Source organism: Pelecanus crispus, chromosome 13 (assembly GCF_030463565.1).
Source record: "Pelecanus crispus isolate bPelCri1 chromosome 13, bPelCri1.pri, whole genome shotgun sequence".
Lineage (NCBI taxonomy): Eukaryota > Metazoa > Chordata > Aves > Pelecaniformes > Pelecanidae > Pelecanus > Pelecanus crispus.
In genome coordinates, this window is record NC_134655.1 from 3,922,850 (window position 1) to 4,211,207 (window position 288,358).

Below are 288,358 nucleotides of genomic sequence, written 5' to 3' on the forward strand. Positions count from 1 at the left end.
CTGGGGACAATGATTTTTCTTGCACAGGTCACACTGACATTGTAAAATACGGGGAAGGAGCTTCGCTCTGGCAAATGTAAGGGGTGGGGAAGAGATAGCAACAGCTTTTCCTAGATTTATACCTGGCTGCTAAGCCAAGTAAATCCCCTTTCTGCCCCGTGTGAACATGCGAGCAACATATGTGAGTTGCATGTTCCTGGTTGTGCTGGGGGAGTGGAAGGGTCTTTCTATTGCAGGGGTGGGGGTTCCTCCTTTTGTGTTGGGCTTTGGTGCGGGAGGGAGGTTGCGCTTGAGCATAAACCAGAGACCGTGCAGAAATTCCTGCTTGCTGGGTGTCAGCTCAAGTCTCAGCTTTTCCTTGCAAGTGGCTCGGGCTGGGAGCCCCCCTGCTCAGAACAATGAAAGGTGAGCTGGCAGGGGCGGCGGGTCCCTTGGGCAGGGGCACTTCCAGCAATTACAGCGCTTAAGGCTGGAAGAGGGGTGGAAATAGCCCCTTTATTTTCTCCTCCTCATTAAACGGGAGGAGAAATGCAATTCAGAGGAGACTCGGGCTGAAAAGAGCTTATCGAAGCCTCGTTTCAATGACAGATTTTTTTCTTTCCAGTCATTTCTTCTTAGATGTAGGCTGGTCCTGGGAATTGATTGATGGGCTAGGAGGGGGCTGCGGATAGGGGGAAGGGTGGGCTGGATCTCATTGCTAACCCTTATTGAACAGGCTGTCACAAAGAAACTGCTTATTCCCCTGTGACCATTCTTTCATAAATGCCAGTTTATTCTAATGTTAAACATTCAGATGCTCTGGTTCCTTCCGTTATTCGACAGATTGAAGGGCTGACTTACTGGGATCTCCTTGTTTTCCGTTGCCAAAGGAAACCTCACAGGGCTCAGAGGTTTAATTCATTGCCAACTGGTGTTTGGCCGAGTTTTTTGGGGCTGAGTTGCGATTGCCATGTATCCCTTTGGCCCCAAGTCCCAATTTGCTGCACTTTGAAAACTCCCAGGTGCAGGAGCAGACAGCTCTCTAGAATGATGGTCCCTGCCCCCTGTAGTTGGATCCCTTTCAAAATGTGAGGACCCCTCCTACCCTCAGTCCCCAGAATCGATGCAAATCTGGGTCAGGGGAGGGGGTGCTTCCCAAATACATCTGTCCTGCTCCAGGCACAGCATTAGTGTCATTTTTCTGTCTGGATTGTGGCTCTGCTTGGCTCTAACCTGTCCCTGTGCACTCCTTTTCTCCCCATCTCCTTCCTGCTCAGCTTCAGATCTTTAGGGTTCACCAAACTATGGAACTTGATTTTGGACACTTTGACGAAAGAGACAAGGCGTCCAGAAACATGCGAGGCTCACGAATGAACGGGTTGCCCAGCCCCACTCACAGCGCTCACTGTAGCTTCTACAGAACCAGGACCTTACAGGCACTGAGTAATGAGAAGAAAGCCAAGAAGGTGCGTTTCTATCGCAACGGGGACCGCTACTTCAAGGGGATTGTATATGCCGTGTCCTCTGACCGCTTCCGAAGTTTTGATGCTCTCCTGGCTGACCTGACCCGGTCCCTGTCCGACAACATAAATCTTCCTCAGGGAGTCCGTTACATTTACACCATTGATGGGTCGCGGAAGATCGGGAGCATGGATGAGCTGGAGGAAGGTAACGAAGCATCGCTGCCTGGTGCAGTGAGGAGGCGGGGGAGGCGGGGGGCTGCACCACTTGGCTCTGCTCTTAAGGTCACATTTCCTCGGGCGCGCGGGGATGCTTCTGCCCCTGTGCTGAACCTGCCCGTTCCCCTTCCCCTCCAGAGAGGTGCGGGAGAGGGCGGCAGTGCGGGGGCTGACGGCCCCTGGGGTGTCCCCCAGCACGCTCCCTCGGGTGCAGATGTAGAGCTGGAGGGGTGTGTCTTGCTCTTGGCTAGACATGGCTGTGTCCATCGCTTGGGGGGCTGTCTGAGGGCGTCCACACGTCTGTCTGGGCTGGGGGTGGGGGGGGTCCCAGATGTATGCAGAGGAGGGGCTGAGGCGTGATGTGGGTTTTCCGCTGGGGTGGATGGGTATGAATGGAAAAGCGAGGGGTGCCGGGGGATTCATGTGGTGCGTGTGTAAGGGGGGTGGGAGGGGTGTATGCGCTCTGTGTGGAGGGGTGTTTTGAGGGGTTCATGCACAATGTGTGTGTATAGGGGTGTGGTCAGGGCTGTGCAGGGACTGGAGCGTGTGTGGAGCGGGGTGTTGGGGCTGCATGCAGCGCGTGTGTGGTGGATGTGCGGAAGGCGGGTGTTAGGGGTTTTTACAGGGTTTGGGGAGTGCGTGGAGGGGTGTGTTGGGAGTGCACACAGTGTGTTTAGAGGGGGAAGTTAACGAACAAGGTGTGTGTATGGAGAAGGGTGTTTTGGGGGGGTTGCACCTGGTGAAATTTGGGGTTTTCTCTGTGTGTGTGTGTGTAGGAAGGTGTAAGGAGGGTTAATTGCAGAGGAGGTGCTGGGATTCCTTGAGGGGGTTTGCGCACAGGGTGTGTGTTGGGGTTTGTGCTCAGGGGGCATATGGAGGTGTGTTGGGCTGTGGGTGTAAGGGGGGGTGCCGGCTGTGGGTGTAAGGGGGAGTTCTGGCTGTGCATAGCAATGTGTGTGCAGGGGGCGTTGGGAGTTCATGTGCCGCGTCTGAATACGGTTCATGCAGGGTCTGTATGAAGGGAGGTGTACTGAGATGTTCAGATGGGGGGCGTAAGGGGGTGTATTTGGGCAGTGTTCCTGCGGAGCCTGTGTGTGGTGGGGTGGGTTGCTGTGGTAGGTGTGTGGGGCAGCGTGGGAAGGCATCCCCTGCGTGGCAGGTCTGAGCAAGCAGGGGATGCTCAGGGCAGGTCTGAGTGTATCCCTGTACCTGGAGAGGGTGTCGGTGTGCCTGTTCCTCTGAGTGTCACTTGGACTATCAGATGAAGGATGAGTCAAAAATCGTTCCTTCTGTCCGGAGCGGGTGATCTGGGGGTAGGCTCACTCCTGCGGAGCTCAGCTGCCAGCCTTGTCTGTGCCTGGCAAGCTCCCTGCAGCAGCGAGCTGCTGCTGTGGGTGCTGCCTTTCCTGGGGAGTGTCAGGAGGACCCCCAGGATGAAATTGCTACCTGGCCAGCCCTGCCTCCTCGCCCAAGGCATGGCCGTGGGCAAGCTCTGCTGGCCGCGCAGCCTGAGCGGGGTGCACAGAGGACACCCACGTCCACCCCGCTTTTCTCTTCCCTGGGCAATTCAGATATTCCATTCTTTGTTTGGACCTGGTGTATCCCAATTACTCTGTTGCAAGAGGGGAGTTGCGCTCTCTGTTTCTTGATGAACCCTCCAAGCAGATGACCTGGCTGACTTGGTGACTACAGAAAATCCACAAGGCTTTTGCCTTTACTAAAAGTCAATGGATATGAGTGTGTGAGCCACTGCAGGGGCAGCCTCAGCAGTGAGTCATTGTGTGACCTTGACTAAAGCATGTCTCCTTAGAATTCCTTGTCTGTCAAGTGGGATACTCATTTCCCCAAAATACTTTGTGGGGACAATCACACAGAATAAATATTGGTTTCCATAGAGGAGTTTTACTGGGAAGAAATTGCTGCCTTTCAGAGAGATGATGCAGTCCTAGTGGAGTTATTCTCAGCCCAGTTACAGCTGTCAAATGGAGGTGTGGCCTCCCTTAATTTTAGAGATTCTGCCATGTTTCATTCTGATCTCTTAATATGGCCACAGCCTTTCTCTAATGGCAGCTCTCAGTCCTGCTTGTCCTAGGTTTTATGTGAGTCTTCAGGAATAACTCCACAGGAGAAAATGCAGTTCTTTATTCTCCTTTTATATTCTTCCTGCTTTTTGTCAGTGAAGTTAAGAAACCTTTAGTTGTTATACCTGCTTGACACTGGGTTTTGCTGCAGGTAAGAAGGTACCTAGTTCTGAAAATTTTGTTTTACTGCTTACAGTACTGGCAGGAGATGATGGCATTTGAGTTCTGGCTTTGTTCTGCCAAAATGGTATCTGGAAGCAGCACTGAAGAAGTGGCACTAAACCAAAGATAGGATTGTCTGTGTGGCTTTGTCCTCAGCAGAGCATCAGCTAGGAAAATACGATCTGAGCAGAGTGAAAACAAAGGAATCCAGTGTTTGAAAATGCAGAAGTAGATCTGCATGCTGTTACTGATGGTTTAATGATAACAATATTCCCGTATTTCTAGGGATGACCTATGCATCTGTTGTAGAAAAGCAGCCTGGGAAAGACATTGCTTTTGATTTATAATACCATGGTTGTAACCAACCTTGTGGTAAGCTATGCTATTAGCTTGGGCTTTTGTATAACTGTGCACTAGGTACATGCATGGAAAAACAGAACTTGCAGAGTAATTGCGCTGTGACATAAAGGAACAGTACATACACAAACAGTATATGTTTGCCATATAAATTAGCTTTCTGGTTGGAGACTGAGGGTAACTAAACCAGTTCTAGTTGCTATAATGTGACTAATTTATTATTGTAATTTCCAATAAACAAGTAGAATCTAAGAAAAGGAAGTCATCAGAGAGGCTCATCTCAGTAGTTTGATTGCAAAAGCTGGTGAATTACTGATAATATTTCACATCACATTCTAAGTACTTGATTACTTCTGCATGATTTAAAAAGGTGCTTATGTGGTGTAGTCTGAATGTACTTCTGGAGGGTAGAGAATGATATTGCATTATACCAGTATCCTTGCGGCAGACATCTCAGGTGAACAAAAACCACTTGGTGTGCTGCTAATTAAATAGGACTTGGAAATAACCCTTTTGGCTTCCAGACCCAGACTTGGTAGTCTTTTCTTCCCTGGCATTCAGGATCATTCTCATAAGGTTCTGGATGGATGTTTTACTTCCCAGTCTGTCCAAGATGGAACAAGTGAAGTTGGTCTTACTCTTTGATCACATCCCTCCTAGCTGCCAGTTGGGATGTGCCTCTTGGTCCTTTCCTGTACTGAAACCTAATGCCTCACATTTTGGAAGCCCACCAGGACTCTGTCTCACAGGCGCTTTTTGCTGCCTGCTGAGTTCTTCCTCACCTGCCACTGGCTGCTTTTTCCATACTGCCTCCTGTACCAGAGAGCTGTCTGTGTCCATGTCTCCCAATGACCTTCTCTCAAAATCCACGTGTCTGCTAATTTTTTTCTCCCTCCTGTCACTCATAATGGCCATCTTCCATCATTGTCGTCATCATCTTAATCTTGATTCCCTATTGTCAGCATTCAGTTTTAATTTATTTGTAAACAATACGCATGCTGCCATTGATTAGGACTGTATTCCTCCTTAATCTATATGTTGGTTTAATGCAGTACAGCATCCTATTACTGTACTGTTACAGCTGATCCTGACTACAGGTAAATTGCTGACAGCATCTCCCACTTGTGTACTCTCTTGGCTGAGTCACGAGTGGAGATTGGGCCCAAGTGCTATTATCTATCATGATTGTTTTAGTCAATGAGTGAATCTTTTGGAAAAGAGCACCAGGTGATCTTTATTCCCTTTCATATTATAATTGGTTCTAGTGACCAAGGTGTTAGGAAGTCAATATATGAAGCTGCCTTTATAGATTATTGGTGAGCAACTGTTGTAACAGTTAATTCTGTGTCTTGTGCTGTGAGAAAACTTGAATATGAAAGATACTAAAAAAAAATCATGTGCCATCTTTTCCAGCCTTGCTCAAGCTGATATTAGAGCAGCTCACATTGTCGTGCAAGTTTCTACTAAAATCTAGTTGCCTTTGACACCTGGACAAGGGTGGCTTGTTCCTTGGTTCATTTTGAGCCTCTCTGTTCTTGTAGACCCATTGTGATGAGATGGCAAATTCTCCCTGTCTCGGCTCTGATTGTGCTTTTTCTTTGAATGGAGGGCTGGATGAAGGTGGAAGCTGATGTTATGCAGTGACTTCAGCAGCAAAGATGGCTTAAGAAATGTTGTTCTTGGCCATGTGTTCCAAACTCAGGTTGCAGCTTGCTGGCCCCATTGTCCCACAAATGAGCTCTTTGTGGGACAAAAGATTTTTTTAGTCCATTCCATAATTTTGCTGCTTTTCCATGTGGCTCCACTAGCAGTTTCTTGAAATAATGAAAGGGACAGCGAGGTGCAACTTGAGAGTGAGGGAAAGGCACAAGACAGACTCCTGGCTGTTGAAGCCATTGCAGCTCTGAGTTAACCTCAGTACTTGTGGAGACTGGTTTGATTCCTCTGGAGTGAGGGACTGATGTTTCCCCAGAAGCCAAATCCCCCTCTTGTACAGATTAGACATTTGTCACAATGTATTTAGAGGTGCTGACCCAATGGGGCAACCTGCTGTGCAAGGCACTGTTTAAATGTGTAAGAAGAGAGAGTTCCTGCCCAGGGAGATCATGGTCTGAACATGTCAAAGTGGAAGAAGGTGTTATAACTGATGAGGAACTGAGATGCAGAAAAGCAGTCTGACTTGTTTGTCCAAAGTCCATAGACAAGACAAAGATGGAAGTCAGAGCTCTGAGCTTTCTTCTTCAAGTGCTTTCATTCCCTTCCTGAGCCTTTTTCAGGGTCTGGTCAGTGGTTTGGAGATACTTGCATCTTTCAGGTTTTTTATTATAAGTGGACTTTGGACCTGCTTCTAGTCAGTGGCTGATTTCATGTGAATTAAGCATCCTTTGCTGTGTATGGTCAGGCTCAGAAATACATGTGAAAATAAACCTATCAAATACAAATATAGCATGGATTAGACATGGTCAGTAAAGGCAGAAATGCAGACATAAAGATTAAAACTAGAACTTGAGAGACTCAACATTTAGTTGAAGCTGTAGAGGTCCTTCCTTCTGAGCTCCTGGTATGCTCAGGCTGTTAGGCAGAGCACAGCCCCCCTCGCGTTGTGGTCAGAGGGCCCATCCAAGGGTGGTTTTAAGCCCTTCTCCTGTGCTGGGCTATTTGTCTGAAACTTGTTCTTGCCTCAGATTAAACACTAGAAAAAGCTGAATAGGATTTTGTTTTGTTTGGTGGGATTTCATTGCAAATGTTCTTGGGCTGTGTGAGATATTCCAGAAAGTGTTTCCAAGCTTTTTGTATCCTGTCATGCCCTGGGGAATCTTTTCCAAAATCTTGTCCAGGAGTGTTTAAAGTAATCATAGGAGGGGCTCCACCCTGGAGCTGTACAGAGCCTGGTGTGTGCTGGGACTGAGGGGTTTATGGGAAGTACATTGAAATCTCCACCCAATGTGTGTGTGTTCCAGTTTGCCTGGAAAACTGAAATTCATGTAGTCCAGTATTGAAGTTTGGGTAACCCGTGGCCTTGTTTTCTATGGCTGTTGTCCTGACAATGTGGCTAATTACATCGTATATAACAAAACTTATCCTTGTGGTTCTGATTTATTTGCTTGCTCATCCTGGCTGTCACACTAGGACTGGTGTGGTGCCACAGATTCTCTATGGGCATCATGTGGGTTTGAAGGCGATTTGGTAATCATGCAGGTCTTTCACTTTTTCAACAGAACAAGAGGTGCTTCTCTCTCATGGGAGAGCTCCCTGTGGAAAAGCAAAGGAAGGAAGCTCTTCCGGAGTTCATTTTGCCATGGTGGAGTAGGTCTTGAGGCAGAGGAAGATCTTTTTTAATGCCTAAAGTAGCAGGAAGTTCATGCATTTGAAATTAAAGGCCTACTTTAACACCATATGTAATGAACTCTGCAAGGTGTTAAGTCCACGTTATTCCTATTGAAGTCATAGTAAATCCCATGAAATGTGAAAGCTGGGCACAGTAGCACAATCTCAACTTTGCGACAGCAGAGCTAACAACCAAAATAATTGACTGCAGCCCACAGAGACTGGTTTTGGAATAACTGTTAGCAGTTACACTTTCAAAATGGCCTCAATCCAGCTTTCCCGATTTTTCTCGCAAGACTTCTGCCCACAGTTCATTATACTTGAAAACTTGCTGGTGCATGCTTAGAAAGGATAACTTTTTCTGAAAGCGCAGCCTGTCATTTTTAGTAACAAGGAGCTGCTGTAAGAGGGTTGAAAGATTAGCACTCATCTTGGGCTTAGAGTTTCTCTAAGAAACCTTCTCTAAGGCAAACCTTATCTTTGCTGAGATCATCCCTTCTTTAGGAGCTGAATAATCGCCTTGTGCTTCTATCAAATTGGTAGCACAGTAATGTGTAATGCACTTGCAACCAGAGTAATTCAGTGTGATACAAGCCATGGCTTCAAATGGCAAATATGCTAATCATGACCTAAGGTCAAAGGTCTGCAGTCAGTCCATCTATTGCTAAGGGCAGGATAGAAGGAATAAATAAATGCCTTGGCTGGTTTGGTGGCATGATGGAAATTGTGACACCTCTGGAGCACAATGACAAGTGCACACCATGCTGCAAGGTTTTGGCTTTGCAGTGCAGAAAAGGCATCTTGTACTGACCTGGCCTGCACTAAAAAAAATGCTGTCCTTACCACCACTGGTATCATGCCCATAGTGTGGTGTTCAGCAGCAGACTGGATCTTGTCAGGATGATGCTTCTCACTCTTACAAAAGCTTCCCTCCCCCAATGCATGAGTATGTCTCTTTGGGGCTGCCATTTAGGGTTTTGTTTGGAAGTAATGACATGGCTGTTCATTATACCTTTTCATGGCTTGTAGTTGGATTTCTGCACATGTACACAGCTGCATGCTGTCTAAAGACGTGTTCCTGAAAATATTTGCATGCAGATTTTTATGCTTAGGGCTGGGGAGCAATATACTTCTTGGAGTTGTTTCTTTTGCTTTTGACAAAATCTCATATCCATTTCCTCCCCTTTCCTTCTGTTAGACTGTGCATGTCTTCTGCAACCACGCTGTGTCTATCAGTTCTATTTCTTTGACTGGCACAGTTGTACACCTTGACTTCTCATTATAGGCTCAGCATAGACAGATGTAGCAGAGAAACCATGAAACCACTCCTCTTTCTATGGTAGCACTATTCCCCATAACATTTCTCCCTTTTGTGATCTTCTGGCTATACTACACGTTCAAAGCTGGAAAGTTCACAGGTCTTCAGCCCATGCTTGCCTGCTCCTGCTACCATGGTAAGGTTTGGGTAAAACTCAGCTGTGAGAAGTGAAATAGCACGTGTTCCTGGCTGGCAAATGGTAAAAGGGATGTGCCTCACTGAGGAACTTGAATGATAATTTTGCTATTATTTGAGTTTGGGAAGACATTAGTTGAAATGATTTTTTAAATTAAGTTAAAACTTCAGGTTACATCTTTAGGTCAGGGAAGAAGGAAAGAAAAGCTCTTCTTCCCTGGAGCTCTACTGCTATAACGGCAGAAACGATGCTGAGAAGAGCTGCGATTCTGAACTGCTATTCTGAAGTGTCACTCCAAGCAAATTTCTGTCCAGTTTTAGAATTCAATAAAATATTTGCTAGGGTTTGGGTTAAATGAAACAAAGTGAGAAAGGGCAGATTATATTTTCCACAATTTGAAAGGCCAGTGTATCTATATGCACTACCTAATATCACATTTGTGGAAACAAAGCCTAGAAGAGTATTGCCTTCATGCCGCTATTGCCTTCAGTGTAGGCAGTTGTAAATACACTGGAAAGCTATGGTGTGCAGTGAAGAATTTCAAAAGATTCAGCTGGAACTAAGAGTAATAGTACTCTACCAAACAGACCAATAATCTCTTCTGCTTACTTTAAAACATGGAACTTATTAATGGAAAATACGCTCCAAGACCTCAGGTGTTTATAGAACACAATGCAAATATATACTTCCTTTCATTGTGGCATCTTCTATCTCAAAGTATTATGTAAACACAGATGAAAGTCAAGCCTTGCAACACTTCAGTGGCAGATATTGCTACTTCTGTTTTTCAGGTAGGGAAGCAGAGGTGCAGGTGAGGTCAGGAGCTTCCACAGGGAGGCCTGGGGCAGAGGTGAGAATAGTATTCAAATCACTTATTACCTGGACAGGCTGGACCGATGGGCCGAGGCCAACTGTATGAGGTTTAACAAGGCCAAGTGTCGGGTCCTGCACTTTGGTCACAACAACCCCATGCAATGCTACAGGCTTGGGGAAGAGTGGCTGGAAAGCTGCCTGGCTGAAAAGGACCTAGGGGTGTTGGTTGACAGCCGGCTGAACATGAGCCCAGGTGGCCAAGAAGGCCAACAGCATCCTGGCCTGTATCAGGAATAGTGTGGCCAGCAGGAGCAGGGAGGTGATTGTCCCCCTGTACTCGGCACTGGTGAGGCCGCACCTGGAATACTGTGTCCAGTTTTGGGCCCCTCACTACAAGACAGACATTGAGGTGCTGGAGCGTGTTCAGAGAAGGGCAACAAGGCTGGTGAAGGTTCTGGAGCACAGGCCTTATGAGGAGTGGCTGAGGGAACTGGGATTGTTTAGTCTAGAGAAGAGGAGGCTGAGGGGAGACCTTATCGCTCTCTACAACTACCTGAAAGGAGGTTGTAGTGAGGTGGGTGTTAGTCTCTTCTCCCATGTAGTTAGCGATAGGACAAGAGGAAATGGGCTTAAGCTGCGCCAGGGGAGGTTTAGGTTGGAAATTAGGAAAAATTTCTTTACGGAAAGGGTGGTCAAGAATTGGAACAGGCTGCCCAGAGAGGTGGTGGAGTCCCCATCCCTGGAAGTGTTCAAAAAACGGGTAGATGTGGCACTTGGGGACATGGTTTAGTCTAGTCTACCCTTGATTGGCTTAGAGTAGACTTGGTAGTGTAGGTTAATGGTTGGACTGGATGATCTTAAAGGTCTTTTCCAACCTAAATGATTCTATGATTCTGTGATTCCTAGTATTGCACTGAAACATAGAAATCTCTTTTCTCAAAGGATAATGCTACAGTTCTGTTGAGCATGCTTATAAAGGCTCTGCCACCCAGGGATTATGGGCCGGGGAGGGCTCAGGTTCTGAGGAGGGCAAATTCCCCATGAGCATTTCAAACTCCCCTTGCTGCACTTCACACTCAGTTGTGAAACTGGAGAGAAGCGGGGGCCCCCTCTGCACCAGGTGTTGCTTGGCTGAAGCAGATGAATAAGCCACAACTTATCACTTATTAATCAGAAAGATTTAAAGTATTTGATGCTTCTGGAAAACAATATCTCCAGTGGGAATTCTTTATAATGTATGGTACTCTGTGGGGTATCTTTATGCTTCTATTGAGTCAGATTAAAGAAATGTAAGGAATTAAGGAGCTTCAGCTATGGGAACTACATGGTCAGTTTACTGAGGGGTTTCGCTGACAGCATATATACCTCAAATATAGATTTGTATTGTTTGTTCAAGCCAACAGAACCTCCTGGTGCGATTATTGCACTAGTTTGGGGTACGCCAGTTGATAAAATGCCCAACTGACAGTGTTCGTTATGAACCTTGTTAGCTCTCTTCTGCCTTCTGTATTTCTGTTCCATCTTCAGAAGGGAAAACAGAATATCTGCTTTCTGTTGATAAATGATTTTGGTCATTTATGCAACTGGGGAGACGGAGAAAAGCTGCAGTTGGTGATGTAGGCACCATGAGTACACATCACTTCTTGGCAAACTGGGTACAAAGTTGGGGTTAAAAAAATAGTTAGCATCCTGCATCCTTTCTATGGCTGCTTGTGACATCAAACACTTAGCAGTAATAAGGACATAAATACTACACAGACAATTGTTTTAAGCCTATTCAAGCCTTCTGTTTATTGTGAACCTATTAGGGATCTCACCATATTTTCTACGAAGGGATCATCTCAGTGCCTCCAATAAAAATGCAATTTAGTCAGCAGAAGGATGACTATATGAACACTATACTGGATACACTACATGCCTGGACCATAAAATTCTGTGGAAATCAGTGAGTTGTTTGGAAATCCATATTTACACCTTTGCCAATTGGATGTCAAATCCTGCCCTAAAGATTCTGTGATGGAAAGCCAGACTCAGAGGTTGGGTAGGCTTTTCAAAGATGTCCAGGCCCTGGAGTTTGCACGACAGAACAGATAAGGAAATATAGCCAGTCTGTTTATGTGTGGAAGGATTTTTTTCTTATTCAAAATAGTTAAATCTATATTTTTGATTGCAAACCTATTGTGATATTTGAAGAACCTCAAACTTCTTCATTCTGTAAGATCAGCCCAATAAAACACCAAAAGAAACTGTAAGATCCTACAGGTACCCATGTAATGCCTTCAGTTCCTATTAAAGTTTTATCTAATGGTGAGACAAAAAGTTCTTCCTCTAGCAATGTCAGGTTTTTTTCAGGGCATCCTCAAGTGCTCAGCAGCCTGAGCCATTTCAGACTAGACAGCTACATTCCCTTAGGGATACTGTTTTACAGTCTTATTCTAGTAATAACTCTTCTAGCATCCATCAGATTTGCAGGCCCAAAAGAAGATCCTACAAATCCTTTAAGGTGCTCTTAAAACCTGAGATAGCTAGGATCCTGTAAATTACAGACAAAGCTTGAAACTAATTTTGGATGGGATAGGGAAGGGCTTTTTTTGTGAATTACTAACAAGACTGTGTAACCCTTCTCTACCATGTCTAAATTTAGATTTAATATATTTTTGGTTGGTACCAGCCATATAAAAGCAAGCAGTGGTATTTGGTGTGTTTTATCTCAGCTGCCACTAGGTCAGTCCTCTAATAAACCACTGACACTATAATGAAGCATATTTGTTATGCCTGCTAGATTTATCAAAGCTGCTTTTGGTAGAGACTATTCAGTATCAAATTTTCATTATTTTTCAGGCATGACACAAAAGGTACTTTGTGGATGAATGTTGATATCCTCTTGGCAGGGGAGGAGAGACTGACATAGTAGCTAGGTCTATAAAGATGGAGAAGAAGCTGGCAAATTTACAAAATAATTTAGGTGATTAAATTAATTTGGTGTTTAGGAGCTTTTAGACAGCTTAGTTGCATATTCAGGTACCTAAATACCTTTATAATTCTCAACCTTTTTTAACCCCTGGTTCATGTGACTGAGTGGTAGTATGTATTTGCTGAGGCAAGGTATGGCTGACTTGCTTACTTTGGGGAGATACTAGTCATATTTTAAATAAGCATAAATATAAAATTAAAATAAGATAAAATGTCTTAATAACAAGGTGTCATGGAAGTGCTAATGAAAACAATGATTGATGATTTACATGATTAATGGGAGAAATTTATAGTGTCTGTTTTTCAGCAGTCTTATGGTAATAACTGCAGAATTAGACCGGTGTTCATTTCTTTCAAAAGGGGAGAGTTACGTCTGCTCATCTGACAACTTCTTCAAGAAGGTGGAATACACCAAGAATGTCAATCCCAACTGGTCTGTCAATGTGAAGACATCTGCCAACCAGAAAGCACCTCAGTCTCTGGCCAGCAGCAACAGCGCCCAGGCAAAGGAGAACAAAGATTTTGTGCGTCCCAAGCTGGTAACCATCATCCGCAGCGGGGTGAAGCCCCGGAAGGCAGTCCGTGTGCTCTTGAACAAGAAGACTGCCCATTCATTTGAGCAGGTTCTCACCGATATCACTGAAGCTATAAAACTGGAGACAGGAGTGGTCAAAAAGCTGTATACCTTGGATGGGAAACAGGTAGGAGATTTTACAGATGTTATGTCTTTTTCTTTCTCTTATCTTGAGGCTTTGCTGACTCAGAACAATTTTTGAAGCCTAAAATTAACCTGAGATGATCACTGCCATCTGTCCTCTTAGAAGTCAGACTTCTCATGCCAGTGGTTAAGTTACTAAATTTTCACTGATATTAATATCAAGTAAAGAATGTAGCCAACCGTCTGAGTGAAACAGATGCTCCATCCTGCACGCCAGCGTGCAGTGCGTGTCTTCTGGACTAGCTAAATAAATAACATGGGGAATTCGGCTCACAGCCACCAGTTGATTTGTCTCTGAAGTAATTGCAAGAACTCTCGAGCTTTGGTTTCACTAAGTGAAAATGTGTTGCTTGACTTTCCTTGCCCTCAGATGAAGGCTTGCTAAGAGAGAGTATTTGATCCAAGCATGCTTTTCTGTCTAGCTTGGTAATTAGCAGGAAAAGCATGGAACTGTGTTGCATTTTCTTGACTAAATGCATGAGGAGATAACATGCAGAAAGGGATTTGGGCCAAAAATATTTAGTGGGTCATCATAATGTGCTTCATGTCTAGATTTTCCTGGAACTGAAGGAAACATCTGTCTCTTGTTAGCAGCTACACCATTTCATATTGCTGTATCTATGAAAACCCTTAAAGGAATGTGGAGGATAACTTTGGGGACTGGGAAGAACTAGATTCTTGAAGGAAAATTCTGAGCTTGGTTTAACAGTTCTGTGTCTTCTGTAACTGAGGGATGATCTTATTTTTGTCACTATTTTTCTTGCTTCAGATTCTGGAGTGAGGCAGCACAGCTCTTGAGTGGGGGTTGGATGCTGGCTATTCTAGGGATTGATGCTATTGCTTTAAATTAACTCTCTTTCCCATCTCTGGAGAAAATTATTCAAATATTGGCTCTTGAAATACTACACCAACCCTAGGCAATGCATCCAATGAACATGCAGACTTTACATATGAAAATGTTCATCCTTCCAACCCCAAATATAGGCTCATAAAGTGCCCTGCACAGTCCAGGTGCAGTGTCTGGGAGCTGAAAGTAGCATGTCACTAACCTGTCTGATATTCCTGCTTTGTCCCAACTTCTGTATCCTGCACATTAGTTAGTGGCTGCTTCTAGCTTCAGATATACAAAAATCTCATCTGCCTGTCAAAGCTTTTCTTACTGCTTGTCTCAACCCAGTACTTTTTCTTCATAAGATGTATAGTTTGCACATGGGTGAGTGACTTTCCAGCTAGACTGTCCATAGATATAGTAGCATGCTGTAAATAAGCAGTGATACAGGGACTGATGTACTGGAAACCTTGGAAGTGGCTGGCGGAAGAGGAAGGAGAGAGTCAAATGCTCCATCCTCTCTGAGGAAATCGTAATACGTGGGCACAGAACCATGCGGTTTGAATCACAGCAGCTTTACAAAGGGTTTAATAGATGGATCTGGCCTGAAAGCAGATGCCTACTCATGCTGACACATAGAGTCCTGTTGCTCTCACAGTTGTGAATGAGGATCTTAACCTGTAAAATGCCTCAGTTCTTTGAGAACAGCCAGCATTTTGGATGTGAGATGTTGCTTTGGACCTTGTGTAGAAATAGGGATGCCCCATGAGCTTGCATCAAACTGTTCTCTTTTCCACCTTTTAGCTACTTACAGGGGTAAGTGGTGTTTCCCCCTCCACATCTGACTGGAGAACAAGATGAAACCAGCCCATAAACTGAACTGAGCTGTGGCCTGGTGACTGGACCAGCCCGTGAAATTGTGTTAATTCCTAAGTGGGGATTTGGGCCATGCTGCTTGCTCTCAAGGTACAGATTGCCTAGAGTAGTGCTGCTGTGGGTAGACTGCGATCTGTTGTTGGAGTGGCTGCCTTGCATGGGGCTACAGCTGAGCAAGAAGCGCAAAGATCTATGTAATTTAGCAATTGCTGGTGCAAACTGTTGCCTATAGCAGACACCATACATAACTCTTCTTGAATCAAAAAAGAAAAGGCAACCTTGTTTTCCTCATGCCAGGCTCTAATAGCTGTACAGTGGCTGGTGCCTCAGTTTGGCACTGTTTTGACTGGGGCAACCTGACAACTTCACCATCAGTTTTTGTTGCAGAAATGTGATTTCCGTAAAGTCTGAGTAAAGACACCACATTTAACTTCTTTTGCTGGCTTTATAAGTCACCATTTTATGAAATGTGATATTTCATTATGTGTTAGAGACACCACTGGGAGTTTCACTGCATGCAAACGTACATGCAGTATTGCAGTTATTGAAAAGAGTGAGATTTTGTGATTTGACAACAATGGAATGTTTGATATCTGTTTGTGGCATCAATTACTGTTGAAGCTTCCTGAAGAGCAAACCTGGTTCACCAAGGCTTTGTTTTTATTGGAAGGTTTCCTTCAATGTTTGTGTTTTTTTAATCTAAGTTTATTTGAAATTGCCCACCTGTATGTGTTCTTACTGTTGAAGCTAGAGCTAGAAGCTTCTGCTGTGGGTACAGTGTTTGCTGTTAGGGTTTCCATGACATACTGCTCCATAAAATCTGACCTTCTGACATGATATTAGAGGTTTTTTGCATGTCTGATTCTGACATTAGAAAGAGATTCTTGAATGCCTAATTCTGACAAACAGTACTGTATTTTCAGGAGAAAATATTCATGCAAAAACACAAGCTGCTCAAAGCTGAAATACTGACAAGAATCCTGACAGTCTGTCTCTTTGAGTGTCATCAGAGGCATGTTACTCCCTCTGTTGTGAGATGATAAAATTTACAAAAGGAATGTACAAAGGAAAATCATCCTTCCTCAGTCCATGAGCTGTAACTTAATGAGGGGAGATGATTATTTTATTTATAGGCATTTCCATGGCGCTCATCAGTAGAGTAATCAAGATGCTTTAGAAGTACAGACAGTAGTGGCAATGATAGAGTGGTGCGTAAATAATTACATTTCTATGCACTGCAGACCTGCTGTATTTGGAGTGAGAAAGCAGTTAACTGAGAGCTGGATGGGGTGTGTTTGAATAAATGTAACACTCCAAACAACAGTGAGGTTAGGTTTGGGGTTTTTTTTAAGGAAATTTTGTTTCTCTTTGTCTTGGATTGTCGGTAGAAATATGGCCCTTTTGAAACTGCTAAATGAGCATCTTGTGTTTAAGTAGTCTATTTAACTTGGGTTTGTACGTATTTCTAAAGCCTTGTGCCTTGTCTGTCTGTACTCAAGCTCCTTGCCTCCTTGGAGCATATCATCGCATCTTGATGGACACCCCAGAACTTAGAAGGCGTTTCAAATTGTTGCCTAAAAATGAGTCACGACAGAGAATCACAATAGAGATTTAAGTATTGAACTTTCATGGCCATATAGGAAATGGTATAGGTCAAAGAATTCAGTGCATTAAATACTGCAGTGGATCAAATTCAGCACTTGGTTTCATGACTACAACTGCTGTTGTGTGGAGATGTGTAGTATATATAATTAATATATACATATGCAGGATTGAATTTGCTCTGATCTGTGGATCATGTTGGAAAACAGTTGTTTTGGTAGATTATTTCCCTTTTTTTAAACTCTTAGTTATATCCAGTGTCCCAAATAAGTCTGGATTCCTGGGAGCGCTGGCTATTTTATAAACACGTGATGACAGTTTCTGCCTCATGTCATTAATAAACCAAATTAGAAGACAGAATTTGAGACTGTGGATGAAGTTGCATTCAGATATTTTGAATGCAGTAGTCTGAACTAGACTTTGCAAATGTTCTATAAATTTACTGTCCCGTTTGTGCTTGAGCTTCTTTCTCACCATGGTGTACAGTAAGTAGGTGTTTTTCTGGAAAAGAAGAGGCTGTTTCATCACTGACAGCCCAGTGCTCATCATCTGCTTTCTGCACCTTGCTTTGCAAGTGGTGTCTGTCTGTATTCATTCCTGGTTTTAAGAAGTGACCTGTAAAAGCGAGTGTCTTCTGTACATACTGAACTTCTCTTTTCCTGTGCTGGCTTGTATTCCAAAGTCTGTCAGTTGTTCAGCAAGTACATGAGGAGATGTAGTAACAAAAATCAGTCCCTTTTTTTTTGTGATTGGCTGAATGGGTGATAATCTGGAGTGACTAGTAATTCATCAGACTTGTTCAGGTGTACTTTAGCATTAAGATATTTTCTGTGGTATGGAATTCCTTCTGCTTTTTCTCCAGCTGATGTATTGCCATGTCTTAATTAACTAAATACCCCATTCTGTGACCCATCAATTAGTACCCCTAAACAAGCAGAATAACAGCAGTTCAGAGCGGGAGAGCTTGTATGCTTCAGTTCCACATAAGTATAGATATTCTGCTCAACAAGCAGGGAAATTAGTATGTTTTTAGCTATAATAACATGCAATGATCTCTTCTGGACTTTGAAATCTTCAAGCCCAGGGAGAAGTCACACATGTGCTATTCATTGGCTTTTACCTAGCCCAGACAAAGTGCTTCTGTTCCATCTGAGTGTTAGCTGTCTCATCAGATGAAATTACATACATTTTCATGTCAGGGCATTTGTGACTGTGCTCCCAAAAGAATTTTTAGTCTTAATAAAATGGTCCCCTCTAGCAGTCTTTGCTTTGATAAGGATTTCATGTGGCAGGTGATGAGCAAAGTTCATCTTTCTGTTTGCAAAGCTGATGCAAATGCCTGGGAGGCCAGCCCACCTCTCCTGACCAGAGAAGAAGTTGCCATTTCATTTTAGATGACTTGCATTGAGGAAGGGCAGCAGCCACAGAGGGAGAAGCCGCATGACTAAGCTCACAACAGGTTAAAGGTTGGGACTTTGGGATCAAAGCCAACAAAGTAGTTGATAAAGCAGCTAGCACTGTACTACTACTAAAAAGCTACCTTAGATGCATCCATATGAGTTGCACTGGAGAAACCAACCAAACTTTGGAGGTGCTGCACTGATTTTAAGCTGGCATTTGGAAACAAACTAGTAAAAACTTCATTGCTCAAGTGTCAGTGCTAGCAGTGGACCCAACTCTTCCAGGATAGTGTAGCTCTATTGATTATATTAATGAAAATGTATCAACGTGACATAGAGCAAGGTTTATACCAATATTTACAAATGCCTCTAACGGCTGTAATCTGTAATTGCTTAAGAAGAAGGTGAATACCTCCACGACGTACCTAGTAACATCCGCATTGCTGAAAGATCAGAGGGAAAATATTCCCTCTAGAGCCCTGGAGATAGTTAACTCACACCCTGAGGCATGAGGTTCAAGGTTACAAAGCAAGCAAATTGGTTTGTGTTATTACACATGTTGAGGGATAGGATGTCATAAACTCCTTGTCCTTCTGAGACTTTGTAATTGACTGCCCTTTTGGATACCAGAAAACTACATTGAAGTCACGCCGGAACAAAGCAGTTTCATGCAGTTGTGTAAAGCTGGGATCTAGCCCCAAAGCAAATGGGAGAGAAGAGCAAGAGATGGGTGCAAGTGTGTTTTGTATCCTGCCTCCTGCAAAAGGCTCTGCAGCAGCTGGTGCTAAATAGGGGAGAGGTGGGTCCATCTTCCCTCCCTGCTGCATAAAGCTGTAACAATACAACTGAATCTGTTTTGCATCTTTTTCTCAGTCCTTTCTTCTCCGTGCTTCTTGTTAACTGCTGAGATTTGGCAGGCCTTGCATAAATCTCCCATTTTGATACCAAGAGAACAGGTCAGGATCGCAAGCACTAGCAGAGGAATTGTGCATGCAGGATCTTTGCCCATAGCCGCCTCCCCCGATAGATCTCTTGGGCTGAGGATTAACTCCCGGCTTCACCCCTTCTCATTGCTTTTGCAGACTCCTCTGACTTAGGGTGTTTGCATGCATGAGATTATTCCTCTCTAGCAACCATGTGTCATGCAAGGAAGGGTAGTAATAATGTATGGGCTGAAGAACTTTTGAACCCAAGTCACTTACACTGCCAGACAACACAGCCTAGTTCTCTATCTTTAGGGAGCTCTTAGTCTAAGCTGGAAATTCATCATTGCCTGATTCATGCAATGACTAGACACTAACACAGACAAAACCAATTAGTCCGCAGGTATCCCTTAAGGATTTTATCATTCGCTAGACTGAATAAGCCAAGCTTCCATGAATGTGTATCTAAGCACTTATGATAAAATATTCAGAAGACTTTCTGAGATGTTCTTCAGAAACCTTATGCTTATTAATTTCTGTTTACTTAAGTCTGTGGGCCACAGAATCTGGGTGAAAAGAGGCCTATCTGGAACACCATGAATCCTAATTCCTGTACTTACCAAAGCAGCAGTCTGATCTCAGCAGCTAAAGTCTTGATGAAATCTGTTCTCCTGTGAGCACTGAGACTAACCTGATTGCCATCAGTGCATTCTCCCATCAGCTCCCCAAAGCGTCTGCGGAGCAAGGGGAGGCAGCAGAGGAGACCATCATCCTGCAAACTTGGGTGGATGTTTCGCCATTGCTTTGCCTCAGCCTCAGGTTCTGGAGGAGGTGGTGTGTTCCCGCATGCCACCCAGCAGGGCTTTGGTGCTACGTATTAATTGGCATTTTGTTGTTATGCAAATACTGGCTAAAGCTGTTGTGAATGTATTGTCCTCTTGAGGCAGTGAGGCTCCAAGTCCAGAAGCAGGCTCCAGAGTTGCACTGCTGCTTGCTTAAAATTGATTTTCTGGAAAGACAAGCCTTGCTAGTAGACATGTACTGACCAAGATCCACATGAACACCTGCTACTTGTGTCACAGATGGCAGGCTGTCAAAATTATTGAAAGATGCAGTCAGATCTGACCTGGTGACCAAGAAGTACGTGGCCCCTATTACTGAATCCTGGTGCTATTCACACCCCGAAAGAGATGTATGCTAAAAATTCAATCCTCACTAGCATCTTTATTTTGGCAGTTCTTTCTGTCATACAGAGTGACATGTTCCCTTTTCACTCTGAATCCCAAGAGAGAAGAGGATTATTCACTGTAGTGCCAGAGGGTTTATTTAGGAATAAATGGGCTTAAAATGAGCAAGGGAAATTAGGCTGAATATCAGGAGCTGAGACAGGCCAAGAAAGCCTTGTAGTTTTTTCCATTGCTGGTTTGCATCGTCACTTGAAACTAAGTTTCTGGTTTCTTGTTGGTGCTCAAGTAGAAATCCCACCAGTGTGAACGGGAGTCCCTCCTGCTGTAAGAGGGAGCAGGTTACGTTGAACATATTCTAAGCAAGCGTCTACCTCAATGCGTTGACTCTAGTTAATGTCTTATTTCTTTTGATTGCATAGAATAATCAAATACATCTATTTTCCCTGTTTGTAATGGGGAAATGCCTTGCATTTTCTTCTGCGCCAGGGTCCTTAGTCTTAGGCTGTGAGTGGCATCACGTATAGTATGTTTGCTCACATCTCCCTACCTGCAGTTGCTCACAGAGTGTGGGAATACTCCCCTGAGTTCACCCAGTGCGAGACACCTTGAGAATCTGATGGTGGTTGGTGCCCTATTCCACATCTTGTTGCAAGTTCTACCTCTCCGTGTCTGCCTGCAACTGCTTCCCCCCTTCCCTTCTCAGCTCCTACTGGCCTTTGATCAAAAGGCTGTTTTCACTCAGTAGCAGGTCAGTTATGACACAGCTCATGCTTACACTTTTCTTTAGGAAGAGCCTGCACTAGATGTGGGTAAAGGCGTACAGCCTGATAATAGAGGCTGGTAAGAAATAATGCGATAGAGCTACATCCAGCACACCAGTATTTCCTTCTTTCTCGTCCCTGAAACTGCCCATGGAACTGCACCAGTGATTATTCTTTCTTGTATGTAGTATGTGCATCTTGATGGAGCTTAAGTGTTAAGGAAATGAATCCGTGTTGCAAAGGGCCCAGACTGAGTGCGAGAGGCTGTCAAAAGCCTCCTCATCTTGTCCTTTGAACGCGATGCCAGTGTCATTCAAAGGTCTCTGTGGGACAGCAAGGGAAGGAGTGATAGCTTTGCTCATGTGCAGAGGATAACAGCTTCCATCCACCCTCAGGTCTGCCAGAGATGACAAAAGATACTGGCAGAGAAATGTGTGTAATAAAAGTATGTCTAAAGGAGTTGAGGAGGAAAAAAAGTTGGATCCAATCCATCCAGATTTTCAGAACTGGCTAAGGTAGGCCTTCGTATGTGGGGAAGTGCAAAGACAAGCCATGAAAGCCGAGGGCTATTCCAGCTTGTGTTCAGGGCTTCTCAGGCTGCAGCAAATTGATTAGCATACAGAGCTGGAATTGCAGGCCTGCTCCTGGAGATTTGCTTAGCTCTGAATTCAAAGTGAATAGGGAAAAATAAGCAAGGCTAATAACCAGAGCATTCACTGCTCCAAGCCGTAAGACACACCCTCTCTCCCCTGTGAACGTACAGCCAAGCCAGCCCTTTCTGAATTAATAGACATAGTTCTAGTTTCCTGCTTAACAGCAAGCAGGGTGTGTAGGAGTATATGCATGTGTATCTATCTGTGTAAGTACATTTTACTAAGTGTTGCAGAACACAACTCTGCAGCTCAACTTGCTGTCTAAGCAATCTAAATTCGTCTTTTAGTTAAAGGATCCCAGGGACTATTGTGCTCTGACAGTGATATCCTTGAGTTGTGTTACTGTTTTTTCTTCCCTTACTTTAATATACCGAAGGCATTTTACTGGAGTCTTTAACTGCAGTTTGAAAACGTTTGCTGACTTTAAAATTTTTCTTTAAGATACATGCAACTCTCATTGTCACTAAGAGTTTTTAAATTATCTACATCATCTAAAATAAATAGGAAATTTGTATATATTGGCTCATGATGCTTTTCTCTCATATTTTTTTTTTATCTTGAAAAATACTTCAGATCAAAGATTTTTCAGCTAGAGTGGGTGTAAGATATAGGCTGCTTTTTACTAATTCTTTTTTCTTTTTTCTCCAAAATGGGGGACTTAGTTATGAACAAAATGGACAAAAAACAGACATGGGGGAGGTGAGATAATACACACCATTCATTAGAATGATTTTTTCCAGGGGATTTTGCTTCAGTCAGAATTGGCGTGAGAGGTCAGTGCTTCCCGTCCTCCAGGTCTGAGCTCTGTTAACTGCAGGACAATGAACACAACGAGCTTTATTGGCTCCACAGGAATAATTATGCAGCCAGTGAGCCTGCAGGGCAGCAGGAGAGAGCAAGACTCCAGGCTCCTTCCTTGCACTCCCCTGCCCTCGCCATCTGCTCTGTGCCGCTTATCTGGTACTCCGTCCCCTGCGGCTGCCAGGGCCCACAGCTCTGGTTCTGCCGCTGCCTCGCTGCAGACATCGCTCCCTGGTTGTGATGGACCAGTTCAAGCCTCCGCATGAAACACCAAATGATGCTAACTGTTACTGGGAGAACAGCTTTATGGCTACAGGTGTCTGTCTTTTATGCGGGTTCTCTGAACAGGAAAGAATAATTGGTTTAGGAAAGCATCTTGTGTGTGCGTGCTTGTGTGAAAGAAGCATTTCTTCAAGGTATTGCTGTACCACTGCGCTCTTGACATAATCTCTTGTGCCCTTCCTCACTCCCTTATGCCCTTAATATTGCTGAAAGAGGAACAGAGAGGCCAGGAATGGTGACTAACGGGTGTACCTGTTCTCTGTATGTCTGGTGGTGGAAATACATTGGGAAACTCAGCTTCGGTACTAGATAACAACTGAAATGAAAGTTAAAAATGTGAAATACACAACATGGCGTAACAAGGTATGAGTAAACATAACTTCTGCAAGAAAAACTTTCACCTTGATGATCTTTTAGTATAGAATAGTAGAACAAATAAGATCATGAATGGGGAGAGCCAGTGGACATTTGGACTTGAAAAAATCATGAGGAAAGGCTCCTTCAAGAACCTATTAAGGAACCTGAAGTAGTGATAAGAAGGGAAAATACTGTCACAGATGGGAAACAGGTTTAGAAGAAGAAACCAGGGTAGAAATAACTTTTTATCGGAGTAAAAATTAAATATCAAGATACAAGTGGTGTTTACTGTTGTCTTGAGTGATCTGGAGGTGGAAATACTTGGTGAAGATGATGAAAGAATTACTGTAATAAAGAAAGTTGGGAGACAAGTGAGACACCAAGATGATGAATAGGCAGTGTAATGGATGATCATAAGTGCAAAGCAGCACACGCTGGTAGAAATTACCCTTATTCTTATCTTTTAAATAAAAAATAACTGTTCTGCAGAGAGATTTGGTCTTGATGAGGCAAGCTAGTAAAGAATATCTTAGCACAGGATCAAAACAACATGCTAAAGCATATGGTATGCATTCGAAATTCAGACAGAAAGGAACAGCTTTTTAAAATATTGCTGTATTCCATTTACCCTTCCACTTCACCTCTCTGCATTCACAAATGTGTCTCAGAATATGGAAGTAAATAAGAAGTTTCTCTAGTGACTGTGCTGCACTGCAGCCCTCTGCAACTCCCCCATCTCCTCTTGAAGCAGCTAGAAGGGGTGGGGTAGCTCATGCAGGTGCTTGGTAACTCTTTCATTAATGCAGTATAACTGGGACTTTGGTGAAACACGAAGTAGGTTACAAATGGTTAGAGCACATATACTATGGAGTGTTTAGTGCTAAATCACTCAGGCTTATGTGGCTCTCCATGGCTTCTAAGTCTTGGTACGGTTTTGTGCCTGCAAATATGAAACTGGGAGTTTGCCTGTGGCTGGAGTATTGGGATGACCTGGCACCCAGTAAGTTAACTTCCTTTGGAGGTCCAAGGTGGCTGGTTAGGCAAAGATGTTGCGAGAAGCTATAGCTGTAGCTCTACAGATGGGGAATACCCTAACTTTCTATAGACAGGTGACATGTCATCCCACTGCACGGTAGAACATTTGAAACGGGTTTGTCAAAACTTCATGGAGTGATCCTACTTTTTACATTAGGGGCACAAAATACAGTGCCTGTAAAAGTCTTAATGTGTACATGTCTATTCATCAGTCAGGTGTGTTGTATAGCCATTAACTCAGGATTTGTAACTGCTGTCAACCACTACTTCGATATGTCTAACTTCTGCACTGTCTTTATATTTACAAAATAGTATCATTGGACTGGAGAGGAAAAACTACGCTCTTCACCCTTTTTCCGTACCACCTAGCATTTACAAGAGCCTGTGAAATATTTTAATAATGGAAACTGTCAAAAATGCAGTGCAGCTATTTCAACTTTGTCAAGAATTTTAAACCTAGCAGATAAATTTTTTGGGGACAAATGCTGAGAAGCATTTGCAGAGAAGCAAAAATCTGTCTGAAACCTTAAAAGGGAGCAGCCTTCCATCATGGAGCTCAGCTGTCCAGAAAGGCACTAAGAGGACTAAACTTCTCTTTCTCAAATGTGCACATATCAGGAACCTTATCAACTGCTGGCAGGCTGCAGGATTACATGTAAATTAAGTGTATCAAAGAGTCGAGTTAGATAGCTAACATTAGGAGCTAAGAATGTTATTCTTGCCTACTTGAAAGCCCTTCATAGTGGATTAGAAACAAGAACTTACATCTCTTAATACCAGCTGAAAATTGAGGCATCTTTTTGCTTCTAGTGAATTTTAATACTTTGAGAGTAAACGGTACTGGGTATTTCCTTCATTTTAGACAACTCTAGTCACAGAGGGTTGCAAAATGATGTGTACGTTTTGCAATCAAAATGAAAGCCATAAGGCTGGCTGAATTTTGTATAAAAGTCTCGATAGAGTTGTTGGCGAATGTTATTTTTAGCACTCTAAAGCAACGGAGATCTTTACAATCTTGGCATTTATTGCAGTTTTAAAATGGAGAACAGCTTTTGAAATGTCCGCTTTTCCTTGAATTTTTATCTATATCATAAGCTTCTTCATAAAGTTTTTGCATTGCTCTTGGCAGCAGGTAGTGATTTAGTGCCAAATGGTGCAGAACTGCTCCATTTTACACAGTTTCTTCAGAACGCTTTTTCTTCCAGAAAACAGATGCTGGAAAAAATGCCATCTGATCGTGACATTCATTGTTTGGGTTGTTTCCAGTTGCATGTGTGAAGTGTTGAATTTAGTGTGAAAAGGACAGTAAACAAGGAAAATAAAGTTGGGCCAAAAGTGGATACACTGAGCACTAATTTACAGATCTTGTAATATTTAATACTGGTGAAAACGAACTTGGTTTTTTCTTATAAACATAGCTCACCAAAGACTGACTTTCTCTCAGAAACAGGAGGAGGTAGTTGCTGCAGGAAATATCTTACGTATGTCACAGATGAGAGGCAGTGCGCTTCAGGTATTCAAGCAGCAAGAGTGGGTCTTGGGTCTCGGGTCTCCTGGCACCAATCCTAGATTCGGCTGCAGTGTGTGACCTAGACTAAGGCAATTAATTTGGTGTTTTCGGACAGGTGTGCCTTGACACATTTAAACTCATAGGGAGGCTGAAATGAGTTTATCAATCTCTCTTTAATGTTCAAGTTTAAAAAGTTTTCACGCATCTTTGTCTTAGCTGTTTTTTGGTAAAACAGAAGATAACTCGTAAGGCTTATTCATCCTGCCAAGAGCTGGAGGGATGGTATAGAATCATAGAATCATATAGGTCAGGGATGATATCAGTCAGGGTTTCTCAACCCTTTTTTCCAAAGGACTGCCTAGATTCTGTAGGAAGAATGTCTGTTACCCATTTCTAACAGTTTTCTGACAGCTAGCATTGCTATACCAATCAGTAAAACATAGCGCACAGTTTGAATGTTCATTTATCTCTCCATTTTTTTCCCTCCCATTTTATTCATTCCCTGCTTGTGTGTACAGGGATTTGCCTGTTTGCTCTGCTTTCCTTGCCATATTGTTTCAATTATCAGACAATCTTTTTTCACCTCCACTTGTGGGTTTGACTTACAACTGGGACAATATAGTCATTCTGGCAGCGGTATTGTGGACCACCTTCTGCTGCTTTTTGGACCACCAGCTAAGATTGATGAAGAATACTAAGTCTCAATATCATCATAACAGATTTGACCCTCTTCTTTTCATTGCATCCAGATACCACGTACAGGATACCTGGGTTTAGTACTCCAAGGGTCTGGCTTCTAAAACAAAATAAGCGTCTGGGTTCTGCCCCCTCAGCGGGTGAGATCCATTGACGGTGATCTCTTCTTGTATCGGGTGCCATATTTAGGCAGGAGACAAAATGGAGATTGATTCAGTCCCAACCTTTATCCCCTTCACATGTGCTTCCTTTCCATAAGTCATGCTTTCACTTCTTTTTTGTAGTCTGGCAGCTGCAAGGGCTGGTTGCTTGGTGACGCTCTCAGCAGCACAAAGAGCTCTCAGCTGGGAGGCCAGGTCTGTTGGCCACAAACAGCTGGGATAATTTTATTTGTCTTTCTCTTGTTCCTGTTAATTGCAGGGAGCTGAATCAAAGTCACCATAATAGAAAAAGGAGCACCAGCAGATACTATTTATGGCTTCTTTAACATCCACCTTTTTCTCCCTGAGTCAGGGAAGTGACAGCGTGCACCAGAAGTAGCCTGTTATTTCAGAAATGCAGGAATAAAACTAAAAGGCGTGATTTCCGCTTCTGGTTCAGGCAGGCTTTTACCAGGTCCTACATAAAAGCAACACGTGAGACTGGGTTTTGGATTAATGAATAATTGTTCCTTAATCCAATGTGTGACTGCCTGCCTGTTCATTCTTTGTAATAATCATATGCGGTGCAGGTCACATCTATGAAATAGCTGTTAGTGACTTTACCTCAGAAGGATACACCGCTGCTCAGATTTTGTGCAAGATAAAAACAATTAATAACTTACAGAGGTGAAAGCATTGTGATTTAATGATCTGGGCACAGGCCTTGGTTTTATGAACTCCTGGTTTCCCATTTCTGCTCCTACGTAGGCTATGTCATCCTACGTTACTTGGTGTTTCATCTGATTTCTATTTAGGGTCAGACAGGCTGGACCTTGGGGTAGCAGGACCTCTAACGCCAGTGCCAGCATCAGTCACGTGTTGGATCTCCGTGCTACCGAGTGCTGAGCATACCGACTCGGATGCATCAAAGCATTTAAGCACATGAATAGCTCCCTGCAAGTTAGCTTGTGTGGAGGTCTTTGCCAAGTTTGAGGAGCGGTGTTAAGCAGTAACAGAGGAGAGGGAAGGAAACTGGCCATGCCTGAAGCTGGTCTCTTCTTATTAATACTATCATATTTAACAGTGACCACTGACAATATTCCTAAATTAGTGAAGCTGTAAACTCTGCTTTTGCAGGATTTTTTTCTTATTTCAGGTGTAAATTGTAATATATTAATTCTAGTCAGTTGTTAATTTTATGCTTTTGGGTAGTTTAATTATGCAAGGTGCCATGCAGTAACCAAAAAAGTAAACCCTAACACTGAATATTTACAGTTCACTGATGAAACGCACACTAACATGGATAAACTGATACATGAATGTACTAAAGGATATGCTGTTAAACTCAAGACCAGAAAGTGTTACTGGTTTGTGCATTTTCTTCCCTGATCAAAAGCCATGAGGTACCAAGAAATAAAACTACCTTTTGAGAGTTTGGGCCGCTCTGTTCCTAGGGCTAAAGTCAAGGAAGATTGAGGAATGCAAACTGAAGTGGAAATGTACTGCTTAACACAGTGCTAAATCTAGCATGCAGAGCTGCTGAGGGAACGGACTAAGTTGGTGTGATCTTCTGATCTGATTGTGAAAATGAGGACTCTGAATTTTAGTGCCTCACATTCACGAGCTGTAATTGTAGGTGTTACAGGAGACACTCTGGGTTTCTGGACTTTTTTTTATGCCCACATGCCTGCACAGGGCCATATTACATGAACCTTTTCAGTGAAGAGACAGCAGCCCAGGTGGTATTGCTTTGTTAAAAAACATGTGCTTGAGCTATAGTCTCTTTTTTGATCTGAAAACATTTTGTCGCTCTATCCAGGTACTTGTGGCATAGTTTTCATCCCTGAGCTGGTGCTTCCCAGATATTTTTGTGTGCATGGTATTTACATCGATTTTGTTGATTCCAAATCTAACAGTTTTTCTCATCAATTACTTTCCAATTGACTACTTCAGATGTAAATGTATCGAGACAATAATCAGGGCAATCCTGTAGCTCATGCTTTAGGGTTTAGAGTGATCATTGAAGGGATCAAGAAGGAATTGGCCTCTCCAGGCAGCATTATGCAAAAAGATGTAAGTGCATTTGTGAAGGAGGAGCTTCCCTCTCTTCTGAAACATCAGCTATTAGCCCCTCACAGAGGCTGTGCATCAGCCTGCATACACCGACCGATGAACTGATCCTCTGTGTCAAATCCTTATGTAAATGCAACAGCCTAATCCCCTTGCCCTAATAGGAATTTCACACCTTAATCCTTGCTATGTTCAGGGGCAAAGACATTCCTACTAGGCAGTTTGACGAATGCGTCCTATTTTGAGAAAAATCACTGAATATAAGTTTGTGGTAATAGGTAAACTGTAGTCTCCAATTTGTATGGAAGACTGAAGCATGTCACTAATAAAAGTGAGGGCATTATGTTTCTAAATTGTTAGTGGATTTCAGAGGATTTGCCACACGGAATGAGACCATTAGCCTACCATGTCCTTTGTTTTGCCCCTGGCCCTGGCCAGCTCTTTTTGCTTTAGCTGGAAATGCTCCCTGGGTGATGCTGTTGAGTCTACAGGAGCGGGAGGAAAAGGATTCCCTCCCGAGCCCTGCAGCGATCCAGGTTATGCCTTGCAGCTTGGCACCGCTCATTGTGTGCTGGGCTTCCACTGCTTGAGTTGGAAGAAGTGTCAATCAGTGTGTGTGGTGTCATTCTGAATAAACCTGTAATTTACGTTATTGTGTAACCTCAGAGAAGTATAAAAAAGGCTGGAGTATAGCACACAGGGGGACCTGGGCAGTGCCTTGAACTCATCCTTTTCTATATAGGTATGTATTAATCTCTCAGTCATGGATACTTATTTCTTACCCAGCAGCAGAGCCTCATCCAAAGCTCACTGAAGTCTGTGGAAGACTTCCACAGGCCACGACCTCAGTCTGATGGTCCAACATATTCAGGGCCTTCTGTGACACAGGGGAAGACCAGCACTGTTCCTTAATTGAAGCCTCTGAAAAGGAGGATGCGCCAGTGTGTTTCACATCGCAGCTGAGAAGTAATTGCACGCACAGAGGCTCCTTTTCTCAGACTCAGAAGGACCGCGTTCGTATCTCTTGTGCTCCTGGTTGTAAAGATAATTGCAGCTGCAAATCCCACAACTAAATGTGCTGTTATTAAGCATCATTCCCCCAGTCCGTTCGCTAGATGCCTCTTCATGCACGCACAGGCAGGGTGGATCTTAATCAGCTGCGGATTAACCACTAACACAGAACACAATGTGTGCACAGCTTTACAAGCAACAGCGGTTAGCTGGCCGTTTGGAAGAAATCTGTGTACATGTGTCCTGTTATTTCCACCGCCAAAGCTTTTCCAAACCAGCCTTTTGTTTTAGTTTATTTCTCACTGCAGAAGCTTGTTATTCCATGCCCTGCTCTCTTGTTGCAGCTCCAGTCCCTCTTGGCTGCTCTTTATTTGCTCCGTTGTTACTAGATGCTTCAGTTTGGACTTGCTTCTCACTGGTGCACAAATGAGGCTCTTCAACAGTCAAGCCTTTATATCCATTCTGTGCAGAGTCCATTCTACTAGTGCCACCCTTTGAGCATTTGCATCCAAAATGCCAGTGCACTGAGTCAAATCTGCTACTACACAAGAGAGTCTGCACAAACTAAACCTTGATTCCACTCCCCCCCCCCCAGGCCAGCTGGCTGCGGAAAGTTTCATTCTTTGTAACTCTAAATACTTGCGTTGTTTTTAATCAGATTTGACTGTAGCTCACTTCAGTGTTTGTGGCTTTTCCTTAGGAATGATATCACTGTCCCAGCTAGCTCCTGTGGAGCAAGGACTGGAAAATCTACTTTATGACAAACTATAATTTAAGAGTCAGCAATGTCTGATGTAGCAAGAAATGCAGTTTTGGAGGGGAAACTGTTACCCAGTTATTTAAGTGCTTCTGTCATTTAGAATAAACCCATCTGTAATAGTAAAGGTCACAGCGTCCCCAAGAGGTACTTTTTTTTTTTTTTTTGACTCATCTCTAGCATGGAGTCAGTGACCTGTGTGCATTCGGCCCCACAGAAGGGCTGTCCCCTCATGCAGATGTCCCTGACCTAGCTGGGTTCCGTTTGTGACATTGAGGAACCCCTGAGAAATCTAGAGGAAGCTGTGGCAATAGCCAAGTCTCTGTGTGGATCCCCAGCATATGCAGCCTTTTCTGGGTTTTTCTAATGGTTTGGTAATTGCATGGCATTTTTGCAGCCTGACTAAAGCAATTCTGGTATTTCCAGGTTTTGATGCCCTGCGTCAGCATTTTCTTGTACTAAAGGTGCCTAAGCAGACTGTGTTTATCTCCACGCTCACCATTTTGTATCTTTACCACATATCGAAGCCAAGAGCTTGAAATAATTTATAATAAAAATCATAAGGAAGGAAAAAGTATCTCATTGCAGTTCAGGCAGAAATGACAAAACCCAGAGGTTTCTTCCAGCCTCACTGGATGATGTCTTGAAGAGAGCTTCAGTTTCTGTGTCCAACCTGCCTCGTCAGCCAGCACATGGAGGGTGAGGGAGCGGAGCAAGGTTCATTCTCTCCCTGCCTTTCCAGCTCTGATTCCCCACTGAGCACTTCCCCAGTGTTGTTCTGTGCTGTCTCAGCACTTCCTACTTGTTCTCACACAACAATGTGTATCTTGTTGATAGCAGAAAAGTATATGGCTGTTGTCTCTTCCATATGTCGTTGTACCAGATTTTAAATGGTATCTGCAAGAGAGAAAAGATCTTCTAGGGCCTGTAAGCTTAGGGAGAGAATAAGCTCCATGACACTCGGCAAACCAAGACCTTGGCCCCAGACTGGAACATCCCTATCACTGCAGTTCTAACAGCTACTCTGTTCACAAGCGTAGCGTCTTAATTCAGCCACCGGCCAGGCTTTCCAAACAAACTCACATAACGGATACCTGGAGTCTGCTACAGCCAGGCTAAAGCTTCCTACCTTGCCTGGCAAATGGAAAGTTACACCAGTTGTAAGAGCTGATTAATATAAAGGAGATTGCAGGTAATGCATGACTGAGCGTGGGTGTTTGTGGGTGCAGCTGCTCAGTATTTCATTGCTTCTCTGGACAGAAGTGTGGAAAATGAACACAATAAACATAAATAGCCTCAAGGTTTTTATTGTTTCCATCAGGCTATGCTGCAGTAGTAAGAGTAAAGGGGGGTGGGGGCGGTGAGCCAGATTCTCAGCGTACGTCCATGGGCCTTGCTCTCAGTATGAAGCCGTTTGAGGCACCGTCCTGACCGGGGGGTCGATAGCGGCGTGGGCACCGACAGCAGCTCCCAAGGGTGTCACGCCCGAGGCAGGCACCAAGCCTCTGGGAGCAGCGGGGCAGCAGATACTCAAATAGCCACCGCCGCACCATTTTGTGGGACCCAGAGCGCATCTCTTCTCGCGCCTGCCAGATGGTGCAGAGTGGGTCTTCACCTTGCCCTCACCATACCCTCATCTGCTTCAGCTGTCTGCTGCCGACCTGGGGGTGCTGGATTCCCCCGGTCTTTGCACATCAGTAATGCTGATGTCAGGTCACATTGGCTCTGACTGGTGTCATTGGGGCACCATGCCTCAATATTTGAACTCCTTCCTGAGCAGGCTGGCTATTTCTGTGCTGCTAACAGGGCTAGACTTAATGTGAGACACAGGAGGCTGCATCCTCAGCTACCATCAATTACCCGTTGAGTGGATTTGCAACAACTAGGCATGATACTCCAGGTTTTTATCCCCTTTCCTCCTTTTAGCTGAATAGTTGGGAGGAAGATGCTGAACCCTCAGTGGATAGCTGTAAAAGAATTACTTGTGGGTAGCACCCATGTAATTCTCCCTGAGCTGGCACAGTGGTAGAGATGCTATTTCTGACAGCACTCAAAACAAACACATTCCCAAAGCACAATGCATGCAGATCTTGAACTTGCAGAAATCCATTAACAGGGCTGGTATGGGAGTTGCCTGGCTGTCACATTTTGGGTTATGTTTGCAAGAAACCTGTTGGAAAAATAGATCCTTCTTGACAATAGGATATCCTCAAAGCAAGAATTTGAGATGCTGTAAACGGGAAGGTCTGAGGTGCTATCTGCAGAGTAAGAACTGATAAAAGCCTGGAAAGGTCTATTAAAAACAGTGCAGTTTTATTGATTTACACTAGCTGATAATCTGTTCCTAAAGCTGCTTTTAAAACCAAAGTAATGTAGTTCTTATTGCTTGCCCTTGTCCTTTCTAACAGTGTCACTTCTGTCCCTTGCTTAAGTGCTGACTGTTTAAAAATGTATTTGGAAAGGGTGTTCAGAGGATTTTAAACACAATACTGTTAATAGGAGCATCGTTCTACCAGTCTTAGCAATTACCCAATTTCCTCTTAGGGCGAATCTGCCATTTTATCCACCTAGGCACCAGATGACCACCTTGTGGAACAATGTTTACAATTTTCTCCCTGCCAAAGAACACCCTGCATCTGAGGCAGCTCCAGGCAGGAGATTTGGCATTTGTCCTCTTCATTGCTGCAGGGGGGGGGGGGGGAAGCAGAGAAGAATCTCTCCTAATTTATCTGACCCGAGCAGGTCAGAATAATTGCAAAGCAATTGCATCCTTGCAGCACGCTTCCCTCAGCAGAAAGGGAACTTAGTGCAGTCAGCCTGCCCGGTACTGAGCATTCAGCATCTGTGTTGCTGTGGAAATCACACATCCTCGCCTGCAGCCTGCCAGAGCCAGCAGCAATGATGTAACCGAGCTGCCGGCAAATCCTTTGTTTAAGCAATTGCTTCAGCTCAGTGGAAAAGCTGAGCCGCTTGGGCTGTGGCAAATGAGCTGCATTTAACAGGAAAGCAAGAAGCTCCAAGAAATAACTTCTCCTGTTCGCCTTAGAAGGGAAATTTTCCTCAGAGGTGCTTTCCTAATTATCTTGTTGTTATTCTGTTCATGCTGCACATGTCAGAGATGGACTGTTAGCCACCCAAGCTCCTGCTGTTCCAAGCTTTCCCTAGCCCAGGATACAGACCCTTTTCCTCTGCTGCATCAGCGGGGGGTAAGAGAAGTAGCTTTAAAGATTCTGCTTTGGCTTAGTAATTTACAGGGTGTTTACAGAAATGTAGTAAACAGACAGACTGGACCAGTGAGGCAATACCGTGGTGCCCAAATCTCGTCAGTGAATCTGGTCAGCAGAACTGGACTTTATCAGTCCAACCATTTGTCTGTTTACACTGCAGAAGACAAAGCAGAGTTCTGATTCCAGCTTTCCTCCATTCCTGGGGAGGTAACTTTAAAGGCTTTTTCTTTTACTTACTGAGAAGACATCTGCTCCACGTTGCACTTGGCTTGTCTGCTGTGCAGAGGCCATTAGCAAGCACGTGTCATCAGCGTGGTAGCAAGTGACAGGCAAATTGAACCTGGTCGGAGGGGGGTAAGGTAGAAATCCACTTAATGTGCTGAAAGGAAAACAGGAAAATGGTTGGTTGACTAGAGAGGATGAGGGTGCTATCTTGAACTTCCAAATGCGAATATGCGTGTACCAAAAGGCTCAGTGTGTTTGCCCCAGAGCTAGCTGTCACCTGTAGCATCAAGTGCTGCAAATTGAGGGCTTGGCCCCAGTCTGATTATTTGTAAACTTGATGCACCTGTAATCTAGCAAGGGATTTAATCCTATTAGCAGAGGTGCTTGTTTATTGCTCAGCTGGCCATGAAGACCCTGATTTTCTGTCTTCCTTTGCAGTCTGTGCTCACTTTGTGTTGGTGTAGATGTCTGAGCAAAGCCTTGGGCTGCAGGCAACGTGGTCTGAGAAGAGCTCTGGTGGTGTGGGTTCCGCAGAGCTACAGCAAATCAGAAGCGAAGTGAATATAGGGCGCTTCTGCCTCGCTATGGTTGCATTGCTCTGGGGACAGCCTTGGTTTGCACAGGCCGTTGCCAGGATGCTTCTTCACCAGTTCGTATTAGTATGGTTGGCTGATTGGTGATGAACAACAGCTTCCACATGTGGCTACAGAGGGAGACTGGTAAGGAAGGATAAGTTTTTGCATACCCCAATGGGCAGTCAGTCTCTAGAAAGTAAAACATATATCAGCACAGGTGAATGAAAGGGTGCCTGGGAGATGCTTTCTTCTTGCAAATTTAAATTCTTATGAGACATCTTGTTTAATAGGTAGCTATGCTTAGAAACACATCCAGTGGGGGCAAAGGGGCTTTAGAAAATTGTTGTAGAAGGCCAGATCCTCAGGTGGTCTAAATCCAGTTTGGCCAGTGCACATGTGCTAGACTAGAAAAGTTTATCTTGTTGTTTTACACAGGTGGGGCATCAGTAAGGTTCAAAAGTTTGCTTGGTTATAAGAGGTATCCAGTTGGATTATTATTGCAGCCTTATCAAATAGGTCACCTGTATTGCTTGCTACAGTTGATCTCAAGTCTGAAAGGATTTAACGTAAAATACCCTGCACTTGCTCTGCCAGGGGTTTGCTCACTGAGGAGTAAGGAAAGTAAGCAGTGCCTTTTTGCTTGACACCTATGCCTATGGGTCTGTGCTGCTCTAAGAATTATCACAGGATGAATCATAACAAAGATACCAGAGGTTGGAAGTTACAAAAAAAATCTGTAGGAGGCAAATATCCAGTACCTTATTCACCTAGTTTAGGGTATTTGGCCAGATTCTCCTCCCTCTTATTCCAGCATTTATATAAAATTGATGGACTGAAAAGTAAGCTCAAACAGGATTTGGCCCTTGAACACCACTAATGTAATTCAGTTATATGAGACAACCAATGTTTGCCTCATGGGGAGATGTTATAATAACTCCTCTTGCTTTCTATCCCTCTCTCCCCTAGAATAAGAAAAGATATGGATATTTAAGTATGCAAGTTACCAGTGCATGAGGTTTGGACCTCTTTTTTTTTTTTTTTTTCTTTTTGGTATTTGCCCAGAAGAAAGGAAGGGAGTGGGGGTGGGTGTTGTGATATACTAACTTAATGCAAATTAGTCTTGTTTATTTGCCTGATGTAATGGAAAAAGTAAGCCGTGCAAAAGGAGCCAAGTCATTTTCTTGTAGTCTGCAGGAGGGAAGTTTAGTGCATCTGGAAGGCAGCAGTGCAGAGAAAGACTATTTGTAATTGAACTGGCATACAGCAAAAGAAGTGTTATGGCAAATCTGCGTCAAAATAAGGGTGGTGTCAAATTGGCTCAAATTCAGTAATCACAGGTGCCAAATGGATGAATTTAAGTTCAAAGTTTAGAATTGTTGTGATTACTGTGGTTATTCTGGGTTCCTTTTTCAGATTGTCCCAGCAGGCGGCATAGAAGATTAAAAATTTTAATGTAAGGACACTGACAGAGAAAGACAGACTCTCTGCTGCAGGAATTTAGAGTGGGAAGTTCAGGAAATGTTGATGAAATGAAGAAGTACTTGTGATTCAGTCCAATATAGGACACTCTTAAGTTTTCCAGCCCTCAAAAGCTGGGTGGTAATTTGCATAAATGGATTTACACCTCAACAAAAGAGGATTACTTTGGCTAAGCATACCTTTTAATTTGGGGAAAAAAAAGAGCACCTTCCAAAACAAGCAATTAGTCAAGCGTAAGAATACTTTAAGCACCTCATGCTTGGTTAAGTTATTCAAGGGCGAGTGAGACCAAAATCCAGGGAAAGCAAGTACATTTGGAGAATAGCATCAAAGAGATCTTGGTGTTGGATGCGGGAGATAATGCTGCATCCTCAGAAAGCACATAAACCAGTGCAGCTCAGACACATTACAAAGGAAGCATGTGTTACTGTCCTCATTTTATGGATAGGAAATGCTCACACTGGTCCTCAAAGCGGCCAAGTGCCCTTCCCTCGTTGATCCGTCTCTGCCTTACACCCTCCGTCTGCTTGGCTTGTCGAGGTCGCCCAGCAGGTATGAGAGCCAAGAGATGATTTCAGCATTCCCCTTTCCCTGCCCCAGCTGAGTGATCCTTTCCCACACCTTTCTCACTTCCCCCACTAAGGTAGCCTTGTTCCCCACAGCGCTTGGAAGATTTATTTCTATTTTTCCTTGTCAATTAAACTAAACTCCCAACTGCACTGTGCTTAACTGCTACACTATGTGCACTCCATACCTGTTCAAAATTGCCCTTCCTGGACAAAGCATGTAGGCAAACTTCATTTATCAAAGTAAGGACTTTGGGGAGAGCTCAATTAATCTTTGCTTATCCCTGGAGAACTGTGAGGTGGAAATGGGTCTGTAGGTGTGAACAGCTGAAATAACTTGATTTTTTTCACAGCCCCAAAATGAACAAAGAATTCCTTGTGGGAATACAAGATGAAAGAAGAGGGCAGCAAACAGGCTGGTGACCTAAGGCTTGGGGTCATTACTTGCCCTAAGCGTGACTAGGTAGGAGAGCCTCTTTCCTACATCATTTGTCTGTCACAGGGAACATAACAAATTGAAAGAGCGGGAGAAGGGAATTAGCTAAAAAATGGAGGATGCTTTTTCAGCATCCTTTGCAAACTTCAAAGCTTACTATTTATTATAGAAGAGTACTAGAAGATGCTTTTCAAGCTTTTTTGCTGATTAGATAAATGGCCTTACCTATTACTGGGAGGACCTGGATGCACAGGGAATATCCTGACCCTCCTGGTCAAGTCTGCTGGCAGTGGGAATGGTTGGATGTCTGTGTTCCACCTGCCCCAGGCTGGTACCCGCTGAGGCACTGCCTGCTCACCCGCAAGGGGTGGTTAGAGGGTACCGCTGCTCAGTGTCTTCATCCTTGCACTTGCATGGTAGATCTCTGGAACTTTGTTTGTGTCAGTCTTCCTTAGTGCTTTGTAGATTAGGATGTAGCAGTGGATGGTGGGAAACAAGCTGGGTTACGTTACCTTCAGTGAGAGAGTGAAATGCTTTATTTTAGCTAAATTCAGGCAGTTCAGTCTCTGCACTTTGCTGGCCAAAGAGCGAACTGGCTGAAGCATGTCCAGACAAGATCCTGGTCTGTAGTAGGGTGGTGGAAGGGATCTTGACCTGTTCTCGGTGTGCACTTGTCACAGCAGCAAGGGCTTTGTTCCTCACTTTGCCCAAGAGTCTCTGTGATATGTGGTCCCAAGGGACTCCTGTGGCCATCTGCTTCTGGTGAACTGGGTCTCAGTACACTAATCCATCCCTTTGTAACCTGTGAATTTGGTCTTTGTTGTCTTGTGTTATGCTTAGGGAACACCAAGAGGGAGGAAGAAAAAGTGCAAGGCTGTGACTTGTTAGTATACCTTTCCTGCCCTCCCTCCCCTTTCTTTCTTCTTTTTTTCTTTCCCCTGCTGCTACATTTAGAATTTGGGGTATTGACTTGGATTTGCAAAACTGCAGATAGTTCGGGGCATGAGTTCCTAAGAGGGCTCCTTTTACCTCAAGAGCTGAGGCACCGGCTAGGATCAGCCGGGTGCCCTGCATGCTTCCTAGATCTAATACCTCAGTGATAACTTTCCATCGAGGGCCCTCACATTTGGAAGCTGCCTTCCCCAGTGGCCCTGTCATGCCTGAATCACCCAACATTGAAGAAATGCCAGTAGTGCTCTTCTTTCTTGTGTTTCTTCTCCCACGTAGTTAGTGATAGGACAAGAGGAAATGGGCTCAAGCTGCGCCAGGGGAGGTTTAGGTTGGATATTAGGAAAAAATTCTGCACAGAAAGGGTAGTCAAGCATTGGAACAGGCTGCCCAGAGAGGTGGTGGAGTCACCATCCCTGGAAGCGTTCAAAAAACGGGCAGAGGTGGCACTTGGGGACATGGTTTAGTCTAGTCTACCCTTGATTGGTTTAGTGTGGACTTGGTAGTGTAGGTTAATGGTTGGACTGGATGATCTTAAAGGTCTTTTCCAACCTAAATGATTCTATGATTCCCTGGGGATGGTTGGGTGACCACAAAGACGGTAACTTTTCCCCTTATGTAGAAGCAGATTTTTATATATATATACACACACATAGAAGCAGATTTTATTTTTATATATATATGTGCGTACGTGTGTGGATTTTTAATTAGTTTGTGTAAATCTGCTCTGAAGTGTGTTGGGAAGAGGATGCATTTTGTACTGCTAAAAATAAATATGTATGAAATTTGTATATTAGATTTCTCTTAGGGAAACAGGCTAAAATTCGTGTGTTAAATTTAAGTGCAAAAAGATAAATGGAATTTGATTAAAAAAACATAACTCTGCAAGTATACTGCTTTTAATGATTTTGATACATTCATGGAGCTTTTTTCAAATGCTTTAAATCCTAACATGAGTCATTACATCCACTAGCAATTTCTGTAGACAGTGAAGCACTTCCTTATAGGAATTAATTTGACAGCATAGCAACTTAAATAGCTGCTTTAACCTCCCATCCTTGAAGATCTGATGGTGAAACCACTTCATCATTTCCTCTGTAATACTGTAAAATATTGTATTGTATGTTCTTTCAAGATCTGAAATTATCTTTGTGTACATAACTGTATAAACATACATACACATGTACAGCTCTGCAGACATGCACTTCTATGTATTTTCAGATAGCTCTTTATAGGATTAGCTTGGCATGTGGAATGAGACAGCTGCATCATCAGACTATGATATATATTCTTTTGCAGAGCTCTCAAAAGCTAGGAGACTTCTTTCAAATAACATGTTGGAAATAATGTCCTTCACAAATATTCATGGTTTCCATTGCCTCATTTTTCAGAGTGCGGTGCACTTCTAGCAATGGCCAGCCCATGAGGCAGTCTCTTATGTCAAAAATTGCAGCTCAGAAAAAGGTTGTTGGTGAGCTTTGTTTTATCTTTTGTACAAATATGCGTTTTTCTTAATATTTTACCAAATAATAATCTGCATTTCTATGAATAAAACTTATTCCAACCAGGAGGACTGTGGGTGAAAGTACAAGTTACAAGGCCTGGTTTATATTGGTAGAGTGGCCATAGATGTTCTATCTAGAAAAGCTGAATGGTGTAAGTTTGTAGGAATGGCTTGAGCAGAGCTGGGAACACGTGGCATGGAGTCACTCTTGTTATAATGGAGAACACGTGGGCTGAGAAACCCAAGAAGAGAGAACTAAACTGGAAGTAGTACATAGCAAGAACAGGAGGCTGGGAAGGTCAGTCCCTCCTAGGCACAGGAGGGAATTGCACAAGTCACAAACATGCACACAGGGCTATATGCAATCACAGGTTTTTAGGCACCATTGCAAAAGCAAAATGCTAGAGGAATTGGTACAAAAAGTGCAATAAAATATGTATTAACATGATGAAATATATATTGGAATGAATATTAAGTGGGATAAGCATGACTCAACTGAAACAAGTCTGGCAGGCTATAAGTGCCTTATGGAGAAGCCCCATGGCATGTTAGCCCAGTGCAGATGTTGGAGAGCTTCCACGCTGTGTCTTATTGCACAAAACACTCCTTCTCTATGTTGAGACTATGCTTTAAAGGGAAATTTGGCACCTTTTGATTTCCCCTTCAAAAGGAGGGCTGGTAGGGAGCTGTCACGGCCTCCTGGGGCAGGACAAAATGCTGATGCTTCAAGCCACAGGGATGCCCAGCCTGGCAATGAAGTATGTTGCATGCATGCACACAGTGATAGTCTTTTCTGTGACAGTCTCTTACAGAAAGGAGGGAGGAGAGGTGAAATATTTTCTATAACTCATTCCCATTCCAACACATTGAGAGAACACTGTAGAACAAGACAGACCTCAAAAGGAGAAGCCCTGGGCCCAGTTCTACACTGACTTACGTCATCTTCAGTTCTACTAAAGGCACTAGAGTTGTGCAGGGCATAACAAAGGCAATAACTTATTACCAACTCTTCATCATGCTGAGGCTTGCAAAGGTCTCTAGCACAGTGGCCATAGTGATTCAGAGGACACAGCGCTCTGAATACATCTCCACCAAGCAAGATCTCTTTGGGAATGAAACTCCAAGGCTCCTGTGGTCATGCTTCTTAGCTGTTTATAGTTTTGGCCATAACCCTATAGTAACTGTTACTATTAATCATATTACTATCATATTCCTGCAAAGCATCAGGGAAGGCTTTCCAGACAGATTAATCACTAATGAATTTGTAATCTGGCTTTGATCACTCATTCCTTTTGAATGCTGGTAGGTGGAGTTTACATGCCAAGATTTTCTGTATAATGAAGATGCTGCCTCTAAGGATCCTTTGGAATTAATTTTTCAAATTTGGATCTAATATGCATGCTGGGCAGCTCACATCGTTGTTTTTCTCCTGATTTAATATTGAGAAGAAGGGACTTTGGCAAATTATACAGATATGCAGGCCTCCACATGCTCCTACTGAAATAAACAGCAACGTTCTCTCTGCATTTGGAGAAAGCTGGAGCAGACAGGTAGAAGTACTTGCAATCATGAAGGCAGATGGAGAGTTATCACAGAGTTTGAGCAAATGGCTTTTGAAAGTGACTGACAAAGGTTCAATCTCTAATTCTTCCACACTGGTTTACAGCACTGAAACCTTTTGCAATGTTAGCAGCATCTGACATCAAATATCCAGCAAATAATTATGGTCAGCTTTGACACAGCAAAGTAGAAATCTCATTTCTGGTGAGGCATAAATGTCAGAATACTGTCTGCACAATAGCCAAAGGCTGTGTGAATTGTAATTAAAAGCATTTCATTTAAGTTAATCTTCATTAAGAACATAATTATGTCCGCACGCAAATTGCTTCAATCTAATTGTCACAGTTGTAAATAACTAGTTATATTAACCAGCTTTTCTTCAGAATAAACTAGCTAAGAGATTATCAACTGTTTTAGAGCAAAAGCAGAGGGTGTCTGTTAGTGAACCTGTAAGATGTGCATGTGTGGAATTAGACCAAACTGGCCGTCCTTGCCCCTGCAGGCACTGCAGAGTGGTACCAGCTCACATATCCCCCCTGGCTCCAAATCAGCTGTTGTGCACAGATGAGAGGATACTGTCTTGGAACTTCAGTAATTTATTAGAACTGGGTTGTAGCGAAGCAAAGCAAAAGGTCTTCCCTCCCGCAAATGGATCAAACTTGATTTTCCAAGGGGTGTTTTAGTCTACAACAACACTGGCCTCAGCCTTGTCCCTGTCTTGTAGGCATGAAAGTATATGGGAAAAGTCTACCTTCCATAAAGTCGTCACTTTCTAGTCAGATTATGTATGAAATGTATATATGGACCTTGCTGTCCTGATGCCCGCAGGAGAACTGCGCGTTGCAGGAGCCTGGAGCTATATGCTATTGGCAATGTTCCTCTGGTGGAGACAGGCCAACGTCTTCCACTGGTCAAGGGGCATCTACCAGTAGATTACTGGAATTCTTTCCTTCACGTCTCTTGATTGCTATGGGAATTTAGGGCCTGATTCAACGCATGTTGATGTCAATGGGGAATTTTTCCCACTGGGCTCTGTGAGATCAGAATCACGTCTGCTATAGAGGAGTGAAGAATGTAATACATGTTGGATTCTGCTGAGAGCAACCTGACCTGAATCCAAAGAGGCTGAGAGTAGCTACTGCAAGAGTTAGGTTAGAAAAGAAATGATTTAGTTGTCTTTACTGCCTCAGGAAACAACACCATGAATGCACGTAAGAAATTAAATAGCACTTGGGAGATGAGTAAAAATAGTCTTATAAGTGGACGTGAATACTTGAAATGAATGTCCTAACAACATAGTTTAAAAGTAGAAGGAGCTTTTAACTGTTGTCAGTGCTCTTCCCAAATAATCTGCACTGTTACTGCTAATTGGCATAAATCTTGCTTATAATACCCATAGAAGAGATTTGCACTGAATCCATTGCTAATCCTATAAACTGGTGAGTTTGATAAAGTAGGTTGCTCTGGGCATTGCTAATTTTATTTTCATGCTTCCACTTGCTATCATTCATTAACCCCCAAATGGCAAGCTGGTCTGTATACACAAACAAGAGAGCAATAGTCATCTTATTAGTGGCTATAACTGTGAGTGGGAAATGACAATAAAATGAATACCTATACAATTTAAATAGGATGCCTTTTCTTGTGTGTTGGTATGATGCTGCCTGCTAAAAAAAGGGCCAGGTTCTCATCAGCACATGCAAAATTAAATCTAGTACAAGGAAATTCTATATTGAATGGCATTATTTTTCACATGGCTTACTACTATATCCCAGGCACCACCATATGTAATACTACTGCTCTTTGTATCTCATCGTCTTATTCATTTAAAAGTACATATGTCACGTTGTTTAAATTCTGCACCACACAGAGCAGCTATCAAGCACTGATAGCATATCTAGGGCTCAAACCTGGCCATGTGTCTCGTTGGGTGTAGTACTAACTAGGTTCAAAGACCAAATTCTGGCATTACAGTGGATGAGACATCCTTCATCGGTATTAGACGAGATGCAAAGGACTGAATAAGTGCCCCTGGGGTCTCTTCAGACATGTCCGTTTAAGGCAGAATCGGAGTGTACTACTGGAGCACAGTGGAAAGGCTTACAATATTGATGCTTTATTTTTAATTCAATATAGGTGAGCTGGGCACCTTTAAGAGGATTACAAAAACAAAGGCTTAGGCCTAAGACTTCCCAGATTTCCCTTTACATCCTGAAGAGAAGAAAAATCTGTTCAGGAAAAGACTGGAAGCTTTATCTGCCAGCCACTGGCCTAAATTTTACATCTAGTAGCCAGAATAACATAAAAATCCACACTTATGAGTCAATCTCTTATCGTGATATAATGCTTAGTTATATGAACACCTGGTAGTCCTTAAATAATTGTATACTGATACAGTCTGGGTTTGCTTCCAGTGAAGGAAGTTTGGATGCAAAATAGCATCTTACTAAACTAAGTAGTAACCAGGAGAGTTTGGTTTGCATACAAGTACCAGGAAGCTCTGCATTGAAGACCTGCCCACTGCTCTCCCAGTAACCCGTGGCTCCCGAGCAGCACGGTCCTGTGCTCGGCAAGAGCCCCGTACAAAACATGTTGTGTGTGCCCAAAGAGCGATTTCCACGGTCAGAACTCTACCAAATAAAACGGTGACTTAGTGCAACGCACTAGAGGGACAGTGGCTGGATCTACGGAACCAGATCAGATAACTAGGGAAAACGGACAGCATACTTCTCAAACTTTTTACGTATAAGTCAGCTTGGATAAGAGAATTTAATACTTGCCTAGGTATCACAAGGAAGTGAAAAGCAATTGCAGAGAAAAATATACCATTCATTATCTAAGGCTAATTTTCTTCTAGGCAGCCAGAGCTATTTTCTTCTTTTAGGCAAGAAGGCTGCCTTGGAACAAAAACAATACAAAGGTCTGGATTATGTATTCTCTTGAGGAAAAACCCAAAATATTTAGCCTGGACTACAGAGGAAAAACAGTGTCAATTTTTTAAAATTACTTTGGCATGTTTGAGTTCAAGACAGCACAGTAAAAGCAAAATGCTTGTTAAATCATTCTAGTGTGCAAGTATCATGGTAGATTTGATGTTCCAAGAATTGACTGCACCAGCATGCTAATTGCCAGGATATGGTATTTTAATTTTTTTTTTTAAAGGATGTACATGTGTTGCCTTATTTGGTCACAGCTGCTTTACTGCCTCTTGGTACAGAGGAAAAATTAAGGGAAAGAAAAAGGGCAGTTGGTTTAGTACAGTGACATTTTAGTGAACTCTAGCACCACATTCCCTATGGAAATATATATTCTGGACTGAACAGTATTTCTTCAGAGACACCAATGAAAATATAGCACTGGTCTTGTTGCAATTACTTTTCTCCACTTACTCTTGCTATCCCATGCTTCAGAGATGCTGTGTTTCTGTAGTTCTTATTGAATCCAACTGGAATTGCAGACATTCGACGTTTCTTAAAAAAGCTCAGCCCGCGCTGTCTGCACTAGATGTTTATTAGAGTGCTGGAGCAAATTGAAAGCATACCACTGTGGGTATAGAGATGATCTCCACAGGAGAGGCTGATATTGCTGGATTACCTGTCAAAAATGATCTGAGATGAAAGGGGAAGGGAGCAAAGGGAAGCTATAAAACATTTGAGGGGAAAAAAATAAAAATACAAAGTTTTAGAAGTGCTGTCAGTATAGTCAGGGCGTAAAGTCAGACTGATGCTTTGTATAATTCTTCTAACTTCAGTAGATTTGTACCGAGAGGCTTGTATGCCAATACAGATTTGGCCCTTTTGTTTACATTCCTTCTCATAGCTGTATGTTCAGTCTTTATGCAGTGTCTACATATGAGTTTATGTATGAGCAGCATTTCCACCATGAACACACAGCAAGCCTTGTTTCTTTCTTGGCAACCACAACAAAATTAAAAAAAAAAACCCACAACAACAAAAGCAAACAAAACACCCGCATCTTTTAACTGCTATTAAGGTATCAGCTTTGCGGAACCTAACAAAGGGTTATTTAACATCCTTTTGGTTTAACTGTAGCTGCAAAGTTACTGATCTCGAGAGTCATAATGAGGACTCAGAATTGGTGCTTTGACCCAGGGCTGTTGGGTGCCTAAGTGAGATCAGAAGCAGACTCAAAACCTGCAAAGAACAAGAAATACTTCCTTTTCTGCAGAGGTGAGGATCGTCAGGAATGGTCGGGGGGAGGAAAGAATCTACGCTATCTACCCCTGGAAAGGCGCAGACTACTGAAAGGTGCTACCCGTGCTCGTTATTGTCTCACACCAGAGCGCGGTTGAGAATGAAGAGCTCAGTCCAGTTCCTGCAAGCAGCAGCAGCAGCAGAGAGAAGCCCTGTGTGGGCAGATGCCAGGCTCGTGTTCTTCACACCAGCAGAAATGGAAACGACGTAGTCAGTCTTGAGGGGTGAGGGCTGGGGAAGAGATAGAGAGTGAAGGATAGGTGAAATGCTGATGAATTCATGCAGCAGTGGAGAAAGGAGGAAAAAATCCAGATGTGTTCTTTCTGTGGTTCAAATAAGAAAAGCAGTACCCAATTATCCTGGAGACTGCACAAAGGGAATGTAAATGTGTACAACCATCTGCAGCTGGCTGATCTGTGAGCTCATATAGTCACCTCTGCACCTGTAGAAGTGGAATTTGGTATTTCACAGAGATTGGGAAAGAAACAGATACAGTTCTGCCTGTAAGTCTCTGGCCATCTCCCGTTTCTCTTATATATCTCTTGGGGGAATCTCATAGCAATTAGTTTCTAATTGCTTCAGTAGTCTACAACTCATTTTATGAGAAGTGCCATCCCAATATAATGGTTCTTGCATGTTTCACAGAAGCAGAAATTAATTGCATCATAATTTTTAAAACTCCTTTCTGTTCCCCCTTCTTCCATCCCATAATACTTTATATTTCAAAAAGAAAGGCAAAATATTAAAAAGGAATGTTTGGGTTTTTTTTTTTAAGCAGGTACTCTCCTGCCACTGCTCAATGGCAAAGATTCGCCTGGATTATATGTACATTTATTATAATGATGTCATTTGAATGATACTCCCAAAATTAGTGTGGGCCCTTTAATACCTCTCCCAGGTGCTATTTAGTTGGGGTGAGAAGGCTTTAACCTTCTGCCTTTCGGAATCCCCCTAGTAAATCAACTGCACCTTGGGATCATCTCCAAATGAAATTTGCTTGCTACACAGCAGCAAGGAGACGTGATAGGATTATAAAACAGGACTATTTTTCACTGCAGAAATGCTTGAACTCACTCCAGACAATTATGCAGCCTGCCATTTTACACATCATCTATTTCAGTATTCCTGCATCAATTATTCCATTAACATTACTGCATACTAAGCTAGAACTTGTCATTGGTCCTGTAGACATGGAAGGGATGGGATATATTTCAAATTTAAAAAAGAAAAAAAAGGTATTTCCATGCAAGAAGCTTTGGGACATTCATTTCGGCAGCCTCACTGCATGTTCTGTACAAAGTATTTTTATCTCCCAGCCTGCTTAACATTGTTAATTTCTACCCTAATATGGTTTAGCTCAGGACACAATGCTGAATTTTCCATTACTCTGTTAGCTGTCAGCTGAATCAAAAAGACCTGTTAATTAGAAAAAAATTTAATAGCTTTATTCAAAGATTAACAGAAATTAGGGTGAAAACAAAATTGTTCCAACAGGGAGGGCATACACATTTGCTGTAAATTCAGGAAATCTCCCAAAACACAAAGAACATGTTCAGAATTATAATTAAGGAAAAAATTTTAACTCTCTGAAAGAACAGCTTGATAGCAATTGTTACTTTCCTTTAGATTTAATGTAGCATCTGTTACAATTTAATTTTTAAAAGGACACCATTTTTAATTCCCATTAATCTCCCGAATTAACAGTGTAATAAAGATCCTTGCAAACATTGAAATTTAACTAGTCAAAATGCCTTTAGGAGCCTTTACAGAATATTTTAGCATTTGAGCAACAGCTTTGATGCTGTGAGTGGGGTGAAATGCAAAGTCAGTGTTAATTAGATACAGAACCAGTTGCATCTTCTCATCTTCTTCAGAAATTCGGCTGACTTGGATCCACAGGCTGCAAATGAAGTTACACTGTTGGAGGACAGGATGGTTTGTTCGCTCTCAGGTTTGGAGATGCGTATTAGGAAGGATGACTTGAAGGTTGAATACTTCATACTTGTGTCTTTTTTCCATTAAAGTTGATAGCATGAAGTAAAAATGTTAGCTTTTTCTACATCTCCTTTGATGAGCAAGTGTTCTGGATTTTGCAGACGTTGAACAAAACAGAGGGGAACCTGTACAAAATACGAGCTCAGGGACACATCCAAGAATTAATTAATAGAAGAAGTATCTTTAGAAATGATAAAAATAGCAGAGGTGTTTGAAAGGCTGTGCAACTGGAGACCTAGAGCCTGAATAAAACCAGTGTAGGCTGAGAGACAAATATGTCCATAAGCTGAATTGACAGAATAGTCTTGTCTGGTCAGAAAAGGTTTTTAATTACAACCAAGTTAGAGTGCATCTTCCCCAGGAAAAATGGTGATAATACATTGCCATTAACATATGCTGTCTACCGCAAATGCCAAGGAAGACAAGGTTATCCGTAGTGAAGTGTGTTAGTGTGCTGCTGTGCTAGGGGAGGTGCAGGCAGTTCGAAACGAGCTGCCTTCAAAGTCAGTGCTGATGCCTGACTTTAACTGAAGTGTCCTCAAGCTCTCCTGATGCACTAATAATAAGGGCAAGTCTGACACTGATTTTTCCCTAGCACTTATTTTGGAAGGAAGTTACTGATGTCAGGAGGACTCATGACAATGTCGAAAAACTACATTTCTTAAAGAAAGGCTGCCTCAGTGAGTAAAACACATCCACTTGTTACATGGAAACCAAATCTGTTCATATTTAAGATTATTTCCTTTGTCACTCTGTGTGATTATCGAAAACAGAATTTCCTCTCTTAGGTCTCTTTACACCACATCGCAAAGAGGCTGTAGGAACAAATCCTGCTATTTCGTACAACTGTGTAATCCTCTTCATTCTGCCAGATCTTTATTCTGCCCGAAAGCACTGTGCAGGCATGCTGCCCTCTGCTTCCATGGCTACGTGCTGGGCAGTAGTTTGGCAGAATGGGTGGGTTGCAAGACAGTGGACTTATCCCTAGAAAATGGAAATGCATGAATAAATCAGTTTTGTCCCTCTGTGAGGGTTCATCTTTGGCCACTGCTGTACTGGGCTGAAGTCCATAACTGTACCCAGGTGGGTGAAAGTACAAAGGGAGCTCTTTGGTAGCTGGCCAATGTGCTGTCCTTTGAAATGTTTGGGCTGAGAATTAAGTTCTTGATGCATCTGACCATGAAGTAATTAACTGGAGGAAGTATTTTTACATAATGCTGACTGATAAGAGAAAAGAAGGAGCAAGAGCCAGGAATACTGGTAAGACGTCGAGGAGGGAGAGACTCCCAGGGCACCCTTCTAGTGGGTAAGGAAAGCAGAGATGTCATCTTAGTCTTTTAAGCAGACAACACATGCTGCATGTGGGGATGAGAGCAGTTCTCACAGCTGCAGTTTTACATCTTCCCTTCCCCACCATCTTCCCCAAACGAAAGTCAGCAGGCAGAGGGGTGGCTGTGGGGACATTGGTTCTGACCTTCTTTCTCATGCACCAGCTAGGTGCTGTGGCATGGGGTACAGAGATAAGGGCTCCTTGGGGGAAGCAGGGACCAGCTGTGAGACCAAGTCAGGGTGTGGCTGTTGGTCTCCTCCAGCCCCTTAGAGCTTCCTTACAAGTAGTAAATGCTTGGTGTAGCTTTTCATCCTTCTGGGCCTGTTGGTCAGCTAATGGTAACATTCTTCCTGTGCTCCCTGAAGATGGAGGGGGTTGCTTGCAGGCACACACCAAACTATTCAATCCTGGTGCAGGGTCTTTTGTTTGTTTGTGTTTTAACCAGGGTGAGGATCTATTTACCAATGCCTCTCCATCACCATCAGTGCCATTGTTACAGTTTAAGAAAAACTCACACAAAGCTGAACAAGAGCCTTTCTCTTTTATGAAGATATGCACAATAGGATCAGCAACAGCTACAGGTTTTAGGAGCTTGTTGCTGGCAATCCCATTAACTGGAAATTCCAGCCCATTGTTTCTTCAGCCTGACCTTGAGTAGGTTGATACGTTCCCTGTGCCCCTACATTCAAGGCTCCCATTTCAAGTAGTGTTGCTTGACCTTGGCCATGATACTTGGCCATGGAGTCATGCTACATCCAAATGCTCTTTTGTAGTCCAGAACTACTGTTCCCTCTCAAGAGTGATGAGTGGGGACAATTAGGAAGAACGGTTTGACAGTTCTCTGAATTCTTAAGTGCTACCTCTTTTGGGGCAATTTGTGCTGGAAATCTTTCCTTTCATAGTCTTAATCTGTCACCTAGAATTTTTGGTTTATGGTTTTCTGACTGGAGAAAGGGTAATCTTTTATACATAGGTCTTGATGGCTGTGTTCCTTATGCCCCGAAACTGCACAGCACATTTATCCTCAACCTAATACCCTCATGAATGCAAGAGCAAGCCTTTCTTCTAGGTAACAAGAATCAACAACCTGAATATCTGTTTCGTAGTCCCCTCCATATGCATAGGGAATGGAGATAACAAACTAACCTTTCTTCCAGAGACTAACTGGATTTCACACCGTTTGGAAGCACCACTAATTCACCAGATATATTAAATTCAGCTTTAACATTCCTACTGGGTAGCTTGGCTGTTGACACCCCCCCCCCCCCCCCTTGCTTTTTGTTCTATTCTATTTCAAACTTACCCATTTCCAATACTTAAATAAACAGGCAGCTTGAGCTGCGGCCCTTTTGAGAGCAGTGTTTCTTCATGCAGGAATTCTTACAAGCTGCTGTGCACATACATGCATGAATATTTCTTATTTCTTATTCTTACTCCACTTAAATAAGCATCACAAATGCTTATTATAGAAATAATGCATATTGGTCAGAAGTCGGTGTACCTACTCTGGTTTAGTTGCATTATAACAAAATAGTTCAAGTGGACATAAAGCAGTCATAATCAACCTACTGTAGTTATACAGCCTAATTAAGAGAATCTGCATTTTTCATCAATAAAAAGGTGGAAAAATTCCCTCTTGCATCAAAGAAAACACTTGATCATGCTGACTTGCCCAGAATTTTCTCTTCTGAACCTGAGAAAGGATGAAAAAAGTCTCTACAGAAGAGTGGAATTTGATTGTTTAAATAAAACTGTGTAGACTTAACTGTAAGCTAATGGCTCTTCATGAATACAAGAAAAAGTTGAGATCTCTAAATAATGTTTTAAAGAATGGAAATCTCACTGCATGTTTCTATTGAGAGGTTAAGTTATGGGCCCTGAAACCTAGATGGAAGAGATGGTTTTTCCTACTCTTCATGGTGGCTTGCTGGAAACACAGTAGTGAGGGGACAGCACGACCACGGTCTTGCCAGATTTGGGCGTGGGTGTTTGGTGGCATAGGAGAGCAGAGATGGAAGAGCAGATGACAGAGTCCCCTACCCTTACTGCTGCGTAGCTCAGAGAAGGGCTCTCCAAAGTGTAATTGCACATGCTTCTATGGCATGGGCTGGGCATGCAACAGTGCTCCTGATCCATTTTTTAATGTCAACATCTGTGCTTTTTCTGCTCATCTTTCTATTGCTTACCCATTTTAAGCAGTATTTTTTCATAAAAGTGGATAAGTAATTCTCTTTCTGTGAATGCAAATGTGGAATCTATTGAGTGGGTGTGTGCATAATTTAAAGAAATAATTGAATCCAAACATCTCTTCTTTTTAAATGCAGGAAACCAGAATCTAATAAAATGTAAATCAATTCAGTGTCTGCTTTGGGCTTGCAGTCTTCAGACTGTTAAAATGTATTAAGTGCTGTGCATTCCAGTATCAACATCTTTATTTTCCATCATATCCTCTTAACCCCTTAAGTCTTCTGAAATCTTTTTCTTTCTGGACATGTGGTGAAGAGCTTCTAAGAGAAGAGAAAGCAGTTCATTTAAAGTCTACTCCGCATGTTCATTAATTCCCAATAGTCGCTCTGGTGCATGACCTTGCTGAGTCTTCCTGTGGACAAGTCTGTATGTGTTTGGTTTCTGTACTGTTCTTTATTGATTGCAAACACCCAACTGATTAATTGTAAAGCACAGTTGCCTTTGTGATTTAGGACTTTGGTGTCTCAGACCTGAAATAAACATACCACTGCCAATTTGACTTGGGGTACAGGTGTTGGAGAATAAATAAGTCCATCAGATTTCTGGTTTGAGTTAAAACAGAGTTTAAACAGATTTTAGTTACATTCTCAGCTCTGTTAACTTTTAGTGCCTGTCTAGCTGCTAGTCTGACTTCCTTAGCTGCATCTAGTGCTGAAAGAGAAAGGACACAAGCAGGCATCTAAAAAACATTAATTGTCTTTAGCTAACAGATGGTCGGATGTGTTCAAGTTTATAGCATTTATCAAAGCAACTTAGAAAATAAGAGTATGTCTTAGTTCAGTTCTGCTCTTGACAGGCTTTATGTGTGTATGGCATGCAAATTGTCTTCTATGGTCTTTTTGGCCTTAAAGGAAGCTGTTTCTGAAGACAATTTTTCACCTGTTCTGAACTCAGGAACCCTACAAGCTGAAGAAGTATGATGATTTAAAGAAAGCAAACAGACATCTCTTTGAGCATAACCATTAGATCTGCAGAAACATAGGGAACAGTTTGAAGCTACCTATGTACTGGTATCGCTTTCTGTTCTGCTGTCTAAATTCTTAAAGAGGAGGGATATTACAGAGACAACAAAGTCATTATGGCTAAGGAAGAGAGGAGCAGATGAAGAAGCCTTGCGCTGGCCCTCACTTATCCTAAGACTTGCGCAGAGTCAAGCAGTTGGTTAATGACAGTCCCCAAGATGGAAGATGTTCAGCCCCCAGGTCGAACCTGTGGTGGTGTTATTCCAAATCTCCTTTGCCAGACCTCTGCTGACCACGTAGGCAGAGGTCTTTTCTCATTCTGTGACATAAGGAAGAGATAGAAAGTCTGGAAGCAGGACTGTGTACATAAATCACTGTTCTGAATAATCACTAGCTACAGTGTCTGATCATTTATCGTTCAGCCTCACCCGGCTCCATCAGCTAAAATAAGAACCTCTGATAAAGACATTTCTCAGAAAGGTGAAGAGGACAGTTCAGTTAACCCTTCTGGTGATGTATTCCTCTTCAAAGACGTGCTCTGTCATCTTCTTGGCAAACAGCGATGGCCAGTCCAGGCTACCGGAGGCCTCCTGCTAAACTGGCAACCACAGCAGCTGCAGAGCTCAATCCAGCAGTGAAAGCAACCGAAATGTGGCTGGAGCCGATGTTGCTGCTGTAACAATGGTCATCCTTGTAGAGAGTGACAGTGAGGGCAACCCATTAGCCACGCTGCGAACTCTGTCGTTCTGCAGAGTATAAAAGGGAACAAAAGGAGCTGGTTAATCGTAACACCCTTTTAAAGCACAGGAAGTTCTGCACTGGTAGGTGTTTCAGACTAAGGCTTAAGTCTTCAGGCTTTTGATTTCTAATTCTTTTTATTTATTTTATTTATTAATGAATTACACTTTTAAAATACTGCTGCTGCCTCCTGGAGGATGGTAGAAATAGCCAGTTATTCACAGCTGTGCAGGTACATATCCTGCGCATTTACTACTCCTTTTCCAGGTGAACTCAGAACATCTGTAGCACCACAGATATTTCAGCAAACTGTGAGCTCACATCCAGAGAGATGCTTGAGGCAAGCTCCATTTTGTCAAAATCCTGAAAAATGCTTAGTTCTACAACTACTGTATTAAAATGAACGAGAAGGCTCGGCATCTCTCAGAAGGCCATATTTTTCCTTTCTGCAATTAAAATTGCCGCAGCAGACACTAATGGACTGTCACTGCAGAAATCCCCTCTTGGAAATCCTAGCTATATTGTCCTCTCAGGGAAGGTTTTTCTAATATAGGCAGAGAAGGATTTCATTTAACAAGAAAAGAAACCACGCTTAATGAAAACCTACGGAATTGCAAACAGTTTTGTACTCCCTAAAATCTCTGTTAATCTCTGCCAACTTCTATTTCTTCTGTAATATTCTGTAATATATAATATAAAGCTTTTAAAAAATCAAACCTTGACACAAAGAAAAAATGTTACCATCAAATATATTAGAAATAATTACTTTGTAAAAAATAAATTTGTGCCTCATCAACTGGAGTGTGAAGATTTAACTTCCTTCATTGGAATTGCTTAAGCTACAGGAATTGAAGAGAAAACATTTCACGCAGTATGCTCCTTTTTAGGTCAATATTGTCTTTTTAATCAGGAATTTCAAATTAAATATTATCCTCCTTTAAACAAAGGCATGCACATGTATCTTGGAAATCAATGCCATTTATCCTGTCTACTGTAATTATATACACAAGTTTAATTCTTCTTATAAACAAAATTTTGTAAACTTAAAAATGCAAAAGACAGAATCTTACTAATTTGATGGTTTCCAGTGTCATTGCTAAGGGTGCATGATAGCAGTCACCAGCAAAATCACCATTTTCGGGTAGCAGCATAGGTCCTTGCACTAGCAGGCTACTATCGGGTTTTGTCTTGTGCTTTAATAAATTCCTAGCTAAGAGCAAAATGCAGCATTTAAAAACAATGATTTTCAGGTTATCAGCTGGGGTAAATTTTTGTTGATGTGAACTTTTTTCAGGGTTTTCATGGTGTTCCAGACTAATTATTGGCTATAAATAGAATAGTTGATTAGAGTAAGCTAAAGCACTACATATACTTTCAAAACTGTCCAGACTGCTTGGGGGGAGACTTGTACTATTTTTTTTTTTTTTTCTTCTGAGAAAACATGAGAAAAAAGACATTTGAAGAATGGAGATAAGAAGACTTATAAGGTTATTCTGGAGTCACTAAAAACCCCTAAAACAATTAGTGCAGGGTAGAGGTTTGGCCTTGCTTGTCAAGAACAACCCTGAAATGTTCCATACGGGCTAATAAGGTCTTGAACCAGCTATCCCAGCAGAGCAGCCCATGGTCCCGCTTCCCAGCTTGCGTCCTCTTTAGCTTCACATCCTGCAGGGATGAGCATAGCTAGGACTTTCTCCTGGTGTTTTTCTTTTCCTATGCACCACTTAGGCAAGCTGGCTCTGGTGCTGTAAGATCCAGCACCTAAGTCACATGTTTTCACAAAGCAAGTTTACTCCAGCGACTTTATGTAGACAGCAGTACATATGGAGCATGTTTCAGGGACATACAGTAATGATCAAGGATTTAAGTTTAATAAACAAAAGGTAAATAGGAAATACCACACACGTGGTGAACATAAGCAACGTAGTTAAAACTGCGTAATATGTGACACCTGTTATTTTCTGAATTTTGCAATGTTTTGCACTATTTAATGAGAGTGGGGTTGTGTTTTGTCTGTCTTTTCTGCCATGTTGTGGTGAGTTCTTAATATTGGAAGTTACAGCAGGAAACAAAAAGGAACAAATAAAGCAAATACAGAAGTTATTGTTTCCTGAATATTAGGAGCTCAACAAGTAGATTATCTAATTTCTTTACCAGCCTCCACTACTCATCCAGCCAGCTGTTCATAATTACAAAATACACATAATAACCTATTATCTGAAGGGACAAGAATACAGTAAAGTGAATTGCAACTATCTCTGCTTGGCATGTAATCAGGTTTCTATCCTTGTGCATGCTGGTATTTTTCCATTGTGTTTGGACCCTTGATCTGAATGCTTTCCTGGTTGCCTGTACTTTCTTTTTGCTTGTGGTGGTTGTAGGGAGTTCAAGGACAAAATACACACTTCAACTTATACCTGGAGACAACAAGAGCACCTGTGGGTTCCTTCTGATTTCATCTAAAAGGCTGGGAAATTTTTGAACCCTTATGTGGTGATCTAGCTTTGCACTACATTTAACTGCGCAGTGGTTTCTGTACTGAGCTAAGCAACCCATAAGTCTTTTCCATGGCATAAGTATAGTACTTAGCATTCAAATGGGATCTTGTGTATTGAGCCAAATGCAATTATTTGCAAATGAATCAGTGCCACACATCCTCAGGGGGAGAACTGTAATACCAAGTGCTGGTTTGAAATGTCATCTTTTCTGTGGGAGAATTCTCTGTAGGTAACATGTTAACTATTTTCAACCTAATTTTAGGCAAACAGAAATTGGAATTCACTGAAGTTTGCAAAGAAAATTCTACCTTTGATCAAAGCCATAGCAGATTTCAGCTTGCTCCATTTTGAACGTCATGCTGATGTGAAAAGCAAGCTTTTCACTAATGTTTGGCATCTTAACCAGAGCTGGCACTCTTAGGCAGTGCTTTAATTATACATTATATTAACCAGTGTGAAATACTGAGCCTTATTAAGATAGCCAAAAGCCTTCTTTATAGTTGATTTATTAGAGCTTGAAATTAACTTTTCACAGTCCAGCTCAAATGGATCAGTAGATATGGAAATTAGGCTCTTTCTACAGCAAGTTTCCCCACGGTTATCTCCAGTGCTCTCTCCAGTCCCTTGCAATGCATCCACCCTCTGTAAAGATCCCAGTGCCCAGACGTGCCAAAACACTGGGCATCAGCCATCAGCCTGATACCTCCATTAAAAATGTCAGTGCCAATCTTGTGGTTGCTTGGAATGATCTCCTGGAAAAATGGAAGTTTAAAAAGTCACGTTTACCCTGGGCTCACCCAGGTGCTCAGACGTGTGGCTGGTAGGCTGCACCAGGCTGGCTGATGCTGGAAATGTTCCTCTCTGGTATGTTTGCAGATGAGCATTTTTTCTCCTCCTGACACTATTTAGTCGGTATATGGCTGGGATGTCAGGAGCTCAGGCTGAAGATCTAGACAAAGTCAATTGGATAGAGGCACTTTGTCATCCCTCTAGCCCTTGGAGGCAGGTGCTGTGCTGCACACTTGCCTCTTGAATAGCTACACAAAGGCTTTGAAGTTGGGCCTACCAACGTTATTTTCGCAGTGGTGTTTTTCTCCTCTTCAAAATAACAGTGTTACTTTCCACTAAATATGAGTTTTCAAAGCATTTTCTGAAGATGGAAGAGCATCATCTTTCTTTGCCTCAGAAGAGCACCTATCAGCTTGCCAGGAGCCTGAATAAAAGGCAATTTTCTACAAGATACAGGTGGCAAGCATGGGTGTTTATGGATCTCCCCAAAGAGCAATGATGTGCACATTTTCCACTAGTTGTTGCACTGAGATGATTCGGATTAAATTTAGGTACATGGAGATAACACAACAGCATTATCATGAGTTACTGTGTGATTACCACTGGTTCCAGTGGAGTTACCATTGCCAGTTATCTTCCTGTTGCTGTGTAATCGCATCAATTATTTCCCTGGTAACTGTGTAAATTACCACAGCTGTAACTGTAAATATCTGAATGGCTAATTATTCACACCGCAGCACCTAGAAAAGTGGATGCTGAATGGTCACCGGCAATATTGTCCTGGCTGGTACAAAAGATGCCCAGCAGTGCTCTCAGCTTTGCTGGCCAACCCCCTGCACCAGCGGTAAAGAGGAAGGCAAGTGGTACTAAGGTCTCCTGCCCCTAAGTACCTGCAGGTACAAAGGTATTACCTGTTTGAAGTGCTAATGGTGTTAAGTGGAGACACCTTCTGTAGGAATGCATTGCTTTTCAGCCCTTCTTGATATTCCCACTAAAATGAGCAAAGCCAAAAATGCCCTCAGCAGACATCTGGAGTCTGCTGGACTTGGTGTCTTACTGTCTTCCACACTCATGTGGGTTGGGTATCTGGACAGGCAAGGTCTAATGAAACTGCAGCCACAGTCTTTTTTCAGTCAGAGCAAAACCTGTATATCCTTTTGTTTGTCAATATTTAATGCCAGATGGCAGAAGACAGGCTGTCCCTCCTGCAGCATGCTCCAGCTGAAAGTGAGCTGCAGCAGAGCCAGGCCCATTACTTTAGAAAGGCAGCACAGAACAAGAGGTCTTAACACGTCCCAGAATATCTTCATGGGGCTTCAGTTCTCATTATGATGGCAACATTGGACAGGACGTGGTGGCCCATTTCCTTGCAATAGCATGCAAGTATGATGTAGGTGTCTGTAGCCAAGAGGCCTAGAGAATATCCATTCCATGTACTTGTGCAGTCTACAAGAACATTTCCTAACACGACCCAAGAAATCTGAGTCCTATTTCAAACAAACCAAAATATAACAATGCAGGAACAATGACTTCAAGTATATTATATTGAAGAAAAAGAGTAGGAGCCAACCGTGGGCATCACTATTGTCCCAGGTCACTCAGATATCCCTAGGGAGTTTGTAATGCTCCACACTATGGGAAAAAAATTAAATAGGACCCTCTAGCTGTATAGAGAGCTGAGTTGTCCACCAGTCAGTGGGATGATATTTCTCAGCCAGCTGGGAGGACAGTGGCAGATGGTAATTTCATCCTATACTTCATCTCCCAACTAATTACAGAGAAGCAGAAGGACAGAAGACAAAGACGCAAGCCTGATGTGCCCTTCTGTCCCAATAGTCAGTCCACCCTTTGAATAAGATTTATCACTAGGATGTGCTTTTCAAAGTCTTTAGAACTTCTTCCATTTTCCTTGTTCCTGTACCTAATCAGGTATTTTGCTTGGTTTTTGTGATGAATATTGGTTGTTCACCTCTTGATTTTGTTAAAAATATTGTTAAAATAAGTCCATCATCTGTAGAATAGTAGTTACGGATCTCTGCCAGTTGAATATGGGGACTAGCTCCCAGCATGATGGCATTTTAAACCCATCTCCTGACAGCATGCTTCCAGCAACCTGCCATGCATTTTCAGATTTCCAAACTCTCAGACATCAGGTTTCTGATGAAATCAGTGGATCTGGAGCTCCCACATCTTGTGCTTTGCTTCTATTTCATGCTGCAAGGCAAGCCATGGGTCTGGAGCTCCAAGTACTGCAAGATACAAATTCCCCCTCTTTGGGACGGCAAAAAAGAGAAGCAAGGTATTCAGAGCCATTAGCCAGCATGACCATGTCTTCCGTTTATCTCAAACAGCTTTCTACATCCTGCTTTTGTGGTGTCCCCAGACACAGGGCTTAGTTTTAGGTGACTGAAAGCTATTGCTTTTCCTTTCCCCGCAGAGTTCCCACACTCGTGGCTGCCGCACACCTCCCATCCCCTGGCTTGTGCCTTTCCCACTTAGTAACTGCCTTCCCCACACCTCGTCCTTCTGTGGGATGGGCAGCTCTGCAGTGAGGAATGGTGCTTTATCATCTCATGTCTGGGTGGCAGAAGCACGGAGGAGGAGACACAACATCTGGAGTATATCTGTAGATTTAAATGATGCAAGCATTTGGGAAGGGCATCCAATGATACTTCGGGCCTCTCCCTCAATGGCACAGATAAACCTTTTGGCTTTAAAAACTATCATCAAGATTGCCTGCTCAGGAAGAGTCACATTTCTGCACCTGTGCTGCGCCCAGCAGCTCTTTGCCTTCTTAGCGGTTCTTTGAGTTTTTAGGCTCTGTTGGTGCTAAGATACTCATCAGCATGGGCAGCGGTGTCACAGCCCTGCCTACCAACGTGGCATGGGGGGCACCCCTGCTTCTTGTTTTAGAAGTAGCTCAGGAATGCCTGTGTCATTCATTAGGGTGACTAATGTATTCTGTCAGCTCCTGAATGGATTGGAAATGCCACACCTCATAGAATTTGCAAGGTAGTTGGGATTTTTTTTTTTCCTCTTTTTTAATTACACTTTTACGCTTGACTTGCCCAAAGAAGTTGTGTGTTGCGCACCAGGCTTACGGGAAGTAGGACTGAATTAGCATGGGACATGGGGAACAGCAGAAAGGCAGCTGCCTCCCGTTTAAATTAAAACTAAGCCACATCAGAATGTTGCCAATTAAAAATAAAATGAATGACTTTGCTCTCTCTGTAGGTGACCTGTCTCCATGATTTCTTTGGGGATGATGATGTGTTTATCGCCTGTGGTCCAGAAAAATTCCGCTATGCACAGGATGACTTTTCTCTGGATGAAAGCGGTAACATCAAACACACACTGCTCTCCAGTCTGTGTTTTTATTTGATTTCCATTCAGTTGTTTGTGTCAGATAATAATGCTGCATGCTTTTGTTCTGTTTTTTAAGACCTAGTGCATGGAATTTAACATCCTTTTGTGATACTTGTACAGTCAGCGGATATTATAATCAGGCAAATACTGACTGAGGTAGCCCAAGTCAGAATAGATGAACTCCTACACCCTTTGACATTTACTGCAAAATCTGGTAGTGTATATCCTTTCGACCAGCTGCAGTCAGATAGATACGTTTTTCTTGAGAACTAAACAGTAGAAGGACTCTTGTCCTTAGCTACACATGTGAGTATTAAAAAATGGGAACAAGCACAGTTAAAAGAAAAATCACTCCCTCCACTGCTGTCTTCTGCTGATTCAAAAAGCAGGGCAATAATTCCCTTTTTGCAGAGGGGACTGGGACAGCTCCATTATTTGTCCCTGTTACAACTGCAAGCACAGATCTGTACTAATGCGAGTCTCTATGATCAATTAAGTCATGAAATCTTTGATTTCACAGAATATACAGAGCTTGCTTGTAGGAGTCACCACCTACCCCACCTTGAAGCCGTATACACCAAGAACGCAGGCTGTCTGCTGGTGCCAGTGAGTGCAGCAACAGTAAATTAATGTAACTTTGACCATGTAAACTAGAAGAAAATGTGGTCTCCAAACATTCAGGCTCATTTCTCAAAGCTCTAGCTGTCCTCTATAAGGAACAGGAGCCCCATGCTGTCTTATATGCTACAAACTGGCTGAGCATTGAAGACCAAAGAGGACTTTTGCTATATATCAGGAAATCAAGCAGCCTCTAATCGTCAAGCACTGTATTTTTATGACTCCTTTGCAAGCCTGCTTTTATTTGATGATGGTACTTCTGACCTGTGTACTCCAGATGAACCCATTTGATGGTCTTGGCTAATTCAAAGAAAGTTTCCAAGGTTCAGCTGAAACTTTGCAGGCAGAGAATAAAGCCTGTGTCAGGCTGGGGAAGCAATCTGTAACCTGAGCTTTGTAATTTTTTTAACGCTCCACAGTTGAGTCAGCTCCGCAGGGAGTTCCACACTGTAAAACAGTTTGGATGCAATCCTAGCAGAACAACTTGATGGGAAGCCCAGCTCTCTGCCTACACTCCCGGTTACTACTGATTTTTCCAGCTTGGATTTCTCTTACAAAAATAAGCCAAGCCTGCTGTTGGGAAGGCACCGAGTAACTGCAGCTGTCAGTAGTATTTTCAGGGGAGTAGGGGTGCCCTGCACCTCTCAAGAAGCAGATGAGGAGCTATTAGCCAGCAGTATTCTCCCGTTATCACCCATCATCCTTCCTTGTTATGAGTCAGATGCTGCAAGGAGAACCGTGAGTCCTGAGGTCTTGCAGATGAATGTCACATTAAAACCTCCTCTGTCATGGGGTCCTTTTTCTTGCCTGTCTGGATGACATGCATTTGGATTGCTGGTTATTATGTTCACTCTGGCAGGACATCAGGAAACAAAATGAGAAATAGCATAAGAGAGGATTATGTCATCTTTTTCCTCCTGACTGCCCACCACAGCTTCCGCCCTATAATCCCTGTTGCTGAGCGCCTTCCAGATGACGTTGCTCTGCCTCATTCCTACCAACTGGTTTCAGCATCAGCCCACAGAAATGTCATGCCCCCTGTGATGTTGAGAGGCCTGTTTACGCTAACTTCAGCACAGTCAGGTTTCCACCTTTAGAACCTTGTTTCAAGATGTGCAAATGCTCAGGGGTTGCCTTTGGTGCACTGACACTTGCCAACGGCTGAGCTGGAGGAATTCCTCAGAGTCAGCCTTTCTGTGCTGGAAAATGCAAAGCTGAGTTTCTTTTCAAGGAGTTACTCCCCTGGGAAGAAAATACATTTGAAAGCTCTTGACACAACATAAAGTATTTTCACTTTTTAGGTTTATTTTTTTAGGGAGTAATTCAGGTGACTAAACATAGATGTCTGGCACCCTTTGAGACCCCCTTGGTTTCTGAGATACCCACATGATATATGATTGACAGATGATTGACAGATATGATTGACCCAGGGGCACCAGGAGACCCCCTCAGCTCCGGGGAGGCTCCACTCTAGTGTATCTCACATAGCATTTGGTGCCTATGGCTTGGCAAATGGATCATGCTTTAAGATCAAAATGTTGCACTGTTTGTTTTTGCACAGCTGTATGTAAGAGCCTTGAAAAATATTACTTCTGCAGTGACTGAAGATGATTTTTCCCCATGTTTTGGCTGCGCTGATTAACACCAGGAGCAGTTATTTGCACACTTCCCCTAGTGGCTATTTCACAGTGTCTCATCAAACACTATATTCTTTAGTATCGAGGAGGGATAGTCTACCTTCCACACCTCCCCGCCCCCAGTCATTACTGCTCTTCATGTATAAAAAATTGGGGCTATATCAGTGCTGGAGCCCTACAAGACTTTCTGTGGCATCATCTGTGAGAAGTCAAGTACCTTTGGGAAAAAAAAAACCAAAACAACCAGAAAACTTTTTCTATCCCTGATTTACAGTTTCCAAAATCCATTTAGCAGGAGAGAGAATAAACTCATTGCAGTTTAATTACTGCTATGCAGTATCCCTGGAGCACAGGGCATCCTCTCTTCATATTCTTGTACCACATGACCCAACAGCAAACTTTTGCAAACTACCTGGAAGAAGAAGAGACTGACTCTTGACTGTCTGAGAGTGAGGAAAGCCTGGGGAAAAATTTAAGGCAATTATATTTTCATAGATATACTGATACATAAATAAATAACACATGCATTTAGGTCAGAGAACTTGTTTTCGGTTGACGAATTCTTTATCTGCTATGTGCTGCCTTAGTTGATTCCCATTAGGGAATCCAGTCAAGGGAGTCCTCGCTCCAGCCCATGCATGCTGAGCTGAACTTTTCCATAAAAAACTGTCTGTATGTGGAACATCTAATTCACATCTGTAAAAAAGACCTGTTTTTCACATCTTTGTGAGGACAATCTGTTGTAGGAGATGAGGTGAGACCAGTTAGCATTTGACAAAAAGGAAATCCCCTTTTTATTGCCTTCTTAACTGGGTTAAGTTAATAACTTGAGGGGTGGAAAGTGCTTTTTCTATTAGCTCTCAATGTAAATAAACCCTGGTTTTGAAGGTCTGGCATGCCTGAAATCCTGGGACACACAGACATTTGTTAGCATTTCAGTTCCTTTCTGCAGGACACCGTAGATCATGTTTACATTTTCCACTCTTCCTGGCCTATTTATTTTTTAAGAAAACACAGTTGGGGTTCTCATCTGCTCATGTCTTTAAGTACATAAATCTACTAGACTTGTTTATACAAACCTTTCTGAAAGGGATGAGTGGCGAGGACAGAGGACGTGTTTTGTAAAACCATTTTGTCTTCTTTGCTTTCTGCATCTGAAAAGTTGCAGCTTGTTGAAACTACAGAAGAGGTTGATTCAGGCTGGGTGAAAGCCTCCTGGGGCAGATGTCCCATCTGCCACTTAGAGACCTTTACGTCATGCCATGAGCTGTTTGCTGGCTTCCTGCACCTGCATAAATTGCACTCATCATTCCTACTACTACTAGGTCTTCATGGAAGGGTTACAGCAAATTAACTGGCTTTTTGGCCTGATTCTTCCCTCAGTCAGTGTTGACCATTTTCATTGTGCTCACTAGTTGGTGAGAACCAAGGCAAGGGGAAGGGCACAAAATCTTTGGTAGGACACAGGTACAGAGATGGGCCCTGCTGGGGAGCCAGCCTGATCTTGACATACGCTGTCTCAGCGCCTCCTCTAAAGGAGCAAAGCTGTTCTTTTTGCTTTCCCCCTAAAAAGGTCTCCTTTCTGCTCTGGAGAAAATATGGAGATTATCAGCTTTTCCCTTGTCGTTGATGTTTTCTACAGCTTTTTGGAGACAAAGCGCTAAGCTGCCCATGGGTGTTTCATACCTGGTGACCATAGGCAGCGAGAGTAGGTATGGCCACAACCACGGTTGCTGTCTGTTTCCTTAGAGTGCCGGGTGATGAAAGGGAGCCCTGCGGCTGCCACAGGCAGTAAGTCATCTCCCACCCCTCAGAAGAGCTCAGCAAAGAGTCCAGCCCCCATGCGCCGGAGCAAGTCTCCAGCCGATTCAGGTAACCATCAAGATGGTGAGTGATTGTTTTCTGGTGTCTGAATATTAACTCTGCTCAAAAGAAAAACATACATTGTGTGTCTTTGGATACACTGACCTTGGGTGTTTGCATGTGAAACTTTGGCACTTTTTAAAACCATGAAGCTCGTGTTAGTGTACAGGGGCACTAAATATTGGGGAGGAATTCTCTGGTTGGTTAAGTGCAGTTGTGGCTTTAGGTCATACCACTCACCGTCTCACAGCCTCCTGCCCTAATGAAATTTTAAAAGAAGTTTCCATTTCACAGGCAGGAAATCAAGGTCCACAGTGCTCTCATATGTTCTCTACAGATACAGACTGATTTAGAATAACCTCCTGTGCAATGCAAATGTTAATTATTGTACAGGTCAGAAGTGTCCCCTTCTAATCATTATTTAAAGAAGACCAGTGACCTTGCAATTGGAGAACTGGTGATGGGCTTATTGATGAGTTACTGAGACATTCATTCAGTAATAGAAGAGAAGGAAAATGGGAATCCTGATTTGTTGCAGCAGCTTGCACCATTTGAAATACCTCCCTCCCTCTTCAGCAGCAATTGGATTGGCAGTGTAGCACACCTGGAGATCTGTAGAGCCTACAAATTAAAGGCTCGGCTGAATATCAGACTTCTGGTAGTTGATAGTTTTTAGAGTCATGATGGAGAGGGTGGATCTCTAGGTGTGTCATCTGTCTGTGTGGTTTTTTCCAAAAGAAAACCAAAATGGCCAAATCACCAAATAAGCACTTCAGGATTCCAGGAGAGCTTCATAGCTTAAATTCAAGTGACCCACAGTATTAACACAGGTGATATAAACCAGAAATTGCTTTTCACCTTCACGGTAACATGTTGCATATTGCATGTGAACACCACACAACAGTTGACCATTAGTAGATATTGGATTACTGGATATAAAATTCTCCTGACAGTATTCAGAAAGATTTTCCCCAGGAAGCAGTTAATTTGTTTAGGGTCTCTTGGTGTTCTTCAAAAGAGACAATGTGAAATTGGCTGGCACATGCCAAGACTCTGCGATTTTAAAGAAGTTATTTCTCTGTAAGGTGAGTCTGCACTCATAGAGTTTTCCTTCAAGATTCCAGTGTTGGCTGTTCTTAAACTCAGGCTTGCTATAATCTAAAAAGCTTTTGCAATCCCAAATGCATGGTAAAGTTGCATAGGTACATTGAAGGCATGATGGAAAATATGTTGATGATTTAAAAAAACCCAAACAACTCCCATTCAACAATCTGGGAGTCAGCATGAGTTGTGAAACAGCATTTAAACCTTCTCCATAAGCATCAGATGGTAATTACCACCAGAACTAGACTTTATTGCATGAACATGTAGTCTAATGGGAAACGGCAACTATTGTGTTCCTGATTTTAACTGATTGAATGACTCACAGGAACAAAATGGTGAGTCATTTGATGAAGTTTAATGAACACAGTTAGTAGAGCCTTTCAGAAGGAGATTAAAATAACCAGAAATGCTGAACAATAGCCAGCTCCTGGAGTTAAGGCCAGTAATGAAGGACAAATCAGGTTTCTTTAATCCATCTAGACAAGGGTCTTTCGTACTTTCATGTGATTTCAATACAGAAAAAAATGGCAGCCTGTCCTGCTTAATGAGAATGAGAAATTACTGAACTCTCTCAGCACTCAAAATGTAAAGACAGTTGTTTTCTCAGGACAGAGACAAAAATAGAATACCATCTTGTGGTTTTGTCCCTTGAATTTGTAATAAAGAAAGTGAGTCTAAATGTTACTTAAGAGTCAATATTTACATAAACAATCAACAGGCTTAGCTGGATTTTGAAGTTACCACATTAAAAAGGCAAGGAATGCTGAATGAAAGCTGATTAATAAAAGATGATCTGACCCATTTTTTTTTGCAGCATTCTCACCTATTTCATTTGTGAAAGGATTTAAAAAGCAGTTTTATTTCAAGTGTATTGAATATTTTTGCGATGTGTTTGATCTCCTACCCATTTGTACCTTCTGTCTTTGCTGTCTTTCACTCTGCTACGGTTGTCATAGCAGAACTTGGAGTTTCCTTGATTCTATGTTATTAGTTTCTGTTCTTTTCAGTTCTTTTCCATGTATCGTTTTTTCCACCATAGTCTGTAAGGCCATTGTGACATATCTGGGCACTGATGTAAATGCAGGCTCTGAAGTAAATCTTCATGCTGCTTGAGTGAAAGAAGTCTGAACCCTCCTCATTACAAGCACGCCACAGTTACAGAAAAGGATGTTGTTTTCTCCTATTTGTCATCCTAATTATTCCATTTCCCTGTTAAAGCATATGGGAAAATGGTATGTTATTATCAGCAGCAAAAATGAGAATGCAGTGGATTTGCATGTGGACAGTTGTCCACATGCATTGCCCACAGAGGCAGCTAAGGCTTAAAGCAGATTGTACATGCACAACTGTGCCTCACTCCTTGGCAGGAGCTTTGATGCTGCCAGCAGATAGTGGACAAAAGTAATAAGTCACTATTATAGCACAGAGAGAACAGAAAAAACTACTTCAGCAGAGCTTGCTAGTGCTAATTCTCAGGATGTAACCTTGACAGCATGCAAACATTGCATCTGCTTTCTCTACCGTTCACTGTAGGAACACTTCTGATCTTTATGTGTCAACATAAATAAAACACTTCTCCTTCAAAGCTGTGGAAATGCTTTGTGCCTGAGCAGCAGCTATCCTCCACACAGGCTGGGGTATTCGGGGACTTGCGGTTTTTTCCAGTCTCCTTCACTGACTCATTCCATGGCTTTGAGTGCAGCATTTAAGCTGTTCATGCCTTCTTTCCCAATGGATCGTCCAAGACAGTGATAACCAATCTGTATATAGACCTCTGTAATCTGCCCATGGAATCATGCACAGGAAAGAGCTTTGAGGCTCTTTATTTGGAGCTTTTTGTGTATTCTGAAAGCACTTGGAGAATAATATTGCTAAAACCAAAGCTATTATCTCACAGATTGACAGAGCAAAAGATCTCCAGAAGCAGAGTGGCTGCAGCATGTGCTCCAGACCTTCCAACAGAGGCAAGCCACGCTCTAGCAAGGCCACTATCTACGCTCCAGTGGATCAGAGGCTGCTCCAGCAACCGGCACGCTCTCTAACGCATTCAGTCCTGCTGCAGTAAACTGTCAGGTTACACATGTGAATGAATACAACTGTGTGGCCTGATGCCATGTTAGCCATCATCAGAGACTATGTAGATCCCCATCTAAGTTGATTTGTCAGCCTGGAAGCTTTCTATGTAGGGATCTGCCTTCTGTGCCAGGTGATCTCCATTCACCTTTGATATCCTTTGCTCTTTCTGGTTTTGGCTGTGAATTTAGTGATCTACTTCTCAATAAGAAACGTAGATCCAGGTATAACTAGCCTTCTGGGGGAGCCATAGAGAGATCATACTGGTGGCTGGAGTCCCATTTCCGCTGATGGCACCCAAAGCTTTGTTCCTGACTGTGGTCTCTGGGGCCACCTCTGAGTCAGAACAACAGCAGAATAAAGAAGAAAATATATGTAGCAAGTCTGTAAATCTAGCACTGAAAAGGAAGCAGCTTCTAAGCCATTTAATTGCTCCTATCACCAGCTATATGTGAACTGTAATGTATTCTTTGACTGTCTTGTTACAGCAGTCCTGGTACTAAGCCACCTAAGTAAGTGGTCAGCTCCCATTCCAAAATAACAAGGATTAACATGGAGCAACAAAGAACGCACAAACAAAATATTTTGTTAAAAAATGTCAGGACAACAGGCCGTGCATGAAGCGCAACTGCACAGAGAGTGCCAGCTCCCAGCTGCAGTGATTCGAGTTCACTGGTTGAATTGCTACCTTCTGCCGGAGGTAATTTGCCTCCTGCCTAGATGTGTCATGGCCTCACTGTGAAAAGCTCAATTCCCTCTAGGCAGCCAGAGCCCTTCAGCTCCAAAGATATTAAAAAAATGAGGTAGCTAATCCACAGAAATGTGTTAAACACTGTTTTCTTGGCACGGTACTTTTGCCTCTTTATTTACCATACAGTCATTTAAATGGCTGAGAATGAAATGAATGAATGAAAATGAAGTGTCTTGCTATAAGCAGATGGTAACAGACCATAGTCCTTATACTCCCAAGGGGAATCCTTTCTTCCTTCTCTCATTAACCCCTAACCCATATATATACCTTCTCAGCAATGCCAGTGTATTTTTGTTGTGATCCAGCTATTCCTCCAGACACTGCGCTGATCATTCCATCGTGGGGCTGTTTTCACCTCTTGGTTCAGTTTGACTGGAAGGCCCTAGCTGCTTTGCCAGCAGTTCCCACGGGGCTTCCAACGTATCTTTTAGTTTCCCATCTCTTTGGTGCTGGAGCTGTGATGCAGTCTTTCATCTATATCCTCCACCTAACTCTCCCAACTTGTTGCTTCCAGCAAGGTGTGGTTAGCAAAATACAGCAGGATTTTACTTCTCCCTCTACAAGAATGTATCCATGTGCCTTTCTCTTCTGTCTGCCAAATGTTAGCTAGTAGAGCTGAACTAGTTTCTCACATATCAGGTGTGAATTGAGACTGGAAGGGATTGGTGTCTCTGTCTGGCCTTAGTTGAGCTTGGGTTGTTGTGTTTTAGTATGGATGGAACATGCTAAGAAAGACATAGGCAAACTAGAGAAAATCCAGAAGAAATTTCCTAGGGTTCAGAAGCTGCTTTGGGAGGAAAGGTTGAAGGAAATGGACTGATTCAACTTAGAAAGAAGGAAGATTGCAAAAGGACAATTTAACACTCTTCAAATGCATTTGAATTATTCAAAAGAGGATAAGGATCAATTTTCCTGTGTGCTTATTGGGCATAGGACAGGACATTGGTTTAATCTTTAATAAGGGATATATAGATCAGGTATTAGGAACACATTCAATTATAAGCATCTTAATCACTGAAACAGGTCTCCTAGGGAGCCTGTGAGGCCCTGTCAGACTTTGTGCTTTTAAAACATAAGAACTCTACTGGGGATGACCCAAATATATCTGATGCCAATTTAGTGCGCAGAATTGGAGTTATAAAGCTTCTGTGGCTTTTTGTAGCCTGTTTTTCTTTCTGTGAAGTCAGCTTTGCTAAATGACATAGCTCAGAGCAATAAATTCCAGACTAAACTACACCTGCAGTACACCATCCAATTCCTTCTCCTAACATGATGGAGGAAAACTGGGCGTAAGGAGATATGTGTCTGTGCTGCTCCTATGGTCCCTGAGATTTAAATGGGGTGGGGTCAGCATGAAGTTTGGCAAAATTTCTTTACCAGACCACTCCAATAAGAAGTCAAACCAAATAAAAGACAGAGCTAAATCTCAAGGGAGAAATACAGGGGAGAAAATAGTGATGTCATTTGCCATTACTTCTTTGTTATAAAAAGATGAATTTATCTTGCAGTAACATATAAAAAACAAGGGTTCAGTTGTATAAATACATGTGCTGTGATAGGAGAGGTTATGATTTTTAAACCCAGCATGATCTTGGTCCTTGGCAGTACAGAACCACGGGTACCTGAGCTGAAATTTGAAAATGTCTTTCCCCAGTTTTGCCTTGATTTGGCTCAGGGAGCCTGTGAACAGGGCTCTGAGGCACTGCTGCAGGACTTTAATTTCTCAGTCCTCTAATGGAAGGGCCTGGGTCAAGGGACAAAAGCATATTCACAAGGCAGCAGCAATTAGCAAAACAGATACAGAACGTCAGTCTGTCCTGACTGCAGATCTGGCTCCCCGGGGTCATTATATATGAATGTGTTAAAAAGGCAGCAGATGTCTTTTGGATTGCACATGAGATAGAGCAGCTTGTTATCCCACTTGCGCTTACTTACGTTCTGCTAGCTGACAATCCACAGTACGCATCTAGTGGAGAGATCATCCTCACAAAATGTGATGAGAACAGGGTGCCAGCACTGCAGAGATGAGTGCTTGGAAGTTAGGAGGTGCCTGAGCGAAGGATGACTGTGCAATCTGAATTCTTCCACTCCTGAATAAACACTACAATGGAGTCTTTATTTTTCCCACAGGCTCCTCTGTCCTGGAGGGCAGGGTGGCTTGTGTTCACTGAATGAGCTGCTATTTCTACATTTATTTTATGCTGTCCTTGTTCTGGTTGTTGCCTCTCTTTATTTTCTTGGTGACGCTTCAAACCCTGACCTGGAGACAAAATTATCCATGTATTTCATGGTTCTTTCTCTCACGCTTGTGAGAATGAGCATGTGCTGCTTAAACTAGGAACTCATCTGCAGAACCCTGGGAACCCCAACAGAGCAAGGAGTATTAACCTTGTTTTACAAATGGACAGAAAAAGAGTTATCTCCACACATTTTGAGCACTCACTGTGATCCTTGGGCCCTGCTTTTTCCAGTTCTGTTCACTGATAGAAATGTGAGTTCAAAAGATGGACCTCACTAACCTCATTTACAGGTCTCAGTGCTTATCATTGCTGGAAATTCAGATCGAGAGTCCCAGTCATCCAGGCAAACCTGAGCAACACTCAAGGAACAATTGCATATGAGAAGTCTGGCTAAAATATCTGTGGGAGAAGCAGGCAGAGAATTCCATTTACCTGGATCTCTCATAGCCATCTCAAACATGGCATTATGCTATATTCTCCATCCTCCCTCTCATTTGCTGGACAAGCCTGATTTGTCTCCCGAGTACAAATTGTCTTGTGCACTGAAGGAGGTAAGGATCCTATGAAACAAGGTAGTGCATGTGTTCATGCAATTGAAGGATGTGTCATGCACAAAGGGGCTTTAAGGTAAATTGAGGTTGCAAAGCAAATACAATGACATAAATAAGACATAATACGCAAACAGTAACGTGGTGGAAAAAAAACAAATGAATTAAAATGAAAGCTGGTTATAAAGAATGGTTTCCAATAGCCGAGCTTACGTGAGATCCTTAGCTACCATAAGTCATCAGCAGATTTTAGAGGAGCAGCAGCATTATACACCACCTGGGATCTTCTCTTTGCCTCTCGTTATTTTCTTGCATTTGAGTTCAAAAGAAATGCATGCAAGTTTGATTATGAACACTATTCTTCATTATCAGACACAAAGAAAATTAAACTGGGCTTCTTAATTGTTGCTCCTGCTGCAAAACTCTTTGTGAGTATTTGTAATGATATACATCTGTCTCACTGGATTTCTGATTTGGATGTCACATCTGTTTTTTCATTGGTGCTCATAAAATATTAACATCCCTGCTGTAGCACTTAAAAGTCGCACTGTATTAGGGAATTTATGTCTTTCCCTGCAGCAATTACATCTATTTGCTGCACACTGATTGTTAGCCATTCTTCCAGTCTTCCTGTTTGTGGAAGTGAAATTTGGGTTCTTTGTAGAGCTGTTAAGAGGCATTCTTCATCTTAGGAAGGATTACTTCCTGCATCAGGATCAGCAACAATTGGAAATAAATAAATAAAGAGGCATTTTAGAAATTAGAGATGGATTCTATCTAATACAGATTATATTAGTACTATTGTACCCCACATTTTCTGTAATAGCAAACCCAAAGTAAAAAAAAAAAACAAAACCAAAACATAAAAGAGATCCAAGTTCTTTTTTTCTGAATTGCCTTCATTATATGGTATATGGTTAGTGGACTCTACTTTTTTTCCCCACCAACCTCGAGGGCAGCTCACTTTGTAGAAGTGGAGCAAAGTGAAAAGCAGCATGTCACAGTGCAGGGACTGGTGTGTAATTGTTTCTGGGTTTCCATAACTAGTTTTTTCCTCCCACCAATAAAGAATGGTCTGAGTGGAATGGGGAGGTGAAGGGTCACTCTGTTCCCCAATTATCTATAAATCATTATTCCTACCACCTTTTAAGAAATACCTATTTCCTCAGTGAGGTGCATTTGTAAGGGGGAAAAAAGCTATCTGTGATGAATAACCTTCTCTTCGCAATAGTGCGTTCTGCGTAGAAATGATGGATATGAAGACAGAGGGCCCACGTCACCATGAATCTGTTGAATCTGAGCTGCTTCAACATGCTGGCAGTTCCTCCTTTGTCCCGTGGCTTAGAGCACATGTTTCTTTACACTTACTTCAGTTCAAATGTGTGACCTCTACATTCGGGCCAGTGATACTACGAACCTTAATTGCCCCCCTCTTTCTCACAAGAAGATAACACAGAAGAGGAATGAGGCTGTCTTAGGCATTCAAGCAAGAGTTATACTGGCTTTGCTCTTAAAAATACAACACTCACACACCTCCTTCTTACTGTATGATACTTTATACACTTCTTAGGTCTCCTCCAGACACTCAACTACTTGCTTAATTTTAAGTAACTGAGTTGCATATTCAGCTATTACAATTGAAAGCATAAGTCCCATATGCTGAAATCATCCATCCTCCTATGCGCGTGTCTTTACAGTTAGAGTAATGGTATACAGAGGTACTGGGCACTTAGAATCATAGAATCATAGAATCATAGAATCATCTAGGTTGGAAAAGACCTTTAAGATCATCCAGTCCAACCATTAACCTACACTACCAAGCCCACTCTAGACTAATCAAGGGTAGACCAGACTAAACCATATCCCGAAGTGCCACATCTACCCGTTTTTTAAACGCCTCCAGGGATGGTGACTCCACCACCTCTCTGGGCAGCCTGTTCCAATGCCTGACCACCCTTTCCGTAAAGAAATTTTTCCTAATTTCCAGTCTAAACCTCCCCTGGCGCAGCTTAAGCCCATTTCCTCTTGTCCTATCGCTAACTACATGGGAGAAGAGACCAACACCCACCTCACTACAACCTCCTTTCAGGTAGTTGTAGAGAGCGATAAGGTCTCCCCTCAGCCTCCTCTTTTCCAGGCTAAACAACCCCAGTTCCCTCAGCCGCTCCTCATAAGACTTGATCTCCAGACCCTTCACCAGCTTCGTTGCCCGCCTCTGAACACGCTCCAGCACCTCAATGTCTTTCTTGTAGTGAGGGGCCCAAAACTGGACACAGTATTCCAGGTGCGGCCTCACCAGCGCCGAGTACAGGGGGACAATCACCTCCCTGCTCCTGCTGGCCACAGCATTCCTGATACAAGCCAGGATGCTGTTGGCCTTCTTGGCCACCTGGGCACACTGCTGGCTCATGTTCAGCCGGCTATCTACTAACACCCCCAGGTCCTTTTCGGCCAGGCAGCTTTCCAGCCACTCCTCCCCAAGCCTGTAGCGTTGCATGGGGTTGTTGTGACCGAAGTGCAGGACCCGACACTTGGCCTTGTTAAACCTCATACAGTTGGCCACGGCCCATCGATCCAGTCTGTCCAGGTCCCTCTGCAGGGCCATCCTACCCTCGAGCAGATCGACACTCCCACCCAATTTGGTGTCGTCTGCAAACTTACTGAGGGTGCACTCGATCCCCTCATCCAGATCATTGATAAAGATATTGAACAAGACTGGCCCTAAAACAGAGCCCTGGGGAACACCGCTCGTGACCGGCCGCCAACTGGACTTAACACCATTTATCACTACTCTCTGGGCTCGGCCACCCAACCACTTAGAGAGCAGGACAACAATCCTGGACCGTTACCTGCTTGTCTGTCTCTTGTGAAACATCAACACAATTAAAAATGCTTTCTTTAAAAGGGGTAGGGATTTGTACAGTTATCTGGAGGGCTGGCAACACTATTGCCATTTAAGGAAATGACAATCAAAATATTTGGGGTTTAGTTTTGTGGCTTGTGCTGAATATGTTAACATCTGGAGTAGGTTTTGGAAATGTCACTTTCTGTAGACTTGATTGGGATATGGTTTAATGCTCATAAGGCCTCCAGCTTGCTGCTGCTTGGATTGCAAAAAGAAAAGGCCAGAAAAGATAATGTACTTCGACACAGCCAGCATGAGTTTGAATTTCCTTCCCTCAAGTAATGCTGCTTGTGCTGATGGAGCTATGTGTTTACAACCCCTGGTAACAAGAGGGTCTGTATCCCTGGAGTTGATACACAACCTATGAATGACCAAGTTCACTATGAGTAAGTATGTCCTTATGAAATATGTGTTGTGACACCTGGCAAAGACATTAGCTTACTTCAAAGAACATCAGTGGTAGGAAAAAATTAATTTATCCTTACTCCATTTTGTTTCCCTTCATTTTTTCTGCGTAATATGCTATTTACTTTGATTCCTTTTTAGTCCAATAAATGCATAATAGCTTGTCCTGACATAAAACTGGGGCCCTTCACTTCAACTAAAAGCCAGGTCTGTGAAGGCCTCGACAAACAACCCTTCCTAAACCCGTTTGGTTTAAGCGAATCATATTTTTTAAAATGGAGAATAGCTATGTTTTCTTCAAAGCAACATGAGCAAAGCAACCCAAAAAGCCAGATTTTGATCCTTGCAAGGGGATCTTTGCTTGATGTGATTCTCCTGTTCCTCCCCCTGATGGAACGCGTTCCCTTCGCTGGTGCAGGCAGCGGAGGAACAGCAGAGCCAGCTCTGGCCTCTCCCCCGAGAAGTGAACAGGGACATGCCACCCTGTGCTTACACCGGGGCTTCAGAAGGGCTCTTTTGGTCATTTAATCCCAGCCACAGCTAACTACATCCAGGCCATTCCAGGCAGCTGTTTGTGTAATTTGTAATGTGTACGTTTGACATCTAACATTTCTTGTGTAGCATCCAGGATATCTGCAGCTTCTGGTTTCCACTCAATGCCCTTATGTGCCATGTGGTTTCAATTGTGTTAAACTGTTTGAGAACATAGAAATTGTCTTCCTGTTTTTCTGGTGATGTATATCTTGGATCAATTTGGTGAATATTTGTAGTGTAAAAGATTGCTCCTTCAACATATTTTGTATTTCACTGTATTTTACAGTCTATTATCCTGAACAGCTGAAAGTCTTAAGTTGCATGAATAGCCATGCTGTTTGCTTTTTTTTTTTCTCCTGCCTAACATGAATAAACTATAGCATTTCTGTGTTAAATGTTTGGATACCTTACATCTTCCCAAAGGAGAAAGAAGATCTTCCTTTTGCTTGGCTGATTGCTAGCTTCTGTCTTATTTTCTGGCAGCAAATGGGACCTCAAGCAGTCAGCTGTCTACACCCAAATCAAAGCAGTCCCCGATTTCCACACCTACCAGCCCAGGGAGCCTCCGTAAGCACAAGGTATTACGTTTCTTATACCTTACTACATCTGTTTCTTCCTTACTCTACTCAGATTTGTACGTCATTTAAGTCATGGCTGTATTCTTTGGAAGCACAACTCCTTATGTTGAAACAGTGGATAATTTGGCCCACTACTTAAAAGGGTTGTCACTTTGGGCTCTAACAAGATGGTGAACAACAAATCATTGGCCTGTTTCTTCCACTGGAATTCTTAATGTGTGCTGGAGATCATCCATATGGATCAGAATAGATAACTTAACCCTGAGCTTGTATCACTATTTGAAAAAGTTCTCAAGTTATTGATGGATATGCTCTTCATATAAATCCTCTTCTCTTGAAAAGTGTTGGCAAATCTGGTCCATTAGACAGCAGAAGAAGTGCGCATGTTACTGAAGCTCTAAGACTTCACTTTAATGATGCTTCTCAAGGTTGTTTTTTTTTTTTTAATTATTTAAGGCCATGCTCTGTTTTACAGGAAATAAGTGATTTTTTTACAGCTGATGTAGTAATTGTGTTCTGGTACAGTAGCTGTTTTTCCTGGTAACAAACAGGGTGTCTAACAGGTAGCATGGCATCCTAGTAGAGATTACTAAACCTGTGCTGGCTCACAGATAATTCAGGTATTGATTTATTTAAAAGGTATAGCAGCAGTCACAGCTTTTTATGTTCCTGTTATTCAGTGCCATTCTGCACTGAGTCCAGATTGTCATTTCCATGGGCTTTCTCATTTCTGGAATAGCCACAGTGTTGCTTCCAACAGTCTTTACTTGATACGGAAATGGGAAATTTAACATAAATGTAAGTATGAGAGGAGGTCAGTGGGATTTCTCTTTAGTAATCAGAAGGTACCTCTCAGCCCGAGTATGACTGTGAAAGCATTGACTTGACATTCTGGAAGAGTAATTAAAAAATTCTGATAGTGGTGAGGTTTTGCAGTCAGCCAGCAACATGTAATCCACTGTGGTCTAGATTGCACGGGTTGAACTCATTTTGTTTGAGGATTATGTTTTTTCTCAAAGTGAGGAGTGGCAGCAGCAGCTGGACTACAGTTGTTATGATGGTGGAACAAAGCACAGAGAAGTCAAGGGGAAGAATCCCCAAAAGTCCAATGGGCTTTGGATTACACCTCCAATGTGTAAGATTTTGGATCGCAGACGTTTGGACATGGGGTTGAATGGTACTGGGGGAGCTTGGGGTGGACTTTTGGCTTCTCAAAAATCAGATCTTTAAAATATTGCCAACATATGGAGAGGCTGTAGTTACTCAGCTTTATTGGACTTTCTTTAACAAAGGCAGAGCTGAATCCAAATGAAATCGGTGTTTTCCTCAGGACTTCACTCTGATCTCAGCTGCTCAGTCGAAGTCTGAGGAAACACACCAATTACACAATGGGTCCAGATTCATTATTAATTTATAATTGAGAACAGGATCTGGCCCATAGTCTGAATTCAACAATTGCTTGCATGTATTTCAGCAAAAGTAATGCTGTAAACTGCATCTTTTCCTTCAGCCATCAAGGACCTAAGATACTTTCCAAACACTATCTCATTTAGGACTTCGGAGATGAGTACTTGCTTCCTGGTAAAGACAAGTAAATCTCACCTTCTTTAATGTTTTATGTATGTTTTCAGCTGGCTGATTTATGACCTTTCCAGTGAAGCCCCTAGAACGTTTGTAATAGATGGCGACTGCTGAGGGCAAAGCCAATCCATCTATGAGCTTCTCCACTAACTTAAGCCAATCAGCAAACACGAATGTAGCATTTTAGGTTACCAGAATATTCATGCATCATTGTCTTTCTCCCAGGAGCAATTTCCTGCTTATGATGAAATCACTTTCCTTTTTTTCCCCCTAAAGCTCAAATGATAAATGCTTAGGTTGAGTTCACCACAAAGTCATATTCTACCTCGTCTTACATCAAGATTGTTGTGAATTTCTGTGTATTTGGGCTTTTCTTCATTTTGCTCACAGTTATTACCTGTGTGGGGGTCAGAGTTCAGAAAGGTGCAAGGACAGCTTTAGCCCTTGAGCAGGTTTGTGTACATAATACCATGCAGAACTTCAAGGACGTGGAATAAGATGGTTACCCCAGAAAGGGACCCTGGAAAAGCTTTACATTCAGCATTTGAGCCAAATAATAAACTTGGGATTATTTTCTGAACATTGATCAGAAATTACTTAAAATAAAGAATAAATTGTGGAACGTGATTTTCCCAGAGATTTGTCCTAAGGGTAGCTGTCAAATCAAGGTAAGACTCTTTATTGTGGACTTAGATTCAGAGAGACCTGTTTAAGGAGTCCTGCTCTTTCATGCATGTGCTATAATGGACATGTTGATCCAGAAGCAATAAAAAAATACTTCTCAAACTTATCACTGAACAGTCATATGTCTTTCTTCTAGTACCGAGATTCTCTCGCTCCACTCTGCAAGTAACCTGCCTTCATTTTAGCCTTGAACTACCTAGACAACTGGTCAGCCCATGCAGTAACCAGTGCATGAGTCTTCAACCCTGTCCCTGCAAACTACACAGAACTGGACCATTCGACTGCTTCCTTACGCATGACCAAAGGTGGAAACTGATTGCGTGAGTTAACATTTTCTTCTTTCTCCCTACAGGACTTGTATCTGCCTCTGTCCTTGGATGACTCGGATTCCCTTGGAGATTCCATGTAAAGCGACACAAAGCTAAATGTCCATATTGCAAGCTATGTTTAAGATACAGTAGAGTACTTCTGCCAAAATAAGCAGATAGGTGACTGGTGCTTTCAAATCAGACAAAGGACACACAGTTATATGTCATTTTTTTTCTGTGATTTATCCTCCGTGCCACAAATCAACACTTACCAGTCTATAGAGATAGAGGGATACCATTCTTCCAAGTTATAGGGATGCAAAATGGACATTGCAAGCAATTTGGGGCCAATATGCCAATGATCCTGTGCATTTCCCATTTTCTTCTATTATTTCTTCTTCTGCTGCAACTATGTAATTTTCCTAGTGATAGTAAAGTAGCTCCCCCCGGAAGTGTGCAAATGGATCGCTTGCTGACCAATTTGCAAGCTCAAGTAGAGCAAATGATATTCTCCACCTGTTCAAACTGCCAACGTTTGCCAGCTCACCTGCTCCTCATTTGCAGCCCTGATTTTAGCACCTGCATACTAATTAGTCTAGTTTTTATTGCTGGAGGGCAGAAGAGAAACAACATACTAGTTTGATGCCGAGTATGTCAGCAGAAGCTTGGATGAGATTAGGAATGATTGCATAAGATGCTAAGTGAGGTTAGTACAATATTGATTCAAATATTGGGATTTTTTTTTTTAATGATTAAGCAAAAAAATGTAAGTCAGCTGAGTTATCTGGAGTAGAACACCTTTCACATATGATCCAAAGATACTGCTAGCTGGTAACAAATTTTTATACCTACCCTATGGTATCTCTCTATCTCTGTTTGTAACAGTAATGCCTTGTGAACAGCCAACACTGAAAACACTGTGAAAATTTGTTTTCAGGTTTGACACCCTATAGGTCACTTTTTATAGCAAAAAATCAATACACTTTTTATAAAGGAAAACCTTGTATCTGTGTTTTGGGAGTGAGGATTCAAGCTCCTTCTTTTTTATAAAAGCTGGTAATTTTCTTTTGTTTAAAAAACACATTCAGAAAAATGTATAAAAAAACCCAACCAACAACTGCAGAACAGTAATAACAACAACTCAGTTTAGAAATCCTGTCATCACTGCCAAAACAGACACATGTAGGGGAAAAAAAAGGTTGATTCAAAATATTGAATGTTTTGATAGGTTTTTGTAATGTTTAAGACTACATATTTGGTTTTTTACACTTCAGTATTCCTAACTATGGCCAGATTCTCTACTTATATAACAAATGGAATTTTGTGGTGTTCAAAAACCCATATTTTGGGAAACTCTTCTATCTGACAAAAACAAACTTACTGTATTTAGAGAAACCTTTTGCTTTTATTAATTGGTAATGACTCCTACAGAATGCAAAGTTCATCTATTCACGCAGGGCTGGTGGTTTTTACTACGCCGAAGCTTTGTCATAGGCTAGCTGGCATTGCCTCCCTTTCTCATGGAATAAGCTTTTGATGAAACTGATTATGAGAACTCTACCTAAATGAAGTCCGTGCAATCCAGTCTTTCTTTGTTGCTCTGTTTGCCTTTGTTTCAACATATGCACCTATTCCCTTGCAACCCCTTGTGATTAGAATGAATTATAACGTTGTGATGTTTGATGCTACACAAATACTGGGTTGTTCCCAAAGCCACTCCATGTTTTGTTTGCTTGCGTTGCGGTATGAAACAATCTGTGCAGGCTGCATCTTTAGAGGTTCATGTGATGACACATATAATGCAACTTAAAAAAGAGATTTATCGGAGAGAGGCCAGGATTGGGAATTATCAAGGGATCAGAGTTGTTATGCACCAAATTTGCACCCAGTAGTCTTAGTGCATGATCATTTACACCCAGAGTTTTGCACAAGAAATCATTTGTTCCCACGAATAACTTCATTTAATTGAATAACTCTCTGACTATGCGACTGCTAAATGATCATTTCACCAATTGTATATAGAATCCTAGTTTTAGTTCAAAGGCTAAGGGCCCATGTTGAAGGTTTGTGGGGAAAGGATGGTAGTGTGGACAAAGCATAGGTGCAGTAGTCAGGACACCTTCATTCAGCCCTTGGCGTTGCTAAATTTAGTGTCTGCATGGGAGCAGGTCTCTTACTAACCCTGTGCCTCGATCTGTCTATCTGTCCCCTACAGGGACAACACTGTTCTACCTCACTGGGGGTTGTGAGGCCAAATGTTGGTTAACATTTGTAAAGTGCTTTCAGATCCTCTAACAGAAGGTGCTGAAATAGTCTGGGTGCAGATTTGGTTATGGGTGCTAATTTTTGGCTGTTTAATCCTGTGGGTGCTACTGTAGACACTGGTCATGAGAAAATATGACTTTTTTAAGCATAAGGATGTCAAAGGCCATGGTTATGCTAACAATATTATTCATCAGAGCTTTTGTCTTAGTAAAAGCTTTAGTGGGACAGATAATTTGACATCCTTTTACCCTCTCTCTGTTCTGTTGGTGGAAATCTCAAGAGTCCCTCCCCAAGTCTCTGCCTTTCCAGGGACCCTGACTAGTAGTCATGACCCTGCCTGATAGAGATGATGGACCTGGACTCCAGTCAAAGGTGTTGTCACTTCAGTGACACAGGCCATTCCTGCCATAGTCAGGGTTAGCATGTCCTGCCACCTTTCCTCTGAGTCTCTGCTAAACCAGGAGACCAGCCATGAAATGACATCTCTTGCTATTCAGAACAGGACACTCACCACAGAGCCACCAGGAAAACCTAAGCCTTTGATACCCATAAGCAGACTGAACTGCTAGAGCTGATAGTGGTAGGAAAGAAGTCCGAGATGTGCTTTCATCCAGTGTCTGTGAGTTCAGTTTGTGTAAAATAAAGCAGGATCCCAAGGGGTGAATGAACCTTTGGATGGACGGTTGCTGAGGTAGCTGTTGAGAAATGGATCCTTTCCTTCCTGCTGCAAGTAGTGTTTTGTTATTTGAAGATACACTTCCTGGTGGAGTGTGCTAAGGCATCACTGAGGCCTTCTTCCTTGAGCTGCACCTAGTGGCGCATCTAAAACCTGATCCTGCAAGTGCTCCCTTGTGGGTGGAGTTTTGTTTGCATGAGGAGCATCCTGGGGTGGGCACTGAGCCCAACAATTCCTTTGAATTAGGGGGACCTTGAGAAGGCCTAAAAGAAGAAGAAAAAAATACTGTTCATTGGGAAAAATAGCCATTCAAACCATTAGAAGCCACAAAGAAAGCAGGGTATGAGACCAAACTCCCAAGTTTTAAAAAGCAGTTTTCTAGGTAGAAATGCCTGGGCAGTAGGAGAAGTCAGTGAGCATTTCAGCTGTAATAGTTAAGTCTGTATTAATGCCAATATTGCATGAGTTCTTGTACAGAAATGCATGTGGAATGTTACCTACATTCAAAACTAGTTATCTTTGGCTTTGTAGGATCCTTAACATAGATTTGAATACAAAGAGAAACAATGCACAGGCATTGTACCTTAGTCATTTAAATATAGGGACAGCCCTGATTCAGGAAAGAACTTAAAGAAATGCTTAAATTTTAGCACGTGCGTTACTCCTGTTGATTTTTCACGAGGTATAAGCTTGGGTTTGGTCAGAAAGCTTTCCTGCACTGGAATTAATTAGTAATTACTTTCAATATACTATAATAATCCCAGACCCTATGAGATCCTGGAGCAGACAATAGTAATTCCACTATATACTCCAGAGTTTACCTTTTATATTTTTTTCTACTTTTACAAGCACATAAAACTCCACAGGATATGAGGATTTGCCATATTAATTCTGCTGTAAAAACCCTGTCTAATTTCCCTCATGAGTCTGCCTTTAGTGTTTTCAGAGACTAATTGAATCACTAAGACTATATTGTTTTAAAACCATACAGTATTTAAAAACAAATTGGAGAGACTCTTAAAGTAGTAGGGCTTTGTTTCTTCGGAACCTGCCTTTATTGAGTATCCAGTATATTTTAGCAAATTTGCATACACAGTAAAAATACCTGTTTCGGACACAATCATTAGGAAGGAATTAGAGCAGTCCTCCAAGCATAGACTGATATATTTAGTATTCATACATTCCACTGATAGTCTTGACTGTAGAAGATCGGGGCAATGCAGCAAAATCTTCAGCCTTAGGATTTTTGTCACTTGTAAGGTACTTATAATCCTGAAGTTTCTGGGTGAAAGCCTCGTCTGTTATAAGATTTGGAGCTAGTTCAGTTCCACCAGCTAAAATACTCAACCAAGACTCTAGAACTTGAAGTAATTTTGAAAGAGTTTGGTAATGGGATTTTACCTTGGTCCACTCTGCAGTGGGAGATGGAAGTAGCTTTTTGCCTACCATTGTCTGTTTCCTGTATCTGCACATCATTTACCATCTTCTCAGGAGCTAGAAACACTAATTGTGTCATTTTCATAGACAACAGAAAAAGAATTCTGCTTAGAAAACAACTTCTACATCTCTTTTTCATATTTACCTAACATACATGTATGCATGCAAAAAATCACACACACAGTCCAGCTGTTATTTCTCTCTCATTTGCTTGAACAGTACTTTTAAAGGGAAAAAAGGGAGGTAGGACCAAAAATTGTGGCAAACAGCAAAACAATGTTACACCCAGGCATTTTTAATAGGAAATAATGGCATAAAAGTGTTAGTTTCTCCTTATCCATATGGATACTGATGACATTTTCTAGGATGCTTGTGTTTGCTTTTTCATGCCTTTGAGGTCGTCTTGCTACTTCACAGAACACCTTGTGAAATCGCTCTGTAACACTGTGCTGAATCCCTACACAGACACTGTTCCAGCGACAGCCATCCCTGGAAGCTGCATCCTCTCTGCAGGGGCACGTTGTGGACTTTACAGTATGAGACTTCTTTATTGCAGTGAGAGCACATGAGTGTATTTTGCCATTGACTTCAGTGGTACCCCGCATCCATTCAAGGCAATTGGAGAGTTGTTTTTTACTATAGTAGAGACAGAATCATTTTTAGAGAAAGGAAGAAAAAACAGCCAAGTAAAGTAGGTATAAAATTAGTACAGAAAGTGTCTCCTCAAGCTAAGACAATCCACAACCAGAGAAAAGCTATATAGAGGTGCGTTTACCACACACAAGGTGCTGATTGTGACCAAGACAGAACAAAACAGCTTCTTTTTTCTAGTGGTGATTTAGGCTCAAAGTTATTTTTCTGGTTGCTGATGGAAGCAGGCTGGAACAGTATTTGGGACTGGTGAGATTCTTTGTAGAAGCAAATGGATGGCACAAGACAGAGATCTTTTTCTGTCTATCTAGACAAAGAGTGAGGTCAGTCCATGCAACAGGATTAGTGCTTTACACAAGATACCTAGAAGAGATCCAGCTGAAACACCACCTTGGTGTAACGAGGCCAAGAAGGTTAAGACTTTAAGTGCCTTCCAACATGCTTAGGGCTTCAGAAGCGGGACTATACGTGTGCCCAACAAGGCCTAGGTAAAAATGCCCTTGACAAAAGGGGACAGGACAGACTTTGATTCTTGAGATATTTAGCCCATCTCGCATTTATTCAACCAGCTCTTGAAAATTACTGTCTCCAGAATAAACAGATTTCTTGTGGCTGATGCCTCTGTCCCATCTGTATGAATCTGAGCTGGCCTCTCCAAGGTGTCTCAGGAAATGTTAAAGCTGAGTCATGTGTCTCGCAGCGTAGCCGCTCCTCGCTGATCGTGGAGTGAACTGGGCTGGGTTCTGCTGCATTGGTTATCGATTCTGTTGTTCAGATATTCTTCACCCTCGTTCTTTGCTCCTGGCTTGAGATTTGGTGTCTCTCATTCTGGGTGCCACCAGGTGAAAGGCTGGGACCAGCAATGTGTATAGACCCCTCTTTTTGATTTGTTTTGTTTCCTCTGGAACAGATCTAGTCATTTGATGTTTGTCTGAAGGTCTGGGGCCAAGCTGACAAAAAAACATGTTTTAAGAGGGAGAGGGGAGATGCTCAGAGATTTTAAGTGGGTGGATGGAAAGGCTTTTTTTCAGCAATGCCATTGCATAGCTGCTCTAACAGAACTGTGGTTGTAGGGTAGGGTATGAGTTCTACTTCTGCAGGGGAAGATGCAGAGCTTTGGGGTCACAGACCACTATCCATCCCTCAGGACACTCTGTTTAGAGAAGGTTAAAAACACTGACACCAATTTTCAGCCAATAGATAAGCTTCTGAGCAAATGAGAATCAGACCTAGTGGATTCAGCAGTGGGATTTCAGAGCCACTGGGATTTCAGAGCTATTGGCCTTTGGCATAACTGTGGACAGAGCTGTTCTCCTTGCGCCGTGGTGTCCCAATGCATGAAGAGCTGATCACAATACTTACCTCCATCTGTAAGGTGCTTTCAGATAAGCTGATACAAAGAGCTATGGAAGAGCTTTCTCTTGAGATTTATTCATTACTTAGTGAAGTCTGAAAACCTTATAGAAGCAAACTATGGTCCATTGTCTTTGGCAAGTCCTTTCAGGAACTCTGGCTCTCTCAAAGCTATGCTGTAAAAATGCTTCATTATTTTACTAATGATGAAAGACAGACACATCATTTTTAGTTCCCCCCCAAACCCATGGAGGAGCCAGCAACACCCCTGAGAGCAAGGCCATATCCACATCCAGCAACCCAATTCTCTCATCTGGAGTTGCCACCTCTGGCCTGAATACAGAGCCCTGCTGCCCCTCTTTTTGTTACAAGTACGTGTACATATCGGGGGCAATTCGTGTTACCATTCAAAATGTGGGCCTTGTATTTGTAAATGATGAATAAGTCTAATGATTTCAGCAGCCTTCTACCAAGAAAACAATGGGCCTGTTGTTGAAAGCTTTCTTGTTTAGAAAGTGTTCATGGCCAGATGGCTTCATAGGAGAGAGTTGCCTTTCAGCTTCATTGCTTAATGCACTTAGTTGAACTCACCTATTCTGACTCTTGCTCTCTATCTCAATGGACTGTAACTCAGGACTCTCGAGCCAGTTTAGAGCTTCCCTAGGTCTAACAGTTTATCACTCAAACAACTGAAGAAGGGGGATGCCCAAAGGGAATTAACAAATCTTTGCAGTAATTAGAGTCTGTCAGCTGCAAAAAGAAACTTGGCATCATTAGAGAGAGATACCATGATGGCCAGTGTCACAGGAAACAAAGAAAAAAGACTTGTTTCTAAGAGGAATGGTAAGGGGCATTTGTTAGGAGGCATTTACTGAGTGATGAAATGAGCTTGAACTTCACAGAATCAAATGGTAGGGAGAGCATGAGGCAGAACATTGGAAACATCAGTGCTATTGATGTGTGGGAATAATAAAAGACAAAAGCCAAGAAATTCTAGGGACAAACAAAAGAGGCAGCTGGGGCTAGCTGAGGATCTGCAGCTTGGTTCTGGACACAAAAGCAGTAGGGGTTCCCGGCTACATGTTGAGAGAGTTATTGCCCCTGCAGGTATCCAAGCCAGGATGCAGGCTATCTGCCACAACAGTGTGTGTGCCTCTCCCGATGGCAGAAATAAGGTCACACTTGGCCGCAGGCAGGAGAACTTGGTTTGAAGTTCCTCCCCTGCTCCTGTTTTACTCTCCTGCCAGCACGTGTCATCCCTAAAATGGGGGAGGGAAGCTCCGGTCCTTTGCTGAATGACAGTACCAACCTGTGGTTTGGTTTTATTTTTATTCCTCCCTATCGGATCAGAAATAGAAATTCATCAGCATGCCCTGGCTCGGAGAAGGACAGGCCTGGCACACTGGGGAATTGCAAGGCATGTGCAAGAGAATGAGGGCACCTCTGAACCTCCCATCCCTTTCCATGGAGCTCAGCAAAGTCTGGAAAAAGTAGCAACCCACTTGCACCAGGGTGAAAAAGCCACGACAGGCTCCTGGAGGTTAGCTGGATTTGTGGTGCAGGCAGAGGGGCTGATGATGATCTTGTCCATGAAATGCCGAGCCATGTATGTGAGAGCTGCTGCATTCAATAAATCAATGGGAAGTCTGTGCTGAACAAGGGGATCTGTGTTTAACAGAAGTTTTCTGATGAGATCTTTTTTCTAAATTCAGTTGAGTTACCGTGCTTGTGAATTTAATCCTAAAAGGCAAAACAACTGACTTATCTGAACACAGTTTTTTTGCTGTTTAGTTGCAGTTTTGGGGTTTGGGGTTTTTTTTTGCATAAGAATTGCACCTCTTTGTTTCTGTAGATTCTCAGACGCTCAATTTAACACAAGTGAAACCCAATACACCTAATTCTCTGCTGCTTTAAACAGGCAGAAGCTTCTCTGTAATTAAGGGAGCTCAATCCATTTGGTCCAAGGTTGGTCTCCTATTTCAAAGATTGACTACTGTCAATAATTCTTGTGTGATTGATTACTGAAGTGCGGATTCGGTTTCCTGGGTGACAGCTGCAGGCTTTGCAGAGAAAGCCTCATTGACCGCAGCTACAAGGTGATCTCTTGTATGAACCTCTAATAGCAAGTTATATATAGGAGATATTTTGTATAGTTTTATTATAGTTAATGATAAAGCTGAAATAGTTTTCTTTGTTGAAATATCTTAAAATGTCTAGAATTGAAAATTAAATGAGGAACCTTAGCAAATCAGGGTCTCCTCTATATTTTCTGGTTCTAAAGAGTGTTGGCTTTATCTCACTTCGCTCTCACTTCAGTCTACCAATAGACATGCCCTGAGCCCAGCAGGTTTATGGAACTAGAAATAGCATTTCTATTTCTTCCAGTATTTTTCTATTCTAGTCCCAGCTAGTATCAAGTGGAATAGAGATTTATGGTTGGCTTGGTTTTTAGAGAAAAATATTACCAAATGTCTCTGAACATAAAAAAGGAAGGTTCAGTTCATTTTAGGTGACTCATCTAAACTCAAGGCTGCTTTTGATTTTTATCCAACCTGGTTCTTCCAGCTCTATTTGCAACAGTTACATATAGGAAATCGAGATTAATTTGAGTCACGTTTGAACAGTGGGGTTCTTGCAGAGGAAAGCGATTCACTTTGCACGTGCAGTCCGAAGGAAACACATTGGTGGCACTTGGTCAGGGTGGACCTGAACCAAACCCTGGTTCTGAACCCCCGAGTTTCTGAGAAACCCATGTGCAGAGCCAAACTTAGGAAATGTCTGTAATGGACCAAATGGACCATGAGCTGGGGTCCAGGCCCAGTTCTTGAAATGAAGAATTTTACCTTCAGAGAATCCCTGTGAAACATTTAGTGGGTTTTGTTGTTGTTGTTTGGTTTTGGGGTTTGTGTTTGGGTTGTTTGGTTTTTTTAAAAAAATTCCAGCATGGCTGCTTTTCTCCATCTGCTTCCAACCATTGGCACAGCAGAGATGGATGGGGTTTTAATTCACTTCCCTTTGCAGGTGGCAGTTGAAATGTAGTTATATTCTGTCTCCCTCTCATGCTGACCACACAGTCACTGAGGGGTTGCAGAACACACAGCTTTTTTTCCTTTTTTTCCCCCCCTTCTACAACAGAAGAGCTTTTTCCAGATTTAGTGTGATGTCTAATGATGCGTCTCCTTAAAAAGAAGAATGTCTAGGGAATTAATTGCACTGCTAATTGGTGTTTATAGATAAGGTGAAGCAGAAGTATTGAATGTAAGAACAAGAAAGCCTGTGAGTTATAATTACATGATGAATTCTGACATGTAAAATTGTTGTTAGTTTGCTTCTTATTTAAATGATGTGTGATCCAAGCAGCTTTATCACCGTGGCAGTACTAGTACAGCTGCGATTATCCGTTTAGAAGACACCCAGGGTCTTTTAGAAAGAGGAAGCCTGTCTAGCCAAATCTCCTTCTATTCTCTGCAATGAGGACAGGTTCCCCTCCATGATAGTCTGTATTTTATGACAGTCTAGTCTAGACGCACAGGAAAGGAGTATCAGCTTGCTGACTTTGCTGTTACTAGCCTTTGCCTATTTTCTTCATCACAAGTATAATCACAAGCTAGGGTTAGCGGCTCTCATCGCATAAGCCCGAGTTCTTCACACTGCTCTTCTCTGAAGAGCATGAACTGCCTTCGCTCGTGGCCCTGCGCTCTGCGGCGTGCTCTGAGCTGCAAGTCTGCCAACCAGTTGTGTTGAGGGAGGGAGATATGCAGCTGAACTGGCACCTGATCATGGATTACTGTCTTAGGTCATTCATTGAGTTTGTATGATTTCATCATTAATAACAAAGCTGCAATATAATATAACTGAGAGGCCACGATGTATTTTCTATTGTCATTCAGTGGGTGGGGGTTGGAGGGGCAGCCGGGTTTAAAGTTTAGCTGGTATACTTTAAACTCTGTGTACATAACCTTGGAGGACACGTGGGTGGTAAGGGTTCAGTTGTTATTTTGTTGGGATTGGTAAATTTCAGTTTGTTTTTGTTTAAATAATAAGGTATTTAATTAATGACATTGTACAAAGAGCTATTAATTTAAATGGTGCTTTTGTTCTCCTAAAACAGATCTATCTAACCTTTCTTTTTGGCAAGCCTGCAGCAATGCTAATCACATTGACTTTTGTACCTTGGGGGAGTGCGTGGAAGGGGAGGGAAAATGCTTTTCTCTTCAGACAAATCATGTTGCCAGTAGTTAACCTTCTGCTTGGATATATACCTTGAATTCCCTTTACGCTGAATTTTTATGTGAAGTTCTCTTAAAGGGACAGAACAAGCAGAGGTTATTCCAAAAGATCTCAACTGTATCATCTTGTAATATATTGCAGCTTTATGCCAATGATTCCTTGCTTACCTGTACACAGTCCATGCATGTTTTGAACTAATTTTGCATTCTCCATTTGTGGTGAGTTATTTAGCATTTTAACCACCTTTTGTGCCATTCAACTTGTACAGAAAACATTTTTATTGACGTTTTAAAGGGAGGGGGAAGAAAAGAAAAAAAAAAACCCTTCTGCTCCCTAGTTGTAGGTAGAACTCAGTTACTTAGAAAACAGATGTAGATGAGTGGTTGTAGTGTTAGAAATGTTAGCTTGCTCGTGAACAAGCTTTTGAGAGTAAATGCATGGTCCTGTACCTCTCTTAATTAGCTCTTCCTTTCCTCCTGGAAAGATTCTCTCTCCCTCTCTCTTATTCTGTCTTTGTCTCTCTCGTGGTTGTAAAGTACAGATTTGGGCATAAATAAAATGATACACAATGAGGTTTGAAAAGCAGTTCTCAACAGGTTCTCTTGGAGAACTTATTTCTCACAGCGCCTTGCCTTGGCACTTTGATTAGACTCTAACTTTCAAGGTAAAACAGACAGAGATCAGTCACCTGTTGCCTCTGCTCGAACTGGGGAACAAGTTAAATCTTTGGAAGTTTGCGTCACTGGTAAACGATGAGATCTTGCTGATCCATAGCAGCTGAGGCATGTGGCACGTGGTGTATTGGCCGTGGCTTCCACACCTGGTTGTTCTACATGGCACTAGTCCCGCGGCCCTTGATTTGCGGAGTTTGCACACACTTTTTGATTTTCCTGGATACACAGTGGAAGGGGGTGGGGGATGGTATATAGGAATTACGTTGTTAGGGGTTCTGTAGGCAACTCCTTCTCCACGCTCCCAAGCTCTGAGTTGAGTACGCAGGGCTTATTGTCTAATAGCTGTGGTTCTGTTGGCATTGGAGGACAGAAGACAGTCAAAGCCTTGGTTGGAAAAGAGGGGGTCACTCACAAAGATGGATTTTTGTAAGAAATGGACTTAAAAAAACCCCACAAAACCCTGCTACAAACCCACAAAATGTACCTAGCTCCACACATCTATCCCCCATGCCTCTTCTCCCTTAGCAGAATTTCCTTTTGTTAGAAGATTTGACTTTGTAGATAAAAATTCCATTTTCGTGAGGTGTTGTGAACTGTTTTTACTGCTTGTAAGAACCATCCCAGGTCTGAGTATTCTTGTAATGCAATGCCATGCAGCAGAGAACCTGTCCACTTTATAGCTTTGCTCTCAATATTTGTTACTCATTGTTTTCTCATCTAAATGTACATTTGCAAGATGCGTGTAATGTCATTTTCAAAAAATAAAATTTGGTTTCAATATTTAGGCCGATAAAAACCTTTCCGATGCTTTTATTTGGCAAGTGTGTGTTGACTATGACTTGTGAATTATAGAGGTACTCGTTCATTTTAATTCATCACATTTCCCAAATCAGTCCCACTTGTACAAATGCAGAAAAAAGACTGGGGAGGAAATATGATGGCCCTGAATTAATTAAGACCCACATCTGCCTGACTGAAACAGCCCAACCTGTATAAGACTCATCCTTTTGACTAACAGGATGAGCTCAGTGTGGGGCACCAGATGCGGTGCAGGTAAAGGCAGCTCTTTCCCTACGGGCAGCACTTCAGTCAAAACTGTGGATCCAAACCAGCAAGATCTGGCCCCTGTCTGAACTCTGCCTTGGCATTAGGGGCCTGGGCAAGGCCTGTTCGGTCTCTCATTAGCTTTGGGAAGTTTGGTGAGATTTGAGAGATATGCTGTGTTTGTCCTGCCTTCCCACACAGGCCTGAAAAAGGTCCAGTTCTCTCACAGCTGCCCTGTCAGAACCACAGTGAAGACAATAACATTCTTCCTTGTAAGCACTGAAAAATGTTAATAAGGCTTAGGCCTCCTCATTTAATTATATAGCACAAGCCACTTTGCTGTTTGTTTCTGCTTCACATCTGCAGAATTAAAAGTGAATGTGGTAAGTCAGCTCTGGCAATCCCTGCTGTAGACCAGGCTGCCCTGAAAGAGCTCGGATTCTTCCCAATGTTTCATGCTTGGATGGAGCCCTTCATCCATTTTTCCCTGTGGTCACCGCATGTCAGCCCAGAGAGGGCTGTGCTCTTTGCCCTCTAGATCCAGAGGAGATGCTATGCCAACTGGCAAACAGCAGAGGCTACCAACACATTGCCCCACATGGCCAATTACTGGCACCCACTTGTGATTATCGTGCCACGCTTGGGCAGGCCAGAAGCAGCACATACAGTACAGTTCTGTTTGCAATGAAAGACCACACTTTAAAAAAAAAAAAAAAAGGCAGTTCCCAGAATAAAGCCAGTAGAAGAAAAAACACCCTAGGAACAGCCTTTATCTGAATGTGCCTGAACTGAAACTGAAGCAAATGTTATCAGAAAAAGTATTTTAGAAACTATTCTGCTTGTGTCTTTATGCACCCCAAGAGCAAACAAAGCACACTGGTGTCTTTTCTGGGGGCTATGTATTGGATAATATCTATAAAAAACATAAAGAGGTAGCGCTCCTGCCTATGGAAAATGTTCTGAAAATAGCAGATTTAAACCCCTCAACACGCTGTGCACATCTATGAAGCACAGCTATTCCAGGGACTCTAGAGAGCGTTAAGAGGAAACCTAGATGGTGATAGTGTGGCACCAGCACCACAAACCAGTGGAAATGATGCTGCCAACTTAGTATGAATCCCGCTGACACGTGTGAAATTACTCCAGATTCACAGACATGTAAATAAGAGCAAAACTAAGTTTCCGAAGTCCAGCCTTCCTGCTACATCAGCCCGGATCTGTACAGAAATGCAAGCCAGGTATCCTTGAACACCTTGTTTCATCAGAGCAGCAAAACAGTGTTTGTTTCCAGAAGCTCTAGGTCCGTGTGCACTGGCCCTATGCAGTGTCAATTGTTTAGACTGAAATAAATGTTTTGGCCTGGTTGGAAACCCTTTGGCTGGTCTCTTGACCTAATTGCCATTACTTGATGCTCAGCCATTGCTTGGTGTACAATCTGGTTCCAATCAAAGAAAACATACTTTTTGCCTGTCAGGCTTGTCAGCTACAAATGATCCACATTTTCTGTGGTTGCTGGCTTTGAATTGCAGCCCAAAATATGGCAGCCAGATCCATGTGTGATAGAGCATTTACTGGGCTCTGTCACCTTAGCTCTGTGAAATGCTGAATGTGGTTGTAGCAACTCTACGGCTCAGGGTTTATGTGGTGATGTTTAATCTTACCTTTTCTGTAAATAAGACACCTTTAAAAGTCAAGAAATCTAGATAATTTATGTGGTTTCTCCTACAGTCTGAGCTCTGCCCCTTGTCCTCCACTGTAGCCATCTGCTCCCCTACCCCAGCCCCTCTCAAATACACCTAAACTTCAAAGCTACAGTTTTCCGTGCAAGTGTCACCTTTACCATAACGCAGGCCCTGCACACCGGGAAACAGATGTGACTGTCCAGATGTCCACTGGAAAGAGAGTCATAGTCCAGCTGGTTGGTTGGTTTGGTTTTTTTTTTTTAAAATAAAGCACCAAATCAAAAAAGTTTAATTTTACAGCCCCCAAAGTAAATGAGAACTCCAGTGCCTTGAAATTGTAGGCTCTCAGCCTTGTACTTGCAATCTGGTTAATATGAGTAATACTCACCTGGGCTCTGTATGGTGCATCAAACAACTGGACTCCTTGTGTTAAGTGGCTATAAGATTATCACCTATTTGTGTGTGTGTAAGGGAGCAGGAGTAACGTTTTATGGAGTATGACTTCAATTACCATATACACACCTTTGCCACTGAAAATAACAATAATCATTCATTGTTAATCTGTATTTTTTATTCACGAGTAGGTCTACTGAATTTAAAGATTCCCATCAATGTTTTACGCAAATCTGTTTGCCCTGAGATCCCAGAAATGTTACGCTTCACAATGACTATGACTCTGCTTCTCCCTAATCTGCATGTATTAAATGATGCAAATATTTTGGTTCAGTTTATCTTGCTTTTCTGGGGTTATACAGTAGGGTAGTAAGGCAGTGAGTGCCCCAAACTCCACTGATGTGTCCAGGGGTGAAAAGCAGGAAAGATCTTGCAAAATATGTTTATCTTTGGATGATCTAAGCAGCGATCAGGAACACAGTTACAGTGACGTGCTCACAGCCTGAAACCAGCGGGATAATCGGAGCCTGCAAAGCCTTCAGGGAAGCACCTCTCACTGAAGGAGACACGGTGCTGGCCTAGCGGTGACACCCCCGGCCCGCTCCTGTCCAAACCCAGCGCCTAGGCCCCCAGCTACAGCTGGGGTTTCCTGGAGTGATCTGCATTGCGAAGCAGCACCTGCACCTTCTCCCAAGGACAGAGAAGCGCCTTCTCTCTCCTGCTTTGCTCAGGGCAGAGTGCACCAGCCAGGCCACCAGTGTGGTGCAAGGGGGTGGTAAATGCAAGAGCCAGTAAAGGACGCTAAATAAGTTAAATCCGCTGCTTGCTTGTGCTGGAAACCCATGTATTTTAAGCACGGGTCTTCCCACAGTTGGTGCACCCAAGCGAGTGTTGGCAGTCGAACAGCTGTTTGGAAAAGATTCGAGTTGTTTCTTCTGACAACTGCACTCCAGCCACGATGCGTGTGTCATCTTCTAATTTAAGTGTTCGGAGTGTGCTTTTAGCACCCACATACGGTCATGGGAAGTGCCATTAAGCTGGTTAAACCTCTATTCTTCTAGTCACCGTGACAGAGTGGCAGCCAGGAAGGCAACCGGAGCTGAGGAGAAAAAAGTTATTTCCGAAGGTCCCTGGCAACACATCAGTTTGGTGACACAGGCTGCCACTCACAGCACCGAGGTGTCACAGCAGGTTTACTGCTTTTAGTGGTATGTACAGACTGGGGAGGATTTTTAGATCTGGAAATGATGTTCAGCATCTGTGTTCAGATCTTGGTCTTCTAGAGCCCAGGGCAAGATATCATGATTTTGACCACTTTCTCAGGTGCACCCTTTCACTGTATGTCATAAAATCTTGTACTTTAAACAGTTTCTCTCAGAGGTTGTTACCACAGGCTGGCTGCTTGCTGCTCTCTAGACAACACAGCAGTCAGTGTTTGTCCACCTTCTAAAGCAGAGACGTCCAAATGGATATGAGTGTTCATGAACACGGGGAGTTCCTCTGGAGAGGTGCGAAAACGCATTAGTGGTCTAAACACCCCAGCGGCACCACTTTAAGTATATCAGTGCTTTATCAGTCCCATTTGGCTGACCCACATCTTTAGTTGCCTTAAAAGCTGATGAACTTCTGGACGCTGGAGACGCGACTAAGAGCCTGCGTCCGTCACGCAGCGTGACACGGCGCAGAGATCTGAGCCATGCAGCACCGCAGCACTAGCTGGGGTCCTGAAGGCTCCCTTGCAGAGCTGGGTGCTGCAGCACTGCGCTGATGTGACCTCGGTGCCTTTGGGACGCAGGGTGGGATCACCGTAAGACTGCGAGGCTCTTGGAAGAGAGCACTAGAGCAACCAGAAAGACTTTCTTCCCACAAGCAATATGATCTCCTCAGGTTTTCAATTGCTGGTGGAAAAGGGGAACTCAACTGCTCTTTTCGGGGACAGGAGGGGGACAAAGACGCCATTCTCTGACACCTATGGCCCCAGCTTTGCTGAAACACAAGGCAGTAAAGCCAACCTAAGCTTGTATTAGCACAGTACAGCAGCCTGACTGTAATAACCAGAAAAATTCCCACTGAAGATGCAAACACAGCCAAATCTGTAATCAGCCTGTAAATTATGATTCTTGCTGTACTGCCTAGAAAGGTGACCAGCACATACAGCAGGACGCAGCAAAAAAAACCCTTGATTTTAAATTAACAGATTACTAGCCTGGCCTCTGGAGAACAATGCATTTGTGCACCCAGGAAAGACAATCTTTGGAAGATGCTGTTCTGTCAGAAATTGTTCATGCTTTAATTAAGAAGTCCTCATCAGGGAAGAAGATAACTATGAGATATGGTGAGGGGGAGGAACACACTTGATCTATAATGAAATCAACTCTCAAATGAGGTCGCCCACCCATGTACTACTGTGCACATGCAGCAGGAAGATGAGCCAAATGCGGTGAGATGAGGCCAAGCTTTTGTAGCTCTGCAAATGAATAGGTTGTCCTTCGGGTGGGGAGGGGAACCAAAAGTGCAGTTACGTGCTGGAGAACTTGAGAATAAGGGCAAACGTGTCCTCCTGTGCCCTCCTCATGGCTCCTTTTAAAGGACAATTTCATAATGCTAGTGTCTCATGACAAAGTACTGTGGAACAGGCACACATGGGGCAAGTACAGCAGCCCCCTCATGGGTTATTCCATTAAAGCAGAAACTAAAAAACACCTTTCTGTCCCCTTGACACAGATTTAGATACAGAAAAACAAGCCTGCCCTTAATATCCTTAAATCTTCAAACCTAAATGACTCAAGATACTCTGCTGCTGGTCAGAAAAGTAGATCAGCTGTGACTTTTAAAAATGTCAGGCAATAGCACTAGGAAAAGAGTAATTAGACCAGTAGGCTACAACTCAGGAGAGCTGGTTTCAACTCCTGATGCAGCCACAGGTTTCTGTGTGACCTGGGGAGTCACCTAGGGCCACAGCCACAACACAGAGCAGGTGCCAAAAGGGGGCTTAGAATTTCTTTGGCTTTCAGGTGCCAGCAGGAAGGATAATCACTGCTCCAGACTCTGTGTAGAGTTTCACATGTGACACTTGAATAGCTGCTAATAGTTACCAGCACCTGAAATCACCAGCACTATCAGTAGCAGAGCTGGGATCTGAAACTGCAAGAAGACAGGCCTTCACTAAATAAAAAAAAAAGTCATTATGTGGTCAAGTGTTCAAGGTAAAACCTCATGGGCTCCAAAGCAGACGTGAATTGCAGCGAGCATTGCTAGAGCAAGCGTCGTAACTGGGAATACTAACGTGTGCTGCCCTGGCCCTTTTGCCTGGGAGCGCAGCGCTGCACTGCACGCTCAGGAGAGGCTCGGACGATGCTCCTGCAGCAGCGTTGTTCCACAGACCATGAGTGACAGAGCAAACGTGACTGAATGCCCTTCCAACTCCTCCTAATGTTAAACGAGGCTTTGGTTTAACCCTGTTTCAGAGGGGCACCGCTCCTAGAGGTCTCAGCTGCTCAGATGGAGAAGGGAGAACAGTTCAGCCTGAGAGCTTTTCTCATGACCCTGAGACAGGAATAGCTTTATCCAAATCCCACCGAGAAACAAGTGCTACAGGCAATGTTTTAAATATTTAATGTTTACACAACACTCAGAATACGAATGGCAATTCAAAGAGAAGGAAACTCCTGTCTTCTGTAAGCTCCTCGGGGAGTTTTCGCTTCATGTGTGTTTTTCAGCATGACTGACATCTGCCTACACAAACGATACACGGCAGCGTATCACATTTCCAGTGTGCCTCTAAAAACATCTGTCCCGCTGCCCTTCTGCAGGGCCCTCGCTGCCAGCGCGAGCTCCACACCCCCACGGAGGACATCTGCCACCTCACTCGCTGCAAAAGTCCTGCCTCACCCATGGGACCACAGGAAGGTGAAATGACTTGCCCAAGGTCACCGTCGGCTGTGAAAGGGGACCCAGCCTCTTCCTCCAGCCCCGGTGCCATTTTCCTCTCTGAACACTGCTGGGCATGGCCTGCTCGCACAGGAGGTGCCCACACGCCAGGCTGAGGTGAACTCAAGGGATGCATGATGGACGCTCTCCTGGCCCTCCGGAGGTGAACTCAAGGGAGGCATGATGGACGCTCTCCTGGCCCTCCGGAGGTGAACTCAAGGGACACACCATAGGGGCTCTCCTGTCCCTGCTGAGGTGAACTCAAGGGACGCATGATGGAGGCTCTCCTGGCCCTGCTGAGGTGAACTCAAGGGAGGCATGATGGAGGCTCTCCTGGCCCTGCTGAGGTGAACTCAAGGGACACATGATGGAGGCTCTCCTGGCCCTGCTGAGGTGAACTCAAGGGACGCATGATGGAGGCTCTCCTGGCCCTGCTGAGGTGAACTCAAGGGACGCATGATGGAGGCTCTCCTGGCCCTGCTGAGGTGAACTCAAGGGACGCATGATGGAGGCTCTCCTGGCCCTGCTGAGGTGAACTCAAGGGACATACCATAGGGGCCCTGCTGAGGTGAACTCAAGGGAGGCATGATGGAGGCCCTCCTGGCCCTGCTGAGGTGAACTCAAGGGACACATGATGGAGGCTCTCCTGGCCCTGCTGAGGTGAACTCAAGGGACGCATGATGGAGGCTCTCCTGGCCCTGCTGAGGTGAACTCAAGGGACGCATGATGGAGGCTCTCCTGGCCCTGCTGAGGTGAACTCAAGGGAGGCACCATGGAGGCTCTCCTGGCCCTGCTGAGGTGAACTCAAGGGACACATGATGGAGGCTCTCCTGGCCCTGCTGAGGTGAACTCAAGGGAGGCACCATGGGGACTCTCCTGGCCCTGCACAAGGCAGGCGACTGGCACTGCCCGCAGCGCCCAAGGGACCACCGCGCAGAAGAGACGACGCCCCGAAGCCGGGTGCCAGCAGCCCTGCTGGTCCCGCCGCAGACCCGGCCGCCCCTGCGCTCGCAGCGGGAAGATGGCGGCGGGCGGCGCCGGGGGCGGGGCGGGGCGGGGCCGCCTCTCCTGGCGCCGGCGGCCGCTCGCGCACCGTTGGGCGAGGCCGCCACCTAGCGGTCGGCGGCGGCGCCGCCCGGGCAAGGGCCCGATCCGGGAGGCGGCGGCCGGGCCCTCACCGCCGGGGGAGCCGGAACCCGGGGACCCGATCGCCCGCAGCTCTTGCCGAGCCCCGGCTGCTGGGCCGCCCGCGGCAGGACGGCCTCCGTGGCAGGGGCTGCGGTCGGGCCAAAGGCGCGGCTGTCGAAGGAGGGCCTCCTCTTGCAGCCCCGGTACCGAGCGCTCTGGGGCAGCAGGAAGGGGATGAAGCTGCAGGCAACGGCCTTGATTTACCCACAGCCGCTCAAGGTTTCCAGCTGGGAAGGTGTGGGACACCCTACCCACCCAGCAAAGGGAAGCCCCCTCCGCTCACCCCTCCGTGATCCTGCTCGCAGTCAGGGTGCTCGGCACGCACCCTCGCCTCCGCGGAGGAGGCCTCTCCTGCTCGCGGAGGTGGTGTCGGTGCATGCAGTGGGCTGCGCCTCTCTTGAGGGTCTCGCAGGGCTTGGCAGGGTGCAGCCATGGCGCTCCGTCAGCGAGCAGAAAGCTGGTTTTCTCACAGTGCTGAGCAACTCTTTTGTTGCCGGGGCCTAGGGGAGAGCTGGGCTCTGAAGGGCTTACGGGCAAGCCGGGTTTGTGTCTGTTCAGGGAAGTCCTGGGGCCATTCCCTCAGGCTGTGTCTGCTCTGGAGCCGTGTTCTCTGCTCCTCTTCAGTCTCCTTTCCCCCCATGACCAGCCTGCCTGAAACATAACTCCAAACGTCCGCTTCAAATCTCACTCCGCAGGGGAACCCGAGAGATGGCAATGCTGCCTTGTTTTTCCCTATTTCCCTTAAAATCATTGCTGTCTCTGAGTTGCAGAATTGGGCCTTTTATTTCTCAAGGTTTAGAAATTTTTCTTATGATTGTGGTTAAGGTAGTTGGGGATAAATCCTGCCCTGCACTCTCAGTGGGCAAAAAGCTTCTCTGACAGCTGTAGCCAGGGGCAAAGCACATCGCCTTCTGTGCCCTCTCTTTTAGGGGTTGTCTCCCTTTTACTCAGTGCTGTGCAGAAGGTTCTGGCACTAATCCCTTACTCCAATCCATCCTGGCATTTATGCCATGGAAGAAAGTATGAAGGAACCTATTATCAAAATCCCAAGATGCAAGGGATGAGTGATCCAGATTGACTATGCTGTTGTTGAGTAAAATCAGACCTTGACTGGATACACAACCCTGGAAGTTTTTTTGTGAATCTTGGTTAGTTTTCAGATTCTGCCTCCTGGGCTATTCTCTGTACAGAACTGCTTAAATTAGAAAGAGTAGAGTAAACATGTAGGATTTAAGCAGAATCTCTGCTGGAAACCACCTAATGTTTTATTAACAAATTGCCCCGTGAAATTAAGTGAATAATAGATGAATGTAGCTCTGGTGGGACACGAGAACCTGTCAGTGGAGTGTGTTTGCAAGGTGATGGGCAGGTTGCAGGCTTCTGTGACAAACAGTCATGAGTGGGGCAAAGCCACTGAGACACCTTGCAGTAACAGCATTTCTGACAGGCATGAGAACAGCTATTGGAGCAAAGCAGTCTGGAACTGGACTGAACTGTGAAACAAAAAAGTCCATTGGCCTGAAGATGAGCCTGCCATTGCATCCTTCTGTGTGAAGAGAGTGTTTCCGTAAGAGTAGCTCTCCTGGAGCAGGGTTGGGCAAGAAGAGAGGAACAGTGCTTGGTTCTAGATAGCGGGATGCTGCAGATACTCAATGAGTAAAATGGTGTGGCTTTGGACCATAGCCTGTTCAAATTCTGTCGCTACCACCAGCTTTAGGCGTTGTTCAGGCCTGTTACTATCTTGCTAGCGTTTGCCTTATTCAGAACTTAGAGATATGGCAGCCCCAGCAGAGCTGAACCAAATGCAAATGGCAAATGTGCCATGTTTACTGCTTGGGAGGAAGGGTCAAGTTGCTCCCAGAGGAACAGCCTCTGATCGCTACAGTTCATTTATTCTAGTAGCCACAATTAATGCTGATACCCACTAACATCCTTATTTGGGACACCTCTTAACCCCTTTGATAACTGTTCAGAAGTGCTACCCATTGCCTTGGTAAGCCCACAGCTGTTCTGTGTACCCTGCTATCAAACCTTCTGCTGATGGCCCCACAGGAAGGCAGAGCCAGAGGACACTGCCCGGGTCAAAGCAGCCCCTTGTAGTCTCTGGCAGCCATGTAATGAACTGCCTGGTTGTAGCACAGAGCTGTGTCCTCTCTGCAGCTGTGAGTGATTCTGCATTAGGCACAGGTGGCAAAGCACTGATTAGGCCATGTGCTGCCCTGGGAAGGCCAGGGTGCTGCAGGGGGGTGAGGAGTGGTTCCTGTGGCTGGACTTGAGGGCTGACGGGTGTTGGAGTTGCTTGTGGATGCAGCGTTGTGCCGATGACAAGGCGTTCCCTTGTAGGGGAGGGCATGTATTTATGGAGGTATGGATGGATTGAGCACAGGGGCAGAGCTAGGTGCTGAATGTACACGTGCAGGAACTGCTGCCTTGCGAAGGAACAAGTTCTGTTGTTTGCTTGTGCTGTGATGTGTCTTTACACAAAGGGCCAGCTCTGGGCTCTTGTTTGCCTGCTGAGGGTGCAAAAGTTTGGAAAGCGACAGAGGAGAGTGTGGTGGATCACTGCTCTGGGGGGTGTTAGCAGGCTGTGCAAGACAGCAATGGGGAAATTGGGGACACCTGGAGATGCAGCACAGTCATTGATGTAAACCAGCCTAGAGGAGTGCGTGATGATGATGCTCAAGACACCTCTAACAGGGAGGCTGAAGGCTGCTGGGAACATCCAAGGATTTCAGGTACTACACTGGAAGGTTAAACTGTCCACAAAAAGTGAGATCTCTTTCCAGACCACAGCAGTATATGTGAGCATGTCTTTTTGAATGCTTTGGCATAGCCCCACTGAATCACAAGCTTTTTCTGCCATGGTTCTGCAGTGAGACCAGAGCTGTCTGATTGCCCTTGGTTGCTGCCTGCGTGGCTCATCTTGCTGCCCATCTAAAGGAATTCCTGTTTCTGACAAGACTTCCAGCAAGAGCCTCTCCTCAGCCCAGACAAATTGCGTACAATTCTTGGATTACACCGCCAGATTTAATACTTGTATGAAAAAGTTCTCATGGTTTTGTTCCACATTGGATCAAAGGCAGCTAATGTGAGAACATGTCTATATAAGCTGTGAATATTTATTATCAGCTCGCAAAAAGTAGTATTTTGTTGTACTTGCATGGAATTTTTCATGTTCTTCCCTCAACTGCGCAAATGAATCACAGTGTGCGTGGTATATATAGGTGGATGTCAGCTTTTTATTATGACTTAAACTCTGGTCTACTTACTCAATCGTGAATTGAAAACACATGGCTTTAGTATGTAGGGCTTTTTTACTTATTAAATGCTAAAACTGTAGTGGCAGTTTCCAGGGACTTTTTGTCCAAATTTCAGCATGCCTTCAAAAGGGAGTCGGGTAAGTGCTTTGTAGGAGAGCAAACAGTCCTGCAGCGAACCTTGCAGTACAGAAATTTATGATACTAGTTAACGCTTCATCTTCAGAGTGTTTTCTGGATGTAAGTCATCCCCCGAGTCTAAACCCCTTTAGGCAAATAGATTTGCTGAATAGCAAGGTTTGGGACAAGGAATGGACCTATTTGTAAACTTAGACCAGTTATGCTAAAATAAGGAGGACTAAATGGAGGAAGCAAATTGGGGAGAATACTTAAAACTACCAGTACAAATGAGATTTTGTAATGTATTTTGAAATGATGCTTGTTCAAAAATTGGACTACATTTACTAAAATATAAATAAAAGCTACCTAACGGTAAAATAAAGGTATTGTAACCCTCAAATGAGGAAAATTTCATGTCAAATTAATCCAAATCTTTAGGATTTACCCAAAATGAAATTGGGGCTGAGCAGAGTATGGAGGGAAGTTTGTTTCACCAAACCCTTTTCTTAATGAGAATTTCTTTTTGTCCTATTTTTTATTTTGCCACAGCACAGAGAAATGTGTGAGTGTGCCGAGTTCCAAAATATGTTGTTACCCCTATGAAGCGATACATCTTCCTCTGCTGGCACAGGGAGAGGAGCAAGACAGGATGAGCCCTCGAGTGAGGATGGGCAGGTTCGTGATGGATCGGAGATCAAGAGCGCTGGTCCGCAGTGGTGCGGAGCCCCGGAGCAGCTCAGCCTCCTTGGGGCTGAGGCTGGGGACCTCTGGAGTCTCTCCTGTGGCTCTCCCGGACAGGGCTGCTTCGTCATGCAGGTTGTTTTCCTCTCTCCAAGTGAAACGGGAATGGCAGAATTAGGCAGTTCTAGACTGTGAACAGTCAAGCCAGGAGAAAGTACCCAGCAGTGTGCAAGAGCCTCGCCACGGTGCTCAGAGTCCAGGGCACGAAGCCACCCATCGGGTTTTGCGCATCTCCTGGTCTGCACAACCCCATCCAGCTGTGAGTTCCACGGAAGCCCTGTGCGACTCTTCTACGGCCTGGATGGGCTGTTATCAGAAGGGACATGCTCAGGCAGAGGCATTGACACTGGCTTTATTCAAGTGAGGAACAGCATGCAGCCTAATAAGGAATATAATTTTTTTTCATGGTGCATGCTAATCTGCCCTGTTTTCCACACACACACAAAAAATGCCTGCAACTGTTGCCAAACAGCCTCGCCTCATCTCCTTCTTTAAAAGTTCATTCACAGTTATAGCCACAATTGCAGCTAACCAACAGTTTACTGGGAGTAAGCAAGGCTCTGCATTTTGGGTCAGCTTGGAAGGTTTCCCGGTGTCCCTGTGACTCGCCACTGGAAGGGTCATCCCGACACCCCCCCGGTGATGTGATCTTGGTACAGTCCAAAGAGTTGCAGGTTAAGAAGCCGAGGGGAGCTTTGTTTGCAGGAGTCCTTTTGGAGTTGGATGTGCCTCAGAGCAGGGACAGAGCTCAGCCAGGTAAGTGCCAGAGGTAGCCTGTAAACTGGTATTTGCTTGTTTTGCACCTTTATCACCAGGATGAAAACTCTCTGTATTACTAGTAATGAGCACTTCAGCCAGCACAGTGAGAAGATGCTTTTGTCTGCTGCAGTAACATACATTTCTTTCAGAAAGTCACATCTCGACTGTATGCTAACTCTGAGCCAAGCACTCATTGTGATTTATTGCAAAAGCATGGTTGCTCTCATTTCTTCTGGGATAACCAGTCTAATGCTAGACTTCTCTCTACAGGCATCTTTATCAGTTATACTCAATAAAGGGGCCAGACTGATAAAGTGCGATTTGATGTCAGTGCTCATGTAATTCCATTCTCCATACTGTCTCTAATCTTCCAAAATACTGTCAGTTCTCGCTGTGGATTCTTTCATTGTGAAATTCAAATGAGTATTTTACTTTTTTTTGGTTGGTCTTGTGAAGGAGAGATTTTTATACTGTGTCTAAAATAGCAGATAAGTGGATACATAAAATAATGGAGTGGCCTGATAGGGAGTTACCCATTAATTTACAATCATGGTCTCTTTTAAACTAACTTTTATGAAAAGGCAGAATGGAGAGATACTGGAATCCTGAAGAAAGTTGTTTTGTGTCGTTTCAGCACAAAAGCTTGGCTTGAACAAATAAACTGACGTTGCTGTTAGCATTTTCTTTAGAGTTTGTTGTAGATCTCTTGACTTGGGTTAATGTCAATTGTAACAACTGGTATCTACCATACTAAATTACTTTTTTTTTTTTAATTCAAGACTGGAATTGTGCCTGTCTGTACTTAGCTGGAAATCTGTCTGGTCTTGAGGCTATAGTGGAAGCCACTGAAGGTCAAGTTTTTTGAAGTATGCAGACACCTGTGCACCTTGGAAAATCCCATCTGCCTGCATATTCTAAAAAATGTGTCCCCTAGCCAGTTTGCGTCCTCACTAAAAAGTGAGACGTTGTATTAGTTTAGCTAAAGGATCAAGCTGTGCTAAGATTGGATCCTGTGCAATATACACAGCCCGAAACAGGACTTCTATCACTAGAGGAAAAAGTGGCAGCAAAAGATGAGCAAGTGGCTGTCCTGAAACAGAAATGACCAAGCTTCTGAGTCCTGTTGAAAAGGTAGCACGTGCTCACAGTGCTGGTGCACGGTTGTTTAGAAAAGCATTTTAATCTTGCATGTCAACTGCAGGCAATCATGCACATGTTGATCTGTAGTGCTGTATATTCATACTTGTGCCGTCACCCTGGCTGCTCTAGGAGTCAGAGACCCTCGGAGCACGGATGTGTGGAGATTTGAATTTCTGAATGCTGGCTGAGATCTAGCAAGGGGACTTGAGCATCTGCAGTGGGGACAGAGGCAAAATGCTGAGGCCTTAAGGCTAAGATGTAGTCTAAAAAACTTGACTCAAGCTACTGCTTAATGCCTAAACTGTTAAATGACACACATGTGTATAGCTTGTGGACTTTGTATGCCCTTAACTTAGTACATGCTCAGTACAACAGAGCTGCTTGGTGCACTGTGGATTTCCAGTTGTGGCTGCCAAACAAGTTGTGCCTCTGGCAGAGCCCCTCGGGGTCTTGGTGCAGACGCCTTCCAGCAATTTGCTTGTTACGTGTGGACAAGACCGAGAGCCACACAAAACACAGCGGCAAAACCCCCCACTTTCCTAGTTTGGTTGAAGGCTGTGGGGCAGCCTGTGCTGCTTTTTGACAGCAGTAGCCTCTGCCTGAGAGCGCTTGCCGAGAAATAATTCTCTGTTTGGTGTGAGCAGAGTCAGGCTGCTGGGCTCCCGTTGAGGGACCGAGCTTGGCACCCGGCTGCAGCACTCCCTGCTGCAGGTGTGCACGGCAGGGGAGGGTGAGCTGGGAGGGTGCCTGGTCCTTGCAGCATTTAGCTGAATTGAAGGAAAGGAGCCCTGTTTTTTTTTCTCTGCTTGCAGTGGTCTTTAAGCATTTTAGCCATTGAAGGTTTCACCTGGAAACCGATCAGTTGGAGGCAAAAGTCTGCTCTGTTGCTGACTCCATTCCTTTTTAAATCTTTGCCTTTGCCCAAGGGGGTTAAAAGCTATTTTGCAGGCAACTATGCTGGGATAAACTCTCACAGAAAAGACACAGAGAGAGGAGAGGGAGCAAAGCCAGAGTTTACCCTCTCCGAGTGTGTTCTGCCAGGACTTCTAGTGGTTTTGATCATGAAATCAGCATTGTACTGCTGAGTAATCGCATACGCATGTCTGTTGATTTTGCTCAGTTTTCAAGCTGAAAAGGTCACACGCATCCCCGACCATCAGCCCTACAAATTCAGCCTCCTTCTGCTCGTGCCAGATGGAGTCCTTACCCCTTGGGCATAATCACCTGTAAGTGCAGCTTTTCTCAGCTGCTGTTCGCTCCCCCTGTCAGCCCCAGCACCGTCAGTTCATGCCCTAACGCCGCAGCAGCTGTACTGTGGGGTGGGGGCTGCAGCGCGCTGTTAGCCAACACCTCACACCCCAAAGAGCCGCAGAGCGTTTGCGGGGCATGAGCCCGGACTCCAAGCACTCTCTCCCTGAAGGGTAAGAACAGGCTTGCATTTTTATCTCGCCAGGAACTGACTGGGAGAGAGAATAAACTGTGCAAGTCAATGACAGGGTTTCTGGCGGAGCTCCTGCTTGGCTCCCAGGCTTATGGGGACAGCAGGCTTGGTCCTGAACTGCCACCCAGCCTCCTGAGCCCACTTGCTTGGACACAGGCTTTGCAGTACAAACTGCATTCTGGCTCCCAGCTAAAGTGCGATAGCAAGTCTCTTCTGTCCCAGTGAGACCTGAAAGAAAAGGCCGGTTAAGCCCCGTGATGTTGCAGTACAAGTGTTGTGATTAATTTTACTGTAGTAAAGCTTTGGTTTGTAGCCAGATGATTCTGCCAGTCCTTGATGCTGTCCATGAAAGCAAACAGGCTGTGGCCAGTCATGTTCCTGGTGTCCAGTTAGTCTCCCCTGCATTTCTGCTCACAAGTGATAAAATATGGACAGATACTCTCCGACAAAAAACTGTGAGTTTTCCTCTCTCAATTTTAATGCTAAGTGTGGCAAAACTGCAGAGCAGAACAATGTTTGCATGTTCCCGTTTCTATGAGAAGACACAGAAGCTTGTGTCTCCTTCCCTTAGCAAATTCTTGACCTGAGCTAGACAGAGAAACCTTTATATGCCTATTAAAGTACTGAGTTACAGAGGCCACAAAATAGTCAAATTAACCTTATTTTGTTGAAAAATCCAAAAGCTGGATGAAAGAAGGGCTAATGCCGCACAATCATGGTATCCCCAGAGCACGCAATAAAACTTGGTATTTCATCCAAGCCGGGGAGAGCATTACCATCCAAAACAACTGAGAAGCCCTGGGACCGCAGTCATTAATACTGGACCAGGTGCTATTAAAGTACCCTGTGCAGCAAATCTGATCCAAATTGAATGTGCTCTTACTAATGCAATTGCATATCCATACAATACCCATTTAACACTGACTTTATACTTTTATATTGGCTTATGCAGGAGAAGAGAGGATACCCAATCCAGCATAAAGACTCCCAGTGCAGTTAGTGTGTTGAACTATTTAAAGAATTGAATGAGTAAATTTCTCCGGTAGCAATGGTCTGTGTTATGGGCAGTAATGCTTCTGATACATCAGTAGCAGTGGAATAGCCAAGATTACGAAACCACAGTGTATGTGAAGTGGAAGCTTTTCAACCGCTTTAAATTCCCCCGCATTCTTAATACAAATTTGCAAAGTCACTGCTTTGTGAGGACGTGTGATCATTCTGCACAGGAAGAGAAGGCAATAACCTTTTCCAGCTGGAGCCCTGGAAGTGCCTTTAATTGTTTTTACAGAAAACCAGTTCAGAGTAATTTAAAGCTTTTGGCTGCAGGGCTGCTTTTTTGGAGGCACTTACTGATTTGATTGCTCTGAAGCAAGCTGAGTTTCGAGAAAGAGATGTTTGGGAAAATACTAAACTATGTTTGTAAACAGGTAAATGCTTGAGTCCCTGTTTTGCTGCCACAGTCTAAACAGTGGCTCTGAGGTTTGGTTATCAGTCAGTATTGAAAGAACAGAGTTAGAGTCGGGAGGTTTTTGTGCCTTGTCAAGACAAGGGCACAACTGCAGTTACAAATGAGAAACCCAAGAACCAGGTGTTGGTTGTTATTACTATTGGTAAGGCTGCTGTTTGCATGAAACAAAAGCAAGCTTGGTACCTGCAAATGGATAATAATCTTAAAACTGGGATGCTACCCCAGAGCACAGCATATGCTGTGTGTATCCTTCCTGGCATCCCTCCGTGGTCTTCCCAGATGGGGACTCCTGGAACAGCAGGAACGTGGTCCCAAGGTTGGGGTGTGCCTGAGCTTTGGCAGTTTCATTTCAGGACTCCACTTGCTGGAAGAAGCAGCTTCATGTTCAAAGCTGTGTTCAATGGTGGCGTTAAATACTGGCTAGAAATGCACTTTGCCCTTTTAGTCCTGGTGCTGTGCATGGAAATTCCTTTGAGTCCTGCAACGGGAACAGGAAAGTGGGGTGTGTGGTAAAATTTATGTGTTACAATGTGCCAAGCCTCTTCCTTGAAGAGGAGTTTCATCTAGAACAGCGGGTTCACTGCAGCTGCTTGGCACTGTTCGCCTTTGGAACTGAAAGCGCTGGTTTTTGTTAAGGCAAACCCAGCTCTGTTCCGTCCCTGCGCCCCTCCTGCAGGGATGGGAGTGGGAGGGATGCTTTTGCATGCAAGCCAGCTCGCTGCTGAGGGGCACAGTTGGCTTAACAGCTGCAATAACTTCTCTCTCTGACTTTTTACCCTGTGTGTTTCTTAGTTACACGGAGTAACAAAAATGGGCTGAGAAGAGATGACTTCTGTTAGTTTTTGTGTGCTTATTGCATGAATTTAATGGTAGCGAGGGTGTAATTTTCCCTCGTACGCCTGTCTGGACACTTAGTCAGTCTTGCTTGTTGTCAATCTATGTAGCAGCTGGGGAAGAGAAAGTTTAAGACAGGAAAATGTGAGTGTAAAGAAATACTATTGGGTAGTGGAAATAATACTTTAAGCTCGTCTTACTGCTGTTGTGAAGAACTGGATTTCAAGTGAATGTCCCTTTAATTTAAGGCTGCTAATAACACCAGGAGCTGGTATTTGCCACTGTGCTGAATGTGATCTAGCCATCCTCTTGCTGGCTCCAACAGGGGAAAGCATCTCTCAGTATTAACTGTGAGTACAAATGAAATGCTTCTCTTCTCAGGCTGAGAAGAGGTCTCTGCTCCGCGAGTAGAACCTAATTGAAAAGGGGACCTGCACTGGCTTGTCTTCACAGTTCTGCTGAAATCCTTTTTCTGATCAAAATAGGTGTCTCACTGGAAAAAGAGAGGGTCAGGATAAGACTTTATAGCTCAGTGGTTGGAAGGTGAGAGATGTGGGACCTCCTGTACTCCTGCTGATATCAAGGGGGATTGCTATGGTGCTGTAGAAACCTTGGGGTCAGCTGTGGAGCTGCCGTGCTGCCCAGAGAGGTGAAGTGCTGGGCAGCTCAGCTCAGAGGCTGCAAAAGATAAAAAGCAAAACTGTAATTGTATATGGTCAGGGAATTAAACAAAAATAGAAGAATGGATGACCTGTAGAGCTGTTTGGTGTTTTTTCCACCCTCCCTCTCTCTTCTGTCCCTCCCCTGGAGTGGTCCCTTTCTCTCCACAGAATAGTAGCAGGCCTCTGAACTGTGGTACGGTATTTTTAGGACCATGCTTCTTAGCCCTCTTTACGCTGTGTGTAGTTCACTCAGTATCACATGACAGTGCAGGGAGCCCTGGAAAGAGCGGCTGCTGAGCCGTGCTTGGTGTTTCCTCAGCGCAGTCGGACATTATGAGTGTCAGCCGAACCAGGGGTAAGTGTTGGGTGCAGAGCAGGGGAAGCTGTGCTACTGAGTACTGTGAACTCCAGAAAGGAGGAGGGAGTGTGGTTCTTAGTTTGGGAGCTTCAGTGTTGCACTGAGGGTCAAAAAATGGGAGCTGCTTCAAAAATAAACCTTGGAGTGGGAGCCAGGAGCCTGCTGTCTGTCTCGGCCAGGTTAGGCCATGTCCTGGTAGGTGCACACCCCAGAAGAGGAGGGCCTCAGCTGTGGTCCTCCATCCTCAGTGCTCAAACCACTAGGCTATTGTATAGAAACTGCATTTATGTTCTTTACTGTGAACTTTCCAACAAGAAAGAGAGAATTATGTTTTGTTTCAAAAGGGTGGGTTTGGGTTCCTGCCGAAGTGGCTTCCTACTAGTTCACCAGATGGTGATGGGACCTCAGTTCAGCTCCAGAGCTTGGGGTCTCCGGGGCGGATGGAAAGCAGCTATCAGCCAGGCTGGGCAGCCCCGGGAGCCCAGGTCCCTTTCTAAGACACGCGCTCGCTCCTTTGCTCAGGATGGCACGGGGAGCCTGGAGAGGGGCAGGTTAACAGCCTGGCGGGAGAAGCCTTCTCCATGTTAGCATTCCCCTTGGTGAGCACTGCCCCGTGGAGCCCAGGGTGAGGTGGGTAGCAGCTTGATTTCGTGTGCTGTACTTTATGACCGCTTTCTGTGCATTGCTGCAAGACTGGCTGTTGTGTAATGGGGTGTTAATCAGTGAAGGATTCGCATTCCAGTCCAGTAGATAGAAGGGGAGAAAGGGTGGGGGAATGAGGTCATTAAAAACCTATCGCTATGAATTAGGTAGTGCCAGCTGAAAAACTTATCACCCAGGGGCTATTTTAAAAACAAGCATATCTTGCAAGTAGGCCTGGTTTCGAATGTTAGTTAGCTCGTGGGGAATTTTTAATAAGCAAGAATGGCTAATTTGGGTGGGATATAGATTGTTTCATGATAACTGGCAAACTATTTAATATCTTTTTTTTTTAATTTTTTTTGTCCCTGAGCTATCTTTGTATAATCGACAAGTTGTTCTGCACTTGAATTTGAAGAACTGGTTTGTGGGGGGAAGCAAGTCTATTTGCCTTGTCTTGGGAGGCCATCTGCCAAGTGAGATGGATGCCTTGTGACTTTTTTTTTTTGAGGAAGAACATTAGCAAGAAAATAGTCCTTAAGAAAAAGGAAATTGTTGAAAACAGCATACTTTCACTGAACCATTTTGGTTTTGAACAGTTTGTTTAAGTGTAGTTTTGTTTTATTGAAACTGGGTAACACGGTCACGAAGGGACTCCAGTGCCTAGTTCTGGAAGGGGGAGCTTTGGCCTGGCTGAAGGCATACGAATTTTTCCATTGATTCCAGCAGCATCAGGGTTTGACTCAAAGTCATTACAGTCCTGATGTATGCAAAACCTATTGCTGGATTTTTGCCTTGAGAAAGGATGGAGAATGAGCTGGCGTTTGAAGATTTGGGTGGTTGAAATAACAAGAATAAACTGGTTCTTTGTCACCTTGCCATGTAAGATTCTGCTGGGAGAAATCAGGTGGTACTTGCACTTATGGGTAGATTACTTGGACTGTGGGTAGGAGGCTTTGGAATGGGTGCAAGAACGTCAACAAGGTTAGAAGAGCACTCCTGAATATTCTCCTCATTCCAATGAGTGAAGTCATTAGAGCAGTACTTCTCATCCTTGAAGGACCATCTAATTTATTTTGGGGGGCGGGGGGGGGGGGGAGAGGAGCAGGGGAGGGGGGAGGAGAGAGAGAGGGAAGCTATTAAAACCATCCCTAGACTATTTTGGCCACGGTAGCTTTCACTCACAAGAACAAAGACCATGATAAATTTGACACTTCCAGGTGTTCCTCATTGCTCTTCTGTATTTCTCCCGTTGTGCTCGCTTGCATGCCTGGAAAGGCTTGTGCCTAGCTTGGCTTAGTTTTCTGCAAATGTGTGGAATCTCATTCAACTCGTGCGGCCAGTGGCTCAAGGAGCACGAGCTGAGGTCACTGCAACAGGACCACAGCAAGTAGGCTGCTAGGACGATGTGATGCCATGCTCCACTGCATGCATGTTGTTTAATTCTTATGATCCAACATCAGGACAACCTGCGTTTGTCTTTATTGCTGTAGATAACTCAAGGAAGGGGAGATACCTCTCTAACCCGTGGTGGGAAGGAAGAGGAGAGGAATTGACGCACAGGAGCGTTCCAAACAGAGTAAGTTCAGATACTCTCTCCACTCCCTCTCTTTAAACAGAGGTAGTATCCCTCATGTTTCCCAGACTTCAGACTATCCTGAATGATTTCTGTAGTTGATTTCTGATTTGTAGAATATTTTAAAGTAATTTATTTAAGCTCTGTGGCTGTGACCATAAACTTGCCAGGTCAGATAGTCGTGATTCTGGGAACTAAGGCCTGAGAGCAATTTGTTTGGGTTGTTTGTTGTTGTGAGGTTTGGTGTGGGTTGGTGTTTTGGTTTGGTGGTTTTTTTTTTTAATTCTCATCAGTTATTTGCAAATATTGGCTGCTTCTGGGAATTCAGTTCCCTGAAATATAGCATAAAGTTCAAAGACAATAATACTAGCCGAAGTATTGTCACTTAAATTAAGATGGAGAACTGTGAAAATCTGTTTTTGGTTTTCTTTAGGCCTAAGAGTTGGAGTGGATAATTAGAGCTTTAGTGGCCAGAAGAAGAATGTAGGACAGAAAGATGGTCTAGCCCTTCACACATAGTACAGACTGAGAGCCAAGCTCCACTCTGTTACCTTTCCAATCAATTAAGCAAAGCAAAATGCTGCTTTTGTGTCTGGTCTGGACTCTCTAATGTCTTTCCCGGTAAGAGTTCTGTTCAGCCAAAAATACCATCCTAATAGATAATATTATCTTGGGGTTTATGGTTTTCCAGTCTACTACTTCACATAATCTAATTTATAATCCTTTTTTTTTTTTTTTGACAGAAATCAGTAATTAATCTTGTTTAGAACAAGTTATATGTTCTGTTGTTAAAGACCAGTGGGTGGTGTCACCTATGGACTTGAAAGAGTCTTCATAATTTGCACAAACCAATATTCTTATCTAGACAGAAAGGTATGTCTTCATCAGTGCAACTCTTCAGAGATCAGAAGTACCACGAGCTGAAAGGGCAGTGTATCCAGCAGAGACAGCTCTTCGAAGATCCCGAGTTTCCAGCCTCAGATGAGTCCCTTTTCTATCAGTCAGCACCACCAAGGAAAGTTGAATGGAAGCGCCCAAAGGTAACTGATGCTGTCCTTGGGAGGAGGTGCTGTTTGTATTGTTCCACTCCTACTGTCTTCTCTGTGCTAAAACACAGTTATGTGAATATATTCTCCCTCCCTTTTTCCATTCGTTTCCTGTCACTGTGTGATTCAGACAGCAGCCCCTCTGTGTCACACTGTTGTCCAAAATGAAAGTCATACCTTACTGTAAAAAGACAAAAAGGAAGCGTTCTGTGCAGCATAATCATGCTTTTCACTGTTGATGTGTCTCTAATAACAAGGAACAGTGTGAGGTGACTCCAGCGATAATGATGTTTAAATCAGCCCTCTATTTAATTAAGAATACCAGTAATTAATTAAGAATGCTGGTAATTAATTAATTATCAGTTAATAGATCAGTCAATACAGGAATATATTCTGTGAATAAATTCTTCATTTCCTGGGTCAGTCTGTGGATATATACCTGTCTAGGTTGCTGTGTTGACAGAAGCATTTCAGCAGGGTGTTGAGATTCTTAATTGAAGTTTCTCTTCAATAGCTGTCACTTCTGAGGGCCTGGTGTGTACGCACAGTAATTGAAATATAAAATCTGAGCTTTAGCTATCCAATCTAGTGTCCCCGCAAGTTGTCTCTTTAAAGTTAGCTAGAACCCTTGCAAAAAACACTATAGAAAATTAGACTTTATTAACTGAATAGATAGCATCTTCCTGCCTGGAATACTGGAAACAACTCAATAGTGTAGGATTATTGTTGATTATTATAGTTCTCTGCATGTTTTCAGAGTAACTTGTGCCTTATTAAAATGCATGGGGAAAGGAAGTCTCACAGTAGCAAGGGGAAGTTTCTCCAATCTCAGATAGCTGGCTAGTTCATTTATATGTATAAACAAATTATTTGTAATTTTTCTTGGAGGAGAGAGTAGGAAAGAGAAGAGTCACAGTCTGCCCAGCGAGGGGTCTGTCTGAGGCAGCAAGCAGCAAGGCACTATTGGTGGAGTGGTCTTGTGACACTAAAAAAATGCTTGGGTATTTCTAACTTCCACCAGTGGAATGAATTGAGAGTCCTCATTATCAGCATATACCCACTTTCTGGTCAAAGCAAATGGATTAATTTCTGTTCCATGGGGAACTAACTTGTGCTTCCAGATTCAGTTGGTTTGCTCTCTACATAGTACCAAAAATAAGGGGAAACCGTGTATGTCTAGTTGACTGCCAGGTGACCTTTTGTATTAACTATACTGGAACCAAAAAGCCCAGCTACATGTGGGTCTTAAGAGCTTTGAATGACTTCTGCAATATAAGGCAGGATGCTCATAAGCTAATCCCACAAAACACTCAACTATACAGATGTGTAGCTGATGCAGAGGAGAGAAGGTGAGTTCCCAAGAGGTGTCTAAGCAAACCTTTGTTCTGTAGTGAACTTGATACCCTCTTCCTTGGCTGTGTTTCAGACAGGTTCTGGTGAAATCTTAGCTGCAAGTTTTACCCAGAGGAAATGGAGAGTTTTCCTTTATTGATTGATATAATCTCTGGTCTCTGCATGGCTATGCTGAAGTTACTGTGGATTTTGCCTTTGACTTCTATAAAACCTCAACTACACACCAGTAATTTTATATTCAAAATGAACAGCTGTTGTCTGTACACAACCAATAATGCTTATGTCTATTTGCCATTTTTACTAGCATCTTAACAGGAAAACAAATGTCATTCCCTTCTAATTATGACCAATGTACTAGACATTTCAAATTGTTAATATTACTTATATTTGGGCTCTGTTAATTGGTTTGCTCTCAGGTTTTATGCTTCACATATCTTGTATTTATAAAGTAGTTCACAGCCATAAGCAAATAATTCAGGAGAACACAAAATCATTCTCAACTTTGACAATGTGGCTTTCCATCAGAGAATGTAATCTGTTCTCATACTCTGACAAGTGTAATGAAGAGGGCAGTGGAAGCCTCTAGCCAGATGCAGACAGCGTTTTTACTCTTAAGTGTGGTGAATTTGTCCTTTACTTCACCCATGTCCACTTTTGGGATTACGATTAATCTTTTTGGAAGCACAGACTTGGGTGTCTTTTCTTAGAAGACATGATGCCAGTGACAATGTGATCTACTTCATATGCAGCTAGTACTGTTCCCTGTTCTCTGTGATGGGATAACAGATGAGGCTGACCAAGGCTCTGCTGTATTTGCCTGGATGGCATTAGACTGGGGGGTTTTTTGGGTTTGTTTGGTTTTTTTTTCTGGGGGTGGTCATTTCTCACAGCAGCTTCAATACTGAAATTTTAGTGAACTGAGCAAGGGTTGCTTTCCTGCTTCTCATTTTAGGTTTTCCAAGTAAGACATGAGACTGAAGAATGGGGAGAATGGATTTGGAAAAAAATTAAGTATTCCAAAGTCTTTGGGTTTATTTTTATTTCTGTAGCACTTTCCTGTTTATTGGAGTCTTTCATCCCCTCCTAGAAGGGGAAATACCATGCAACAGTCACAGCGAGGTCAGGGAAGGCCTTTGTGCTTCCTAAGAGATGTGAAGCAAGAGCTAGGCTCTATACAAGGATGCCATTTTAGGCCATTCTGTGTGTGTGTGTGTTCATTCAAGGTGGTGATCAGTGGTATGAAGTCTAGTTGAAGGCCAGTAACTAGCATTGTACCCCAGGGGTCAATACTGAGCCCAGTCCTGTTCAACATCTTTATTAATGATCTGAATAATGGTGTAGGGGCATTGGACTACATGACCTCCAAAGGTCCCTTTCAACCTCAATCATTCTGTGATTCTGTGTGCTATTCTAAAGCTGTGCCTTCCTTGCTCCCCTTCCTTGCTCCCCTTCCTTGCTCCCCTTCCTTGCTCCCCTTCCTTGCTCCCCTTCCTTGCTCCCCTTCCTTGCTCCCCTTCCTTGCTCCAAGATAGAGCAGCTCTTGGGCCCCATGTGGGGCTACTCCTACCGATTTGTGGAGAATAGCTAGAGCATCCCAGTCTCCCGCCCAGTCATCTTGGGTGGGAGAGAGGGAGTTGGTGCCTAGGAGGTGGTGGAAGCTGCCTTTGTTCTCATGGTGAGCCTGTTAGAACGTCTTGACAGAGAGGGGCTTATCTCTGTGCAGGAGAGCACAGGTGAGGATCTACTTCCCAATGTTTGTTCATGGGTTATCTCCTCTCTGCCATATGGAACTATATTGTACTCTAAATTAACTGGCTGAATGCTTAATTGTCCTTTTGGAGTGATGGGCTTTCCAGAGTGTTCCCTTTTTTGGAGAGGGAAATGGCCTTGCAATATGAGCATAAGGCAAAGGCCAGAACTCTCATCTACTGAGACAGATTCTGAGCAGGCCACTTAGTTGTCTTGCCTCGCCAACTCACCCAAAAACTACAGCTGTGTCTCCCCCGGCCACTCCCAGATGTTTGTACAGCATCTGGAATGTGGAGGAACTAAATGGTGATACCCTGTTTCCTGTCCTCCCACTACATAGGCAGTGGATAGTTTGTCCAGATGCTGGTACATGTATACTAGTATGAACAAGCAGCTTTTTGCTGTAGGAAGCCTGTGTAGCTGTCTGAGCAGCTGGGGAGTGCTGCCCAGCACACACAGAGCTGGGGGATGCTGCTGCAGTTGCTGATGCTGGTGTCCAAACAAGTACATTTGGGATCTGTGAATCTAAAGCTTTTCTGAGAGAAGTGAAAGCCGGTATTTTAGTTTCAGCTCACAGATATGCTCATGCTTTTTTCAGTTACCCTAAATGTTGGTGGTGGCCAGACAGAGCAAATACTTAGGAAGACTATCTGTGTAGTCAAAAGGGTTTTATTCTGCTCTAATGGAAAAAGGAGAATACGTGAGACAGAGAAAAGAGGAGAATCGGTAAAGGGTTTCTTCCACTTTGTTTTTGTCCTTGGATCTGCACCTGCAATGTTAAATATGTTCTGTTTGCTCATTCCAGTCAGGCTCACAGTGATAAGTCATTAACAACCTGACATTAATTACTTGTTTTGTACTTTTAAAGTCTCTTTGGGAAAGAGAAGAAAGACAGGGTAGTGTTACTTCTGTGGCACCCCAGTATTAAGAAACGGGTGAACACAAAAGGCACTGTGTAATTACCATGCAGTCTCCTTAGGACGGTGTGACTTTCCAAGGAGAAATGTTGTTATGGAAGGATCATCCAACAAATAAGAGCACTGTGCACTGCTTATGTGCAGTACTGGGTCTCGGTTTCTTTGGGTGCAGTGTGGCATGGTATGCAGTTGGCAGGCGAGGCTGGTGGGTTCTGACTGTGTGCAGGAGCTTAGGTGCATGTTTGCTGATAATGCTGTATTTCAGTGTTGAATAGTAAATGAACTCAAAAGGTCTGACCCCACCGGGGATATCTGATAGAGCTGGCTGAAACATGGAATTGGCAAGTTGTAGCACTGTGAAATTCCATATTTTATTCTAAGTAGGAAAAAGAAAAGTCTGAATGTGCCAGAAGACTTGCCTAAAAATGAGCTTGGACCTTATTTTGCTTTGTTTCTATGTCACCTTCCTTGGTGACACTCTCCATACCAGTGATGGGTTATGAAAAGTAAAAATAGTATGAAAATGCCAAATTGTTTTTCACTTCGGGGGAAAAAATCTGGAAGTGTTGGACTTCATTTCATAGAAAAAAATCATCTTTGTCAGAGTGACATTTTCTGTCAGAATTGTTGATAGATGACACTGTCTGTGATTTTCCTGGCAGTTAGCGTCTCGGCTCCTGCCCTTCTGGCCTGCTGTATCCCCAGGGGAGAGGAGGGAAGGGCCTGTCCTGGCCAACCCTTTGGTTGCTCAGCCCAAGGCAGTTTATGGGCATTCCGGGCAGGACTCGCCTTGCCCAAAGGTTAGATGCTTGTAATGGATGTCTGATGTGGGGTAGTCATTACCAGCTCCCATTCCAGGCAGTGGAGAGGAATTGATGTATTTAGGGTGTGAATCAACTGACGTACCCAAGATCTTGGCTTCAGGCTGAGATGAATCATAGCCCACAAGTGCCCGGTCTCTGCCTACCAGAAGTTCAGAGGGTGGATTCAGGTGTTGATGAACCCTTTGCTGGTCTTTCAGGACATTGGGCTCTGCTAATATTTCAGTTCCTCTGTCCACCTGCAAAATAATAACTGAGCTGAGCATGACCATTTCAAAGGTGCAGTGTCTTCCAGAGCCCTTCAGTGTGCAGGAAGCCTCCTTGCTGTGACGTGTCTTTATGAGGTACAGCTTATTCCCTCCTTTGCCCCCAGCACCATCCAGGGAGGTGCTCCCACTGCTTCTGTGGAGTCCCAGGCTGCCACTGAGGGAGAGTGGGGCCAGCATATCCCCACCTTCCTATTGCAGCACCTGCACTTGACCCCCTTGCATCACATGATAATTGAGGTATGTCCTTCCCTCTTCTGTTTGCTCCACACCATCGCAGAGGGACAGTGTATCTGCCTGTTGTGGGGGAAGTCATGCAGGGGCAGATCAGAACTGTCCTCAGACAGAAGGGCTCAGTCTGTGAGCAAGATTTTATAAATGGCTGCTTTTGCACAGCCGTTTTCAAGAAGTGCTTTTAGAACCTAATGCAGAGCTGATAGACTCTCCTTTTTAGAATTAGCTGCCCACCATTTAGATCCCATGCTTTAGGTTGGAAGGGAACTTTAGAGATCATCTAGCCCAACCCCCCTGCAGTGAGAAGGGACATCTTTAACCAGACCAGGTTGCTCAGATCCCCGTCCAACCTGACCTTGAAGGTTTCTAGGAATGGGGTCTCCACTACCTCTCTGGGCAACCTGTGCCGGTGCTTCACCACCCTCATTGTAAAAAAATTTCTTCCTTATATCCAGTCTAATTCTATTCTTCTTTAGATCAAAAGCAATGATGTAAGACACAAAACACCTGCAATTTTCTGTGGGGGAAACCTGTTGGTTTGTTAGAAAAAGAGGAAGAAAGAATCCCCCCCCACTGGTGGACACTTTTTTCTGCCCATTGATATTGGCATCAAAGCCCATCCTGCTCTTTTCCTGTGATTTCCCTGGAGTCTCTGTCCCCTCTGCCAGGCTGAAGTGGGGGTGGGGGCAGCTGTCTCCTGCCAAGAGGTAGGAGAAGCCTCTCGCCCACTGCTGTGTCTGCTGGCCCTGGGATGTCCTGCCCTGCTTAACCCCCTACTGAGGGCAGACACTGCCTCTGTGTGGTGGTCCTGCTCAGCATCGGCTTTCAGCAGCAAGCAGCTCTAGTGAAAATACCCGTGAACGACAGTCACTCTGCTGAAAGGATATTTTGTCTGTCTTATTTTTAACTAAACCTCGTGTTTGTCTCAATTTTTTCACTGAGCACTGACCTTGTAAAAAGAATTAAATCCCACAGACATCTTTGTCAGCATTAAACAGATAGCAATGATGCCGCAACCAGGGCAGGCATCCATGTGGGGAAAGAGTGGATAAGCATGCTTCGGAGATAAGCGACATTCTTTAGTTGTTCATAAATGAAAATAATAGTCTGATCCTACAGAATGAGAGTCTTATCATGTGCTTTCCTGGTTTCCCTGCTTGACCTTCTGCTTTATAAACCCTGTTTTTGCTTTCATCTGCATCTTTTATTTATGAAAGGGCTATGATTGTACCCTTATATTCTGGAAAGACAGAGCTGGTTCTTTTTCAGTAAGATGGCAAAGACAGATGCTGTGTTGACAGTACTGCTGAACTGCTTCCCAAGACACCCCTCTTGTGTCCCAGGCCACAGGAGGGACTGCTGCTGTGTTTGCTTAAATCACCATTAATTCACTGGTGTCAGAGGTCGGATATCTGAAAGTGGAGAATCACATACTCATGGCCCACCGGCTGCCCCGTGTTCCTAGAAACACTGCATGCCATGGGCCCAGTTCTCTGCTCTTCTCACCAATTTTCCAACCCTTTAAGGGGTGGTTATCACCATGCAAGTGAAAAGGATCAGGAAATAAGGCACTGTGTTCTGGAATGAGACAGCAATGGGAATAAACAGAACAAGTGTTTCCCCAGTTCACAAATTGGGGGGTGTGAGATGAGCAGGTTGGTGACTTATCCAGGGCAGCGTGAGGGACTGAGGTGCCAGAGAACTTGGGAGCTCAGACTCTGCACCTGCACGTGTTTCTTGAAGGTGGCACCAGCTTTTGTTTGCTTCTAACTGGTAGAAAATGATCAGTTGTCTCGGGAGCTAAAAAATCTTTGTATTTGCAGGTGCTGATATGAACCTTGGAAACCTCCCCTGCCTTTATACCTGTCTTAGAAGATTTTGCCCTCCTTTGGAAGGCAGGAGAGGCTCAGGGCATGCCTGCCTGGGCACTTAGTCTGGGTTACCTTTACATATTTTGCATTAATGTTCTTTATTCCACATAAGTTCCCAGTGACAGGATTTGTGGTCACAGTAAGCAGTCCTCCAGAATGTTTAACAGTATCTCAGTCCTCATAAATTTTGTGGAATGAGTGTTATGAAAGACTTGGCCGTCAGGTGTAAGCACACCTGGGTTAAATGCCCCTCAGAGATAATGCATGTCTTCATCATTTGATTCTTCTGTCTGTTCGGTAACTGCATTGCTACAGTCTAACCCTATTTTCCAGTTTGTCTGTGACCAAGACCAGAGACATCTGCTTATGTTTGGGACTACATGTCAGAGTCCAGTAATGCATGCAGGAGAGGCACTGGAGAGGGAGGTTATCCTGGCACTGCGTCTGGATTTGAGCACTTGCCCGACAGTGCACTGCAAGAACAGTTTTGGGGCATGGAGTGGACTAACAGCTCATTGCACCCTGGGATATCTGTCAGGATGGGGTCTAGGGATAATCCAGAGCTGGAGGAGGGTGGAGATTAAAGGGGAATACCATAAACTGGCATGACAAAGTGATGTGAACTCTTAGCAGTATAGTGTAGTTACATTGCTGCCTTCTGAGTGACAAACTGATTTGATTGTAACAGCCCCTGTGAATAGTGACACTTCTCTGGTTTGCCAGCTTCCCTTCCCGTGCCCCCAGCTCCCTTCTGGAGCGTAGCTCTTGATTTAATGATCACTTTTTCAGATTTGAACGTGCTTTTTTTTCCTCCCTTCAGCCTCTTCTTTCCAGTTAAAAATAATGGGACAACGCCAGTGCTCTTGCTTAATCAGAATAGAGGTCCCTCCCTCTGCCCCCTGCCTTGTCCTCAAGCTTTGCAGGGTCTGATTATTGTTCTTCTGTGAAAATGACTTATTCTGCAAAGGCTGCTGACGCATCCTGAAACAGTCAAAGTTTTGGGTTTTGCTTCCCTGTCTATGCCCAGAATTGTCCATGTTTCTCTGTTGGTGGTGGTTATTGACTCTTGCTGAAGTGCAGATGAACACAAGTTGCAAAGACCTGTGTGCTGTGACATTTGTGTTTGTACTTGAAATATGGGCACACGTGGAATGTGCCTGAATTGGAGAGGTGAGGAAATGTGTTCAAAGTGTGGTGGTGAGCCTCTGCAGAGCTTCGAGGGAGCTCACGAATCCTTTTATGTGCCTCAAACATATGGAGGCATTGATGGGAATACAAAGGTGGTTTCACGTTGTAGGTTGTGTGAGCCATGCACCAGTGTCTTGCAGCTTGCTTATTTGTGGTGCTTCTCTGGAACATGTTTGTAGGAGAAAAGGACTGTGAAAGACTTGGCCTTGTGCTAACATGAAATAAATCTTAGCTGGTGGCTGCTTCATTTTGCATCTGTCACATCCTAGATCATAACACATGGATGTTCTCCTCCACAGACAGAAGAAGTGAGTCTGCGGTACCAACTGTAACCTTCAGTGGGTGACTTTCAGATGTTGCACTCCATTACTGGTTCTGTATGGGGCTCCTAGAGGTTTATAAGACTTCCTAGATTACACTATTTATCATTTTAACAGGCACTTTTGTATGCAGTAATTAGCTGTGATTACACACGAGTGCAGTAGCAGGGAGGCTCTTTGCCGTTGTTAAAAATGTTTTACTTGCCATTAAAAGCAGATTTAGCTTGTGATCTTGAGCTCCAGCTTGTTCTCAGCTATGAAAAAGATTAAGTCAGATGTATCTTTGCTAAACATACATGTGTGCATATATAAAGGGAAAGGTTGGAGTGCACCTAGATTTTTATAGAACAGCATAAGCCTTGCAGACTCAAAAAAGGTATAAAAGGTCATAGGTGAAGTAGGCTCTGGCATAACTTTACACCCTTCATCTTAAAGAAATAGGAAAGAAAGTCTTCCCTGGAAGATAATTGGAGAGGTTGATGGGAACGTTTCTGTACACATTAATCATGTTTTCTAGGTTAAAATTGTGGAGGTGGAGAGAAGACTGTGTAGTCCTGTAGATATGATGCGACCTTCTGTTAGTATGGAGGGGGCGGGTGAGGGGACAACAACAGGCAGATGGGAAACCACCAGAAGAAAATTACTGTTAAATGATGGTAAATGATCTTTTCTTTCCTCATTAGCTATGTACACAATGAACTGTGTACCCCATAACCTCCTGCAAATGAAGTCTAGCACTGCTGAACGTTTTATTTGGTAAAGTGTTACAGCATCCTCTGTGCTTGATTATACTGAGCTTGGCTGCAGCCATCTGTCATTCTCAAGCAGGTTTCGATCTGCAGAGGAGAAGTAGCTGCTTTCCGAGGGCTGGCTACCATAGCCCCTGCACTGGAAGTAAGGATGGGCTGCTCCTGGGGAGGAAGGTGTTAAATCCATCCCAGCTGTGGGAGCTCAGATGTTGGCACACCTCCCAAAGATGCATGTGGCAACACAAAAGGATGCTCTTCACACCCGTTGCCCTAGCAACTGCACATTGAAATGGCAGGGATTGGCAGTCGGATCCTGCAGAAGATGATGCAGTTGCAATTAAGTCGAATTGTCTTCAGGTTGTTAGATTTAATTTTGAGCTAGGGGGGAAGGGGCGGGGTGATGGGTGAACATTAGTGATATTAACAGTGAATTGCCACCCATTTGAGATCCTGGTGTAGGCAGGACTCCATCATGCTGTGTGTTTCTTTAAGGGTAAAATTGGTGCTGGCACTTGGCTTCTGAGCCTCGTTTTTTTGTTGGAGAGACTAAAAAATCTGCCTCAAGAACTGTATTTGTTTAGCAAGGGTAGATTTAATGGAGTTAGCAGTCTTCCGTACATCTTGCCTATCGCTGTTCTTGCATCCTGGTGATCCACAGACTGGAACAGTAGGGTTTACAAAGGCCCCGTGGAATTGGGCTACTAGAAGGAGGTGTCCAAAAGTGGAGGTCTTTAAATCCAGGTCAAAACAAGTCTTATCCTTACTGTATGGCTGTAATTCTGGATCATCTGGATTCAGAATCTACTTTCTTGTTGTCTTATTTGGTAAAATCAGTTGATTTGGATCATTTTCACCAACAGTGGGAAATGTAATGTTCAAGTGGGGTGGTTGCCACATGGTTTTGCTCTGGAGTGCTGAGACAGAGGTGGTCAACTATGATTTTGTGCATGAGAGGTACATGTGAATCCATTGAAATTTAAAACATTATAAAGCCCTTAGCAGCACCCTGGCAGTATATTGAGACTGATGTTTCCCATGCTTTTAAAGCCCAGCAACACTTAATCAGAGGCAAGAACACTTAACCAGTCATCGCTTAAAATGATTCATACAACTGGTTTTATTCATTATCAGTTACAGGGTCCTGATCTTGTCTCTAGTTGCACTTCAGAAATGGTTGTCAAGCCAATTGAATGCTCATGACAAGTCTAGGCAGTAAAGCCCCTCTATGCATGGGACTTAAGTGATGTGAATGACCAGGTAAATGTGGGATGCTAAAAATGTAAGAGAAATAGCATCAGCAAGTACTGTCTTGGATATTTTTTCTGCTTCGGAAAAAAGCATAAATACTAAATCATCTGCCTGTATTTTGAAGGGGGTATTGAAATCTAGCTTATAGAAATATTAAGGATGAGGGTGGATCAAGCTTTTTGCATTTGGTTTAGATATTAATAATTTTATCTACTGATTTGTACCTGAAGAGGATTTCAGTTTATGGATATGAGAAGAATATTTGTATACTAAAATACAGGTACTTTGTGTACACGAGACAGACTCAGTGAAATACTGTGAAGGGTATGTTGATGCGCTTCTGGGTATGCTCTCTTCCTTATGTGAGCACATCACATTTAGGTTGGTTGGCTTGGTGACTGAATACATGCAGTTGTAATGGTGGTTTCTGTTCTGATATGGACTGAAAAGGGACCTGTGCTCGCATTTTTTCTTTCTTGAAAAATTTCAACAAGCGCACAAGCAACTCTCTCCATTCCACCATAGCCCAGTGCTTTAAAACATTGCATGGGATCTTATGGGCCAGATCTTCCTTTTGTTGCTTCTCATGCTTTTCACCAACAAATTGAGCATTCATGGGAATTGTCTTGGTGCATGGAATATTGGTTATAATGGGGTGGGAATATCTGGAATTTATGGCCATGAGTAATGTGGACGACAAACTTTACTGCTGGAAATATTAGGAAAAAAAAGGGCTATGAATTGTGTCTCCCTCTTGTTCCCACAACAATAAATTTTTATCAAATTATGTTAACTAGCTCTAACTTTAAAGATGAGGCTTATGAGGTATTGGGATGAGTTTGATGACTTTGAAAAATAGACTCTGAGTGATTATAGGTTGGCAGCTTTGAAATGACTACCATGGTTAGAGAGCCTTGAGAAGATTAATGAGAAATAAACCGATCTTGATATAATTTTATTATTTAGTGTATTTTTAAAGAAGCTATTTAAATAAAATACCTCAAGGCTTGTATAATTATGTTGTAGAATAATACAGACTGTTTCTTGTATGAGCAAAGAAAAAAAGTGAGTTATTTGTAATTCACTTTCCTGTCCTCTTATATTAACCTAAATACAGTGATAAACCTAAATAACAGTGCTAAGAACTTAAATATATGTGTTATGTTCTGATCTACAGAGCTCAAAAAAGTGACTGGAATCCATTGGAACTGGAGTTCTTGTGCTAGCGAGCAGGAGCATAAGCTCTCATGCAGAGGATCATAATAGAGGAACATTGTCGTTATTACTGCTACCCTAATATGATCCTGTAATAATTTTCAACTTAATAATGGTCCTGGCTGTTCCAAGTAATCGGTCTTTTTAAGGAGCAAACACTTTTTGGAAAAAAGGAGGGGGGAATGGTATTTTTTTGGGGGGGAATATTCAGTTGAAGCAATTTCTTAAATTTTTTTTTTAATCTTGCAACTTTTCCCCCAAATACACTAATAAAAATGAAATGTTTCTTGAATTTTTTTTCTTGGAGGCAAGGAAACATTTTCCAGCTGTAAAGTAGTTCCTTTTTACTTCCCCTGCTGATCTTCTAAGGTACTTGGAACGGCATGTTCTGATGGTGTCCAGCCAAGTAATTCCCTGAAAACATCATGGGCTGGCTTTTTGTTTCTTTCTCCCCCTATTATTTTCGCCTAAGTTATTAAGGTTTGGTTGTTTTTGTTTTGGTTTGGGGTTTTTTTTTTCCCCACTGGACATGTTCTGAAAAGAAAATCACTTCTCCCTTTGCAAGGGAACACACCTTCATGTGTTCCTCCCCTCCTTGTCTGTTCTTTATCGCTGCTCTTCTGTCTTCCTCCTCGTATGACATTTCTTTGCTCATATTATTTGCAGAAATAAAGGAAGCAACCTGTCCAGGCAAATCATCCAAACTGCTGCTGTTTGTGGTGGTGTAGCTGATGATCTACACATTCTGAGGAGAGTCACGCTGGCTTTTCCAGCCCGTTTCTGCTAGGCTCTCTGCTTCAGGACCTATTTTTAGGACTCGATCAGTGTAATTGCCTTGCACAATAAATAGGTCTGATGTGGTGAGGGTACCAGGGCGTGCATGTGTGTCTTTCTAGCTTTTCTTATGGTGATTTGCTTTGAGTTTGAGGGAAAGGTGTGCTTCCCTGAGGAAGAAGGAGGTAAAAGACCAAATGAGTGTCATCCTTTTCAGGCAGAAGAGTGCTCAGACTGGGTGTTCATGACTTAGAGAAGCAAGAGCATCTTGATGCATCTGGGATGTGCTATGTCTTGCTGCCTCAGAAACTGGGCAGATGGAGCTGGTAGCCAAAGTGAGTTAAGAGCAGAAGGGAAGACCAGAACCAGTGTGATGCCCTTTAGCAGCACCGTGGCAAATGAAGGTAGTGAGCTACATGCAGCTGTTTCATACAGTCCATTGCCCTTACTTGGCCGAGAAATGGCAAAGGTGTTGGGTTTTTGTTTTTTTTTTTTCCTGGGGGTGTGCTTGTGTGTTTCACAACTGGGAAGAGTTTGGTTTTTTTCTAGCTGGCTAGAAAAGGAAGAAACAAACAGGAGCATTTTTGTCACATTAGCCATGTTGTTAACATCTGAAAGCAGCCTGGGGAAACAGGGAGACTCCAAAGGAGGCACCGGAGAGCATACAGTTTAGTCTCCTGTGTTTAAGATTAACATTATTATTCATCTGTTCTTGTTAGCTAATCTCCTATGGAGTCAACTCCTGCAGAGTGAAGGGAAGGGCCTTTATTGCCAGAGCAGGGGAGATGGCTGCCAAAAGATATCCCTCCTCAAGCACTTGAGGGCACATTACGTTGATCACAGTAAAACAGTAGTAGCCTGGATGGGAGACCATCCTGGCTCAAAGTGCCCAGACCGTGGCCACTGTGCTAGTTCATGTTCAACATGACACCGATCCTTTCACAGTGGCTGTGACATGCTCTGCTGCCAGTCCCGCCTCATCTTCCAGCAGGCGCTCTAATTAGACTTCATTGTCAGAGGTTTGGGTTGCAAAATGGGTGTTTGCCTTATCTGCAGATTTGGCCTGTTGTTATTCTAAAGTAATCTCTGTCACCAAAACGTCAAAGTAATAATTAACAGGCTTGTCTCTGGAAGTTTGCCATGCATTGGACCCTGCAAGAGTCCTGTTAACAGCAAACAATTTCTATTTGATTGCATTTTGCTGGAGAGACAATTTTAAAAGCGAAGCAATATAAACTTCATATACAACTATAAATTTCACCAATATAAACCCCCAGCAACCTGAAATCTTGGTTCACTTGCAATAGTATTTCCACCTGTGACAACACCAACCTAATTTCTAATATAAATATGAATCCTATATGACGGGCTGTGGGTGCCAGAGTCACTAAGAAGTTTTGTCTCTGGTCCCAACCACTGTTAATAACTGCAAGTGCTTCACGCTCACAGGTCCCCTGTCCCCTGCCCTGGAGCAGCCAGGCATGGATGTACGTACATGGATGTACATACATGGATATGTATGTACATCTATGGATATGGATATGTTTAGTGGACATGGTGGTGTTGGGTTGATGGTTGGACTGATGATCTTAGAGATCCTTTCCAATCTTAATGATTCCTAGTTTTTCCTTTCATTATAAATAATCCAGTCACCGAGCCAGGAAACATGAAATTGCTACTCTACCCTTAATTGGTTTAGTGGTGGACTTGGTAATGTTAGGTTAGTGGTTGGACTGGATGATCTTAAAGGTCTCTTCCAACCTAAATGATTCTATGATTCTATATACATACATGGACATCTGACAGGGACTTGGGAAGCAGAATGGTGCAGCGGGAAGAAGGACGAAGCAGTGCTTTGGATCTGAATTGTCACACCAGGGCAAATCTGTGGCATTTTGAAGGCAGACAGAGACCCAGAATCTGTGCTGTAAAATTTAAGTGGTGTTAGCTTCATAAGGGGGATTTATTTTTTTTTTTTTTTCTCATTGATGTGAGTCAGTATTTGCCTGTGCTAAGAGTAGTGGTGGGAAGATAGTAATATTCCAGATGGACAGTATAGCCATCTGCTTTTCTAGAAGATGGATCCAAGAAGCATGGAGAAGTTACTGGACAGAGCAATCATTAAATGCAAAGGGCTGTCACAGATGTGTTGTTAAATGCTTTCTTTCCCAGTTGTTTTGTTCCTGTAGTGAGGAAGTGAGCAGAGCTGTGTGCGGTGCCCTGAGGACTCCTCTCACATAGCCAAACAAACAAGTAGGGATCTCTTAACTCCCTTAATCCTTCTGGCAGTTATTGCTGGCAATGGCCAGGATTTAAGTCTCAGAGGGGTATGTACAGCTGTGTGACCCTCGTCCATGTCCCATTTTCCTAGACCAGAATCTGCAGTTCACATCAAGGCTGAGGGGTACTGGGGACTTCAGTGTGTTGTGGCTCAGCCATATTCTAAATAAGAAGCCCTAAAAACTTTATGGTATTTCATTCAGATGGGCTTCATTTCTGTGTTTGAAAAGGTTCATCAGAAATAGGAACAGGAACTCTGCTTTGTTCTAGGTTTTTGTGTTTCTCCTCACCTTTCTGCAGCAGACTGGTGATGCCCGACTCAGGCAGCATGCTTAGCCCTGAAGAGACCTTGATTGTGCTTCTGGGTGTAAAGAAATTTGAAAAATGAAAACATGGGAGAACTTAGTGCTCCAGAACTTGGGAGGGGATGTTCTCACTTTTTGAGATGGGTGTTTAATTTAAGAAGTGCTACTGAGACTGAAACAGATATTGGTTTATTCTCCTAAGGATGTTATTTTAGAAATAATCCTTTTCTAAACAATAGGAACTTATGAACTTAGTTTAATTCACTCTCATTCCAATCAGTGATATAAGATGGTGCACCTCAGTATTAATAACACATTTTTGGGGGTGAAACCCTGGCCTTTTTCAAAGCCTTGGGATTTTTGCTGTGGTCTAGGTTATCACCTTGCCTGCCCCCCGATAGGCTGAGTATGGGAGGTATTGTGAAAATATTGTTTGGCTTGTTTCCGTCTTGGTTTCTGACTGGATAAACCATTTGTCCCAGAATATTTTGTCCTTAATGTTTTCATCTGGGGAAGTTGTGACATGTTTCTTCTGGAATTGCCAAAATGTTCCCAGAATAGAGCTGTTGCTCACTCATCCTTATTTTATTAATTCCATAATTTTATTTTTATTTTGCCTGGAAAATCTTGTTAAGATGGAGCTTACCCAGAAACGGAGATGAGCAAGAAACTATAATGCCTTCAGCCATCAGCAAATACCCCATGCCTAACCTCTTCGTTACAGTCTGGTGACTGAGTGGACCCTGTATGACGTGAACTTGATGCCTCAATCCTGTTTCTGGTGTCACTTCAGAAAATTCTTTGTTCTTAGTTGTGCCCTTCTGTGTTGGCTATGTCATGATGGGAAGCAAAAAACACGGTGGCACCTTGCCAGCATCCCTGCCCTCCCTCCTCCAGAAAGCTTGCCGAAGAGCTGGGAGTTCAGTGGATGTCGTCATACGCAGCTGCATCCTTCCTGCTCCTTGTCTCATAGGTACCAGGGCAGTGTGAGGCATGGGTTCCCCTTCCTTGTGGCAATATCCTTAGATACACTCACCCTTCAGTGAGTGTTGCATTTTACTTAAATATGATGGAGAGGCAGTGTTTTGAAAGTGGCATCTTTCTCAACAGTATTACTCACCCAAGTCTTCCAGGGATATAATTATGAGCAAACATTTGTAAATGACATGCATGCTTGCCAAGCAGACAGCTCTCCAGATGCCAGTATTTTGTTATCTTCTCTCTTGGCAATTTTTCCAGTTTCTATTTCCCTCCTTCACATTGCACGGAGGCTTTCTTATGTTGTTGCGGTCTAAAGAAAAAATACTAAACGACCTCAATGTCACTTCTGTAACATAAACAGTACAATTCCAAGGTTCTGAGTGTTTCTTTAAAGTTTAAAATGTCAGGTTTTATTTAGTGAGTTCAATCATCATTAGATGAAAATTGGTTTCTCAGAGTCAGCTTCTATTTGTCCTGAGGCAATGTAATGATGGTAAGAATGACATGGTAAAATTTATTTTGAGCCTATAAAACAAAAAGCTCCAGGATCAAATCTTCAGCTAGCATAAGTCATCTTACAGTAATTGTTAGTTCATTGATTTAGTCTTCCTAAAAAATTAAATGTCTGGCTTCTCTGGAGGAAAAATTATAGCCCAAACATGACAGTTGCAAAGGAAATTAAGGTACTATTCTGTCAACACTCTTCCCTAAGAGTAGAAAGCATCCATACCCAAAAAGTGCTGTGTAAGTTAATAGCTTTATACTTTTCTCATTTTATTTCTGTATTTAGAAGGGTATTTGGGATGAGCAAAGGCCTGAAATTTGAGGTTTTGTAAGCCATTATATCTTAGATTTGCAAAATAATTTGTTTGAATTTCATGCTGTTTCCCTGTGATTTAAATGTATGTTTTCTTCAAGATTAATTCTGTTTAAAAATTAAAGATGTATATTTTCCTGGCTAAAAAGAAGCTTTTAAAAATCCTTCACAGCTGAAAGAACCTTTTAGAACTGCTGTCTTGCCTGCATGTGGCATTGTTTCTAACTGAATCATAAAGGCTAAAACATTTTGAATTTGCATCTTTTCAAGTTTGCAGGAAATAAAATGTTCTTTCTCAAGAAAATACACTGTCTTTGTCAAGAGCAAATGTTATCTTCTGGTTTTTATGCATGAAGTAGAATTTTTGCGTTTGCATATTTGAGTTTTGAGCTCAATTAACTGAAACATGTCATAGTGTAGGAGTCAGGATCTGGATTTTGGCCAGTGTTGCAGGTGTCAGAAGCCACCTTGACCTACTCCTGTGCATCAGGAAATGCAATCTCTGTCCTTGCAGATATTCAAAAGGCATCTGGGTGTTGTCCTGGGCAGCCTGCTCTAGGTGACCCTGCCTGAGGAGGGGGGTCGGACAAGCTGACTTCCAGAGGTCCCTTCCAACCTCCCCCATTCTGTGACCAGGGAGAGCAGAGCTGGGCCACGGGGGATTTCAGTGCAGAGTCTAATGAGCATGCAGTTAGTATGGGGTCTGGGACTCCCGTGTTGGGTTGGATAATGAGTGTCCATACAGTCCTCGTACTTCCATCTCAGTTTTCTCATGTTGAGGCCAATTGGTCTTGTGTGTGCAGTCATCCACACTCATATATTTATATAATACATGTATATACGTACATCTATACATGCTCTTTGAATTGGGAAGGCAGGCCCTACTTCTTACCTTCACTCCACAAATGCACAATACCTTTAGCCTCTTTAGAGGCTCACAAAGTCCTCAACATTCCCTCCCTAACTCCCATATCTATCCGTTTCACCAGAAATAATGAAACATACAGCTTTGTGCAGATGTTTATTTCATTGGCTGCAACATTTTGGGTGGAAAACTGGCCCTGGAAAATTGCAGAACTGGCCTCATTAACTAAAAAGGCCTTCCAGGACTGGCCTGTCTGATAAAGAGTGTCTATGTTGTGTAAAGCACGTTGAGGTCTGATTTTTGCCTGGAGACAGCATTTTCTAGTCTGATATAGTGAATAAATAATCAAAATAGGTTTTTTTCGTAAGACTGTACCAAACCTTCAGTCCTGTGATGGTGAACAAAAAATTACATCTCATTTAATAACGATCCAGCTGTGGGCTGAGCATTGGTCTGCAAGTTTACAGTTTTATAGCAGCTTCAGCTTTACCACGGGTACAAATACTTGTGGGACTGATGAAGAACATGAATGCAGGGCTTTGTTCTCCCTTGGTCACTAGGATAACTCTATAGATAATTGGATCCTTTTGCAAAGACTTTGCGCAGAGCTCATGTTGCTGTAGTTTTTGTGCATGTTTACTGTTTTCAGTTTTCTCCTCCCTTCAGATAAAGGGCATTTTAAGCCTTGGACATCTATTTTCCTCCCTAAATGGAGATGTGAATCCAGTACCACTCTCTGGCCTCTCCTCCCTTGTCTCTCACTCACTGACTCTGCTCTCCACAAATGAAAGTTCTTAGAAGTGATAGTTCTCTAAAAGCTGCTTTCACATTTGGGCACATGATCTAATTGGTAAAACAGCTAATGTCTGGACTATAAGAGGAATAATTCAAATTTAATCCAAACATTTCAAATGTAATCCAACCATGGCATTTTTCATCCTTGCTCTTAATAGGCTGTTTCTGTTCCTAAAAGCATGATGCATATCTCATGAACAAAACCGAAACAATATCTGTCTATGGATAGAGGTGGACTGAGAGACCTTGCACCTCTGCTTGTATAAAGCAACATCACCCCCTTGGCTTAGCTAAAGTGATGATGATTTACAGCTGAGAATCTGGCCTGCCTCTCTACATTTGATTAGAATGAAAACTACAGACACTAAGGGGGGTGATGTGCTTGGAAGAGACAGGGACACCATGCTAAGTTACTTCTGCAGACATTCCAAAATCTGCAAAAAATTAAAAATAAAAAATGCCTCTAGTGAACATAATGGCTGCACTGTAAATACTTAAATTATAAGACAAGAAAAAAGCAACATTGGCAAACCTCAGCATTATTAGAAACAGGCCCTCTCCTTGCCTTTTGAGAGTTAAGATATGTTTCCTTAGGTTTTGCACTAACTTTACTTTGACTGTTAGACTCTGATTGAATAAAATAATTAATGTGATTGATAGCGTGAGGGTAGGGTTAAAAGGTGACTCATGATTTTCTCTTGGAAGTGGTCTGTGCGTTGAGAACTAGCAGAGAGGTTACTGGAGACACAAATGAGCCAGAATGATTTCAGTGTCCCTGATGGGGTTTAGAGTTCCAGCTGGCTGAGATGTTTTTCCTGGTGCATCATAAAGAAATTAAACCTGGCAGGAGAGAAGCAGTGGAACTGGAGTGGTTCTCCAGCACTTAGAGGTGGAGCACTGTGCTCTCAGACTAGCTGGAATTTGATGTCTAGTCAAGTTCATGTCCGAGTTATCAGCACCTCTCAAACTTCTCTTCCTGGGAGACAAGCAGACTGTTTCTCACAATAGAAGACCTTGGGAGGGTTCTGTCTTCTCAGATGATGGGGGGCTTGAAGTTCTCACAGCAATTCCTAAATGTTCATAGCGAATCTCCATCTTTAAAGGAAATTTTATGATGCTTTGAATGCATTGTAATAGGAATGGGAGGTCTGGATCCCTTCTGTTTTCCCCAGAATGTAACTTCAAATCCATAACTGCAAGTCAAACAGCTTGTGCTCTCTGGAAAAGTATTGTGAGGCTGGCCACTGTGAATATTCCTATGGCTGGTAGTAGTCATTGCAAAAGATAAGTGGGAGCTTTTTGGGATTGCCAGGATTTCTAAACTGGTAAATCAGGAGGGTAATTTCTCAGTGATGGCACTGACTCATCTGTTGGCCATCACTGACCTTTGTTCAGTACCTGCTAATTTGGTGATTTTCTAACTAGACAGTTCTACAGAGCCTGTTTTTTCTTATATATGTATATGATGCTCTTCTTGAAAATAAGCAATCTTATGATCCTTAATGAACTACCATCCATTCTGATATACACTCTGATCTTCATACTAACTTTATTTGACCTGATGAAGATGCAGGCTGTTAGCAGTGAATTTTGTGATAAAATCATTCTGGGTCTTCTGTTTGCCGTATTGGCTTTCTCTGTTTTCTGACAGTTGAATAACATCTTTGTCTTAGGCTGGCATCAGGCAGATGTGATGTTAGTGTTTGATGAAGGAATTTGTCTGAAATGAAATAGTGAATTCAAATCAGTATATCTATATCACATTGGGAAAACCAAAAATAAGCTCGATAAATGCTGTGAAAGTGCTATGTAAAGAAACAGCATGATATAAATAAGAAAAAAAGTTTCTCATGTCTTTCCAAGCAAGAGGTCTTTCAGGCCTCTAAACAATTTAAAGACAGAGATGAAACTGACTGCACTTCAACTGGGATAAAATCATGACCAAGTAAACATTCTGACAATACCCTGGCAGGCTAAAGGCTTTTGTCATAATATCTGTCTGACTGAATTTGCTCTAGTCTTTGTTTTGGGTTGAAACAGAAGAAAATCCTGGATCATGATAGGGAAAACGTTGGCAGTGATTGTGAGGTTGGAGTCACTTGCATTTGACATCGAAGTAAGTAGAAGTACTTCCCAGACTGAATGAGGCAGGAGGAAGAGGTATCTCCAGCCTTGACATTAAGTGGCCAAGTGATTTTGGTCATATTAGGGGATGCTAATCTGCAAGACTGACTAGTGTCAATGGAGAACACTGAGCAGTGAGCAACTTGCCATCATGCTCTTCATTCCTTTTGGCCTTTTTTTCCCCCTGGAGGAAGCACAATTATAGTTACATTGTCTCCAAGTCTGTGTGCCCAATAATGCTTCACTATTGACCAGTTTCAACCCAGTTTGGTAGATGGGTAGATGTCTTGGTGAAACTACACGTGCCATGAAAACAGGTAGTTGAATGGGAGCAGGATACCCTGGGGGAAGGCTTCTCCTTTATTAGATATCAGAACACCCACAAGAGAGGGATATACCAGAAAGCAAGCTTCCTAAACAGGTCTGTGAGATACAGAAGTAGTTTTCCTATTGATTCCTTCTGAAATGTGTTGAGTTGATAACAGAATGTGGGGAAGAAAAGCAAATGTGAGAACATAATGAAAGAGGCAGAACCAGAAAGGAGGGTGCCTCGTTAAAGTGTGGATTAAAGTGAAGTCATGGATATAGTGGCAATACTGGCTGTCATTTGGCATCATCAGCTGCAGAGATGGCATATTAGTCACACAATTACCCTTAAAAAGTTTACCCTCTAGCACCTAATATGGTTCCTTAAATTTCAAAAGACTTCTGAAGTTTTGACATAATTAGAAGGAAAGGGGTTTATCCAAAAATGTTTTATTCATTTCAGTCCTCTAACAGCAATCTATCCTAGACAAAATAAGAGCTAACTTACATGGAGGCAAAAGCATGTGCTTGATTGCCTGGCAGGTATGACAACTGTGACTTTGCTGAAGTATCTTACTTTGGAAATCACTGTTGTGAGTTTTTCAGTTTCATCATTCAAAACTGAAGAAACTTATGTGCTGATAACTTTATTGCTAAATGAACATCTTTCCAAGGTAAGGTTTTAAAAAGATGCTTTAGAAATAGAAGCTGCTGTTTATTTTCAAGATGTGTAAATGAAATTCTTTCTGGTAGCTTCTGTGAATTTATGAGAGATGATCTGCTGATTTGGCGGAGTCATAAAAGTGCTTTCAGTATTCAGAAGTAAAACGAGTGCTGCTGTGTCATTTTTGATGCAACATTTTTTATACCTCAGAATTTGAACTCTTAGGCAAGCAGTGAGATTCCTTAAAATAGGAAGGTGGTTGGTCGTTCAGACTATCAAACAGTGCCTGTCCCAATACCGATCCCTGAGGAACACTACTTGTCACTGGTCTCCCCTTGGACATCGAGCTGTTGATCGCAAATATTTGAGTGCAACCATTCAGCCAATTCCTTATCCACTGAGTGGTCCATCCATCAAATCCATACCTCTCCAACTTAGAGACAAGGATGTCGTGTGGGACAGTGTCAAATGCTTTGCACAAGTCCAGGTAGATGACATAAGTTGCTCTCCCCTTATCCACCAGTGCTGTAACCCCATCGCAGAAGGCCACCAAATTTGTCAGACGTGATTTGCCCTTAGTGAAGCCATGTTGGCTCTCACCAGTCACCTCCCAGTCCTCCATGTGCCTTAGCATAGTTTCCAGGAGGATCTGCTCCATGATCTTGCCAGGCACAGAGGTGAGGCTGACTGCCCTGTAGTTCCCTGGGTCTTCCTTTTTTCCCTTTTTAAAAATGGGGGTTATGCTTCCCCTTTTCCAGTCAGTGGGAACTTCACTGGATGACTTCTGCACAAATTCTCAAATATGATGGGTAGTGGCTTAGCAACTTCATCCACCAGTTCCCTCAGGACCCAAGGATGCATCTCATCAGGTCCCATGGACTTGTGCACCTTCAGGTTCCTTAGATCGTCTTGAACCTGATCTTCTCCTACAGTGGGTGGTTCTTCATTTTCCTAATGAAAGGACGAAGAAGGCCTTTGCCTTCTGCGACTTGGGCAGTGTGGCTTGAGTGCTTGCTGATGAAGACTGAGGCAAAAAAGTCGTTGAGTACCTCAGCCTTCTCCGTATCCTGGGTAATGAGGTATTAACTCCCTTTGGCTGCAGCTGGCAACGTTGGCGACCTTTCTGACCACTCTGATGGGTGCTCGTGTTTATCCTAACTTCATAACACTTCGCTGCCCTGACAGTTGCTAGCACCTGGACAGCACTAGATGCTGGTGTCTCGCTCCTGGCTGCAGCTCACACCCAGTCTGGGCAATGAATGGAAGGAGTGGGCTACACCAGAAGGCTCAAGGAATAGCCTGATGGGAAGGCTTTTTTCTGGAGCTTGTAGATGAGTGATCTGATAAAGTTCTGATGGCGTGAAAGCAGTATGGTTCTCTGCAAGGTATTGGGCATATCTCTGCGTTACTAAAAGACAAATACTCTCTGTTTTACATGATCGTAGGCTGATCTTTGCCAGAAAGGATGTCCAGACTAGCATTTAAGAGTCTGATCCATGTCCTGCTGGAACTGAGAGACTCCGTTGACTCTGACTTAATGTCAGGCTCAGAAAAGTTGGGTTGTGCTGGCTAGTACAAAATTTCTATTTAAAACAAAAAAATTCAAAATCCAAAGTTTTATATATTCCAAGTCCATAGTTTAAGAAGCTTATGTCTTACCATCAGGATTTTATGTACAAGTTTACATTTCCTCTTTTTATGTTATGAAGGAAACATCTAGTCCAGAATGGCGTGGCATATATCACAACTCCAAAAGCGTATCTGGGAGGTTACAACAGCTACTCCGTGCACTGTTATCCCAGGCATTAAAATGTTTTTGCTTTAAGCAAGTGAGTCGGGGAGAACACCTCAAGGTGCTGTCTGAAAAAGATGAGGAGACTGGGAGAAGAGCATAAATGATTTTTATCTTCAAGAAAGTGTCTGAGATAAATGCCACAATTAGTAGATAATGGAATGTAGGCTGAAACCAAACCCTGCTGGAAAGCTGGAAAGGGATGGGGAAAGGAGGAACTTGTTGCTAAAGAGGTTTATGCTCTTTAATGTTTGGGTTTAGACATGCTTTTTAACCTTTAAAGTCTGTGTATTGACATTGGATACAGAAGAAATATCTCCTTTCAAGTAAAACAAATCACCTCCATCTTAATCTGAATTTTCACTCCCAACAATGTTTCTTAGATGATCCGATTGTTTTTGACATACAGTGCCTGATGTAGTAACAAAAAATGTTCACAATGTAATAACAAAAAAAAAAAGGGGGTGACTTTGCTGAAATCTACCTAATTCTCTTTTGTAAACAGCATACTCCCTTCCTCATAAAAGGCAGTGATGAAGAATTCAGTCTACATCAGTTACCAGCCCCTGGAGACACAGCATAAGGTCTGACTGGACAAGCCTAGAAAGGTCATGGCCACTGAGCCAAAATGATGCTTGTTATCAGACAAAGAAAATAGCTGCCTCCCCAGCCAGAGATGAACAGTCAGGCATACAGACCTGGGAATTGTTTATTCCGTACTGGTCCAGTGCTGAATATTTCAGTGTTGTGAAAAATTGTGTGTGATGTTTTCCATTCTCCTTTTCTCATTGTTTTTATTTCCCATCTTAGGAAACTAGTTCAAGAACTTGATTGAAAAACATGTTCTGAGGAAGCAGTAAAAAAACATAGCTAAATGGTGGGTGACCTTTTAGTCTGATGAACTGTGAGTGGACTTATAGCCCATGTCTGACCTCAGCCACGTTAGTGTGTGCCTGGAAGTGATGTCGGGGAGTCGCTCTAAACTGACTCTCTTTGAACTTGGCCATCCCTCTGTTACTTGTATTTAATGCAGAGACATTTCCACTGCTTTGGTAGGTTGGTCTTTGCAGAAAATAGAGTTAGGCTGGCTTCCACCACCTGTTTCTCAGAAGAACTGTACATTCCGGGTTTTTTTGTTTTTTTTTTTGAAAATGCCTTCAATTTCTTTCCTTTCTGCTGGACCCTGGACTGCGGGCAGCCCATTTGGAGCAGTTACAACCTGCTAAGTAGCACTTGCAAATAAATGGTTACAGCACACATGCAGACTAACTGCACAGCTCACGTGCGATGAGTCTGACTTGTCTGGGGCCCGTCCCCATATGCTGTGTATCCCCTTGCTGTCGTACACATTCTAATCTCTAATAACAATTTTGAACTCACTTATGATGGATTTTATTAAATACTAAGGAATCGATTTGTAATGTCCTTATTCCTGCTGGTGGGCAGCTCATCCAGCAAAAGTTCTTTTGATGTCTACGCTTACAGTAGTAAGTGTTGAATATCGTACAGCCTCAGGTAATATATCTACTATATCTACCTGTTTTTCATGGAGCATCACCATCTCAAAATCACAGTAAATTCTTGTAAAAGCATTTTACAAGAAAACTTTGGGTTAGTGGCCCAAAAATGATGTCTTTTCTGATGGAAAACAATTACTTTTTTCAAGAAGCTGAAATATATACATTTTTAGCCAATTAAAATGATGCTTTGATTAAATTGTTCTCCCCAAATTATGTCAAACTTGTAGTAGCTTTGGAATAGCAGAGAATGAAGTTCCATAGAGGTTGGAATTGCTAATGAGTGAGACATGGACGAAACAAGATATTCCAGAAAAGGCGGTACAATAACCAACCAAAAGTGGTCTCAGGCTGCTCAGTGTCTGTGTTCACCAAACCAGTAATAATCTTTGGGAGATTTTAACTTCAGATTACCAGTTAATGCTTTTTTTAAAATTTCAGATAAAATAACTTCTAAAATAGTTATGTTCCAGGTTTCAACCTGTGCTGCTTTGGATGCATTTCCTATAACTAGCTGAGCCTGCTTTTGTGATGTGTATTACTGGGTTTATTTGATGAGATCCTCATCAAAGACACGAAGGATAACATCTTGTGTAGCAACTGTTTAAAAGGCATGGGCCCATTCTGAACTATTACCTTGATTTTTATGATCAATAGAGAGATAGGCCTGTCTCCAGTGTTAGCACAGTATGAGAGAGGTGGCAAGGTAGTGACTGTAAACTGCCCTTTGAAAGAACTTGTATTCTGGTTACAGGGGAGTTCAGACGCCTAACTGAGAGCACATGACTCTTTTCCTGAGGTGAATCTGGTCCTAAGAATTGGCATCTCTGATTGCTGCTCATGAGGAAAAGTAACACAAATTGTAGTACTGAATTTAGAGAAGGGAATAGCTACTAGGGGAAGAAGGCAGGAGACGAAGGCTTTTGTCTGGCAAGTTCAGTGAGAAAAAAAATTTATCCTCAAGGCAGCTTTTCTCTAAAAACAATGTGCTGCAGTTCTGTAGGGCATTGATCTAAAGCATTACAAACTAAGATAGTACTGCAAGAGGTGGTATGATATACTTCTAAGAGGGTCCTGAGAGAACAGAAAGTCTTTCTTGTAGTCTTGAGTAATTTCTGGGATAAAGTGGTAGAGGACTCTAAGAGCTTCAGTAAACACTTTGTTACTGAGGTTCAGGAAAAGGTCAGCCCTATGGCACATCATCTGTACCCTTTCCAGCAACTCTCAGCATTCCAGATGAGAGCAGCTCTAGCACTCCAAGGGTCAGGTGAAATCTAGAGGCAGCCAAGATACACACCATGTTGCCCAATGTTTGGTCTTTTTTTCTTCCAAGACATTGATTCAGATCCTCCCCAAATACACATGTCCCATAGGCAGGGCAAGGCCGAAACCCATGGCCTTCACTGAGTCACCACTAGCCCCAAACTGAAAATGGAAAAAAAGAACACTATAAAAATGTCTGCGATGCGTTTGGTTTTGTAACAGGATTTATTGGAGAGGGAGGAGGGGAAAGAAGGATTTCTCAGTCCCCAAATAACTGAGTTTTGTTTTACACAAGGCTGGAGCAAACTGGCATACTCTTCCCCTTGCGTATGTACGGTTTGGTTTCCATTTTAAGCAGTATTGGGCATTATCTTGCTCTCAGGAACTGATGTTGCTGGTCAATGGGCATGAAGTTTACAGAGGAATTACACATCCTGAGCTCAGACAGAAACCTGAGGGCTAAATCTTCCTTTTGTTGATTTCCATGGTGTAACAGCACTGATGATAAAGTCACTTCCTGATCTCAGCAAGGGCTGTTTCACTCAGGGTCATATCTGACCCCGGTTTTCTTTTGATGGAGGTTTCTCTGAGACCTGTCCTCTGAGGGGTTAGAGCTATGCCACAGGGCATGATTGTAACTTAGGACTTCTCTTTTTTCACTCCATAGGCAGAGTTTTTTCAGGCATAACAAAGTTGCAAAAGGCTTTTTGCATACATTGAAGTATCTAGCACAGCTGGACTCAGTTATTTTTCTTTTTAGGGCTAACTGCAATTGCGTTGGCAAAGAGCCGGATCTGGAGAGGGTTTCTATAAACATGCCAGCGCAGCTGGGATTTATTATAGGACAGACAATCTCCTCTACCTCTTCAGCTACACAGCCTCAAAATAAGTGCTGTCTTTGCTGCCTTCCTTTAGGTGAGGTTGGTTCATAGTTAGCTGTAGCCAAAGCTGAATTTTTGCATCCATATTCAGAAAGAACTGCCTTTCCCCTTGCTTCCCTACACTGACCTCACTCTCTACAGGAGCTGATTCAGTCTGATACGAGGATGGGAGAAGAGAAGAAAATGGAAAGAATTCTCAGCTCTGACATAATTCAAACTGCTTTAAAAAAATTTAAGGGAATGGTGTACTGGGCTTAAGTAGATCAGTCTGATAGAATCAAGGAAAAGTGCCTGTCTCTGTAGGTCTTGTGTGCAAGCAAAGGCAGATTATTTTTTATGTTACGGCTGTGTTCTTTAAAGGGTGCTGAAGAAAGTAAGCTCTAAATGCTACTGAATCCTTTGAAAATCTTAGTTGCAAACATCATTATTGCTTTTTTTCTTCTTCCATTTCCCTGAATCTCTTGTTTTCTGTCTGAGCCAGCTGACAGACCTTAATCCATTAAAAAATAATTTTTCCCTTTTCTCAGGTATCAGAAATCTCTCATAATTTTTTTCAGTGCAACTTCAGTTAATGTCTGTGAAGACACATAGCTAATTAATTAACCTGTTGAATGTCTTTCTCCCTATTTATAACCAATATTGCATATTTTTTAGTTCATGGATATTGGCAATTCCTATGCCAAGAGATGCATCTTCAGAGCTAAGGGGGACTTTTTCCTTCAGCTAAATTACTCTAAGATTCAAAGTAGTCACAGCAACCTGAAGTTAATGCATATAGTTAATCAGTTATCTCCTGTACTTTTCTGTGGTGCTTCTGGTCTCAGATAAAACCCATCCTTTCTTCTTTTTTTTTTTTTTTTAGGGAATCATGACATAGCAACATACAAATCATTTCACAGCTCAAGTGAAATGGGTGTCTGTTGTCTCCCATAGTTCACACTGTTTTGAAATTTCCTAAGGAAGATATGTTGTAGCAAAGAAAAGTTAAGTTGCCATCTTTCACATTTGTACTACAGTCCAAACATTTTTGTATCTCAGTGAAATTCCTGACTGCAATTTGTCAGACCTAAGCAGATGACTGTTAGTCTGATGGTATAGATTGTATTATAAAAATGTATTGTGTCAGATACACCAATATGTACCAGCTTGATTTACTTCCAGCATACAGTGGGACAGCTCTTGTGACTAAGAGAGGAGCGGTAGGTCTGATATAGTTTGACTTTCATAAGACTTTGGCAATATCTGATATGTCTCTCCAAAGTATGAAAATTTGGATTAATTCAAACTTCTGTAATGGGGATGCATAACTGATGAGATAAATGACTTGGAGCACTCTCAAGCTGGTGTTGTATTGATGGAGTCCTACAAAAATCTCCCTTAGTCTGGTACTCTTCAGTATTTTCGTTACTACTTGGATGAGGGGCTAGAAAGGCATGTACGGGAATGCTGTAGGACACAGACTGGGATAGGATTGCAAGCCAGTTGACAAGGTTGAGAATTCAAACTTATCTTGATGTCTTGGGAAAATAGTGTAGAATAAATAGGATGGAATTCAGCATCACTTCATCAATGCAATGAAGTACAGTGCTTTGGTATTAAGTGACTATATGTCTCAGTTGGGGAAAAAGAATGACTAGGCAGCAAGTCCATAGAATAGGATCAGAGGGTGGATCACAGTCTGAACACAAGTTAAAAAGGTGAAGTTCAAGTGAAAAAGACAGAAAAATGGCACCCCAGCTTCAGTAAGCAAGAGCATCAAGCTCTGCTCAGCACTTCTAAAGCCTCATTTGGAGCATAGTGTCTGGATTTGGGCACCACACTTCACCAGTGATACAAAACATGAAGAACCAGTTATTAAGATTAGAGAAGAGAGACTTGTTAGAGGTTTGTAGATTATTGTAGATGAGGGTTTGCTCTAGAAAGGAAAGGTAACTGTTCTCTCCATTCACAGAAGTCTTGGCACTTCTTTGCTGACCAGTGGAGGAAGCATGTGGACTTTCCTTCATGGGCTGTGTTAAATGCAGGTTAGAGAAGCTTCAGTCACAAGTAGGTTAGGGATAGCCAGTTTGGACACTAGGCAAGTGTTGGGACTGACTATCTGTCAAGGTCTCTCCCACTGTTATTTCCTGTGATCCCATGCTGAGTTTCTCATCTCCAGACTGCTCAGTGTTCTCCTAGTCTGCTTGTTAACTAGTTCATTTACTTGCTCCGTTACAAAAAGATGAACCAATTAAAATCAGAAGAAGGGGTTTGTGAGCCACGTTATTTCTCACAGCATCAGTGGCTGTGTAACACTACATGTCAGATATTTCAAGCCTATGCAGTGCAGCAAGGATAGGAGGTGACACAGATAGACTTCTGTCATGCAAATGAAAGTTTGGTATGAAAATAAGAGCGTCAGGGTTTTCAGCAGAACCATGAGCCCCCGCAACCTCTTGCCTCACTTTCAGGCTCTGTACAGCCTAATTATAGTTCTGCAGATGGTGTTTATTTTATTATGCACATGCATAAGGGGAGAACGGGGGAGCGCTCTGTGTCTTGGATGGTGGAATGCTCCCTGTGGGCATAAATAATACAACAACTGCTTTTGTTAGTGGTGGTGTATCAGAAATAGTGTGGCTATTATACATTAATGTTGTATAATAAGAACCGGTAACCTCCTTTAAACTTTTTCTTGGAAATGTGAAGATATTTCTCTTTTTTACAGCACAGATGATGCAGACTGATCCTGAGAAAAGGGATTAGGGTTAAACCACTATGTTTGCAAAGGAGGTACTTCTAGTGGAACTCAGAACCCAAGTGTTTAAGTGCTTAGGTTGCAAGGGAGAGAAGGCATCAGGTCTCCTGAAATGCCTGGGCCACATATCATGTCAGTCTCTCTTCCTTGTAATTCCTCTGATGGTAGTTGGCTTGGTCCTCAACTGTCCTAAAATTATCACTGCTGGGACTGTTATTGGACAAGTGATTTCTTTTTTTAATGTTTTTTTTTTTTTTTTTACATGCTTGGGGCAATGAAAAATGTGTAAAGATCCTCACAAGGACTGCAGAATAATATATTTAAATAGCACATCTAGAAGTGTTTGGGGGGAATTGTGGCTTAGATAGCTAATTCCACCTCAAAAGTTTTCCTTAGAATTTGCTATAATGCATAAGTGGTGAAAAGCGAAAAGCCCAGAAGAGAGCAAACAGCTGAAATTAGCTATAGTTTGCACCTGAGTATTATTGTGCATCTCATCTGAGTGACAGTTATCATAGAAGCTGTTATCATGGCTGTAATTAATAACAAGAGAAAGAGAGCTAATGTCATTTTCTTGCACAGTTCTTTAGTCTCAGAAGTCCAGGGCTCCTTGGCAGTTGCATAAGAAAGGGTTTATCAAACAGGATCCTGAAGAATTTAGTGACTATGGTGGAAACAGGGAGGTGCTGTTTCTGAGTTCTGCTGTTCCATGTTTGCTTTGGACCCCAGTGGTCAGCAAATGCTAATCTCATCCATAAGTTTTGGCAGTTGACACATGCTGCTCTCTGTTTTTTCTCTGAGGACTGTGCGAGATGTGAGACACACTTCAATTAAAAAATGACAGTTTAATGTGGTTATTTTTAGCAAAGCAGACCAAATAGGAGAAGATATTTGTAATATATTGTAGTGCTTAATTTCTTTCAAAACCAATGCAAGTTTTGGCTTCCTCTAGTGATAGAAAAATTCGGAGAATTTTAACCCTGAAGGCTCAATTTGTTCCTTGTTTATTACACTAGCATAATAACATTTTGAAAAACAAACTAGAAATTATTACTGCCAGAGATGCATGGAAATGGGATATGAAACTTGAGTCTACCCAAGCTGGGTTTAGAATGTGTGCTACCACCGTGAAGGCCAGGTAGTCAACTGATGTCAAACTCTGCAACAGGCAACTGGGTTGATTAACCTCAGCTGAAGTACTAGCTTGAAGTTCCTGTTGCCATTCTATATCAGAGCATCCAGGCAGACTGAATGAATCTGTCTATGATGCAGATGAGTATCTTGTACATGGTCAGATTTCCTCATAGGCACCATTTTGTTATTCAGAATTTTATTAAGGTCTGTTAATAAGCTTTTAAATTTCTCTAAGTGAAGACACATGTAAGAAATACTGACAGAAGAACAGTGTCATATAATGATCATTCACTTGTTTCCCAAGAGGCATTTAAAATTTCTACCAATTGTTATTTAATGAGAAAAGTCTCATGCCAAAAATACCAGAAAACGGCAGCAGCTCCATGCATTACATAGCATGAGCTGACTTCAGGCTGCCATCTGCTAAACCACCCCAGGAAAACTGGCTTTCAGCTCAGCACTGAGGTGGTTCTTTTCTCTGAAAATAAGTTCAGCTGGCACTGATTTGTCACAGTCCCATCAAAGGGAAGACTGAGAGGTTTTGACATGCCCGTGGTGTGTAGCCAGTCTTGGATTGCAATCTTGGTACTTTGGGATCATCATCTGTAATTATCAAAGGGCAGTGATAATCCATGAGATAAAGAGCACAGCTCCTTATTCTGCTGCAGATAACAAACTGGAAAGACTGCAGTAAATTTGGAGTCTCCTGCCATTTTGAGGTGAGAGGGAGTTAGTTATTCTTCATTTCTAATGCCTGGATATAAGATCCAGGCATTAAGATCCCACAATGTTGAAATTTAGGGTTATTCTTATACTGTGAGAGAGCAGAATTTCTTACCCCTGTCTGCTATTCCATCCTCTCAACCAGTCAGGAAAAGCAATGATTCACACAAGAATGTCATGAGCAATCATGGGGTTGAAAACAGTGGGTTCCATGTCAATTATGGGACAGATTACCTGTTTTCTGAAGTGTTGCTTGGGAGGTTCTCTCTGGGACTGTGAGGCCACCTGCGTTTCCATTCAGCAGAACACTGTCTACCAAGGATTTCTTGGTAACAAACACAATACTGCTGCAAAATGTACCTCTGTGGCTTTCCCATGTTCAATGATACTTAGAGGTGCTCCTTTTAGTGCCTTGATTGCAAGCTATAAAGACACAGCAAGGGGCAAGCTAGTGACGAGCAGGGAGACATCACAGGAAGAGCCAGCTATGCTTTGGTGAGAATCTGCATGTAAATAGAGATGGAGCCAGGAAAGCAATGGGAGAGGAGGAATGAGTGGTTATAATAAGAGTCAGATAAATGAGAAAGATTAGACCCAGAGAATGACAGGTGTATTTCACAGATGTGTATCCTCTGCCTTCTTTGGTGCTGTGTGGCAGGGTCATTGCAGTAACTCATGCTTTTGGTAGAGGAGGGTTTCCAGTATGTTAGCCAAGGGAGTGGCAATGAAGGAAGAGGAGCTTAGAGTTCTGGTATCAGTAAGCACCATTTCCTGCTGCTTTTCTTGATTTTTTTTTTTTTTTTTTGTCAAAGCCTTTCCCTGTAATGCTTCCTACTTCTCCTTTCACTTATTTTCAGTTCGTTAACTGCCCCAGTGCCAAATAAGTCTTCTAAATGTTGAATTCATTCCAATCCTCAAAGATCACCTTCTGCTGAGGGCACAACTAGGAACTCTGGCAAAAAAAATGTCAAATTCTGGTGTTTAGATAGGGCAATAGAATCTACTTGTAAGAACTTAAATAATTGTCTATAAAATGACTTTCAAATATACTCAGTGCCAGAGGACTTCTGAACTTCCTGGTACAGAAACTTCACGCTTCAGTGGAAATGTGATGCAGAACAAGTGTGGAGAGGAATAGCTGGAAGGATGCTGCGATCATTTCTGGAGCGGTGTCTCCAGTAATCTCTGGCTTGCTTTGTTAGGACCTATGTGAAGACCCCCACCTGTTTGTGAATGGAATCAGCTCCCATGACTTACACCAAGGCATCCTGGGGAACTGCTGGTTTGTGGCTGCGTGCTCCTGCTTGGCTCTGAGGAAGACCCTCTGGCAGCAGGTAGGTGATCAATGTGTTTGGTGCATAAAATAACGCTAATAAACCTTGGTTGTTTCCCTGCCTGTCAGCCAGTGGTTTTCCTGCTAGGACTAATGTGCCTCTGATGAGCGGTGAATTTTGGTGGATTCAAATCTTCCCTTTCTTTAGAAGTTCATTTTTCATGTTATGAGACCTCTCCACTCCACAGTCCGTGGAGCACCAAAGAAGAGATATAGCAAAGCCAGAGAATGCAATAAGTTCTGTTTGTCTTTGCAGATTAATTTGAATTTTACTTTGCTAAAAGATTCTCTGAAGTGGGACTATATTTGACTTTGTACCAAATTCACCCTCTTTTTTTCACTGCTTCATCTATGTAAGGTCAACTGCTCATGAAGCTGAATACCAGCATAGTGCATGCTCCAGGGCAGTCTGCCCTCTGAATAAATCTTAACATAGTGCATTTGGTGAACTTTCCCTTGTGTGGTTTCTCAGGTGATTCCAGACTTTAATGAACAAGAATGGGACCCTAAAAACCCAGAGAAATATGCTGGGATTTTCCGTTTCCGTTTCTGGTGCTTTGGAGAATGGACAGAGGTTGTTGTTGATGACCTGCTGCCGACAATGGATGGGAAGTTGATCTACTGCCATTCCAATGAGAAAAATGAATTCTGGAGCGCATTATTGGAGAAAGCTTATGCAAAGTATGAGCTAGTTTATTGTCCTTTTAGTCCTCAGTGCTGTCCCTTCTATCCATCTGTTTTGTCTTTCAACTCTATCATACTTTCCATAGGTTTTAGGTTTGCTGCTAGTAGAGAACCTAAAAAAGATTGAAACTCCTCCTTTAATCTGCATGGAGGAGGTGAATCACAAAAAAGTGCAATGCACTCTACTTCAGCAGCCCACAGACTTAAGGATCATTACACTCCTTTCCTAGAAATCCAGCAAAGGTTTATCTGCAATCTGCTGGTTTTTTCTGTTTTGTTTTTTCCTTGGTGAGACACAAATATATTATATTACCTATATTCAAGCCAAATTAGAGCACTTCTAACAGCCACTTGGTGACTGAGAATGTTCTGTGTTACCTCTAGGCTGGCTGGATCTTACGAAGCCCTAGATGGAGGCAGTGCTGCAGATGCAATTGTGGATTTCACTGGAGCAGTGGCAGAATCTATTGATTTGGTTCAGGGCAAATATGGTGAGATTATTTCTGAGCAGATGAAGCTGTTTGAAGACTTGCTGAAAGTGCATAAAAGAGGCGGGCTGATCAGCTGTTCCATTATGGTATGTATAGAGAGCTGGATTTTAAGAGTTAATTTCAGTGAAAAAATTCTGGAAAAAATACCATTATTAGCATATGTATATTGAGTATGTTCTTCGTTTGTATGCTTTGGAAAAGCATTGTATGGAAAAAGCTAGCAAGTTGGCAGTGCTGTCAGCCAAGTACAACTCCATGAGCCACTAAATACAATCACAAAACCGCAAAGCCGTTTGTGCTGCCACTTTACTGTGGATCTGAAATGCTATTCTTTCTGAATGGTCACAGTTGTGTATTGACCCGAGGTTAATCCACCTAGAATGCCCTAATTTACAGGCCAGATGGCAGCATTCAGTTTCTTTATTTCTTAGGGAAATCTGTTTACAGAAAACAGTTCTGCTGGTACTGAGCTGCTGAGACCTCTTAACTTTGGTTGTGATGATGCAGTGGTCTCATCAGTGTAACACTGGAGCTGAGCAGAAAGGCTGAGCTCGCTTGGTTATTCAGGTAGTGCAGTTTGTTAATAAGGCTCCCCATCAGAATGAACCAGCAAAACTTGCCTACGCTGGCTAATCCCTTAGTCAGTAGAGAGGGGATGGCTTCCCCAAGGGTGAAACCCTTGGTGAAGGCAACCACAGGGTTGCCTTCTGTGGAAGCTTTACCTCTCTCCATTCACTTGAGGTGCTAGAATACGGATGAATTGTAGCTCCTGAAGGGTGCTATATGCTTCACAAACCACAGGCAGACAAGGGCCTTGTACAGCCCCTTGCTGTAGGAGGGAAACCAGTAACAACTAGGTTTAACTTGCCTTCTATCGAAGTCTGCAATGTCAGGCCATGACTGGGTAGCACAGAAATTCTCACCTTGTCTGAAGCTGTTACCACATGTGGAGGGCTAACAAACTGCCATGGCACCTGAATGTTTCCTGAAAGATCGCTTTTAAATGATTTTTAAAGTGCGGCCTGCAGGATAGGGATCATTCTTTCCCTTGCGAGTATCATGGTAGTTGTGCAGTTGTCTAGAATGACAGAAAATCAGCCATGTTTGGAGATGCCTGAGAACATTATCTGTTTAGCTGGCCCTGGCCATGCACTGCCCTGCACCAGTGCCATGGTACCAAAGAGGAACACATGGTACCTTCTGGAAGATGAATTTGAACCTGAGAACTCAGCTGGAATAGGACAGGAGTCCTGAACTGTCCTTCCCCGTAACATCAGGCAACAGCTCAGGAACAAATTCTTCTAGGGCTTTGGTGTCTGTTTTACCTTTTTCACAAGATCTGAATTTTTATGTAGAAAGAATTCTATCTGGTTTGCTCAGACCAGGCTGGTAGATTAGACTTCCTGGTGTGAGTTGTTGTTGTAAACATTGTTTCTGGGATGATAGGTTGCTCTCAAATGCTAAGGCAGTTCAGTTTCTTAAAGTGGATCTGTTAGGTGAGTTGTATTTTAAAAAGCAATTAATTAGGGTGTTGTAATGCTTTCACTTCTTCCTGGCATTGTATTTCTGCCTGTCAAATGAAGATACTTCTAAATATTGATTACACAGGGGTTGTTCCTACTGGTTTGGCTTGACTCATCTGCATTTATCACTTTTTGGTAGATGTATTATACACACAGTGAAGCCTGTTAGGTATAGAATACTTAATACTCAAGCGGCTTCATTGCTGACTAACAAACGTCATCATTTTCCTTGGATTACAAAATAGCCCTGAGCTTCAGCATTTAGAAATTTGGACAGACAGTAGATGTTTAAATATCTCTTTTAAATAAATAAATAAATGCCTTCGGAATGAGGTGGGAAAGGCAGCCCAATAGTAAGAAAAGCCTGGGGGATAATAAAGGCATCAGGAGAGGTTACAGACTCCCATGCTGTAAAGGACTCTTGTTTGCTTTTAGTTGTGAAAAATGCAAGTGGAAGTGTTACATTGGAGAAAGCCCAAACCCATTGGAAATGTCAGCCAGTCTTGGTGTAACCCATGAGCTGATTCTTTAGGAGCTGTTCTCGGTGAAAGGCAAAGAGGTCTTGGCGAGTCTTACAGTTGCCAGACCATCTGTCAGTTCCAATTTGATATAAATCTCTCTTTTTCTTCCCCCCTCCCCCCGCCCCTATTTCTTATCTTGGGGGACTGAACACTGTTGTATCAGTGCAACACCTGCCTTACGAGAAGGACCCTGTCTGTTTAGACCAGAGAAATAGTGAAAGAAGTAAAAGTATCTGAGGAAGTACTATGTGCATTTCATAACTCTAATAAATCAGTCTTTCTCCAGCAGAGCAAAGGCTTGCTTGATCATTGAGCTCTTAATTAGATTATTACAAGTTTACATGGAAGGATCTGCACTGAGTCAAATCTTCCTTCCTTGCTCTTCAAGGGGGCGAGTGGCTCGAGGCCCAAGGGGTTATAGCCCAATATAAGTGAGAGAGACTCTGAATATGGCTCAGTGCAAAGATGCCCATGCTGGCTCCAGCGAGGGTGTGATGAATCCAGAGGCATGACCATTTGGATTGTTTCTGGCTCAGAAGAAGGGTTATAGCACTGTCACACCTTTACTTCTTCCGCTGTCCTTTCTGGTGTGTGTTGCTCAGAGGCAGCATTGTACTGGCTTTGTAAGGGGCCAGTCATTCAAAGCAACTCCAGCATCTTTATATGACACTGCTTTTATGTTTTTAGATGCGCTTAGGAGATTTTGATCTGGATGCATTAAATGAAATTGTGGTCTTTTTCAGAGCTTGACAATTTTTCTGTATTCTTAGATCAGCATCTGATCAGGCCTAGGTCATCCAGCAGGACAGTTTACTGCCTGATCACTGCTGGCAACTAAGCTGCTTATGTGAAGTCTATGAGGAGCAAACCCAGTTCCTAAGAAAGCCTGCAGATCTGCCAGTTGCCACATAAGAGAGGCCTGCCAGGTCATGAGTGAGGTACAGGACAGGTTTGACAAATGGCTAGAAAGCTTTCTTGCCTGTGCCCTCTATTTTTACCCACTGCCACTGCCAGTAGTTCTTCCTGGGTATCAAATTTACCCAAAGACAGACACGGCCATTGGACTCACTGGCTAAATCCTTAGGCCCTGCAAAGTGTCCAGTTGAGGACACCACCAGACAGTGCTATGTCTGAGCACAGTCATCAATATCCAGAAGAGCTATTTTGTAAACATGATGAGATTTTGGAAAGGCTGATAAAGATTGTCCATCAGCACAGTCTTTAACTCTCTGAGGCCAGGAGGAGACAGAACGTCTGTAACAGGCAGTATTCGCCTGTGCTCTGGTCTTCCGTCTGCTAGGACTTGTCTGGCACTATCATAGAATCATAGAATGCTTTGGGTTGGAAGGGACCTTGAGAGATCATCGAGCCCAACCCCCCTGCAGTAAGCAGGGATTGAACCTGTGAACTTGGCGTTATTAGCACCATGTTCTAACCAACTGAGCTAACCTGGCTGATCATGCAAAAGACCAGACTAGTGAGCCTAGTGCTGTTGTTTTCCTGCATAGTCAAATCAGTTGGGCAGGGAACATACAGCTCTGTGAAGGAAAATAAGCCTCCCCTGTCCTGTCCCTTGACCGTGTAGCTGTCATGTCCCTCAGTGATGTGAGTTCTTTTCTTTTAATTGTCATTCTTGGTGCTAAAGCCTTCCTCTGGCCGTACCAATGAAATGGAGACACAGATGGGTCTTGTCATTGGCCATGCCTACTCAGTGACTGCAATTCGGAAGCTGCGCCTTGGAGAAAGGCTCATATTCTCTTTTAAGGCAGAAAAGCTGTTCATGATCAGACTGAGGAACCCCTGGGGAAAAAGAGAGTGGAACGGCGCCTGGAGCGACAAGTAAGTGCTGCAAATCCAGTGTCAAAGGAATGAAACTGTGATTAGGGCTACTGGACATTAGATGTATGGTTAAACACTGTTGAGACACAACGTCAGTCTGCAATACTTAGTCATGGCTGACCCGTTGCGCCATTTCTTCCCAAGCATAGCATTCTCTGAGCAAATGAACACATCCTGGGGGAGCCAGGAGGTTATGGCTTCCTGGACCTTAGCTTACTGTATACATCATTGTTCTGGCACACTGGATCATGAGTAGAAAAGCAGCCTACGATTAAGGTGATGAGTCAAGAACATGAGGTTTGTTCCCAGCTTCACCACTGAGTTTGTCTGTGACTCAGTTTCTCATCTGTAATTGCTAGCTGCTGGAGATGGCATAAGTCTTTTTTTCTTAGATAATTTAAGTGACTGGTGAAAAATGCTGTAAAATCGCCACATTTGTGATTTCTTGAATTATTTTCTGATGAATTTTAACATGGACCGTGAGCTTAGCAGGCACCCCTACAGAGACAGAAATGATTGCTGGAGGGGATGTGTTCCGTCACTAGCAATTTGCACATGAAAAACATTTAACTAGGATGTTACGGTTCAACACTGTGCTTACCAGCCACTGTTAGCATTTAATAATGCAGTGTTCTTAACAACAGCCTATTAAGTTCTTAACTTCCATACTTCAGCTAGCAAAAATCTGTTACTTTCAAAGGGTTTGGTTCAGGTGAAATGCGAAGAATGCGTGGAAGAGCTACTGTGTCTTGTTTAGCTTAAGCCCTTGCAGTTCCCCACTAGCCCTTGTCTTGGCACAGCTGCACTGAGGAGTCTGTTGGCCCATGGTTTTTGGCCTAACAGAATTAAATTGAGAATTTCCAAATAGGTTAAGAAAATGTCTGCTATGGCAAGCAACCTCCCTTCCCTTCTGCCAACCACCTTCAGCTTTATCCTCCAAGTACTTTTGGAATGGGAATGAGGAATTGTGGCTCTGTTTGTCTAATGTAACACATTAGGGAAGGGGCTCATGCTGTCTTCTATCATGTTGTCTGATGCTTACATCAGACTGCTTGCATTTAGGATCCTGTGCTCCCCTGCAGCCAGTGGAAAGAGGCAGGTGCCTCCAGGGGACAATGCAGAGCACATAAGTTATATGCTAATGCAGGCAATGTCTGTGCAGTGTAGTGTTACTCTGGAAACTGGACACTAGGCTCGTGCTGCAACACTTTCTTCTCAAAGGCTCTCTGGGGAAATTGCAGACCTCAGGCCTGTTTTATTTAAGGAGGTTGAAAGACAAAGAGAATACTCTGGTCAAAATGAAGTGTTCAATAAGCTTCTGAGGAGGAAAACCACGTTTCTTTTGAAGGGCCTCCAGGGAATGGAGTCAATCTCATATGACCTTCCAAACCAGCTGTTTAAGTGTCCTAAGGGAGGGTATGACAAAGGAAATCAATAAGGTTCTGCTCTAGTTATGCCAATTTCCTATTCACCTCTTTCTTTTTTAGTAGCTTTCAAATCAATTAATGTTTTAAGACTCCTCCTATAAGGCCCACACTTTCTTCCTGAATATCATCTGTCCTTTCAGTACTCCGATGCTACCTTTATAACAAGGGACCATTAGAGAATTTTACTTGCAATTTTTTTTCCAGGTGAGTGTATTTAATATAAGTTATTAATAATCTTTGTTCTTTTTTTTTCCTCTTTTTTTTTTTTTCTTTTTAGTTCTGAGGAGTGGAAGAAAGTCAGCAATTCAGAACGTAAGAACTTGGGACTCACTCTTGAGAATGATGGAGAGTTCTGGTGAGTGGGTGTGGGTGGGTGTGAGTGGGTGTGAAGGGTTTGGAGATACTGGCTACACTGAGTAATTGTCATTAATTTGGCCATTTAGCAGCTTCGAAAACAACTTCCCCAAATGGATAAGATTATCCAGTCCTGGCACAAGGTCTGTTTCTTTTAAACTCTCAAGGGATGACAGAGAAGACAGAAAAAATAGATTAAAAACTAGCAGAACAAAATTAGTAGCTCTTAGTAAATATAAGTTTCAAACACCCTCAAAATCTATTATCTATATTTAGGACACTCAATCAAAATCCAAGACAACACATGTGCTGGTTTACATGACAGAATGCCAAATATTGAACACGCTGTCAATCCTGTTTACTGACTACTGTGCCTGTCTGTAGGATTTCTAGGTCAACCATGGCTGAAGTATCTGTAAATACAATTGCAGCCAATGAATTTTGATATTTGTCGGTGTTTTCCAGCATGGGCATGAGAAGTGTTCATTCTCTACAGAATCTCTAGAACTCTAATAATTTTGACTCTGCTTAAAGCTCTAGATATACCAAAGCAGTCCAGCAACTTCTTCAATAGATCATCAGTATTGCATCAAAGGTGCTGGTAGGGCTCAGTATGGAAAGTCTTCTGTTTGCTTGGCTTTGTCAGAACTGGCAACTGGAAGCCAGCCATAGGGTTTGGTTCTGGGCCATTAATAAGCCAGGGCATGATGGTAGTTCAGCGATACCAAGCTCTTAGAGGAGGTGACTGTTTTTTAACTGGTCTGCAATCCAGTCTGTCACTGCAGCAGGCACAAGTTATAGCACTGAGGTGGTGCTACATAAAAGCTATATCCAGAGTACAGAGGTTTGAGTAATGCTCAGGGACAGAGGTAACAGTGGTTTGGTTGCAGGTAATCTCTTTCACCTTTGCAAAATATATGTTATCAAATCCAGCCTGGTAGATACAACCTATCCTTTAGGCTTAGGTGCTGCAATGGAACAAATCCAGAACTGACCAAACACACTGAGGTGATATTTCTCTAAATTAAGTTCTAAGATAGCGTGATTGTGGCTTCATAAGTATTTCCACATGGAGAGCTTTCCAGTGAATCAGTTTGCCCTCTAGACAACTGAGCAATGCCTCCTCTTAAATTACTGGAAGATTTTGTGTGTTATTTTGGCTCTTTGCTTGAGTATCACTGCATATTTTTAAATAAACCATTACTTTCCTGGTGTCCCATGGAACAGGATGACGTTTGAGGACTGGTGTAAGAATTTCACTGATGTGGACATCTGCCGGATTGTGAACACCTCCTACTTTAGTATCCACAAGACCTGGGAGAAGAAAATGATGCGTGGGGCTTGGGCAAAGAATTCAGAGCCCCTGCTAAATCGCTCTGGTGGATGCTTTGATAACAAAGAGACCTTCCTTCAGAATCCCCAGGTGGGAATCCCTGTATTTTGTGAGGTATTGAAGTGTATCCACTTTAGCTAGGGCTTCTGAAGTGTCTACCCTATTTAGGAGTTGGCAGTGACTACTTGACAGAAATCTCATTGCCAGGGTCTGTCCTCTGAGAGTATGCTGGTTCACTGCATTTTTCTGTGATTTCTATGAAATCTCTCAGAAGAGTTTAGATATTTGTTTAGGGCTGATCATGTTTGGGGCTGATGAGTCAGACACACCAGGATTAGTGAAGTCCCGCCTGGACTTCTTTCAGTTTCCCAGTTGTAGAAAGGCAGCAAGTCTGATTTTTCTAATGACAGAAGTCCATTCACTTAACACTTTTAAACAGACTGGGGTTTTGGTCCACTATATTTAGTTAGCATGCCTTTGCATTAATCTAAGATCCTGAAAGTATCTAGTCTCTTCCCCAAGCTCACCCTCTCATCAGCATTACAGAATTTTCCTTGTTTATCTGTTCATCCATTCTTACTCCATTTCTCACCTTCCTGCCCTTCTCAGTGTTGTATGTTTTCACCCCAGTGCGTGCAAATTCACGCATAAAACTTCCATTACTGTCAATGAGATCTGGGCACTTACTGCTTTAGTTATTACTTTGAAAATTGACCTTTCTGTTCTTTTGTAATTCACCACATACTTTAGATTAATTAAAGATGTTCTTGTGTCTGCTTCTCTGCACTTATGTGGGAGGTTTCTGTCTGCACCCCTCAATTTTCATAGCAGGACATTGGAGAAGTGCAGCCTTTGCTGTTCAGACTAGGAGTGAATCTCAAACTCCCAGCTCATCCTGTCACATAAGTGTAGATGGAGAAGCAGTTCTGCACTGCTCCGTCTTCTGTCAGTGCCTCATTTCCAGTGGGTGATTTTATTTAGATATTCCCCTTTATGATTTTGGACGTATTCCAAGTGCTTGTCTGGGTCTCATTTGTAAGTGTTTAGTGGCCAGAGAACAAAATACACACGTTACGGTTGAGCGCAATGCCTGATGCAATGGAAGTTCTTTTTATTCCTGTGTTATCTCTGGGTTAGTTGATTAAAAGGCTCTTAATAGCAGCACTGGAACACATTTATGTTAGCTTAGGGCTGTTATAAATTACTGCGGCACATACTACCATAGTCTAGAGATAATCTCTGTCTGTTCTGCCTGAGTAAAATGCCTGACACTGAGGCCTCCTGTGTTATCTGTACAGAGAGGGATTGTGACACTTCCAGTCCCTTTAAAATAAAGGAATTTAAGCCAAGTATAAATGTATTCCTATGGCCTCCTGTGAACTTTATCTATACAGAGAGGGATTGTGACTCTTCCAGTCTCTTCAAAATAAGGGAATTTAAGCCAAGTATAAATGTATTCCTACAGCCACCTGCTGATTTCCAGATTGTTAGCCATTAGGACAGCTGAAATGTCATCAGATCAAAGATCGTCACAGTTGCATACCTCTCATCAGACCAAGAGAGCTTTCTTGGACTCTCACAGTTGCCCTTCCACACCTCCATTTGCCCTGGAACACTCTAGGCTATCTGACAAGGTAACACCACGTATGATTCAACAGGGACAAGAATTAAAATATGCCTTACACGGTGTTGCTGCATATTTAGATCCCACTTTTTAGATTCTCTTTGCAGAAGTTCTTTACAACCCCTAGGGACTCTGTTTAGGGTCCTCTGGTTTCTCTGCCACAATGTTGATATAGTACACAAATAAGTATTGAATTTATACCAAAAACCAGCCAGCGCAGAATAGCAAGTGGTAGTTCTGTAGGAGGCCAATCTGGACTGTAAATACCGTGAACAATTAATGAAGCCCAGAGGCTTGGGAAGGTATTGATTTTCTTTCCAATACTGCTGTGCTTCAGCCAACTCTGCTAGAGGTTGGTGTTTCCTCCATGGGGGTGTGACACTGCCTGAGACAGCGAGGGTCAGGGCTGAGAAATGGGATGGTGCCTTATTCTGCAGAGCTCTAACCACAGAGGGATGTGAAGTCATTACAGGGGATCCTTCCACAACAGCAACCAAGGCAATCTCAGTATCTACCTCAGAGCAAAGCTCAATGAAGATTTGCTTTTTAGCAGCTCTCGGAGGAGCAGGGAGGGGGGATTGAACCACTGATGATATTCCTCTCCATTCTGTCGGAGAATTTTGGCTTAAATCAGAATGTGTGGTGCACATAGTACCCAGCTGTGCACCACTGCAGTTTTATGCTTTTATTTCTTTGCTTCACATTTAAAGGTCTTTGAGAATGGAAGAATACAGTATCTGCCTAAACCTGGCGTAAATAGTGTCCTATTGCCCTCCACTGGTTCTTACAATTCAGATTTGCCCTGTATGCAAGAAAGAAACAAAATTTAAAGGCATTTCTAACAGTGAACAAATTTGAGTGTTTAATTCTTTGTTGTATAAAGAAACACCTAGCTGACCTTTTTTGTCTACTGAAAGGGTACCTACTTGTGAACTGGTCTGGTAGTGATACTTAATGTAAGCAATTCAAGTCTGATTTATTGAGATGGGAACTGCTGCCTAAACTTGAAATAATTTCCTGTGATCGGTCTTAAACACAAGTTGGTTCAAATTTACTTTAAATAGTTTGGATAAAAGATTTGCTTGTTAAAGATGCAGGAGTCCTTCTTAGCCCTTTTTACTGGGTATTCCTAAGACTTTCAGGAAAACTGAGAAAGTCCAAAATTAGCATTCCTGTCATTCTTATATTAAATAGAAATTGTAGGTGTAGAACAAAGTTGTCGGTTTTGGGTTTTTTTAACTAAGAGTTGGAAGATTCCTTCATTTGCAGGTTCTATATAAAGATGTTTGAAATCTGCAGGCCCTATTTAGATATTCAAGTTAAATGAAGAATGAGAAATTATCAAAGCCCCCATCTGAATTCTGTTGGTTTAATTTTTTTTGTCTCAGTCCTGATTTTTATATATCCAAATAAAACTTAATCTTTTGTCTTTTGCTTTCAGAGGAGATGTTCTCTTCTGCTGCCTCAGTTATTTTGTAATACTGTCTCATACTGTCCTTTATGTGAATTACCTGTTTCAGTGTCCCTGATACTTTTGGTTTAAAGATCATTATTATTAGCATGAATTTTCAGCTGTGACTCTCTGGGAATGTCTGTTATATGGAGAACTCTCTTCCCACCTCCAAATGTATTTTTATTTGCCTCCTTTGTATGCACATATTTCCTTGGTGATGGCTTTATCCTCAGTATCCTAAGGCATTTCTAACAGCTTACCCTCTTCTCTCTTCTACTAGTACATCTTTGATGTTAAGAAGACTGAAGACAAAGTGTTGGTCTCATTGCAACAGGAGGATCGCCGCAAATACAAGAAAGAAGGGAAAGGAGACAGCATCCCAATTGGCTTTGAAATATTGAAGGTAAGCAGCCATCTGCACTCCTGGTTCAGAGTTTGTTCAGCAGTCCTGCTTCATCCTGCAATGAGATCTTTGGCAGATAGAGGCATGATTATTGTGGTGGGGTCTGGTTCTCCTCTCAGCCTGAACTTTGCATATGTATTGCACTCAGTCACCAGACCTGACATTAGACAGACTGTTTGAACTAAATTGAATTTAGTTCAATTCAAAGTCTGTTTGAACTAATGGAATATAAGCAATTTTTCCCTACTGCAAAAGAATTTTAAGTGCTTTACCTACCCCAAGCTTTGAAGAGAAAGACAAAAAAATATTAACGCTTGAAAATGGAGGGGTTATTTCTCCTTCTCACTGGAGGCTCCTGCCTCCATTTCATCAGCAAATACAGCCAAGGGAATGAGTTTGAAAAGTCTGCAGTTTTTCTTTTGCCACTTAGAAAAGTCAAGAGTGTTTTCAAAAGCTGGAGTAGTGAGTAGGAAATGAGCATATGTGAAAAGGAACCAAAGGGATCCCAAACAGTAATTAAATTGCACTCCCAGGGCAAATTGAGTAAAATGAAAACATGTGAACTGAAAGGAGGAGGAAAGCAAGAGACAACAACTATGCATCTGCTTTTTCACTGAGGATCAGGATTATCTTATCATCTGTTGCTATAGCTAGTGGGACTACACTGAGTCTATGGCCCTACCCTAAAAAATAGTCACTTTTTAAGTCAGTCAGAGTTACTGACATCTGCATCGAACCTTTTGACACACATCATTTGACAATCACCTGTTAACCACATATATTGAAAAGTGTCATTACAGAAAGTAGCATAATTTACCTTGCCTTGTTCATGCCTGTATATGTAATTTGGAAAGGCTTGGAAAAGAAAATCACACCTTCAGGAAAGTATCAGTGCTCTATCTTTATTTCTGTTCAATAATTTTTCTATTTCAGAAGTGTTCTAACCCACCAGGCTCATTATCATGACTAAAGGCCTTTGGAAGACCATGGCCTAAATTATCTGAACACAGAAGAGAACTACCAGAAAAGAATGTAGGGCTGTCTTTGCCCCCAGGAGCTGCTTAAAAAATAGGTTTATATTTTAACTGTGCTGTGGCAATCATCAGTTCCCTGAAGAGGATGTTAATAGTTAAGCACAGCTTCAAGGCTTAGAACAAAACATAAATGGTTATTCTGTGACTTTTGTATTCAGGAAAGGGCAATGAAAATACAGCTGTGTGCATCTGGATTGAGAGCCTGCTATGTAAGACTGGAATGCTTTCTCTACATGCTAGAGAAAGGAGGCAGATGAATCTCAGCCTCATCTAAGATGGCAGCGTAGCTCAGCAGGTGGAGTCCTGCATCACATGCATCTCTGAAAGTAGCAAAGAAAACTCTGCCGTAGCATTATGTCTCTGTCAGTGGATGCACGTCTTTGCCAGTCCCAAACTTTCACCTCCACTTAGGGGTATACATGTATATACTGATGCAGTGAAGCGCAGAACAGCACTCCTTGGAAACTTTGTGGGCTAGCGCTTGGAGCACTGGGTTGCCTGTCAGGACTATCTCTGCCACAGCTTCAGTGGGTGAAAACCCGTTTGCCAAACTGTTTGCCTTTACTGCGTATTTTCTTTTCTGCCCATAAAAGGCTGTGTGATGTGCAGGGAAAATCCTGCCTGTTAGCTCTGGTATCCCTCCTTGCATTAATCCTTGTACTGCTCTGTGGCTGTAGGTGGAGGATAACAGAAGCTATCGACTACACAAGCTGACTGTGCAGGAGAGAGTGGCCACATCTCCATACATCAACACACGCACTGTGTTCTTGAAGAGGATCCTTAAGCAAGGCCGCTACGTCCTTATCCCAACTACGTATCATCCTGGCATCATTACAGAGTTTATCCTGAGACTCTTCACAGATGTGCCGTCAAAACTCAGGTAGGTTGCACTCACAGCTACATGAGATCTTCCCTTGCCCACACTGGCTGCATCTCCTTGGAAATGGTTGCCTGGTTGCCCTCAAATATCCCTGACTCACTAGCTCATATTGCTCCAGAACTAGGCCCTTGAGATGGTCAGGGTCACCTCCAAGAATCTCAAGATGGCTTACTGGGATTTGTGCATGGTCAGGACATTTTTACTTTGGAACATAGTGGACAATTCAGTTTGGGTCTTTTGACATTTTAGTTTAGCTTTTGTAGTTGCCTCCAGTTCTAGGTCAGAACACTAAGCACTGGTGCTTGCAGTTACAGTTGATACTGTTTATTTCTTTGACCATCTGCTTTGAAAACAGTGGCTGTCTACAAGGGCAAAACTAGTGTTTTGTGAAATCAGGCCTGCTGATTTTTTTTCTTGCTTTGCTGCTATTTTGCATGATTTAAAGGGGTTTTTTTCCACCACTTTTGCTGCCATGCAAAAGTTGACACACATTAGGTTTACTTTGCTTTACTCTGTGTTTATTTCTTAAGTCTGTCATTTCTGTACCACAAACTTCCAAAATGGTAGATGAGGAAAGAGTACAAATCTCATGTTCTGAAAATGCCAAATTTCCACAACCATTTATCGTTTGCTTGACATTCACTGCTTCAGTTGCTTTTCCCATGATATTTCAGAGAGCTGAAGGAAGATAAGCCTAAAATGACATGTTGGAGTCTTCTTTGTGGCTATCCACGCAGAGTCACCCAAATCAAAGTTCACTCTGCAGATGGTTTACAGAAGCAAGACAGATCAGGCGGTAAGTGTAAAGTGAGCCTGGAAGAGTGGAAGGGGCTTTTTCAGTCCTCTAAATATGATCTGAGTTGATATATAAGCAGTCAGAAATTATCCAAACTGAAGATTTATGGGATTTTTTTTCAGCATGTTGTAAAATCTGATCAAAAGGAGAGATCAGATGAAGATGATGCAAAGCAGCAAGAGTTATGTGTCATCTATGCTGTTCTAGATGGGTAGTAGTAGCCAGACCCTCCTGAGAAGCTTTTTGTGGGGATTAGTAAGAAATTCACCGTTCAGGGTTATGTGTTTTCTAAATGGAAAATACCCAGGGAGACAGCTGAATCGCACAGACTCATGTAGTGTTTTACACTTACCTCAGCTATGTCATTCACAGCCTTCAGAGCAGTTTGTTCTTCATTACCACAAGCTTAATAGCACTTCATGGAGGAAATTATGGTTTTCAAAGAACCATTTTCAGCTGGGTAAACAAGGACAGGGAGAGGTTAAATGACTTGTACAGGACTGTGTATCTGCTTGACTAACTTGATCTCCTTCTATGACAAGGTGACCCACTTAGTGGATGAGAGAAAGGCTGTGGATGTTGTCTACCCGGACTTTAGTAAAGCCTTTGACACCATTTCCCACAGCATGCTCCTGGAGAAGCTGGAGGCTTGGATGGGCGTACTCTTTGCTGGGTAAAAAACTGGCTGGATGGCCGGGCCCAAAGATCTGTGGGGAATGGAGTTAAAACCAGTTGGTGGCCAGTCACAAGTGGTGTTCCCCAGGGCTCAGTATTGGGGCCAGTGCTGTTTAATATCTTTATCAATGGTCTGGACAAGGGGATCAAGTGCACCCTCAGTAAGTTTGCAGACAACACCAAGTTAGGTGGGAGTGTTGATCTGCTTGAGGGTAGGAAGGCTCTATGGAGGGATCTTGCCAGGCTGGATCAATTGGCTGAGGCCAATTGTATGAGGTTCAACAAGGCTCAGTGCCAGGTCCTGCACTTGGGTCACAACAACCCCAGGAAAGTTGCCTGGCTGAAAAGGACCTGGGGGTGTTGGTCAACAGCCAGTTGAACATGAGCCAGCAGTGGGCCCAGGTGGCCAAGGTGGCCAACAGCATCCTGGCTTGTATCAGGAACAGTGTGGCCAGCAGGACCAGGGAAGTGATTGTCCCCTGGTACTGGTGAGGCTGCACTTCGAATACTGTGTCCAGTTTTGGGCCCCTCGCTACAGTAAAGACATTGAGGTGCTGGAGTGTGTCCAGAGAAGGGCAGTGAAGCTGGTGAAAGTTCTAGAGCACAAGTCTTGTGAGGGGCAGCTGCGGGAACTGGGGTTGTGTAGTCTGGAGAAAAGGAGGCTGAGTGGAGACCTTATCGCTCTCTACAACTTCTTGGAAGGAGGTTGTAGTGAGGTTTGGTTCGTCTCTTCTCTCAAGTAACAAGTGATAGGACAAGAGGAAACGGCCTCAAGTTGTGTCAGGGGAGGTTTAGATCGGACATTAGGAAAAATTTCTTCACGGAAAGGGTGGTCAAGCATTGGAACAGGCTGCACAGGGAAGTGGTTGAGGTATTTAAATACATTGCTGGAGGTATTGAAAAGACGTGTAGATGTGGTGCTTAGGGACATGGTTTAGTGGTGGGCTTGGCAGTGCTAGGGTAACGGTTGGACTCGATGATCTTAAAGGTCTTTTCCAACCTAAATGATTCTATGATTCTACGATCCTATATGTCAAAGGAAGTGTCCTGAGGGACACTAAAATGTCTTTCTGGCACCTGATGTTGACAGTTAATTAGGAGACTTACCCAGTTGTCATTTGCTTCCTCATTTTCTACTTCTACTCTCTGTCAGTCTTCATTTTCCATGACCAGTGCAACAGAAAAAGGTAGACACATCCAGCACTGAGTGGTCAGTAGGGAGAAAGCAAAGGAGCAGTGACCTACAGTGAAATTGGAACAGGAAACTAAAGAGGTTATTGAAACATCTGCTGTGGTTGCTCCAGATAACTCTTCAGCTCTCTTCAGTTTAAGATGTGGAGCTCAGTTGCATTACCTTCTTGTGGTAGAGAAAGCATTAGACTTAGATCTGTTGTACAGTTCATCTTCAGTCTCACAAAGCAGCTGTAAAATTTCTCCCACCAGCTGGCTACAATTTTATTCCAGTCCCCTTTTCATAGTTATTCCTGGTACCCACCGAGTGGGCACTGAATGTACTTTTCATTGTGGAAGCCACTTTCTGTTAACTCTGGTTGTCACTTCAGGGGACAGGAATGTTGGAGGGAAGACAGATAGAAAACTGATTCAGTTAATTTTTCTTGGTACTTTTCTTGAAAAACAGGAGCCACAAACAGCCCAGTCAAACAAGTGGTATGGCTCTATGTCCTCCGCAAGGCAGGATGGATGGGTGAGACTGAAGGGGCTACATGTGACAAGAATAGCAGAGCAGTGCATTGAAAAGAGGCTGTATATTCTTGTTCTTGCCCTGTGAAGGACATTTTCATTTTTAAGGGTGGGTTTTGGTTTTTTTCTTTTAAAATTCCTTAAACATTTTTCTCTAACATGCCCTGCAGTAAAGCAATAAAAGCCAGTTCTCCACCCTTAGCGTTTCACAATGCTTAGCACAATTACAGGCTTGACAAGATCATTGACAACAATTGCCTGCAGCTGCCAAAGACCAGGCTTCAGCTTAGAGAACATTGTGGGATTTGGTGCATTGTGACACGGACCCTCAGGAATATACAAATAGGACTTACAACAAATGTGTGTAGTTATTCTAACTACAGTGTAATGCAAATACCTTTAGGACCCAGTACTACCACACGTGGTCAGGTTGAGTTGAAGCATCGTCTTCCACTTTGATTTCAACATCCAGCGTTGGGCTGATCATTACCCTGACAGAATTGAAAAGGGTAATCTATTGTGGGAAGAACTGTCTGTAGGAAATGGACTCACAGATTTTCTGTTTAAACCTAAGCAAAACTTCTGCTTGATTATTTTAGCTGCTGAAAAAAAATGCAGAATTGGGTCAAGTGATACTATTTGTGAATTAATATTGAATTTATCAAGTGGCTGAAAAAAAAAATCAGTCTCTCATTGTCAATTTTTTTCTGAAGTGTTTCCATTTCCATGTGTGAAACAACGTGCCATTTTTAAATTCATCAAAAACATAAGGGGATTTGAACACAAAACCTAAATGAATCTTATTGTCTGACTGTGAATAAAACTTCACCAAAAAAGTTAAAATATTTTCCTTTTGTATCAACATAAAGCTTTCAGTAAAAGCCTTTGTCTCTTTTCAGCCTGTAGTTCCAAATCTCATCCATTCAGGGGACACTGAAGGAGAGCTGAGTTACTTGACTTCAGTAGCTTCCTCATTATCTTGAATTCTGCTGTGAAATCCCTGTTTGAGTCTTTTTTTTCCTATAAGTATTTTTTTTCCTATAGCCTTTTCTTCCTATAAGTATCTCCAACTCACAGAGTACATTCATAGATTGTCTTGCAGGATGCCACATCTTATTGCAGCTTCAGACAAATGAAGTAGGGAGAGTATGTAAATATAGAAACCATGAAGCCAAATGTGCACTGCTGACATTCGTGCTACACAATAAAATCAAGCTGTGCAATGACAAGGATAACGCCCATAACTGGCACTCTGCCTTCTAAGGACACCTTGCTGGGAAATTTGGCAAAGCTCCTGATTGATACTGGAGTCCATTTTTGGTAACATAAAAAGCTGGGTATCGTACATGTTTCTCACATTTTGGGATTTTTTTTTTTTGGTAGATTAAAAAGGTGGATATAGAAATTCCCTGAAGCACACTGGCTGGATGGATTGTAAATTTACACTAGAAAGTAATGTGTTCAGGGCCATTAAATATCCCATATTCTAAGATTGCTTCCTAATATTGCCACAAAAGAATGCAACTCCTTGTCATGTCTTGTCTCCTCTCTGGCTTCTCTGGATCCATGCCTGAACCCTCTCCCATGCTTATCTCGAGGAGAAATAGGAGCCAGGCATTTGAAAAAGACCAGCTTTCTCAGAAGTGAGTTTAGACCCCAGTGTCACGTGGGCAGTTACCGAAATACCAGCCTTACCTGCTGCTCCTGGAGCATCTCCTGATGTGAACTGGACTTAAAAGTCAACAGCAGCCTCCTGTCTAATCAATAGTGTGAGATGAGGGAAGAGGCCACACAGCAATTGCCATTGGGAGTGACAAGTAGAGGTTTCCCTTCAGGTTAGGCACAGTCAATATGTTTATTCAAGTAGAAAATAGGTAGATTAAGTGGTTGTGTTTTCCTGCTGCTAGGAGGACCTCACACAAAAGTTACTCATTTTCTGGTGCGAAGGTTGATGGCAACTTGTTTCTGTCTGAGCTGCTGTGTCTGACTAGCCCCACTGCGTTTCACAAGGGTTTCCTGACTTCACCTTCTGATCTGCAGCATCTCAGCTCTCAGGCTGCTGCTTTTCTTCAGCTCAGTCTCTGTCGTGTCAGCTGTATTCCACCTTGTCCAGCCACCTGCCTGGTTTGTCACTATCGTCCCTTAGTACAAAGAGAGGACAAAACTTGATGATAAAGGAGGAGGTTATGATTCATGCTGAAGCTTCTGAGAACTGAGACACGGCATTACATCTTTGCGACAAACTGTCCTGAAAACATCGGGATGTCTCTATACTTTGACACTGGGGTATGCCGTTGTGGAAAGTAAGAGCAGCCTGAACAGAGATACCTTTTTTTGATATAACTTGGATAGAGGGATTTTAGGCTTGAATGCACTGTTTTTCACATAAGCCCATCACTGTCATGTGAGAGTTGTGCTTAGCCCAAATTTCTGAGCAACTACTTAAAACTGGAAGAGAATGAAGATTGCATAGCACGTGCACACCCGGCCTGGTTCACGAGCCGGTTGTCATCTGAACCCTGCTCCCTGCCACAGGAAGGTTGTTTAATCTGTATTTTAAATGTTTATTGGAAAGCTCCTCCTTACTGCTGTCTTTGATCCATTGTACTGTCTGGAAAAAATAATGGATGATTTGCTGTTGTCAAGAATAGTGGATGGATCTAGCTGCCCAGACTCAATTCTGAATGGATATAGGCTGCTTCTCTTGGAAGTACCTCGCTCTGAGTTAGCTTGTTCTGAAGTTGATCCAACTATCTGTGAGCCAAGTGCAGTGGCAGGTTTGCAAGAAGATGAGGAAGCACTGTGTGCTTGGAGATTTTCTGTCTCTCGTTCCCAAGTCTGTGTTAAAAATTGCTCTTGCTACTGTCTGTCACACTGTTTTCCCAAGAGTTTGTCTTTGAGAACAAATCATCTTTTGCATTTTTAAGTCTTCCCACTGAAATTCCATGTTGAATTCGCATGTTTAATTGCCCTTCACCATTTCTTTTCTAAACTAGGTATTGTGATTGCTAGTATGTGACATACCTGGTAAGCAGAGTATCTGGTGCCTTGAACGGCAGTTGCCTTGGGAGCAGTCTGAGAAATGGAAGGAGAAGGCAAAAAGCAGCTGATAAATGTCCAAAGCATGAGAAGGGAAGCAGAGAGAAAACGGAGCAGGCACGTGGGGAGGATTTACTGATGCCAGTGGAAAGATTCCCTTTTGTTATCTGTGTGGCAGGAGAAGCTAAGAGGTATCACATGAGCAAAGACTCAACTGCAGAAGGCAAACCAACCTGTTGTAATTCCCAAGGCAGTGCTTGTGGCTCAGCACTGCGTCTGCTCTCTTTGGCCCACGCCTTTTTCCAGTGACTGAGTTTGTCATGGCTCTTCGCATACCAGTAAGAGTGGTCTAGCTGGAGAAACGTGGGAATGTCTCTGAGAACTTTTTCTCAAGAACGTTTTCTAGAAAGCCTTTTGTGTTTGGTACAGTGCTAAAGGATGTGGATGTTAGATGCTCAGTCCAAGTCTCAAAAAAAAAAAAAAAAAAGTTAGCCTTAAGACTACTGTGCATGGATTTCTTTAAGCCTTAGAAATGTCATGGATTTCTTTAAGCCTTCAAAATGTCATTACTGTTCAAGTGTTTCGGGCTTTTACAGTTTTCAGGTTTTTTCCTTTGTGCTGCTCTTTTGTACAACTTCCCAATACAACAGCATGGCCATAGGACTGAGATGAAACAGTTGTTTATACACAGTATGGTGTTCAGGGCATAGCTTGAGTCATGTGTGTGCCTGAGAACGGAACCCAGTCCTCCTTCCACTGCCAGAGCAGCGGCTCCAGTTGTTTTCATTCCTAGCTCATGGCGAATACTAGGATGTTGCTTTTCCACGTTCGTAGCCCTTTCTGCGTTGTCTTTGTACTGTAAATAAACCAGGCTCAGAGCTGCAAGGACCTGGGCCAACTGTAGCTGAGAACGTCCCTTGTCTCATCCCACATGTGCAGCTCTCTCATTTCTTTCTTTTGTTCTGGAATTGGAGCCCGTCCTCCTAAATATAACTGACCACTCAGCAATGCCATCATGAGGTTGTGCTGTGCAGGTACCTTTCATGTTCCTCTTCTACCTCCCTCTGTTTTTCCTAGCTCTTTTTGAGAATTTGAATCTGTTTCTTTCAAATGTTAGCTTTCCTTTTCCTTTCACTTAGCAAGTCCCTTCATTAACAGCTCCCTCTTCCAGCAGATATGCTGTTACCTCTTTAAGTTCTGTGTCCTTTCCCCCCCCTTCTCATGCCCTTTATCTCTTAATTACTGTTAATGATCAGATGTTGCTTTGCTCTTTGCCTTCGGCTAAAGTAGTTGACACCATTTCATGCAAGACCCCATTTTATGCAGATCCATTTTCCGAATCTCTTTGCAAAGGGGGGAGCTTTTCCATTGCTGATTACACAGCGTGGTGCCACCCCATGCCCCAGAGCTAAATCCACACTTTCAGTGACACAGAAAGTAATTGCCTTTTAGAAAAACCAATGCATTGCTACCTGCTATAGAAAGTGTGAGATGTTGTCAGGGTAACAGGACTGTCGCATGTCTGGCCAGGTGCAGCTTATGGAAAAATCTGTTTCTTTCTCGGAAGTAGCTCCTTCTGTTTTGGATGTAGCTGTTACGTGGTTTGTTTGCGTGAGATGTTGGTATCCAGTCTTGTAAATGAGTGACATGTTTGAGGAAAATCATCCTGGGTATGAATTGTTAAAAAAGAAAAGCTGCCTTAAAATTATGCTGCCTTATGGCTGTCATTCCAGTGGTGGCATTTTCAAGTAGATGGTGGAGAAATGTGTGTAAGATCACAAGTCTGTGTAATGATCACAAGTCTAACTTACACACACTCAGTGGGGTTTATTTAAAACCCATATCTAAAAAGCAGCAAGGTGTGGAAAAGCAGATATGCTGTCATTAACAATAGGAATGCACAGAAATAGTTGTGTTGAAATACAAAAAAAATTGTAGTGCCTGTGTTTTAATTAAAAGTTAATTAAAAGTCAAATGGTCCATTCTATTTGAGGATAAACACAGGTGTTTCTAAATCGGTTCTGGCTCCCTACTGGAATGGAAAGAAAATATTAACATTTGTAACAAAGTAAAAATATTCAGTGTAAAAACAACAAAGCATTTCTAGAATGTTGAATAATGTCAGTGGGTTACATATGATTAAAGTGTAATTTAAAACATTAACTAGGACCTATAAGAGATACAAACATACTGTGATAAAATAAACTTGAAAATTGCATCGATCCAAATGATAGAATCAAAGAAATTGTCTCAGGTTCACGGGAATGAAATGGGAAACTGGGGAGGATTTGCTTTGCCAGTTTCCCACAGAAGACTTTGTTGAGACCAGTGCACGCCTCCAAAATGTTTTTGCACTTTGACAATATTTTACATTCTGGAAGAGAAACTGCTCCTTGAAAACTACCTCCTAACACTAAAACAAATATCAGAATACAGTAGACAGCACTTTCAAGCTAGGCAGTCTAAAGGTGGGCTCTGAGATGTGCATTCAGTGATCTAAAAGCAGTTCTGTGCAGTTCCTGTCCTTGCCCTCCACAGGAATTGTGGATGATGAACAGTTTTTACCTCCCGTTTTGGCCCAGGCGCCCAGAACTACGTATCAGATTGCATATGCACAGATGCGTTTTGGGTCTCACATTTAAAGCAGTGTTGGGGAGCTTGGAGTGTCACTTTGAAGACTTTCTGTTAGACGAGCCAGGAGGATACATAGCAAGGGAATGTGGAAAGATCGCAATCCCAGTCCAGGAGCGAGCTGGTATGACAGCAAATGGTGCTTGGTTTCCAGCTCTGAGCATCCATTTGTTACAAGAATTGAGGTATTTCACCTCTGCTGCTGAGGGGCAGCTAGCAGTGGATGTGACGTGCTCTGATGCCTGTTCCTGTGTCAGTAGCAGTGGTGCTGCCAGGCACGGGAGGGGATTGCTTCTGCTGGGTTTCTGGGCAGGTCTCAGCTGCCATTCAGTGTCCTAAGAGCTGTGCTGCTGATTGTGTTTTAGGAGCAGATCCCTATGTGCTCATCAAGTGTGAGAACCAAAACGTGCGCTCCCCTGTGCAGCACGATACGACCAGTGCCATCTTCGACACACAAGTGATTTTCTACAGAAAGAACATGGACAGTCCTATCGTTATCCAGGTGAGATAAGCCACTCAGGTGGGCTGCTAACAGCGGGGGAACGCAACAGCATCACTGGGCTTGACATGTGCTCACTCTTCCTTCATATGACTGATACCCCGGACAGAAGTGTGAGAACCTCTGCTCCCCTCACTGGGCTATGCCTGGAGCTATTCAGATGTCCTACTGATTTTCTAGCCTAGGTCTCTTCCATAAAACAGCAACTGATGACACTTAGGGATCAGATGGCATATTCTATTCCAAGGTTTTGAAAGAATTTGCAGAATTACATTTTGCCTCATTTGGTACCTGACAAAACAGAGACAAAAGCCAAGTGTTGTCCAGAGTTGGTGTTTGAAATAAAACCAAAGCTAAGGCTAGTTTTAAGCCTTTCACCTTGAATTCTAGTCCTGTGGGAACCAGACCACACTGTTTACCTCAGCACTAGCTGGAGAAACAAAGCTTGGTATTTAGATGAGGCAGTCCAGGAAGACTTTGGGAGAGTAGAACAGTATTTCAGTCTGATACGCACAGTTGTCTAGTATTAGACTAAGTGCTATGTCGTTTTCATCAGCGTAGGCAGATCTTACAATGAATCTGTGAATCGATTCACTGTGGCATGTAAGTGCCAGAAACTGAAATAGCTTTATAGCACCGTGTTGCAAGAAGAGATACATTTCTGACTTTTCACTGCCTAATGCAGTACTGGTGCATAGTACTCCTGTGCCATAGTACTCCTCTGAACTAATAGGTATATTCTACAAATATTATAAATAGAAGGAGAATGATAGCAGTGTTATCCCCCAAAACTACAGACTGTAGTTATGGATTAGAGGGAACTGATACAACAGCTGATGGAACATGGTCTGTGTTCTTGGCATGTGCAGGATTGCCTAATCCTTAGCAAAGATTTGATTTACGCATGGGATCTCACCCCATCTCTCTACAGTATGCAGCTCAAACACTTTGATTTTTCCAGGATAACTGAAAGTTAGATACTAATGAACTTCACAGACCAAACAAAGACTGGCATGTGAGACTAGCAGCAAAATGCACTCTTAGCACCATTTCAGTTGGTGCTTGCTATATTCCCAGCCCCATCCTGAGTAGTGACAAAGGACATGTCCAAGGACTCCAAAACTACTGCTGTCCTTTGCTCTAGCAGCGTGGACCTGGCTCTAACACAGTCAGAGGAAAAGCACTGAAGACACCACAGAGATGAGCGTGAGCAGGCAGAGTGGCACAGACAGGCTGGTTGCATGTAGGTTTTTACCGCTGATGAGCTCAAACAGGTAATTTTTATTCCTCTTCTAGGCAGGCTGTGACCTAGAAAGCAAAAAGCTGCATTTAGCTCCTTATTTGCATAGTGTATGTAAATGAGCATGCAAATCCAGAATCTCCCACATGTTCTCTAGACAATTAGCTAAATTTAGATGTACGCCCCCTCCTCACTGCTTTTTCAAGGGGTTAATGGGGGTGACCCTCCTCCAGCACAACCCTTTCAGGAGGAGTGTGAGAGAAGCACCGCTTCAGCTGGATTTATTTCTGTTCCCTTGTCTCTAGGTCTGGAACAGCAACATCTTGTGTGACCAGTTCCTCGGACAGGCAGTGCTGGCAGCTTCACCCAGTGACCCCAGAGAACAGCAGACTCTGCAGCTCCGAGGGAGAGGCAGCCGAGAAGCAGCCGAGGTGCCAGGTCACATCACTGTCAAGGTTTTTTCCAGCGATGACCTCGTGGAGCTATGAATACCAAAGCCCCGCAGAGCCAGACAGAGCTGTCACCTCGCAGTAGGGGGGCTTGTCTGTGCTTTCTGTGTGAATGACTGGGGAGCAAAGGTTGCACATAATCATAATCGCTTTAAAAAGAAAAAAACCTCTAACTCTCCACATTATCACGGATAATGGGGAGAGAGGCTTTTAAAGAGGGAAAAATACATACTTTTATACATATATATGTTCATGGTACGGCAAATACAGTAGAAGAGGGGCCAAACTAAACGTTAGCAGATAAGCTTATTAAGATGTGACCATCCTTTCAGGAGCTGCCGGCACATGAGCTGGAAGCACACGTGACTGTTCTCACAGGTTCTCAGCACATCGTCGTCTGCTCTCGGCAGTGGGACTGGATGCAGGCAGGAATGGCTGCATCTCCATGGTCACGAACCAGCAGGTTGGTGGGGTGGGAAGCACAAGGTGGATTCGCATGGCTCAGTCTTTGTTCCCTGCCAGGCTGTATTTGGGAGGGAGATTTTTTTAAGCTTTGATTGGATTTTTTTTTTCCCCATATAGGCATATAAAATTCTCGATGAGTTTCATTGCGATTGCTACAGATCAGATGTTTCTGTTCCTTGGTGAAAATGTCGTGACTCAAGGAGTTCAGTCATAGCTCCTTAAGACCAGGCATGCCAGGGCCACATTAAAATAGAAGGGCAGGTTTTGCAGTGCCTATTTGAACACCACAGCAAATAAGAGCTTTGCCCGCATAAAGGCTTAGATTGACTTTCTTATTCTTCTATTCTCCACCTCAAGCTGATGACTCACAAGTTGCTATCTCTGGCCAAGAGAAGGGCACCTCACAATTCAGCTGTGGTTTTGCTCAGGGGACAAATTCAGTAATGGGAGCCTCCTTGCTAAGGAGGCTTTGTTTAACCCACATGATGCTAAAGATGGAATAATGCTCCTTTTGCTTCATTAGATGTGGTGGGTAGCACCAGACTGAAAGAGGACAAAATGAGCTTATGACAAGGATGGGTTTGTAAAACAAAGATGCTGTGCCCTGGCAGGTCGGGTTTCACTCTTGAAATTTTGCATTGGTTTGTTGCTGACAGAGGTGACACCTTTGATGAAGTTTATCTTGGGTGTAATGGAGGACAGGTATCATTTCATATTTCCTTTAAAGCAAGGTTCTGGTACAAACTTTCTTTTAACTTTTGCATATAGCCCGATGGCAGGGTTTCCTCATAGCAGACATTTCTGTGTTGTCAAGCTGTGTGGTGATTCTGGCAGTATTAAGAGGCTCACTGTGTTAGACCTCTCTGAAGTAGATTTTATATGGTTGCAAATTCTGGTCTTGAAAGTGAAGCTAAAGGATGACTATTCTGCCTTTTGTACAGCCAGGAAATTTGGATTTCTCTGTACCTCCTAACCACTTCAGCCATTTTGTGCAATTTTTATAATTTATAAAATGGCCCTCAGTAGAGTTAATGTCTTCATAAAAGGTTTTGAAGTCTCCTCAGGGCTCCAAAAGGATCATTGCTCTGGTAGGAAAATGCTTTCTCTGACATGCTGGAGATGGAATGTAAGGCCATGAATGATATTATACTGACATCAGCTTAGTTGCCTGTACCAAGTACTTAAATCCAGCTCTCTTTTTAGGTAGCTTGGGCTCAAGCCATTTTGCACACAGAGCATTTGTCAGATGTGAACTACATGTGGTCGACAGCCCCACAGGCAAGTGTAATTCTTCTCTGTAAACGCATAGCTTCAGAGTTGCCTACTCTCAGATATGTTTGTAAACTGCAATTTAAAAAAAAAAAAAAAGCATGAACATTCTCATACAGACCAGAGCTCGGGCAAGCCACCCAGGGAACTGCAACTCAGGCTGGGCTGTCCTAGCCCTGCTAATGCAGGTCCTGTTTGCCTCGCTTTCCACACACGCTATTTTGTGCCATGGTAGCTGCTTCTCAGCAGCGTGGCACGAGGGGTGGCTGCAGCCCGTTGGCACACCTTCACCGCGTGGGTGGAGAGCACCATGCTGGCCTTCCAGCGTGGCTAAAGCCCCACGCTGCAATTCGTAGGGCAGCGAGGTGCGCAGGAGAGCGCACTGAGGCAGAGCACAGTAGGTCATGTCGTATAACCCCCTTTTCAGACAGACTTTTCTCCAGGGGCTGTTCCGCATTGAGATGGGTTTAGCAAGGAGGGGTTGGCTTGGCCAGCTGATTGATTTGGGTCACTCTTTAGCCTGAAGAAGGTTCCTCTCAGAGATAGCACCCAGCATGACCAAGCTGCTTTCCCTTCCGTGAACGGAGGCAGCCGGCAAGAGACTGGAGGCTTATGCCTCCCTGCCCCAGTATGTGCCTGATCCGAGAGCTTGCCGGAGCTCATGGAGGGCACAAAGCCACCTTGCCTCCTCGCTGGGGGGGTCCCTTGGCTGTTTCCTTTGAGCCCTGCAGCCCTGGCCCCCAGCTGCCAGCACCGCCACCCCATTTCAGCATCTCTCTAAGGGTCGTCCCCAGCGTCAGCGGGGCAGAGGGAGCTTGACCAGCAGTTCTTTGTAAAGTACAGCCTGACAAAGAGGGAAGTCGGGGTGGAGTGTATAAAGGTGGTGATTTTTAGGCCTTGATAATTATGTCAGCTCAAAACATTCCCACAGTTTGTCGCTGTGGTATGGAGACACCAGTGCTGGCTGGGCTGGAAATGGAGCTCTGTTGCTCTCTCAGCGTTGCCCTGAGGGTATTGCAGTCCAGCGCTGGTAGCTGTGGGAGGCTCAGGCATGCTGAGACCAAGCAGAATGTCTGTACCTCTGCATTTATTAATTTTTGGAAGTAGTTGCAGCAGGCAGGATTTGCCCATCAGCAGGAGCTGATCCAACCTGGGAACGCGACTGGCTGTGCTGATTTACAGAGGCTTCAGGCTTCTCCTCCCACGCAGGTACGTGGGAGGTGGGAGCAATCCCAGGGGAAGTCAAGGCAAGAGGAGGTTGAAAGGGGCTTGCACTGCTGCCTGCTCCCTGCAAGAGAGCCCAGGCTGGGCAGGGGACGGTGCCCGCTGCTCTGCGGGCTCTTTCTCCTGTTGTACATCTTGCCATGCACTGAAAGCAAAGCCAGCTCCGTGGGCTGTTGGCTTACAGGGGAGGTAGATGTGATACGTTTGAGATAAGAGGATTGCCTTTTCAGACACCGGCATTTAAGATCAAATGTTACCAGAGATGGGCAGTATTTTTTAACAGTTAACGATGACTTGTGGGAAGATGAAGTTTTTTTTTTTTGTGGGGGACTGCATTTATGCACGTGGTTGGGCCACCTTCAGCAGAGAGTTTTTGTCCCCCAAAAATTAAAACAGAGGGAAATAGTTGGAAAAAATGTTTCATTTTAACCTTTCTTTACTTTTCAATATGAAGTGACCTAAATAAAAGGTTAACAAAAAAATAAACGTGTTCAGTAATTTCTGAAATGAAACAGCTGGTATCTCAGCTGAACTCCACAACTGCTCCCTACTTTTCCCCGATGAGTTCCCAGCTCATCATGGTCTCCGTCGTATTGTAGCCTTCCTTGCTGTCCCTCACCCTGAGGAAGACCAAGCGCCAGGTCTGGGACTCGTCCTGTCCCTGGCTGCACAACAGCAGTGTCTCAGGAGTCCCGTTAGATTTTACGGTGTAATTCAGACCCATTCTCCGGCCCTCGGCCCCAGGCAGACTGCTATTTATATTGTTTACTTAAAATGTTATTTATTTCAGTGAAGCCCATTTTTTTGTCCCCGCTGCTGTGTTCCCATTCCCTTTCCCTCCTCCCTCCACCAGGATGAGCTCCGTGAATCCCTGTGACTCTCCCTGCCATTAGGCTTGGGCTGACGCTTATTCATCTCCTCTGGCAGCCCAGGTCAGTCACCTCCGCGGGGAATAATGGACTGACTCTGCTGAGCACAGCGCACAGCAGCGCTGTCGGGGCTAGAGGAGCTCCACTCCACCCATGTTTTTGCTGTTTGTCTCAACTAAATCCTCACTGTTTTGAATTCTCACTCTAGGACGGCTGCAGGGTAGACAGATAGCCTGACCCCCACAGCATCGCCTACTGCTTGGGGTGCAGAGGATGGTCCCAGACGTTAGCGGCGAGCAGCCAGAGCTGTAGCTTCCAGCCAGCATCCGTGAGTGTTGCGCTAATGGTCTCCTGCAACTTCCGGGGAAACCGGCCGACTCTGTGGTGCTGCTAGGTCAGTACTGCTCGTATTGGCCACGAGTTAGGAAGGCTGAAGGCCTTTCCTACTCCAAAGGAGTGAGCGTTAAGGCTGGCATGTGCTGCGCCAGGAGCCGCAGCACCTACTTTTTGCGCTTCTCCTCCTGTCGCAGGACTGCCACGCTCACGATGGCGCGGGCGTGGGAGACGCTGCGCTGGGAGAAGGGGCCAGCGGCCCAGCTGGGCCTTCAGCGGGGGCAAGCCGCTCCCGCAGAGCGCGACCTCCGCAGCCAAAGCAGGGCCAGGTCCCGTCGCCTCTGGCGGGGACCCCGCGACGGGAGGGAGGCGTTGGGTGCTGCGCAGGGGCCGGTGCCCAAGTGCCCACGCCGGGGGGTGCCCACGCAGGGGGTGCCCATGCACGGGGGGTGCCCAAGTGCCCACGCCCATGGGGTGCCCCTGCAGGGGGGGTGCCCATGCGCCCACGCCCGGGGGGTGCCCAAGTGCCCACGCCCAGGGGATGCCCATGCGCCCATGCACGGGGGTGCCCACGCCCGGGGGTGCCCACGCCCGGGGGTGCCCATGTGCCCACGCCGGGGGGTAGCGGTGCCCCCTCGCCCTGCAGCCGGCTGCGCGAGGCCTCGCAGGGAAGGCGCCAAACCAAGGCCTCACGCTCAGGCTCGGCGGCGGCGGATCCAGCCCCGCAGCGTGCGGCTGGCCCCCCGGCCGCTTGCGCCCCGCTGCCGGCGCCCCGCTGCCGGCGCCCGCCTTCCCCATTCCCGGCTCCCCCCGGGGCCGGCCCCGCCCGCTCCGCCCGCGGCCGCTGGGGGGCGCCCGCGCCCCGCGCCGCCGGCAGCCCGGCAGACATTATATAGTACAATACATGTAGCTAAGTATATGTTACACAGCTATATGTGTGTCTATATAAGGGTCTGTCTTACATGTCTTGGTATTACATGTATAACACATACATGGAGAGTGAAAGTGTTATGTATATTGCGTGCATGCTCTTTCCTGTATGTAAAAAAAATACATATGTACGCACAGAGCTATAGCTACATACATAGCTATATACATATGAATGGATAGAGATTGTTTTATAAGGCTCTGTGTGTGTATATATACACACATATAGAAGATAGAGTTATGCATTTGTATGAATTGGTGCCTGTCTGTGTATACCTATATATACATATATTACAATATTTTCATATACACATCTAAAACTATCTATGTGTAAAATGGAGAGTTACATAATGATGGATTGGATGATCCTAAAGGTCTTTTCCAACCTAAATGATTCTGTGATTCTATGATTATAGAAGGGTGTCTCTTTCTCTCCTCCCCCTATAGAGTGTATGTATATATAAAAACATTTGTATGTATTAAAATATTTTTATTTTAATATACTATTTTTATATTTTAATATATTATTATATATATGGCTAGAATTATATGAAAGGCTGTGTATGCGTTTGCACATATAAAATATATAGCATATACTTTATAGAAGATACGTTATACTATACAGGATATAATACATACAGTGTGTAACATTTATAGCAGGACCTCTGTGTATATATAAATACACACAGTATAACATACAGCTGGCTAAGACAGGCTCATTATAAAAGGGGCTATGGCTCGAGAGTCGGGGGTGTGCATGCAGGCTGGTGCGCACTCCCAGGTGTGACAGAGCCGAGCGATGGAGCCGGCACAGTGTTCGTACAGCCGGGGGTGCTAGCTCGGGGGTGGCTCTGTCTTTAGTGGGCGTGTGTATGCATGTACATACTGCAACGTATAGGGCCGGGGGCCAGAGAGTGTTCCATGGGTAGAGCAGGGCCACTCTTGTGGCTCTTTCATCTCCCCCCATACGTACACACACATATAGACGGAGGCCTTTCTGTAACTGTAGACCACTCTCATGCTGGCTACAGCATCTGTGACGAGCTGTGTGCTCATGTGTGTGCTTGCGTGTGGCGTGTCCCGGCCAGTGTGCCCCCCCCCCCCCCCCCCCCCCCAGCCGCCCCGTCTCTCTCGCGTGACGGCTGTATACAGGGTAGAGTGCTGCAGCACTGTAACACACTCGCTAGCGATAAATAGAATAATTAGATAGATAAATAGAAGAATTATAGAGTGCGTTTTGTGCGTGTGCACGTGTATATATTATACATTTGCATGCATCCCCCAATATAACACTCCCTCTAGCAATTTATGTTATATACATATTTTATATGTATTTACCTAGTATATGTAGTGTATTATGTAGTTATGCAAGTATTTCTGTGTATATACATATAATACATACAAATATATGTTGATGGGGAGTTACATAGTTATATAAGGGTTTCTGTATGTATATTCTATATATATTAAAAAATATACTATATGTACACAGCACATAACTATATAACACTGTCTATATACTATATTAACGTGTAGGTAGGCACATATATTAATAGATCTGTGTATAGCTCTGTATGTATGTGTATATATATGCATATAGAAATACATAGCTATATGCTACATATAAAATTATGGTGTGTATATATATATATATATATATATATACCATGTTACACATATAGATAGCAAGAGCGTGTGTTATATAGTTCTAAGGGTCTCACTGAGTTTGCATGTACATATACAAACTCATACAGCAATACATCACTAGGGAGAGAGTATCGGGGGGGGGGGGGTCATGTATGTGTGTTTATAAAATTATATATATGCTTTACTAGAGAGAGCTAGAGCATGAGACTTTTGTTTAGTTATATAAAGGTCTCACTCTGTGTATAATATATATATGGATGGTGAAACTGAGTTATATAGTCACATAAGGCACTATGGCTGTAAGTACATGGACATTTACTATAGGTGTGTATATATAGTATATGTAAAGGGTTAGTGTGTTAGTTATGTGAGACCCTTTTATAACCATCTAACATGTTTTCTCTCGCCATCCACTTTCATTAGTATTACAGTAGTATGAGATCCATTTTATACGCATGCACAGTATAGATACCAGTACATGAATCTTGCCATTTATTCTAAAGTGCTTTTAGATATGTGTGTATGCATATTTTTTTAATGTAGTTATAAAATACATACATTGTATACTATAGTATATAGAGATAACTAGAGAGTTTGTTATTTGTTTTGCTCTTTGTGTACATACACATGCATATACCCTCTCTCTCTAGCCAGTTACTGTTACGTCGTTGGATAAGGGTTTCTTGTCTGCATGTGCACACACACATTTAAAAATACAGCCAGATGAACTGCTAGTTACGTTACTGAGGGGGAGTACACGCACATGTATACGTGGATGGCATACGTGCCGCTAGCTGGGGAGGCCGCGGGCTGTACGTTACGTGAGGCGCGCTCCCCCTGTGCACCCTCTGCGGCAGCTCTCCCCACCAGCGGGACCGGTGCCCCCGGGCGCGGCCGCAGCTGCCCGGCCTGGCCAGCCCACCTCCGCACAGGTAACCCGGGCAGCGCCCGAGGGTGGCAGAGCGGGGGCCGGGGTGCCCTGAGAGCCAGGGCTGGCGGAGGGCGGGCGGGCAGCATCAGCAGAGCTCCCGGCTGGGGCAGGCAGTAGCTGGACACTCACCGGGACACTGAAGCGCGTGTGGATCGCAGCACGGACCTGGCACGGAGGCCAGGCTGAGGGAGGATGGAGCAGGGGGCACACGTTCACCTGCACGGGGGCTGGAGCCCCCCCCTTCCTCCACTCTTGGCACATACGAGCAAACCCCTCAGCCATGGAGCAGCTCCCAGGTAAGAGCACAGCTCCGCGGAGAGCGCAGCAGGTAGCGATGGCCTCGCAGCACCGTCCAGGTTGTCCCCGTAGCTCTGGCTGCAGGGTAGCGATGGCCTCGCAGCACCGTCCAGGTTGTCCCCGTAGCTCTGGCTGCAGGGTAGCGCTGGCCTCACAGCACGGACAGCACGGTCCAGGTTGTTCCCATAGCTCTGGCTCCAGGGTAGCGCTGGCCTCGCAGCACTGTCCAGGTTGTCCCCGTAGCTCTGGCTCCAGCTCTTCTGCGCAGGCGGGCAGGTGATTTTGGCACAGCACAAGAGCTGAAGCGGCTTGTGTTCAATAAGCAGCTGGAGATTGCTGGGCAGGAAGTGGGGCGAATCGGCATCTGTGTAACTCCCCCTGTTCATCAGGAGGGGGTGGTGTTTTTTTTTTATAAATACGGAACAGTGGAGATGCAGCACAATGAAAAATGACGGCACTCCATGGATTTCTGCAAACTGGGGAGCAGCAGAAAGGCAGGCTGGCTGCTTCTGCGCACACAACAGACCCGGCGCTCCAGTCGCAGAGGGTAAAACAGGTGAAGCCCTGTTCCATGACATCCTGCACTCGTGGCGTAAGACTACACGCACATGCAGCCACATCTGTGGCTGATGAAGTGACTGCACATGATGGAGGCCAGCGTACCTGCAGCCAGCCCTGATGCCATTTCTCAAACAGCACCAGCAAATCTTACAGGAAAAGCTGCCGTCACACCATCCATTGGTATTTATAACTTTTATTTGCAATACTTTAGGTCCAAGTTTCAAACTGCAATATTTTTACACTCAAGACACAGTCATGCACAATCCATATTTCAATTTTCTATTGCTTCAACCACAATTTAAAATAACTTAATATTGGAAACAAAACCCAAAATCTTAAAAAAAAGGATGCTGAGGTCAGTAAGATGGATCCATGCCATCAGCACAGTTACAAAGTAAATAACTTAGTTCTCTTTTTAAAAAGATCAGTTACCGCTTAATCCAAAGTTACAGAAGATTTTTCACTACACATTTGTTTTTATCTTTCATCTTTTTCTTTTTTCTGTTTTTTTTCTTTTTTTCTTTTTTTAAACAGATAACACGTCCTAAAAAAGGAATGTACAGCAAAATGAGATACATTTCTGAGAAACAATGAAAATGTTGGCTCCTCCTCTGTTTACTTTTGTCTGGATACCCTGAAGAAAGAGAAGAGAAAAAAAAAAAAAAAAAAAAAATCTAGCAGACACCAGCATAGGTGTAAACTGGTTGCTTCGGACTAAACTGGAGTTTAGCATTGGTTACATCCTGATCCAGTCAAGAGTTGCAGAATTCTTTTGCAGATCTTCCTGAACCGTATGTCTGTATGCACAGCATCTGCGGCGCAGACGCAGCACCAGAATAACTCCCAGTTATTCCCCCACTGAATTTGGGCTCTGCCCAAGAAGGAGGGGTTCTCGTCACTGGGGGCTACGGTGTGTGCAGGCCTTTGCTACTCGTTCCGTCTAGAGCAGCTCCCCTTCCACTTGCTTACCTGCTAAGGCAGATACCGGCAGCTTACGCGAGTTGCACCTGAAGAGCTGAGAGGCTTTTTTCCCCTGGTGCTGTGCTACAGACTGATTTAGCAGCATTGCTTAACACTAATATAAACAGTGTGACAAAAAAAGCAGTTGCCTTTGTGCACCTTAAGCTCAAAGTTCAAAAATCTCAGCAGCCATGGATGTAGGAGACTTGCGTGCTTCACGTTTGCTACGTTGCTCCACGTCTGACCTGGGCAGCTTTGCATGGCGGCGATAAGACAACGGGCAGCTCCCTTCCACCCACGCAGCCGAGGGACTCCTCCAGCCCCGGTACCCAGGGCGTTATCAGCACCCGCTCACTGAGCAACCTGTTCTGCTGTCGTTGAAGCCAACAACCAAATTCTCACTGACATAGTGGGAGTAGCAGCAGCGCCTGTATCTGATCCCCAAGTCTATGGCTGGGCTGGACAAATGATACACACCACATGCAGCAGTGAAAGGACCTGACTTTAAAACCAACACCCTGCCACTATTCCCTCGTGTTTGCAATAGTGGCACACCAGCCTGAGGCATCTGCGTGCCCTCGACGCCAGCATGGGCTTCAGGCGACAGGCCCTGGGCTCCCGGAGGTTACGCACAACATGGAGGTGGTCCCTCCCTTGCCAGAGCACGCTTACAGTCAAAATGCCGCTGTAAAGAGGCAGTTCAAAGGGCAGAGACGTGAGGAGCTCAAGCACTTTATCTGAGCCAGTTACAGAGTCTTGGTTAGCAGCCACCGAGCACAGGAAGGACAGAGGGCACAGAAAGAGGGCCAAAATCGGTCAAGCGCAGAAACTGGAAAGAGCAAGACCTGTGAGAGGTAATGCACTGCTTAATTTCTCTCTTTAGGAAAACTTCTCTGTTTCAGGCTCCTGAAAGGAGTGAAGGACAGAGAGGTGACACACAAGCAATACTCACGTTCCCAGGTCATATACGCCCTCCCTCAGTGTTACAGAAGAAATTTGATTAACTGTATTCTTCTCTCGGAAGAGTCTCATGTAGCATTAGCAGCTTAGCACTAGTAGCTAAAATAGTTGAAGCCTTAGGCCACAATTGGCCATGAGTAAACTTTTTGATAAAACTAATCCTGCTAACAAAGAACTAGCTGAATCCAGCAGATACAATCATAGAATCATTTAGGTTGGAAAAGACCTTTAAGATCATCAAGTCCAACCATTAACCTAGCACTGCCAAGCCCACCACTAAACCACATCCCTATGCACCACATCTACACATCTTTTCAATACCTCCAGGGATGGGGACTCCACCACTTCCCTGGGCAGCCTGTTCCAGTGCCTGACAACCTCCTCCGTGAAGAAATTTTTTCCTAATGTCCAACCTAAACCTCCCCGGTACAACTTCAGGCCGTTTCCTCTTGTCCTATCACTTGTTACTTGGGAGAAGAGACCAACACCCACCTCACTACACCCTCCTGTCAGGCAGTTGTAGAGAGCGATAAGGTCTCCCCTCAGCCTCCTCTTCTCCAGGCTGAACAACCCCAGTTCCCTCAGCCGCCCCCCCCATCAGCCCTGTGCTCCAGACCCTTCACCAGCTTTGTTGCTCTTCTCTGGACACACTCCAGCACCTCAATGTCTTACTGTAGTGAGGGGCCCAAAACTGGACACAGTATTCCAGGTGCAGCCTCACCAGTGCTGAGTACAGGGGGAAAAATCACTGCCCTGCTCCTGCTGGCCACACTATTCCTGATACAAGCCAGGACGCTGTTGGCCACCTGGGCACACTGCTGGCTAGTATTCAGCTGGCTGTTGACCAACACCCCCCCCAAGGTCCTTTTCCGCCAGATATGAGCGGAATGAAGAAGATAAGGACCGAGGAGACAACTCCAAGAGAATGAAGTAAATTCAGAAGAAGGCCAGCCCAGCAACAGTGAAAACCAGTAAGAAATCAAGAGACCACTGACCAGAATTAAGTGATTGGACTTATGGATTGGGTGATGGGTGGTACGGGTATAACTGAGAGGCATGAATTGGGTAGAGGTCCCTCTCTGGAGGCACCCAACTTGAGCTGTCAACTGAGAACAGAGGAATTGGAAACCTTCACGCAGAACTTACATTCATCACCGGGATCCTGGGGTTGGCCTCTGTTATGGTGGCCAGCATGCATAAAGCCGTAACATCAGAGAGTTGTGATTCAAAGGTGCGTGCACACCTGACCAACGGCTCTTCTGACTTGCACTCAGGATTGCCAACTCAGGCCACTGCGCCCAACCACAGTCCTTCTGGCTTTGTACGTAAGCTGGGCAAGGCAAACATTGCTAGCAAGCCTTGCAGAAACCCAGCATGAGCCCCAAGCTCACATGGGGGCACTCAATCGGAGCGGGAGGCACCTGACGCACAGATGCTGAAGCTGATGTGCAGCTGCTGGGGAACTGTCCAGTGCAAAGCCACTGTGCTCATAGGTTACTAAAACAATTAGCAATTTTCCAATATTATCAGCTTTAACTAATGATATTGCCCCCAGTTTCCTCAGGTCAGGTTCTAGCAGAACGCGAGTGCTTGCCTGTGAGAACTGCTAAGCAGCGAGAACAAAGTTTGCAGGCTCATACCCAGATGGCAGTCCAAGGTGCACTCACGAAGAGCATGTAAGCATCCCTCCTTCTCTTTCCTACAATACCATTTTTTCCTTTGGAGATGGCTCTTGTCACCAAAGGTGCATGCAACCATTGGTAGGCTCAGGCCAGTGACAGTCAGACGCATGATGCACAGCTAGGATTACGGCAGTCGGCTCTAAAATGCAAAGGGAGGATGTATAAGCAAGATTCTGCAAGCTTCAGCCAGAAAAAGAAATTACCCTGTCAGCTCAAAGACAGACACAAGCAAAGAGAGTTTTAAAGATCCCTGAATTGCAAATTGCACTCGAAGAAACCTTGGATTCAAAGAAACCTTGGATGGTTGGCCTTTGCCTGCTTCCTGAAAACTGGGGGCTAAAATTAAAGATATTTACCTGGTCAGGGCGGGGAGGGGGGGAAGTTGAACACTTATATTTATGGGTCTTCATCAGCTTGTCCCATCACCCATCATTAAGTTGCTGTGCATCTGCACAGGAATGAACACCAGGAAGTTGTGCGGAACATTAACCACTAACTTGGGAACGTCAGCAAGGCGAAGCGGGCATTAGCGCGCGTGCCCTGGATGTCAAGCGAAGAAACACTGGCTCCTGTCTCTAATGGCAGGTGTTACAGAGCTCTCGATGGCTCTTTGCTCACTGCATTTGCTCATGGCTGGACTAAGCGATACCTGTATTTACATGCTCAGTGCGAGGAATATTCAGTAGCCACACCGACGACTATATCTGGGAAATAAGTGCCACACAGACAAGAGGGTACGGTGACATTTCCTACAACTAGAGGACGGGGACAGGTACTTACTTCCCTTCTCGTGGTGACTGGAATGTGCTTCATTTTTGGTGGCAGGACATGGGGGGAGACTGACCGAAAGACCTGCCGAGGTGCAGCCACTGGCCTCAAACTCAGCACAAACAGCTAAAAAAAGCCAACTTGAGCTCATTTGTGTGTAGTGCGAGTCGGCCAGCCAGTGGCCAAAGATGGAGAATAAACACACACGTATTTACAAAAGCGCTGGACATGAGAAGTGAGAATGCAACCCCGGCCCGAGTTCGTGATCAAACCCCGAGAGCGCTGCAAGATCCACCCCACGCAGGCTCCCAGGAGCGCATGCAGGAGCTGTATGGAATTTTACATAGGTATGGGGTCTTTTTTTTTTTTTCTTTTCCTTTTTTCTTAAATAAATAAACTTTTCTGTGCTTCTCAAACTTCCCTGACTTTAGCCCTGTCATGCTTCTGTCCCGAAACACGTTAAAACCACAGCGAGCTATTGGGTCATTTTCACACATCTTCACTGCAGGGATGGGAAGCGTAGTCAAGCTCTGGGTAGGGTTTTTTTTTTTTACTGTTTAACAAATTTAAAAATGAAGACAATTAACCAATCATTTAAAACCTTGGAATGAAAGTGTTTGAAACCTGTTTACCTGTGCACTTTGCAACAGAAACAGCCTATTTCTAATACTTCCAAAAATATATATATAACTAATTCCTTAATGTGAGGATAGCGGTCAGAAAACCCGAGATGGTTCCAGAGATTTTATAGTATTCAGCTCTTTCCTTTCTGCAAGGTCAACGCTATTGTCAATCCTAACATACTAGGTAAGCCTGTAAATAATGTACAAGACTCGCCCCTCTCAGGAATGGGGGTTTTGGGTTGTGGTTTTTTTTTTTTTAAATATATTAATGTGCCTCTTCCACATTTCCTATGGATATAAACACAGCTGCCATCTTGCAGTATCAAGTGACCGAGAATTTAGTGCCAGAGACGGTCTCAAGCACGGAGCCTAGCGCAGGGATGCTAGAGGTGCATTTCCCTGCACGTCGGACGGCCTCAGCTGGGCAGTTCCAGTCCACGTTGAAAGCCACTGGCAGAGATTATTTCTGTTGAATCCCATCTGCCTCCCCAGGAATTCTTTTTTTTTTTTTTTTAAGAAGAAAAATCTCTAGATTTGCTGATGCAAAGAACAATAAATACAGCATTTAATAAAATAAAAAGTAAGGCCTCTTATTACAGCAGTTGTCTTTAAAAAGCCAGTGCCAACAATATTCTGTATGCTGGGGCATACACCGATTTTTTAAAAAAAAATGCTGCTACCATTTGCTTTTCCTATTTTTCACATCTGTTATCTTCTGGGAAGTTGTGGTGGTGGTTTTTTTTAAAGCAGAGATGCTGAAATACTTACAGGTAAAGAAAATAAATAGGAAAAAACCCAATCAAATAGCGTAGTGTGTCAACCTAAGTATTTATATTGCATGGCCAGCAAACACAACAAAAATGCTTTCCTTTTAAAGGACGGCTGTCTGTTCCTTTGTGGGTAGGAAAAAATAAAAGCTATACTGGAAACAGAAACTGTCACTTGTTTCTTCACTTCTTACATGGAATACAAACATGTTTCATTCAGATGAATGCTTTACAAATTGAGGGCAGCCCATCTCGAGCCCGAATTATTCTCTTTCTCAGGGAAGTCTCTCCCCCAGCCAGACAGCTTGAGCTGGTGGAGAAAAGTGGGACCTCACAAAAGAAACAGAATCTTTTGTTACTTAGGCATCTGAAAATCAGACCTGTTGTGCTCCCCAGGAAATCAGGAAAGGTTAATTCATACTTAGCTGCGGTAACTCAACGAGCATTGCCTCCGTCTGTTGCCTCAGCCAAGGACGCTGGGACGGACAGCGCGAGCGAGGGTGGGTCAGCCGGCGGCGTTAAGGACAGTTGCAACACAAAGACTGTAACCAAGTCAGAAGCCAAAGCCAACAAGCTAACGGCCTAGTTCAAGAACAGCCCAAGCATCCTTCATCCCCACTGGCACAACATGAAGGTGGTTAGTACCTTAAAGGCTACTTAGCCCTTTGCAGGACCAGGCCTAACCATGAAGATCTACAGCAGAAAGCTGTTTTACTCTTTTTTTTTTTTCTTTTTTTCTTTTTTTGCTCACTGGGTGGGTGTTGCTTCAATTGCTGTTTTGAAGGTCTTTGATTAGTTGTACTACTAAAATACAGCAACAAATACTCCATGCAAATGCTTTTTCTGAGTGAAGCCACATTGCGTCTTTCTTTCAGAAATGAATAAATAAAACACAAATTGCATACTTAGAACTATTCTGCTCCCTTACAAATCAGTTGACTAGTCAAGCACGATCCTCAGTCACATCCAGGATTCCCTCTCTCCCAGCAAGTCAGAGCTGCGTTCAGCAGCGCTTGCTGTACGCGGGACAGCAGAAAGCAGGCTGGCTTGGTGCCTCTAAATATTTCTGCGATCCCCTCTGCATTTCACACGTTTGCTCTCGCTCAGTGCGGAACTCCAGGTTTCAATGCGCTTTCTTCCAGAGCCGTCTGCTGCACCGACTCGCACGTATCTGAACTGCGGAAGCTGTCACTCGCTCGCTTCGGCCTCGGCTCCCGCGGCACAACTGGCGTGCCTAAAGGACGCTCACCCACGCGCGAGCCTGCGGAGCAGCCCGGCTCCCTCCCCCTCTGCCGAGAGAGGCGCAGGCGCTACTCATCTTTCCCAGGAGCCACAAGGCGACCAGGAGAGTCGGCATCCTCGGAAGCGACACCACCGCTCAGCTCTGTTTCGCCCTTCTCTACTCCTGCACAGACTCAAGACGGCTAATCCCACCAGCCCGCGCATTTCACAGCATGGCCGCGATTCACCTCGGGAGCAGCCCGCTGCCAGCTGGGCTCCGATACGGGGGATCAGTCCGGTCCCAGGAGAGGCAAGCACCCGGGGCCCGGCTGCTGCCGCTGGCCGCTACGGCCAGGCCTTCTTCCCGCCTGGGTCTGCGGCAGCTCTGCGCTCTGCAAGGGTCTGCGGGGGCTCAGCGCCAGGCAAGGCCGGGCCCGCTCTCGCCTCCCATTTCTCTCACAGCTTTGCATCGCTGAGCCCTTTCTGAGCACACTGACTGATCTTTCTGCTTTTTCGTTTTAGTAAGACTCTCATCCAGGCAAACAGATTACAATTAGTTATACAAATCAAATTCTCAAGAACTGAAACACTATATATTCACAGTTGAAAGCCTGTATCTCAACAGGATGTTTTGTCTGCCCCACTCTTGATTCCTTTGTGGTTGGAAATGCAATTTCACCTTCTTCCTCATCTAGAAGTACCGCAACTGGGCAAATACCAGCGAGTGGGCCGTATTCAAAAGGCAGTGCAGTCTGGAGTTTATGAATGAAGGAGAACCTTCTCCAATTCCAAACCATACCAAAAAAACCCGTAAAAGGGACTTTCTGTCTTTAAGAAACAACTGACAATTTAAAAGTGAATGTACAGCTTATTCACAGGGTGAGAAGGAAGGGAATCTTCCAACTGAATTTGCTTTACCTTGGAAATGGCTGAGGCAGCAAAGCATTTTCGGTCATTACCTCTCTGTCTTAAGCCCTGTTTCATCTTAAAAATAAATTAAGGAGCCAGAAAGCAGGAAGAAGACAAATGATAATATTTTACTCCTTGAGGGACTGGGTTGTTCTCCCTCCTACCACCATGACTGTGACCGTTGATTTGTTCATCCGTCCATCTGTCCTGCAGCACAAGAGTTGAGGTTTTATAGAGTTTTTGTTCTCAGTCCTGCTCTGAGCTGGCATGGGAGAAAGCCGGCCTGAAGTGCTAGCGGCTGCTGTTCTTAATCGCTTCCTTTGCTGCAATGATCAGAGGAGTCAGGCTGGAGAGAGGCTTGGCTAATTTTAAAAATGGATGCTGCCCAAAGGAAAGAAAGAAACAAACCATTACTTTCCAAACTCGGTTACGCACAGGCTCGAGCAGTATTCCTCTGGTTACCAGGAATATGCAGAAATAGGACTGAGGGGACCACCTGCACCTGTGTCTTCATGGCCAGTACCCTGCTATCAAGGCAAACATGGCCCATAATCCTATTAATCCGTTTATCAAGGTGGCTTCAGCTTGCTGGGATTTTTGCCCTGCCAGCGCTCTGGGAATGCTGTCTGCTGTGCCAGGGCCTTGTTCCTTTTGGAAAACTCAAAATACTTACTTAGGTTCCTGTTTTCTGAAGACATGGGCTATTTTAGTTGTCAAAAAAGAGGAGGGGCATGGGCCATTCCTCAGGGAACTCCAATACCTCTAGGAAATGTTTATCCCCATAGTATTTAGGCCCATGTGTTGTTGTGAAGGCCAGTGAGGTACAGGTTTTCAGCACCAAGACAAGAGCAGGGAGACAAGTGACAGATGCTGATGGACTCTGCTCCGGGCTGCAGTGAGAGCAGCGTCGTCAGGGCAGGGAACCATCCCCTGCCCTCCCCTCCCGTGCCGGCCGGCCCCTTCACAGCAGGGCCAGCCAAGCGGCACGCGCTGCAGCTCCCGATCTGCCACAAGACCTGGCAGTAAACCTGTAGCAGTTCTCATCTACTCGACTGTGCCAGGCAGCAAATGGAGCTGTGACAAGGCCTGCTCAGCCGTCCCTGTTTTGGTGGCAGAAGCCTCTAAGAGCGGGGCAGGACAGACAAGCCAGGGCCCCTCTGATGCTCACAGTGAGCATCCCACAGCCCCTTCCTTCCCACAGCCAAATCTCTGACCTCTTGGCTGTGACTGATTTCACTGGGTTCCTCCCTGGTCATATCTCTGTATATGGTAGTCACCAACACCATTTCAGGCCTCCGTACCTGGTACATTCCACTTCAGTTATTTTGCCACCATGTAAAACTGAACATACTACCAGAATACAAAACAGGGCCACAAAAACAATCCGAGGGCTGGAGCACCTCTCCTACGAGGCCAGGCTGAGAGTTGGGGTTGTTCTGGCGAAGAGAAGGCTGCGGGGAGACCTTATTGCAGCCTTTCACTACTTAAAGAGGGCCTATAAAAAAGATGGAGATAGACTTTTTAACAGGGCCTGTTGCGATAGGACAAGGGGTAGAAGAGGGGAGATTCAGGCTAGATCTAAGGAAGGAATTTTTTACCATGAGGGTGGTGAAGCACTGGCACAGGTTGCCCAGAGAGGCGGTGGCTGCTCCATCCCTGGAAACATTCCAGGTCAGGTTGGACGGGGCTCTGAGCAACCTGCTCTCGTTGAAGCTGTCCCTGTCACTACAGGGGGTTGGGCTGGATGGCCTCTAAAGGTCCCTTCCAACCCAAAGCATTCTATGATTCTACTTATTTTTCATTTGAAAAGCACCAAGACTGGAGACTAATAAGAGGGGGTTCCATCTGATGCCTTCGAGTTTAGCCGATGAGAAAACCCTTAGGTAGTACAGCTATTTCACTTGCAGCCGCTCCGCATTTTACCTGCAGAAGTTCCTTGGCAGACCCTCGCCTGTCCACATCCATCTCCAGGCAGCAGTTCAGAAAGTCGCGGAACACGGCGGACAGTCGCTCGGGGTTCTGCAGCTCTGGTGTCCCGTTCGTAGCTATCAGATACAGCGCCTAGAGAAAAAGGAAACACGAGACTCCACCCGTTTCTTTCATATCCATAGCCGCTCACATAGATGCCATTTTTTTAAGGTTCAGTCTCCAGTGGCAGTTTCTTCCCTGGCAGGGGGTTAGAGATGATTTTTCTATACCAGCAAAAAAACCCCTGCTGCAGACACAGCTATTCCAACATCAAAATGATCTTGCCTTGACAGCTGATTTCATTGGCTGACCTAGTTAGTATGAACTACATCAGCAAAAGCACATTTTGCTTCTCCAAGTATTGACACTAGCTTTACAGGCTATTTTAAAGAGAGCGTTTGGTCTATCTATATTATTTCAAAGTATTATTACATAAAGTGCATCTCTGCAGTGCTCACTGGTCCCTACAGAACAGCTTCTGTAAAATAAAGGTAGTCAAATTTTTTGCTCTGTTCTTGATAAAAATGATAACTGGATGACAACAAGTAAATCCATCAGCTTATTCCTTGGATAAAGAAACAGAAACATTTGGAACCTCATTTTCAATGCAGACACGTTAAGTTGCATGCACAAATATATTATGAAGAAAATGCATAATTGGGCAGACAGGAGCCACCTGCAACTATCTCTTTCAGCAGTCTCCAAATTCCAGATGAGCTTCACTTACATGGTAAAAGAAAAACTTTTCATGGTCTAATCAGAAAAATTACTAATTCCATCCCTATGGTAACCCTGTGCTAATTCTGATACTCAAGTAAATACATTAATGATGTCCCCATCCCAGAAATTGCCAGGGAAGAAATGGGAGGTTTTGGCAGTTGGGTTATTGAAAGCTCAGGCTTGGTGACATGGAGAAAGTGCCTTGGACTATTAAAGAAATACGTTCACTAAGTATCTCAGCAAGAATGGACAAGAAGCAGAATAGCCTATGTTGCCTTTAAACTATAATCTTCATGTTTCAGGCAAGCTTCCCAGTGAGAAGAATTGGGGGGTAGTTCAAGTCTCAAAACCACTGTTTTAGAAAAGTGGTTTGGTTTTTTGTTTGGTTGGTTGGTTTTTTTTTTTTTAGGAATGATAACATTAGATCTATTACACTTGTTTCATGTTTTCAGGGTCATCTTCACAGACAGAAGAGCTGGAAAAACTTAAAACCCAAAGCAAAGCGTTACCTGAGAATTAGGAGTAAAGGGTTGAGTCCTCTGTGAATTCCCTTCCATGATGTGCATAGACACCCAGCTGCCCATCTGAACGCACAGTCGCTCTGTGCACAGGCCTATCCAAACACCTGAACATTCCAGCCTTTCTCCTCCTCAAGAGCATCTAGCCTAAGCTAAGCTTCAGTTTCTTAAGCAAAGCCAAGGACGCTCACTTCCATGCAGCTGACAGTTCATGCAGCTTAGCAAGTCATCCTGATATTCCTCAGGCCAAGGAATTATAACGTAATTTTGCAAAACACAGGGTGAGCATTATCCAGCGTGGTTCACTTGAAACCAAGGTCTAACACGCTGAGAAGCTAGAGAGATGAGTTCATTCTGCTTTCACAAGATGTTATTTAGAAAAATAAGACAAACGTTTTGAACTTTTCAAACTTAAACTTGCAGAATATGTCTAAAATATAGAGTAATAATAATAGAAATAGGCCTAGGAGTCTTCCATAAAAATGTCTGCCATGATAATAACAGCTCTGCGCTACTGGCATTTAAATAGACCGTGACCAAATTGACTTTGTCATTATCCTCTTAAATACAGAGGAAAATCTTGAAGCCTAAAAAGGCAAATGAACTATCCTAGAGTAAAAACAATAAAAGGAAGTTTCTTCACTTTTCCCACAACATAAGTGTCACAAAATCTTATCCTGCCCATCCACAGCTGACCTCAGCCACGGGACACAGTGGCGAGCTGGAGTGCCTGCCCTCACTATGTTTAAATTGTGCTACCTGAGGGATGTTACTTCTCCTGCAGTAAAGGAATACAGTACTGATGTCAACCTTGGAAATTTTATTCCAGCTACATTCACCTGTGAAATAGGAGTGCCAGGACAAATGGAGCTCTTTTAGTTGCTTGTTTCTTCACAGAACGTGAATCACGAGGAAGAGTCATCTTTAGCTAGGTACTGCACCTTTTAAGTATTTCTACAACACAAAAAGGTCTATGGGAAGCTGAAGTACCTTCTTATCGTGTATCTTTTGGCTTGCTACGATACAGCCAGCAAATCAAAACAAGTACAGTACAAAGGAAATCAGTGTTTGCAGTAGCTGCAAAGGGGCAATAAGCTCATTGATGTGTTTAACATACCAAGAAACAAGAAAGGATTTGACATACAATTATAGCTGCAGTCTGTGAAAACAATATCCCAAAGTTATCCAGACCACCCAGATACATGACAGAACAATATACAGATGATTTAGAAGCCTGAAACTGTAGAAGAGCCACAGCATTTGGAAAATATGCTACAGTTTTGAGGAAAATTGATGCGCTGTGGTTAACAAATGAAAAAGCAAACAGAAATGCTTAGGGTTTGGTTTGTTGTTTGTTTGGGATTTTGGGGGTGGGTGGGTTTTTGGGGTTTTGTTTGTTTGTTTGTTTTTTTAAATTGAAACCAGGGAGGTCCAACCTGCATTTCAAAGGATATTTATCGCACCACTGTTTGTCCCTCAGGCCCTAGGCATATGCCTGATGGAAGGAAATGGCAGTGAGAGAACCCAAATACCATCACAGAAATATCCAGGACACCCATGGCTGGAAAACGGTTCATTCCTGTGAGTTCCGCATAGGCCGGAAAGAACCTAAGCAACATGGGATGCATTTGCTCTACATGTGGAAAACAACAAATGCATCTACATTAAGACTGCTGTTAACTCTATGATTAATGATCCTTTAATGCCCTTATAATTTATTTATGTATTTAAATTAGTGTCAGTAACTGCATGCCTTCCATTATTAAAACAATCATTCATAAAAATGAAAGAGCATCCTTTCGTTTCCAGGCTTTGCAGAATTCCCTGAATGTGGTCTAAATGTGACTATTAAACCCAACAACTACTGTGTGCCATCAGCTAAAACAACTTTGCTGTAAAAAGAGGTCTTGCTTACAAGCTCTCCTGTTTGGATGCAGCTGAGACCTCTCACTGAAGTCTCTGATTGCACACAGAACAGCAGATGGATCCGGTCCCTGCTGGGGCTGATTTACCTCAGTAAAACTAGCTGATAACTGGGGAACTTCAGGCAGTCCATCACAAGCTGTTCCCTGTTCCTAGCTCAGGGGCAACAGCTTCTGCAAGAGAGTCCAGGAAGCCGATACAGATGGTACCAACTTCAGAGGCCTGATTTGAATCTACTGCGATTTACTTGGACACCTGAAGATGCCCTGAAGCTCTAAGTGTTCAAGTTGATCTTAACTCCAGCATGTATGGAGAAAAAGAGCGTCTCAAATAATCTGGGTAACTAACAGCAGGAATACCTGAATGTGAATTTGGTCAGAGAGAAGAAACCCAGTGATCTTTCTAACAGTTGAACTGAGGCTTCTTGAGAAGCCCTAATCAACATTCGAGATTAAGGAAGCAGGGAGTTTTCAGCACCCAGACCAGTAATGCTAATTCTCATCTGGTTTTGCTGCCTTGTACAAGGCACATGCGTTTTTTGCAAGGGTATTCCATGGAAGCAAATGGAACATGGGGTCCTCTCTTTGCTGGAAACTGAAGCAAAAGTGGTGATGTGCAAAAGTCTCTGCTGGTAAAACTGGGCTGCAGTGACACAGGCCTACTGCCACCCTGCCAGCTATGGTGCACTCTGCTTATTCAGCATCAGTCTGAATCCAAACCTGTTTCTTTCTTATCCTCACGAGGTAGCACAGCGCACACCACTCCACATGTGTGCACCGGAACCAAAAACCCCAGGGCACCTACCAAACCAAAAGAAGTCTGCCAAGAAAACTCAGGAACCTTTTTTCAAAAAGAGTGGAAGACCAAAGTTTGTATAATTGTTGTATCCCTTTCTTAAGCAGCATGGCTGGGGGTTATTTCCTGACCATTCTGTTGTTTCTTCTTTCAGTCTGCAGTACACAGTCGGGGTGCCACAGACCACAGCGAGAGCACAGCATTACTGCTATGAGTAAAGCTAAAGGTCATGCTCTGTTTTAATTCTAGCCTTAACAAAAATTACGCATGTATACACATAGGCAAAAATTAATTTCCTCATAAATTCCTGCATCCTATCAGGAATTAACTGTGCAGCATTTAACTTTGTTTCAGCTGCCAGTCATGAGGTTTTATCTTGGTACACATTCCTCCACTATTACATGCCTCTTTGGTATAAGAACTGGTCATTTCATTTTAAGGAATTAGGATAAAATGAAGAACTTCAAAACATTAAAAATACATTAGTTTACTACAAGTATCTGTGCTACAACATACCTTTAGAAATGTATTTGGTAATAAATAATTATGGCATTACTATAACCAGTGACACTTCCTGAAAAGCTCAGGTAAGCAATCAGTACTGATTGGAGTTTGAAAAGAGTTCTCTGCCTGCAGATGCAGTTGAAATGCTTTTCATAAGAATTCCCCAACTGGAGAAACTTGCTGCTAAAAAATTCTTGTCATTTGGAGACAGCTCAAAGAGAGTTCAAAAACCACATGAGAACTTTCAACATCGTTGAATGCAAAAACGGCACATTTCTGAACTGGCTACGCGTCACTTCTCTTCTGAGGTTCTCCCACTGACATAACCACAGCTACAGTGTATGCTGACAGCTCCCGTGACATTTTTAGAAGCGGGCCTTGGAACTAGTTCAAGCTGATGTGACTGGGATTTTGTCTCATGGGAGACAAACCATGGGATAGATCAGAAAGGCAGCGGTATCTAATTTTATTTGCACCTTACCCTGAGAGGATTTTCATTAAGGTAAGGAGGTTCTCCTTCCACCATTTCTATTGCCATGATCCCAAGTGACCAGATGTCCACTTTGGGGCCGTATGCTTTTCTTGTCACCACTTCTGGTGCCATCCAGTAAGGAGTCCCAACCATTGTGCTCCGTTTACTCTGCTCAGGGGTGATCTGAGCACAGAAGCCAAAATCAGCTGAGGAGAAAAACAAGTATTGTTAAAGCTAGCTTGAATTACGAAACCAAGCAAAAGGAATCCCCACTATACGCCTGAGAATGCGCTGTTGAATCTATCTGGAAAAGCAGCCATGCTCTGTTTACTCAGTGCTGTAGCCAAGGAAATGTTGGATTGGCCACTTAAAAAAAATCCCCAAGTTTCATGCAGTGGCTTTTATTCACTTGAAGCTTTAGATTGTGACTCCCTCCCTCTGGAAGGGACATACACAAACCAAAGCCACTCTTTACACCTTTTTCCTTTCTATACCTCTCTGCACGGCGGAATTGCGCTCTGAGCTTGCAGCAGTGGTCAGTGCACTACCACAGGCATCACTTTTGGGTAATTGGCAGTCAGTCAAAAGCAGCCCCACGCCACATCCTGGGAACGCTGCGCCTGACCAAAAATACCTACTCAATTTGACAGATCCATCCATTCCAAGAAGAATATTGTCGCTTTTGATGTCTCTGTGAATCACTTGGTTTGAATGAAGGAAATCCAGTGCTTGCAGGCACTGATAGATAAAAAAGAAACATGAGGGTAAAAATTAATGACCTGATTTCATCACACAAGAAAGGAAATGGCTCTAAAAGATTTAATTTCTAGATGACTTGTGAGTAATGGCAGAATATTGTGCTGTCAAGAGGAATAGCTTGCTGCTTCAACACTATTAGAGTAGGAACTTTCTAAATGAAGGCGTATTAGCTTTTGAAAGAGAAATGTCAATTATTGTTACAGACTATCCCCTGAAAGCACAGACAGAATGACTACTGCTGCAATGAATGTGCTATCTCCATCCATATGACAAACTATTGTTTGCCAAAAAAGAAGTCGTCCCTTCCTTCGGTATGAAGTGGATCACGTTCGGGTGGGAGGTTGCGTGACAAAAATTTTATTGTTAGGCTCTACAGCAGACTTGGAAATAGCATGTTAGTCATTTTTCAGAAGCAAACACCATTTTGGGTGGAATGCTACCCTTTTAAGCTGAGGACTGTGATAAATGAGTCTCTATTTTTCTTTGCTGTTGTTTTAAAATTCTGCCACCAGCATATTTGCTTTTACAGGCAAGGAATGCAATACAGACATGCTCCAGGCAAACGTTTAAAGAGGCGAAATTGAGAATAGTAAAACAAACAAACAAACAAACAAAAAAAGGTACAATAACAGTATATAAGAGTATAACAAGCACAGCAATACTGGCAGGCAGTTCACTTGAGATGCTCTTTCTTCTCCATATTATAAAAGCAACACAAAAACAAAGCTCCAACCATGAAATCACTCATCTTACCACTTCTTTAGTACCATCCTGTCCAAGTAATTGGAAGCACACGCGGGATCCCTTACCTCCCTACAGACAGCTGCTATCTGTCCTTCATCCATACATGTCTCTGTAACAACATCGGTTAAAGAGCCTCCAGCCAAGTATTCCATAACCACCCAGAGTTCATCACCGACTAGGTAGCTGAAAGAAGAAAACAATGGCATGGAGATGAATGTGCAAAGCTAAATTACCTTATGAAAAAGACCACAGCTGATTTTTGTTTCCGGGTCATTTTTAAACAAAGACAGAACAAAATGACTAGACATTCCTTCTAGGCTATACAGTACTCAGAATCTGCGCGGTCTAAATGAGAAAGGCACATAAGTGAAAAATTAGACATCTTAGATGGTAAGCAAGTGAAAAATGCAGTTTAGTAACGGCAAAGATAAATCTTAAACCAGGACATATCATATCATCTGGTCCATCATCTTAACACATAAATTCCATGATTAACTCCAGAAACAAGGCAACGCAACTGTCATAGTTGTCCATGGTAGGAGGGTGTGTACCACTGAGGATAGAAATTAGTCAACAGTTTGGAAAACCTTACATAAAATACATTCAGAAACAGGAAAAACAATTTAAAAACTGGCAACTTCTGTGTTTCTGGAAACAAGAACCTAGTCTTCCTGGCATCCACAGCAATGGAAAATAGTGGGAACAGCCCAAGGGAAATAATTTCTATGATGACTTATCAGCACTTATTGGAAGACACAGAAAATGATAAAAAAGAAAAAAACCAACCCCAAAACACAAAACAAAAAAACCCAACAAAACATGGAGGTAGTGAACTTACAGGCTGTTGTTTTAGTAAGATATGGCTGATGCAGATTTTTGAAAACAGTCTTCAAACTATATATACCAGAAAAGATAAATGCAGACAAAATGCAATCTCCTCCCATACATTGTATATGAGTAGATAAATAATGAAGAGGTCAATTTTCTGCCAGTGACCAAAGGGGTTTTTTTTAATCTTTGGCTTGCAGTATGTAAATGGACATTCACATGATAATACCAGAAATACTTACCTGTCTAAATAGTTAACAATATTGGGGTTCTTATTTTCCCTCATGACCAGGATTTCATTAATAATTAGTTCCTTTTTGGGCTGTTGTTGGAGATTCATTTGCTTTATGGCCACCTAAAACGACATTGAAAACCATTAACTCGAGTAGTCCGTTGCACGAGATCAGAACGAGCATGGAGTGAGTGTTTTCAGCATGACGTAGCAGAGCTGTGCCAAACTGTCTTGTTATTAGACATAGGAGCTCAGACACTTAGGTTGCACCACCCTATTTCTCTGCTAGCTTGGGTGCTACCTAAAGGACGCATGGCCATATACATTTTGCCTTGTAAAATCTGTTAAAAATGGTCTTTAAACTATCGACCACAAATCTCTAACAACACTCTCTGGACCTACATTCTTCTCAAATAGCCTTAGTTTATCACCACTATTATTATTCATGCACATTTTGCAAGCAGGAAGTGATTTTGTTAGTGTGAAAATATATAAAACCAGCTGGTAATACTTTAGCAATTATATGGGTTTTGATCATTATTTCAGCAACTGCTGTTATTCTTGACTTGATTGCATAACTGAAAGAAAACACATATGTACATTATGTATAAAATGCCATACTAAAAAGATTATGGAGGTTACACAAAAAAATACAATCCTAGGACTTCCTAACTTCTTGAATTTTGACTTTGCAACTCTAAATAACATTCTTTAACACAGTTTAGATTTGCAATTATCTTCTGGGTTTAAAAAACATAATCAGTTCTATGGTATTTTATGGATACACCCAGGGTTACAAGCAGGGCTTAGGGCTTTTAGATCCCTTGTAGACCTCTATCTAAAAGCAGTTATGAAGTGCAGCACTGCAGGTGGGTGAGAAACTACCAGTAAGATTCCAATGTATTTGCTGGCAGCCAGAAATGATAAATCAGAAATCTTAAGCTGTAGCTCCAAAGAGCAACGGGATTCTCTAGGACACCACCTTGTCTGTTTATTACTAATATATATTGTATATATTCAAAAACTCTGGCTTGGAAAAGGAAACGAATGTTAAGATGCCACTTTAGGGACTCGCGGAGTTAATACTGCTTTCCTTCAAGATTTGTTTCTCATCCCACTGGCCCCCACTTCCCTGCCACCAGCTCACGGGCTGCAATGGGCTGTCACTGACACCGGACCTCAACACGACTGTATTGTTGAGGAGAGATCTTTGCTTGATGTATGTATGTCTTCTCCTTTGTCAGTGTGCGTGTCAACCGGCTTCAGTATGACTAAACCACAAAATTGCATCCTAAATATGATCTCTCCTTAATTAGGTCTTGCATTATACTTTGAAGATGAAACACATGATGGAAAAAATGCTAAATAGTATTACTGTCTGAACCTGTGATTAAGATAAATTGGGACTGAATGACGGCAGCCGCCATCAGCTAGTCAATGCATTAATATATATTTAGTAATTAAGACAGAGCTAGTGTGTCCTTCTCCGAAAGATAATGCTTCCCTCCTTGCATTCCTTCTGGTGGTTAATACGGACAAAGTCTGTCCAAAATTAAGCAACGTAATGAAGCTATTTATTCCTCGCAGCAACAGGGGAATCTGTGACCACCCCTAGGGTTCTTCCGAGGCCTCTCATTATGACAGATCTTTAGATTTTACCATCTGCATTGCTAACCAAACTACGGCCAGGTCCACATGCAGGTTTTATGCTGTAAATATACAGAGTTAAATTGTAGATATAGACCAATATTCTCTGTAATAGCACAACTTCATGCACGCTGAGGAACAGAGATAAAACAATTTCTAAACCAATATATTTCCACTGGCAATAAAAATCACATAGTTTTTATAAGGCCAAAAAGCTCGATGGAATTTCTTTACAGATTTCTCTCCATTAAAATACCCATTCAACAATGATGTGACATGGTACCAGGCCGGGACCAACAATACTGTGGAGAGCACTGACCTGTTCTGAAGACAGTAAGTAAAAAAAATTATTTCTCTTACAATTGGACTAAAAAGCTATGGGCGAAGCATCAGCCCAAGCACAGAGAGCACCAAGGCTCTTACCGATTCCGGGGGGACCAGGACCTCCCCTCCGGAATTCACAGGCACCTTTTCAGGCGTTAGTCACCACCTCAGCGTAATGGCTGCTGGAAAGGGGCTGGCCACCGTTAAGTGTTCAGTTACTGAGGCACAGAACCACATTGCCCTTAAAGAGCTTTCACTGAAAAGCTGAAGACAGCAGATAATGTATTTTGCCGGCTGACTCTAGTCCACGCTTAGGAGGAACGGCCTTAGCAGAAGATGCGTTTTGCAGGCTGACACTAGTCTGTGCTTCAGAGGAGCAGCCTCTGGAGTGAAGATCTGCTGGTGACCCAAAAGCCCCATCCACAGTTCGCACCGGCGGGGAAAGCACTGGAGACCTGCAAAACCTGCTGGGACTGTTGACGCTTACCTCTTGCCCCGTGGCGATGTCGATTGCTGTATAAACAGTTCCTGATGCCCTAGAAAAAACAGCAGTGAAGAAATGAGAAGCAGTTTAGTCCCCATGAGTGAAAGCAAGCCCAGATAGGAGACCTCTGCTGCCTGTAGTGTTTATAGAACCCCTTCGTTCGTCCCCTCCTTCAGCCAGCAGCGCACGGCGCAGCAGCCCACCAGCCCTCTGCCATGCAGGGTATCCAAGATAAAACTTATGTTCAACAGTAAGAAAAAGGGCTGGTGCAAATCTCAAACGTACATACTAAATTATTTTAGTTCAAAACTTAAGGGGGGGTTGTCTACAAAAACGGGAAAATAATGTATTTAATTATTTTTCCATTTTCTCCAGTTTTGCTTTGTTGGGGTTCCCCCCCACCCTTTTGTGTGTTTTTTTGTCTGGGTTCCCCCCACCCACGGAATGTAACATACAGTCTAGTTGTGCCTTCTCAGACCTCTTATTTGAATCTATCTGCAAAATTCAGGCAACACCATGCAGTCACTCTGAGAACCGTGAATACATCTGACAGCCATTTGAGGAAAGGATCTAGACACAGCCTTCTCCAGCATGCAAGGAAACTATTCTCCAGCCATCCTGAGAGGACGCAGCTAGAGCAGGTTAAGGCATATCTCGTTTCACACACAAATGGAGATCTACTCAAAACAGAAGATCCTTAGGCAGCTTCTTTTTGTGTCAAGAGCCATCAGCAGCTGCTTTGGTTAGGTGCACCAGACACCTGAAGGACCCTTCATGGTGTCTCTGTTTTGCTTCTGTGGCAGACATAGGTTGTGTTGTAGAGCCACCAGATACAAATGGCATGCTCACCTGCAGACTAGACAGTGTGGTTTTTTTTTTTTTTTCCATCTGCCTCCCCTTAAAAGAGGTTCCTCCCCTGTAGTGATGTGAAGGGCCAGAAAGGCCACGATCAGAAGAAATCCCTTTGGGTTTAAAAGGAACTGCAGGCTTATAAACCCTCACGGGGCTTCCTTCCGAGCTAAACCACAGGTTTACACTGCCATCCTTTAAGAAGCCCATGTCTGCGTGGGCAGTGAGGCAAGGGAGAGCCAGGGTGGGAATTTTGGGAAACAGGAATGTGCATCCGGCAGTGTCCCACTGACTGAAAATGCCCAAATCAGTTTGCTCATTTTTACACAATGCTCCAGCTTGTTTGTTTACCTGCAGGCTGAAATGCTTCTGAAGCATTTTAATTCAACAGGCACCAGGTCCGTGTTGAGAACAATGTTCTCATTGGGCATGCTATGTATTCTTTTAATATAAATGCAAATGCATTTTCCTATGACTAATTGTTGAGATTAATCCAATTTGTTTTCATAAAAAGCCAACACCGTTTATTCAGACTTGCTAACACTGAGCTGTACCTCCTGAGCAAAGTCCCGTCAGGTTTTATTTAAAAACAGCTATTTAAATTAGGATGCTTTTGGTATGCTCCAGGCCATCCACGAGGAGTTTAGATAAAGGTGAGTAATTTAAGTAAAGCTCTGAATTAATTGCAAGGGCTCTGCAATTCTGCATTACGAACTTTTACTTCTAAGCAACTATAATTTCTGATCTGTATCTAACTTTTAAATGCTTCTGTAATATCTTGGTTTTAATCCAGTTAGGCAGGTACCAGGGCCCACAAGTAGATCTGTGTCACTGTGATGCAGTGCAGTACAAGTTCAAAAAAACCAACCTGAACCCAGGCTGCTCATGGCTCCATACTCATTTGTCTTTCTAGCAAGAGCTAACGCTGCTTGAGCAAACAGTGCCTCTTTATCAAGCACTGGTTAACTAAGTTTCCCCCAGTGTCAGCAGCATTTTCAATCCTCAGCTGGAGACAGACCAGAGACTCGGCACTGAAGCTGATCTGCTCTTCAGCACAGGCCTGCTGACTGCAAAGGGGCTGTAAAACCATCACGCTGTTTATTAACTCACCAGCAGTATGAAGCCATGAAGTGCTACGTGCCCGTCAAGTTGCTTTTTCCTTACACAAGAGTTTCTCTCTACCTGCAGTTCTCCAAGCAGCCACATCTCTTGCTGCCTTGCAGTGCTCTCATTAGCAGCTACTAAAAAATTACGCACTTCCAACACTATTAGTGCCTTTGGCATCACTGTACCCAACTCACTGCAAAGGCGTGCAGCTCGGGAACTGGCACCTGCATCAACTAAGCACGCCAGCACCATCCGAGGCTGTGCATCTCAGCCCAGCCCTGCTGCAGACAGACACGCTAACCCCAGCCATGCAGCAGTCCGGTTCCTCCTGATCATCCTGTTTGATTACCTTTGTGATGACTTTTTCTTTAGGATCTTTCCTCATCACTGTAAATTGACCTGCGGCATTACAGTCATGAGCTGGTTACGGCAGCACACTCACTCCTCTGTAAGAAGGGCATGCAATCTTCAGGCTGTACTAAAAGCTGGAGGAAATCAATTTAGATACCCTTTAAGGCCAGATATAAGCCACTTGTCTTTCCACCAGTTGTTGAGGCACCTTTGTACAAGCTCACTCCTAGGACTGTCAAAATAAAAGATTGTGAGGGTGACGGTCATGTTCTCACGGCGACAGCAATAATCTGCTTCACATGCATGTTTATTCTCTCACTTCTTCAGCTGACACTTGTCTTTTGAGAGACTGGCACAGCTCTAAGTGTCCACGGACATTTTACAAATGACAATAAGAACCAAAGCTTCAGGTAGAAAGCAAGCTGGAATCTGAGAAAGGGCTTTTATACAATGAATAGAGCAGAAACACCTTCCCACAAGTGCCCTACCAAACAAGATATATCTCATAAAGCCTGCCAGAGAAAGAGCGTGAGTGTGTCTGGCTTTCTGCAGTATAAATCACTTCTAGCTCAGCAACGTGCTACCCTGAGTTCAAACCTCATAAACAGTTAAGGCAGAAAAATATCTCCTGATGTCAGTAAACAGCTTCTGTCATACACTGACAGCAGTGTGATCCTGGTGTTACACAAATGGCACGAGCCCTCCGAGAAGCACAACACAGCCAAGCAAACTTTGACCGAGCAGGGAGTCAGTCCATATTTAAAATGCAAGTCAGAGACCTAATTTTGATGTAATTTCTTTTGCTCTTGCCTCCTCACGTAGGAAATATTTCAAATCAATCCTATTTCCAGTAAGCAAAGTTGGGTTTCAAAAGGGAATAGCTTGGTCGATTATTTTCAGTAAACTCCTAAAACCTGCAGGATCCACGAGTGGTCTGCCATCAGGCAGATGACCCATTTTCTCATCACATACTTTGTGCATCGACACTGTATTTATTACTGTATTTATTACTGAATTTACTACCTCTGCTAGAAAGGAGAGCTTATTATTTCATCTCTGGTTTCAGTTTCTAAACTATGTGGTTATAATCCTGATCACTGAATATTTTTTTAAGCAAAATATTTGAAATAAATATTATTGAAAACTGTTATTTATCTGACAACTACCAGTTGGTAACTTGCTCTTCTAGGCCATAAAGTTTCTTCTCCTTTCTTTAGCGTGGCAGTATTGTTTTGAGACATACAAAAATTATTTCTCCTAAGAAAAATAAGCTTGAGGGACAGCAGATCTTCCAGGTCCTGCTTCTTGCTGCAGACAAGACATTGCCAGCACCAAGTTGTCTTTGATGATGCCTTCTGACCACAGACAGAAATTCTGGTCAGTACTGAGAGACAGGAGAATCTAAACCCAGTATCTGACCATGTTTGGAGCTTGCCCAACTTTGCACTTGATATTACACCAGCAAAATACCTGGCCCATGTTTTTGTATAAGTAACTGTGATTGGACTTACCCTTGGCCAATTTTTTCAAATCGAGTGTATTTCTTCTTAGGATCTCCCACACTCACAATGCTCCCTGAAAGAAACAAAATTAAAGATGCTCGCTTAAAAATGGAGATACCACCTTCCAGCAGATCAGAAATGCAGCCCCACTGTCTGGGGTTGTGAGCCGACAGTAGTCAGTCGGGTAACACCACCACCACAGGCAGCTCCGTAGCACAGACGGCCTCCACAAAGACTGACTTTCTACAGTCCTTTGGAGAGTCACCTTGACAGGAAACTACGAACATGGAGAAACAGTCACAGGAGACAGGTATCAGAAAAGAACAAGTACTGATGCAAGTGTTTGTTGTCTATAAACATTAGTGACAGCTGGAACAATGAAGCCTTTATTTTCTTAAATACTTTATTTTCTTTATTTTCTATAAATACTCTGTGTGATTCAACAGAAGGTTTAATACTTCTGAAGATTAACTGCACCTTGGGTTCTGCAATCAATTTTTATGAACAGGTGCCATTTGCAGAACAGGAAGAATATTGCAAAGTGTTTCCAGGAGGGGATCTTCTCAACCTTTCAGCAGTTTGCCAAAAGAATGCCTTTATGTTTTTAAAGAACAGAATCTCATGTTATAATCAATAATTATGGGGCTGCAAGAACTATGACCCCTCATAATTTATTACCAGCCTAAGTTCTGAAGAAGACCTTGCTTGTGCCATTTTAAGAGCCACACTGCTTGTCTTCGACCTGCCTCGGATCAGTAACTAGCACTTGACTCGCACTCAACGCTGCACACATGCTCATCTTCACATAGAAGCAGAGCCGTGATGGGTAACAAGAACAGCAATATTCCTCAGGCGCTAGCGTTACACAGCCAGCTGCACAAATGAGATGCTGGTAGTTTCACGAGTACAGGCGATGCAGTTCGGAAGCCAGGCCAGATGGGATGCTGCCGCCTCCCGGCAGCAGCGGGAAGGCAGGGCCGGCCCATCCGGCACAGGGCATGGGACAGCCCGGATCCATCAGCCATTGTGGAGCTCATGTGCCACTGAAAGCTAAAATTAAAGCATGCACTGCTTGACGGCTTCTTTGCCCACTCGGAGGTGTAGGCAGTCTGAACGGAAAGGAAAGCAAGCAGTAATTAGGATACTGTGTTTGCGTCAAATGAGAGCCAAAATCTGATAAACTCAAACAAGTCTGAAGGAATAATTAAAAAACCAGTATTGTTTTTTCTGGTCCGGTAGTTTCCTAGATAAAATACAAACAATGAAGTCTAAGGTGACGGCTCAATGCAAATGACTTCTAAAGATTTAACTTGGAACGTACGTCACTGAAATACTTTAAGAAGATTAGTTCAGGAGGAAAGACTTCCAATGTTTCGCAGCATATTTTGTTTGACTGATCTGGCAATATTCCTGTATCACAAATACAGACACATACTTATTTGTTCACCTGTGCATCCAAAGCAAAACTAGGTGATGCGCCATTCACTGTGAGTAGTAACAAACACGTCTCTCCCCTGTCCAGGCCATTTCTCTGGAGCAGAAGGCTTTAGCATCCAAATGGGCATCTGACTGGATGCCTAGCCAGGAATTCTGCCCGCCAGCATGGCAAGAAGACGGGGCATCAACACCATCTGGTACACTCCCTGCTAAAACAATTTTGCTGGCCTTGGCAAGATCGCTGATGGGAGCTGCAGGAGAAGAGTTTTCCTTTGCCCCGCGGTACTCGCTCCAGGAACGCCAGCCAGTGCCCACAGCTGATGGCAGCGCGAGCGCCTGGTGCTGGCTGTGGATGCCGACACAGTCTCAAGCAGCCTGAAGTGGTCCTGCCCTGCTGTGCCAGCCTGCAAGACTTGGGGTAACTGGATTGTCTGGAGTCCAAGCCAAGGGCGTAACGCTTTCAGGACCTGGTTAACTTTTCGTAGTTTCATCTCACTGAAACGTGTAACATCAGATGAAGGAGGTTGTAGTGAGGGGGGTGTTGGTCTCTTCTCCCACGTAGTTAGCAATAGGACAAGAGGAAATGGGCCCAAGCTGCGCCAGGGGAGGTTTAGATTGGATATTAGGAAAAATTTCTTCACGGAAAGGGTAGTCAAGCATTGGAACAGGCTGCCCAGAGAGGTGGTGGAGTCACCGTCCCTGGAAGTGTTCAAAAAACGGGTAGATGTGGCACTTGGGGAGATGGTTTAGTCTAGTCTACCCTTGATTGGTTTAGTGTGGACTTGGTAGTGTTAGGTTAATGGTTGGACTGGATGGTCTTAAAGGTCTTTTCCAACCTAAACGATTCTATGATTCTATGAAGCTTTCATTCTGCTTCTCTATAGTGCGTCTCCACTACAAAAGTAACTCTTCAGTCAAGAAGAATATGAGCAGAGGACTCTGGACTCCCTGTTAACTGACTGGAATAAGGGATGTGAGATGAGAAAGTGTACCCTCCCGCTCACACCGCGAGCTTAACCACCCCCAGACAGGGATCCCCGTGAGACTCTGCAGGACTAAGCCAAACACTGTCGTAATCCTGTGCTGGGCGGGACAAGATGAAAACCACTATGTTGTTGGTGTCTGGCTAGGTGCTATTTTCAGCTGGTTAATGGAACTGTGTATCTATCAGAACAGATATCGGAAGTTCATGGAAGTTCATGTTAGAAAAGAAGAAAAAGACTGCAGAACAAATATTTTGAAGAATAATTTTCCAAATTTGCCACTGATTTCGTGCTTCAGATTTCTGGTGTCTTTCTTCAAGACTTGAGTAGCTGCTTTTACAAGTTAGTTCTTTGTGGCTGGTTTTGTGTGCTTAAGCCAATGCACATCAAATATGACAGCACTAAAATCAACAAAGTGACTGCTACACAGCTCCAGTTCAGAGAAGAACTCTCTAGTCTGGACAAAAGATAAACATATCAGCTATTTTGATGTCTTTAAACACTTTTGTTTATCAAGTCCTAAATTAAGTGGGTAAGAAAGCAGAATTGGGCCACTTCTGTTTTATAATTACAGTGGAACATATGATTTCATTACAGACAGAATTTTACTTGATCTTATCTCAATATTACAGGCTTTATTCCCAGTAAAACTTGTAATGAAAGTGGCTTTAAAAAAACTCGAGTTATTTCAAGCAGAAAAGAATTACGAAAGCAATTTAAGATAAAAGAGGGCAGGGGACATCTTCCTAAAAGTAGCATAAAATCAGTTGTGGGGGAAGTAGGCAAGGTGGAGAAGTCATATGAGTTAAAACAAAACAAAAAAGAAAAAAACAACCACCACACACGCTGAAATATAATTAGCCCAGGACGGTAACAAAAAAGCATCACCCCCGTTTTCAGATAGCTTCATGAAAGCTCAAAAAGATTTTCATTGTCCACATTACAATTTGCCCAAGGGCAGACTTTCAGACCTTACTTGCTTGGTATCAAATTCTTAAGAAAGAAAAGGCACGAAAGCATGTAACATTTCAAAGATATAACCCACAATAATTCACGGGCTCAGTCCTAATCTGGCATACACAGAAGCTTGAATAAATGAGACGCATACTTACGTTCACGTATGCAGGGTACCTGCAGATCTCATGCTGGAAGCCTGCCTCAAACAGTTAGCCTCAGTTGAAGAAGCTACAATTCCTCCCTTTATAAGCTGACATACCTGCAGGTAACTATATGCCCTGGAATTTATTTCATTGTACCCTCAATTAAAGGTATTGGCCTTATCCCTTGGATACTCCCTAATGGCACTGAGATTCAGTTCTTTATATTCCTGTCAACCTACTGCTAAGGGTGCAGAAAACTAAGCACAAGCAACTGAAATCTCACAGCTAAGGAAGGCTTCAGCCTCTGCAGTCACACCAGCCATCCGTGGCAGGGCAGGTAGGACAAAAAGGTTGGTATAGCACAAGAACGAGCATTGACAACCACCCTGAAGAAGCCACAGCCAGACTGCACCCATTTACAAGCCGTTGCCCCCATTAAAGACAGAATGTTATTGGCTTTAAGATCAAACACGAAGAGGTGTAGATCAATCCAATTTCTGTCCTAACAGTTAACAGCAGACATGGAATAAACTGGGCTATGTTATGAACCCAACAATTTATTATCCAAGAACATAGCACTGGCAGCTATTACCTGCAAGAAGCAGATTAAATTGGTTGTACTGCAGAATCATGAAGGGCTTGATGTGTTTTCCTGGAGTATGATCTGTGCAGGGGTTTGAGGCCAACGGTTAGGATTCTAATAGTATTAACTGCCTGGGAATTAGCTATGACAAAGTGCCACGTATCTGAGGAATATACAGTGGATGTGCTGGAGGCTGGCTCCTGAGAAACGCTTGCAGTGCGGTTTTACCTGATGACGCCACACGCATGTGTCTCTGATACATCTTTATAAGCATAAGTAAAGAAATAAAATAAGGATTGTTATAGAAGTTGTTTGTTTGTGCTTGGTTTTGGGTTTGGTTTTTTTTTTTTCCTTTTCTTCTGGGGCACATTGAAAACACCTCTTCCTCTCTGTCCATGGTGTCAACTGATGTTCTTTCAAAGGAGTTCTCTCTTACAAAAATGTAGAATTCTTATAACAATGAACTCCAATATATTAGTAAAAGCAACAGTAGTAACAACAGTCATAAAAATGACACCAATAGAATACCTGGGGCAGGAGAGCTCCTTGAGGCTGAAGGAATCAGCTTAGTGCTGTAGTTGTCTCCTGGTAAAAAAACCCAAAAAACCAAAAACAAACCAAAAAACCAACAGATTTCTGCAAAGTATTTTGGCTCCAATGACTGGTGAGAAGTCACAAATCAAGAGAATTTAGGAAGCCAAATATTCTGTTCAATTTGGCCATCAGCACACAGGAGTTCACTAGGTCATCCACTAGGTCACAGCCTTCTGCTCAACCAGAAACAATCTCTGCTTTTGCCTTTAGCACAGGAGGAAGCTCAGGCAAATCCAACTCAGTCACAGCTGCCCTCAGAGGCAGAAGGAATACCCAGAGTGGTCTCTCACTTCCTCTTAAGAACAATAACAGTTTGTGTAGGGAGTTCGTAAGTGACTCTGTGACACTAAGCTGAGGATGAACATTTGGTACATATAACCCTGAAACATGCACACAGTACACTGCTGTATCAGACAAGAAATACGGAATACGTACTCAGTTTCTCTAGGATCTCCTCATCTGTCATCTTGGATTTTTTTCGCTGCCGGTCTGTGTTTCTGTACAAAGTGTTTGTGTTTGAGTTTTCAGGTTGGGGAGTGGTGGCTTCTTTAGCCGGTGCTGGTGCAGCGGCAGGTTCAATTACAGAGCGTGTGTAGATCTGTGACAAGAAATTATTTTGTGTCAGAAAGGTGGCTTGCAGAGATGCCACTGAGATCATATTTCAAATGCAAAACCTTAGGAAGATGTTGTCTGCCACATCCAGGGCCCTTAAAGCGTTTGCTTTTGCTGTACACTTCTCAAACTAATGGGCAAAAATGAAAGGCTAGTTTTACACAAGTTCAGGGCCAGTTTCATTTTCAATTTTCATCGATTTTCAGAAAGATGACTGATACAAAGAATTTACTGTGTTCTAAGGATACAGAAGTAGATCTGCCCAGGGCCCCAGAGCCTTGTTCCTTAATGCTCATGTGTTTTCATGGGTAATAAAATGACTCTTTAGTTGGTACGTAAGTGTCTGAATAGAAGCAGGGAGCATTTCCCTTCTCCGATCGTAACTGTTGAACTGACTTCTCATCAGTATTTCAAGCTTCAGGGAGTGGCCATTAGGAACTGTGTTCCAGTCCTTCAGAGACCCACCTCCTCTTTACAACGCACAGCTGCGTAGGATTCTTCTCACCAAACTTCAGCCATGTAAAAGTTAAGGGTGTAGTCTATGCTGTTCATTTAGCTACTCTGTGGAGAGGGACAGGTACCTCCAAGGGACAGTTTCTCCTATGTATCCTGCAAGGGTGTGACCTGCGTCTGATGACCACTCTCTCCACTGATGACAGAGAGCCTACACAGATAACTTTGGGCAAAGTTGCTCATTTTTACACCGGTAGCTTTAAAAGACACAGCGCTACCTCTTATCTGATACCAAGATAAATTCACAGACCCTATCAGGATCACAGGAAACTCATGACTAAATGTGAAAGTTCAAAACAGATTTTCCTGGTGTCAGTGGCTTGGGTGAAGCACTATGTCATGGTAGATTTCAGCCCTCAGACTCTTCATCTGCAAGTGCTGTCTGATCAGAAACATGCAGCTCTGAATTTCACCAAATACAGTGCTAACCAAAGCAGGGACTTACTGATTTTGTATGTTCAGGCCGTGGTGCGATAACAGGTGGAGGTTCATTGTCATCTTCCTCCTCTTCATCATCTTCATCCTCTTCTTCAGAAACAGAGGGAGCTAGCGGGGGTTCTGATGCTGTTTTTGTGCTCTGTGGACAGACAGCAACAAGAGTGACAGTCACCATTTCAGCACTTGGGAGGTTTGATATTACACATAACTTGAGTCTGCTTAGAAACCAATCCAGGCATGCCTACAGTCCTATAGGCCTCAGTTCTAAGTTACACACAGCACAATGCAATTTAAAGGCTACAAATTACTGTGCCGTTTTGTTAATTCGTCTTGGTGTTTTTCATTTTTGCTAAAAACAACTAAATAATTCCCAAGCTTAGTCAAAGTCTAATTTCACAAAATGTAATGCTTGGCTGTATCACCAGAAATCACATCTGGTTGCTGGTTAATTGCTTTGGTATTGCGTCTACAGAAATGGTAACAGTTAATTAAGCTCACAGGTGTCTACCTGCTAGGCTAATTAACACTTCAAAGTGCAAAGCCTCCTTCGTCATCTTGCTTGGGAATTTGGTTTTGGAGAGAATAGTTTTTTGTTTCTTTACTATTTTACCCGTGGGGTAATCATATTGCCCCGTTTCCACAGTACTGAATCTCCCTGTTTCGTAGCTCCTTTTTCAGCACCATCCTCCTCTTTACCTAATCCTAAGTTAACGCATTGATCTGTCCACTGTTTGCCTATTTCTTATGGCAACACTAACCCAAGCGAATGCAGCCCTCTCGGCAGCAAGGTGCCTCCTGCCGACGTGCCCGGGGCTGCCAGGCAGGCGTCCCGACCGCTCACCCCGGCCCCCGTTACAGGCAGCGGAGAATAAAAGCCACTGCCAGCGTGCAGTCGACCTTCAGGCAGACTCCAAACGCAGGGCAGGCAAGGGAAGCCTGGCTGATCAGCTGTCTACATGTAAACTGAAGCCTACAGTGCAGATATTTAAAGTCGGGTGAGTTGAACCCCCCCCACCAGTCCCAGCTGCTGCTCAGAGGCAGGAGGTTACATCACGTTGTCCTAAATTTGCTGCTGAAACAAAAATCTGAAGAGGTGCCTTGTGAAGTGTCTACCTACTGCTTTAAACCTGGCTACAACAGTCCGCTTAGGGAACCGAGGCAAATCCAAGGCACTATTCTACACATCCACATCTCATTTGCGTTATCTTTAAAATGGCACCAATTTGGTCCAGTATAAATCACCAGTAAGGGACGGCCTGCAGGAAACAGGGAGAGCTAATCTTCACGCCTGTGTTTTACCGAATAGATGACTGTATAGCCGCCTTAAGTCACCTGTACTTGAACAGTCACATAGATACACACACACACAGAGGGTATTGTATTTTCTGCACAACTCAGTTCAGTTACCCAACTTTTAAAGGTCAGTGGTGAAACAGGCTACTAAGCTGGCCAAAGCAGGGAATGACGTCAGATGTTCTAAACACCAGTTTAAGGGCCAACTCTGTCAAGCAAGAGGTGCCCTAATGGGAAGGTGAATGTTACTTTGTCATACATTAGATCAGCATATAGCTTTCTATGCATCGTTAGCACTTTGCTTACGTGGGGATAGAAGATGATTAAGGGAAAAATAAAGAAGAGAATAATCATGTCTTTGTTATGTCAAATTCTTACAACAATTTTTTCCACTGGGCTCCACGCTTGGTCTGACAGCACTAAATTGTGCAGCTAGAACATACACAATGTCATATTATTTAATGCCAGACTCCCATTAAGGAGTTAAATGAAATTAAAGTCATTCCAATGACTGCTCGATCCTGTCACGGAGTTGTTTTCCCTGTACTGTAACATTCAACCAGCATCCTCTCAGTCGGTAACTTTTGAAAGCTGGCATCTTGACTGCCTCACCACTGTCTATGCCTGGTAGAACAAAATACCCCGGCATCTGCCAGTGTGCCCACACCCACTGGAAAAGCTATTGGGAAGGCTCACTATGCTCTAGTGAACCCCAGACTTCCTTTTAAAAGTGTGTTTTATTGAAGATAATGAAAGTGGCATCAACCGAAAACCTGAAGCGTGAATATTTAAAGATTATTTTCATTTCATTATACACACTCTCTGCTGTGTAATCAAACACCTAAAATTAAGTCGCTTAACACCTGAAAATAAAGGCCAAATCCCCATTCAGTCATTTGCTATTTAATGCACTAACATTAACACTAATAAATCTGGTCAACATTAATGTGGATGTCATGACTACATCTCTGGGATTGCTATGGCAATCCAGTATTAATTAGAGTGGATGATTATTTAAAACTTTCTTTCAATGGTTCCAGTGAGTTACATATCAATTATAACCTTATTTATATTCAGCTACATATCCAGCTGTACTAAGGATAAATCATAAAATTTAATAGAAATGGATTCTTAGTTGTTAAAACTAAATTAAAATGGGGCTAATTAGACAGCACTGCATATTGTTGCAAATTATATATTCCACCATGGCTAAGAACAGCAAGCAATCTTCTGTTTGCAAACCCGGACTTTCATCTGTTTAAAGTTCTTAAACAGAAAATTAGAAAACAGCCAGTGATCCCTTTTCTGCTGGGGCAAAGACACTAAAATGTACTTTCTTTCAGCCCACAAGGCTGGCACTCTACCACAACAGGGAAAGCTCACAGCTTGCTCCACAATTGTTAAACGCTATGAAACAAAAAAGTTACTTCCACACTCACCGAAGGATGGGCTTCTATGTATCCATGGGCGCTTTTATCTGCAATGTGCAAGGGAAAATCAAGCAGTTGCTGTTATAAAATTGCCTCTTGTGGGGAATCCCACAGACCAAGTAAATCCAAATAGCATTTTTCTTTCACTACATCTCTCCAGTAACAACAATTATTTTACACAGCAAGCAAGGTAATAGGACAACATACTAGGGTTTTTTCTACAGTTTCTTATATCTATTTTTTGCCCTGTTTTGCCAGTAAATAAAATAAATAGAAACTTGGTCAACAAAACGCAAATTGTTCTTTAACAGTCAATGCTTCTGTTCTACCCAAGAGCTAAAGCAGCTTTTTTTCTTTTTTTTTTTTTTTTTAAATAAATTGCATGCATTGATTCTCTTCAGCTTGCTGAAAATGTTTCCCCATAAAAGCTTCCCCCAAATCCCCCTTAGCCGTGGCAGTTCTATTTGACATAGCACAGTAACAGCTCCCAAGTTCAAGAGCATTTCATCACAAAAGTAATTGCTATTTTAGCAAACATTAAGTGTGAAGTTAGACACTCATATCTTTTAATTATGGAATTTAGGTAAAAAGATGCTTTCCCTCAAAAGAAATGTTAGTAAATTCTGAAGATAACTGCACAGTTTTCAGAAGGACTTCTGAGAAGCTATCCCAGTCTGCATTTTGGAAGTTGTACTGGTTGAACCAGCAAATTGAGGAAATTACAGACTCCACCGCCACAGACTATCATGTGTAGGGAACTGAACCACTGCAGGTTCAATTACGAATGCTGTCCACACCCTGTTGGACAGAAATACCCCCTTATTAGCTGAAGCTGTTGACACTAGCTTTACCAAAGTAATGGTATCTTAATGGTATTTTTGTTTAAAAATCAACTCAGTTATTAAGGAATAGCAAAAGAAGGCATCAATACAAAAGCCAGGTACGCTGCACCTAGTAAAAACCTCTTCTTACTTGCTAGATGTGTCACCAGCCAGAGTTTGTCCAGCAAAGAAAAGAAAGAATGTGCCAAAGAAAAAAAAATAATGCGAACTACAGCACAGGCTTGCTCTCTCATTTTTGCAATGCTACACTACAATTTTGCAGACTGTACACAACCAAGGGAAAAAATGATATCCCCATCACATCACATTTGCAGGCTTTTGGACAGTAATGCCTAAATCATGAGGATCTTCCTGGAATGGTACAGAGACTGTTCTGGACACTGAGCCATCCTTCTCATCCTCTGTGGCAACATTCCTTTCACATCACAATAGCAGCCGTTCTAGGTTGGTTTGTGAATTTATGCATAGCAACCTGATCTTCTCTACAGCTAATGCAACAAAATCCTGGAAGATTCTCCTCTATCACAAAGTATCACAAGAAATCCTCATAGTCCATAACCTATTGTTCCAAGGGTCCAAGAGTAACTCATAAAATGCATGAAAAAAGTATACCTCGTACCCCAATCTGAACACTGTGAGGAAGAAGGATGTGAAGAAACAAAAGTAAATGTGACCTTTGGCCACTAATGCTTTTGACTAAAAATGGTAATGATTGTTCCATCTAGTATCTTATTTAGTTCTAAAAACAAGCAACAAAGAAAAGTCACTGTTTCAATAACATTTTGGGCACAAAAGGAGAAATATAATTCATTTCAGGAGTATTCCATGAAGCGGAATTTTTTAAGGTTGCTTCTCGACCACTTGAATGTAGAACTTCAGTCTGACTCATTTGGGGCCTGACACTCCCTTTTTCGCTGTGAGACGTCGACTTACCTCCTGACGTAAAGCTCATATATTTCTGGTTGTTAACTGTTTCTTTGGAATCATAAAATTTGAGAACATCTAGAACAGCCTGTGGGTTCTTCTTCTGCTCCAGTTTTGTTATGTTGGAGGTCTGTAGTAGCCTGGCCCACTGCTCTGGAATGCCCTGTAGGTGTCAAGTGGAAAGAGTGCGAATTTAGAATATTTAACAGCCACAGCCTCACAGATCTTTACCAAGATCCCATGCTACCTGTAAGATTACTTTCAGAAATTTTGATTGACCTTACAATTAAAATCAGTAGCTTATACATTAGATGCAATCATTCTCTTCTCTATAAAATATAGAGCTAAAACCAGGATCCAACTTTAAAAAGAAAAGAAAGTTATGACTGTGATAGGAAAAAAAGTGCATGAAACTCATCTTTAAATCAACTCTGCTCTTCCATGGAATAATGATTTAAGGCTTAGCTTGTTTTCCTGGTGATTCAGTGCAGACATAACAAGACTATTCTACATTTGTGGACAACAAAGTGTATTTTAGGAGCTTTACACTGGATTTTTAATGCTTAATAACGCAAACACATTTTGCTGAAATGATCATTGCCGTCTGATTAAAAGGTAAACCCCACCCTGATACAATTAATTTTCAGCATACCAGGAAACGCTGCGGAGTTAAAGATCAGCATTTAAATTCTCAAAATTGTAACACTGAGTTGTACCACTGCTGCTAAGGATGCCTCTTTTTTGAGCTCCTGTAGCTCTGTAGGTTCTCTACTGTAAATATGCAGAAAGCAGGGACTCAGAAAACAGGCCGAGTGTGCCAAAGCCTTGCATGAATTCTCAGACATGTTACAAGTGAAGGTGGCATTTGAAAATTGATCCAATCGCTGAAAGCCGCAGCTCTGCATTGAAAATATATTGATGAAAATATGCTTTAAATATCCAGTATAATTTCCTAAATTTGAAAGCCTGTAATTTTCCCCATTTACTGCACAGCCAACATCTACCAGCGAATTGTAGGGCTTACTGAATGAAAAACTACACCTGAAGTACATTTAAACTTAGCCTCGGTGCCACCCCAATCTAGGTAAACACTTAATATAGCTTCTTCCTAAGAAGTTCTCCACAAAACAATGTGTGACATGGGCCTCCAAAGTTTAGGATTAATGAAAAAAAAGTGGGATAAGCCAAGCAACAAATCTACTGCACACACATCAACCTGCTGCTGCAGTGCTATGACATCTCAAAGAAGCATTTTGATGCAAGATTCTTTTGGGCCTGTGACGCACCTCTGGGAGCTTCCCTGTGCACATCTGTGAGCCATAGAGATCTGGCTGTAATGGACGTAAATAAAGAAAGAAAAGAAAGTTAAAACAGAATGTGGGACAACTTAGAAGGTGGTAGGAGGAAACCAATGGGCCAAAATGGGGAAGTCCCATCTAAAATGGGAGTTACGAGGTAGATACCAAATAGATCAGGCGGTGGACAGGCTACAGGAAGGCAGGCGTAGGAAAACAGAAAAATCACAACTGTTCCAAAGTTTGGAAGCATCATTCCCCCTCCTCTCTTTTTTAAACCAGCTTTTCTCTCCCTCATAAAAATATATAACTGGGTATTAATGGCAAGAGACTGGAAAAATTACCAGCGATTTCTTTTTTTAGTTAAAAAAAAAAAAGATCTGGGCTTTTGCTGTTTGTCTAGTTTTGAAAGCCAGGTTAGCATTTTTGAATGGCTCTACGCAAGTTTATTCCACTGGTTCTCCAGCCCCAAGATCACAACTGGCCAGTGCACGAGTCAACGAAGTGCAGTGGAGAAAGCAGCTGGTCAAACTCAGGTTCCACACTGGGAGGTTGAGTATTGTCATAATGCAAATAATCTATGCGTGTCAGACTGAAAATCAGGACAATTCTAAAGAAATGTTTGATTAGATTAATAATGTGCAACTTCTTTGGATCTTATAGCCACAACTTTCTCCCACTTGTTCATGTCATAATCTTGACACTTTAAAAGTTTGGTGGGTGACCACATTTTATTCTAGATTGGGGATCAGGAAACTGTTTCAAAAATGCATGCCTTACAAAACGCACTCCCCAAAGCCCTGCAAACCACACTTCTTCCTCCATTCAGAAAATGCAACTGTTTCTTCAAAATAAATCAACATAAAGCTCTAGCAGCATGCTCCCGCCCAACAGTTTCCAACCAATTTTATTTTGAGCTTTAAAAGCCCTACTTCTTAGCAAATGTGGTTGCTCCAAGCACAGTGAAATGGAGATATAACATACGTTCATGAGCAACAACACAGCTTGGCGCTCAAGCCTGAAAGCCGAAACTCAGGAGCCCATGCAACTTTGATTTGAGATGCAACTAACAGCAATCAGGTAATGCAGCTGGGGGGTGACTGTTAGGTGTCAGAAAATGGCCCAATGCATTGCACATAACCACAGACACTACTGGCATGACAACTGTAATAATTCGAAACAAAAAAACCCCATATATTTGCACATTTATTGGACATTCCCATGGCACTTCCAAACTTTTGAAAGAGGCAGACAGTGTGATCACTAGACAGTGGGAATATTTTTACATGATATGGCTCGTGGCGGTCCCTTCAGCAGGACATACTTACCACACGACTACCCGGCTGATACATGGGTTGCATCCAGGTTGGGACAAATCAAACATGCCTAATGTAATGCGTAATGTAATGCTTGCATCTGGGATTAGTTGGGAGCTGATAGCTAGTTCTGAATGGTGCAGAAATCCCCTTGCTTTGACTGACATTTTACTCCGCTAAGGACTGCGGCGCTAAGTCCTGTGCTGGCAAGCTGCACAGGGGAATTCACTTGTCCCTTTGGTTTCTTTTGAATTGGTTAGAGCCTTCTCAAACTGCAGCGCTGCACTTCCATGCTTTAGGAACAAGTATTATTGTAGAAATACTGTGTAATTGTAAACCAGCAGCCACCTAATGTCCACTGTTTTGAAAGGGAAAAAGATATTAAAAATAAATTGTGCTACAGCAATAAAGCTGGACATACTTAGCCATGTACAACCACTTTGTTCTATAAAAGGCCAGGACCCGTGCTGGTGGCATCGGACACATCTATCTCCGATGCTAGAGACTGTTTTGACACACTGGATGAGAATAATAACATTCAAACTGACCCAAACCGTGATCTCTGAAGTACTGATAGAGACTGCTTGTGCTTAGAACTGAAGTGTGTTAAGCTCGACGTCCCTCCTTTTTGTTCCAGCTGGCAGGGACGTGAAACTAACTGGGATCCTCACCACCAGTCTACAAGAGAACACGATTGTGACCCATCGCGCTTACATAGAGCCAGAAGGAAAAAGTCTGAAGCACAGGGTAGAAATAAAGGCACAAGGCTGAAAGGAAGAACAAATATAGGATAAGAGCAGCTGAACATTCAGTAGGGAAGGGAACGGAGGGAAGGGAAGGAAGAAAAGATAAGACAGGAAGAAGGGATGCAAACACAAAAGGGAGAAAACAAAAGCAGAAAGTAACAGAATATATGATACCAAGATAAGGAGAATGGCATTAAGGTTAAGCTGAACAATAATGTGGCTACAGGGAGAGACAGAGAGGGAAAAAAAGAGGAAAACCGGGATAGATAGCAGGGAAAACACACTTTCAAAAGCTTTATGCTAAGTTTCTGATCAAAAATGATCACATCTGGGCTTCTTAAATGAGCATTTAATCAAGCCCTAGGGTTTGGCACAGAATAGATTTTGACGTAAGATTTTTGTAAGTGACATCTATTTCAAAAAGGCTAATTAACTAGCCCACATATTTTAAATGTAGCTGTATTTCCTAATTACTAAAGATAATTCAATTTCACTATTCCTTTGAAGACATGCTGGCATTAAACGTGTCTTTTTTTCTTCTATTGTTACTGTATTCTACTGCTACTGTAGCACACAGAAAGTTTCCAGCTTTCTGAAATGTTTTTGGGAAACAAAAGTAGCAATCAAAGTAAAAAAATGATGAAGAAATTGCATTTAGGGCTCGAATTCTGAAAACTTAACCACCCTTTCTCCAGGCAAATGATTTGTCCCATCCTGTTTGGTGTATGCAGCCAGCCAGCACTAGCACACTTTACAATTTGACGCACGGTGATAACACAGTCTGACCACTTAGCTCACAGGGTGCTACTGACGGTACGGAGAGTTGCTAATGCTTCCTCTCACCTCCACAGTTCAACCAAATGTAAGCTTACTGCCAGCTTAACTTTAAGGATTAATGGTTTCGGCACCTAACTAGTAGTCTGAGAGAAAATGCTTTGAAGCCTCCTGCAGACTTCAAGGAGCTTCTATCAGACTTATTTTTCCCAACACATCATACATTTTGTTATGATATAAGTAGAAAAAGCTGACTGCTATTTTATTAACCCAAAGGCTAGAAACGTGTCTGATCACCTAGTCTACGAACATATTTTGAAGGATACTAAATTAAAATGAACGGACTTCCACAATGCTGCCACTTTCTGGGCGTCTGCAAGGGCTGTCTGCAGAGCAGCTGGACTTTGCACTTTGGGGCCGATTGTCTACAGCAAGGCATACACTATGCACATGTGTGGGGGGGGATTTATGCTTTTCCAAAGACACTGAACAACCAACCCCTGCAGCAGCTTGTGAGACTGATAAAAGCATACACCTACGTTCTTCCTAGTTTTCGTTTTCCACAGACACTCTGCTGACAATCCTTGGAGAAAAAAAAAGCAGCCTGAATCAGAAGTAAAACACTCCAAATCCTAAGCCCAACAAATAAAAGTCTCTTTCTTCACAGCCTGGCTGCTGTCATCTGACGTTTCTGGCAACAGAAGGTTATTTTACCATCAAGAAACTAGAAGCTCTGGTAAGCACGCAATACGGTGGTTACTTACTGTGAATTCTCCAGTGACGGCATCAAATCCCACATGAATGGTATGTTCAAAGTCTGAAGGAAGAGAGATCTCAGGACGTTCTTTCTCTTTCTTCTTGTTGGCTAGAGGCAAAACATTAATACACGCTTATTTTCTGCACAGCTTTTCATTCAAAAATTTTCACAATCAAGTGAGCTCAAAATAGTATTTTAAAAGTGGAAAAGAAATCAATTAACGTCCATCTTACTTCACAAACAGACCCAAGCTAATACAACACCAGCCTAACTGTCAACCCCTGTTTGGGAAGGCCTGGAAGGTGTTATTTCATTTTGGTTTTCTTCCAATCAGTGTCACAGCTGCCTAAGTAAGCTGTTCATGAAGTAGCCTTCTTCAGCTATCTCTAACCAGTATGATTTCTATTGTCAGTTCTTTTTTCATCAGGTTTTCATATCTAGCAACTAACTCCTGTTGGACTTCGCCCTGTGGTTCCTGCAGAAGTGCCCAGGACACACATGTGCATGCCTGCTTGGATGTGTGTCTCTTCTCCGAGATGCTCTGAACCTGTTGTCAAACTCGGCTGAATCAGAGGAGAGGTTTTTTACGATAACCAGGTTCCTACAAGTTCTGTGAAAACAGGCAGCTCAGGAGAAGACAAAGATCCTATTCCTGCCTCCTCTCCGAGTAAAAGGCTGAAGCAGCAGCTCTGTATTAGAAACCACGGAATCTGCACAGCAACAAGATCCCATAAATGCCACTGGAAAAGCTTCATTTTGAACTCTCAATTAGCTAAGACATATAACCATAAAGCTCAGGCTTTATCAGTCTCCAGGAATTCCTTGTTTTTAAATCACTCCACCAGTATTCAGAGCGTGGATTATCTTATTGAAGGAGACAGACTTGGAATTCAGTCAATCTGTACGTTTCTCATCTCCCTCCTATTTTAACACCTTTTGAAAGTAACATCCCTTGTTGTCATCCATCTCCTGTGCTTTTTACTATTGACAAAGCTCACTTCAGCCCAGTTTTATTGACCCTGATAAAGAATGAGCGGAATAAAGGCTGAGAGAAGCTGCCTTCACTCTGATGCATCAAGAATCCATGTTCAACAGAGATTTCTCTGAAAAATGGTGACCATAATGCCAGGTCTGGATGACTCCCAAACACCCAGATAAACATAGCGTAAACCCACGTTCAAACATCTATCCTGCTGGCAGGTATCTGAAATATTTGGCTTCCCTGGAGAACCAGTGTGCTCCAAGACCAACTACCATGTGCCTGAATAATAGAGCACAGAGCTATCTGTAGGGTCTTCTCTAGTGCCAACGGTATATATGTAACAGCCAAGAGGGGAACTGCCATTCTACCAAATACACCTGTCATTTCAGTGGAAAAATTACACGCTAATGATTGGAACAGAACAAATATTACAGTGCCCGCTTGCAGTATGCGAGAGTTATTAACACAGACTCAGGAAATAAGACACACATAAAGCGCTCATGTAGAATACAAAAAAAGTCACACCATCTCACGTCTTTAAAGAAAGCACCTGGCACCCCAGGATCCCACCTCTTCTCTGCTGCCCTTCTTACCAGTTTAATGCGGGTTTGGTTTACATATCCGCATCGTGGTCCTGAGCAGGCTTGCTCTATAGATCTGATGTGACATGACTGCACGCTAACAGTTGTGAGAAACCCAGAGATACACGACAGGTTTATACTGTGCCTATCACAATGGGACTCGATATCAGGATCTCTAATGGGACTGTATGTCAGGGTACACAGGATCAGCGTATCCCCATTTATTAACGGTGATATGAACACACGTGCCATAGTTACACACGAGCAGGAGAGAAAGGAGCAGTTGTTCAGGTCCTGTCCTTGCCTTCCACATTCCCTCCGTGCAGCGCCAGTGACAGCCATACTATGCACATCAAAACCAGCTGGATGAAGACAATTTTGTGTGTGTTTTATTGCAAAAGCAAGCGCCCCTTCTGCCAATATCAACCAGGATGGAGCTCAGCGAGATCTATTTTCTGGCACATCAGCCTTCATAATGTAACGCACTACTACACTCATGGACATTAACATTTTTAAATTAAAAATTAACATTTTAAAAATTAACATTTTCCTTTGGTTTTTTAGTATTACGTTTGCCAGCTTCATCGGTTTACCTAGGGGTCTCATCCAAAGGCTGAACTCGCTATCTATCAGCACCTCTCCCAGCCTGGATCTCTCTCTGCTCACGGACAGCAGCTCCACGAGGCCTCTCTTTGCATATCTTTCTTATTCTACCTTACAGCCTCCTTTATTTGGAAAATGTTCTGCTCGTCATAATTATAGTCTACAGAGTATTTTTGACATTTCTAATCCTTTCTCTGCATTTATCCTCATTAAATATTTAACTGTCCCCTTTTGTCTGTACTGCACATCCCTAAACAATGTTAATTGATAAATTATTTTCATTTAGCATTCAATAAAGATGGCAGCAATATATCAAATACAAATGCAAAGGGTTTTCCCCTTCCTTTATTTCTAAGACTATGTTGTTTAATTTTCATGACAGACATTGCCAGCTACAAGATGTCATCTCCATTCAGCACATATAACTTTTTATTGTAAATAACAAAACTGGCTTCTCCTACCTCATCATTTGCAAGCAAATGCAGTGAAAATTAGATTTAAAGGATCATCAAATTCAGTTCAAAGCAACAGTCAAATCCAGAAGCGAAATAAGGCATTACAGAAAACACTCCATCAAAAGCAGCACTTGTCCATTCCAGGCCTCTCCTGCCGGGGGCCAAGCATTCCAGCTCATTCCCCAAGATTTGGCTCATCTGCTTCACAGACCTCTGCCTACCAGACTGTGGATGTAACACCTATGGTCCAAACGCTGATAAACTACAAATTAAATATGGAATTACACAGCTCCTTGCAACACCCTCATCCCTCCCCAGTCTAAAAACTTTGACGCTTCTGTCTGTGCCCTGCAACCCAAATCACTTCTGTTTTACATAAGCTGGCAAAATGATACGAAAAGGCATGACTTCTTTGAAGCAATGACTGACTGGATTCAAGGGTTTTATACTGGACATTCCTATTCGATTTTTGTATAAATGCCCCTCACAATACACTCCTGCCACACAGCAGTTAGCCACGAGGGCCACCCACACCACCTCAGCAACTATGACAGATTAAAAGAGAACAAGGAAAGAGTTTTCTGTCCTTCACAGTCTGCAGCATCACCATCATTATTATGTTAAAAGAGCAGTTTTCGGCAGAAAAGCGCGACTCAGCTAAGTGGCAGCTTTTCTGCAGAAAGGGAGGAAGAGTTTGACCTCACGCTTACGCCCTCCTGTTCGCTCGCCTCTTCATCTCATTCTGTTCTTTCCTCCATCCCCTCTCCCTTCCACTGTCACTCACACTGTCCTCCCACCCTCCTTCCTGCTCTGCTCCTCCTCTCCTACCCCAGCAGCCCTGTCCTTTTCTTTCTCCTCCATTAATCTTAACCCCATGGGGTTTTTCTCCTTCCCTCTTTTCGTGTTTTTCTGTACAGAAGGCAACCAGATGACTAAAGGTCAGACTCTGCTCCCATCTGCAGCTAAGTCTAAAGCAGCTTCGAGGGAAGTGATATTATTCACCCAGGAATCTTAACACGGGTGCACCTCTTCAGCTGAAAGGGGCATCTGAGCTGTGGTGGGCCTGCTCCCCTCTCACTTCTTTAGGTTGAATGCTCTACAGCACCTTCATCGAGCCACCAGTTCACACACAGTATTAATTTATTTTGTAGCACAGCAATTACAGGTGGTTTAATGAAAGAAGACAAGGCTATATCAAACAACTGGAAGAATGCAAGTCATTTCTTTCTGCTCTCAACTCTCCTGAGGTAACAGCACTCTGCTGAAAGGAAACACTAATGCTATGAACTCCACCGTGGCTCCCATCACCATCATTACCTCCAAGAAAGGAAAGCCAATTTCACAGCTTCAGCACAGGCTATGGGGGACCAGGTTCAGCTCCTTGTTCCACACAGATTGCCCACGTGGCACTGGAAATGTTTTTCAGTTTACTGCCTTGGCCTCCTGCCCCCAGGGAATGGGGTACCTTACCCCAGAGACAGAGGCGAGAGGAGATATACCAAGGAACGCAAGGAGGTCAGGCATTATGGGAAGGAGCAGGACACTAATGCCTAAGTGACTTGTTTCAACCACAGAAGCACAGAGAGGCCCCAAAGAGTCATCAGCGGCTTGCCAAAACAAGGTTTTAAACACAGAATTGCTCAAACCCGAACTGAAAAACCTACACTCCAACAGGGGAGTGACTGCGAAAGGTTCCTGGTCCCCGAGCACAGCAGTCCCAGCATACGCCGTTGCCTTGGAGAGAACGCACTGTAGCATATTCATCTTCACATCCCTCCTGTCTGGTAAGCAAATGAAAGACAACAAAGTTCCTGCAGGTTCAGGCAGAAACACCCTGTCATGGTGTTTTCTTCACGTTCTGTTTACTAGTACCAGCGGTGGACAGTGGACTATTAATATAAATTTGTGATGCTGCAAAGCACTGCAGTAGATGAGAGCAGCCATATTAATCACCTTCTGTTTTATAAGCAAGACTCTCAAAAATGTGTCAGTGAGTCTGTGAAGCACGCACAGGCCAGCTGATACCCTGACCCACAAACCAACCCTGAGATTAAACCACCTCAAGGGGCTTGGCCAGCCAAGCTAAACTGCCTCCATTTATTATTTCACCCAACAAAATTAAGCTATAAATCTTAGCTTACTTTCCCTCACAGTCATATTTAAAATCAGGATACTTGTATGTTTCCTAAGACAGCTCTGACTGGTAGTTAATTACATCTATTTTTAATGTCACTGATCATTTCCAGGAGGGGTTGTTTCTGGATCTCCCCGTTCCTGCACGCATTTTGCACAGCACCTCTTGCTTAAGAAATGTTCCCTTGGAGAAGGATAGTACCATCCTGCTGGCAGTCAGGGGAAGAAGCGACCCAAGTCCTTCCAGGAATTAAACAAGCCAGAAGAAATTTTAATTTTGGCCTTTAAAATAAAGTCAATTGAAAATTAATTTTGTTCCCAGAAAGGGGTATTTTGAGAAGCGCTCTGCAGAGGGAAGCGGCCAGGCCAGCCTGAGGAACGGGCCCATCCAGTCACAGGCTTCACATGAGAGGAGCTGTCAGGACTGCCCCCGACCGAGGGGAGGAACGGGGCCGAAGTTGTGCCTCTGCTGCCTGTGAGGAGCGCTGAATGCCAGACTACCTCCAACTGCTCCACGCGACCTGTGGAAGAGACTCGTGAAGGGGGCAGCCGAGCAGCGCAGGTGAGCTGGAGCTCCAAGGGAACGACCGCAGTTCCGTAGTTCTGAGCTCTCCTTGGAGGAGCAGCGATGCACGTCGAAGGTGGAATCCCTCTCGAAATCCAGCTGGATTTCGTGCTGCTGATCACAACCCTTTGAGCCCAGCATTACAGTCAGTTTTCAGTCCACCTCACTGTCCACTTACCTGGACTGTACTTCACCAGTTTGTCTGTGAGGATGCTATGGGAGGCTGTGTCGAACACGTTACTAAAGTAGAAATAACACCCACTGCTCTCCCTTCACCACCAAGCCTGTCATCTCACAGTAGAAAGCTGTCAGTACGGTTCAGCACGAATTCCCCTTCGTAAACCCCTGAGACTATTCCTGATCACATTCTTAGCTTTCATTTGCATGGAAATGGTTTCCAGGAGGATTTGCTCCACCAGCTTCCCAGGGAAGAAGGTGAGGCTGACTGGCCTGTAGTTCCCCAGATCCTCTTTCTCAAAGACAGAAGCGACATTTGCTTTTTTTACAGTCATCAGGAACATCCTGCGGTCACCATAACCTTTCAAAGATAATCAAGAGTGGCCTTGCAGTGACATCAGCCGGCTCCCTAGCACTTGTAGGTGCAGCCCATCAGTTCCCACGGCATTACAAAAAAAAAAAAAGAAGATCCCTTCCCTTAATTCTGTAAATACACTAACTCAAAACACACTGCTTTCTGCAAATGCATTTCAAAGAATGCAACTGAAATGCTGTTTCCTGCACGTTCAAAAGACTTTCATGCTGTAACCACACCTAGCACATTTTAAAGCAAGCCATTCTGCGTCCACGCTCACTGCAAAAGCAACAAGCAGAAGAGCCTTGCTCCTGTTCCTGGAATGTAAGTGCATTAAAAAAAAAAAAACCCACCCAAAAGTGTCAGGCATATTGCCTTCTCACTTCTGCAAATGTATTTTCAAAAGTACACAACCTCATCTGTGTTTTTACTGCAAATGCAAAGCAAAATTCAAAGGAAAGGATTCCCCAGCTTAACTATAAAGTTATTTTTAAAAGGCAAGTCACACAATGTGTGCACGTCTTACTGGCTTTTCAAAGACAAGAAAGTAACTGACGGAACACCTCCTCCTCTTTTGAAACATGTTACTAGAGTAATTGGAACAGAGGCTTTGGAAGGACTTTACCATGTTCTGCAACTGAAACAGAAAGAAAGCAGTGGCAGGAAGTAAACACGGCAACCAACAGCCAACAGAAAGCAAACAGAGATGTAGCCACCCATTCGCGCTGCTGATACTTTACTTTTATCCCCTCCTCCTGGGAAGATGGAGCGAAGCCTGGCTTTCTTGTTCTTCTCCTCAGGGGCCATGGGGAGCGGTTTTGAGCTGTGGTTTAGTGCTGAAGAATCGCGATTGTTGCTGTTCATTCTCAACGGTGGGGCTGGAGGTTTCTCTTCAATATCCAGACTATCGGACATCTTCAGCAGCCCTCACAGCCTCCTGCAAAAGCAGAACAGAAAGCACACCTGTCAAGTAAGGATGCCAAGGCTGGTGTCCTGAGGAGGAAAGAGGGCAACAAAAGCCTTCTGGTGGCATAGGGAAGCCTCTCTATTAGAGGTTTGCTCTGAATAAGGTTACTGCTGCTTGCTATAAATAAATGCAGTGGCCAATTCCTAAAAATCACTGTGTTGCCATTAAAATAAAGCTTTTTAAATCCCTGTTAAAGGCTTTTAAAGTTTTTATTTACAACTTTTCTCCTGCAGTTGTTTACAATCCAAATTTTCCTCTAAAAACAGACCAAAGCAAAATTTAAATGATTTACTGAAACTACCTGGTATCGTAGTGAACCATTTTTATGATGTAAGAAGCAAGGTGCGTGTTGGGGGGATATGGATAGCAAGCATTAAGATCTCTGTTCCCTCCCTGCTCCGTGTTTGGAGAGGGTTTAGTCCTGGGAGTATGGAGCTTCAAAAGGAACGATCTTCCCAGAGGAAGTTCATTCAGAAATACGAATTAAAAGCTTCCTTGCACGTGAAAATGAGCAATACGTTTGCTTTAAAAATCAATCAAAACCTAAGCAGGAAAATGATCAAATCCTGAAAACAATTCAAGTTTTCCTCTTTCTGTCCTGCTACCACACAGGTCTGTTACCCCAGGGCTGTCTGTGGCCCAGCTTTGGATAACCGCACCATGAAGTCCCAAGTATCAGTCAGCATCAGCAAAGTCAAGTCCCATCAGCAAGGAGTGGGCACGTGCAGTCTTTTGTTGACCGCTAAGAACAGGGGTACTGATCTAAGGAAAAAAAATACCCAGAAATTGTTACAAAACTTTCATGAGTTGGGAAAATACAGGGCAGGTAAGACTTTTCAAATTCCTAATCTTTCTAGTGTATCTTAAATATTAAAATTCAAGCCTGGATTAAGCAGCTGGTTTAACAAACAAGCAACGCTTGATAAAATGAACTGTTTTAAGACCTGAAAATAGAGTATGATTTCAGACAGATCAGATGTGATGTGGGCTCTACTGCATATTTTTAAAGGTTACAATTCTACAGGCACCTTGCCTTCAACCCCTCTAAAATCAATGTGGCTCCTTTTATGGAAGGCACATGCGGACACTGTGCATGTGTTATGGATCTCTCCTTGTGCTGATTCACAGATAACACAAATTATTGCAGTCATCAGCTACCCTCTTAAATTCAAAATGAAGCAACTTGTGTTTTTCAGCTGCGGAAGTCGCAGGCCTTTTTTCAGAAGTATCGGCCAAATACGGTGACCGTCACTTACACAAAGAGATCCTGAAGCTCAAGGGCGAACAGCATTGCTGCTCTCACTTTGGTCAGGCAAAGCTGCAATGGTTGAGGGGTTTCAGGGTTGTTTGGTTGATTTTTTTTGGGTTTGGTTTGGTTTTTTTTAAGGGCAGAGGTTAACGTTTTCAACAACTGCATTTATTTGGATATAGCTGGAATTTTGCCAGGATTTCCAGCTGATATTAATTATTAATAGGGCATAATCAAACCCACATTGCCTTAACTGGCAATACCTTCCATGTAAACTAATGACCAACTTAAACATTTAGAGATGTTCACTCTAGACTGTTTTTCATGACATGGGCATTTTAGCCTTTGTTACCATTTTCAAATTAAACACACATAAAACAATCACTTTTTTTTTTATTACTTGACTTACAGTTTTAATTTCATCTAAATAAAATCTCCAAATGCCAGATCTGACATTATAGAACAGAATCATAGAATCATTTAGGTTGGAAAAGACCTTTAAGATCATTCAGTCCAACCATTAACCTAACATTACCAAGTCCACACTAAACCAGTTAAGGGTAGACTAGACTAAACCATGTCCCCAAGTGCCACGTCTACCTCTTTTCTGAACGCTTCCAGGGATGGTGACTCCACCACCTCTCTGGGCATTCAAAGCATCTGCCCAGTGACAAGAACAATAAATTAAATATACCATCACATCTCTGTTTTGGACCGCTCCCTGGGTCCACAAAGCAGGGCTGCTGAACATCTGGATCCCCAAGGAATCCCAGGGACCCGTCCCGGGGTCACACAGTTGAAAACCCCAGCAACAGCTGGTCCCAGCCCTCCCCCTAGTACGTACAGCATGAAACGGGGATCCTGGAGATCTTGGTTCGCAAACATGCACTCAAAGACGTTGCTGACCCCAGCTGCTCGCCTCCATCAGGGGAGCAGTTTGTATAAGCACCCTTCCCAGCTGACTTCATCAACTGGTTTGTGTTAAATCAGTGATCTGAACTATTCTGGCATATTTTGCCTGCAGCAAATTAGGGAGAACTCGAACAATTGCTCTGCTGGTAGATCAATATGGTGTTCACCAGCCAAAGATGATGTCTACTTGTAGGCTCAAGTCCTATGTGAACTACTAGACCTCCCCTACACCATGGAGTTGCTCACCTCCACCTGTATACTGCACAGGTAATACTGAACCACAGGCAGCCAACGACAAGGTGCTGCTCCCTATAGCTTTGCCTTCAGGCCTAGAAGTCTCGAAAAGATCGCGCACTCTTAACTAATGAAGTCAAGTATTGGAGGCAGCTGTCAGACAGAAAGATGTTTTTGTCATTTGGAACACACCACCTGGGAAAGCACAGAAGTGACCCTTCACAGAAACCCGTGGTCCCCAGCACGTGCCCGGTCCCCACAAGAGGGTTCTGCCGACACAGCCCGGCCCTCCAGGTAGAGATCTACTGGGAGACCTGCTCTGGCGATGGAGGAACATGGCCCACCCTCCTATGGAAGCACATATGTAGGCAGTAACGTGCTTGCTATCACCACGGAATAGCTATAATTGTGTCGAGGCTATGGTTTGTGCTGATCTAACTTTCAAGTACAGACTAGCCTATTTACCTAGAGAACTAAATGCTTTTCTAGATTTAGGTCAAACAGTTAACATTAGTAATCTTTGTGATTTCTGTCCCAAAATGCAGAAGGTTTTCCAGTAACGGGGCAGGGGAACCAGCAATGAAACTACTGCAAGGTAATCGGGCGAACTATGTGTGCCGTGCACGCTATCCTGGCGAAGGGAAAGCGCACGACGCCCGGGTATTTCTGCACAGGGAAGCGCGAGGGAGTTCCCAGCTTATGAGGCCCAACAGACACATCTGGACGTGGCTCCCTGTGCCTCCAGCAATTATAGAATCATAGAATCGTTTAGGTTGGAAAAGACCTTTAAGATCATCCAGTCCAACCATTAACCTAACATTACCAAGTCCACCACCAAACCAATTGAGGGGAGAGTAGCAACCCCACGCCTCCTGGCTTCTCACAGACTAGGAGCTTACGGCAACAGAAGCTTTTATTTTCTCTTTAACCCACCTACAAATAACTTTTCCAGTGCCAAAGACAGCCTTCACTCCCCGAAATCACTGGCGTAAGGCTGGCCACAGAAGCACCAGGGCACATTTTCAGCTTGTTATCAAAAGCAAGACAGTTATTCTGTGAAGTCCATTATAGGGCACAAAGTTTCAGCTGTCCCTCAGAATGGGACAACTGTATCTGCCACTGTATCTGTTTGTAAACAATGCCAGTTTGCTGAAATGGGTCCTCCCATGGGATTTCATTCCACAAAGAATACTATTAACGGTTTCTGGCCCAATTTGCCTATGACGTAATTATTTCCAAGATTTTGAAAGGAACACTATATTTTGTTCAGAGCTGTTTCAGGCTCAGTTTCAAGAACTGTACAAAGCTCTTTTATTCACTTCTAAACTGGGGGGGGGGGGGGGGGGGGAGAAGAGGGGAAGATAGCCTAAAAGGTTTAACAGTTGATACTAAATTTCTAAAGCTGGGCTAAATGAAAACTAAAGCAAACCACAAGGCAACACACACCAAGAGACTTACGATTTATGGTTTTCCTGATCAGAGACCATCTGCTCTTCCATTCATTCGAATTTTGAGAATTTCCACGTACCACTGCATCACAACAAAAGAACATTCACTGTCACGTAAGACTTCAGATTTTAAGTGTTTTGTACTGATTCACTCCAATCTTAGCTGAGAGAAAACCTGTCAAGAATGGAGGGCCAACAAGGTGTGTTCAGCTCAAGCTTCTCAGGTTTACATTGCACAGAAGCGTCAAGAGCATGTTAGCCGAAGTTAAACTCTATCCTAGGGACAGTTTTTCCTGTTGTAATAACAAGTGCTTGGTCCTGCTAGTCTTATTCTGCATAGGACAACCCCATCCAAAACCTCCTTCTGTCGATTGGAAATGATTATGCCACATCCACATATTCAGTCAAACAGTCAAATTCTGGTGTTCTCTTTTTTTTTTTTTACCCAAACAAACCTTTTCTTTACCAAGAGAGTGGTCAAACACTGGAACAGGCTTCCTAGAGAGGTGGTCGATGCCCCAAGCCCGTCGCTGTTTAAGGGGCATTTGAACAATGCCGTTAATAACATGCTTTAAGCTTTGGTCAGCCCTGAACTGGTCAGGCAGTTAGACTGGATGGTCATTGTAGGTCCCTTCCAACTGAAATAGTCTATTCTATTCTAAAATCTAATTATCTTGATTGCTTACAAATATGAGGTTCACTGAGAATTTCTTTCTTTGGAGATTACCTTTCAAAACAAAATGCTTTCACTGCTCTCATCATCTGACAAACCAGCAAGCACGCAACAAAGCACTCCTAGGAAACTCCTAGCAAAACAGTGCATTCAGCCTCCTGATTATAAAATGGGGCTTGTACCCTTTTTCCCATGCCCAAAAATGATAACTACTGCCTCATTAAGAATCCTTAAGTGTTGCAGCGGCACCAATTCCTGCCTCCCAGAAATAATCTCTGCTACCTCATCCCCTTCATACACCTCTCGTTCATACAGACACCAGTCTCTCCACTCAAAACACACATCGGTTTCACGAGTTTGTGCTATGCCTCCCTGCAGGCTCCCGGGCAACCTCGGTCCCTGTGATGCTGTCTTAACTTGACATGCAAGGTGTTGATGATTGCATTCTTCCCTGGATAGAAATGGTCACAAAACTTCCATTTCCTAGGTGCAAGATGAGTTCCCAAGTCTCTGACTTCATGCAGACCAGGTTTCTATGCAGTACTTCAAGCAGCACATAATCCACTCAAGACCTTCTCCCAAAGAAGCTGTTGAAAGCAAACCCCTCAACAAGACAAAAAACCCCTCCAATTCTCACCTGTATCAGAATTTCAAATTCTGAGAGAACAATGCTGAAGTAACATACTCCACACCTAAAGGATCACAAAATCCACGGGACTATGACTGAAGGGTAGGGAGAAGTTCCAGGGTCTCCGAGCTAACATTCCACAGCCCTCACAAGCTCAGGGAGACAGCATGGCATTGGTTTATACTCCTGTCACATTTTTTTTAGACTCTTCCTGCATCCCTGAGTGCTAGAGAGTAAATTTTTAGAAAGTAGAACTGAGATTGCAGAATAATTCCTCAGCGGAGATGAGATCCTGATAAACCCTGCACGCAGACCTGTGAAACACTGTGCCCCGCTTCCGAGCGCTGCTAACCAGAGCAGCTCACCATACCACACCAGAGCTGCGAGAGGCACCCAGGTTGTCAGCAGCTTTTGGAAGAGGCCAGCCTGTGCTCGCCAAGAGGATGGAGTGCACGATCAACAGGATCTTCCTCATCTCAGTCCTCAAAGACCTCATTGATGCAACCAAGGCAGTGCTGGTAACCCTTTTAAAAGAAATGCGTAAAATAATAGCATGTGTGCAACAAAGAGGACAGATACCCAATAACTACCTACTTCCAGAGAAAATTCCTTTCAATGCCCGTTGGCTTTAAGAAAGCATTTAAAGAAACAGCCTGTTGTACCAAAATACAGAAGCATATTCGAGTATGTTGGCTCGGGCTTCCCAGCCAAGTGGCAAAAGCTGAAACTAAATTCTCAGCCAGGTCAGTTGCTTCTATAGGACTATTACAGCGTTACAGAGGATGATCCAACATCCCTTCCCTTCCCCCATACCTCTTCCGATCACCAGTTTTGTTAAGTGTAAAGACAAACATTGACTTTAAATATATGGCATTCAGCTTCTCCATGACTCAATTCCCCCTTTGCAAAAGCCTGTCTTATATTTTTGCATCTAGTTCTTGCCAAGCTAGGGAGAGGAGAGGAAGATATTTGAAGCACCCAAATGTCTTCAAAACAGCACACACAAAAAAAACCCTGGTTCAATTCAGTTCAAGTTCAGAGCAGAATCTCAGGCTAGGCCTTTATCCCAGTAAGCTCTTCACCCCTGTGTATCTGGGGAATACTGTTTGTAGATAGATCTTGAACAGCTTTCTTAGGTTAGTCACGTTATTTCAAAGTCTGCAGCATTCAGACATGACTGGTTCCAATTAAAACTCACAAAGAGCATCCTGTTTGCAGAGACACTGGTATTCATTTTCAAAGCCTCAGAGATACTATTGCAGCTTGCGATGCAGCAAAACTGTTTCTAAGATCCCTTGACTGGAAGGAGCCATGCCAATTTTCAGGCAGTAGCTTTGCAAATGTAACTTGAAGATGCAACGCTCGCTCTTTGTTTATAAATATACTTCCTGCAAAAAGATATTTTATTACTTAGTTATACGGGCCAAATTCTGCTCCCAGTGATACTCATCCATTTCCCAAAGATCAATGGTGATGTAACCGAGAAGGATTCTCTCTAGACATTGAGTACTGAGACACTCTGTCTGTTAAATACTATCTGAAGGTATTTATGCAGTACTTCCCAGCCCAGCTGCAGAAGAACTGTATCTGCTTTTCTACATCCGCATGTTTACTCGCAGTTTTCTTAAAGTTCATTTGAAAGAGCAGCCGGTTAGTTGTGCAGAATGGATGCAGTCATGGTTTTGCTACTTCTGTAGAAAGATGTTTACTGTCTTCTCTGCAAAACATGGTTAAGTTAAAATACAATACTCGTGCCTTTTTGATAAAAAAGGGGACATATTCTCAGCATCAGCTAAAGCAGACACAACTCTGCCTGGGCACTCCGGGTCCACGATGCCCTTCGGGTCTGTGCTCAGCTGCTCCCATCCCCGGGTGCCCTGGGTGGGTGCGCGGGGCCGGCTCTGCAGGCAGGGCAGACGCAGCAAGGGTGCCTCGGTGCCTTTGGGACCTCCCGCACGCACACGTGTTGCAAAACAACCATTGTGTCCCTTCTTTATATAACCCCCAAAAAAGGCTGCATTCAGACAAACTACAGAAGGAATTACAACCCTAGGAACCGTAACAGTAACGCTTCACTTTCATACGGCCTTTCATGCAACTGTCTCAAAGCACAATACAAACATTTGCCAATTAAGCCTCCCCATTCCCCTCACAGGCAGGTAAACATGCTCCAAGCTGAACAAATTATTCAAACTGAGTAATTTCTTTGATGAATGTACTCTCTGTTTCTGTTTGCAAACACCCTGGAAGCAGCCCATGATTTCCTCCAATATATTCATTTATTCAGAAGTTGTCCTCTGAAACTTGCTACAAGTAACTTCTGGCCTCTGAACTAGGCAGTTCAGAAGCAGCTCCCTGTGCGGAGGGGGTATTTTGGATTCAGGTTGTATCCAAGCAAAACCACCCAGGTCACAAAAGACTCACAACTGTGTGTTTTCTGAGATGGGATAAACAACCTTCTGTCAGGAATTGCAGCATTAAGGGTTTTACTAAGTGACTTACTAATACTGGTTTAAAATTCACTCTTGACGGTGCACTTGCACCGACAGTGTCAAAAAATTAATACAGAAGGGATGGGGATACAGTAGCTGTGCATTTAATGGTTTTGACTAAATATTTCTTCAAATTTAAATTATTATGTCCTTTGTCTGGACCTCAAGAGTCACCCAGTTACAATGCTAAGAGCTGGGAATGCACTGAAGCAGCGGAGCTTGTCACAACCGATGGAAGTAACCTGCAAACATTTTTTTCCCCCTTGCTTAATTTACATTTGACAGCATTTTTCAGTAAATGGCCTTCAAGGATTTCTCCTCTTCAAACGCTTAGTCTGCCTATGTAACTGCATTCTTTCCACAACTCTTTCTACTCTTTCTCTGCAAACTGCCAATGCAACCACAGGCAACACTTTACAAAATGCATCCGACTTTCATCTCACGCCACCCTTCAGCCCACCCGCTTTAAGCGCCTCTTCCCACAGGGTGGAAACTCGCTGCCGCTCTGCACACTCCCCATACCCGCTCCCACTACAAAAGCTTCACAGCCTCTCACATAGGTTCCACTTTTCCAAGTGCAACAAGTACTGGGACTTGCCCAGGTTTTAACAGAGCACCCCTCACTTTTCCTCTCAGTACAAAGCCATGGCTCTTCAGGCTGTGGTCCCAAAAAAGAAAACATGGGATTATTTTTGCATCACTAAAGCCAGCGATGTTTAAAGTTAGGGGTATATTTAAGGGCTGTGCTTAATGTACGAGACAACATGAACGAGGGCATCAGGCTTCAGCATAGCTGGGAGACACCGTGAAAGAAGAACTGGAGAGAGCAGGAGTCCCTCTCCAGCCCGCTGGGACGGGGCTGAGCCCTACAGCACACCCCTAGCCCGACATATTTTCTTTGTGGGTGTTTTTTAATCACATCAAAACAAAAGCAATCCGTTCAAACTGCACTCACGCCGGGATCCTGGCCGCTCACTAAAGCACTTGAGCTCTGGGATGGTTGCATGACCTGGGAGGGCAAGAAGTGTGTGTACAGAGGGTGCGGGGCGGTGAAACAGCTTTCCACATGAAACCTGGTCCAGGCGTTCAGTAATTAAACCTCGTAACGGCACAGCAAGGAAAGGAAGTATGTTCCTAGGGGTTATGTTAAGCGAGCACCTCGCAGCATCACAGCATCAGAGGACGGCCTGCAAAGTGGTTGCAAAACCACCTAATTTACAGAGTCACATAACAGAACAAGCAAATGAGATGCGGAAAGGGGGAGCTGGGGTAGCAAGTGCATGTTCAAAGCTTGGCTGTCAGGAAAGCCCCCGTGGTAACCCTATGCCAGGCAGCCTCTTGGTCACTGTTATCTTAAAAACATTGACGGTATATGGATTTTCAGTCATTAAGAAACATGCTTTTAGGTAACTGTTTTTGATAGGAAGGGTGACTTCACTTCATATGACAAAAGGTATGGACACATCATACCCCGGTGAGGCAGAAAAGCTAGCTGGGTCACTAGGACACTTCTGGCACCCCGAGAGAGCCAGCGGAGAGCTTCCACCCTCCCGGCCGCCTTGAAGAGCCACCAGCACCTTCACCCACTCATACCCAATTGCGGACAGCTACATGGGTATTTTTGTCATGTTTTTTTTGAATCATGGTTTGAAACAAAAAGGTTGTGCTCTAAGCCACTGGATCTGGAGACATGCTTAGACTGCCAGAGCAATGGACGCTCCAGAATGAGCTAAAAGAGGAAAAAGTGAAGGACACCAAAATGAGGTAGAAGTTCCCAGAACTACCTCCATGGGGGCCACAGCTCACACTCCCTCCCCCCCACCTTTTTTTTTTTTTTTTTTTTTCCTTTTAATGTAACAGGAAACACTTCTCTGGGATTGATAAGAAATAATGAAAAAGTACCTGGAAAAGGCATTCATATGCAAGAGGAAAACCCCCAAAATCTTACCACTCCCTCTTTTGCTTTTTATTTGCACAGCTGAAGGGCTCCACAAAGCAGAAAGGGATGTTTCAAAATCAACTGTGCCTATCAAATATCCCACATTCCACAGGATTGCATCCCTTGCCCTTGTTTACACATGAAAGCGTCTATGTGAAATGAAGTGCGGATTTAAACCATTGTAGATAGACTAAAATAATTCTCCATATGGACTTTATTATTCCTAGTTCAAAGCTTAAGCCTCAGGTTCACTTTTGTTCTCTAGGAGGAGCCAAATATAAACCAAGAAAAGCTACTTATTGGAGACACCAACATTGCAACTGCAGCAATAAAAATTTCATTACCTTAATTTGGATTAAAACAGCCAAGATAAATTGTTTGAGTTCTAATTTGAGTTAGCAACTTGAAGTCAATCCTGAAGCAGTGTCGAAGATCAAGAATGAGAAGCCAGCCCCTACTGCAAGCTACATATGGACAGTTACAAGCAATCCACTTTCCGTGACTTAATGAGTCCTTAGAGCATGGCAACAAAGCCCGCCCATGCCCTTTCCTTCTTGCATCCTGAAAGTGATTTTAATGCTTTCTAACTGACAATTAAAATGGACCCGTCGCTGATCCCAACTCAACTGACAGGCAGTAATCCTTCAGCCACAGTAAGGCTCTGTAACCCACATTGCTGCATTTTTTGCAGGTTCATGCTGAACGCTTGTTGGCTCACTTGGCCAGACAACCTGAGTACAGAGTAAAAGGATCTATGCTCTTCAGACATCATCGTTTTCTGGTACAAAAGAGCATTCATGCTGGGAAGCCTTATAGCAGCATCTCTGCAGTGGCTTAACCCAAGGGCTGTGATCATCTTAGTTCAGCTGGAGAAATGCAAGGCCCTAAAGCAATCCAGAGAACCCAAACCTGGGTTTGCTCCTTACAGCAAGAGTTAGAGTGCAACAGCACCTGGACACTTGAAACATTCATCTCACAGGGTTTGAACAATACCCGTATTTATACGGTAGGGAGCACACTATCGTTGCGTTCAAAGATCACAACTGTGATAACTCAGCATAAGAATCTCACCCCTTCTCTCATCTTCTCTGGTGCAAATGCGTTAAAGGCGAATCTACACCAGCCTAGTAAGGTACCAGGCTATCATGTGTGCTTCACCTATACCTGAGAAATACCCCAGGAAAAATCATGCTGTGGTACTGCATCAATGCAAATGTCTCTTATTTTACACATCATGCATGTGCCTTTCTGCAGAAAAGGACACAAAGCTCCCTCACACCAATATAACGGGAACCACATCAGGGCGATGTCATCACTTCATACTGGCAGGAAGATACCGCTTTCTTCTGTCAACACAGCTTCAGGACATGCAGGTTGAACTGCCAGTTCTTCCACTGGCCTTGGACAGCTTGGGAGCCTCTTTACCATGTTCTCCTACTTTTTATCCTCTCTTCCTCATTTCTTGTTCCCCTCTAGCGCGCATGCATTTGGGTGCAGGGTTTGTCTCCAACTTACACGCACAGCAGCAGGCAGTGGTCTGTGCCTACGCTCTCAGCAGAGCAACACACATTCGCCCACCAACCCCACCATCTGCACCACCTCCAAATGGACTTGGAGCACCCCAAGGCAGAGCCCTGAGGTCTGTTTCACAGAATCATAGAATCGTTTAGGTTGGAAAAGACCTTTAAGACCATCCAGTCCAACCATTAACCTACACTACCAAGTCCACACTAAACCAATCAAGGGTAGACTAGACTAAACCATCTCCCCAAGTGCCACATCTGCCCGTTTTTTGAACACTTCCAGGGACGGTGACTCCACCACCTCTCTGGGCAGCCTGTTCCAATGCTTGACTACCCTTTCCGTGAAGAAATTTTTCCTAATATCCAATCTAAACCTCCCCTGGCGCAGCTTGGGCCCATTTCCTCTTGTCCTATTGCTCTGTCGCTGCAGGGGAAAGGCCGACAGCACTACTAGCCACCAGCACAGGAGCTTGAATTTGGCCACTCAAGAGTTTTGATCCCCAGCTATATCCAGGCTAAAACCAGCAAACTGGGCAGAGCACTCACCAGTCACAGGGTTTGGCAGATGTAAGCTTGCTCTCATCGCTGTTCGCTCTCTTACCATGTAAACAATACCAAAGGAAGCCTCTTCTTGCTTGCACTTCCATAATAAAAATTCTCTATATAAAAAAGTCCTTGAGTTCACATTTTTTGGGCACCCTAAACTCCTACTGAATTCCAGCTGGTACATTACAACTGCTTTTAATAAACAACCTGGCATCTTGCCTATTAAGTTTTTCATTTTGTTTACATCAAAAAAAGAATCAAACAAGGTTTGGAAGAAGAAAAAAAGGGAAAAAAGAAAAAAGGACCAGTTTCCCTGTTCCTTATATTCTCTGCTGGTGTTGGTGCTTCCTCTGCTCCTCCACAGTTTATTCTCTGCTTGCCATAATAAACGTGACCAGCTGAACCCTGCCAGCCTAGCACCATTCCAACCCACCCTAAAAACGTTCACCAAAGAAATGGCCGTGGCCCTTTCCCCTGCAACGGTCCCCAAGGGCAGACCAAGAGCTGGTTTTGCCTCCAGAGACACGCGCGCAGCTCTCCAGGAAGGCAGCAAGAGGGAGGGCATACCGTGCCGACTGCGACCCCGCTCTGCTGAAGCACGGGCCCGTGCCCCATGGATGCCTGCAGGCCAAGCCACCAACCACCACACAACTGTGGAAGAGATGAGGCAGCAGCAATACAATGCCAGTAACTGAAAATTACAGACAGTTGCCATTTTCTAGCACCTTCCAGCCACCTTTTAGCTCGTTTTGCCTTTGCAACCCTTAGTCTGCGAGCTGAGAAACTTGCTATAGTAAACAGCATTCAACCCCTGTGACAGAGAAGGATGGATCTGACATTTAAAAGGCGTAATTCAATCACCCCGGGATTGCCAGGCAGAGATGGGAGGCGAACCCCACTCCAAGAAGGAAAAAATGAAGAACAGGGAGTCCTCTGGATGTCTCCAGCTCTGCTGCTGGGGCTGAAGACAAAGACCTCTAATCAGGAGAGCATGTGATGGACTTCAGGCCTCCAAACGCCACAAGCAGAGACAGAGACCAACACCACATGAGACGATTTGCTGTACTGAAAAGACAGTACCAAGACATTATGGTATGTTTGGAAGGACACAGCTCCTGCCTCCAGGTAAGGAAAGAGCAAAGCCCAGGCTGCCACACGCCTTTCACCCGGGAGGTGGATGCGTTCCAGATTCTGCATCATCTCTTCGGGACACCAGGGCAGCAAGGCATTCATTTCCCCATTTACTTCCTCCGGGACAACGTTTTGCCTTTTATTCTTTGCCAGGCCTTTTATTTACAGCTGACTAGCTTCATATATCTAATATTCACCTGCTACGTTAGTGATCTTATCGTGCGTAATGGCATATCTACCTTGGGGGTATTATGGATCTGGAGCAGTCAGAGGGGGGAATGGAGCCGTTGCTGCGTGCACTTGTTTCCAGTTGCCAGCTAGACCCTGGCTTCAGAGCAGCGGGATGGGAAGACTAGGAGAGCACACAAATGCTGTTCTTAAAATAGGTCAGGGGAGAAATGACACCTATATGCAGGAAGCAAAACAAGATCCACACACTAAATCTGTTGTTTTCTCAGCTACCACAATGGTCTGGTATTTTTAAACTGCTAAAACAGGGATTCAGCAATTAACACCTCATTGCTCAGAAAAATAAAGACAACCTTCTGCTCCAGAGTAGTGCTCTACTACTCCTTCTTGCCTGACTCCACATTACAACAGGAAAACAGTTCACCATCCTCTTACCGCCTAAATGACAAAATAAAGGGGTTCAGGGAACCACTCACAATTCCTCTGCACTTGTCCATAGCCTCCTGCACAGTCTGCAACCACCACGGCTAAGAACACTGGGCTCAGTGCAGGACGAAACAACCCCCCCCCAAAAGTTGGTGGCATCCAGGAGTAAGGACCTCCCAGCCCCAGTCACTGTAAGGGAGAGTGCTTGAGGCAGCAGGGACCATTCTGGTTTTGGAAATGGCACCGTGTCCGTGCTACAAATCCTAGTTACAGCAACTGGTAAGTATCTAACACTTCTGGGTTTCATTCCTGCTTCCTGCAAATTTTCACTAGGACACACACTAGCTTCTCCGTACAACCCCAGATGCCTTGTCTGATGAACCTGGGAGCACATTTGCAATTCACTGATGCAAAAGGACACAAATCTTTTTGATATAAGCAGATGAGAGCCAAGCCACACCTGTTCCCAACACATCAGGGTACCCCCATCTCTGAAGATCTCTGTCCAGAACGTGTGGAGCTGTCTGCACTTGCTCCTTTGGACGGGAAGCGCCTCCATTGCTCCGTAGGCGTTTCTAATGCAGCCTGAGGTCCTAATGCAAATCCCTGGAAAAGTACAAACTCCCAGAGCAGCAGTTGACCCTAATGCAATCTTGTATCAGGTCAAAGAAAGCACCAAAAATAAGGAGCCATCAAAAAGCACAGAAACAAGTAAACAAACAAAAAAGCAAAGGAAGAGGAAAGAGGACAACAACAGGACCCAAAATAGATTCCTTGTGCCAGGCACACATCAGATTTGCGGCATAAAAGCTCTGCAAAGAAACTTGTTTTTAAATCAGCTCCTCAACGTTTACCCTGCTGCTGGCTGAAGCCTACTACTGTTTGACACCCCCTACTTTCTATTTACAACAACTTCAGGCCTTAAAAGAAAACTGAAGTATATTAATTAAGGATTTTGAGACACAAAATGACAGCTGCATTGTTATATATTCTATAAGAAGGAAAGCAGGCCAAGAACTGGGGAGGACAACAGAGAAGCAGTATGCAAGGACAGAAGATGTCCAAGAAAATCTGAACAGCTCCTCTGCCTGTCTTTATCCTCCAGTCATTGCAAACAAGGAGCAAGGGTTTGGAGGTGCACTGCTCTCCCCAGGCATACCTCCAAGGTGGGCACTTGGGCACACAGCAAGGGCACCGAGATGGCCAGCGAGGAGGCACAGCCAGCTGCACTGACACAGCGCTGTGCCTGAACAAACGCACCTGATATACAGACACAGTGCCGAGACAGAGACGGCTCACGACCAGCCAACTTGGAGAGCAGACAGAAGACGGTATGTCTCCATGCTTGTTTTGCGTAGAGCTGCAGAGCCTTGCAATTCCTTCTGGCAGCCTCCAAGGGGCCTGTGCCCCAGCATGCCCCACTCCCGGTACCGACAAACTCTTGAAACTGTGAAGAGCATTTCCATGTGCACGCAGACAGCAGCAAACTGCTGCTCCTCGGCTCAGCTAGCAGCAGCCGCCACCTCAGATGGGTACCTGGCTACAAGCTGTCCACGTCCGCAGCGAGCGACATAGGCGTATTCCTTCCCAGGCCCCATCCCAAGAGGAACACTGGAAGCTATGGGAGGACGGTGGGATACGAGGGAGCTGGCAGCACACCGCCAGCCGCTGGGCTCACAGTGCTCCCAGCTCTGCCTCGGTACAAACCAGTACCCGGAGCTGGTCTTCACCAGGGCATGGGAGCAGGGCTCTGCCTGTTGTTTTGTTTCTTTGCACTGAAAGGCAGAGTCACATGCTGATGGTACAAGCATGGGGCACCTGCCACAGACATCACAAATGACCTTAGAGAAGTTACTCCCTGTCTTTGTGTGTCTGTTCTTGCTCTGTGAGGAACTCAACTCTCTCCCTTGCTGTTAATGCAGATGGGAGGTTGCTTCTATTTCACCAGAGCTATCACACTTTGAGGAACCTCATAAAGAGCCAGTTTAGTTTCAGAAACCTGACAGCAACCATGTTGTTAGCCAGCACACAGTACATGTAATACAGTGTCAGCAACCTGGACAGCAAGTGAAGAAGAGTAAAAGGCCCATAAAATACCTCCTAGGAACTGAAAAAACAGGAAATACTGGGAGGGGGGATAGCAAACCTCTGCAAATGCTGGATTACTAGGAAAAGAAGTCAACAGAAGCAAGAACAGAGCCTGTACACTGATCTGTCCTTGAGGAGGAGAAGACAAGAAAAATGGAGGTGAAAGGATTTTACTAAGTGGCAGAAAACTACAAGAAATAAGTAAGACGCTGTTGCCAGGGTCAGTGTCTAAAAAAAAAAACCCCACCCAGAACAGCTGATACACTGTCTGATCTCAGACAAAATGAACCTGTCTAAAGGCACTATCATTTAAGCAAAGTAATGAAGCAGAGAAAAGAATAAATGCTTTGGTTACAGAGCTGTGTGCCACCGTGTCTACGTGTAACTCTAGAGATACTACAGGTCCCCTAGTGAAATAGGTAACAGCCCGAGACACGCATCGTTCCGGCTTACAGGGGAGCCTGCAAGGCTCCTGATCTAGCTCTAGAGCAATCCCTCCGAACAGCACGGCCATCTGAACCATCCAGCAAGCGTGGAAGAGAGTGACAGGCCCAAAGAGCAAGAGCATTTGCACCGAGTAAGAATGAGGTTAAAGGAACCCAGGAAGCACAGAGAGACAGACTGCCTGAAAATATAGGCTTTGTGGCCCAGAGCACAGTACAGAAAAAGATGCAAAAAGAAAAAATGCTCAGCTCAGAGCAATGGGGCGAGTGCTCAGCTCAAAGCAATGGGGTAAACACATACAGGAAAGTGAACACCTTTGCAATGCAGTTTCTCCAGAAAGTAAGTAACAAGAATGAATGAAGCAACTGAGGATGCTCCTGTGAAAAGAAGGATCTCTGCAGTACAACCTCAGCAGACAAACAGACTCTCAATAGTCAGGCTCTGCAAAAGAAGCTGCCAGCCATTCTACAGCTATGTTTGCTGCTGTGCCATTAAATCAAAGACCAATTTGATTCCAGCTGGATTGTAGAGCCAGCTGCAACGGTAAGAGGCAATCTTAGACTGGAGAAATGCCACCAAACTTTGGAAACACAGAATAATAAAAAATGTTCTGAGGTCAGTGGGCAAATACAAGCTGTTGATAAAAAACACTCACAAAACCAGAGGCATTGTCACTTTAGCTTGACAGAAGCCGACAGACAGAACCATCCCATGCTTGGCAGCAGGGCCATGCAAACATGAAGTGATAAACATATCTGACAGAGAAATGTGATCATTTTCATAGAAACTTATGTCCCTAGAAGGCCTTAGAAGACAAGAGGCTATGATTAAGAAACTAGAACAGAAAAAAAAAAAAAAAAAAAAAAAAAAAAAAGATGACCACAGAACACACTAAACCAATTAAAAGCCACACTAACTAACAGGTCACAAAGACTAACCATGATCTAAGAACCATCACCGAGTGAGCCTGTTCCTAGTGAGGTTAATTCCTGGCCCTGCATTTACCCCCGAGGCCTTCAAAGAAATTCTTAGAGCAAAAGATGTGATGAGCACCTTGCAGCATACCAAGCTGGAAAAGCTGTGCAGACTCTGCACCGCCACTCTGAAGGCCGGGAACACGCGAGGCCATCAGCACACGCTGCGGTGACGGGCAGTGCTAAGGGACCAAGAACCTCCACCCTGGAGCGCAAGGGACCTCAGCAGCAGAGGGTGGGGTCAGGGTCATTTCGGGGAGCCGGGCCAGACGACGGGTCCCACCCCGGCTGGAAGGGCTGCTCATCAGCCTGCTGCCTCCAGTAAGCGGGCAAGGCTGGAGGCAGTCACAGCCAGGAGCTGGGAACACAGGTAGCACAGCTCCGGCTGCCTGCCACTAAGCTAGAGACCGAGATCAATCCTTATCTCTTGAGAGACTCAAAGAAGCTGGTATACAAGAAGTTGCTCTGCTACTAGCATGATTTTGTCAGCTCCTCCCTAATTTACAGCCTTAGGCAGATGCCTGCTTTTCCCTGCCCACTCCTGAGGTACCAAAGCCCTACACAGCAGCTCAGAGCAACACCAAGATGCCTCAGAAGCAAACCTAAGAACAGCAAGCTTGGAAAGCCAGTGACCCATCCCATTCACCAGCCGATGCCTAACAGGTCACAAAGTACATCTGCTCAGACAGAAAAGGAGCCAGCAGCTACGCTCCCTGGAATGTGACATTTCCATCCACACCCTACTAGTCACCAGCACTGTCTGGGTCACAAGCCAGGAGAAAGGACCACAAAAACAACCTCGTGGAGTACATCCAAGGGATAATTGACCATGTTCTTCAGAGGGCATCAGCATACAGCACTTCCCGGTTGGTCACTAATAGCAGCAAACACATGCAGAAAGGGAGACGTTACAGAATGCAATGTGCATGACTCAGTGGAAGAAAAGATAGCAGATTAACACACCAAATTATTACCTAACCAATGGAGACTCCAAGCGATTTCAGAGTGCCGCAGACAGTAGTCCAATACTGGCTCCTCGGCGGGCCAGATCACAAGAGAAAAATACCACCTTCTCTTTGCAAGACTACACGTCATGATACACCAGTCAGCAATGTCCTCAGAACTTCTGTTGATAACATGCACCATTGCCAGCCATTCTCATTAGAGTGCCGCTGTTCCGGGTGAAACAAGTTACAGCAACAAAAAATACCTTACGCCCTAATCTTTGCTAGCACTGCTTGGCAGCTCAGAGATCTGCCTCACCAGTGAGACACAGAGCTGGGCTAGGAGAAGGCTACAGTGGAAAACGAGCCAAATATCTACCAGCGTAAATGTTCAGGGGTTTTCTTCCCCCCTGTGTAAGTTTCAGAGGGTAAACCTAAGAGCAGCCCCTACGAAAAGGCAGTGACCACCCGTCCTGTTGAGTCTCTACACCTGAACGAAAGCATCCTCCCACTTGTAAGGGATGAAGGTTCTTTTGCAAAATTAATCATTTCTTGCAGCTCAGACAGCTCGTATTTGTCATCAGAAACAAAATAAGACAATAAAACCTTTGTGTACCAGAGAAGAGAAAATATTTACCTTGCATTAAGTAAACTTTTCCCAAGGTGCAGGCACAACTGTAAACAGGAGGAAATGTTAAGAAGGAAAGAGATGGTAGAAGCTGTTTGCAACTACACACCTCAAAGCCAGAAGGGACACGAAACTGGATCTCCTCTCTTCAGGAGTAAAGAAAATTGTCACAAAGAACCACAAATTATTTATTAAAGAGAGTATGATACCATGGGGAAACAAAACAAAACCTAAAATAATCTAGATGCAGACGTTTCTATCAAGAGAAACCAGATAACAGTACGGGGAAGACAGCTCTTTCCTCTATTATCTTTAATTCAATTCTGCTTATCAGCATCATCATTACAGCTAGAAGTGCAAAGACTTTAACACATTTAGTCTCTTATTCAATTCCCACTGAAGTCACCGAACAGACTCCAGTAATGCTGTATCAGGTTTCTATGGGCCCTTCCAATCTGAGGAGCTAAACGCTCCTTTAAGAACTAAATGAATTCAGCTTCCTTGCCTTTGTGAGGAAAATGCCCTGGCTGCTTGCCCTTTCTCTGACTCACACGCTTGGCCCAATCCTGCCAAGGACTAAGCTCCCTCTGCTTCCACCGAAGTCAAGGACATCTCTAAGGCTCAGCATGCCAAAATCCAGGCTGCCTGCCACACAGGGGCCAAACGCCAAGGCGCCAGCTAGTAAACGCGCAAACCCTGGGAAGAAAGAAAGCGCGAAGGCAAAGCCCATGGCTTAGAACGGGCGGCCCTGCATCATTTTCTGTGCGTGCCAGGCACATGAAAGTCCTGCCCTACCAGTGAGCACGGTTCTCCATTTCATCCTGGGACCTGCAAGTCTAATTCGGGACGACGCAGAATGGTGTGCACACTTGAATGAGCCTCCATTGGAAAATGTGGGTCATCACATCATGGTTTATTACTATTTCATTATCTTCAGATTCAATCCAGCCTGCAACAGCTCCTAAATAAATGCAACGCTTTAAAGATCTTGTTCCTATATCACTTTCCGTGTTTTAAAATACTTTTCTTCCATTATCTAGAAAATATGTGCACAGAATGATATCATTTCGTGCATCTGAAGAATCATTTATCTCAGGTTTACAAAGCCCTTTGCCAGCTACAATTAAACCCCTTGACACCATATGGGTAAATTTCAGTAACACCCATCCCTAACTCCGATAATCTCAAAGCACTTCTGGAGTGATCAGTGAATTCTTACTGGACAAATCACACGCTTGCCTGCAGAGCCAGGGCCAGAATCCTGGGCATTCCACTGCCAAAGTCTCAGCCTTTCAGCCTAAATGAGAAAAAGCACTGACACCTGACGCTGCGGACTGTACACCGCAGAGCCGGGGCCAGACAAAGCTCACCCTTGGCATGAGAAGCTGAACAGAGCTTACCTGAGCTAGCCAGAACACGGGCACCAGGCTGCAAAGAGCTTACAAATTAGGAAGTCAACGCACAGAGATTAAGTTACCAATCCAAATTGCCTCAATCAATCTATGGATGTAAAAAATGAGATAAATTAACAAACATGCCATTATCTGCCCCCGATATACACCCCAAGAGCCAAAACTCCTCCGCTTGCTGTCTAGCATTCACCGCTAGCAGTTGTAAGCTCTCCAGCCAAGAAATACAACTGGAATTCCTAGGTTCTGCCCCCTGTACACACAGCATCTAAAACATCAAATCTATATTCCAAATTAAATTGTACAAAGCATCTCCCATACTCCAGAGAATAGCAATCGCTGCCAGTTGAAGACAATGACAGCAAAATCATCTTTTGCCCTAGCGTACTGCTGCACTTGTTAGCTACCCACCATCCAGAACAGTCCCATTCGGATAAAGGTCTATGGGAAGTCAGCTTTATCATCCCTCCACCCCCGAGCCATCAGGTGGTTTGCAGCACTAGGTCTTACCTGCCACACGACTGTCTTGTCCTTGTAAAGGTGCATACCCTCTGCTACGTGTACCTTGATATTTTGACATTCAAACATTTGCCTACAGCTATAGGGGCAGGCGTACCTGGTCACATCACTGAATACTCTTCTGCTGGATGCACTGACCACATCCCCTCTGCACGTTTGCAGACTCTGATCCCCTTCAGCTACATCACTTAGTGGCTGATTTCTTTCAAAAAATTGATTTAATTCTGCTACTGACATCCCCGTAATTTCTGCTGCTTTCAAGGGGAGCTAAGGTCTTTTAAAATACAGCCTTCAATATCCGAATCAAATCCAAAAATCAGAAGGGCTTTTCCCATCCTGCCTCTCTGTGCAGGAGCACAGAAGGAAGTGCCAGGAATCCGATGTTCTCTTCTGCTCTGTAACTGACTTATCACGGGGACTCTGGCCAATTGCATAATTACAATTCCCTCATTTCTCAGTGGCTACAATTATGCTGTAACAAATCCCCGGTCACCCGGGACTGATCCTGTACTTAGGATTCTGACTCCCTGCAGGCACACTGCAATCCGACAGGCACAGGCCATGCTCCTGGGAGAGGCAAGGTCTCTGACTAGAGCTGGTCATGAATTTTTCAGCAAGTTACATACCAGTGGCTTGAAAGAGAGTCTTTTCATGGGAATATGCCACTGTTCTGGAAGGCTTCCTCAGAAGGACATGTCTCTGGATGAAACTGAGATGGAACAGCATTTTTGTTCCCTTAGAGAGCAGCTGAAGAAAGTGTGGACTTGGGGCTGTTGACAGGAGTGGGAAACCCAGGTTCAATGCAGGCACCAGCCCATCAGGTATGCTGGCAGGGGATCCAGTTTCTCCAGGGACAGTTTTTCCACTCCTTTGTGAAAACTTCTTAATAGCATTTCTTCCACTCCCACTCTTTTCTGAAAAGCTTTAAAAGGTCTTAGTGCCAGGGAGACATAGAAGAGAAAACCATTTCCTACCTGGCCCTACGACAGGGAAAGAGCTGAGGTTCCGCCTACCTGCAAGCGGTGCTGTGCACACACAGCGACCAGGGTATCACGAGCTGGGCTCTCCAGACTCCAAGGATGTTAGAATCTCCACTCAGCCTCCCTCCAGCAAACAACCCGCCTGCTGGCCACCTCCCAGGGATTCTGTGCAGATTATTAATTAGTTAATGGCTGGAAAGTGCTTGGAAAAGGTAGAAGGGGAGGTATTGCTGTCATTTCCCGTTATTATTGTGGCGCTCTGACACACGTGCCACAGATAACTTGGATTTGTCCTTCCTATGAATCTGTGATGCTGGACTCAACATGAATCAGTTCTTCCAAGCACAGCAGGTGGGTTATAACAAGCAAACGATGATCTTGGCCTAGAACCTTTGAAGAGAGCTCTGGAGATGGGCACGGGGCCACAGGCTCCTAACATGCAAACGCAGCCGTGTGACATCGCTCTGCCCTGTAAGACTATTCGAAGAATCCCTTCTGCCAAAAGCTACTGTTCACCCAGAAAAGCTGGCAGAAAGGAGGATGCGTCCGTACTAAACCATTCGTATGTAGCATCTGCTGACTTAGCCTGAAGTGCCACTGAAGGGACCTGGGCTAACTTTCCAACTCCACAGTGACAAAGGCTGAGGCACACGTTCCCGCAGCTGGGCTCTAAGAACGGCAACTCCCTCCAGAGAGGGGGAGAGGACCACCAGGACTTGAATCTACTGGAACTCATCACCCTTCCCTTCAGTTTCTTCACCCAAACTGACAACATGGAAGACACCAGCCACGCTCTCCTTAGAAAATGGTTTATTACCATCTAAGCTTTAATGCCAACACATTTAAAGGGGGCCTAACTCTTTCAGCAGCCAGTATTACTTAATTTGACAATCCAGTTGCACAAAATGGATCAAAGGCTGGAATTTGCACAAGCACGTTTACACCGGGTGTCCACACCACTCGAAGCAGGTGATTTATAGCTGAATCAGTTAAACTGCTGCCACTTTTCTGACAAGCCCAAAACTTCCTCTCCCAGACCGACAGGATGGATTACCTTCATTTCTTTGAAAGTCAAAAGACCAAAGAAACGTCTATTCTGCAGCCAAAGCTGTGCTTGCAGTTCTGAAAGATGCACCCAAGTTTGCTTTTCCAGCGGGCACATCAGCACAGGACGCAGCCCCCTCCCAGCAGCGAGTGCCTTGGTGAGCGGCTGGCCCACGCCGACTTCATGGAGAAGCTGGAGGGGAGATGAGCTCCCGTCTCGCTGCAGCGTCACCTTAGGCCCTGGAAGAGAACGCTGCAGTTGCTCTGGTGCCCCAGGAATTACACACCTCTACTCTTTACCTATTTACCCTCGGTAAAAAGTCTGCTTTGGTAACTTGCTGGCAACAGCTGTCAGAAATCCAATTTATGTGCATGTGAGTGCTGAATGTGCACACATCAGAAATTACTGTTTATCATCCAGCTATCTCACTAATCTCCTTTTCACCAAACTCTGGATATAGGATAATGTAATACTAAAAGGACTGGGCTAGATTATCAGTGCAGGCAGCGTGCAACACCTCCATTTCTAGGTGTACAATCGCCTGCAAATTCAGATAATGCACCTTCCCCAAGGCTTTGGCAAAAAATGCATTTACGTTGCAGAACATCAAGAGACAGAGAAGCAATAAATTCTCCTCTCCATCCTTCCATCCAAGAGATAAATGACTTGGCAAGTAGAGTGATAAAGAACCAATATAATTATATGTCATTAAGCTGCAACTAATACTGGTAGAGAATGGATAAGGACCTGCTGATTAGAAATGCTATCAAGGAAAATCTAAGATGTGGCATTAAGGCACGCGTTGAAAATAGAATACATTTCATGCTTCTCCTAGAAATATTTAACTCTATTTCAAGCCACCACCTCTTGTTGTTTTACTTGGCATGAGCACTTAAAGAATTCTTTCTTCCATCAAGGATTTTATGAAGGAGACAACAAACAGCATCTACCAATGAAACAGAGAGCCTCCACATTCTCTCTGGCCAAAAAAAAAAAAAAAACCCCTTCGTCTCAATCTTCATTCAGAAAGAAATGCCAGCCTGAGCAGAAAACACTACCAGACCCCACCGCACAGCCCATTTGCTCCTCATGCAAGGCCTCCACCTGAATCCATACCATTCCTGCATTCACTCCCTGAACTTCCTTGAAACAAAATTCCTGTGCTGAACATCTTACCCATAAATTTCTTGCCAACCATGACCAAAACTTCATTCATTTGCTGTCAGAGAATATGACGGGATTCAGTAATGCAGCAGCGAAAGTACTGCCTGTTTCAGGTGCACACAGACGGCAGTGCTCAGCTCCCAGGAGAATCCAGGAGAATCCAGCTCTGGCTGCACGTGTCTCACCATCCACATGGAAAGCAAACACTTCTACTCATCTGCCAAGCAAGAGTTACTTAGACTTACCAAGCACATATTCCTGCACATTACCTTCAGGGCCTGGCCAAAGTTAACATCTTCAACATCAAGAACCCACCCATAGGACCGAGACAGCGACCGGTGCTTCTGCAGCCCGTTCATGTCCTGGCCTCTCCTCCAAGATCGCCACAGTGGGGGTTAAACAGCGGTTCTGGTATTTGCAATGGAAAAAATGGGAGCTGCTGAAGGATCTGGGACTGCATTCCTTTAAGTCTGAAACAGGATTCATATCAGATAATACAAATCTCTGATGACTTGTGAGCTGACGAGGGAAGTTTCTCTGCCCCTTTGCCTTTCACTAGTTCCACTGATTTCTATGACAGAGAAATTTGAGGAAGAAAAGCATAAACCCAGTTCTAACCTAACCTGCCTTCTGATCCCACACAACATTTCCATGTGGCCAGTATATGACCAGCCACCAAGGCCGATTCTGTGCCAGTTTTCTGGGCTTGTACCATTCCCAGCTCAGCAAAGTTTCACAACAGTTGAAAGCTGGGGCCTTTATCAGAAGGTGAGTGTTCGGTGTTACTGATAGAACTCAGTCATGATTATCCGGGTAGATCATTATACTCTTTTAGCAATTATCATCAGCACTAATATAACTTTGGCTGCTGCAAACTGTGAGAGTGCCTTGATCTGATTCACATTCAGGGGCATTATATCATAAAGCGCAACATATGATGCCAGTCTGACAAGCTGATACTGCAGACTGTGTAAATGGAGATTAATCACTTCCTAAGTCTTTGCAGAAGTTTTTTTTTTCCCCTCAAAGAAACAAGTTTCCATTCGTCTAAAGGCCACTTGGACAGCAGAACCGTGCATTCTTTTCCCTGTCTGTAAGGAAGCACCTCCAGGGTAGAAGCCCTTTTCTGAGTGACTGGCCTACACCTGCAGCCATCTGCAAAATGCCTGTCCCAAGAACTCCGTTTGAGAAAGGACATCTTGTGAGAGGGAAAGGACTTTGAAAGGGAGCTATAGAAAGGACCAAGGCGTGCTGGAAAACAGCAGAAAACTCGAGACCATGTTCCTATTGCAAATGCTATTTAGGTGTCACATCAAGATGAGAACTGATGCAGTTACTAAACACAGCTATTTTATAAACCTCAATTCTGTAAATGAAATGAAAACTTGAGGCTGGATCACATAACCGGAGGCAGTATTTGGCCAAAGGCCATTATTTTTCATAAGGACTGGCCTCTGGGATAGCAGGTGTGCCATGAAACCCCTAGTGAGACAGTTAACGCATACTAAGAACACAGTACTGACCGATTATTTTTTTCTGAAAGTAATCTCACCACTGAGCTCTGACACAGATTTGAAAATCCATTCAGATTCCAGAAGCTTAACTGCAAAACAATTCAACATGTGGCAAAACACACATCCTCTATATGCAAGACTTACCTGGGATGCTGCTTGGAGTTTCTTTGTTTGTTTTCCCCTGCTCTCTCAATTCTAACCTGGTTTGTATTTCCAGGAATTACAGCTAAAGGATGGAGCAATACAATTTTTCCAACATCATGGGAAAAAATACAAGAAAACTGGCTTCCCCCAAACTATCGGGCCAGAGTTACAATTGCATTTTCACTTGTTTCACTAGACCCATAAAAACCCATTTGTGCTGAACAGGTGCAGGGGGAGACGTCAAGTTTCAAGTATTGCCCAAACTGAACAAGAGCATCACTTGTCGGTAACTACATCACAGTTAAATGGATTGAAATGGGCGAGTCCCTTGAGTTGAGGGATATCAGCTTTCTGGATTGACAACGGCAAGAGCCCAATGCAGTAATAATTCAGGCCCTACCTTCTGCCTTCCGAATGTGAGGCACAGACATTAATACAGAAACGCAGCTCCACAGGCTGTGGGATCCTGGGTACCAGAAATTCTGCACAGTCTCAGGCAAAGCACAGGGAAGGCAGAGCCCAGAGGGACAGTCTCTAGGATGTGGTTCCAGCATCCACAGCTGGCCTAAATTTTACTCCACGCCAGGAAACAGCTCCTTTCTCACAGATGGCTGCTGTTAGCGAGTGCTGACACCCACCATGGAGCAAGTGGGCATGCAATATTAATAGCATCAATGAGAAAATTATGAGCCCACATCAAAGCACTGAAAGTAGTTTTAAAGCCAATGTCATAAAAACAAAGTGCAAAGGGAAAGGTAACACTCAGCTAAGCATGTTTAGAGGACTTTCTTTTTAAGATGTGATTCTGCTGTTTTCACACACACACAAGTATGCAGAATGACCCCTTAAGGGTAGGGAAAAGCTGCTGTCGGCTATAACTCAGCAGATCACAAGTTACACAAAGAAATAAAAATCAATGCTGCTCTGAAATTTAGCCAGGTAGAAAAGTCAAAGCTATCATAACTAATGGCTGGGAAGTTCTGCTGTGACCATGTTTTTCCTACATCACGGTCATCCCCTTGGAATCTGGGTCCAAAGATTCTGCCAGAATTAAACAGAAGCAAACCAATAATGCAAATGAAGTAGTATAAACTCATTTTCTAGAATTTTTCTAGTAAGAGGCAGTGATAAATGAACATAATGAATTAATATAATTTAGAAACCTGCCTTCCTCCATTAAAACACTCTGACATTGGACCAAACTACATAGAGCCGATTCTCATCAAGAGGCAGCACAGCTGAAACATGGATGAAGATGCCATCAGCAATGCAATGTCTATGAGAAGACTCTTGGATTTTGGGATACAATAAATTAGGGACAAGTACAAAGCATAGAAATATTATCATGAGGATATAGTGGCTGTTACTGGTGTCCCTTTTGACCAGAACAGGGACTGCTCAGCCACGGCTAAGTCTCCACAGACGGGCACAGCCCAATCTGAGCTCCTCTGCTTGCACTCCAAGCAACTTGATGCACGTGTCTGTTTTGACAGCTGTAAAGGCATGTGAGCGCAAAGCTGTACCCACGCCAGCATGCCCTGCAAGGTGTCCATCGTAATCTCGTCCTGCTGACAGCTACAGGAGTCTGTTGCTTCCAGCTTGGAGGACACGTGCTCTATCACTGCAATGCTCTGAACAGCTAGCTATAAGGTATGGCATGATGGTAACAGTGAAGTCTTCATGTGATTCTAGATGTGTTTCTTTCATAGCTCTCTGCCACCTAAACATCCACGCACAGTGAGGGCCTGACATCTTTTTAAGTGGTTTGTTGAGACACTACAACCCAATGACTCAACTTAGTTATTTGTCTTAATCTGCAACAGATCTCAGAGCTGCACAGTAAAATATAACGGGCTATTTCCTCTCAGAGCAGGTGAAAGATGGAATCAACCACCAATACATCTGCTCTACTTTCTCCGCTCAGTTAACTGGTTTCATTTTGAATCAAACCCTGCCTATCTTCTACTTATTATTTGGGCAAAATAGACAGGATCAAAGCCAATCCTATCTTACACGTGTGCAGCCTCCCTGACTTCACTGGCGCTCAGGCCAGACAGTTTGAAATTACATCACTGGCATCTTGATGCAGCTTAGATGGCATCACCTCAGGTTACATACGACCACAGGACCGGGAGAGACCCGCCGGGTCACCAAGTACAGTCCCTGCTGTCCAGGCAACCACGTCACCTAATCCCTTTATAAATGAATCAAAAATAGTTATGACCCATACTTCATCGGGCACACCCCAGGCTGGCCGTGAATGATACATTGTGGTGTAAACTGACTCAGGAAAAAGTACAGAGACATATCCAAGACAAATTAGAAACTGCAGTAAGCAAGGAGGCAACTCAGTCTAATGGCCAGGCAATGGGACAGGCAGCAAGATGGCTGGGTCCTGCTGCCGGCTCCCGTGCTGACCCGTCCACCCCCAGTGGCATTGCTCCATCCCTCCGGTTCCTCTGGGCTGAGACCAAGATAACGACATTATCCTTCCTTTGTAGGTTGCTTTTAGCTCTACAGACAACAAGAGGGATACAAGAACTAACTATTTTTATCCACTCAATCTCCCCAACAGGTTTTTAAAGCCCATTTTAAAGCCCTCCTTTGCAATTCAGTCTGTGGATAATTTCCTACCTGCATCTCTGTAAAGTTTAACCTGTCAGAGCCTGGCAAAGGTGTAATTTCATCTCTGGGCTCTTCTGTCTTGAGACTCTAGAGCTTCTCTTTGTGGATAAAGTATCAAAGCAATAGCTCTGTGAGACAACAGCCCTTTGCATCTCACAACCCATGCATTATTCTCTCTAAACATAGTTTAGCAGGCCAGAATCAAAACTTTTGCTCTCCCCTCATTTCTCCTCCCCCCGTGCACACTTTAAGAAAGAACAAACACAGATAAGAGCAGTAGACAGAGACAGAGAGGATGGTTTATCCCACAGGCAGAGGATTACTGCATCATGATGTAATGACCTTGTTCAGAAAAGAAAAAGGTTACTTACAAGACAGCATGAGTTGTAGAAATACCAGCTCCTTTGCAGAACAGGGTAAAACAATGTCCATTTAAAGTTATGCTGAAGAAAACGTAAAACACTTGTCCAGTGAACTGGAGAGAGAAAGAGCAAACTTCAGCCCAACTGGCCTGGATATAATCTCTCTCCAGATACACATAACACATTGAACCAAACAGGCAGGAGTGTTGTTCAGCTAAGTATGCATGGAAAGGAGATGCCATTCTGCTCTCTATGTGTTTGCATCTTCAAATATCCAAGAGTCCCCTCAGCCCCCTACAAAGGTGCAGGGCAAACCCAGCCGCTTTTGTGTTTCATTTCAGGTACAACATGCTACGGAGCCGACCGTTTTATTTGCCCCCTGTGAAGACTTTACATTTGTACTTTCTTTGAATGTTTTCTTCCCCCACAGAACAACGGGGGGGGAGGAGGGCCACATGCTGCCTGTATATGAAGCAATCCCATGAAAGAATAACTTGAGGTCAGGCTTGTTTGCTCTGTTTAGACAGCATTTAGCAAAGCATTGGCCATGACTAAAACTCCAAGGCTGAGTTAATCACATTTATGACTACAGGTTCCTCAAAGGGACTTGTTTCTAATGAATTTTCAAATGCTATGAAAATAATAGGTACGGTATTTACTATTTAAAACATTGTAGAATAACACTAATGTTACTGCCCCAATACAGCATGCTTATTTCACTGCTCCACATTCATCCCTCACCGTTGCTATTCTGCTAAAGTGAAGCGTATGTTATTAAAGCCAGCATTTACCAACAGATACTACAGTTGTGAAAGTAGTATAGTCCTTCCATGTAAAACGAGGCTTCCAACAGGAAATAAAAGGCTTTTGGCAAGTCTTAGCCTGCCAAGGGCAACTGCTACATGTCCTGTTTCCAGGACAAGAAAGCCCTCCAGTTACTCCAGATACTTCCAGTGGTGAATGCTGAGCTTGTCTGGTAAGTTTTCCGAGCCCAGTGGAAATCCTACAGCAGACACAGAAAGCTCTGAGTCTGAATTGGCACCAGATGCTTTAGAAAACAAGTGAATTTCATTTTGTTACAGGCATATGAGAAGGCCAAAATGCTTTATTTGTCAGCACAGGAACAGTCGCTCATCTAAGAGCATGAATATTCTGTTGAAGTTGTTATAAAATGAGACTCTTCCAAGGAAACCCTGCACTGAGCAACAGTGCTATGCGCCAGCTTACAGTGTCCTCTACACTTGTATGCAACAAGAAACGTATTTTCTATAGCAGATGAACAGCAAGGACAGCATTCAGACTAGAGTATGGAATATAATTTGCAGCAAATTCCAGCCTCTCAAGAAGAAGCCCACAATATCTCCCTACTCGCTCAAAGACTCCATACAAAGGCCAACTCAACATCATGCGTCTACTGCAGTGTTTCTTCTCAATTAACCAAGAAAAAGTGTATTAGCCATACATCAAAACTGCATTGCAGCTAGACCTGCCAATTACTTATGGCAAAAAGGGAGGCTGATTCATTTGACTGTATGTGGGCCTTGGCTGGAGTTTTCCCAAAACGCTACAAGAAAAGAAGAAAACCTCAGTGAACCTCCCCCTCATTCCCACTCCTTCCTCCCCCCCAAATCACAGTCAAGAGGCCCATGCTTGCAAAAACAACATTTCCTGGAGGATTCTTTCTCCAAATCACTCCTTTTCTAAATTCAGACAAAACACACAGCAACTCAAAATATGTTTGCATATGATATATACGCATACAAGGACACCCCTCCAAACACATACAAGTGAAACGCAAAGTGTCTAAAAAGCCTTTAAATCCTCAGTCCCCAGAGAGTCCCTACATCTTCCATTGTAAATCCCGCTGCGTTACGTGGCCACCTGTGTAGTGTGTAATGGCTACCTTACAGCACTCGGCTCAGCCACCAGCCCGCAACGGTGGCTGAGCTGGGGGCAGGGGGAGGCGGGCCTTGTCTTTTTGTTCAAAACAGTCACAAACCAGAACATTTCTGCTCTGCACAAGCACATCCTGAATCCAGATCCTTTCACAAGCTCCTTGTATCGGATGCATTTACCCAATACGTCACAAGTAGCAATTCTTCATTCAACGTGTCCCTTCTTCAGTGTACGTTTCAAATGAGCCTTGCAGCCGCAGGGTGCTGGGGCTCTTCTGTCCCTAGCACTGCCGGATGGAAGCACCACAGATCTGCTTTGAAAAAGGACACACAAAGTCATGTTCCACAGTAAATCGTCCTCATTATTTGCCATGGACCCAAATTCTACCATTTAGGCACCTACAGGCCTAGGTCTGCAAGGTCCCTGGCTACACCAACACCACGGTTCCTCACCGTGAGTTCAGGACACAAGAATTCAATCACGTTTGCTTCTAACATATCTTCCATTGCTCTGCCAGCACCCTACTGATGACCTTGGACATTTGACTTCATCCCTGTGTTTCCAGTGTGTCTGACAAGTCAACCTGGCACCCAGCCCCCCGGAGCAGTCACATCCTGCCTTAACACATCTCTGCTTTTTTTCTCCAGGCCTGACTTTTAGCCATTTATTGTAAACCTTTAAAACAGTTTTCCCAGAAAATATGCTTTGAGATCCTCCGAGTGCAGAAAAATGCTTGAAGGATGCACCTACTGCTCGCTGCCTTCTGGCACCAAGGCTCACGGTTCAAGCGAGCACGCTGGGAGGGAGCCCGGACCAGCCTGAGCCGCCCCTTCCGCTCCCCGGATCGCACGGCCAGCTCCCCGGATCGCACCGTAACGTCTCGCTAACACTGCGGGACAGACCAGCGCAAAGCACCTTTTGCCTAATGACCCACCAACAAAAGCCATCGGTCTAATGAGAACTCATGCTTTAGAGGCTGCTTGGAATAGGTAAGAGCACAATTTTTTCCTCTCCTTGTCCAAAAGTCGTATTGTGGGTTGACTTTGGGATTTTGTTTACCAGACTGCTTCTTGGGGTACATACGGAGCTGTTACTCTCAACGGATAATTTCTGTTCTGGTACGCAAGCAATTATACTCAGGATAACCACTCCAATTCCTCAAACGGAGAGCCACACACGTTCAGCTGTACCCATGATGCCAAGCTCTGCCGTTCTGCTGGGATCAGCAATGTAAACACCATGAAATACAGCTCAAGAAAAATACTCAAGAAATCAGGTAACTGACCTCCTGCATCACCTGTGGGCCTGGAAACTTCATCCACATGTTGTTGCTCACTAAGTAAGAGGAGAGAGATTTTACCACACCAAGGACTTAGAACTGGAAAACTACCTTATACCCAGATTCCTATTGCTTTTCCTTATGTTGTGGTTTAACCCCAGCCGGCAGCTCAGCCCCACACCGCCGCTCGCTCACTCCCCCCCGGTGGGATGGGGGAGAGAATCCAAAGGGTTGAAGTGAGGAAACTCGTGGGTTGAGATAAAGACAATTTAAGAGGTAAAGCAAAAGCCACGCACGCAAGCAAAGCAAACCAAGGATTCATTCCCTCCTTCCCACGGGCAGGCAGGTGCTCAGCCATCCCCAGGAGAGCAGGGCTCCATCCCGCGTCACGGTGCCTTGGGCAGCCAAACGCCATCGCTCCAGATGTCCCCCCCTTCCTCCTCCTTCCCCCAGCTCCGTGTGCTGAGCGTGGCCCATAGGGTGTGGGCTCTGCCTTGGGCAGCTGGGCTCAGCTGTCCCGGCCGGGTCCCCTCCCAGCTCCTTGTGCCCCCCGGGCTGCTCGCTGCTGGGGTGGGGTGAGAGGCAGCCACGGCCTTGGCTCGGTGTCAGCGCTGCTCAGCAGGAACCAAACATCCCTGGGTTACCAGCACTGCTTCCAGCACACATCCAAACCACAGCCTCATGCCAGCTACTATGGAAAAAATTAACTCTACCCCAGTCAAAACTAGCACACCTTATTACATGAAGCAGCCTGGCATTCACCCTGAGTGTCCAGAGTGCTCTACAGACCATAGGGGAAGACAGGGCATGCCCTGAAAAGAGAGTTGCTCAAAAGCTCTCACTGTATGCATTATGGATCATGGTTGTACGAAGTGCCCCCTAATTAGATGCTTTGGAGACATTCTGGAGACACTGGAAACACACAGTGGTACCAGGAGTTCCAGCATTTCAATATCACTATAGCTTTCAAAAAGAAGGGTCCAGGACACAATCTCTGTGCATGAACTGTCAATATACTGCAGAAAAGAACAAGGCTCCACTCTCAGCTTATTCCTTCTGAAGTGCTTAATATTATTCATTAATGCCACTAGAGAGGAGAATTCTGTATTCCCCTAGTGCAAGAAGAAGTGGAGAGAGAACAAGAGCATGGAGAGAAGGTGTGGTGAAGGGTGCGGGGCAGAAATGAAAGGAGAAGACTGTCCCCACAGATTGCCACTCTAGATACTTCCAAATATTACCCCACCTCTTTCTGGTCCACATCCTGCAAAATGCAAGGTGCCTTCTCAAAAAGAAACAAAACAGGGAGCAAATTCTGGCTGCTTTAGTCTTTTTTTTCTTGCTAGAAATTTCACCTCTTCCCAATTTGAGTTCCCAGAGCCTCTGGAATGAAGCAAGGAGAGTCATAGCACAGCACAGCTAACAGAGACCATAGCTGTAGGAAATAAATAACCAGGATGCCAACCTGAGCTGGCTAGGCTCGCTAAAAAGATCAAATGAGGATGTAAGCAGCTCTTTTCTGGAGCAGGCAGTCATCGTTTCAGTTGCTGAAATATTCATGCCCCGATAGGAGCTGTGGTATCAATGTCTGTCCCCAATACAAACAAACCTGAGCTCAAAGCATGACAATCTGTGTTGTGCAGAGTGGAATCACAATTAAAGGCATTTTCCAAGCCTCCATTTCTGCATGCACACATTTGACAGCTTTTCTGGTGACACTTCAAGAGCATCCCAAATCCAAGTCCACAATCTTCTGCCTCTGAGGGCAGGGGACATTAAAAACTGTTTTAGCCAATGCCCAGGATTTTAATTGTGCAACATCCATTCTCCCCTCTAAGGTTTACCATGCACCAGCAGCCCCATGTTTCATCTGGGGAGTGGCTGGGTGCACCTGATAAATATGAGCTCACATCTGGGCACTGCAGGTTGAATCAAAATTCTCTGCAGGGAAGCAAGTGGAAAATTTCTGATCTGGAGGATTTTCTCCTTCACAATAGGGAATAGAGAAGGAGGAGACAGTAAATGGAAAACATTAGGCCTTTCACTCCCCTTGAGAGATGCACAGAAGTACTTTCCAGTGCCCTTCCCAAATAAAGCAAACAGCAATTTATTCATGCCAGCAAAGGGACAGGCACTGGGGGGCCACACAGCTGCTGCCCCTCCAACAGCACTGTCTGGAGAAACGAGCATGCTCAGGGGACACGACAAGAAAATGTTTTCGTACTCCCCTCGTCACATGCAGCCAACTGTGCGTACACCCTGCAAAGCAACGGTGAGCCTGCTAAGGTGCCAGAGCATTTTCAACACTTGAGGATTAGAAAGCAAATGAGAATGGTCCGGCTCTGGAGTCTGCGCTGTACTGCAGTGTTGAAATGGCAGTTTGTTTCAGGCTTACAGGGGATCTAAGGTCGGACAAAAATGACACTGCAGTACGCTGTCTTGTGGGACAGCCAAGCACAGGCGTGTGCAGCAAGAGGGATCAAAGCACAGCCTGCACAGCCTTGGTCCATGTGCAAGGGATCACTTTCAGGAGTCAAAGGGTCATATCAGAATCTTTGTTTCCATTTCTCTGCGGAAGCATGCTTTTGCCCTTAGGATTATGAAGAAACATGAAAAACTTTCCCAAAGATTTCTTGAACACATTCTGGGATCCAAATTGTCTTAATTTCCTTCCGATGGCAATAAAAAAGTACACACGACCAGAGCAGACAGAGTAAAGGAGGTGTGTCCAACCTTAACTGCGCCATTTCCCAGCTTTGCAAGTCTTACACGGTGCTGTGTTGGAGTGTCCCGTGCCTGTGCTACACAGAGAGCCCCCAAACCAGCACTGTCACATGGAAGCAGTGCAAACTATTCCAGCTGTGTAACTGACAGCAAAGACTCGAGGGCAGAGAAGTGCTTTGCTCTGGATCAGTCAAGAGTGAGTTGCATCTGTCAATGCACTACTAGATAAGCAATTGACAACAAAAAATGTTGGGAAATGAGCTCACTGGATACGTAACAACACTATTTTACCCTTGAATACTTAATGTACACAGTCATGATGATAGGTCATTAGAGCAAGACAAACCAACAGATAACATCTGCTCATGCTAAGCAACATCCATGGCAGAGCTTTCTCAACTGAGCAGGACATGCCCCTGTTTTAAGAGGGACATGATTTCTAAGTCTGCCTCTGTAAGGGAGGATATGAGACCAGACATCGGAGCACCCAGAGGTGCACCTAGCCCAGTGCTCCAAGAGCCAGACTTGCAGGTAGGGCTGGTGGCATATGTGGCCAGAAGATCCTCCCAACCCAGGAGCCAGAAGACCTGGAGCAATCGTAGGCCCGCCTGTCCAGGGCTTCCTGGGGTTAAGAGCTCCAGCAGCTGGGGACACGAGACCACATCAACAAGATCATAGGCTTCCTGGATGACAGTCAGTGGGACTGCCTGGGTGGATGCCATGCTGCTTGCCCAGAGCAAGGCACCACCTGCCATCTCCCACACCGCTTGGTTGAGGAGGTGAGGGCCACCTTGCAGCCCCATCTCCTGCCTCAGCAAACCCAGCAGGCCAACTCACAAACCAGGCACTGCCAGAGCTAAGCTGCACCTGTCCAATTAAACGTGCAAAATGAAAAGTCCCTTTGCTATCCCCAGCAGAGCACACCCTACACGTGCTGCCAGCTGCACACAAGCCACAGCTGCTGACATTCACCTGGAAACGATCTCCAAAACTCAAAGCACCGAGACAAGCCACTAGCAAACCACAGATAGTTTTGTCGTATTTTTCCATCACAGAATTACTGCTAGGAGCAGGAGACACACCAGCAACAGCAGGTCTGAGACAAGACGTTCACATCAGCATCTCCACCTGTGCTGACCCAGGCCCAGCAAGACCCACCAACTACCACTCAGCCTAATGCCATTCTTCAAGTTTCAGGCAAATCAAAGTAAACATAGAAGAAACAGAAGATACGTAAGCTCAACTATTTGTGTCTGAAAGGTAAAAAAAGCAAAATAGAGCTGCAGGGGGAAAATGCTAGTTAAACACAAAATAGCATTGGCCAGTAGAAAGGTTTACGTCTGCAGGTGAAAGTTAATTCATGTTTCTCTCTCCCCTTCCTATTGCTGCTCCCCCACCCACCCACTCTGTTCCCCTTGCCCTTTACGTTCCTGGGAGAAAAGCTTCAAGCTCCTTTTGCAGGATCTAAGGCAGGTAATGAAAGAGGAAGATCCCGGTGGGCGGGATCCCGCCTGCCCACCGTGCAGCACAGCAAGGAACAGAAATCAGTACTCAAACCGGCTAGGCATAAACGACAGCAGCGTTAACGGCCCAGAGTCACAGGGAGCCCAACCAGAGCAGAAGCCAAATCTGGCAACATCTCCCCTGTGACCGGTTCTGTGCAGACATGGCTAAAATGAAGGAGTAGTTGAAGGCAGATCTGAAAGACCTCCAGCTTCCAGGCTGGTTTTGATCCGAGAACACTGGCAGCTCCAAGAACACTTGGATCCACAGTCACAATTAAAGTACTACAAGAAAAAGAGGAGAAAGCTCCTAGGCAGAGGGAACAGGAACTGAAATGGGATTATCACCACAAACCAGCTGTCCTCTAGGAGCGAATGCTGCCAGGCCAGGAGACGGCTAACACAGGAGCTGGGTGCATTACGGTGAACATCTTGCAGAGCTGAATTTGTCTCACCTACCCCTGTAACCACATGCACAAAAGTTGCAGAGAAATATGGGGGGTGGAAGAAGATGACCTCTCGTGCCAGGTTTTCTTCTTCCAGACCTTGTGAGCCAGCTCAGGACACACAGGATGATTTGGATTCCAACTTCCACACACTTTTAAATACTGAGCCTTGGCCAGAGTCTTACAGTGAACGGTCTAATTGAGACGTAAAGTCCTCTTCACTGTAGTCAACAGCAAAATGCTCGCCAACTTCTGCGGGACCCCCCTGCACCATCTCATGGGGCTTGTAGTTTAGAGGGCCCACAGCCCCCATCAGACATTCCCTACGAGGAGCTGGCATGCTCGTGCTAAAGCCCTGAGGTGAACCAGGCCCGAGCACTGGGCCTGTGACAACCAAAGCGGCTCAGCCCGGCTATTGCCTCCTGCGGCACTGCTGCCACAGCTGCCTCCTGAACTGTCGCTGCTGCAAGCGGTGGCCTACGAGGCTGGAAACTTAATCCTGTAACAGGAGCTCAGGGCTCGCAGGAGCTACTGAGACTTACTTTTAGTTATCCGGAGTCACTCAGCGAAGAAATGCCATCCACGCAGGTCTCGGTTCAGAGCACAAACTCCCCTGCAGCCCCCCACCCGTGAGGCCAGCCACCCCCCAAACCCAGCCCCCCGCACCGTGCCTGCCACCAGCTCCTCTGCCCAGTCCCTGCTCGAGGAAGGCAGCTCCCGCCCGTGCAGCCGCAAGCATCGCTGTCCCTCGCCAGCCCTGCGCCCACCACAGAAAACCCAGGATCACGGCAATCCATCCCCTCCATGCACATAACCTGTCATGGCAACCTTCACTCCCCGGCCTTGAACAACCCACCAGCCCATGTCCCAGGCCTAAAACCAATCATCCCCGATTTACTGTGTTTTCTGCTCACGCCCTTGGGTAACTTGTGACTGAACGCCCTTCCTGGAAGCATGAGGCTCCCCTGCAGCCATGCACCCCGCGTCCATGAGAGATGGGGCAAAGGTGCTTGAAAATCCCCCCAAATCCTGCACGGATGGCCTGCTCCCTGCCAGCAGTCCCCGCACCAACTCCCGCATGGGGGACGCCGCGGTCCCCTCCGGCACGCCCTCCTGCGCGAGCTGCCCTGGCCCCAGGCGGTCGCCCTGGCTGGGGCTGCATTCTGGGCCCCGTTCTGCCGCTGCGCTCCCCCTTCCTGCCCTCTCCGCCTGACAGCCACGGAGAAGGTGGATTCACACGAGAGGAGGAGCCAGGGGAGAAGATCTCATCTCATCATCCCCTCTGGCCGCAGCATTTCCTTCCCTCTCCCCCTCGGGCAGGCAGGTAGCAGCCTGGCTCCGGCCCTGCAGCCTCCCCCGGCCCTCCCTGCTCCTCCTCCTCGCTCTGGGGAGATTCACGTCTGCCCGAAAGGCGCTCAGCAAAGCCCACTTTGACCTCCGGCCTCCCGGTTCCCTGTGCGGAACGTCATCACCGACTGCGCCCAGAAGGAAAACAAAAAGCGGACTCCCCTCGCCCGCGATCTTTGCACGGCGTCAAAATTCGGGCAGGCGGGGCATCAGGGAGACGAGGGGAACGGAGCCTTCAGGGGCGTCTGCCGAACTCTCCACACGGATAACCAGGCTGTTCGCTCCTAACGCACGCCGTGCCCACCCCAGCAAATGGAGCCACGCGGGGAGAGACAAAATCCAACCCCTCGACAGGCTTTGGGGTTGCCAGTCCAGAAATAGCCCCGCTCCTTCCAGCTCAGGCCCACAATCTCCTTCAGACGTTGCTCGCTTTGAAGCCATGGCTTTTCCCATCTGAATTCCCTCACCCTTCTACACTAAATGCATGGCTGTATTTAAAACGGGGCGCATTTCTGGCACCGGTGGAAACCGGATCTGCAAACTGCCCGAATGACCAAAAAGGGGGCACGGGTGCCGAGCGCATCCCCCAGCGGAGGAGGGAAGCCTGAAGCAGCCAGGCAGCGCGCCGGAGCGCTCGCTCGGCTGGCGGGGGTACGGGGCTGGGACAAAGGGACAACCCAGCGCGGGGACCGGCTTCGGCGTGGCGTCAGGCACCAGCGTGCATGTGCGGGGAGAGACCACCCCTCCCTGAACGCATTTCAGCAAAAACTTGGCAGGCGTTTTCAAAGGGGTCGATGGGATGCGTGTTGCCAATAAAGAGTATTTAAAAAAAAAAAAAAAAAAAAGAAGAGGCAGAGTTATTTATAGCCCGGAACGGCTCGCTGCTCTGCAGAAGCACAGCCCAGCACACCGCATTGTTGAAGACGGGGAGCACACACGCACCGCGGCCCTCGCGGGCGCCGACACAACTTCGGAGCCGAGGGAGGCTCCGCGGCTCGGAGCCACGCCGGGAGCCCCCTCCCGCAGGACGCCGGTCTCCATTTCCAGACGACGCGGAGGCTGCCCGGTAACACAGGTGTCACCGGCGGGAGGGAGAGCAACCCCGGAGACGCGGACGCCGCCGGGAGCGGAGCAGCCCCGGCCCTCCCCCGCGGCCGCGCGCCCCCGGCCCGGCGGGGCTCCCCCCCCACCCCGCTCCGCGGCGGCGGGAGGAGCCGGGGCGCCGCGCACAACGGCCGCGGGCGCCGCATTCCGCGGGGCGGCCCCGGGCGAAGCTCCGCAGGCCGCTGCCGCCCGCCCCGAGGGCCCGCCTTACCTGCAGCTCCCGCTGTCATGCTGCACCGCCGTTCCCCGCCGCGGCCTCGCGCCGCCGCCGCCGCGGGCCCCCCCGGCCGCAGCCCATCTGCCGCGCGCGCCCGGCCCCCCGCGCCGCCGCCGCCGCGCGCCAATCGCCGCGCGCGCCGCCGGGACGCGCCGCCGCGCCCCGACTCGTGGCGTCACCCGCCGCCCGCCGCGCCCATTGGCTGCGCCCGCCCGTCCCGTCCCGTCCCGTCCCCCCCCCCGCCCGCGGCTGCGGCGGCCCCTCGGCGCGCGGGGAAGGGGGGGCAAATCTTGTGGTTCAAGGCAGCTGCGTGGGGAAAGCGCGGCGCGGGGGGGTCCCCCGGCGGCCCCTCCGGCCTGGCTCGGCCGCGGCAGGGGTGCGCGGGCAGCCGGGAGGCGGGGGCCGGCAGCCGGCTGGCACCGAAGGGTGTCCTGAAAGGCACCGCGATGCTCCCTGGTCCTCGTCTGCAGGGAGTCGGAAATGCACCGTGCAATTTCGGGTTGTCCCCCGTCCCCCCCCAAATGACGTCTGCCGTGTGACAGCCTGTGGGTTTTCCTGTCAGCATCCCGAGGCGGGGGAGACCCACCGGGCGCCTTCCAGCACCCGGCTCCGGCCGCTCCTGGGCCCTTCCCTGCCGAGATCCCCCAACGCACCAGGAGGGAAATCTCCTTCTCCGCAGCCCGTGTTTTCCCCTTTCCTTCCATTTAGAATTCCGCTTCCCCAGGCACAGCACAGTCCCGCTCCCGCTTCTGAGCCCACGAGTTCAGCTCCTCCACGAAAGGTCTGAAAAGTAGAAACAGCCGCTGTTCTGATGAGGATGACCTCACGTTGACAATATTTCCAGAAAAAAAACACCCCAAAAAAATTGCACAGACAAACACGACCGCTCACACAGCCTCCGCAGCAGAGCCCGCGGGCAGGAGCAGAGCTGCGCTCCCCGCTCGCTCCCGGGGCTGCCAGGCGGCTCTGCCCCGGCACCCCCGGCTGTGGAAAGGGCCGTGCTGTTCCATCCCAAATGGCCACATCTCCGACCTTTTTTTCATTATTCTCCCGAGGGAGAGGCACAAGGTAGTGTTTAATAACGCATGATGCAGCAGCCACGGGCAAGAAATGAAGACTACCTTCTGCTGGCTGCTGTTGCCAAAGGTAAGGTGGGTCACGTCGTTACCCAAGAGGAGATAACGAACCCCCCAGCCCCACTGCACGGCATGTGACCTGCCCTGACCACGAGTGGTCACACTGTCGCCTTACAGCTCATTCAAAGGCCAAGTTCTCCAGAAGCAAAAGCACACTGAGTCACTCGGCCAACGCTGACGCGACAAGCAGCCCCTACTGAATCACTGCCGTCCCTTCCTGCTCTACGCCGAGGTCTCGCCGGGTTTTCCTCCCCAGTACGAGTCAAATCTATCGCTTAGCCGGCTGGCTCTGCAGCGATCACGGCCAAGCCATGGAGCGTTGTCAGTGCTGTTTCCATCCCTGCAGAGAAATGCCCCTGCGGACAGATGACTCTCGGGACCCTCTAAGGGCAGCAGCGACCCTGCAAGGCCGCTGTCCCTCGACAGCATCAGAAGAGGTGCAAGGCCGCTGTTCCTTGCCAGCGGCAGAAGAGGTGCAAGGCCGCTGTCCCTCGACAGCGGCAGAAGAGGTGCAAGGCCGCTGTCCCTCGACAGCGGCAGAAGAGGTGCAAGGCCGCTGTCCCTCGACAGTGGCAGAAGAGGTGCAAGGCCGCTGTCCCTCGACAGTGGCAGAAGAGGTGCCCCCCGCTTTCTGCCGCAAGCAGCGTCCACCCCAGTGACAGCACAGCGTGCATCCAAGGGGGGTTGGGACAAGCAGATGGGGTGACCCCTGCAGAGGACAGGGTCTTGTTGAGCTGACACAGGGTAGTTTGCAGAGGGCTTAGGCTCTGGGCCAGCTTTTCCCCCTTCAAAGTCTATGCAAAGATTTAGGGGAATGTCCCCCGACCGCGGTGATGAAGGGAACGCAGCTGAAGAAGCTGTCAGGGAGCCCTTCGGGGCTGCAGGGCCGTGCCCTGCAAACCACACTGGCTGCCACAAACTGCTGTTTAAAAACAGCCCGCAGAGTTGGAAAGGACTGAGCAAGTGGTGGACAAGCGGTACCCGGCCACCTCCAGAGTAAAAATTATTCCCGATTGCTTCGGACACAGAACGGTAGGTCCTTTACCAGCCCCAGGCCCCAGCGCGCCGCAGGCAGCGTGAGGTGCGTGCCCCGCTCACAGGCTTCCGAAGGAGGGAGGCAGCTCAAGGAAGAGCTGCAGACAGAGCAGCAAGCCAGGCAATTACAGATGTTAGGACTGAATCTGTGGATGAATCACTTTCATTCATTTTAAAAAGTCCAACTAAAACATCGTTTTAGCATCAACTATTAGCAAAACTATGCTTACAAGCACTGTAAGAAAACTGCAGGATCCCTGAGACACCAAGCCCGGTGCCTTGGCTTCTGTCTGACTTTGCCAAAGGCTGGGCGAGAGCAGATGAAGGAAGTTTCAGCTTTCTTTCCCCTGTGAAAGAGCAGAAACTTGACTCCATGACTGCACGCAGTGAAAAAGCAAGATCAGATCCCTTACTCTCAGCCTGGTCCAAAGTTACGACTCTCTTCGGAGCCGAGGAAACCTCGTAAACATTGACTGCGCATGGTGGAGTTTTTCCTGAAAATCACAGAGGGTTTTTAAAAGTCTGTGCCTTTGTGGTTGGCCTTTAAAGACCACAAAGCCCTTGAACCTGTGCTGTTTCAGCCTCCTTGGGTTCTTCAGCTATCTTTAAGCTGCTGGATGGAAGCCGATGGTCCCATGCCTGATGGGAAGCTGATGCCCCATGGCTGTCCCATGCCTTTCTGGGAAAGGAGACAAAGAGAGTAAGCAAAGGCAAAGGCCAGAAAGGGGAAATTGCCCAAACCACAGAGCTTTCTTCCCCCTCGCTCCAGCCGTACGTGAGGCTGACCCCGTCAGAGCTGGAGCGCTCCTCTGCATGCTGTGAGCAGCCAGGTGTACCGACAACGGGCACACTGCTCGCGGCACGCTGCTAGGAGAGGGAAAAAGGTGAGTGACTGCATGGCCGGGGCACCCACACAGCCCCGGGGCACGGGGCTCGGCAGTGCAAGCTGGACTCGCTCCACGGGTGATACCTGGGAGGGGCTGGGCTGGGCCAGACCTGCAGTCCTGCTGAGCCTGATCCAGCCCTAGATGTGGACAGGGTGCTGGCTTTGTTCCCCAGGGCATGGGAAAGCACGCTGGTCCCTGCTAGATGTCAATCCTGCGTGACTGTCACATGGGTGTCAAAGCTAGTTGGAAACACTTCGAGAGTCTGCACGCCCACGAGGTCCGGCCTCCGGACCCGCAGGGCCTGCCTGAACCCTGTTTTTTCAGGAGCCAGCTAGGTCTCCGAGCAAGGGTCTCATCCTGCAAAAGTAACCTCAGAAGCTGCCCTAATTTCATCCCCAATGCCCAACGCGTTAGGAGTCTGAGAAGCAGGAGGAGGGACCTGGCTGGCCCAGGTCCATCGCCAGCCCCAACAGCTCCTTTCTCGTGTGCCGATAAGGGCAGGGCTGGCTGTGGCAGGGCCATCGTGCTGGAGTGTCCCCGAGCTGGGCTGTGCACAAGCTGCTCAGCCCCTCCGTGGGGCACCCCCAGCCAAGAGCGGCCCAGGGACAATTCCTCCCGAAGATGCAGCCCCGTGGAAATACAGGGCCAGGTAGCCAACAGAGCAAAGCAAGAGAAAGAGAAATATTAGCTCTGAGCAACAAATAGCCTTCTTGTAGCCTTTGTTCCTCCAAAAGATGCCTGAGGACTTCAGAAGCCAAAAGCTGTGTAACCTCACCTTTTAGATGTAAGCCGACAGATCCTCCCAAAGCGACTGCAGTGCTGCAGACTCGCACTGAAACTACCAGCACCCTTCCCTGTGTAAGAGGGGTGTGCAAGGCTAAACATCTCAGTAAGAGACCAAGCACCAGCATTTTCAGAAACCAAATGTACACTTAGCTGGCATGGCCAGGAAGTTAAAGAACGAAAAGCCTTTCTTGAGCAAAAAGAGGAATCCCTTCAAAGAGCTGCCTGATCCTGCTTTCACGGGGAAGGCACTCAAGCAGGGCGGGAATTCAGGAAAGCTCTGCAGCCGCACATCTGCAGGGCACCTCGGTCAGCACCGTGCAGGATGTAACCTTAATGGGGTACGCGGTTCCAGGGGTGCCTCAGATACACCCTAGTGAAGGCACAAGGCCACGGAACAAACCCCTCCCTGCTTCAGCAGGGCAGGCAGGTGGACACGTTCTCCATCCGCGACAGAACTGGTTCCGCCACATTTATCACACCTTGCTGGCAAACATGACACAATCGGAGCAACAGAGCGTGACTGGTAATTGGGTGTCAGTAGGTTTTCATGGGAAGCGGGGGAGTAAGGATCCCATTAATCGGCCACACTTAGGGGTAGCTACCAGAGAGCTTGTCCTGCAGATGAAATTAACCCTGACAACTAACTCCCACCCCCATTAACAAAACCCCAATAAGCAGCAACCTATTCCGGCTCCTGGCGTCCGTGGGTGTTACACCACCCTGCAGCCTTCTGCCTGCGCCAGACGGCCGAGGCACGAGCGCCCGGCCGCCGTGGCTCTCGCTCCTGACCAGGGCTGCGTTACGCGGGGGCTCAGGGGGCCCCTCCGCCAGCCCTGCGGAGCCCAGGCAGCTCCGGAGCAGTTTGCGGCGGTGCCGCAGCACGACCGGCTTAGCTGCACCGGGGGGGGCTGACGTGGGGAGCACCGGGGGGGAAGGGACACGGAGGGACGCCGAAAGCTAACAATTAAATTTTGGGGCCTGCTCGGGCCATGATGTCATGGTTTCCCAGCGCCCCGCCGATTGGCTGCGGGTGAGCATCTGCTGGGAGCTGGGGCTGGTTATTTGCCTGAGGTTCAGACCTTTCCCAGCGGCTCTGAATCAGGCTGGTTGTCGTGACAACCTGGATAGTGGCAGCTCCCGATAACCACGTAATGAGGTTGTCACAAAAAGGAGCCCCTCCACCAGAGAGGCTTAGGGATCATTAATGCTTCCGAGGGAGCGTGAGAGCAGGAGAGGTAAGGGGACCATCTGGCGATGCCGGAGCACGTCAACGGCCTCCCTTGGAAAGCGGCTTCGTTAGACAGGAACCACCTACCGACACGTAGCGATGGGAACCGGGCCGGCTGCCTGCCAGCAGTGAGGGGCTCCCAACTGCTCAGCCGTGGGGTCTGGCATCCGCCGAGACCCAGGCAAAGACGGAGCACGGAGGGCACGCGGGTGCTGCCTGGGAGCGACTCGAGTCCCTGAGCGGCGACGGTGCCCGGGGCAGTAACGCAGCCTGGGACGAGTGAGACGGTGAGGCTGGCACGCAGAGGCCTTCCCGCCGTGCCGCCGGCCTCACACGCTACCGCTCAGAGGGTAAGAACCACTCTGCGCCTTAGTTGACCCCATTTGCAGGTAACTTCTGCGAATGCTTAGAATACCTCCCCACCGCCACGCCACGGGGCACTGGGAAGTACGTGTACTGCAAACCCCGGGCAGGGCAGGGCAGGGCAGGGCCTGGCAGCAAATTCAGCTCATCCAAAGACAATTCATGCATGACTCTGCTGTCCCAAGGATCCTCTCGGCTCAGGTGCAAGAATGACAAGGCAGGACAGAGATGTCCCCTTGTCATTACTGGAGACCGAGCCCGGGGGATCAGGCAAGGCGCCAAACACAGTGTCTTCCCCTGGGACCTACACGCACACTGTCTTCTGGCCCCGGGAAACTTTTTGTCCTTCACCTTGTCCTTGTGAAACATGGGTTTCACCCTGTTCTCAACAAATCCACGAGGTATCTACCGCTGGCTGCAATAGTAGTGGATTGGGGTGCTGCAGTCTGAAACCTTCATGGATGGGGATAACACCGCAGCTTGGAGAAGCTCAGTTGCCAAACTACTGATCCCCGGGACCAGGTCCCTGGAGAAGAACGCCCACATTCGCGTTAAGGATCACACTTTTGAAAAAAACTTTCCTGCAAAAGGATGAAGTCTGAATCTTTCCTAAGAGGAGACAGAAATTACCTCCATAGATAACTCTCTATGAATCTTACAGCAATAATTGACAGAGTGTTTCTTTTATGTCATCTTCATCTGTTTTAAAAACACCTATTGTAAACACTTCAGTCTAAGACTTTATTAATAAAGTCTACAGATTCAAAGCAGCTGTACTTTTATTTTAGCTTATATTTTTACCTCAAATCATAATTTTCCTACTAAAAATTAATGCTTCGACTGTGGATTTAACTGAGATGTAATAAGAATATTAACACATGCCAATTAAACACCAAGCAACTACTAAAGACTGCATTTAAGAGATACATTTCTAAATATACCACTGCTACACCTCATTAAAATGTTGTTGAATCTTCACAACTGTTGTAAACAATCAAGTGGGATATAATCCACCTCCAGGAACTAGTAAAACTGCATGTAGTGCTCTCCTACTGTGGGGATGTGTGTGATATAAAATTCAAAGCTAAGACAGAGATACAGTTGATTACATGTAACAGAAATACTCTCAGATTAGTATCAGGTACCGGGTTCACAAATCCTGCCTCTGCCAGAAAGGAACAAAGGGACAGGAATGTCTGCAAGGAGATCCCCATCCTGCAACAGGGTTTTGCAAGAGGGAAACAATACTAGCCGATACTGCTTAAACCTGTGCTCCGAAATACTACCCTGTAATTAGTGATTCTTCCCCACGAGAGGCTGTACAGCCCAGCAGCATCACTCCTCCAGTTTTAGCAGAGGGGAAACTGAGGCAAAGAGCTGCTACAGCAGCTCAGCGGCAGCTGTGCACTAACCTCCCCGTAACATTGCCTCCCACCGAGCCCCAGTGGCACTCCCAGGCCCTTTTTTTTTGTAAACTGCAAATTAAAACACCTTCCAACAGGAGTAGCAGGACTGACAGCTTAAATACATCAAGCCCTACCTTATCACAGCTTGTGAACAGAACACATCACAGCTTCCTGCAGAAACAGGATTCAGAATTTTTCAGGAGACCCCTGTAAAGTCCAACCCTGTTTGGTTTGCACTTAAATGTCTCCCGTCCTCCTTCACAGGGAACATCACATTTGACTGAACACAAGCAAAGACGACCCACCTGCCTGCTGGATTTTATCTGCTAAAGATGCTGAATTCACTCTGCTCTCAGGCCTGAGAAAACCAAGATTCACCCTACCGACCTAAACAGCACAGAACAGTTTCCAGTCCTTCCTGGTGTCAGAGAACAAGATTCTGAGACGCAGCGTGTTACCCCAGACCCAGGGGAGTGTGGCCAAGCTGCCGTGGCCCAGCACAAACACCAGACTTACCGATACGTGACCACGCACCACCCCCTGCACTACAATGTCTCAGCAGAGGTGCGAGATTACTTCTCATTTAGGAACAGATACACGTAACTACGCTGCCGTATGCTTTAAGGGCAAAATCTGACAGTAAAACCACCACAGCGAGATGGGCAAATGCAGCAAATTTATCTTCTCCTCGAAAAATAGTTGTCATTCGACATTGATTCTTCACTGGAACAGCCACACGTCACTGTGCCTCAGCTTTCAACCTGTAAAATGTCTAGAGCTGGGTGAGACATATAAAAACTATTCTTCAAGCTGTTTATCTTTGGTTTACTCTGAAAAGCACTTGCCAACGTACTGGATTTTTACACAAGTCATTCTCCGTTTTTTCCCCCAACTACTTGCTGGAATGATACCGATCCTTGTGCCTGCTGGGAGACATCAAACCAGAGAGGCTCAAGAGGTAGAACAGCACCATTATACAGGCTACGTTCAGGCTTAGCCGCACTGTGGCAGTGTCTGGATCTGGGGTTTTAATTTACATTCACCTCGATGTAACCGTTAAGACTAATGACTGCAGCGCTGAGGCGGAGTAAGTGGGAAGCAGCCCTGCCTGCAAAGCCCTCCGCTTTTGACACCTCAGCTCAGCCCTGTGCTGAGAACACACGTGACCGCGGGGAGACCTGCTGAGCTCCTGCCGCGATGCTCATATTCGAAAGGGGTGAACCATGGTGGTACCTGACATTTTGGGGTTTTAGAGATGCTGAATACGGAGGCCAATATACAATCTGTGACTGTCCAGAGCATCTCAGCATCCCAGACCAAACCACATGAAGGTAACACCCAAAGGGAAGGTACGTAGCTGATCTGATTTATGAAAATGAACTGATTAAAGCCAATAAGGCTGTTAGAAAATGAAATGGCATTAACAACTTTTACACTGAAGTCACTATTGATTTTTTTTAATGTTTCTCGGTCAGACATGTTTGCAATAAAAAAATCTTCCTCTCTGGCTCCTTCCCACTCAAGGGAAACAGAAAGGCTTAGGCAGGGATTCAGACCTCTTTTTGCACTCCATCACCAGAAGATTTCACATGGGGGATGATTCTGGATTGAAGAAACAGGAGCCTTGGGTGCTGTTTGCTGTGGAAGAGGACCAGTGTCAAGCACCTGCCAGGAAAACTTTGCCATCCCTCATCTCCTGCTGCCTTCAGTGTATTCTTGAGAGAGCAGGAAAGTCTGATGCCGCTAAGTCAGGATTCCCCTACTGCCCTGAGACAGGCTCCATGGGAGCAGGGAGGGAGGAACCTGTGACGGGGGCAGCGATGCACTAAAAAACAGGCTGGAGATAGAGACTCACATCCAGAAACAGACAACCTGAAGAAGACAGACTCGCTATCTTGTTTTTAGCCCCTTGAACTATCATCCTTCCTTTAGCATCCCAGCTGCTAGGAGCGTAGGATGAAGGCATCACCCAAGGGTGTGAGAACAGCAAAGCTACCGGGGGCTCCGCAAGTTTGTATCCATGCAAACAATTCTTGCAGCTTGGACATCCTCCCATGGTAATCCAGGCAGACAGCCTCCAAGCCTGGGTTGACTTACCCCTGGCTGGCCTACAGCACAGACAAACTCATAATGATTTGCACCCCTTAGAGATCCTAGACCCTCAGCTACAGTATCACTGGGGAGCGTCTGAATTGTTCCTGCAAAGCAGATGGGACAGCTGAGGCGGCTTTCACCTTTAGTGGTTCCTTTCCCTATCCCCACAAATGAAAGCAGATCCTTATTTCCATGTGGCTTCTCCTGCTCATTCAGTTCTCTCTTGAAGATCCACTTTTCCCCACAACAAATGTTGTGAACCTGAGAATTAACCTCATACTAAATCAGTACGAACTTTGACTTCACAGCTACGGCAACTCCACCGATGTCATGGCTGATATGAACAAAGGTGCTGTGGATGGCAAACACACAGCACCGCATGACCGCTTGCGAGTACTGAAGAACGCCAAGTTACCAATATGTTGCAATGCAAAGGTACTACAGGCATCGGGATAACATCAGCCCAGAGGGCCTGGAGAAGAAGAAGGTCTTTATTGTGGTTCCCATTCCATGAATGAAGACTTCATTGCCTGGAGAATATCCTCGACAGTTAGATTTTTACTACCGTGCTGGCTCAGGGCAGTGTCCTCCCAGCAGCTGGAAGACTGGAGACAAGGGTTGTCTGTGATCCTATAGCACTTCCATACCGGCCTGCTAGGCTGAAGCCTTACGGTTATAAAAAGCGTGACAGAGAATGTGTGTCTTGACTTAGAGAATACCCTTCCCAAGCTTACCGGGGTTGTGACCTAGAAAGTTAAAATGCAAGAAATGCTCTGGCTGCTGATCAGGCAAAGTATTTGATATTGCATTAAAGAATCAACGGCTCCCGGCTATAGCAGACAGGCATCAACTGCACCAGCTGAAGTGCCCCTCTTCTTCAGTGTGCCTAATACCATCCAGAGCAGCAGGACTGAGACTGCCTTTGTGATACAAACAATTTGCAACATCTGAAGAAAAAGATTCCTCTGAAACCCAATTTAGAGAGACACTTCCAAGATTCAGGAACTTGTTCCAGAGCAAGGACTTTTACTTTGCTAGACTGACCACATCACAACAGTAAATGGAGAATGTGCCAGAAACACGTACGTGTACTGAGAGGAGCTACTAGAGACTAAAACACATCCTTGCCTCAGTGCAGTTACTTCTTCAGAGGAGAATACCACCTTCTCCTTCTCATCACTGTCTGTCAACCCTTCCAGCACCTTCCTTCCCTTTCTCCCCTGTAACTCTGCCCACACTTGTAGCTCACTATACATCAGGACACAGCCAGTAAACTGTGAGAGCTTATAGATTTGTCCATGCCAAGCAGTATTTCACTACTGTTTGTCTCCAAACTCTTCATTTTGTTTGGCCACAAAGAGAACTCCATAAGAAATAGTGAAGGCTGGTCACCCAGCTAAGCATGTGTGCAGGTACAAACACCAAGGAGAAGCTTGATCCATAGATTTACCTTCCGTGTCACTGACAAAGTCAAGGTCTGTTTTGACATAGCGTAGACAGGACCAAGCGTTGGTTTGAAGACAGAAGGCCACAATCCCAGAAAAAATCTCTTTATCATAAGTTCAGAGTCCAGAAGGCAGTGGAGCATGAGTTTTCTGGCAAAATAGTTTTTTTTCTTCTAAAAACTATGCTTTTCAGAGTACAAAACAACCCAGGTTTGACAAGTCTTATCTGAACAGTAGAAGAGTTTTGAACCCCAAGATTAAGGAAAGATATGTTCATGAGACCCTGAGCCCAAGACAGTCCATAGAGAGAGGGTGAGACCTGTCTTAGATGTGGAGACCTTTTCATACCACCTTCAGTGACCAGCTTCTTCAAAAAACTCAAGAAAGCATCAATTTTAACATCCACTTAATTCTTGGTGCTTAATTCATGGCAAATTTAGGGAAGTTTTGTTCTCCATCCAGGTCAGATCAAAACCAAATGTAAAAAGAAAAAATATTTCAAGAACTGTGAGCACAACCTTTTGACCAGTTTCAGTGAAGTACATAAAGCACGACAGTGCAGACAGCACTACATTTCAGCCCTCATCTCTGGCTGTGAATGTCGGGTGTTCAGAGAATACAGTCCGGCTTATTAATCTGGTGCTTAAAGATGTCACCTAATCAAGAGCTGGGATCAGAAAGAAATCCCCAGCTGACATTAAAATGTTAAATGCAATGGACTGAATCCAATTATTATTTTTATTGGAATTGCTAATATATGGGATGATGCTGGAGGGTCTGATTTCCCAGATAAACACAGGACATCAATGCCACTGGAGACAAGGACTGACTGAAGATTTTGACCTGTTCTGCACTGCTGCTGTGCCAGATCAGACTCCCCTTCCACCCCAGGCCTGCTGACATCCAGGCAGTCAAGAAGCTTCCATGGGGTCAGGGAATCCCTGTCGCAGCCATGGTGCCTGGGTGCTCTCATGCATCACAAAGGCTACAAACCTGCATGGTTGCCCAACTATTCCACTAAACCCCATCTTCCATGAGATATCTCCTTCTTTTGGTACCCATGAAATCCGAAGCTCAGGGGTTTATGGTCCCTGGTAAACCTAGCATATAAACAGAGAAACCATCTCCTTCTGTGAGCAAATGAATTTCTCTCTGTGAAGAGATCTCACAGCAGGCCTTCATCTCTTCAGGTTGCACGTGTGCAACCTGTAGCTAATGTACCAAGATAGCTTTCCTTGTCATGAAAGTGCCTTTGCAGTTAGCTGATAAGTTTCCCTGCCAGTCTGAGCTGCTTCAATGCAAGGATATGTCATAAACCTTCCTCCCAAAAAATCCTTCACTGCATGAGAGGAAAATGACTGGGGTGTGTTGACAGCCTTCAACTATCTGAAATCACTTTGTGAAGTGTTACAGGGACCCAACCCAGCCAAGAACAATCACCCTTAAAATAGAAATTAAAATTAAATACCTTTCCTTTATTTTTTCATGAAAGCAACATGTTTCACCGGAGCACCCACTCCACCTCTGTGTCACTCTGACACCTTCACTGACAATCACGCGTAGCTTCTGCCGATGCCCCGCGGAGCCCACCAGGACGGGGTCACCACGCTCAGCGTCCGTCTCCCTGCTCTTGGTATCTGGTAAGCAGATAATGGCTCCATGCAAACAATCTTTACAATGAAAGGCACCATCTTGTATTGAGGCCACTGGCAGAGAGGCCAGGACTGGATTCAGCGGCATCCTGCCTGCTCTCCTGCCACCATGTATCTGCGCTGGACTCCAGCCAACAGGATGCAGCTAAATGTAATAGGTGATTCCATGACATTACTCCAGCTTACACCACTGTAAATAAGACTGGGCTCCTGCCCTCGCTTTTCCCGTGCCACCACTGCTGCTTTACTGTGCGATTGCCCGTCTGAATGCCAATCCAGTCTGCCTCTGGCTTACTGCGGGACCCAGACTCTTATGCTTCAGTGCATCCTTGCAGTCGAAACAAGATGTTTGTTCATACATATTTTTAATCTTGTTGCTACCCTGGCTTCTTCTTGTTAGCCGTCTTGCACAGCCGTTGGCTCCACACCAGGGAAACAGGCCAATTATCTTGCACAGCCCAAGGGAGAGCTACTGCTCAGGGAGGCAATGGGTGCTTGCCCCGGCAGGAATAGCTGCTGTCCCATGGTGAGGGGAGGAAATCCCCAAAGTTCAGAATGTCTCAGCAAAGCAGGGGAGGGAAGGCCAGATAAATTCCTCATCATCAGAGGAAGAGAAGCACCATCCTTCTGGCAAGCAGTCTTTGCTGCATCTCAGAGGCCTGCGCACAGCCCTGCAGACGGCAGGTAAGGAGCCACTTCTGGAGACAGCAGCTCCTTGGGGCAGAGCTCAGGGACTGATGCGGGGCTGGGCAGCTCCAGGGCACACTCGCTCTTTACAGGACGATGTGACACATGGCCACAGACCCAAAGCTGGCGAGTAGAGACCCATGTTGCCGAGCAGGACCGGCTCACCCATCACCAACATTTCAGTTCCCATTAACTTGGTCTGAAGGTCCAAAAGGGACCACCTTAGCCAAGCCCAGTCACCCTGACCACACTGTCTCCTTGGAGCTGACACCTGCAGGTCACGCTACAGTCGAGGCCATCAGCAGACAGCCTCATGCCCCTCTCCCCATGCACAGGGCAGACACATGAAGCCTGGGCTGCAGTATGCAACACAGAAGAAGGTAAGACAGACAGAGGCAGTACAGCTTTCAACGAAGCCCAGACCTCTCTGTTCACTTTTCCACACAGATATCATCAGAGAGACCCAGTCCCTCCTCCTTCAAGCTTGTCATCGCTCAAGACATGGGCTCTACCTCCCATAAGAGATCTGATCTGTCAGTTCAGGCTGAGGCACATAGAGCCCAGCTCCTCCTCCTCACAAGGAGTTAAGTGGTTGTACAGTCTTAGCTACACTTACCGGTGTCTGCAGTGAGGGAAGAGAGAGGGGAGAGGAGGCTGATTTGCCCTTTGGACATCCAGTCCCTTCACCGCCTGCCTCCCCAAAGCCCTGCAGCAGCAAAATGGATTTTCACACTTAATCCCGCACACAGCCTTTGTGCCATCCCACTTGATTTTACATGGCAGCCGCGCTCCTTTTGAAACGCTGCATGGTCCAGAACGGAACGACGGCACAGCAAGGTGAATTACAGCTGTGAACAAAATGTCTGGACAATTGCTATGGCAAAAGGGACTGGCATCGCTTCATGCCACTGCTGCCAATTATCTCCTGGTTGCACTATGAATCCCTTATCGCCTTCCCTCACCAGAGCTGGGCAGGAGGAGCTTTGCAGCCTTTGCTTTTGCCTCACTAATCATTGCTGGGCTGACAAGTCCCATGGACCAGGAACAGACTGCTCTTCTGGCTCAGAAATAGAGCCCATACCTTGCCTTCACTCCGACTGCTGAAAATGTGCCCTCAGATGGCCTGTGATGCCATTTTTGTCTTCTAATAGAAGCTGTATGTCACTGCTTTCCCCATCAGGAACGAATGCTGGCAGACTGAAGCCCCAGTTCTGGCCACTTGTTGCCCCAGACAGCAGCTGAACAGGCCCGTCCGAGGAGGGGGCACTGGGCAGGCACGACTGGCAGCCTAACTCCTCTCAGTCGCAGGGCAGGCAGTGCCAGCGCCTGCCAGAGCCCGCTGAGCTCCAGCTGGCACAGGCAGGCAGCCTTGCACACCCCAGCTCGCGCCTCCTGCCACTGTCACCCCCACCACTCCTTGGAGAGGCGGAAAGTCGTGATGCCAACACCAGTCCCCTTGGATGGAGACTAAGAAACTGTGTTTCATTTGCACCCAAGTGATCTGCTCCGGACCAGCTGGATGGATTCAGGAGACAGGAGGAGAAAGGTCTTATTTGTTTGCTGTTTAGCGGTTTCATGTCAGAAAGCACTGGGACTGAAAGCATCGCAAGCCTCACAGCCTTTGAGCTCCTTTGGCTGTGGTTCAAAAAGGCAAACCCCAAACCAAAAGAGCTCACATATAACGGAGGAATTTTCCTCCCTCTATTGTCTCAAAAAATATGAAACTAAATTCTGCCTCAGGTGGGCTGCAGCTCTGTAGGGGGGGCACAATGCAGGGTGACATTTGCGTCTGCCCTGTCCCCCGCTGCACCTCCTTTAGGGGTGCTGGCCCACAAGCAGCGGCCAACCTGTAGTAACTCCACTCCATGAGCTACCCAAACCTCATGTAAATAAGGCAAAGAGAAAGAGAAACAGATCAATCTTACCCTACCTAAGTGAAACGGAGAGGCACAGCCAGTCCCATATACATGTTAGTGTTGCAGAATAACCCACTGTACTTTGGACTCTACTTCCTATACTATTTTGTAATTTTTCAAGCAAAATTCATTTTGACCCTGCAGTAAACTGTCTGTCCAGCATTGCCACCACTGAGCTGGCAGGCCTGCGTCACTACACCTCCCTCCAGTGTCCTTGTACAGACAAGGCTGGGAAAGGTTAGCCGCTCTGAATGGAAACAGGGTGGGGAGGGGGATGAGCACAGCCATCAAATCCAGGGGCATCATCAGTTTTCTTCTAACAGACAGCAATTGCTCCTCCCCACCTCCTGGGCTCCCCAGCCCCAAGGCTACCTGCTTAATGCAGCACGGGCCACCTGCCTGGGAGCCAGGTCTGTGAATTCAGCATGTGAATCCTGCACTATTTTGCACTTTTTGCTACACACGCCCAAAAGAAGTGATTGTGGTCCTGCAAAACCCTGAGACAATGTTGTGTATTCATGAGTGCCATCTACTGGCACCTTCTCCCTTAATTAACCTTCACAAAGCCACTTTGTGGGGTTTGGAGCTCTCCAGATCCAGAGCACACAGGTACCATGGGGGTCCCTGTCCCCTCCTTAGCAGGGGAAAAAGTCTGTGCCTTCTCCAATATCCCAGCCTCTCCGTTCTCATCAGCTGCAGGAAATAAATCAGGAAATAAAAATAAATCAGCTGCAGGAAATAAATTGTGTTCAAAAAACGGGTAGATGTGGCACTTGGGGAGATGGTTTAGTCTAGTCTACCCTTGATTGGTTTAGAGTAGACTTGGTAGTGTAGGTTAATGGTTGGACTGGATGATCTTAAAGGTCTTTTCCAACCTAAACGATTCTATGATTCTATGAAATCATGTGGATTCATTCTATAATCTGCTACAAGGGTTGTTTAAGTAAAATGAACATGTTTTCCTGGTAGGGAAAGGGTAGCAGTTAAGGAAACACTTGAGATCTCAAGAGATTCTTTGTAATGCTTCTGCTAGCTGGATAAAATGACATCAACGCAAAAAAAAAAAAAATCCATCCAACATATACCTATACTGGCTTCTTGCTCAAAAGACTGTCTGGCCCCCTGGAACCTCAGTTTCTAAGGATTGCAGCTGCAATCCTCAAGACTCAGATGCCCAGGTATCTTGAGGAGTGTGCTCAGAGCCTGAAAGAATGGTTCTACCATGAGTGATCTCATCCCTAATCACCACGCTTGCTGTGATAGCTGCTGGGGGACAAACATGGGTAATTTATCCAGTTTTCCTGGGAGACAGAAGCAAGGGGATCCCAAACCTGCACACTTTGCACAAAGGAATATTTCATTAAAGGGGCCCAAGTCAAAAGCATCTGCCAGACACCATTGCTTATTTTGCTCCCCCAAAATGCCAAGGAGACTTAGCAGAGCCCCTGTGCTCTATGAGCTCTGCCCACTGAAGGGGAGCCATGCAGCACCTACCCTCATCAGGGCAATAATTACACTCACGGGAGCTTTATGAAAAAAGACTGGCAAAATTAGAGAAGCTGGCAACAGTGGGAACATGCCAATCCAACTGACAAGTAATATGAAGGCTGCTGAGAGATGAAGAGCAAAGGACTGGAGTACAGAGGATGAAACACATCCGAAGGTGCAACAAAATCACACTCGGATAAAGTCTCCTTGACGCAAGCTCTGCGAAGAGCAGAGCCACTTCATCGCTGAACCACACAGGCTTAGGATTTGTGTTCTCCTTCCATGGCTGCCCTTGACGTGGAGCCAAACTCATCCTTTTACACTCTCAATTAATGCCCTGTAGGGCAAGCTCTTCTTGCTGCCTTGTACAGACACACACATTAGCCATCCCTAAGACCACAGCATCCAGTGCCGCTCTCCCTTCCCTTTCCTTCTGTCCTCTCCCTGCTTCGTCACCCCCTCCTGTTTGTTTTTTCACCTTCACACAGGAAACAGTCTTATAACTGGAGTCAGAAACAGATACTCATCCTGCAAAGAGCCACGTCAAAGCAGAAGGCTTAGATCCTAAACACTCCCAGGAAGGCATCCGAGTTATGCACGCTCCTGATGATAAAAGTGGTTAACCATCACTACCAGGTTGCTGTAGTGTCAGTTCTGGTGCTCACTCTAAAAAGGACAATGTGTGACGGCACAGAGTTTAGCAAAAGAGATAAAAAAACAGAATTTAAAGTCCAGATAATCCTTCTTGCAGAGAGCGCCGAAATGAGCTCAGTGCCTGTAATTTAGTAACGAGAAAGTTAAGATGCATCTCAATCACAGTCTGTATGTACCTGTGCAGTGAAAAATCCTGAGACTAGTGGGTGCTTAAGTCTTTTTTAATTTTAAACAAAAGCATAAGGAGAAGCACAACAAAGACTGGAGGCTGGAAATAAGTAAGGGGAGCATTTTTAGACCAAAGTAATGCACCACTGAAATAATTTACTAAGCGAAGCAGTAGATTTTCTCTGACTTACAGTTTCTGCATCCCCACTGGATGTCTGTCTAAATGACATGCTCTAACCTAAGCAGAGTTATTGAGCTTGAAGTGGAAATCTTTGGATAAAAGTTTGCGATCGTTTTGCATGGGAGGTCAGACTAGTTGCTTAGAACTGTCCCATCCTCTTGAGAACAAGCTTGGGAGAGCTGGAGTCTGAGAACTGGAAGCCAAAGAACAGTAGGACAAAGTAGAAATAGTTTCCCATTACCTGTGATCACAGTTCCATTAAGTCAGTACTTCAGGAAGTAGAATATTAATGTTGCCTACCCAGGGTTTCTCCAGCAGTAATGAAAATTAAGGAGATGTATAGTATGACTCATATAGACTGTATGCAGTAAACAAATAATGAAAATAAACCATTGCAATATGCAGTTTGGGAACTCCTGTACCATACGTGTTATTATTTATTAATTGTATTCCCATAGCAGTATACCTCTGCAGCACCCTTTACCCTAAAGCCCCCTGCTTTCTAAGTGTTAATTACAATAAACTATCACAATAAATGCTGAGAAGGGAAGGAAGTGTGTTCATCTCTCTCCTACGTTTGTAAAGCCCTACAAGCAAAACCCAAAGGGACTTGCACGAGGTCACAAGTGAATCAGTAGCGCTGCCAGAAACAGAGCTCAAAACTCCTGGCTTCTTGGTTCCCCCCACAGAGAGAGAAAGGTTGGTAGCAAATCCCCAAAGAAGTGGGAACGAGCAAGAAAATCACAGTGTGCAGTCTGGCTGTGTTCAGAGGTGAGTTAATTAGATTGTGGTCTAATTAAAATACAGCCTTTGCATCTTGCCTTTCTACCTTGATGATGTGGGCAACAGGTATACATTGCCCTTAAGTTTAAACTGTAAGCTAGGAGACAGCTTCTAACCTTGGAGAGAGCAGAACAGCCCTACAATGGGGCGAGAAACCCAGTGATCTCCATGTGGCACCTACTATGCTCATGGAAAGCATCACTGGATATAATTACCTGCAACAGCAGAGGGAGAGAAAGGAAGACGCAAAAGGCTCCTCCCAGTGCTCCCTTCCACAGTAAACCTGGTTTTAGAAGCACCACTTTGCCATTTCAAATGAAGTTCCCAGGTGTTGGGCACCTCTAGAAAGCAGCTCGTGCACCTTAGCAATTATAACGGACACACAAGTCCAACACGCTTTTAATGGCTGGAGTTACAGACTACTTCTGGTGAAAACTGCAAAAACGAGTGGCAATCACATACCTCTGCATCACAGCGAAGCTGGGGAAACGAGGGCGTTGCTTGTGTTATGGTATCTCTCCTCCCTTTCTGCCAGGAACACAGTAGGAATGGAAGGGAAACAACTTACATCAGGCCACGAAAATGAAACATTAACCAAAGATTTGACCTCCACACACAAAACCTAACAACTGGGAAAACTCTACCGCACTAAATGAGCTTTTTTTGTCTAAAGATTGTTTTCAGAGGGCAATGGTCTGGTCAGGGGAAAAGCTGGGTTTAACTTGCTTAATCTTCAGTGAGTTTTAAGGCTCCGATCAGGAACTCACTAGAAAAACCCCTCTGTTGTCATCACTTGCCCGTTCTGCACAGGCAGAGGTGTCAGGAGCACGGGCAGCAGGCTGTCACCACCGGGGAAAGGAGGTTTTCAGTTACCAAGGGAAGAGTGCAGCCCAGGTTCTTACTGAAACCTGCAGTTCACATCAGAATGAATAGTTACAAAATGAAATACCAAAGTCTCCCGCCACCGAATGAGTTCATGAGTGACCGAGGTGAAACGCTAAAGCTGATAGAAGCTAGCGCGCGCAGAAGGACTGAGCCACAGAGCCAGAGCGCTCAGGAGGTGCCCGAGGCAGCTTCACACAGGCTGCACGTCCAAGATAATTCCCTGCCAAGACAGACACCCTCCGGACACAGACAAAGCTGAAAAGCGTAAGTGTTTGGCAGATCAGAAGGGAAAAAAATATCTGTAAACTCTGAAGGTAAAAGACATTACTCTCACCCTTAATAACCCACAGATGTATTTTCCCCTGTCTTGTCTGCCAAACATTTCAAACCAGTGTTGCATTTCCATGATGCCCACACAAGGAAACTCAAGTGAGCAGTGGCCCATGAGACGGTATAGTGCTTTGAAAATGAAGTTTCCAAAAGCATTTCAGATAATGGAGGAGAAAAGAAGGGATCAGAAGCAGCAACGAATGAACACAGAGAGACAGGGTTTCTCTGTACATCAGAGCTCTGAGGTTCAAAATCACGTGGAAATCCCAGGTTTCCTGGTTTTAACGGCAAATAGCCCAGGAGATAGACTGAAGGCTCTGAGGCAATTCATTTTCCAACATGACAACGCAGTCTACAGCCAAAGCATCACATTGCAGTCATGCTGCCTGTTAACTCAGTGTGAAAAAAGATCAAAGAGCAAGAGCGGACGGATCCAGCGAGGCACGGTGCGAATCTGCAGCTGCACTGTTCCCTCCTTCTCACAGCTCCCCTAGCTGAAAGCGAGGAGTCTGTTCAAGCTGTGGCTGTCTGCACCTACCTGGAGAAGAAACCGATAATGCCAGGTAGCCCTTTTCGCCTGCTTGAGGGACTGCGCTACAGGCACTTGCTCAGAGCCCCTCTCACAGTCTGCGGGCAGGCAGCACTGCTGGTTTGCTCCAGCACAGGAGCGTCAAATGAACCGTAACTCCAGAAAGGTCTGGTTGCAAACAAAAGCCAGGGAAGCTCATGTCTTTATGAACTTTTATCAGCTTCCAGCCCCTTTTCTCTACTGTTTTGCTGTCACCTATCACTAAAATTAAATAACATTTGGTCTTGTCACTAGGTTAACCAAGAGACACTGCAGACTCTTAAAGTCAAACTCAGTCTAACCTGCCGGATACTCGCTCCTGGCACGCTTGACGGGAAAGCACAGCCTAAGATGGAGAGAACAGGGGACTCATCCCTTGGAAATGTAAGTGCCTGATGCCTACCCAACTCACAAAAGAAACATTGCAAAGGGGTTAGAGACACAAAAGACTTATAATTGGGATGATCCTATACAGGCATATCAGTAACTGATGTTAAACAGCGTGGAAAAGCCTGATTCATGGCCCCACAAAGGATCTGGGACAGAGAACATTAGCAGCACAATGTAATGCCCAGCCTTTGCACACTGTCTTTGCAACAGGCAGTCAATATCCCTGCAAAGCTGCCTGCTTGCATGTCGTATCTGTGTTATCTTCCACGCTCATTTTGGTCCTGATCTCAAAAAGGTGCTGTTCATCTCTTCTTCTCAAACGTCACCTCCCCAGTTCCGCAGAGCCGTGAGCTGCTCATGTATTTCCATGCCTTGAGAAGTTAGGATAAGGATGCTCCAAAACCCAAAGAAAAATAAAACAGTGCTGGATGCTCCTCAGGTCATCAAAAATACAGGGTAGCACTGTAGCATGGATGCAGCGCTTTCTGCCACTGTGCCAGCATTTTTGGAGGATTCCTGGTTTTCTTCTCTCTTCCTGAAGCTTCCCTACAAATCAGGCCCTCTCCCCGCCCGGTCCTCCTGTGATAAAAGTCTCATTGCAGCTGCAGGGAGAGGCAAGCCATTTTGCTTGCATGGCTGCCTCTGCATTTCAAGCTTATTTGTATGAGACACTGCCACCCAGCACAATTTGCATACGTAACAAAATGCGAGACCTGCACAAAATGAAGCAGGAAAACCATTTGTCTCTCCTCTCGGAAAAGGTTAATGGCATGGATACTTTGCACATGTTTCCTATGAAGTGTTTCCTAAGCCTCTGAGCTATAGAATTTGTACATAAAAGGAGGTTCGCCCTCTTCCCCCTGTCCCACAATCCTCTTTGCTTCAGATTAACACGAGTGACCTCTACTTCACTTGAACGTCATTCATCGCCCACGGAGCAGGGCCTGGTTTTACTGAATCATTTCTCTGCCATCATGAAATGCTATTCAGCTGCATTGGAGGGGACAAGGCTGCACATGCAGGTGTTAGCTTTCTATTACATTAACTGTTCAACACCCAGACAAGATTCCTATTTAAACCTTACTCAGATCAGGAGGGTTGCAGAAAACCATGACATAAGTACAAGATACATGGACTTAATGCACCAAAACACTAGAGAAAACAGGGGTGAGCTACATCCTGGTAATTACATGCGATCATACAGACCAGGGGACAAAGCAGCCCTGCCACGAAGCACCTCATCTCAGCTCCTCCTGCAGCTCCCTCCCTCTCTGTCCAAAACTGTGTCAGTCACCCAACGTGCCCCACGGCTGCCATCTTAAAGAGTGCATCAGAGGCTCCGGGATGGGTGCTCTTTGAAATGGCTTAATTTAAATTGACATATGAAGTGTCACCTCCAAATTAAGCCAGGCTGAAGAAAACCCTTCAGGACCTTTCTGTCCCTTCTCTCTTTCTTTCTTCCCCTCTCACTTTGCTTTAAGAGGGCTTACATGTCACTCACCTCTCTGGCCATCAATAGAAAACGACTCCTACCTGAAAGGCATCTCCAGTTGCAGACTATGAGGGCAGGGAGGATGAGCCCTCATTTCCCCAGTCCTCCAAGAATAACAGCCCAGACTGAAGTCCCTCCACAAGTCAGATGTCCTGTGTCAGACACAAACCCAAATTCTTCTGGCACATAAACACAGATCTGTGCTGAAAGAATGGCCATTGGGCAATTAACAGAACAAGCATTAACTCTGTCTTGCTCCTTCGTTCTCCAGGCATGCTGCAAGATTGACTGAACCCTTTTACTTGGGAAAACAAATATTAGGCCCGACCTTCAGCTGGCAGCAAGCCATGCAGTGCCATCAATTTCTCTGACTGAAATTTTTGACTTATGGCTTCCAGCTGCAACAAAACTCTTGCTTGCTACCTGCACCTCCCATACCTTCAAATGGCACAATAACTCCTCTCACTATTTTTTGCAGACCAGGGACAGATTTTCCCAGACCTCAGGTGGTTTTTTACACCTTGCAATTTGGTTCTGGTTTTTCTGCCAGCTGGATACCCCTACCAGGCTTGTCCTTCTACCTCCCCACCCTGTTCTGTCTTATGCACACAGGCTGTGCTGAACAGTTGTAAGTAAAAAGTCAGATGCTTGCTGGAAGTGCCACAAGAGCACAGAGCAAATCCCCCACTGCAACAGGCTCACAGTGGCCACTCTGTGCAGCACCCAGGCTGCTGGGCAAATCCTGCTCCGATATGGACTAGATTGTGCCAGGTTTGAGAGATTTTGCTGTGATTTGCAACTAATCAGATAGTTTGGACACAACCCATAAATACTGTACTTAAATGTTCTGCTCATTACTACAAAACAGCATCCTGCCTAAAGAAGCAGAGCCCTAACTTAGAGACCTAAACAATTCTATGACTCCATGATTCCAGAGCAGACAAGTATAAAGGACTGGTGGCAGTAAGTGTCCCAGGGAGCAAGGGGAGCAGACTATTTAAATACCTTCAGCATCTGGACTGTCCCAACAAATATTCCACCCTTTAGCTCTCCAAAGAATTACATATCATTCCTTACTCTGCACAGACAAGAATTTGCTTTTGCATTCAGGGAATGGTGGTTGGGGTTTTGGTTTAAAAAACAAAACCACGTATTTACTGAAAATCACATGTAAAGCCATTTTAAATAGTCCAGAACCTGGGGGAACCACCCAGAACACAGAGGGTGTTGTGTGGGCCCCTCTTCAACACACACGTACTGAACTCCAGAAAAGCCAGAGACTGATGAAGACTGGTAGGATAATCAGAATAAGGGACATTCCTTTATGGGAGTCCAGAGTAGCCGGCTTTTTTTAGCTTAACCAAACAGAGACTGAGAAGGGTCATCGCTGCAATCCAGAAATAACTCAAAAGGCAAACATGAAGGAAGAAAAATAGCTAGACAAGATCAGTGACTAGAAATAAACAAAGAAGAATAAAAAGGCCATAAGTAAATTTGGACTGGAAATGATGATGTTTCTATTACCAGAAGGATGAGGCAGAAGCTACTTTTCAGTAGAAATGATGGGGGAAAGAAACCATTAGCCATCTTCAGGAGTTTATAAAGCAGACTCCAGGACGTGGTACCTGCAGTCAGAGGGCTGAATCAGGCACTCTCAAGCTTCCTCACTACACTGGGTGCTCAGCTCAAACCCAAAGAAGGAAAAAAAAATTAAAATAGAGAAAAATGTCAACATTCACCACTGCTGTCAAAAATCTCTCATTAAAACTAGGCCACAAATGCAGCAAGTGCTGCAAGGAGGAATGCCCAGAGGAGAAAAATGGCATCTCGGTGAATTCAGGCTCCCTGATCATTTGTGCCTCTCCACCACAAACACAGACACTCGCCCCATGCTTGCTCTCCAGGATGAATTGCCAGTTGTGATTTTTCTGTAGCACGTCTACAGTGAGGCATCAGGAATCTCTCTGTAAAAGCTACTGGAATAACGCTACCCAAAAGCACTCTCTTGCAGTGAAACAAACCGTTAAGAGGAAAGGTGGTCAAGTTTTTCTGGTCTCCTGTTTAGTCTCTGTAACTAGAATTTGCAGGCACCAGAAAGGAAGATAAATGCTTCCATCTTTAGTTATAACTTTTCAAAGGAATTGTGCTCGTTTTTTTCCCCTCTCCATCAACATTTGCCAACATATGGTCCAAGAGACACTGAATACAGAAAGTAGGCAAACACATAAAAGAAAGCAGAGTGTCTACTTCTTAAAATCTTTTTAAACATTTTACAACATACAGTGCAGAGAAAGAAAGAAGGAAATTCAGTTGGCCTGAAACAGGCAAAATTACTTTTAAGGGTTTATTTTCTAAGTTGAGAGAGTTCTAGCACAGCATATATTTTTTTTTTTTTTTAAAAAAGGTTGTAATATGCTCATTCATTCAATACCTTAACTAAGGATTCAGTGTTCCAGGTCTGACATGGAAGGATTATATGCTGGATTATATGATGCTTGATGCAGACGTTCTCATTAAGGAAATGGTGATCCCTCTGCCTGTAGTTCTTTTCTCCTCTGAAAGCCTGGCAGTGCCACTGAATGACTGTTTGTCGTGACCAAAACATTAGTGAGCTCATTCTTGTCTCCGTGCTTGCATGGAGCTTGCAATGGTATCTTTAACCACCCCATGAGGTAAAAATATAAAAGGAAAATGAAAGGAGAGAGGGAAAACAAGAAAATGGGTAAAAAATATGCGGGGAGAGACACAGCAGAAAGAAACACAGGAAACAAATACCTCCTTCCTGCACACCTCCACTGCTACCACCTCCAAACTGTATCCATGCCTCTCTTTAATATAATCTTCCTATTTTACAAACACTTCAAAAATAAATAGAAGCCTTTCTGTCAAATATATAGTGAAAGAAATACCGACAGGTTTGTCTTTCCTTTCACACTCTCCTGTCTCACCTGCACCCGACCTAGAAGAGGTGCAGAATCGCGTGCAGCTTTGTTGGGGATCGTCAGCGCTAAGGAGGGCACCGCTGCCCAGGCGGAAGGCAGCTGGCGCAGTGCAAGCTCCCACCTTCTGCACGCTGCAGCAACGGGGCTCTACCTACGACACAGCCAAAAGCTTGCGATTTCCTGTGACATTTTAGAAACTGGTTGGGAATCACCTAGAATTTCGTAAGGTATTGAAATATGAGGTGTCCTACCACAGGGAGAATTTAATCCGAATTAATAAATCCTGGAGACGCAGCACATGCACACACAGGCACAGATGCCTTCAGTGCGCACAAGCAAAAGGGTTACTCAAATACAGCTGGCTCTCAGCTAGAATCCAAATGACTGAGGAAAGTTTATCATTACCCTTCCACCCACGCATCTTCAGAGCACACTGGTCAATAATGGAACAGATTCTCTGAAGGAGTCACTGGTACCTGTAACTCATTCCTACTGCTACCCTGAGAAGGAATTAATCAATATATCAGTTTCTAGGCACTCGCTGAGGGATCAGATCCCCACTCTGCACGGACAAGCAGGAAGGATGCCTGTCCCTGTCCTACACCATTTACAACCTGCCTGGTACCAGGTAAGAGCAACACATAGGCCTCTCCGTAGAGAGAGGTTTCAAGGAAGTATCAAAAAAACAACCCAGTAAAATGGTGGCTACCTCAGATTTGATGAGTTTTCCAGAGGCACAGGGATTTGACCGGAGAATCAGCAAGTGGATCTTTCGGGACTGACAGAGCAAAAATAACAGTCAACATCTTCATCCAGTCATAGGTGAGACCACTGAGGAGATGCTGCGTGGTGAAGAGCCCTAAAGACCAAGCTCTCACTTTAAGGAGACAGTTCCTTCCATTTTTCAAAGGGCAGAAGCCAAAACCCTGTCCAAAAATACGATCAACAGCTACTTGAGTTTGATCACAGGAGCAAACTCAATTAAAAGGGATGGTACAGTAGAAAGTTGTGCAAAATAACTTATTGGACTTCTTTTTCTTCTTTCCCACAAAAAAGAAGCTGCTTGTCAGTCCCATCGGAATGCCTTTGATCTCAAGACTGATGTAAGCAACAAAACAAGAAGAAACTAAAGGAAAAATGAAAAAGGCTCTCTGGAAGAGTGCAGAATGCATACATCTTCCCTCCACACACTGCTTCGCCTCTGCCTCCCAGCCACAAGCAGGTGACTCCTGAGAGCTGGCAAGGTGCAACGCAGACAACTGCCCCACGCACCCCGACGTGCCTCGGGCACTTTTGTAAGGCTCTACCAGATCCTCCATTCCGCTCTACCTTTGCTAGATATGTTAATAAGTGACCAAGGTTGATTGAGCTATAGTTACATTTTACAGTCATACATCGTGCTCTTCTCAACAGCGTTCTCCCTCTTAAATTCCCAAGAGTAGGGAAGCACAGCCTGATGTTCTGTATTTTGAATGTTGAGGCCATCATCATTGCTAGATTGAAACCGCACTGGCTGAGTCTATCTACAAAAACACAGTTATCAGCCCTCCACAGGCTTGCAGAAGGTCAGGGCAGCCAGGCAGGGAAACTTAAAATTCAAGAAAGACCGTCTGCATGCTAGGTCTTAATTTAGAAGTGGCTTGGGTATTTTAGCACTTACTTAAGGTTAGGCATGCGAGTCCTCTCACTGAAGTCACAGGAGCTATTTGTGGGCTCAGAAGTTAGACACGCATTAAGCACCCTCCTGACTTGTGACTTCAGATCATAACGTCTGTGAAGCAGAGTCCGCTGCTCAATACCGCCTTGTCCAGCCCTTGATGATCCTATCTGCTCTGGGATCTAAGAGCCACTGTATAGTAATTATTTAATTAAAATTATGTCAACTGAGATCAAACTAGCCTTAAGTTTGGCTTTTTCAGGAAAAACCAGAAAGTATCCATAGACGCACACTGCCTTTTCTGATGTCAGCAAAAATTTTGCTGCTGATTTCATGAAAATCAAGACTTCATTGCAACATTTAATGCTCTGCCACTAAGTAAAAGTGGGACTGTCCCAGATTTCCCTACAGTTGTTAAACAAGAGAGTTATCAGTTCTGAAGACAAAAGCAAACTGTAAACTGTGCTACTTGCAGTGATGATGATCACTGGAGAAAAAAAGGAGAATTAATATTTCTCTGCAGCACTGGATGTTCCTAGCAAATG

The 288,358-nt window shown here is 44.5% G+C and overlaps 3 protein-coding genes across 8 annotated transcripts; 2 read left to right on the top strand and 1 right to left on the bottom strand.

Annotated features, from left to right (window-relative positions):
- Positions 1-1,280: 1,280 nt before the first annotated feature.
- DCX (doublecortin) lies at positions 1,281-77,022 on the top strand. Of its 4 annotated transcripts, none has more exons than XM_075720627.1 (7): positions 1,284-1,647; positions 13,186-13,526; positions 58,961-59,063; positions 63,097-63,234; positions 74,254-74,348; positions 74,777-74,779; positions 76,966-77,022. In XM_075720627.1, exons 1-7 carry the CDS (start codon positions 1,284-1,286, stop codon positions 77,020-77,022), a joined length of 1,101 nt encoding a protein of 366 aa, XP_075576742.1. The 4 variants fall into 4 exon arrangements, with proteins under 4 accessions (XP_075576745.1, XP_075576742.1, XP_075576744.1 ...); XM_075720629.1 differs by having other exon boundaries at positions 63,097-63,219; XM_075720630.1 differs by lacking the exon at positions 74,777-74,779 and having other exon boundaries at positions 1,281-1,647; positions 63,097-63,219.
- A 33,292-nt stretch (positions 77,023-110,314) lies between these two features.
- Positions 110,315-168,342, top strand: CAPN6 (calpain 6). Of its 2 annotated transcripts, none has more exons than XM_009491060.2 (12): positions 110,315-110,479; positions 143,577-143,708; positions 144,180-144,388; positions 144,776-144,968; positions 148,572-148,765; positions 150,470-150,547; positions 151,774-151,969; positions 155,237-155,359; positions 157,071-157,273; positions 157,948-158,069; positions 166,481-166,617; positions 168,160-168,342. In XM_009491060.2, exons 1-12 carry the CDS (start codon positions 110,315-110,317, stop codon positions 168,340-168,342), a joined length of 1,935 nt encoding a protein of 644 aa, XP_009489335.2. The 2 variants fall into 2 exon arrangements, with proteins under 2 accessions (XP_009489335.2, XP_075576721.1); XM_075720606.1 differs by having other exon boundaries at positions 166,484-166,617.
- A 16,665-nt stretch (positions 168,343-185,007) lies between these two features.
- On the bottom strand, positions 185,008-222,846 carry PAK3 (p21 (RAC1) activated kinase 3). Of its 2 annotated transcripts, XM_009477978.2 has the most exons (15): positions 222,672-222,846; positions 216,088-216,188; positions 212,479-212,523; positions 211,202-211,355; positions 209,436-209,473; positions 206,711-206,842; positions 205,576-205,738; positions 200,453-200,516; positions 196,638-196,686; positions 194,190-194,302; positions 193,185-193,302; positions 192,255-192,354; positions 191,626-191,822; positions 186,640-186,777; positions 185,008-185,097 (listed from the first exon to the last, which is right to left on the bottom strand). In XM_009477978.2, the coding sequence occupies exons 1-15, from the start codon at positions 222,844-222,846 to the stop codon at positions 185,008-185,010; spliced, it is 1,677 nt and encodes a 558-aa protein (XP_009476253.1). The 2 variants fall into 2 exon arrangements, with proteins under 2 accessions (XP_009476253.1, XP_009476254.1); XM_009477979.2 differs by lacking the exon at positions 212,479-212,523.
- Between the last annotated feature and the right edge of the window lie 65,512 nt (positions 222,847-288,358).

Coding starts and splice junctions, on each gene's coding strand:
- CAPN6 (XM_009491060.2), top strand. CDS start 110,315: ATGTCTTCATCAGTGCAACTCTTCAGAGATCAGAAGTACCACGAGCTG. Junction 157,274..157,947: donor GATGTGCCGTCAAAACTCAG/GTAGGTTGCACT, acceptor ATGATATTTCAG/AGAGCTGAAGGAAGATAAGC. Junction 166,618..168,159: donor ACAGTCCTATCGTTATCCAG/GTGAGATAAGCC, acceptor CCTTGTCTCTAG/GTCTGGAACAGCAACATCTT.
- PAK3 (XM_009477978.2), bottom strand. CDS start 222,846: ATGTCCGATAGTCTGGATATTGAAGAGAAACCTCCAGCCCCACCGTTG. Junction 192,355..193,184: donor TAGCAGCTGTCTGTAGGGAG/GTAAGGGATCCC, acceptor TTTATCTATCAG/TGCCTGCAAGCACTGGATTT. Junction 185,098..186,639: donor CTGCCAAGGAACTTCTGCAG/GTAAAATGCGGA, acceptor TCCTTTGGGCAG/CATCCATTTTTAAAATTAGC.
- DCX (XM_075720627.1), top strand. CDS start 1,284: ATGGAACTTGATTTTGGACACTTTGACGAAAGAGACAAGGCGTCCAGA. Junction 1,648..13,185: donor CATGGATGAGCTGGAGGAAG/GTAACGAAGCAT, acceptor TTCTTTCAAAAG/GGGAGAGTTACGTCTGCTCA. Junction 13,527..58,960: donor ATACCTTGGATGGGAAACAG/GTAGGAGATTTT, acceptor CTCTCTCTGTAG/GTGACCTGTCTCCATGATTT.